General features: G+C 42.0%; 1 protein-coding gene across 1 annotated transcript; it reads left to right on the top strand.

Moving 5' to 3' along the window:
* Positions 1-94793: 94793 nt before the first annotated feature.
* On the top strand, positions 94794-258500 carry LOC124776953 (adenosine deaminase-like). The gene is made up of 9 exons (XM_047252185.1): positions 94794-94946; positions 187906-187967; positions 213741-213866; positions 227694-227830; positions 233598-233801; positions 234066-234178; positions 239611-239780; positions 252760-252886; positions 258206-258500. Exons 1-9 carry the CDS (start codon positions 94902-94904, stop codon positions 258296-258298), a joined length of 1077 nt encoding a protein of 358 aa, XP_047108141.1. The 5' UTR covers positions 94794-94901; the 3' UTR covers positions 258299-258500.
* The last annotated feature ends 29858 nt before the right edge of the window (positions 258501-288358 follow it).

Here is a 288358-nt window from a genome sequence, read left to right as displayed (position 1 = left end):
AATGTAGACTGGCAATGGGAAGGAAAGCGTTTCTGAAGAAGAGAAATTTGTTAACATCGAGTATTGATTTAAGTGTTAGGAAGTCGTTTCTGAAAGTATTTGTATGGAGTGTAGCCTTGTATGGAAGTGAAACATGGACGATAAACAGTTTTGACAAGAAGAGAATAGAAGCTTTCGAAATGTGGTGCTACAGAAGAATGCTGAAGATTAGATGGGTAGATCACATAACTAATGAGGAGGTGTTGAATAGGATTGGGGAGAAGAGAAGTTTGTGGCACAACTTGACTAGAAGAAGGGATCGGTTGGTAGGACATGTGTTGAGGCATCAAGGGATCACCAATTTAGTATTTGAGGGCAGCGTGGAGGGTAGAAATCATAGAGGGAGACCAAGAGATGAATACACCAAGCAGATTCAGAAGGATGTAGCTTGCAGTAGGTGCTGGGAGATGAAGAAGCTTGCACAGGATAGAGTAGCATGGAGAGCTGCATCAAACCAGTCTCAGGACTGAAGACCACAACAACAACATGGCTCTAAGCACTATGGGACTTAACATCTGAGGTCATCAGCCCCTAGACTTAGAACTACTTCAACCTAACTAACCTAAGGACAAGGATTCGAAACTGCGGACGTAGCAGCAGCGCGATTCCCAACTGAAGTGCCTAGAACCGCTCGGCCACAGCGGCCGGCTCCTTGTCCATTCCCTCCGGTGTTTTATGCGCCCAGAATTATTCCAGCCAGTTACATACATTAACAGAAGCTCCTTAACGATCTTTCAATTAGCTCACTGTCGAATAACTTTCGGGATTAAGACGAAGCGTTGCTGATTACCAGAGTTCACGGTTTGTAATATATTATGCGAAAGAGATGTTTATTTTTCTCACCATTGTAATTCAAAACCCAGTGTGTCATTAGTGAGAAAATTTTTTACTAGTTCCAAGGAGCGCCACTGTATTCAAGGTTGCAATGTATTGCAGAACTCTGCTGCATATGTTACAGCATAGCGGCAAATTATGTTGTCTCATACAAAAGTGTGAGCTGCGTGTTAAAAACTTCCGATAAGTGAGGCGTAAAGAAGGAGGTAATGCTGCGGTGTACTCGATGTAAAAGTTAACAACACTGGTTTTCTCTGTCGATCTACGCCGATTCCAAGCCAGATTTCTACTCTATCCGTGATTCGGTTCTTTTCGCATATCACCATTCCCTTACTCTAGATTTCTATATAACTGTTCGAACTAATAGCGCACAATTTAAAGTAATTTTAACTCCCCGTCGTCTATTACTTCAGTTAAGAGGACGAGTTTTTACTTTCCATCAGGCACATCACTCACATACATTGAAATCAACAGTTTTATTAATACGATTGTTTTTCTGTTTATTTATTTACTTGAATATTTATCTTTTAGTGGATTACTGTTACCGGTTATTGCAGACGGAACCTGCCACCCAGAAAGTGTATTTCACTTTAATTAAATCGTTGCGTTTCTCTGGTGAATGGGAATTCGTACTGTTCGTACTGTACAGAACCTATTGAGAAGACAAGTTCTGCGCCGGATGTTTTTTTCCACTGTTTGCCTTGATTTTATGGAAACACAGTCAGCAGGTTGGTAGAAGTGTAAAAACATCTGTTCCTAGAATTTACAATACAAAAGACCGGAAATAATTTAAGATTAATAGGCAGATATTTTCAATTCCGTTTCTGCAACGTATAGATCGAATCCACCCGCAAAAATTCCGCTCATCACGTCTCTCATGCGACGCCCAGTTGCATCGTAAGCCGTTGGTTTGTTTCCGTTACAACAAAAATGATTTTTAAAATGGAATTTTACGTGCTCATTCGATAGAGCGGCCGGCCGGAGTGACCGAGCGGTTCTAGGCGCTTCAGTCTGGAACCGCGCGACCGCAACGTTAGCAGGTTCGAATCCTGCTTCGGGCATGGACGTGTGTGATGTCCTTAGGTTAGTTAGGTTTAAGTAGTTCTAAGTTCTAGGGGACTGATGACCTCAGATGTTAAGTCCCATAGTGGTGGTGGTGGTGGTTAGTGTTTAACGTCCCGTCGACAACGAGGTCATTAGAGACGGAGCGCAAGCTCGGGTTAGGGAAGGATTGGGAAGGAAATCGGCCGTGCCCTTTCAAAGGAACCATCCCGGCATTTGCCTGAAACGATTTAGGGAAATCACGGAAAACCTAAATCAGTATGGCCGGAGACGGGATTGAACCGTCGTCCTCCCGAATGCGAGTCCAGTGTGCTAACCACTGCGCCACCTCGCTCGGTTAAGTCCCATAGTGCTCAGAGCCACTTTGGAGAGTAAAACGTGAAGAATAGGTAGCTGTATACTTTTTGTGTATCGAGCTTTAATTGAACGCTCATTTATTGTCGGTCTCATTCTTTTGTTTGTCTTTTATTGAACACTACCCCGGTAAAACATTTCAGCTACATGTAAACTTTACTTTCCACATTTGCTGATTTTTTTTTATTTGCTTCTCAACACAATAACAGATAAAGTTTTTCCTCAGGACGTTCTTTCTTGTGTCTTATGCATGCTGAAATGTTGGTTACTGCAACATCTTGCGTAGTGTCCAGTTTCGTTTATTATTTCGAAGGCTGTTTCCTCCCTATCAGAACAAATTTACGAGTGAGTCTCCAGTCCGCGAGAGTATACTTTACCTTCGCCAACATCTGTTTTTGTGTAAGTAATCAGACTGTCATCCATCTTTAGATGTGTTATTGCTCCCGTATATTGTCTCTATTTCATAATTAACATGCAAACCGGCCGGTGTGGCCGTGCGGTTCTAGGCGCTTCAGTCTGGAACCGCGTGACCGCTACGGTCGCAGGTTCGAATCCTGCCTCGGGCGTGGGTGTGTGTGATGTAGGTTAGTTAGGTTTAAGTAGATCTACGTTCTAGGGGACTGATGACCACAGATGTTAAGTCTCATAGTGCTCAGAGCTATTTGAACCAACATGCAAACGTGATGAGTGGTGGTGTTTTAATTTGTGTAAGGTATATCTGTTTAGCTCGGCCCCTCTGTAGGAAAGTGCCAGATTATCAATCCAAACGTCCCGATCACACTTAGGACTTTATATGTCACTTATCACGTCTTTCATCTCTGGAAATGTTTGTTGATACGAAAACTGGCGAGTTGCGCCGAGGTTCGGGGTCCATGTTATAATGTAGGTCTCTCTCTAACTTGCTTGGTGAATCAGTTCAACGGTCGGAGGAAGGCTGCAGCTTACCATGTGCAACAGCGCCACGCTAATAATGCACTGTGGTGTCGAAAGCATAGGTTTCAGAGCCCTATATTTATCGAAGTATTGCATGTGTAATTATGATTGGTGCATGACTAGAACCGTAAACTCAGAAAATAGTCAGCTTCGTTCCATACCTTATGCAGCAATAGCCTGTCAGTGGTCACCACAGCAGTATTGATGCGTTTTCTGAGCAGTGTTCTTGGCAGTGGCGGTACGTAAACACGGCTCTTTGATGTTCTTGCAAAGGAAAAAGTAGCGTTCGGTAACACGACCTGGGGGGGGGGGGGGGGGGGGCTAAGGGAATAGGGCCAAATCATCTTCACCACTACGTCCAGTCCATCAGCATGGAGTTTGTCGTTTTAATAACAACGAACATCGATGCTCCAATGAAGGCGTGCCCCGTCTATCTGGATCATGAACTTCCCGTAAGCGGCAATCAGTAATAGAAATCAAGATAAGAGGTATCCGTCACAATCTTCTCACAGGAGAAAAACAACCCATACAGCTTCGTCTGTGACACTGCAGATATAACATTAACGTTTGCGAATCTCGTTCTTGCACCACAATTTCATGAGGATTTTCAGTGACTCACACTCCCCCATTGTGGCGATTAACGTTTCTAGATAAATGGGAGGGTGCTTCGTCGCTGAACACAAAAACTCGTTGCTTGTTTTGCCACCATTTTGACAAGATACTGCACTCGTTACGCAAATTGGTGGGTACAATGCAAACTCGGTGAGTTTGTTTCTATTCATACATCAATCATATTTGTACATGTAACACTTCCGAAAATATAGAACGTAGAAAACGAATGAATCGACGACATTCCTCTTCAAGTCCAGAGGAAACTATTAGGTGATCAAACCTAGTAAATAAACTATGTCTATGTCCCAGCTACCAGAATATGTCAAGATATAACCTCAAGAGAAAATTATGCTTCCCTATTGGCCCTTGACAATTCCTTAACACCCTTTCTGCTGTTTTGAACATACATTAGGTATGATTTATGACTAAGAAAAATTATTTTTGGTTGGATGTCGATCACTAAACGAAATTGCTTTTACGTCCACCTAATATGTTCGGTATATTGACGTTACAAAATATGACACACAGTGTTGTTTATTGCTACCACCCAGAACTTTGTAACACATGGATAGCCTCTGCATATTGTTTATGTATCTCCTCGACATGTATATTATTTACGCCAGTTGAATTCTGCTTCATTAACAAGACAGAGCGAAACGTGTGTGGCGGAAAATAGGTCACATTTCAGGTGCGCGTTATACAAACTTCATAATTGAAAAAGTTCGTACTCTGTAGCAGCAGGGGAATAATGAAAAATGTGAGGTCATCCAAATGAGTGCTAAAAGGAATCCGCTAAACTTCGGTTGCACGATAAATCAATCAAATATAAAGGCCGTAAATTCAACTGAATACCTAGGAATCACGAACAACTTAAATTGAAAGAACACATAGAAAAATTTGTGGGGAAGGCGAGCTAAAGACTACGTTTTATGGGCAGAACACTTAGAAGATGCATCAGAGATGCAACAGAGACTGCCTACACAACGTTTGGCTGTCCTATTTTGGAGTACTGCAGCGCGGTCTTTTATCCTTGCCAGATAGGATTAACGGACAACATCGAGAATGTTCAAAGAAGAGCAACACGTTTTGTATTATCAAGAAATAGGGGAGAGAGTGTCACGGACATGGTAAAGGATTTGGGGTGTCCATCATAAAAACAAAACGGTTTCGCGTTGCGGCGGGAGTCTCTCACGAAATTTCAATCACCAACTTTCTCCGCCGAATGCGAAAATAATTTATTGACGCCGACCTAGACAGGAAGAAAGGATCATCATAATATGGTTCAAATGGCTCTGAGCACTATGGGACTTAGCATCTTAGGTCATCAGTCCCCTAGAACTTAGAACTAGTTAAACCTAACTAACCTAAGGACATCACACACATCCATCCCCGAGGCAGGATTTGAACCTGCGACCGTAGCGGCGGCGCGGTTCCAGACTGAAGCGCCTAGAACCGCTCGGCCACTTCGGCCGGCCGATCATCATAATAAATTAAGGAAAATCAGAGCTAGCAAGGAAAGGTATAGGTGTTCCTTTTTTCGGCGCGCTGTTCGACAGTGAAATAACAGAGAATTATTGTGAAGGTGGTTCGATGAATCCTCTCCCAGACACCTTAGTGTGATTTGCGGAGTAGTAATGTGGATATGGATGTAGAAGACGGACAAGCAAAATTTTGGTTGCCACTAGTTTCTGAACAGTATCGTTACATTAAATTATCTAGAAACGCCACCGCAACAGGAATTACCAGTTCAGAGGTAGGTATATTGAATGAGATCTCCGCCGGCCTACTGCTTGTGCCGCCTGAGCCCAGCCGACGTATGGGCTGAGAGCAGCGCAGCAAGGTGCTGGGACAGCCCGGGTGGCCCCCTGTGACGGCGGACGCCGCCGCTGCTCCAGGTCAGGGCGCGACCTGGCGGACAAAAGAAAGTGGACTCTCTCCGCGAGGGAAAAACTGATAACAAAGCTGCCGCGACCCATTTATCTGCCCTGCTCTGCCCCGGGAGAGCCTTTCTCCTGGCTGCACTGGCACGGGGAAAACACCACATCTGTAACACGGCCCCCCCTCCTTTTCAAACGTCCGGCGGATCTGTCAACCAGGAATGCCGAAATTTGGTGCTTCGCTGGGTCCCTGGTTTTTGCTGAGATTGCACTGCGTGGTTCAACCGTGTCTAGAAGAGCTTCTACCCTCTGCGCAAAATCGAAGTTCTCATATTCCAGAAACGTCGCTACAGAGTACTCAGCATCCAGTACAAGCTCGTACTATAGTCAGTCAGACTCTCACCTCGGAAGATGTGCTCCGTAGTTGAGAACGAAACGTCAGGGAGAAGAAGTTCTACAGATCGACCACGGCAACTTAGCCCGGAAGAGTTTACTGATAAAGACGCCGGCCGTGAAAGCCTACATGGAATGGCTCGTAGCTTTGTTTGATGCATGCTAGACTGTCAAGGAGTTCCTTGAAAACCTGAACTGCCAGACGCTTGAAGATAGAGGCCATATGTCCCACTGCATCCCATTTGCTAAGTTTCACTCTCCAGTATTAAGTAAAGAATGTAGCAATATACTTCTAACACCTACATATCGCTCTTGCATGGACCGCCAAGACAAGACTAGACTATTTACAGAGCATAGACAATCCTCGCTCCAAGCGCGAATGAATTGGAAGAAACATAATGTGTGATACAACAGGGGTGATTTGCATAATGTAGATGTTAGCGCAAAGAATCTAATACAGAGTCTTTTTTCTTTCTTTTGCTTGTGCCGGTTTTCCCGCGGATACGCAGGTTCGGCATGGTTAATCGGATGTGGCAATGGTAGTTGAAGGGGTGGCCGGATGCCCTTCCTGCCGCCAAAAGAATCTAACACACAGGCCAGTCACATTAATATGACCACCGTCTTTGTTCGGCGTTAGCGTGGAGTAACCACTCACAGAAGGCAGGTGGCAGCACTAGCAGTGGAGGGTATATAAGATGCGTCGGGGGACGCGGAAAACAGTGCAGTCGTTGTCGTAATGCGGAAAAGGACAAATTTGTCTGATGCCTAGAAGGGCTTGATCATCGGCTTATGTGCCGAGGGTGGAAGCTTTTCCGAAACGGCTAGGTCTGTAAATTGCTTGTATGCCTTAGTCGTTAAATCAAATGAAATGATCGTATGGCATTGTTGGCCGGGAGGCCCCTTGCGAGAGAGTTCGGCCGCCGTTTTGCAAGTCCTTTTTAGTGGACGCCACTTCAGCGACTTGCGGGTCAATGATGATGAAAATGATAATGAAGGACACACAAAACCCAGTCCGCTGCCGAGAATCGAACCCGGACCCCTCGCGTGGTAGGCGGAAACGCTACCGCTACGCTACGGAGGCGGAAAGTGGTTAAATTACACCACTCGTGGTAAAATGGCGCTTTCCAAAACCGGCACTGAGGCAACTGTGGGCGCTGATGCAACTGTGGTGCACCACGGCCCATAGATGAAAGGGGTGAACGACGGCTATGGAGATGAGTACGACCGAGTAAAGGTGCAGCTGTTGAGCAACTGACCACCCAGCTGAACCAAGAAACTGCCAACAGTGTTTCCTGAATGACCGCTCAGCGCATGTTGCTGCGTACGGGCATCCGCAGTAGGCGGCTGGTTCATGCACCCATGCTGACATCTTTTATCGGCGACGAAACCTCGGATTTGCACGCCAATACCTCAGCTTGTTCTCTGAGTGGCGACACGTGGCCTTTTCAGACGAATCAAGTTTTACGCTTCGTCTGACAGATAGCCGTTGGTGTGCACGGCGTGGAACATCCGGAGGAGGGAGTGTTGTGGTCTGGGAAATGTTTTCGTGGCATTCTCTGGGTGATGTCATCGTTCTGCAAGGCACAGTGGATCAAGACAAGTATAGGTCTTTCCTTGCGGACCATATTTATCCCTACATGCAGTTTGGTTTTTTCCTCGGCACTATAGCCTCTACCAGCAGGAAAATGCAGCATATCACACAGCCGGCCGCAGTGGCCATGGGGTTCTAGGCGCTTCAGTCTGGAAGCGCGCGACCGCTACGGTCGCAGGTTCCAGTATTGCCTCGGACATGGATGTGTGTGTTGTCCATAGGTTAGTTAGGTTTAATTAGTTCTAAGTTCTAGGGTACTGATAACCTCAAATGTTAAGTCCCATAGTGCTCAGAGACATTTGAACCATTTTTGAATCATGGCACACAGCTCGCTGTGTAGGTGCGTTGTTCGAAAAGCGCCAAGATGAGTTTGCCTTGGTCCTGTCGCCATCAGACTCGCCAGGGTTAAACCCACTCGAGAATCTATGGGACGACGTCTATTGGGCTGTTTGCGCCGTGGATGCTCAACCAACAAACCTAGTGCAGCTGGTCGCAGCACTGGAGTCGGCATGGTTCCACATCCCTATCGGTACCCTTCAGAACCGCACTGAGCCGGTCGCCGTGGCTGAGCGGTTGTAGGCACTTCAGACCGGAACCGCGCTGCTGCTACGGTCGCAGTTTCGAATCCTGCCTCGGGCATGGACGTGTGTGATGTCCTTAGGTTAGTTAGGTCTAAGTAGTTCTAAGTCTGGGGGAGTTATGACCTCAGATGTTAAGTCCCATAGTGCTTGGAGCCATTTGAACCATTTTTCTGAGCCTCACAGACTCTCTTCCTGCCAGTCCTCGCTGCAAAGGCTGGTTATTCAGTCGTTTGACAGTATGACTGGACCGTGTGGAGATATACTGTGCAAAAGCTTTATCCTACACGCCACCACCGAGCGAGGTGGCGCAGTGGTTAGACACTGGACTCGCATTCGGGAGGACGACGGTTCAATCCCGCGTCCGGCCATCCTGATTTAGGTTTTCCGTGATTTCCCTAAATCACTCCAGGCAAATGCCGGGATGGTTCCTCTGAAAGGGCACGGCCGACTTCTTTTCCTAATCCGATGAGACCGGTCTGGTCTCCTTCCCCAAACCAACCAACCAACCACACGCCACCATTTAACATCGTGAAGTTCACAGATTTATGACGTCACGTTTGCCTGACATGTTGTGAACTTAATGTTACACTGCTCGAATGAGTCGCGTGTCTTGCTACATCAGATCGATGGTCATGTCCGGATAACGCCATCATCCAAGCGAATGACTGCATGAAACACGCTCCGCGCCACGAATGCACGCTGGTGGCAGCAGTATTATTCCTCGTGGGACACTCATCTGAACTTCCATGAGACCTCTGGTAGTAATCGAGAGCACGATGATCACCTGTGTAGTACGTGAGCGTAATTGTAGGCTAACTATATTCCTTCACGAGTTATGCCTTTTCATAGGGTGATAACATCTTTCGGCAGGATGACTGTCTGTGGTGGAAGGCCAGAATGGTGCTTCAGTGGTTTGAGAAAAAAGGAGTGAACTCAGGTTGGTGCCTTGACCACCAAATGTGAACCCGATGGAATACATCTGGGACGATATCGGGCACCAGCTCCTCACTCGCATACCACCGGCCCGTAATAATTGATGGAAATCGCGTGACATGTGCGAATTTCGAATTCTACAAACGCAGAATCGCTGCTGTATTGCGTTCCAGTTGTAAACCAACACGCCATTAAGAACGTGGTCATCATTGTATTTCAAACCGCTGCAACGAGAGACAAATCTCCACTTGGATTTCTAGGTCTGTACAGCGCACGCCGTCGTTCGGTGTGTGGTAGAGGATACATAGTGCACCAGTGTCATTTTCTGCCACTGCTGTTCTACTGACTGATGGTGCATGGGATGGACTTTCAGCGGCTTTCTGCGGGTCCCCGAATTTCTCTAACTAGCCAAGGATCGGTTTTGAAATGTGCGCTCTCGGAATTTTGCGGATAAGGCGTTTCGCTAAGCATACCTTTGTCCACGTGACGTCTCGCAATGCAGTTCGATGATTAAACAATCCCATGACGAGTAGCGCAGCTCTACATCGAATCTGTTTCGAAGATACGACTCAGTAAGGATCCTTCGCCCACTAACAACAACCACAAATCGTCGAAGGGGGTTTAGTTAGCGGCCTCTTTCATGCATCGAGTACACCAGTAAATCTGAGTATTGCATCTGTTTTTCCTCACAGCAGGACGTATGTGATTGTTCCACACTTAATCTCTCCGAACTGGTAGTCCTATATGCTTGAAGTTTCTGACAGATTATAGCGTTCCCAACGCAGACAGCATAATTTAACGGTATCAGATCTCATCGTCTATTTATGTGCGTGACATCAAATTTGTTTGAGCTTAGAATTTACCTAGCACCATTTGCTGATCATCTGTTTGTCTCTTTGCGTTTCCTAATAAGTTCCTAACGATGTCAATTCCCTGTACACAACTTAGATCTCTACAAACAGCCTCGATGGCCTACAAAGGTTAGGAGACACGTCGTTGGGTGTTTCTAAAATATCATTAACACCGTTACAAACTTAGAGGACAGGTTCATTACACCAAAACAAAAAAAAGTTTAGGTAAACATAGGTTCTGAAATCGTTCGTCGTCGAGCTATTAAAGAAAATTTGCAATCTATGTGACTAGCGCTGATCAACACACAAATTCATAATAAATGCTCGAAATACCCTCATCTTGCTTCTAAACACTCATGCACTCGCTGAATCATGGACTGCTGCGCTATTTCAAATACTCCCTGACGGTTTCGAATGGTTTCGCAGGCTTCCACGATACGTTGACGAAGAGTTTCTGCATCTGGGAGGTGTGCTGCGTAGGCCAGTTGTTTAAGGAGCCCCCAGAAACAATAATCCGAAGACAAGAGTTCGATGAAACGTGCAGGCCATGGAACTGGTCCTCCTCTACCTATCCATCCGTCATAGTAAATGCTAGCCAGAGCATCGTGAACAGTGAGACTGAAATGTGCTGTAGCTCCATCTTGCATAAACCACATGTTTCTTCTTGTTTGCAGGGGATGTCTGCCTAAAAAATCTACGGATACCAGTCATTGAATCCTGACTCCTATTTTGACTGGACCAGAGGTAGGAATTGTCCTACACGGTGGTCAGGGGGCCTGAAGATGGCGCAATATATCGCCGAAACTGGTAGCCCAATAAAATAACAATTTGAAAATTTTGACGGATGAAAGGTGTTTGATTTGACATTCTGTACTAAACAGCCGAGGTCCCGAAATAATCTGTAGAAAGATGGACATACAGAGACTATTCTGAATAAAATCTGAATAACACACCTGTAGACTGCGTCTAGAAGACGTGCTGGGAGAACGTATGGCCTACCAGTCATCTACACATCCAGCTCACACGTTAATCTTAAAGTGCTGCTGATATCTAACCTATACTGTATATAGCATGAGAGTGCGATTGACCCATAGCTGTTGGCTGTAGAAATTTGATATTACATTTCCTCCGAACGTTGCCTCGTCTATAAACAAATTTTGAGGGACAAACAACAGATTGGGATTTTTTGCAACAAACTGTCGGCAAAAGTTCTCCATTGGTGGGTGATCAGCAGGCATACAGCCTTGCACACGTTGAAGACGAAACGGATATCTACATGACTTGCTCGTGAAGTATCCACTATGCTGAACTTGGAGATGCACCAAATGGCAATGCCACTTGTCTTGCACTGATACCGGGCTCTTCTACGACAGCCTGTCGAACGTGTTCTTCCTGTCAGTGTGCGGGTAACACATGGTCTTGCTCGATCCATAGACTGTGCTGCTGTGGGTCGTGTTTCGGCAGCCCGACGATACACAGGTCCAAGGATTGTATGACTCGGCTGTCTTCGGTCTTGAAACGCTGTCTGATCAGCTGTGCAGCCTCAGTTCTGTTACCTTGATCGGACGTCAATCTAACTTCATACACGCACACACCATCGGCAGGTGTGTACACTATTAGAGTTGCCATTCTCTGTGACAGGTAGAGCGGCGATCAGAATGTATTAATTTTGTTCGTATACAGTGCTGCTACCAGGTCTGGTACGGTATACAAAGGACGTGAACAGCGTCACATGTCAAGTGATCACCGTGGAGGACACGGAGGTGCTACACGTTTCAGACAAATTGGAAATAGGTGGTAAGTTCCTATGGGACCAAACTGCTGAGGTCATCGGTCCCTAGGCTTGCACACTACTTGGAATCTAACGTAAACTAACTTACGCTAAGGACAACACACACACCCATGCCCGAGGGATTTCTCGAACCTCCGACGGCGGGAGCCGCGCGAACTGTGGCAAGACGCCGTAGACCACGTGGCTACCTCGCGCGGCCTCGTTTGAGACAGCTTTGTCAGTGTCTGACAGAGTTTGAAAGGGCTGATCGAATCGTGCAATATCCAGATTTGTGGGGCATTCTGATGTAACAATGATCCGATGTTAGACTACACGGAAAAGTGAGGGCATGCATGCTTGTCAAGATTTGGATCGACCCTGTCTGACCACAACAAGCGAGGATCGTCGACTTGTGCACCAAGCACATAGCAACCCCTCCACATTTGCGCTTCCTCCCCGAGAACAAGGGTAATGGACTCCCTGCAACATTCTTCGGAGACAACCAGCAATCGGACTAAAGAATTTATGTTCCATGCATTGGCTGCCGTTAACACCACAACGCAAACGGTTTCATTTGGAGTGATGTTGTGCTCTATGCTCACTTCATCATTACCTACTGTCTCATGCGTAGGTGCTATCCGTCGCTGATAATTTGTCGCTGTTTGAGACGGATTTCTGTCGTTGAGGAAAATTTGCTCAATTCAACTTGCAGATGCCTGAGAAACAGTATCAGATTGTACTTTCCTGTGCCGAAACTTGGCAGTTTTTTCCACAGTGCTGTCGGATTTCACACACTTCACAAAATAGAGCGGGAATGCTTATTTTGGCGTTGCGCGCGTCTTGTTTCGATTTGTTTCGCAGCTTCTATCATGATTTTATACTCAGTCACGAGCGTCTAAGCCGTGTACTCGTGTCCTCGTATCTACAGCGCTTTTTTTTGTTTCTAAAACTTCTCAAATAACTTCTTTCCTTATGTTTGCGTAATCCGTTCTCTGAGAACAAATAATAGCACAGCTTCAATTATTCATAACTGAAGATTGTGATAAAAATAATTAACTGATTGTAATTATTTAGCTTGTCCTTCAGTCGATGCATTTCGACGTCTTTGTTGGCTCAACAACCAGAGATTCTTCTGTTTGCTCGAGGATGTTCAGATTTTTTGTTGAAAATATGTACGTTATGTAAGTTGGTGCGGGTGTACAGAGCTTTTAATTCTCGTTATTCGACGCAAATAGCCTTATGTCGAATCTTTGAAATCGATTTGGAAGTTTATAATTAACAATTTTAATCACAGTATCTTAAAACTGATTTAATATTAAATAAATTTCGAAATAAATACAGTATATAATAAGTGATTACGTTCTTCGAAAAATATCAAAATCATTATCATCTATGCTGGATTCATATTCGAACACACAGTTTGGATATAAATGTACAGAACAACCTCGTTAATATCGTTAAAAGTATACGAAATACAAGATTAGAGTTTTGACATGGTTCTATGGTGTGAATTTATCGCACTATCGAGTACTCCACTACCTGACAGAAGAAGGGCCATTGTCCAGTTCCGTTACAAGCAGAAGCAATCTTTACTTTGACAGGACGTTTAGGGTCATGTCTGTCATACACCGAACGTCTCCGACTTATTCCTCGAACCTTACCGTCTAATGTCAGCTCATTGCTTAAAATTATCCTGTGACGTAACCCCCGAACAGTCATTCTGTACGGCGTCATGGATATCTTGGTTTTCTAGGTTATTAAGTGAGATTTTGCTCTGATGACCTCTACTGAGTGGATTAAAAATATCAAATCATGTGCAGAAAATCCTCGACTAGAAATCTGACTGGTTCCAAATACTTTATCTGTCCTCTTCGTTGCAATTATGTATAATAAGGATGTGGTGTGCGATACGTTAGATCCAGAGGTAAAATACTGGTATCACTGGACTAGGAATAGTCTCCTTAAATTCTGTTCAGACGGAGATTTGAACTCCAGGCCTATATTTTTCTCTCCGTAACGATTACCTACTCGTACTGTAAAATTAACGAGGACAAGGCTGACTGGAAGGATGATAACGCACCCACTTGAGTGATTTATAGATTGCTCCATTCAAACGTTTCTGATTAGATACATTCATTTAGAGAAACAAGAATTCTGCTTCACTTTCGCCATTTGCATCGGATGTACTTAGTAGCTTCAGTTTCAGATCAGAACGATTTAGGTTTCCTACGTTTTTTCCTAAAAGACATTAAGGGGACGATGATCTGCTTGCATTACCTTTTACCATGTGGGCTGCGGAAGCTAATGACCTTGTCGGCGGCTAGATGACACATTAAACTTTTTGTAGTTCAAGCATCTGTACACATTTAAGTTTGACGAAAATCACAAATGTGTCTTATTGTGGGGAGGAAATGGCAGTTCCTCGTAAACAGATGAGTATTTTTAAGTGATGAAGTTTCCTCTTCGAGCATCTCAGTGTTCTGGACTAACAGTTTCTTGATGGGAAACTTGTACTGCATGCCTCCTGGAGCAGACACTTGTGCGATAACCTTTCGTGAAAGTGAACTTTATTTACCGCGAAAAACTTCGTTACGAGTTATAAAGTGTCAAAAACTGATAACGACGAACTTTCTTTACAAAAATATTACAAAAAATATTAATTAAATGTATCATGACCTATAAAGAACTGTTGTACGGGAAACTAATATCTGCGATCATTGTCATTCTTAGAACAAATCCTCTGATTATTTTTTTGTTCTCACTTCTTCTTCTTTGATTTCTGATGTTGTATCTTGAGCGTGCCGGAGGCCAGACGTGATTGCAGTAAGTGTAATCTGTTAATTTCAAGCAATAGACGAAATTTTACCTAATTTTATGCTCTCTTATTGTAGTATTTGCTAACCCCACCAGCTTACGCTTTAAGAAGTCTCTGCGAATATTTTAAATACCGCGCGAGGGGCGCAGATCCTATTCATATTGTTGTCGGCCATCTTAAGACCGATAACGTTATTTAACTATATTTCTGAACTGATTAATAATATTCAACTCGGACTTGTTTAAAAAAATAATACTAGTAATACTCCTTCAGAGTGGTTAGGCTTTTCCTTGATTTCAAGGAATTTTACGTAAAAACATCGTGCTTATGTCTGCTGATAGAATCTGTGGCAAAGACGATGTTTTATCAATACTTAAAGAAAGCTAATACACACCACAAACTTGACCGATCCTTTGCAAGAGGAGTAGTCGTGATAAGCTCTTCTTTGACATGAAGTACGGAATATTATTTACTCACTTCTATAGGGGACAATTCGTTTTACTGTAACTTGCTGTCATAAAAATGTAGACAATATACTAAAATTAAGGTGAAAGTTTAATTCGTACGTTAATTCTGTATATAAAAAAATCAGCAGCACTTAATGACTTGGTGGATGTCAGACTATAAATCAGAAGAATCGGGATTCCACAGGCAGTTTTGTTGGTCTCAGGATTTTTTTCTGCTACGTAATGTTACTTTCACATCTGGCACTGCTTTGTCTATGTGAAAAACACATGTTGCTCTTGGTTTGGATTCCATACTTGGTTAGGTGAGGTCAGAGGACACAAGACCATGTCGCCTACAATAATTCAATAATGATATTAAAAAGGAAACACTACTCTCATGTTGTGGTGATAAACATTGTTTATTTGACCACAGACTGGGTTTTGGCTTGTTAAGCCATCGTCAGGTGATGCCGAAAGTCGGTTCTTGATTAAATAAATAATATTGTTATAATGTTCTCTAAAAGTATTGACTGGAAGTTCAGTTAATCAAACTAGCATTGGTACTGATGATTTCTTTACTTACACACTAAACACTTAGTCATTCAGCTTGCTTTGCCGTTTCAAAGACGTATGAGGAAGCAATTTTAGCGTTGTACAATCTCCAGTAATTTAATAAAGATATTAAGAAGGGAACACTTTCCTGATGTTGTCAAAAATATTGTTTATTTGATCACAGGCCGATTTTTGGATTATTAAGCCGTCGTCAGGTGATGTCGAAAGTCAGTTCGCGATCAAGTAAATAATATTTTGCAGAATACCAGGAAAGTGTTTTATTTTAGTGTTGTTGTCACGTTCACTCAAGCACAACTGGAAGTTAAGTTAATTTAATAAACCCTTATCGATCAAACCAGCGTTGATATTGATGACTTCTTTACTTACATGCTAAACACTTTAGTCATTCATCTTACTTCACTGTTTCACAGACGTAATAAGAAGAGGCGGGGTAATTTTAGCATGGATAGCTCATATGCTTTTATACGAAATTGATGTATTATTTTTTTAAATTTTTTAAATGTTTTATTGTGTAAAGATTATGTTCGATCTCAGGAATTTACTACTCCTGTTACTGCTTGTAAAAAGTTCATTTCATATGGCATTAATTCTACCGCGAGGAAACTGAGTCTTCAAACTTCCTGGCAGATTAAAACTGTGTGCCGGACCGAGACTCGCACTCGGGACCTTTGCCTTTCGCGGGCAAGTGTTCTACCAACTAAGCTACCCAAGCACGACTCACGCCCCGTCTCCTACCTTCCAAACTTTACAGAAGCTCTCCTGCGAACCTTGCAGAACTAGCACTTCTGAAAGAAAGGATATTGCGGAGACATGACTTAGCCACAGCCTGGAGGATGTTTCCAGAATGAGATTTTCACTCTGCAGCGGAGTGTGCGCTGATATGAAACTTCCTGGCAGATTAAAACTGTGTGCCGGACCGAGACGCGAACTCGGGACCTTTGCCTTTCGCGGGCAAGTGCTCTCCGCAATATCCTTTCTTTAAGGAGTGATAGTTCTGCAAGGTTCGCAGGAGAGCTTCTGTTAAGTTTGGAAGGTAGGAGACGAGGTACTGGCAGAAGTAAGGCTGTGAGGACGGGGCGTGAGTCGTGCTTGGGTAGCTCAGTTGGTAGAGCATTTGCCCGCGAAAGGCAAAGGTCCCGAGTGCGAGTCTCGGTCCGGCACACATTTTTAATCTGCCAGGAAGTTTCATATCAGCGCACACTCCGCTGCAGAGTGAAAATCTCATTCTGGAAACTGAGTCTTATTTAAAATCGGTGGTACTGAATTTGACGTTCCTAAGAGAGTGACAACGTTGGTAAAGGTCAGGTATTTTATTCTAACATATCAGGAGATTTGCTTGTCCATATTTATATGGATAATCAAGGTACGCATGGTTCGGTTGTTGGAATAGTAAAGAGAAGTGCATTGGCATGTAGCAGTTTCACAGGCAGCTTAAATTAGGACTGTTTTTGCCGCTTCAGCGGACCATATCAGTCGTCGTATTGCCATGGTGGCATACATTGCTTTTAAGTATTAGCAGCTCAGTGATGCCGGCGTAACGAATCAGGGTCAGTGTCTTCCACGTGGTGGGCCGGAAGCTTTGTGTTGGACAAGGGCTGCCAGAGGGTGCTTTGGCAGTCGGAGCGACCGCTCTTGTTTCCGCAAGGCAAGGTCACGCAGGGGCGGGACAAAGACGCACAGTTCGCAAAACTCCTTTGGTAACATTCGGCAAAAGAGTTCGGCCGGCGGAGGCCATTGTGCGATCCCGCAAGGGCTATAAAACACCTCTTGACAGCTGTCCGGCGCGGCAAGAGTTGCACGCACAGCGGGTCGACCACGGCCCCGGGCGGCAAGGGCAGTAGTCCCCGGGGACTTAACCATTCTCCTGCGGGATTTGACGCGCAGCCGGCTCCAACGTCACGCCATTCAACAGACACAACTTGGTCGCGTCCCACGCTTGTCACGGACTGCCCAAAGTTCTGTTACTGCTGCGTGTTCCCGCTCTTCTATCGTTTTAGTCTCCAGTCCTGTGGATTATTTTGCGCTCTAATTTCTTTGACGAAGTTGGTTTGTCAAACATATTTGGCGTAGTACAATGAGGAACTTTTGTCAAATGTTGCCTTTCGTCAAATATATTTGATAAAATCTAGTGCCTCACCGCCCCTTTGATCAACGAAAGCGATCGTCTTCTGCTTACTGCAAGCAGAAAGCTAATTTCCTATGTTAACCAAATTCCAAGACAATGTCACGAAACCCCCACGTTCTTCTGCAACTTCGCTAAGCGGTTGGCATGTGTTAAATAAACACAGGGCAAAAGAACTGTGTTGAGTGTATGGGGCGGAAGAGCACATTTAAAATGCAAAGGAGGTCATATTACGTAGCTTATTGTGGCGCTCTAAATATGGAAAGACGTTTTTGTTAATGAGGAATTAAATAAAACGTTTTGCTTTTTAGGCGGGGAGATGGAAACCAACTTTAATTCTTCACAGAATTAGAACAATCTGCACTGAAAGGTTTATAAGCAGTCAAAATTAGGAATGATATTAGGCAAGTACATTGTCGCCATTGATGTTTATTCGTTCATTGAAGAGGGAATTAAAGAACTGTTGTTGTTTGTTAAGAACAGAAAATTAGCACAATACGATGATGCAGCAGTGGTAGCTCAAAGTGAATAGGATTTCTGCTAAACGCAGGTATGCAATAAAGAAGGAAGCGCCACAGGCGGATGGGTATGTTGGGATGGGTATGTTAGAGGACTAAACGTCGCAGCAGCGAAAGAGAAACCTGATAGTTACACGCAAGGTATAGACTCAAAATCGGGACTAAAAGGTCTTTAATGAGAAAAAAACAGTAGCTAATGCCCAAGAATAGCCCAGGAATGTAAAAATCGGTCTTACAAGTTAGTTCTGAGTGTGTTAAAATGTAATTTTAATAGAAGCAATTGCGGAGCATAGTAACAAGTCTTCGTCGACCATTCTGAAGGAACTATGAAAGTATAATACCCGCTGTTGCGCCACGTCAAAGATCTTTGTCAAAGAAATATCATGAATCATTGATCAAATTTCTTTGTCATAGAAATTTAATACTGTTATACCGGCTGAACCCAACTTCTTTTCACTGGACTCGCATTCGGGAGGACGACGGTTCAAACCCGCGTCCGGCCATCCTGATTTAGGTTTTCCGTGATTTCCCTAAATCGCTTCTGGCAAATGCCGGGATGGTTCCTTTGAAAGGGCACGGCCGACTTCCTTCGCCATCCTTCCCTAATCCGATGGGACCGATGACCTCGCTGTTTGACCCCTCCCAAAAATGAAACCACAACTAAGAACTTCCGTCATTTTTCCCCACTTCCCAGTGAGAGGTGTGCCGCACAGAGCAAACTGATTAACTACGTTATATATACAGATATCTTAACGAATCCTCGATGGTTTAACGTGTCACGCAGAGACAGTGAGAGATGCAAATTTTATAATTCCAATGACTGTACTGTTTTTCGAGGTTTTCATTTCATATAAATGTTTCGGAGCGAAAGATCCATCATTATGGTTTACAGCATTTGTTTCATACTTCCCGTCATGACTTAGTAATGCAGATGCACCTGAGCGTGGTCATATTATGTAAACGGCGAAACATATTAGCGCTGGTAAAAAGCAAACTATAGCGCTATAAAATACGAATTTTGGGAAGCCTGACGATAGAACTTTCGCTCCTGTGTACATATCGGAAGTGAAAACCTAGAACACCTAAATACAGACAGTCGACGGACTTTTATCATAAAACAAACCTACTTTACATATTCCAATCATTGTCATTTCTCCTACTTTCATACCAGTTGCCACCTTAACTTTGCTGGACGTTTTAACATATATTTCTGGTTGTCCTTTGCCCACCCACTCACGAAGGAGGTTCAGAAAGTTCTCAGCATGACAATGGAACACATCTAAGAATAGTGTTTTAATTTCTTATATTTTTCAACATAGGCACTTGTAAATTAATACTTGTTCAACAACTTTCAAAGTTGTTAATACCTTTCGTAAAATAAAATTTACCTATGTGTCCAAAGTCAGTATCTCAACCTCATCTTTTGATGTGAAACTTCGTCCAGCCAGTTGCATCAGCAAGTTCAAAAATGGTTCAAATGGCTCTGAGCACTATGGGACTTGACATCTGAGGTCATCAGTCCCCTAGAACTTAGAACTACTTAAACCTAACTAACCTAAGGACATCACACACATCCATGCCCGAGGCAGGATTCGAACCTGCGACCGTAGCGGTCGCGCGGTTCCAGACTGTAGCGCCTAGAACCACTCGGCCACTCCGGCCGGCCATCAGCAAGTTCTGAGACTCAAATGCAGCGGATACGATGAATATGGAAGCACTTCGAAACGAGTATAATTCAGTTTTACAGCAGCGATTCGGCATGTGTGTAAGAGGGCGTTACTGTTATGGAAGGGAACCTTCTTCTTTGCAAGATTTGGGTGTTTATTTCGAATGCAATCTGCAGTTTCTCGAACAATTGGCATGTTAATCAGCTCTGATGGTTCTGACCTTGTATGTAGAAGTAGCCAGTGTGCGTCACCCAATGAGAACCGCAGGAAACCGTACCCGTGACTTGTCCTGCTGATGGAAGTATCTTTATTTTCTGTGGCACACATTCGTCTGCAACTACATCTTCATCTACATACATACTCCGAAAGCCACGGCCTGGTGCGTGGTAGAGGGTACTCTGTACCAGTATTAGTTACTTGCTTTCCTGTTCCACCTGGAAATAGAGTGAGAGGAGAACGACTGTCCATATGCGTCCATACGAGCCCTAATTTTTCGCATGTTATTTTGGTAGTCTTTATGCGCAATGTATGGTGGCGGCAGTAGAGTCGTTCTTCAGTCAGCTTCAAATGCTGGTTCTGTAAATTTTCTACATCTACATCTATATTTATAATCCGTAAGCCACCCAACGGTGTGTGGCGGAGGGCACTTTTCGTGCCACTGTCATTACCTCCCTTTACTGTTCCAGTCGCGTATGGTTGGCGGGAAGAACGACTGCCGGAAAGCCTACGTGCGCGCTCGAATCTCTCTAATTTTACATTCGTGATCTCCTCGGGAGGTATAAGTAGGGGGAAGCAATATATTCGATACCTAATCCAGAAACGCACCCTCTCGAAATCTGGCGAGCAAGCTACACCGCGATGCAGAGCGCCTCTCTTGCAGAGTCTGCCACTTGAGTTTGCTAAACATCTCCGTAACGCTATCACGGTTACCAAATAACCCTGTGACGAAACGCGCCGCTCTTCTTTGGATCTTCTCTATCTCCTCTGTCAATCCGACCTGGTACGGATCCCACACTGATGAGCAATACTCAAGTATAGGTCGAACGAGTGTTTTGTAAGCCACCTCCTTTGTTGATGGACTACATTTTCTAAGCACTCTCCCAATGAATCTCAACCTGGTACCCGCCTTACCAACAATTAATTTTATATGATCATTCCACTTCAAATCGTTCCCGACGCATACCCCATATATTTTTCAGAAGTAACTGCTACCAGTGTTTGTTCCGCTATCATATAATCATACAATGAAGGATCCTTCTTTCGATGTATTCGCAATACATTACATTTGCCTATGTTAAGGGTCAGTTGCCACTCCCTGCAGCAAGTGCCTATCCGCTGCAGATCTTCCTGCATTTCGCTGCAATTTTCTAACACTGCAACTTCTCTGTATACTACAGCATCATCCGCGAAAAGCCGCATGGAACTGTGTTTCTTGAAAAGAACGTCGCCTTCCCTCCAGTGATTTCCATTTGAGTTCCCGTAGTGTCTCTCTACCCCTTGCGTGTTGTTCGAACCTACCGCTAACAAACCTAGCAGCCTGCCTTTGAATTGCTGCGACGCCTTCCTTTAATCCGACCTGGTACGGATCCCAAACACTCGATCAGTACTCAAGAACAGGTAGCTCTGGTGTCCTATCGCGGTCTGCTATAGAGATGAAACATACTTTCCCAAAATTTTCCCAATGAACCGAAGCCGACCATTCACATTCTCTACCGCAACCCCACATGCTCGTTCCATTCGATATCGCTTTGCAACATTACCCCCAGATATTTAAACGACGTGAAGGTGTCACGCAGGACACTACTAACGCTGTGTCCCAACATTATGGGTTTGTTTTTCCTACTCGTCCGCATTAACTTACATGTTTCTACATTTAGAGCTAGCTCCAAGTCATCACAACAGCTAGAAATTGTGTCCAAGTCATCTTGTATCCTCCTACCCTCACTCATCTTCGACGCCTTACCGTACTCCACAGCATAGTCAGCGAAAAAGCACAGATTGCTTCTCACCCTGTCTGTCAGATCATTTATGTACACAGAAAATAATAGCGACCCTGTCACACCTCCCTGGGGCGCTCCTGACGACGGCCTTGTCTCTGATGAACACTCGCCGTCAAGGACAACAAACTGGGTTCTATTACTTAAGCAGTCTTCGAGCCACTCACATACCTGAGAACCTATTCTATATGCTCGTACCTTCGTTAGAAGTCTGCAATGGGGCATCGTGTCAAATGCTTTCCGGAAATCTAGAAATATGGAATGTGTCTATTGCCCTTCATCCATAGTTCGCAGTATATCATGTGAGAAAAGGCCAACTACGTTTCCAACGAACGATGGCTTCTAAAACCCTGCTGATCTCTGGATATAAGCTTCTCAGTCACAAGAAAATTTGGTACATTCGAACTGAAAATATGTTCAAGGATTCTGCAGCAAACCGAAGTTGGGGATATTGGTCAAACGATGTTAAAGATACTGGTCTGTAGTTTTGCAGGGCCGTTTTCCAGCCCACTTTCCACTACTCCTTCAACTCTGGCGTTTATTGATGAATGTATGTTACATCTCATGATATGGCTTATCGGCTGTAATAGAGTTTTAACGAGTCTATAGCCTGCTCTTTGAGATTTTTGCAACGTCGTCGATCTCGCGTGCCGCCAGTCGCCTTCACTGAACACGGCATTGCGAATTTGCGCAAGTTTCGTCAGCACAGATTCTCGGGCGCCCTGAGCGTTCATCATCTTCCAAAGAAGCATCACTACGCTCAGATGCAGTAGCCCACTATTAATCGCCGAAAACGTAAAACAATCACGAATATAACTACACTCGTAACTCGTTGCCGTTAAAATATTTAAAATGAAGTATTTTGTCACAGTTTGGGATTCAACCTTATCCAGTTTTTAGGAAAATCTTAACATATCATTGTTTACAAAATGACGATAAAAAACCGATAAAAGTTCTTCTCTAAAACTAAATAGTGCGCAAGTTAAACAGTTATATTTTGCAAAGATTATTCAGACTATTTCTAAGTAGTATTTCTGTTGTAGCCTCCCTTGCAGTCCTATAGTTTCACAAACTTGTTTTGTGAGGCAGCATAAGAATTTAGCAGGGTTAGGAGGGAGGATTCACTATACATTTACGAACAGTGTGCTGCGACATTATCGTAATGAAGCACCAACTATCACTGCGTAAGGTGAAGAAAGCAAACAAGAACAGACGTACTGGTGTATCTCGAACGCAATGAATCAACATTAGTTATTCGAAACTCAACTTGATCCTAAAAGGCATGAATCAAGGAAATAATGAATACGCAGAATTTCTTGACTTTTGAAAAACATTTGACTCAATACGTCAACGCTTACTAACGAAAGTACGATCATGTGGGATATCAAACAAAATTTGTGACTGAGGAAGGATTTAGGGTTGGGAGGATGCAGCATTTGTTGTTCATGTTGTATATTAATTACTTTGTTGGCAATATTGACAGTCACCTCAAAGTTTTAGCAGATGATTCAGTGTGTGTAATAAAGTAACTTACTGTCTAAAAAGGCTGCACAGATATTGTCAGATGATGATAAGATTCAAAAGCGATACAAATACTGGAAACTTGCTTTTGATATAAATACTGGAAACTTGCTTTAAATGTTTAGAAATGTTTGTGCAATTCACTAATGGAAAAAAGTAGTAACGTACGCCTACAATATCAACGAGTCACAATTAGAATCATCCAACTCATAAAAATACTTACGTGTAATTTGCGTTGTATGAAATGGAATGGCTACACAGGCTTGCTCGTAGGTAAAGCAAGTGGCAGAACTCGTTTCTTGATGAGATATTGAGAAAACGCGATCAGTCAACAAAGAAGATAGTACACAAATTACTTATGCTACCAATGCTAGAAAAATGGGTCTAATAGGTGATATTGAACGTGTACAAAATTATTGATAAAGGAAACGAATTTCCCCTGTGAGTCCGCCATCATTGTGAATATTTTATTAATGAAACCGTTTAGATCGCCGTTAAAAATTTTCTTTATTTGTTACGTCGTTTCTCTGCTACTAGCATCATCACATATCTGCAGTTAAGATTTGAGTAACATAAAGAGCTACAACTTTTTTGTGTACAACAACAAGGTACAAACGGCAAAAAAATTGAAAAATTAAACTTTATTCTTAAGAATACTTCGAGAACAACGTGCAGTGTCAGTGTTAAAACGTACGCCTAATCGGGGCATCGGCTAACACGTGGTTCGAAAGTTCGCACTCATATGTAAGGTCCAGCAGCCAGGGCACTAGTGTATGGGGGGGGGGGAGGTGGAAGTCATCTTTAAATATTATTTCATTCTTTATTTTTCTCTCTCTTCATAGTTATAGTAAGACTGATTGTTTTTAAACTATAAACATTCTAAAATGAGTGTAGCTGCATACTAATCAGAGTAGCTATTCAGATAACGCCAATTAGCCCATGCAGAATTCGTTAAATTAACAAGTATTTCTTGAATCTGCTGCACAATAATATCTACATAACAGCTACGTGAACTTTGGTATTAAATGCATTTCGTTTTGACAAGGTGTTGCAATTATAAAAGCAGAAGTAACTATTATAATTACCAGTGCCCGATAAATAAAAGCCTTTGTCCTGCAGCCTAAAACATAGTCAAACAATACATTAAAATGTATATACATGCCAAACAGAGTGTAAAGAATGAAGCAATCAGATTATTAAATTTAAATTTCTAGGAAAGCAGCTTCATGAAGAGGGAGAATCTGGAACGTGCCCTACGAGAGCGATGTTAATTGGCAAGCACCAAATTTTTAATTTTTCATTCTTTGTATTTCGTTGTTGAGTAGCAAATGGCTGTCTTTCTTTACGTTCCTGTAACCTTAATTGCAGATACCTGTTGATCTGAAACGCTATAATAAACAAGGAAAAATTTTAATAGGTATTTAGACGGTTTTATTCAGAACGTATACAACGTTGGCTACTGGAATGGTCACATGTTTGCTTGACCCATAGAAGGATGTTGCAAAAATGCTGAGAGCTCTGAACCGGCAGACGCTAAAGCTACACGTGGAAGTTAACTTTCAAGAACCAGCATATATGAGGAATGTCTGAATGCACTACAGCCTGCTATATATTTGTTCTGACCAATATCCATACGTGAGTGGAATGGGAAAATACCCTCGCTCGTGGTAGTGTAGAATCAGCCGAAATGGACTATTATTAGGAAGGAAACTGGTCATAGCTATTATCAAAAATATGTCTGTTAATTGACTGAAATAACTGGAGGAGAACAGAAAGTGTAATGGGGACGCTTGGACGTGGATTTGAGCCCAGCTCCTCTCGAATGCTAGTTTAGTGCCTGAAGGTTCTTTTAGGCAGCTACCTGAGAGCTACTATCAGGCGCGAGAAAACAATCGTTACTGTGCATGTGCAACTACGATGACGTATGAACCCCTGGCTAGGTGTTTGGACTGCTCAAATGCTTCTTGTCCCACTTGTACCCGGAATTTCGTTGCTTGGTCTCCTATGGCTCTAGCTGTCAACACCTCCCACCCCCCTCCCCCAATCACGACCCCAGTTTATTTTTTTACGCTGCGCATGATTCAATCGCCCCAAAGCTAAAATGCTGTATTTGGAAGTTTTCGTATTATAATTCGCGTACTAAGAAAATGTCATGCTCAGATACACGGATGCTTCAAAGATATATCAAAAGGAAGTAGTTTTTGTATAGCTAGACGCAGTTAAAATCGGAAAATGCGACGTTGGCGTATAAAAGTGTTACCTTCAGTCTACCTTTATTTGTATTTAGGAATCAGACTACTTTTTAAATCTTGTACATCATGAATCCTACGCTTGCACTTGGAGCAAGCACACTACTCTTTCAGAGTGCAGAAGTGTTTCATGTATTGTATTTGTGGTAGTAAGTTTTGCAACTGAATATCTTGATGAAAAGGGCATTTTTATAAAGGCAAAGTTGTATGGACACTGAGATTCATTTTATGGCTTGTATGGGCATTTAATTTTTTGCTTTTGCTTCCAACAGACAGAGTTTATATAAAAATGCAGAACTGCTAAGGACTGAAATATGTGAATACTGGAAAAGCAGCTCTTCTACTTATATCTGCTGGCTTTCTGCTCTTCGTTGCGCTAGGTGGAGAGAGCAATCGCAATTTGTATTATGCTATTAAACCATGTTGTGTTGTTGTGTTTTCACTACATCGCTCTTAATTTCGGTTCTTAGATGTTAAAGTTCAAGAAAATGATTCTACGTTGTTCCAAGTTTAAATTAATTTCTACCTCACTAAATTTTCAGCATTTATGTGTAATACCAGTCAGTTATGCAGAGCAGCAACAGCACCGAAATAACTCTTAGAATATGTGGTCTAAAGTTTTTTCGTTCTTTTATGAATCTGCCTTAACGAAACCAAGATAAAAAATGAGGTGCACAACGTTCTGAAAAAACTGTTCACAAAATATGTCATATTTGTCAACCAGAACTTGTTGTACAACGGTAAAACGTCGTACGCTGCCGGTCTATAATTTACCAAAGAATGACGTTTTCCAAATTTAAGACGTAAACAACACAAATCAAGAAGTAACGTGAGTCGTACAGAAGGTACCAAACAGGTTTCAAGTCTTATGATAGGAAACCATTGTGTCTCGCGGAAGGCAGGTTAGTAAAAGAACAAAAGAACCCTTTTGTTCTGCTAAAGCTGTCAATATATTTGAAACAAAGTATTTTATTCCGTACTAACGATCAAATTCACCTACTTAGTCATCTTCAAGTGAACATTTACGTATATCGTACGTACAGTATTAATAGATCGTATATTATCTCGTAAAAGAAACAAGATATCAGTGCATCGGAATTTCGTAAACCTCACTAAAAATCATAATTCATCTTAAAGTTTACACTCGTTTGTCTACATTCACACTGAAGTAGTACTTGATATTAAGCTTGTATACGTGTGATTTTAGGAATGCCATTTTTTTTGAGAATACTATCATGTTCGGCTCTTTTTACTGCAGTATAATATGTGATCTGTTAACGCTATACGCTCGAGGAAATGAAAATGTGTCCTTCAAATTGAACGAACAGTTGAAATTAACCAATAATGGAATGAAATACTTCGTTCTAAATAAATTGACTTCCTCAGCGGAAAAGAACAGTGCATTCTAATTGATCAATAAAAGCCAAATTTCTTTAGCATACCGGTAAAATAACTTCAGTGTTGTATAAGACGACAAATACTGCTAACAACGTGGAAATAAAATAAAAAAGAAAATGGAACTAATACACATTATTTTAGTCTTCCGCGATTATGTGAATGTATTTTAATTCACTTAATAGCTCCCAGTCACGAAAATCCGTTTTGTTTTCATTTGACTTGAGATTTGTACACGAAGTAAAAACAGAGAATAACAAAATAGCGAAACGTAAACACTGGTCACTTGGAGACTCCCAGTCAGAGCCCTATTCGCATGCGTGAATAAATTTTTCTTGGTATATATTCCCTGCTTAAGGGAGGGAAGGAGCCGGGGAGGTTGGTAATCCCTATCTTAAATAGTGTCAAAGCTATTCATATGAAAGGTACCTTTTATCAGAAACTACCAAGAATATATTTTTTTAAATAAAGTTTGTAGGTTACACATTTCTAACCACTTTAACAGAAAAATTCCTAGAAGTATTGATTAGTTTTAGGATAATGTTTTTTTTGTATAAAGTGGACATCAAACTCTCATCCATTTCCATATTGCTTGGTTTCCATTACGGCGTGCTCATGTACGAATTGTTTAACACTGCAGTTAGGTTATAACCTAATTTCCTTCCACGCACTTCGAGTCTAATAATTGCAGTCTGTTTTCTGTATTTTCATCACTGTTACATCCATAGTTTCGAAAGTGAACTTTGTCACGTCCTTTCTCTAAATCGATAAATACGCTAAACATAGGTTGGCCTTTCTTCAGTCTGTCTTTTAAGATTAGTCGTGAGGCAAGTTTGCTTCACGTGTTCCTACGTCTCTACAGAACCATAACTGATCTTTCCCAAGGTCGGATTCCACCAAGTTTTCCATACCTCCGTAAATACTTCGTGTCAGCATTTTATATCCACGACTTATTATAATGACCGAGCGAGGTGACGCAGTGGTTAGACACTGGACTCGCATTCGGGAGGACGACGGTTCAATCCCGCGTCCGGCCATCCTGATTTAGGTTTTCCGTGATTTCCCTAAATCGCTCCAGGCAAATGCCGGGATGGTTCCTTTCAAAGGGCACGGCCGACTTCCTTCCCCGTCCTTCCCTAATCCGATGAGACCGATGACCTCGCCGTCTGGTCTCCTTCCCCGAAACAACCAACCAACCAACCAACTTATTATAATGTTCACATGTGTCAGCTCCGACCTTTTTCGAAACTGAAATCATTCCGTCTGTCTTGATTTATGGAGTATTTCGTCTGTCTTAATATGTCTCGCATCTAAGTTGGAGTAGTTGTGTCATGACGTGTTCTCTCAAAGTTTTCAATAATTCTCAGGTAATGTTGTTTACTCCAGGGGCCTTGTCGCGATTTAAGTCTCGCAGTGTTCTGTCAAGTTCCTCTCTCAGTCTCATCTCCCATTGTCATCAACTTCAGTTTTCGTAATATTCACCTTACACACACACACACACACACACACACACACACACACACACAAAACGTACGTCCGTCTGAAAAACAACATTTATTTTTATCTGGGTCAACAGGCAATTTTGTCCCAGAAATATACTAAAGCATTTGTAATCGACCAATCCGACCAATATTTTTGGGAGTTTTCCCTTGTTAATCAGGTAAATCCCGACCCTGGTAATGGCCTCGCATTTATTCCCAATTGGTAACGCCTCTGCTCAGTTAACAACTTCTCTGGCAAAAGGCTGTCGAGAGCCACGTTTTTATAATGAAGCGGATGTAAAACTGCCCGCTCTAGCTCTCGGAATGGAGTATGAAAAATGAAAAGAAATCCATAATACTGATTTCATGTGTTTCTTTGTATAGCACTTCTACATATTTCATCCGTCTTTCGACTTTCTCTTTTTTACTTTTGTACTGGCTTGCCAGCCGAAAACGTTTCGCTCGAGAGCTAGTCCTGACAAAACTCTGCCATCTGGTGAGCAAGATGTATGAGACAGGCGAAATATCCTGAGACTTCAAGAAGAATATAATAATTCCAATCCCAAAGAAAGCAGGTGTTGACAGATGTGAAAATTACCGAACTATCAGTTTAATGAGCCATGGCTGCAAAATACTAACACGAATTCTTTACAGACGAATGGAAAAACTGGTAGAAGCCGACCTCGGGGAAGATCAGTTTGGATTCCGCAAAATGTTGGAACACGTGAAGCAATACTGACCTCACGACTTATCTTGGAAGAAAGATTAAAGAAAGGCACACCTACGTTTCTAGCATTTGTAGACTTAGAGAAAGCTTTTGACAATGTTGACTGGAATACTCTCTTTCAAACTCTAAAGGTGGCGGGGTAAAATACAGGGAGCGAACGGCTATTTACAATTTGTACAGAAACCAGATGGCAGTTATAAGAGTCGAGGGGCACGAAAGGGAAGCAGTGGTTGGGAAGGGAGTCAGACAGGGTTGTAGCCTCTCCCCGATGTTATTCAATCTGTATATTGAGCAAGCAGTAAAGGAAACAAAAGAAAAATTCGGAGTAGGTATTAAAATCCATGGAGAACAAATAATAACTTTAAGGTTCGCCGATGACATTGTGATTCTGTCAGAGACAGCAAAGGACTTGGAAGAGTAGTTGAACGGACTGGACTGTGTCTTGAAAGGAGGATATAAGATGAACATCAACAAAAGCAAAACGAGGATAATAGAATGTAGTCGAATTAAATCAGGTGATGCTGCGGGAATTAGATTAGGAAATGAGACACTTAAAGTAGTAAGGGAGTTTTGCTATTTGGGGAGCAAAATAACTGATGATGGTCGAAGTAGAGAGGATATAAAATGTAGACTGGCAATAGCAGGGAAACCATTTCTGAAGAATAAAAATTTGTTAACATCGAGCATAAATTTAAGTGCCAAGAAGTCGTTTCTAAAAGTATTTGTGTGGAGTGTAACCATGTATGGAAGTGAAACATGGACGATAAATAGTTTGTACAAGAAGAGAATAGAAGCTTTCGAAATATGGTGCTACAGAAGAATGCTGAAGATTAGATGGGTAGATCACATAACTAATGAGGAGGTATTGAATAGAATTGGGGAGGAGTTTGTGGCACAACTTGACAAGAAGAAGGGACCTGTTTGTAGGACATGTTCTGAGGCATCAAGGGATCACAAATTTAGTACTGGAGAGCAGCGTCGAGGGTAAAAATCGTACAGGGAGACCAAGAGATGAATGCACTAAGCTGATTCAGAAGGATGTAGGTTGCAGTAAGTACTGGGAGATGAAGAAGCTTGCACAGGATAGAATAGCATGGAGAGCTGCATCAAACCAATCTCTGGACTGAAGACCACAACAACTGTTGATGACCCATTGCCTGCGTAGCGAGTTTCTGAGATATTTCATGGGCTTATTTATAATCCTGTATGACCACTTGTGTCAAATATAAACAAAATACTGAATTCGAGATCCTAAAAATAAGCTGTAAAATGGAAAAAGTGGTGGTCTGTGAGAGATCATGGCAGTCCCTGGTTGTCTTTATAAAGGTTCCGCAGTCAGGGGCTAACAAAGACGAGCTGCGGTCTACCTGTCCTCGCCTGCTGAAGTACTGCTAAGCCGGATGCACGGTGGAGCAAGTTGTAAAGCTATTCTGCTACAAATACCGCGTATCGCTCCCATCTCTGCCCGGGACGGTCATCCAGTTTGCCATGCTCAGTTCACTCACAGTGCCGGCCTTAATGACAAACTCCATACAGCCCTGAACCACGACGGTGTATCTGAATTATATTGAAACGGCTGCCTAACCGAAAAAGCGTCATCCTTTGTGGGGGCAACCTACGCCTCTATTCCGGCAATCTGTCTCAGCAGTCCCAAACCTCCGCAGAATGATTACGCATCTCAGTGCTTAGTTTAACTTAACGTTTCTTACAGGGGAATAACTTACCTGCCAAGTTTTCCGGGATTTCCGGGTATTGGTGTAATCTTCCGGTTTTCCGGATTTTCAAATCCCCGGATTTTTCCCACCCACTGCATTCATATCACATTTCAGTTTTGACTTTCGATAATAGCTACTATTCTGAGATGCGAGTGTTTGAAATTTTCGGAAAGTCCACTGATAATGTTATCGATAATCTCTTCTCCCAGAATATCGCTGCGCTTTTGTCATTTAATTTATGTGTTTGAAACACTGCCGGTGAAAGTGGATCGAACGTTCTATCGAGAATCACATCGCACAGTTTTTTGCTGCATTCTCTTTGTGCTTCGACTGCATGTTAGCGGGAAAGGTTTGTTTATGCTTGCTTTCGTGTGGTGTTTGCTGTATGTTCTGGTATTCGTGCAACTGTGTGACGAATTTTTGTGCGATTTAGTGTTTTCGTGACAAGTTCAACTAAGAAACGATAGCATCAGTCTTTCAGGGATGCATATTCTCCTGAATTTCCGTGTATTATGCGGTGATGGAAAGATGAAACATTCGCGTTCTGTTCCATGTGTTCGTGTGATATAAACATTGCTTACAGAGGAAGAACTGAATTAACAAATCATATTAAATCCGATACACACGTCTCCAATACGATTGTGAAGGATAGCCGTAGGAAAATTGTTTCATTTTGCAGGTCGATGACTCTGTTACTGTTGAGAGCGAGAACTTAACAGATGATACCAAATGGGCTCGCTTGACGAGCATTCGTGGAGCTGATGGTGTTCCTAAGTAGGATAGGTTATCCAGGCTAAGCTTTCTGTTTTGACTCTACCGCACACCAGTGCTGAGTGTGAGCATGTGTTCAGCTTGATGAAGAAGAATCGCAATCAGTTTAGGTCCTCCGTGTCGAATGAAACTCTAGCATCCATTTCTGTTTTGAAAATAAGAATCAGCCGTCCAGGTTACATTAATAGTTTTCCTTCAGAATTTCTGTAGAAAGCAAAAAAAGCTTCTCATCTTCATTTCTCCTTTGCAACCTGTGATGGAATAAAGCCAGTATTCTGTGAACTTGAGAAAATTTTGTAAATAAGTGTAAATAAATGTTCAGTTTAGTAATTTTGACGGTGTCGTTCATATTGTAGCTGGCAAGATCAAGAGTATAAAAGCTCGTTTCTGTGTAGTGTGTAAACTGTTCCCAATGTTAAGTGACAAAAAATTAACACTCATCAGCAAGTAACTTGTGTAAGTACCTAATTCAGAGTTCGAAAATAGTGATCTTAAAATGTAGCCTACATTATATGTGTTAACTTTAGTCTCTTTCTGTGTAGTCTTTTCTCGCTCTGTTTGAACACCTTGCGACGCATGCACGCGTTAAATTTTTGCGACTTGGGATCTTCTGGATTCCTGTTTTTGGAAGTTGGCATGTATGGACAGAACCGCAAGCTTCAGGATGAAGAGCAAAGTGGGCGTTACTACAGTTGTAGAGTGAATGGACAAAGCCTGTTTGTAACGAAGCACACAGCCTACACCGTCGAAATTTAAGCTGTTTTAAAGACATTTTCAGTGCAGTATAGATGCAAAGATGAAGGAACGAGAAAACAAACAAAATTCAGTTACTGTGTAATAAGACACCAAAATACTCAGAAAATATAGCCGAACAACCTACTACGAAATTATGTCAGTGCATTTCGGATTCACTCTCTATATTGTTTTCAATAACGTATTTCGGATTCACTCTCTATACTGTTTTCAAGAACGTATACCTAAATAATCACTGTAAAACAGTAATAATCGCCTTCGCAGCCAGAAGAATATGTCTGAAACGCTGGGCTACTTATAATTGAAACGGCGTTTATTGCTATTCACAGCACTCATTGCCACCAAATACGCGCAAACGCCGATGTTGAATGTAAATTTAGATGGTTCCTTATTAAAAGAAGGAAAAAAAAATTACTTACTTAGCAGTGATACGCTGTTGTAGCATGTTGAATAAAAAGATTAATTCGTTGCGGGTAGAGAGTTCAAAGACACGCAACTCAGATTTATACAGGTTTTATTATTATTATTATTATTATTAATGATCTCGAATACACAGTTTCATTGATGCAGTACAATGCCAGCATAGTCAATCTTTTTTCGATTTCAGGAAACCGCTTTCACTTATCTCAATAATGACGTCATAGCATTATGACCCCACAATTCACAGTTAGTTCCGCTGAAGCAATCGTTGTTTCTTAAGGATTTCTGTGTACCATTAAATCACCAAGATATAAAACAAAATGAAATTATTATTTTTTTCTTCTCTCTCTCTCTCTCTCTCTCTCTCTGTACAGGAGTAAAAAGAAAGGAACCTTAGAAAAATTTTATCTGACACATTTTCAGTTGTGATGGTTTTGACACAAGCAGTACGGTAGTATCGGTACCATATTGTTCAGTATTAGGTATTTTATTTCGTGATTTTTATTTATTTCACCTGGTTGCCATAGTTTATGTGGTTCAACAGCTTCTTAATACTAGTAATAACTTTAAATAAGCAGCTTGCCATTTAGCAGCGACAAGCATTAATTACGAGTAAATCAGTACCCCAAATAACAGCCACTTTAACAAAAGCGCAATTGAAAGGAGCAATTTTAGTAAAGGATGCAGTAACAGCTCTTCTTTTTGAAGTCAATAAAGAATTTATTATAATTTCGTGATGGAACAGTATACAAAATAAAACGTTTTGCAGAACATTTATTCTAATTGATGATGAATTCTCTACGCCATTGCCCCAAGGTCTAGCTGCATTGATGTTCCAAAGAAAAATATATGTCTCGAGTACTACTTTGCCACTGTATTCAGCCACATTTCAGGTTGGCTCTGGCTAACCTTCGCTTCCACTAATTACGCAAAAATCTATGCCACTTTTATGCTCAGCAATTATCAATCATTTTCTTGGCCCGTGAAAGGTGCTTTCAGGTCAGTTAGACAAGAATTAGAAAGAAAAAGGTGGAACTGATACACTTCTAGGAGCGTACACTCTTGGAACTGTAACAGTAGACCACTCCGCGATGCAGAACGCCTCTTTTGCAGCGTCTGCCACTGGAAACAATCCTGCTGCAGGAACATCTGCAACTGAGCTTTATACCAGAGATTGAAAATGCCGCTACAATTGTAACGTTCCTTTTATTTTTCAGTGCTTAAACCACGACCGGTTTCGGGCTCTTTCACACCCATCAACGCATGTGACAAATTTATGGTGTAACACCGAGCGCCACGATGGACGAGTACAGGACGCGGTGTGGGCATGTAAAAGTCCGAAGCTGGTTGTGGTTTAAGCATTGCAAAATAGAAAGAACGTCACAACTGAAGCGGTGTTTTAACCTCAGCTTGTCTGCCACTGGAGTTGGCTGAAGCGTCTCCGGGACAATTTCGCACTTACTGACCGAACTTGCAACGAACCTGAAGATCTTCTTTCGATCTTCTCTATTTTCTCTATCAGTCCTAGCTGGTACGAATCCAATGCTGACGAACAGTATTAAAGTAATGGTCGAATGAGTGTTTTGTAAGCTACTTCCTTTGTTGATGGACTACATTTCTTGGGGATTCTTGCAATGAATCTCAGTCTGGTATCTGCCTTACTCGCTATTTGGTCATTCCACTTCAAATTGCTCTGTACGCATACTACTGGATATTGTAAATTCTTCCGTTAATTATTCAGCAATTGGCTAATCGTACAGAAAATGGTCTTTCTGTCTGTATTCGCAATACGTTACATTTGTGTATGTTGAGGGTTAGTTGCTACTCCCCACACCAAGCGTCGATTCTCTGCAGGTCTTCCTGCATTTCCCTACGATTTTCTAGCGTCGTAACTCCTCTGTGTACAACACTATCGTTCGTGCAAAGACTCATGAAACTTCCGGCATTACTAGGGCGTTTATATTTACTGTGATAAGGTAATGGTTTTTAACACTCCCCTGGAGCAGGCCCGAAGTTACTTTTACGTCTGAAGACTTATCTCGGTTCAGAATGACATGCTGTTTTCTGTTCGCTAGAAATTCTTTAATCCAGTCACACACTTGGTCTGATATTCCGTACGCTCGTATTTTGTTCATTAGATAACAATGCGGGACAGTATTGAATGCCTCCCGGAAGGCAGGGCACACGGCATTTACCTGGACGTCTGTATCTGCTGATTTCTGGGTCTAGTGAGCGGACAGAGCGAGCTGGGTTTCACAAGATCTTTGTTTTTGGAAACCATGTCAGTTCCTACTGCGGATATTTTTCTGCCTCCAAAAATGCGGTAATACACCTGCATAAAACATGTCCCAAAATTCTACAACTGACCTGTTTTATAGATACAGCGCTGCATTTTTGTACGTCTGTTCGACGACCCTTGGTGAAAACGGGAATTACTTGTGCTTTTTCCCAATCATTAGGAACGCTTTGCTCATCTAGAAGCCAACGGTACACTGCTGCTGGAAGAGAGGCAGATTCTTTCGCATACTCCGTGTAGACTCAAAATGGTATCCCGTCAGGTCCAGTGGCCTTTGTTCTATTGAGCGATTTCAGTTGCTTTTCTATCCCTTGGTCACTTATTTCGGTATCTGTAATTTTGTCCTTCGTGTGGCGATTTAAAGGAGGGACTACAGTGCGATCTTCCTCTGTGTAAAAGCTTTGGCAAAAGACGTTTAATATTTCGACTCTTTCTATCGTTTGGTGTTTCGGTGCCATTATGGTCACACAGTGTCTGGACAGATGGTTTCGATCCGTTTACTAATTTAACGTAAGACCAGAACTTCTTAGGATTCACTGACAAGTTGGTAGATAGAGTACATGATGAGTATTTAATAAGGAACTTGTAAAAATGCAAAAATGGCTGGCCGGGGTGGCCGAGCGGTTCTGGGCGCTAGAGTCTGGAACAGCGCGACCGCTACGGTCGCAGGTTCGAATCCTGCCTCGGGCATGGATGTGTGTGATGTCCCGAGGTTAGTTAGGTTTAAGTAGTTCTAGGGGACTGATGACCTCAGCAGTTAAGCCCCATAGTGCTCAGAGCCATTTGAACAATTTTTTTGCAAAAATGGTTACCTGTTTCGAGCCGTTGGTGCTGAGAAATAAGTACTTCACATGTGCCGCTGTGCATGTCATGACTTACTCCAACTCGAACACTCTCTTGCAAAGAAAAAATTGCACTGTACCCTCACAAATTGAAAAGTTACATGGCACGAGTACGAACCATGAACGGCTCAGTCGTCATGGCATCTTCAGTATGATATTTGTATACAGTGCAATCTACATGAACAATTTTCTGTGACTGAATTCGTTTACTGCATTTAGTGACGTATTTATTTACGCCAGAGTAGGCTGTACCTTTATGAAATGCATGCCTTCCCTTGAGGTAGGCTTGAAGACCTTGCGGAACTTGAAATCTGAATGGAAATGTGATTAGCATTTATATGATGTTTCTGCAATGGACGTGGGGGAGAATGCTGGTCCGGCCGCGTGCCATATGGTGGCGAGGGCTGCGAAACTTCTCGTGCCTGGCAGCCGGCACGCCCGGATCGCTTCCGGCGCCTGACAAACCGACTGGTGACGGGGGTCGCGCGGGGCACCGCCACCAAAACACCGGCAAAAAACCAGCGCCCACCACGTGCTGCCACTCCACTCGCCTCAAGTGTTTTCACTACGTTGGGGCCAACATTCGTGTCGGTACAAACGATCTGCTTGTGACTCTTACCAAACTCAACGGGAGTAGTGAGGAGGCAACGCGTTTCACTTATTCTCGGGAAGGTCAGATTCAGTGATCTGATTTGTGTAACAGCACTGTTTCTGGTCGAACATGGCTTGTGAAGACCCGATGCGTTAAAATCTTCTCGGTTGACAAAGAACACGGCCTGTGGCCATATGGGAAATAATTATAGGAATACCTGTAAGAGGAGACTCTTATGTGACAAATTAGATAAAGGACTAAGGAAAAGGCTTGGCAAATGTTTTGTCTGGAGTGTGGCACTATATGGGGCAGAAACATGGACACTGAGACGAGAGGATGAAAAAAGGTTAGAAGCTTTTGAGATGTGGATGTGGAGGAGAATGGAGAGAATGAGCTGGATGGAAAGAGTGAGTAATGAAAGAGTATTGGAAAGGGTTGGTGAGAGAAGATGTCTGCTGAAGGTTGTAAGAGAAAGGAAAAAGAACTGGTTGGGACATTCATTGAGAAGGAAGTGATTGCTAGTAGATGCTTTGGAAGGATTGGTTTGTGGGAGAAGACTGAGAGGAAGAATGAGATACAAGGTGATAGACGACATAAAGGGAAGAGGAAATTATGCAGACCTGAAGAGAATGGCAGAAGACCGGACAGCCTGGAGAACTACCATGTGAAACTTTCCTTTAGGCAGAACACTGATGATGATGATGATGATGACGTGTTAAATGATTTGCAGTTGTAAAACACATTACATGTATCATTACTACCTTTTTCATAAACATAAAATAAGAAATCAATAATGACAGCGAATTGCCACTGTAAGTAATTTGGAGATCATAAACAAAATGATGTGTCAAGACGGACGGGCATGTCCCTTACTGTTTTTCTACAAACACCGATCAATCGTGATTGATCTCATTCACGAAGACACGAGTCTCTTATATGACGCCTGCTTGCAAATGTTGGAACTGGTAATTATTTTAGTCCAGGCAGGGCAGTGGAATCAAAATTTTTATGAGTAATTTTATTTAGAAATATAAGACATTAACTTTTATTTTATACTCTTGATGGTGTCTCCATTGGGTGCTGGGTTTTCAACAGGATGTCTTCTCTCAATCCATTTCTATAGCAGAGTTGTCTCGAGATACCGGAAGGTTCTTACATGGTGTGGGTAGATGGAAGAGCTGCAACTCTCTGGAAGTATGCCGGCCCGTGTGGCCGAGCAGTTCTAGGCGCTTTAGTCTGGAACCGCGCGACCGCTACGCTCGCAGGTTCGAATCCTGCCTCGGGCATGGATGTGTATGATGTCCTTAGGTTAGTTAGGTTTAAGTAGTTCTAAGTTCTAGGGGACTGATGATCTCAGATGTTAAGTCCCATAGTGCTCAGAGCCATTTGAACCTCTCTGGAAGTATAATTCGTAATTTCGTAACCAGACAGTTTCATGGAACACGTTAAGTCGAGTTGTAGCAACAACGTTATTAACAATTAGGAATGGTCCTTAGAGATACGTTGTTGTTCGATACCACATTGTAATCCATGCTAGGTCCACATGATGCTCCGCAGGAACACCAGTTATGAGGCTCAGAATAGTTGCAACTGTATAACACGTTTGGCAAAGGCCTCTTCACAGTGGCAATACTGTTTCCCGTCAGATCACAACGAGAAAGCGATGTTGGGCTTGGCTGTTGCTTGGATGGGTGACCGTATGGGTCTTCCGCGCGCTGTTGGCAAGCAGGTTGCACCCAGCTCTTGTGAGGCGAATTGAGGGGCCGATCACGAAAACTGACAACGGCCGAGAGCGCAGTGTCCTGGGCACACGCCCATCCATATCGGCGTCTGTCCCTCCATATCCGCATCCAGCGACGCCTATCGCCTGAGCGTGACACGGCGGTCGGTCAGTGCCGTTGGGCCTTCCAAGGCCTGTTCGCACAGTTTTAGATTTAGTATAACACGCTTGTTGGAGTTGTATCTGGTAATTATGACATTTGAAATTCTTTCTGAGCAACTTCACAGTTGTTTCCAGGGCTCTCGGGTGTCCAGCCGAATGCGATCGTTGAAGTCTTACGATATTTCGGCAAATAACCTTTCCGCCTTCATCAGGTAGTTCTGATGGGACTTCAACGATCGCATCCGGCTGACACCCGAGAGCCCTGGAAACAACACATACGCCGGGAAAGCCTCCGATCACATATCAGCTTAACAGTTGATTCTGAAGCGTACAATAGTTGCAGTTGTGTCTCCTAATTGTAGCATTTAATTCGAATCTGTTCTCATCGCTAATACGGATTTGTCTGGGATGCCGCTAACGGTCCAAGCCGTACCGACAAAATTTAGTTTTGTGATCACGATCACTTTCATCGGACGCCTGGAGTGATATTGGAATGCACCTTTTTTTCCAAATGCCTAACTTCAAAATCCGTTGGACACTTGACTTTGAAACTCTTGTCTCGTTAGCCGCTTTCCGCAAGGGGTTTCATGTGGACGGAAGAGAGATTTGCAGATATTGTTGTTTTGACATTAGTACAGTACTGATATCATCCACAATATTCGTTATACATATGTTTGAAAGCTTTCAGTTGTAATCTTACTGTGAGGTTGATGCATTGTGTTTGTTGGTTTCTACACTGTCTAGTCACATAAATGTGGCCACCTGTCAAAAGCATGAATAAAAAATTTTTGAGGGGGAAAAAGTTTAAATGTGTGTGAATTCCTAAGGGACTAAACTGTTGAGGTCATCAGTCCCTAGACTTACACACTACTTAAACTAACTTATACCAACTTATGCTAAGAGCAACACAAACACCCATACCCGAGGGAGGACTCGAGCCTCTGGCGGGAGGGGCCGCGCAATCCGTGACATGGCGCCTCTAACCGCGTGGCTACTCCGCGCGGCCACCTTTTGCAGCGCAGGCCACTGCGGACGTGTAGGAAGATAGTGGGGTTCTGGAAGATGCCGATAGTGATGTGGAGCCATGCCGATTTCAGTGCCGAGGCCAGCTGCCCTAGGATTCTAGGCTGAGGATCCATGAGGCAAACAGCGCGATTGTGGTCGTCCCATAAATTCTCGATTGAGTTTAAACCGGGGAAGTTTCGTGCCCAGGGCACTACAATGAACTCATCCTGCACTGCGAGCTGTGTAACACGTTGCATTGTTCTGCTGGTAGACGCCATTGTGCCGAGGAAAAACAAACTGCGTTTATGGGTGGACAAGGTCCCCAAGCATAGATGCATACGAGTGTTGATCCATCGTGCCTCCAGAGTTATGAGAGCATTCCTACCACTGTAACGTTCCCTCCTCTGGACTGGACTGGACCCTTACGCAGATTGTTGCAGGGTCATTCAGTACTAAGCTTGGTCCTATATGGAACTTGCCCGTCTGGCAGGGTAATGTGTACCCACTTGAAAGAACACTACAGAAGCTGGAAACTTAGGACAGGAGACTAGATTTGCAGTAAGCCTGCTTAATGAAGTCCGTGGTTACAAAGTGGAACCTGAAGTATTGTATCACATTATGAGGATGCAGCCTCCCCCAGACCTCATATGAAATGTCCGATACCACCTTTTTTTAAAATATGCATCCGGATAGTTATCGGACAATATTCAGTACTTCCTAAGGTCCTGTATGTGTGTCTTTATGTATATCATTCTGTCCTATTTGATAAAAAACTTGATATTCATTGCGAAAGCATATGGAAAGTTCTGGAAGGCGGTGCGTTATCATAATTATCGGTGGATTGTTGTCATTGACAAAATTGTGTACATATACTAAATTAAGTAACTATTCAAGAAATTGAAGTAATAAGTCCTTAGAAATAAAGAACTAGGGACTGCAGAGATGTTAGCATGAAAAATCAATGCTTCTAATTAACAAAATGGTAATCTAAAAATCCAGTAACAGGAGACCTCACTGTCTTGAGAAACAGCTTAAAAGTTATTACCCAGCGATGTATTTTCATTTGTTATTTATTTTTATGTCTTCCTCTGTAATTAATATTCATTGTAATTACATTTCTAATTAACTCTCCAATTGTTTACATCTCACAGTTTTCCAGTTTACAGAATTTGAGGACTTATTTGTGCATTTTGTGTACGTAATCGGATAAAGCACGATCTCTGTACTACCATTAAACATTAGTAACCAAATCCAAACTGTAATTAATTACGTAACTAAAATAATACGAGAGACATTATTGTAATTAAAGTTCAGAATTATTTTCTTATGGAAAACTAAAGATATTACTTTAAAAGATTGTCATTGAATATTGTATTTTATACCTTATTTGACTGTAACATCAATTTCTTTACGTTTTGTAAATTTTAATTTTAACATCAAAATTGTATAAAATTAATAATGCTTCATTTTGGAAGTTATTGTAAAAATTCTATATAAAGCGATGCTGCGAGGAGTCAGTTTTGAAGTTACTTTTGGAAGTCAAAGATATCAGTGAAGTCTCTCCAAGTTTTGTTTACATGACGAGTGCGCAGTTCGGGTGTCAATTAATGTCAATAAATTTTGTGAAGCATGAAAATTTCGCATTCATTTATCAATGGGCCAGGCAGAAGAAACTTAAATATTCAACATGAATCGTTACAACATCCATAAAAGACGAAACATGAACTATCTTGAAATAATATAAATTAATCAACACATGTCCACCGACCCAAGGTCAGTACTGAATGACCAGACACAGTTCCCTTATCGCCACTTCTAACTGCAGATGCTACTTATAATCTCATCCAGGCGACGTTGTACAGGGTGTTTCAAAAATGACCGGTATATTTGAAACGGCAATAAAAACTAAACGAGCAGCGATAGAAATACACCGTTTGTTGCAATATGCTTGGGACAACAGTACATTTTCAGGCAGACAAACTTTCGAAATTACAGTAGTTACAATTTTCAACAACAGATGGCGCTGCGGTCTGGTAAACTCTATAGTACGATATTTTCCACATATCCACCATGCGTAGCAATAATATGGCGTAGTCTCTGAATGAAATTACCCGAAACCTTTGACAACGTGTCTGGCGGAATGGCTTCACATGCAGATGAGATGTACTGCTTCAGCTGTTCAATTGTTTCTGGATTCTGGCGGCACACCTGGTCTTTCAAGTGTCCCCACAGAAAGAAGTCACAGGGGTTCGTGTCTGGCGAATAGGGAGGTCAATCCACGCCGCCTCCTGTATGTTTCGGATAGCACAAAGCAATCACACGATCATCGAAATATTCATTCAGGAAATTAAAGACGTCGGCCGTGCGATGTGGCCGGGCACCATCTTGCATAAACCACGAGGTGTTCGCAGTGTCGTCTAAGGCAGTTTGTACCGCCACAAATTCACGAAGAATATCCAGATAGCGTGATGCAGTAATCGTTTCGGATCTGAAAAATGGGCCAATGATTCCTTTGGAAGAAAAGGCGGCCCAGACCAGTACTTTTTGAGGATGCAGGGACGATGGGACTGCAACATGCGGCTTTTCGGTTCCCCATATGCGCCAGTTCTGTTTATTGACGAAGCCGTCCAGGTAAAAATAAGCTTCGTCAGTAAACCAAATGCTGCCCACATGCATATCGCCGTCATCAATCCTGTGCACTATATCGTTAGCGAATGTCTTTCGTGCAGCAATGGTAGCGGCGCTGAGGGGATGCCGCGCTTGAATTTTGTATGGATAGAGGTGTAAACTCTGGCGCATGAGACGATACGTGGACGTTGGCGTCATTTGGACCGCGGCTGCAACACGGCGAACGGAAACCCGAGGCCGCTGTTGGATCACCTGCTGCACTAGCTGCGCGTTGCCCTCTGTGGTTGCCGTACGCGGTCGCCCTACCTTTCCAGCACGTTCATCCGTCACGTTCCCAGTCCGTTGAAATTTTTCAAAGAGATCCTTTATTGTATCGCTTTTCGGTCCTTTGGTTACATTAAACCTCCGTTGAAAACTTCGTCTTGTTGCAACAACACTGTGTTCTAGGCGGTGGAATTCCAACACCAGAAAAATCCTCTGTTCTAAGGAATAAACCATGTTGTCTACAGCACACTTGCACGTTGTGAAAAGCACACCCTTACAGCAGAAAGACGACGTACGGAATGGCGCACCCACAGACTGCGTTGTCTTCTATATCTTTCACATCACTTGCAGCGCCATTTGTTGTTGAAAATTGTAACTACTGTAATTTCGAAAGTTTGTCTGCCTGAAAATGTACTGTTGTCCCAAGCATATTGCAACAAACGGTGTATTTCTATCGCTGCTCGTTTAGTTTTTATTGCCGTTTCAAATATACCGGTCATTTTTGAAACACCCTGTAAATTGTCCGTCTTACTCACATGCCCCATTTTCTTTACTTCAGTGACTATAATTTATCTCGTTGTGTTAAAAAATGTTCTTTGTATAATCACAGCTGCATCACTCACCTGCTTAAAATCACTATTATATCTTACCTGTTCGTAATTTAGGATGTATTAGAGACAAGATTATTTTGTTCAGGCACATCTTTGGAATATGTCACCAAAGTTTATGGTTCAATTATTTTCTTCCATGTATAACTCTTGTAATTTACGTATAGTTCGTTGGTTAGTGTTTCACATGTTTTATCTTAGTCAAATAATCTTACATCGCACTTGGACTGAAATAACCCCGCTTGTTTCATTCCTACTTCCAACATTAAATTTTTCATCACTACAAATTGAAATACTCTGTTGATGCACTAGTTCAAATTCTTTGATCCAAATTTATTTCACTGCACAACATACTTATCTTCGTAGGTGATGATGACGTAACAGCCGAAACCGGTTCGTGTAACAAATAATAAATATTGTAGAATATCCCTCCAGTGTTATATGAATTTAATTCATAATGTGTAAAATATTCTACTAAGAACCGACGAAACAGTCACTCAATGCAGGCCGTTGTTTTCAGACGTTTCACCCCGTTCCCGATGTAGCCTAAAAAACGTGATTCATCTGGAAAGCCCACCTATCGGCACTCTTGCGGTATTGTCGTGTAAACTGCAGTCTTCGTCGCCATCGTGGGTGCATGAACCAGGCGCCTGCTGCGGAGCCCCATACGCAGCAACGTTCGCTGAATGGGCTTTGAGGAGACTATGTTGGTAACCCCTTGGTTCATCTGGGCAGTCAGTTGCTCAACAGTTACACGTCTGTTCGACGGTTCACATCTCCGCAGCCATCGTTCAGCTCTGTTGTCTGTGCTGCGCGGGGTAGCCGCGTGATCTCAGGCGCCTTGCCACGGTTCGCGCACCTCACCCCGTCGGAGGCTCGAGTCCTCTCTCGGGCATGTGCGTGCATGTGTGTGTATATGTGTGTGTGTGTGTGTGTGTGTGTGTGTGTGTGTGTGTGTGTGTGTGTGTGTGTGTGCGTGTGTGTGTGTGTGAGAGAGAGAGAGAGAGAGAGAGAGAGAGAGAGAGAGAGAGAGAGAGAGAGTGTTGTCCTTAGCGTAAGTTAGTTTAAGTTAGATTAAGTACTGTATAAGCCTAGGGACCGATGACCCCAGCAGTTTAGTCCATAGTAACTTATCACAAATTTCCAAAATTTCCTGTCGTCTGTTGCCCGTGGTGTACCATAATTGGTCCGGTGCCGGTTTCTGGTAGCGTCATTTTGTCGTGCTCGGTATACTTTAATCAAGGCGGCATGCGCGAACCCTTCCACTCTTGAGTCAAAAGCCAGTGATGATGCCCCGATGGACGTCAGATGCATCACTCCGTTTCCGCATTACGACAAAGACTGCAGAGCCCCCCGCCCCCCTCCTCCCTCCCGACACACTTTATATACCGTCCGCTGTTCGTGCTGCCACCTGCCGTCTGTCAGAGGTTATAGCACGTTGGCACCGAAGATAGGCAGTGGTCATATTAATATGACTGGACCGTGTATTAAATTTTATTCTAAGCACTTCGTTGTTATTTTTGTGTTTACCGCTGATATTTTCGTATTTACACTCACATTACTGCAAACTTTTCAGTTCTTCTGAGCTTAGCCTCAGTGCTGGTGCAGTAAATGCTGTGGCGCTGTAGTTAAGAAGATGGATTTGCATTCGGACGGACACCGATTTAAATTGGCGTCCCTCTTGTAAGATTTAATTTTTCCGTGACTTCCCTAAATCGCTTACAGTAAATTGCGGTATGGTTCTTTCGAAAAGCACGCGAGTTACATCATTCTCAAATTGAAGCTCTTGCTCCGTGTCTGATATCCTCTTCGTCAAAAGGACGCTAAACCCAATTGCTGCCGGTCGGAGTGGCCGAGCGGTTAAAGGCGCTGCAGTCTGGAACCGCACGACCGCTACGTCGCAGGTTCGAATCCTGCCTCGGGCATGGATGTGTGTGATGTCCTTAGGTTAGTTAGGTTTAAGTAGTTCTAAGTTCTAGGGGACTTATGACCACAGCAGTTGAGTCCCATAGTGCTCAGAGCCATTTGAACCATTTTTGAACCCAATTGCTCGTACAGTGCAGCCCTTAATTCCGTCATGGCAGCAGAAGCACTACTCCAATTTTCTGCTGCAACAGCGAGCAAACGTGCCCTATAAGTTTAGTCGAATGATTAAGAGGCAGAACAGATATCGCAGCGGCCGCATGTTAGCCTGATTACACCTATTGTTGTGCTCTCCAGTTCGAAGACTTGTTTGCTGCAGCTCTGTACACTGGACTACCCTTTTGCAAGCTTCTTCGTTTCTACATTACCATTACACCTTACAGCCATCTGAAGCAGTTTCTGTAGTCCAGCTTTGATTACCTCTACAACTTTCTTCTCCCCCCCCCCTCCCCTTCTTTCACTTGTCTATGTACGTTCCTGACCACAATCAGACTGACTTCACTTCCAAGCTGCTATTCCAGGTGGATGTAAAAATAAAAGTTCGCAACGGAAAATAATAAACGCTAAAATGAAGATTTGGTCCTGTCTGACTACCCCCTGAAGCAGATCTTAGAATCTCTTAATGGACTTTAACATATAAATTACAACCTAAACATAAATGAATGATTAAGGCAACTAACACTACTAAATGATTAACGTTGTTCCGGCTTATATGTGTATTGTAGATTAAAAAAAAACTTTATACTACAAAGTTTACATTTCCTAAGTAAATTTAATAATCAATTGCTCAACTCTGCCCCTTATTATGACTGCACGATCTAATTTCAATAACGTGAAATGACTGACATAATCTACGTACAAAACACTAGAAGACACAACTTTCAAAGATGATCTACGGTGGTGTGGAACTTCAGTAGAAATAAACTAACGTGATCACAGCTGTTTAGCTTTTATAGCGCAAATAAGCTGAAGCAATTTGCGATATCCCGCATGTACTACGTCCGGTGTGTCGAAGTGATGGTTGTCGTACTCGCCTGCGACGATGGAAGAACTCCAGCCACAAATAAACTCTTTCAAACACTAGGACGGCAGAAGGCGGTCCTCTGACTAATATACTCTAATACGTTCTCCTCTCTGTGTTCTGCAGACACGAAACGCGAACTCCCAGCCACAAGGACGTATTTCAGATAACGTCTCAACGTAAGAATAGGCAGAGGAAGTGCTCTCAATTACTGAACGCTGCGTACTCAGCGACGACTTCCAACCCGGAGGCGAAGTCGAGAATCGTATAGGTTCGCAACAGTACAGTGCCTAACTGTTCTAACTATAGATTCTCCTGACAGCAAAGACAGCAAGTCCGTCTGTACCAAAAAAGCTGATATTGAGCGGCCGTCACACACGGGCGCTCACAACGGAAGACCTCGTCTCTCCACCGCTGGCCTCCCAGCAAGGCTCTGCTCCCCACCCTCGTAATTCCGAAAAACGAATCATATTCCCGAAACAACGGAATCTTCTCCCTCTCTACAGATTCTTCCGAACGCCGACAAACCATATTTTAGTCTTTTGTCATCCAGCGCGGAAAGTTTGCGAGGAAAAACCTATACTCGTACAGTGGTACGCTTCTGAGTAAAAATCCTTGGAAATAACCCAGCCTGTGTGGTTTCGGAGATGACTCTTCCTCGTTTCTCTCAGCTGCGTCCAAGATTTTCGTAGTTTCCGAAATATAATCCTTCCCGTCCAGCTACTAAACTGGCCGGTCGCGACTCTGTTGTGCCCCAGCGATCAGGTGTCCCAACGTCCGTCTTGCTACTTCCTGTGCTTAAGCAGGACCAACACACCTGTGTGGGCCTTCCACTCAGGGCTTGAGTCCCGCCTGCCGTTTCATTTCCACTGTCGCTCCAACCGCTGTTAGTGTGATAATAAAGACACTCTGTCACCTTTCATGCAATAAGCGTTAACAATTATTTACAAGGCGTACGTGACAATGTCAGTCTCCTTTACATACTCATATATATGATGTACAACCTATCACATGATACGTAATTGTGTTTGTAGATCACAGCAAAGTACGTGGATGGTTGCTTGTTACGTGCGAAATTATAGCCATCTTACACACTGATACCTCTGGATGTGAGCTGTCAAACAATCCCTTTTTTTAGCCACGTTGCACCATAAGGTTATTTCTTAACATTTCCATGCATGCAGAACTTTTTGATTATTTCGACGATATACCCATCTAATGTTTAGCATTCTCCTGGAGCACCATATTTGAACAGCTTCTTGACTATTATGCTCATCGTGCATGTTACGTATTGCGTTAGTGCATAAGCTCATAGCCGGCCGGAGTGGACGAGCGGTTCTAGGCGCTACAGTCTGGAACCGCGCGACCGCTACGATCGCAGGTTCGAATCCTGCCTCGGGCATGGATGTGTGTCATGTCCTTAGGTTAGTTAGATTTAAGTCGTCCTAAGTTCTAGGGGACTGATGACCTCAGCAGTTAAGTCCCATAGTGCTCAGAACCATTTGACTCATTTGAACCATAAGCTCATAGCGTTTTTCCATAAGTTTAATAAACACAACAGATACTTATAACAGAGACTTTAGTCATTAACAATATGTTCTCCTTCACTATTTAGAACAATCTACCAAAGCTGGGGTACGTTTTCGATTCTGCGACTGTAGAACTCACATGGTGGTTTGAAGCGAAGAACTCGCCGAGCCATGTTAGGAGCACATTTTCATCCGGAAAAGTAGTTCGTCGAAGATTGTTCGATAGAGAGCGGAAAAGATGAAAATCTGAGAGCGCAAGATCAAGTGCATAAGGTAGGTCCGGAATGACATCCCAACCCAATTCTTGTATAGTGTTTTAGTGCGGACTTCATCGTGGAGTACTATCACATCCAGCGGTCTTTCCGACCGTTGTTCTTGGACTGCGTCTGCAAGACGTCGCAGTTGTTGGCAAAAATGCCTCTGGGCAGCAAATCGTAGTACACAGCGTCGCTGTTCCACCAGATGCATAACGTTATGTTTTGCAGATGCGTGCGAGTTGTTGCTTTGTTTGTACTCAGTCATTCCTTTCTTTTCCTAAAGACACCATTTCTCGTCACCAGCGACGATACAGGATAGGAATGGTCGGTGTTGTTCGCGAGCCAATTGATGACGAGCAAGTAGAGATGCACATATGGCCACCCACCGATTTTTGTGACACCCGATTTTTGAACCTTCCTCATTGCATACAAATGTCGCACGATGGTAGAATGATTACAGTTTATTACATCTGCCAGGTCTCTAGTATACTGATGTGGATCATTTTGGATTAATGTGTTTAACGATCTTCATCAAACCGCGAAGGTCTTCATGAACGTGTAGAATCCCTAATGCCAAAACGATCCTCCTCAAAACGTGGAACCCATTTTCTTGTCGTACTCTGCCCAATGGCATACATGGCGCAAATGTTTCTGGTTGCCTCCGCTGCTGTCACCCCTCTATTGAACTCAACAGAAGAATATACCGGAAATGTTTCGATTTCTCCACGTAGCGTCCACAGCTCCAGTCATCATCTCCAAATGAATAACAACTCGAATGAAACGCGAATAACAACAGAGAACTACAAATAAAAAATGACAGCCGGTAAATAAATTCGTGGCAATCGGGATGCCAAGAAGCAAAAGAAAACCGCTGCGAACTTATGCACCAACCTAATCTTACTCTTTTTCAGAACAGCTTTTCTTGCTACGGACAATTTGAATTGTATATCCTCTTGTTTCAGCCATTGTCAGTTTATTAACAGAGATAAGTATTGGGGAAAGAGGGAGAACTATAGAGACACACCACTGCTTGACTACAGTAAGAAAGTAGCAGCTCCGCAGAAATGACCAGGCTTGTACAGGGTAGACTAGCTTGGAGGGCTTCATGAAACCAATCTTCCAGCCGACGACCATTGCGACAACAATGTATTATTGTAATGTGAGACGTAAAGCAATTACGAGGTATAGATGCATGTAATAGTTACTTGTCTTAAAACATTCAAATTACTAACCAACGTGTCGGAAAGAGATTCAGAACGTAATTGGAATCAATGAAGAGAGACTTTCAGCGTCAAAGTGCGATTAATTTAAAAAATTCTAGCTGTGTAACCTTGTCATTGCAGACGTAATAAAGGGTATCAGTTTCAAATTACAACAAGACGTCGACGTGCACCTAGCTTTTTTTTTCCCACATGATTACAATCAAGTAGCAGTTCCAGCTAGCAGCGATGCATGCACGATGATATGTATTAAAATCCACCAATTATCTTGTTTGATGCTGTAGTTTCGTCCAACACAAAAGAAACAAAAAATTTCGTCACATTCCTGAATGCTGCATAACATTGCATGTCACTACACTTACAAGGGCAGAAAAGGTCGGAAATTTATAGCATAACGGCACTGTATCCTTTAATTAACTTGCCACTAAAGTGAAATTATTGTTTCATTTGTTCGTTATTGTTCTCAGAGAATTTTGTATGATGAACGACACGATACTTATTACGTTTATCAAATCTTTTGCTATTTGTTACTTTAATGTAGCAGTTGAATAGTTGCAATTAATTCTTTTGGCGTAATGTAAGTGTTATTATGGCTACTTCGCCCCTTCACTTTACTTCTAAAAACCTTTTCTGGGACTAAGTTTTATTTATGTATTTATTGCCTTCATTCGCGATTTAAATACTTTTGCTCCATTTGTGGTGCTATGCTAAGGAGGATCGGGCTTCAGATTCCATTATGAATAACCTGGTTTACGTTTTCAGTGGTAGCTGTTAATCACTTTGGATAAATTTGGAAGTTATCCCAGTAACAATGTCAGTATCCCCAACAGTTGGCGAGTAGAAAACTTTTTGAAAGCTTGCTTCAAGGTTGATGACCCGAGAAGATTATATCAGAGAAATTAACTGAGAAAGAATGACTGTTGTAAGCATAAAACACGGGACGAGACTAGCGATGTATGAAGAAAGTGCTAATGCTTGTGTACAGTTTGATAATTCAGCGTACTAGTAGTAGTTTTCGGTGTACTGATGCGCCTGGAAGCTCCTTCTGTCTTCCATCTGCGGTTACGGAGCGACAAGCGAAAGAACAACAGAGGGACCAAAGGTGTGCGCCTGCGGGATACATCTCTGTTCTGTGAATAATAATAGACTGGCGTTTGTGGGAAGAAGCCCCCGCCGTCAGATCGGCGCTCTGGGACTCTTCTGGGGTTATTTCCACCGCCGCGCCGCTCTCTCTCGTCCCGTCCTGACATTCCCCGTGCCCACATATCTCGCTCAGCCCCGTAGCGCCACAACCGACACATCCTCCACCCCAGTACAAGTGCCACTCTTTCCATCCTGCCGTTGGAGGCCGTCAGCTGAACATTCTACGATATGAACATGTTACTGAGACATTCTCGAATATGTTATTTCCTTCAAGTATACATGCTCCTTGCAGTAGCTGGATATTGCCAAACTTATTTTGACCTTCAGACTGGGAGGAAAGGCGGTGTTGCGCGATTGTGCATTGCGATTAAGTCCACTTGCCGCAGTTACGGATATGTGACTTATAATTCAGAAGTCAGCGAACTTCAGGCATGCTGAAAATTCTTATGAGGTAGTTTTTCGACATGTACGGAGACAAGTCATAAAGTTTTAATTATCACCTCGAACGAATGAAGTTATATGATTAACATTTTCTTGGAAATTTACAGGCAGACTTTTGCCTCTAGCGGACAAGTGCTCTACCAACTCAACTACCCGAGCTCGTCTCACAACTGATTTTCACAGATGTTCTTTCCCCAGTGCCTCATCTTGTACCTTCTATACTTCAGAGAGCGTCTGCCAAACTTGCGAAAGGAGCACTCCTCGAAAAAGATGATATTATGGAGACATAGCTTAGCCACACCTTGGGAGACTGTTTCCAGAATAACTTTTCACTCTGTAGCGAGGTGTACACTGATATGAAACATACTGACAGATTAAAATTGTGTGCCGAACCGGGTGGAGCACTCGCTCGCGAAAGGCAAAGATCGCAGTTTCGAGTGTCGGTCTGGCAAACAGTTTTAATTTGCCAGGGAGTTTCAAATCAGCGCACACTCCGTTGAAGAATGAAAAAGATCATTCTGCAGTCTTGGTGCCCATTGAAATCCCAGTGCCGTAGACACCACTAGAGGGCCCAAGATAGAGTATCGCAGCCCAGCTACACATTATCGATAGACAGCAGCGTCCTACTGTACTGTGGCGAGTGGATTACCAGGGCTGCAGACATCTGCCTTCAAAAAAAGAAAAAAAAATATTGCTCGAACAGTCCACGGGTATACTGCCGGTTCATAGTGTCCAACGGGCACTATGACACTATGAACCGGCAGTATACCCGTGTCATAGTGCCCGTTGGACACTATGAACCGGCAGTATACCCGTGGACTGATCGAGCAACAAATTCGCCGGGAGAAACTGAAGAATCAAAAAGAAAATATTAATTACATAACTGTAATTTTTTCGATATGGTGACATTCACAGGTAACAAAATACACCCACACACATACAAAACAAAGGAACACACGATGAGTAGAAAGTTCATCAATATCTCCTAAATTAATAAATGCATATATACTGTATTAGTGTGCACTATTGATATTGATTAGAAAGTTCGTCAATATTTTCAAAAAAGAATAGTACTATTGATATTGTTAGGGGGTTTCTCAGTATCCTCTAAATTAATAAATGATTCGAAACTTTTAGTGTGTACTATTGATATTACTTCGCATTAACACAGCAGAAGCAAAAGACGAAAGATAAACGCACAGAGACAGTTGACATCACTACACCGCTAAACACACACACGTTCAACTTACAGCGAAAACTGGAGGTAAAGTGTTGTAATCAGTATGGGTGAAACGACGCCGAAAATCGGACGTCTGGAATATGGAGACCGAGTAAACATATCTCCAGGACTACACACATGGACTAGCATCACCGAAAATCGTAACACCAAACGATAATTTGATCACATGAAACATGTGCTGCAGAAGTTGCTTCTAACTTGAAAAACAAAGAATAACACAAGAAAACGTAACATAGCAAAAAATGGTTCAAATGGCTCTGAGCACTATGGGACTCAACATCTGTGGTCATAAGTCCCCTAGAACTTAGAACTACTTAAAACTAACTAACCTAAGGACATCACACACATCCATGCCCGAGGCAGGATTCGAACCTGCGACCGTAGCGGTCACGCGGTTCCAGACTGAAGCGTCTTTAACCGCACGGCCACACCGGCCGGCGTAACATAGCAACATACTTGTAACTACTGCATATTATATTATCATATATATAAAAACAAACAGGTCACTGAAGATGCTTCATAATTAAAAGTAGCGAAACGCGTATGGCAAATAACAGTCCTCCATTTAGATGCAAAGACGGAACATCCCTCCATGAAATTTGAAGCAACTTGTGGTAAGGTTTTGAATGTGGGCTGGAACCCGAGGATACGTTCGCTTCAGTTCATTCAAGGAAGAAATTTTTGCTCTCCCCTTGTCTGTTACGACGATAACCTATCTCAGATTTCTTAATCGTCGGAGACGAGGAAAAATAAATACAGTACGTCGCAAACAGCAGTGTAAGCAGTGTTTAAATCTTCTAGATAACGCCGTTATTTCTCTGTTTGTTTTCTTTATTTATTTACAATTCTACTACGGGAGTCATAAGTCCATGGTCCTAGAACGCACTGCAAGGAAATGGTTCGGCCACAACATCTTCGGACACCATCCAGAACGAGTACCGTCCGTTATATTGGGCTGAGATTTGCAAAACTGTTAGTATCCATCAACTAAAAACAGATACCAGGTGGAAGTGGTATAAAGTTGTTAGCAAAACCATTCCAATAAGCAGCCAGCTACATGCTATTCACCTAACCGGTTCACCCAACTGTGTAAAATATAAGAAGGAAGACACATTAACACACAGATTTATAGGGTGACAATTACTGAACTATATGAAATAAAATCGTCATAAATCTGAACGGTTTACGTTAGGACGTTCAAACTGCACGGTAGGCCGCGGGGCATGATGGGAATTAGTATGGTATATATGGTTTGGTTTAGCGACGAAACCCACTTTCATTTGGATGGGTTCGTAAATAAGGAAAATTCGCGCATTTGGGGTATTGTGAATCCGCATTTCGCGACCGAGAAGTCTCTTCACCCTCAACGGGTGATGCGTGGTGAACACATGCAGCACAGCCAAAGAAGTATGGCAGTGGCTTCGAGGAAGACTGCTATCATGCTAAGAACGGCTATACAACACATTCATATAGAACAGGTACTATGGGGAGTTGTAAAGTGATTTCCAATCCATAAACACAATATGACTATCGGGTGAATTTGTTCGTTGAGTAATGAGCGTGAACAACCCAGAACTCTTGAAATTCAAATATAGACTAGGAACAGTGTGTGATGTACTGTTAAAGAAACGAAAATATAAAGATATTTTTGTTAACTATACAGTGGCACGATATTCTCGTGCTTAGTACTGCAACCATTCATTTCTTTAATATTTCGATGTCTTTAAGAACTGTAATATTCAACTATAAAGCAACAGTCAGAATATATACATAACTTTATATAAAGGCTGTGATATAATGCAATCTAAAAGAAAGACTGGATTTTCAATGTTAAATAGTAGAAAATGAAATACTGCATATTTGGGAAAAATTTTGAAAATCAGAAATTGCATTTGTAAATTGAAGAGATTCAAGAATGAACGCTATAACAGCACCATGTGTAAATTAGGGCAAACGTTCATACAGCTCTGTTTTACGTACTGTATTTGCATTATTAACATTTTCTCGACTACGTAGAGTGCAATAGCAATTGAAGGTTAGCTTCTCAAACTACGTAACGTTACACATGCAGAACATTGTAATAAAATAAAAAAGCATTACTTGGAGCTAAGGCCATCTCATTAATAAAAACCAAAGAACGTCATATTCACCAAGATACGTGGCTGATTGGCCAAAAATAATAAAAATGTTTACTGCTTGTTTCGACCGCATATAGCAACAGATACAATAAAAATTCAAGTTAGTATATTTAACATACCGTAGATAATCTGAAATCGTCAGTAATAGTTAGATGGCATCGGTGACAAAATGTAAACAGTAGGGCTCTTTACAAATAATGGTCATTACTGTCATCAACGATCAAATTCCATATACAGGTATTTCACCAAAATATCTGTAAATATCAAATGTGCATTCTGCATTATGACAAGCTGATTACTGTTTTGCCGTCAATATAAAAATAATTAATTACACAGTATCTTTATTGACAATTAATCGACAGTGACTGTAAAAGATATGAAAAAGTTTTCCACAGGCCACTATCAGTCTCAAGATGTTGTTACCTAACATAAGTTATTTAATAAAGTAACGTGTTTCGTAGTACAAAACTGATCTTCAGCCTACAATGGCAATACAAAAATACTGCCTTTGTAACCTGAAGATATGTTTGTACCTCGAAACATGTTACTTCATTGTATAACTTACGTAATACAACAACAACATTGCCGGCCGTGGTGGCCACGCGGTTAAAGGCGCTACAGTCTGGAACCGCGCGACCGATATGGTCACATGTTCGAATCCTGCCTCGGGCATGGATGTGTGTGATGTCCTTAGGTTAGTTAGGTTTAAGTAGTTCTAAGTTCTAGGGGACTGATGACCTTAGAAGTTAAGTCCCATAGTGCTCAGAGCCATTTGAACCATTTGAACAACAACATTTTGTGAGTGGTAACGGTCTCACAAAAACTTTTGTCATACTTGTCATAATAAGAGAAGAGCCATGCATAATGTAGTGTACTCAACGCTAAAGAATAATAATTTGTTGCCAGGAAAGGAGATGCTCTGAATCTAATAGTGACGCCCCAGGCTTCGGATGCTAGGTAAGGGTTCACAGAGCAGGTCCCTTTCAGAAGTATTCACTGAAACTGCAAGCGTGCTACCAAAACACAACTGACACACAGGAGACTTGAAACTTCCTGGCAGATTAGAACTGTGTGCCGGACCGAGACTCGAACTCGGGACCTTTGCCTTTCTCGGGCAAGTGCTCTACCAACTGAGCTACCCAATCACGACTCACGCCTCGTCCTCACAGCTTTACTTCTGCCAGTACCTCGTCTTCTACCTTCCAAACTTAACAGAAGCTCTCCTGCTGACCTTGCAGAACTAGCACTCCTGAAAGAAAGGATGTTGCGGAGACATGGCTTAGCCACAGCCTGTGGGATGTTTCCAGAATGAGATTTTCACTCTGCAGTGGAGTGTGCGCTGATACGAAACTTCCTGTCAGATTAAAACTGTGTGCCGGACCGAGACTCGAACTCGGGACCTTTTCCCAGGCTGTGGCTAAGCCATCTCTCCGAAATATCCTTTCTTTCAGGAGTGCTAGTTCTGCAAGGCCTTCAGGAGAGCTTCTGTTAAGTTTGGAAGGTAGGAGACGAGGTACTGGCAGAAGTAAAGCTGTGAGGACGGGGCGTGAGTCGTGCTTGGGTAGCTCAGTTGGTAGAGCACTTGCCCGCGAAAGGCAAAGGTCCCGAGTTCGAGTCTCGGTCCGGCACACAGTTCTAATCTGCCAGGAAGTTTCATATCAGCGCACACTCCGCTGCAGAGTGAAAATCTCATTCTGGACACAGGATACTTGTCACGTAGGTTAATACTGCTGCAATTGCAGTGGCTGCGTTTTCCCATCGGCCCTCTTGTCGCCTGCAGAGGAGAGATGTACAGTTTTTGCAAAAGTGAAGTTGCGGCCGCGAGCAGCTGCCGCCCTGGGCAGGTGGAGGCGGTCGACTTCCGCCCACGTGTCTGCCGCGCACGCGCCGCCACGTCCCGATACTCGCACTGACAGGCGCCACGGCCGCGCCAGCTGGAGGGGCGCCGACCGCCAACACCGATTTCATCCCTGTGACGTCCGGCTGATACCCGCCACACCAGGCGACTCTTAACTTTTACACGGGGATTGTATTCGCCTCTTCACACAAGTTTTGAGATATATCGAGGCAAAGATTTTACTCGCACACACAGCTGCTAAGAGGCTAGACGTCCTCTCTGGAACTTTTGATAAACATAAAATCAAACTGATGAACTCAGCTTTATTCGAAATTTGTAATGCTGAAGCGAACTTGGTATTCTTACACTGAAGCGCCAAAGAAACTAGTGTAGCCGTACGTATTTCAAATACAGAGCTATGTAAACAAGAAAAATAAGGCGCTGTGGGCGGCAAGTGTCTGGCGCAGTTGTTAGATCAGTTACTGCTGCTACAATGGCAGGTTATCAGGATTTAAGTGAGTTTGAATGTGGTGTTATAGTCGGCGCACGAGCGATGGAACACAGCATCTCCCAGGTAGCGATGTAGTGGGGATTTTCCCGTACGACCATTTCACAAGTGTATCGTGAATATTGGAAATGCTGAGACCGTAAAAAGATTCTACGACGGAAGAGAATCGTTCAACGTGACAGAAGTGCAACCCTTCCGCAAATTGCTGCAGATTTCAATGCTGGACCATCAACAAGTGTCAGCGTGTGAAACATCACCTATAATGCCTTTCGGAGCCGAAGGCCAATTCGTGTACCGTTGATGACTGACGACACAAAGCTTTACGCTTCGCTTGGTCCCGTCAACACCGGCATATTGGGCTGTTCATGACTGGAAACACGTTGCCTGATCGGATGAGTCTCGTTTCAGATTGTATCGAGCGGGTATGGAGACAACCTCTTGAATCCATGGACCCTGCTTGTCAGCAGGGGACTGTTGAAGCTGGTGGATACTCTGTAATGGTGTGGGACGTGTGCAGTTGGAGTGATATGGTGCCCGTGATACGTTGGATACGACTCTGACATGTGACACGTACGTAAGCATCCTGTCTGATCACCTGCATCCATTCATATCTGTTGTACATTCCGACGCACTTGGGCAATTCCAGCAGGACGATACGACACCCCACAAGTCCAGAATTGCTACAGAGTAGCTCCAGGAACATTATTCTGAGTTTAAACACTTCCGCTGGCCACCAAACTCCCCAGACATGAACATTATTGAGCACATTTGGGATACCTTCCAAGGTGCTATTCAGAAGAGATCTCCATCTCCTCGTACTCTTACGGATTTATGGACAGTCCTGCAGGATTCATGGTGTCAGTTCCCTCCAGTTCCCTTCAGACATTAGTCAATGCCACGTCGTGTTGTGGCACTTCTGCGTGCTCGCGAGGGCCCTACAAGATATTAGGCAGGTGTACCGGTTTCTTTGGCTCTTCAGTGTGTATCTACGCAAGGGAACGATTACCCTTTGGAATTCGATGAGAAAAAAACCGTCACCGTTAAAACCGACATAAATACAATGCCTGACAAAAGAAGAGAAGCAGTCAGAAAGGGTGGAGGAAATTAAATGAAAACTCACTAGTTAGTGAGGATGTGTGATGATGTGATTTCAGTGATTACAAAATCGAGCTAAATTCTTCACTTGGCAGCATGAGTCCACACGCCAGTATTACATTGCATTCGCTGTGTCCCAGATGCATGCACTGATTCGATTGGGAAGGTTGTCATAAAGCCGTTGTATCCTTTCCTGAGCAAGATGGCCCACAACTGTTATAACTGGTACTTCCTATTCTGGATAGCTGCCCGTGGGAGTGCCTCAATATTGCATGGAAAGTTCACAGACGCACGTGCCATGTGTGGGCGACCACTGTCTTGATGAAGAACGGCACTACGATGCTGTTGCTTGAGAGGTAACATAAGGATGCAGGATGCCCATGACATATCGTTGTGCCTTCATAGTTCCCTCTGTCGCTGCCACTGTGATCTGAATTTATACCCGATGGCTAGCAACTTCGTGACTTCAGAAGTAATATCACTGTGCCTCTCCAAAACTTTCGGAGCGTGGGACTCCTCAGGTGGCCGCATACTCGCTGACGATGGTCACCCAGGGTAGTACAGTACCGCTATTCACCGCTGAACACAACACGACAACATTCATCAGCACTCCGTGCTTACCAGTCACTGAACTGTTCCAAATGTTGTACAGTTCACAGAACAAGTTCGAATATCGCACCATGAACGTCAATGCACTTTTGCGTTCTGATGGTAACATGTTGTGTTGCTTGTTCAATTACCTGTGGTTGGTTCCTAATCAACCCAGCAGCGTCCATGATGCGACGAAGCAGTCCATCTCGTGTATTTACCTTCACTTTGTGCACCTCTGATTTCATCCAACCCCATAAACAGAAATCTAAAGGTCTAAGGTCGGGTGATCTTGGAGGCCAGTAGTTAATAGCACCGCCACGGCCAATCTAGCGATTAGGGTAGATGCTGTTGAGATGGTCCCTCACACGTAAGGTAACATGTGCAGGGGCACCGTCATGTTGAAAATACATTCCAGTTCGCTTGGCTAAAGGAACCTCTTTCAATAGTTCCACAAATGAATTTTCCAAAAAATGCAGGTACCTCTCTTCCACCAATCGCTGGTTGATAATAAATGGACCTATCAAAAAGTTACCAAACATTTATGGCAAAACGAACTTGGAAATTGCTATCAACTGAAGCGTGTATATTTTCCCGTGACCATCGATGTTTATTGCGTGTGTTGTTTATTTCATGTCGTGAAAACTGGGCTTCGTCAGTGAATAGTATGTATGGAAGCAAATGACTAATCTCAATTACCCAGTGACAGAATTGAAGTCGTTGCGCACTGTCACCAACGTGGAGACCTTGGACACGCTGTATGTGAAATGGATACAAGTTTTCCGCATGTAATGTTTCTCATACACGTGTCTGTGGGACATTCATACGCAGGGACATTCTTCGTATGCTCGTACCGAGACTTTGCTCAACACTTGCGATAATTTCTTCCTGTTCTTGCAAAGTTTCATGACATGCACGATGGGATGAAAAATGTCTACATGGAAGAGAGCCTGTTGCCCGCAAAGTGATCTGGTAATCGTCGAGTCGGAAAGCGCCTGTGGTATTATTCTCTTGCAGCGATAGCACTACCGTCGCAGAAGCCATAAACATACATCATATCTGCGTATTCCTCATTACTGTAGATGTGTGGCATTGTTAGCAGCGCTTGTACGAACACAGTTAACACCTTGCACTACACAGCTAACCTGTCCGTAGCCGGTACACTACACAATGCGGCTCACACGGCCCAAGTGCGCAATCAACGGGCGATTGTACTACGTACGTCACATGAACATAATACGTGGTAGGTTGCAAGCGTAAACATGGCATATTACCCGTGCATTGTTTGCAAGAAAATCGCATTGCGGTTCAGATGTATCGCGTATATTTTCCCATTGTGCACATCAGTTTTGCAGAGTTAAAGTTCCTTTCAATACCCATACATACCTAACGAAGTATTTGCGGACCTACCTTCATATAACATTTTTTGTTCCTTTCCTACGCAACACCGTGTACATCGTGATCATTGTTCTAAATGGTTCAAATGGCTCTGAGCACCATGGGACTTAACATCTGAGGTCATCAGTCCCCTATAACTTAGAGCTACTTAAACCTAACTAACCTAAGGACATCACACACATCCATGCCCGAGGCAGGATTCGAACCTGCTACGTAGCAGTCGCGCGGTTCCGGACTGAAGCGCCTAGAACCGCTCGGCCACCGTGGCCGGTTGATCATTTTTCTCTCAACCAACACTGCAGGTGTGAGATCAGTGTAGATCGTGATTCGACACATCATGTTTCCGCACTTAGATGTTGTCTGATACTACTCCGCTCCTCTGCTGAACGGCGCTCTAGTAAACGGCCTTCAGTGGCGTCAAGACGTACTCTGCTCGGATCACTAAACACAAGCCCAACCATTCGCCACTCTAGCTGCGTCTGTCACTACAGTACTGGAGAACGAATTTGCGGCTGTGAGACGTGAGACGGAGTATGGCAAACGGTTCCTGCCGCTACTAGATGACGGAAGCGCAGCATACAGTGCAGTGTACATGGCAATTTTTTGTTTTTACTCCATCCTTGTAATGGATGGTTGCCAATACTTCAGCTGTTCAATATGAAATGAAAATTGAAACATCTGCAACCATCACTTTTACGTTTAACTTACTTATGCAACCAGTTTCGGTGTTCCGTTAATACTGTCTTCGGACTCCGTGTCCAAAGTAAATTGGGAGGAATTCAATCTCGTGTGCTGTCATAACAAGAGCCAATATTATGTAGAGGTCTACGGACATTAGTTATTTAAAATTGGCTGCTGTTATGTTTGCACGAAATAGGATTCCTCCCAATTTACGTTGGACAACGAGCTTTAAGATGGCGTAATGAAACACGGGAACTGATTGCATAAATAAATTAAATGCAAAAGTGGCGGCTGCAGGTCTTTCAGTTTTCATTTCATAGACATTATTGTCGCAATTCTGTGTGGTCTTCGCTTTGTTGAGTTTTGTTTCGTTCTTCGTTAACTCCACATGTCACGTCTGGTTTCATGTACAAAAACACACTGCATGGTAAAGTCAGTGCTGTCTGCCAACTAAGTCGGACGATATGAAGATGGTACATCGGTGACCATGCAGCTTTCTTAGAATGAAATGATAATTAACTCAAGACCTTAAGCTGTCGACAGGCGTTGATATACATCAACGGGGACAGTTGAAAATGTGTGCCCCGACCGGAACTCGAACCCGGGATCTCCTGCTTACATGGCAGACACTCTGCCCATCTGAGTCTTGATTTAATTATCATTTCATTCTAAGAGAGCTGCATGGTCACCGATGGTATGTGTTCTTTCGGACATGTCCGAAAGAACAGGTACCATTTTCATATAGTTAAGGCTAACCGGCCATTGACTTCCTCCTTCTGTACTGGATACACATGCATTGCCCAAACGGGACTCGGTAAGATTGTCTGCCGCGAGTAACGAGTGTAATGGGCAGGGGCACTACGAATGTAGTGTGTGGACATTAAGTGGGGAATGTGGGTCTCACGGGGAGCGTGCAAGGGATAAATCCCTGCAGTCACACTGTCCTCTGTGCCCTCGGTGGCTCAGATGGAGAGTGTCGTCTGCCATGTAAGCAGGAGATCCCAGGTTTGAGTTCCGGCCGGGGCACACATTTTCAACTGTCCCCGTTGATGTATATCAACGCCTGTCGACAGCTTAGGGTCTTGATTTAATTATCATTAAGTCAAACTAGGTTGACAGTGAGGGAAAGCTTTAACGGGTGTTCTTAGATTTCTGGTTTACACGACACTGTCCTTGCGTCCATCAATCGACAGTGATGAGCGAGTGGTGTTCAAATGTGTGTGAAATCTTATGGGACTTAACTGCTAAGGTCATCAGTCCCTAAGCTTACACACTACTTAACCTAAATTATCCTAAGGACAAACACACACACCCATGCCTGAGGGGCGCGTGACTGCTACGGTCGCAGGTTCGAATCCTGCCTCGGGCATGGATGTGTGTGATGTTCTTAGGTTAGTTAGGTTTAAGTAGTTCTAAGTTCTAGGGGACTGATGACCACAGATGTTAAGTCCCATAATGCTCAGAGCCATTTGAACCATTTTTTTGCCCGAGGGGGAAGTTCTAGGGGACTGATGACCACAGATGTTAAGTCCCATAATGCTCAGAGCCATTTGAACCATTTTTTTGCCCGAGGGGGGACTCGAACCTCCGCCGGGACCAGCCGCAGCGATGAGCGAGTGGACAGTGTCGTGTAAACCATAAATCTGGCTCATTTTATGACTGCACACGAGTCAAGATTCCTCCCAATTTACATTCTTCAATGTGCCTGAAGTTGGTGTGATGGAACACAGAAACTAGTTGCATAAATAAATTAAATGCGAAAGTATCGGTTGCGAATGTTTCAATATTAATTTCATAGGCATTGTTGTCGTAATTCTGTGTGGTCATCGCTGTTCTGAGTTTTGACCTGTGTGTCGTTAACATCTCACGTAACGTCTGTTTTAGTATACAGACATCGACCATACGCTGAACTCAGTGCTGTCTGCCAACTACGTAAGGCTAGGATGGCAGCGAGGTAAAGGTGTGAGCGACTGTGGAACACTTATTAGACGCTGTATCGAGTCAAAGAATTGCACGTGTACCTTCCTCGTACTGCCGACACCTACAGTGATACCCAACGGTCACCACGTCCAACGCATTTGGCATTTTTTAGGCTGGACCACCCAATCATAGCACATTAACTACAAGTCCTTGTTGATTCATTTAATTGCATGAACTGTGTTCGTCGATGTTGTCCTGGCACGCCTAAAATGCTTAACAATAAAAAATAGTAGACAGTTGTTTCATCAACTGAAGTACAGTTACTATGAGCTTAGCGTATTTATGTTTAGCTAGAATTTCCCACTGCCAGCAATTTGGCACTCTGAATCATCGCCCATACTGCACTGTGTCAGTGTTCCATGCAAATAATCTGATATTTCTGTGTCACATCTTTAGATACTGGTATGTTCATTATTCATTTTTCGCTGACTGTGAGTGTAGAGTATCGCAGCTACCGTTTCAATAGCTTGTATTCATATTTCTGCGCGTCTGGCGCGCTGCTGAACAATGGCTCGACGTATAATGATAATGTTCGTTTCTAAGAATGTTTCACAAGGATAATTGTGCTAATACGTGTGTGTAATTTGCTGTAAACTGTCACAGCGCTCGCTTCTGCTTATCATATGTTGTTCCGTAAATGTTTTGCGGCTTTCGTATTTCGAAAGTTATTGTTTCTACCTACAGCTTGAGAAAGGTATCCCGCGCTTCGGTAACTGTTAAAAATGTCTCATCATCATTAGCAAAAGTCACGTAAGCTTCCGGAATCCTGTAAGCAACTGCATCATCCCTGTGGTATTTAAACAAATCGAATAAAAAGTAATTCTTTATTAACAAAAGTACGCATCATATAAAATATGTGATTCGATGCATGATTTCTTGGTAGCGAGGACGCAGCAAGTTGCCTTGGATGTAGAATCATCAACAGAAGTAGAGGTAACTTCATGCATGCCCCGAGGTACTCTGTGGGGAGGCTGGCAGTTGATGTTATACTGAAGACTCTCAGTCAATATTAATACCAAAGTCAACTTTTGTAGACGATTTTGGTTTCTGTAGTGACGCTTTATCTGAGAAAAGACAGCACAAAGATCCAAGCAGATCTTCACAAGATTCCAAAGTGTTACAGTGATTGGGAAGTGATTTTATATATTCAGAAATGTAAAATTGTGAACGTTATAAAACGAAGTAATGTAGTTTCTTGAGACTACAATATCAGCTAATCTAAACTGGCATCAGTCAGCTCAAACAAATACGTGGGTATAAAAATATATATGAATTTGAAATGTGATGATTACATAGGCCCGTCGTAGGAACGGTCTTCTGTTCATTAGTAGAATTCTGAGAAAATGCAATCAATCTACAACTGAGACTGCTTACAAATCACTTGTGCTTCCCATCTTACAGTATTACTCAAGTGTGTGACATTCATATCACATAGGACGGGATAGAATGTGTACAAAGAAGGGCAGCATGAATGGTCACGAGACACTTCAGCTCCATACATATCGCTCTCATTGAGACCGCGGAAACCATATTAGACGCATTAGAGAGTGAGCACAGCCATTTAAGTAGTCGTTCTTCCCGTGCTCCATGCGTGATCGGAACGGGAAACAATACAAACATGTGGTGCCATACTAAGTACCCTCTGCCGTGCACTTCAAAGCGAGTTGCAGTGTGTATGACATCAGAAACCGTATGACATACTATCGTATGAGTTACACTGTTTCTCCAAATATTCACTATCATACTATCGTATGAGTTACACTGTTACACTGTTTCTCCAAATATTCACGCTGCATATTGTCGTTGCTTGTGCAGTTTGCAAACTGAAAGTCGGATTGTTCAGTTCTGTCGTCAAATATTCGCACAGAGAGATAACTTTAAGATAATAGCTGCCACTCTAATGCCGTTTTACTGAAAAGATAGCTGATACGGCTATCAGTACAGAGTAGCGGCGAAAGCATCAAAATTCATCGAGGCTCTACGGCCCGATGGACTCCGTGTCATAATTTGTACGGAATTTTTAACTGAATTGGGTCCTCTTTTAACCAACAAATTATCATAAATTCTTTTTCCAGAGAAGTATTCACAGCGATTCTACATCTACATGGATACTCTGCAAATAACATTTAAGTGTCTGGCAGAGGATTTATCGAACCACTTTCACAATTTTCTATTATTCCAATCTCGTATAGCGCGCGGAAAGAACGAACACCTGTTTGGTGATTGGAATTTCGTGAGAAGATTCCGTTGCAACGAAAAACTCCTTTCTTTTAATGATGTCCAGCCCAAATTCTGTATCATTTCTGTGACACTCTCTCCCATATTTCTCAATAATAGAAAACGTGCTGCTCTTTTTTGAACTTTTTCGATGTACTCCGTCAGTCCTATCCTGTAAGGATCCGAGGCCGCGCAGCAGTATTCTAAAAGAGGACGGACAAGCGTAGTGTAGGCAGTCTCCTTAGTAGATCTGATATGTTACATTATCCAAGTGTCTTGCCAATAAAACGCAGTCTTTGGTTAGCCTTCCACACAACATTTTCTGTGTGTTCTGTTCAATCTAAGTTGTTCGTTATTGTAATGCCTAGGTATTTAGTTGAATTCACGGCTTTTAGATTAGACTGATTTATCGTGTAACCGAAGTTTAACGAGTTCCTTTTACCACTCATATGGATGACCTCACACTTATCGTTATTTAGGGTCAACTGCCAATTTTCGCACCATTCAGATATCTTTCCTAAATCGTTTTGCAATTTGTTTTGATCTTCTGATGACTTTATTAGTCGGTAAACGACAGCGTCATCTGCAAACAACCTAAGACGGTTGCTTAGATCGTCTCCCAAATCGTTTATTTTAGATAAGGAACAGCAAAGGGCCTATAACACTACCTTGGGGAAAGCCAGAAATCACTTCTGTTCTCTCCTATGGTTTGTCAGATGCATTTTCTCTTGTGTCTCGACTGATATTTGCAGTTTCGTTTTTGCAACGTGTAGGTGGAGCCAGCGCAAACAAATCCTGCCCATTACGTCTTTCATTCGACGGCCAGCGTCCACAGAAAGCTTGGGTTTGTTCCCCGTTACAAACAGAAAGATTTTTAAATCGGAGTTTTACGTGTCCATTCAATAGAGCGGTCCCATATTAGCTTGGCGCGTTACTCGTTTAATCGACGAGAATTAACAGGAACAGTTAACGACGAATAACGGGTACTCCAGCTGCGACTGAGCAAGACTTCTGCATGGTGGCACCAGTCAGCGCGGGCCGTCGTTGCTGAAGTACTGTTATTCTTCGTGTTCTACTGTCCCTATTAATACATATCGGTAAAACAAATATCGCAATAGACTAATTTGGGACATCTCTACCGAACTGGAATATAACATTCCACTTTAAAAATCATTTTATTTTTAACGGGAAATAAACAGACGCTTTCCATCGCGCTGGGCGTAGTAGCATGGAAGACACGATGAGCGATATTACTTTGGGCTTACTCCAGTTACACATTGCAAAAACGTCAGTGAAAATGCGCCTGACGACTCTAAGGAGTGTGTGCACTGTTTAATAGCACAACGCACAACAAAAAAGGCATCAGAACTAATTCATAGAACTAGCATACGATGTCAGTCACCTCCTTATTTGTTGCAAAATTCTATATGAGAAAATGAAATCAAAAGATAGTGACCTGTGATTCGGGATGAGATGCTCCGACAGGACGAATTCTTTCTGTGAAGAGTGGCGCTCTGTCCGAAACAACTCCTCACATCACAGGCAGTTGCAAATTACTCGTCCAGAACACGCTATCAGATAGTCACCACGTTATATCAAAAGACCGTGGAGACCGCAGTGCATTGAAAAATTAAAATGCCTTACTTCGAAAACATGATATCTCCTAGCTATGACCACACAGATTTTTAGGTCTAAGCTGATTGCATCGTTCTGAATGAAAGAGTGGTCTAACATAATAGACTAGATATAATTGTTGTACACCAGAAACGAGACTAGGTATCATTATTGTACACCAGAAACGGAGAACTGTCCTCATTCACATTTCAGTTATCAGAAACTCGAAGATAACGTAATGTAAAAGATAGAAATACGAACAAGACATTGATCCGTATTATAAAAATGTATTTGTGTGTGTGTTTTTCACCCATCTCCTACTAAACCAGTGGCCCGGCTTCAACCAAACTCGGAATACATATCCCTTACTGTCAGACAACAATGACTGTGTGGGTACTTATTAAAATTCAAGAGATGTTTCGTCATAAACAGTGAGATGCGTGCAAAACTGCTGCATTTTGCGTGACGTTTAAATGTATTATTTCAGTGCTACTTACCGTATTCGCCATAAATTTCGCAAACATATGGCGCTAAATGTACCTTCAAAAGTACCGGGTGATCAAAAAGTCAGTATAAATTTGAAAACTTAATAAACCACGGAATAATGTACATAGAGAGGTAAAAATTGAAACACGTGGTTGGAATGACATGGGGTTTTATTAGCACAACAACAACAACAGCAAAACGAAGTTCACAAAATGTCCGGCAGATGGCGCTGGACAGCAAAACGTCAGTGACTGCGCGTGACAATCGTGTATAAAAGGAGCTGTAATGAGAGAGAGAATCAGATGCGCCAGCAGTCGCAGCATGTTGACGTTACCTGAAAAGGCGCTTTTAGTGAAGCTGTATTATCAGAATGGGGAATGTGCTGGTTCAGCGTTACGATCCTATCGCCATAGGAAGGGGATTCGAACGGGTAAAGGTCCGTTGACAAATGCAGCTGTGGCGAGAATGATTTCGAAGTTCGAAGCCACAGGTTGTTAGACGATAGACCCCGTAGTGGCCGACCGAGCACAAGGCGTAATGCTACTGAGACAGTTCAGGAAGAAATGGAGGCGTCTATGCACGGGGAAGTCAGCGCTCGTGCAGTCGCACGTCGCACCGGCATTCCATACACTTAGGCCTACCCTCCGATACTATCCGTACGAAATCCATCGGCATCATGAACTGTTACCTGGCGATTTAGTGAAGCGGAGGGCATTTGCGGTATGGGCGTTTCAAAAGATGGTGGAAGATGACGATTGGTTGAGTAACGTGTTGTGGACGACGAAGCTCATTCCACGCTCCGAGGGTCTGTCAACGCCCACAACGGCAGAATTTGGGTTACCGAAAATCGTAGAACTGTCGTGGAAACTCCATTGCATGACGAGAAAGTCACGGTATGGGTTGGATTTACCACATCTACCGTTATCGGGTCTTTTTTCTTCGAGGAAATGCGTGATTCTGGTTTTGTAACTGCTACCGTGACGAGTGAGGTGTACGCCGATATGTTACAGAATCCCATCATCCCCAGCCTGGCTGATAAACACCTGCTGGAACGTACGATGTTTATGCAGGACGGCGCTCCACCCCATATTGCTAGACGCGTGAAAGATCTCTTGCGCGCGTCGTTTGGTGATGATCGTGTGCTCAGCCGCCACTTTCGTCATGCCTGGCCTCCCAGGTCCCCAGACCTCAGTCCGTGCGATTATTGGCTTTGGGGTTACCTGAAGTCGCAATTGTATCGTGATCGACCGATATCTCTAGCGATGCTGAAAGACAAAATCCGACGCCAATGCCTCACCATAACTCCGGACATGCTTTACAGTGCTGTTCACAACATTATTCCTCGACTACAGCTGTTGTTGAGGAATGATGGTGGACATATTGAGCATTTCCTGCAAAGAACATCATCTTTGCTTTATCGTACTTTGTTATGCTAATTATTGGTATTCTGATCAGATGAAGCGCCATCTGTCGGACATTTCTGGAACTTTTGTATTTTTTTGGTTCTAATAAAATCCCATGTCATTCCAAGCATGTGTCAATTTGTACCTCTCTATCTACATTATTCCGTGATTTATTCAGTTTTCAAATTTATACTGTCTTTTTGATCACCCGGTATCTAATAGTACCACACATAGTTCAGGAGATATGACGTCATAAACATCAAGGTACGTGAAAAAATGTCGCATTGTGTATGACTTTTAAATTTATTACTTCTTTACTACTAAGACACTCCTACACTCAATTAAAGGAAAAGCCCGACGCATCGCAGCGCTTTTGACAGCTTTCAACTGTGAAGTTCAAACGATTGTAGGCGAAAACGATAGCCGTCTATAGAGTTATGAAGAGGCGTTGCTATTTAGACGTTTACAAAATCGCGTTCTAGACACGCGAGGCAGCTGCGCACAGCGTACAGAAACAATCCGGGATCAAATGTTCAAATGTGTGTGAATTCCTAAGGGACCAAACTGCTTAGGTCATCGGTCCCTAGACTTACACTCTACTTAAACTAACTTACGCTAAGAACAATACACACACCCATGCCCGAGGGAGGACTCGAACCTCTGGGATCATGTTTCTTAATTTTAATACTGTACTTATACATTTACACGACATGCATATTTCTTTGTATGGTTGGTTGGTTGGTTTGGAGAGAAAGGGACCAAACTACAAGGTCATCAGTCCCTTCCTTTGTATGACTGTTTCATAATTTCAAAGATGTTTTCACAAATACATGGAAATGGGTGTTTTTCTTACTTCACTTGTTTTCGTTTCTAATAGAAGATTGGCAAAGTGAATACGAGGGCAATGCCTGCTTTGTTAGCAGGGTTCAAATAATGGAAAAGTGAAAGTTTACTGATGTCGAAATCCTTCCAGTCATTGTATGAAATAGATGATACGTCGCTAAAGACTTCCAGAAAAATCCATCGAAAAGCCCGTGATGCTGATTGTGACTACGCATTGGATTGCCCGAAATTTGTAGCAGTGCAGTCCTTCAGCACCATACTAATCATATTTCCTGCATGTCTTGTTATTAGCAATGTTTTAGTTACCAGTTTTACTAATGCCCCAATGTTTTTCGTCAGTGACACACTTATATTTACCAGGCATAATGCTTTTCTGTTTCTTATCCGTAATTCTTTCCCCTATGCTCATTGTAAATTACGCAATCCTGTAAACATAATTTCTTAGAGGGATTGGTCCCGAAATGAAATTTATAACTACTGCAGTAGTAATAATAATAACGTTATAGTAGTAGTAACGGAAGCTGCATCTCACTACACTGTCGCTCACAGATCCATCCCCATGGTTTATGTTACAGGTCTGAATAGGGAGTACCAATGAAACATAAAAAAGTGAAAACTCGTAAAATCACCCTACTACTGACGAACACATGAAACAACTGGTAGTTATGTAGAGACACTGTTCCTGTGTGTTCAGCCCTCCTAGTTCCGTGCATCTGCTATGATCCAATGCACAGAGAATAATGTCCAGTATAGAGGCAACAAATGCAGGGCATGGCAGGGTTGTGGTATGGAATGGGTATGCTGTGAGTTGTGATGATACTGAACGGGGTATTGCTCAGAAAAGTGGCCCTCACATCGACGCTTTCGGGTGGCGCAGTGGGCTTCTTCTCCTAACTTCATACAGTTTTATGAAATACTGTTAATAGTGGTCGAAAAATATGGATGTACACTGGCAGTAGTTAATGAAATGTTATAATATTTCTTGAAAAGAAATTGTTCCATGTCCTTTATACTTACAGGAGGAGGCAATATAAAAATATAGCTCCATAGAACTCAAATGGTGTAATGATGAGGATGATAATAGTCGTCTCTTTTCATCCTCATGGTCATCACAGTTACCTTGCTAATTTTCAACAGTGGGAATTATCATCTTAGAACATCCAGCAACCTACTGGGATTAATTACTACCACAATGAACGATACCGTTAGGGTCTTCCGAGACCTATTCGGACGGAGTCACACTAAACGATAGTGGTCATATAAAATGGTTGCAGGGACCTAGCCAGATGCGTTTCCTTCGGTGAGATCGTAAGAGGGAAGGAAAACAATTACAGGGACTACACCGTGATTCACCTTTGGAAGGAGGAAATCTGGAAAGTACCCTTGGCCCATGTTTTCTCTAAACGTGTACATCTAATATGATGGGACAGAGAGTAAAAGTGAACCTCACGACTTCATCGATAACTGTAATTTATCTTCTGCTTTATATTTGGCAGCCGAAATTTTCTATAAAATCTCTGTACTGTGATGACACTATATAGCCCTTGTAGCTTCGTGAATGTTACAAAAAAATGTGTGCTCTGGCAATTTTCACGAATATGAAGTCTGCAATACCGCACGTGGTAATAGAATAACATAATAATAGGACGATCGCAGGGGTACTGACACTCTAAGATTTTTTTGGAGATATTATAGCAGAAGGAAAAGGAGGCAGCTACTATATTCTACAAATATATCAGAAAAAAAACTCTGGAAATGAGGTGTTTGTGTATTGGGTGCACATCTTTTTTGTCTAAGCTTTAATGTTGATCGTGTTATGCGATATTTAATGAGTAAAATAAGAATCATAAAATGAAGTACGATTCAGATGATTCCTATTGAAAGATATTTATTTTTTCCCTCTCCTCCTCACCTCAGTTAATATCGTATGAATTTTTTGTTCCTTTTTGTTTTATCAGTGTCTATTACGACTTCAGAAATAATTTTAGATGGATATATATTTTCCCGTTCTTGTTCATAAGGCAACTTTGGATGTTCGCAGTGATCACAGATTTACGGCCACGACGGCCGCTATTCGTTTGTGTTCGTTGTTGTGAACGTTTTTGGAGGTAATAAAATCTGTATTTCCAGCTAATGGGGTAGCTCTGATGACTAGACGAAACGAAAACTTTTTCTGTTGATTGTGCGCTCACTTAAAAACCTATTATGCATATAGTAAGCGTTATCTTTGACACTGGGTTGCGTCATTCACTGAAGCCTACTATGATTCTAGAACGTTGAGTGTAAAATGATAACCTTACCGTAATCAGAAGACGTACAGCTCAGTATAATGTATACTTACCTACGTCCACTGTATGTTTTCTGCAGTAAAACACACCGTAACACTTTAAAAACACGACCTTGGAGAACATTAAGCTTTCTACATTTATCGCGTCATTTATACTTCTTAACCCATCTAACTGTGTGTGGCGGTCGTGTACTTGGAGAAACAGAAAAAATTGCCCGTTTCCTTGTTCCATTTGCCAGTGGTGTGTGGGAAGACCAACCGACGGTGAACCTGCTGCGTATGATGTTAATTTTCGTGTTGTGCTCATTTTGTGACATGTAGGCCTATGTGGTAGGAAATAATGTAATGTTTAACTCTACTTGGAACGTGCTGTCTTGTAATTTTAACGGTATAGTTCTCCAGGATACTAAACAGCTGCTACCTGAGTTTGATTAGCATTTTCCTGACTCCTTTATGCATACTAGACGATCCTCTGACGAGACGTGCTGCTATTCTTCCAAATTTCTCTATATCCTCTGCTAATCTTTCTAGTTAATGATCACAGACTGAAGAAAAAAAAGTCTGAGCACTACGGGACTTAACTGCTGAGGTCATCAGTCCCCTAGAACTTAGAACTACTTAAACCTAACTAACCTAAGGACGTCACACACATCCATGCCCGAGGCAGGATTCGAACCTGCGACCGTAGCGGTCGCGCGGTTCCAGACTGTAGCGCCTAGAACCGCTCGGCCACTCCGGCCGGCTCACAGACTGAAGAGCAGTAAATAAAAAACTTAATAAAACTCTAACTGCTGTCTTTTATATTGATTTTACTGTGTGTATGTACGTTTGAAAGTCGCAGTTTCATAATCAGGGCTTTATCTTTTTATGTCAGGGCCTGAGATCTCAACGCGCCAGAAATGCATTGTGTGTGGAAGCTGTCGTGCGTATGGCTGCCATGTAGAGCATTATTCAAGAACTTGCCGACTGACTTATTTGAAGCTAACTCTTTCATAGATGAATGATATTGCCGCAGAATTCTTCTAAAGAATCTCTGTTTGCCATCTGATTTCCCTATAACTAGTTTTATTGGATTGTACCATTTAAAGCTGCTACCAACTCATATTGAAAGATATTTTGCGGTTGATACTGTTTCCATTATTTGATCGCAAATACTCTAATCAAACAAAAACGAGTTTTTTCCTCCTTTTGTGAGTGATACGTTACATTAGTTTATGTTGAATGTCGATTGTCAGACCTGGCACTGACGTCGATTTTTAAGCTGGTCGTAGGTTGTGTTCAAAAAATGAACAGCATAGAGACAGAAGTGATGACACTTTCTGCAGGACCTGACCATCATTTTGCAGGACAATCTTCAAGCATGTACAGTGCAAGCTGTTACTGATTTGTTTGACTGATGGGGCTGCTAAGTGCTATACCACCTACTGCACCCCCCTGACTTAAGCCCTCGTAAGTTCAACTCGATTTCTAAACTGAAGGAAACACTTCACGGCATTCGCTTCAGAACTGCTACAAATTCGTCGGGCAACAGACAGCGCCGCTCGAACTGTCAACACAAATGGCACTGCTAAGAGTATCCCACGGCTTCCACATCGCCGGCAACGGGTTAGACACAATGCTGGTGACTAATCTGAAGGTCAGTAAAATTTTGAAACAAGTATCTATTTTGTACGAGCTGTAAATAAATAGTTGCCACTATTAAAGTTCCAACCCTCGTAGATATCCTCGGAGTAGTGAAGCAACTTAAATCGTTTGATAAAAGCAAGTCTTCTGATCAAGACTGTATACCAGTTAATAGCAATAGCTCCATACTGAACAATCATATACAACCGCTCGCTCGCCGAAAGATCCATACCAAAAGGCTGAAAAGTTACACAGTTCACACCAATATCCAAGAAAGATGATAGGAGGCATCAACTAAATAACAGGCCCATATCATTAATGTCGATACGCAGCAGGATTTGGGAACATATATTATGTTCTAACATTATGAATTATCTCGTAGAGAACGGTCTATTGCCACACAGTCAACATGAATTTAGAAAACACCGTTTTTGTAAAACACAACTACGCAGCTCTTTACACACACGAAGTATTGAATGCCGTTGACAAGGGATATCAAACTGATTCCGTATTTCTAGATTTCCAAAAGGCTTTTGATGCTGTACCACACAAGCGGCTTGTGGAATATCGTCTCAGTTATGTGACCAGATTAGTGATTTCTTGTCAGAGTGGTCACAGTTCGTCAGAGTCAGGTCGACAGGTCAAAGCCATCGAGTAAAACAAAAGTGATTTCTGTCGTTCCCCAAGGTGGTGTTATAGGCCCTCTGTTGTTTCTTTTCTATATAAACGATTTAGGAAACAATCTGAACAGTCGTCTTAGGTTGTTTTGCAGATGAGGCTGTCGTTTATCGTCTAATAAACTCATCAGAAGATCAAAGGATATTGAAGAACGATTTAGAAAAGATATCTGAATGGTGCGGAAATTGGCAATTGACCCTAAATAATGAAAAGTGTGAAGTCATCCACATGAGTGCTAAGAGAAATCCGCTAAACTTCGGCTACACGATGTTGTTGTTGTTGTCGTCTTCATCCTGAGACTGGTTTGATGCAGCTCTCCATGCTACCCTATCCTGTGCAAGCTTCTTCATCTCCCTGTACTTACTGCAACCTACATCCTTCTGAATCTGCTTTGTGTATTCATCTCTTGGTCTCCCTCTACGATTTTTACCCTCCAAGCTGCCCTCCAATGCTAAATTTGTGATCCCTTGATGCCTCAGAACATGTCCTACTAACCGGCCTCTTCTTTTTGTCAAGTTGTGCCACAAACTCCTCTTCTCCCCAATTCTATTCATTACTTCATCATTAGTTATGTGATCTACCCATCTAATCTTCAGCATTCTTCTGTAGCACCACATTTCGAAAGCTTCTATTCTCTTCTTGTGCAAACTATTTATCGTCCATGTTTCACCTCCATACATGACTACACTCCATACAAATACTTTCAGAAACGACTTCTTGACACTTAAATTGCCATTGCGAGTCTACGTTTTATATCTTCTCTACTTCGGCTATCATCAGTTATTTTGCTTCCTAAATAGCAAAACTCCTTTACTACTTTAAGTGTCTCATTTCCTAATCTAATTCCCTCAGCATCACCCGACTTAACTCGACTACATTCCATTATCCTCATTTTGCTTTTGTTGATGTTCATCTTATATCCTCCTTTCAAGACACTGTCCATTCCGTACATTTCTTCCAGGTCCTTTGCTGTCTCTGCCAGAATTACAATGCCATCGGCGAACCTCAAAGTTTTTATTTATTCTCCATGGATTTTAATACCTACTCCGAATTTTTCTTTTGTTTCCTTTACTGCTTGCTCAGTATACAGATTGAATAACATCGGGCAGCCGGCCGGTGTGGCGGTGCGGTTAAAGGCGCTTCAGTCTGGAACCGCGTGACCGCTACGGTTGCAGGTTCGAATCCTGCCTCGGGCATGGATGTGTGTGATGTCCTTAGGTTAGTTAGGTTTAATTAGTTCTAAGTTCTAGGCGACTGGCTGGTGACCTCAGAAGTTAAGTCGCATAGTGCTCAGAGCCATTTGAACCATTTTGAACATCGGATAGAGCCTACAACCCTGTCTTACTCCCTTCCCAACCACTGCTTCCCTTTCATGCCCCTCGACTCTTATAACTGCCATCTGGTTTCTGTAAAAAAGGTAAATACCCTTTCGCTCCCTGTATTTTACCCCTGCCACCTTTAGAATTTGAAAGAGGGTATTCCAATCAACACTGTCAAAAGCTTTCTCTAAGTCTACAAATGCTAGAAATGTAGGTTTGCCTATCCTTAATCTTTCTTCTAAGATAAGTCGTAAGGTCAGTATTGCCTCACGTGTTCCAATATTTCTACGGAATCCAAACTGATCTTCCCCGAGGTCGGCTTCTACCAGTTTTTCCATTCGTCTGTAAAGAATTCGTGATAGTATTATGCAGCTTTTTCACATCTGTCAACACCCGCTTTCTTTGGGATTGGGATTATTATATTCTTCTTGAAGTCTGAGGGTATTTCGCCTGTCTCATACATCTTGCTCACCAGATGGTAGAGTTTTGTCAGGACTGTCTCTCCCAAGGCTGTTAGTAGTTCTAATGGAATGTTGTCTACTCGCGGGACCTTGTTTCGTCTCAGGTCTTTCAGTGCTCTGTCAAACTCTTCACGCAGTATCGTATCTCCCATTTCATCTTCATCTACATCCTCTTCCATTTCCGTAATATTGTTACACGATAAATCAGTCTAATCTAAAGGCCGTAGATTCATCTAAATACCTTGGAACTACAATTAGAAACAATTTAAATTGGAAAGAACACAGAAAATGTTGTTGGGAAGGCAAACCAAGGACTGCGTTTCATTGGCAGAACACTTAAAAAATATAACAGATCTACTAAACAGACTACCTGCACTACGCTTGTCCAACCTCTTTTGGAGTGTTGCTGCGCGGTCTGGGATGCTTACCAGATAGGAGTAACGGAGTACATCGAGAAAGTTCAAAGAAGAGCAGCATGTTTTGTATCGTCGCGAAATAGGGGAGTGTGTCACGGACATGATACAGGATTTGGGATGGGCGTCATTAAAACAAAGGCGTTTTTCGTTGCGGCGGAATCTTCTCACGAAATTTCAATAACCATCTTTCCCTTCCGAATGCGAAAATATTTTGTTGACGCTGGCACGGATATGGAGAAACGATCATCATAATAAAGTAAGGGAAATCAGAACTCGCACAGAAAGATACAGGCGTTCATTTTTTCTGCACTGTTCGATATTGGAAAAATAGAGAATTATTGTGAAGCTGGGGTCGATGAACCGTCTGCTTGGCACTTAACGTGTGATTTGCGGAGCACCCATGCAGATGTAGACACATAGAGAATATTTCATATTTGTTAAAACCTTACAAGATGAGAATTGCAGATTCTGAGATATTCCATGAAATGAACAATTGTCATAAAATGAAACTGTTCAGAAAGTTAGCAATATTTTACAATAGTTAAGAAAACGACCAGAAAAGGATGAATAAAGCAGTTGAAGGCGACTAAATGGCTGAGAGAATAGAACTCGAGACAACAATTTTGTACATGTAGTACTTTACAAATTTTACCGTATTTTTTTGTGTCTACTTTCTGGACTAATAACGCAAGAGGCAGCATTTTAATGGAACAGTAACGCGTAGCGCTGTTTTATGATTGTGATCCTTGGATGCCAGTATGGCTGCCGAAAGAGGTAGGAATTGCAACCGCGCTGTTTCCAGGTAGAGGTGAGTGGCCACTGTAGGGAGCGGAAGTGTGGTGGGAGGGTGGCCGCCTCGACGTGGGAACGACAACCCGACAACCCTCTGCCCCCGCTCTCCGCACTTCCAAAGGCTTTTCCCACGCAGAGCTCACTGCCGCCGGACCCACAGTCGCAAACAACCTCACAGAGCCGACTAAAAAAGGGATCTTGTCGGCGGCAACGTGAGAAAAAATTGTTTTCGACGAATTTCCTCTCTACCGCTTACCTGGAATTGTGTGGTCCATCATTCGTCCACAAGGCAGAAGTTTGTACACGTCTTCCATTTTTGTACGAGGTCTCCTACCTTGAATAAATTCTAGAGGGCACGTCGGACGAGACTCCTCATTTCTCGCCTTTTCCAAGCCAGCGACTGCTTATGGAAGCATTTCATTCTGTTCAGGAGCTTCCATGCGTCCTCGAATATATCTATACTCCACTAGCTACTCTACTAGGGTTACTTTAATACCCCTATTTTTTCCCACCTTTCCTAATGAATGTACGAACGGATGCGATCTAATTTCTCTGAGTTTAGCCTCGTGGTCATTTTATGAGACGTTGGTGGGAAGAGGTACTACCTTGCTACTCTTCCTGGAACGTTTACTCTTAGAATTTCAAAAGTAAAGCCCTTGGTGATCTACGACCCTTCTTTTGTATGCCAACGTTTTTTACTGAGCTTCTCCATAAGACTTCCGGGCCGACTAAATGATCCCATGGCTATCGTCCCGCTCGTAGGTGGATCCTCTCTATTTGTTGTATTAATTAGCCGGGGTAGGGACGAGCAGAACACAAGAATCGGTCAACAAGTGTTTTGTAAGCCACTTCTTTTGTGGATGAAATAGATTTCCTTAAATTTGCCCAGTAAGTCTCCTCCTGACATCTACTTTTCCTACAGTTTATTTTTGTGGTCACTCTGTAATGGGCGATCGAAAAGTTGCAGCGTATATATGGCGACGTTATTACCAAATGCGTCCAAACAGGGCCAATGTACTACTATTCTTTTCTTGGCTGTCGAAGGACAGATGCCGGTAGAAATCTAAAGGAGAATGAAGAATGTGTGTGGGGCAACATGCCTGACGAAAACCGCCGTTGTGGAATGGTGCGCCATGGGGTGCTGCTGCTTCATGATAGCACGTCCCCTTATCGCAAATATCGTTAACGCAGAAGTTACATCAGTTCGAGTGGGAGGCACTCAAACACACGCCCTATGCTCCTTATCTCTCCCTGTGCGATTATCACGCCATCGGTCCCTTAAAATATACGTTGAACAGTCGACGATTCCAGTCGGGACTAGGATGTGAGGCGGACAATTACGGACTTCTTCACGCAGCACACTGTGTTTCATCAAACGGAAATCTTCAACCTGGTGCGCCGGTGGGAAGATTTCCTCAGTGCTCACGGCGATTTTGCCTGATGGGCATACCGATTCTGGACTGTTCGGCTTTCGAACGGAAACTTTTTGATCACCCTTTGTGTTTAAGGTCACTCTGCGTGGTTATCCTACGTATTGTAATAACTGTTTATGGAACTGCGCTATTCATTATTCGAACTGTTCTTCGCCTTTCCCCCTCTTTCACCTTTCAATGTCATTTTCCAGTGCAATTTTTTTCATGTGAAACTTTCCCTGTTACGAGTATGAATAGTTGCTTTTTTATTATCTTTACACATTGACAGGACAAAAGTTGTAATGAATAAGAAGAGCTTTAGGTCGACAAACTTTAGTAAGTTGACAAACCTTGTGGGAATTGAATTCTAGAGTGCCATCACTCAAACAACCGTCCAGCTATCCAGATACAGGTTTCCCACGATTTCCGTAAGTGGTCCTAAGCAAACGCCGGAATGGCTCCTTAGAAAAGGACATGGCTAATTTCTTCCACTACTTCTCCTTGGTTTCGTCTCAGCTCACCTCGACGACAGTGTATTAAATCCTAGTGTTCTGTCCTTCAACAAGTCACAGTACTTGCCGAAGGAAACCTAAACATGGCCTTCATTCACTCCCCTCTTCTCCCTGTGTTTTTTAGTTGAAATTCTTTGACATCAACTAATCCATTAACTAATTTCGTTACTATTCTCGATATACTCGACTGGTTACTATAGAATTGATGTGGCTGCAACAATAGGATATAAACAAAATTGTATGTATAAAATTTTAGAGTGCTTAGTGACGATAAAAAGAAATACTTTTTTATGTGACAAAAATTTCAAAGGTGCACCGTTCCCCCACTACGTCTCCATGAAGATTTTGACACTAGTGAAGTCCTCGAACGGTGTTCGAACTGCCGTTGATGGATATGGTTCTAGAATTTTTGCTGACATGGATTTCTTTTTGTGACTGGAGATGAAACGTTTGGTGTACACACTCCAGACACACCGATAGACACTCCAGAAAATCTGGCTACCCGTTTGGTTGAAGCTGCAGCCATTATTCGTGAAACACTCCTAGAGGAGAAAAGCTGCACCTGAGACGTTTTTGTCACATAACAAAGCGTTTTTTTATCCCATCTAAACGTTAAAATTTTTATGCTTACCATTTTTGGGTAAGCCTTCAAATATATGTACGAAAAATTTATTTCTCAGTTCAGTTTGGTCATCGAGAAGGTCGTCGGATGCTGTGTGTGTGCTGAAGAAAATTTAAGTTTCTTCAACAAAGTTAAGTTTTATGCCTTTGTTAGCAACGTGAAGTACCTGAAGGTTCTGTCCCATGCTACTGGCAGCATGACTGTGTTGGGCAAGATTTTCAGCATACCTGGATTTGCTTAGGTTGTTTAGACTGAATATGAAGTACCTTATGGTTCTGTCATGTGCTATTTGCAGAATGTGTTGGGCAAGCTGTGTGGCAAAACAGGCTTCGTTTGGATTGTTCGGGCGGATTGAATCCATGTATTCTTCTGATCTTGTTGTGAAGTTGCTAGCAGTTTGTCCATTGTAGAACCTTGGACATGAGTTTAGTTTGCACACACCTGGCTTTTCATAATGTTGGATAGTAGTTCGAATATTGTGTTTTTTTTTTGTGAAGAAGCTCGTGTTAAGGGGGGTAAGACGTCAAACGGGCCGACTTGGAACGGGAGAGGCACCACAGGACATTTTAATTTCCACTGTCTATACTTTTACAAATAAATTCATAAAACTTTGTCAGCATGACCAGGAAGGATTCAGAATTCACACTCATAGCAGTGGAAGTTCGAAAACATAACGAAGTATTTTTTTTTTTACATGTGAAATTTCATCTTTTTTTTCACTTACTAATGGCAGCATTTGTTGCTTTAGGTACACTTTTCTTCATAAGTAAGAGAGATGATTCGATGAATTTTGCACAGCATACAAACCATACTTATAGGTGTATGAAACTCTAGAATTTTCCAAATCTATTAAAAACTATAGAAAAAATTGAGGTAATTAACTACAAAATTTGTGTTTTTTCTAAACATGAAGTTTAAAATACAACAGATCATTCGTTTTTTCATAAATTAAATAAATTCTAGAGTTTCATACATCTGTAAGTATGGTATGTATGCTATGCAAAATTCATCGAAGAATCTCTCTAACTTATGAAGAAAAGTGTACCTATAGCAACAAATGCAGCCATTAGTAAGTGAAAAAATGATGAACTTTCACACGTAAAAAATTATTTTGTTATGTTTTCGAACTTCCACTGCAATGAGTGTGAATCCTGAATCCTTCCTGGTGATGCTGACAAAGTTTTATGAATTTATTTGTAGAAGTGTAGACACTGGAAATTAAAATGTCCTGTGATGCCTCTCCTGCTCCAAGTCGGCCCGTTTGACGTCCTACCCCCCCTTAAAGAGGTTGGCAGTTTGGTAAGAGATCTTCACTAGGAAAGGTAAGCTTACAAATGTGGGTTTGTGGGTGGTTATTGAATAATTGGTTGGTTTAATGTTATTGTATAGATTAGTTTATGTATTAGTGCAGGATTGTATCCAATACTTCCGGGTTCACAGGCCGTGCTCGATGTGTAAAACTGTTTACAAATGTTTCATCGCCATGTGTGGGAGATTCCTTAGAGATAAAACTGGTAACTGCGTTGAAATCTCCAAGGGCCACGAATTGATAGGCGCATTATGAGCTATATGGAGACACCAACCCTTATCAAGCGATACCAAATGCATACGGTTGTCTCTGGCAGGGGACATCATTGCATCGCACCGGCGCATAAACATGTAGCTCACGCACCCACTACCCCTGGCGCCAGTTACTCGTTGCATCAGACAGTTTTGATATGTGTCACTGTGCACTGCACTAACCATTTGAACACCGCCATAAAACAAATGCTGGTCTTTTCAGTGCTGCCACGCGGAGGGACTTAACGCCCTACCGTCTGAAACCCTAGAAGCGATCAGGCAAAGGAATACAGTCAACAATGACTGTAGACTGGCTCGTGACCAAATCTCAGCATCACAGCTGAATGGTAAGTAGTTTGATATTTTAGGTTTATTAGTGATACATCATATTTAATGAAACTTGTGAGTAGCATTTAAAAATGCAATAATTCATTACATGTTTCGGCAGTTCGGCAACGTTTGCCAAGTGGTACAGGTCTTTTATTTCTTTTCAGCAGATGGCTGGGAAGAAAAGAAAGTATTGGGCAGAGGAAAATATGAGGAAGGCAATGGAAGCCATTAAAGGAAGAATCGTTTGAAGTACTCTCTTGGTGCAAAGTCTTCAACCTTATTTTATTTAACTCCATCTTTTGCCGCCTTAGAGATATTTGTATTCTTTTAGTCTACACGAATGTTAACTAGTGCTCATCAACTAATGACAACACGTTTTTGCAACATTATCGAACAGGCTATTCTTTGTGAAAGGAACAAGTGCTTCAGCACCAGTATAACAGATCTGTATCGAACTAGTTTAGAGATAACAAGTCTTGCTGGTTTGCCAAGAAATGACTCAGTAAAACTACGTACGGGAATTTTTGTGCAGTTGTTTTAACGGCGCACTCGATGGGGACAGGAGTGAAAACTTACGTGCAGCACGACATTCAAACAGTTGCAACACAAGCGCAAAAATCCCTATGTTCTGTGTATTTTCACACAGTAGTTTTCTTACCATACACCCAAAAGTTTACATCTCTGAATACGTCTCATACAGATCTGTTATATTGGCGCAAAAGAACTATAGTTCCATTAAAATAAATTTAGTGCTGTATTTTGATGATAAATGAAATTGTGGAAACGTTTTGGTCTGTGAGGCCTGAATTTCTCCCAGCGTATACTCGTACAATGTTCAGAAAACTCACGGGAATGTTGCCGGGTCAGTTCTTCGGTAACCGCCGGTATTTCGACAGCAACACTCCCTGCCATTTTTAAGCAAAACGAATAGCTGAGAGGACTGCTTTACGTTGACTTGTTAGAGCTGATCCGGATATTGTTATTTTACCTGCGGACACGGGCAATGCTACCATTGTTTTGGACAAGCAGGATTACTTTCTAAAGATGCAGTGTTTACTCTCTGATTGAGCGTATCGCAGGATCTGTGCTGACCGCCAAAAAGTGTTGAGAGAAAGAATAACAGCCTCCTGAGGAAAAGTTCCTGATAGCATGGGATTTCGGCAGCCTTGAAACCTGCGTATTTTTTCAGATATATGGACGATACTTTTGTTGTTTGGCTTCATGGCAGTGAGAATTTGAACGAGTTTTTAGGGTACCTGAATTCGAGCTACCCAAATGTTTGATTCACGACGGAAGTGGAAAAGGATGGCTGTCTTTCCTTCCTTGATGTGGTGGTCAGGAGGGAAGTGGATGGTACACTGGGGCAAGGGACGCTACTTCCACTGAAATCTGCAGGCTTACAGTTGTCACCATCCGGCTCAACGGGAAGGGGTACTTCGTAACTTGGTTCACAGGACCCATGTCATCACGGATCCTGAGAGTTTGTCAGCTGAGTTATTCCAATCTCGAAGTTACCTTTTTGTTAGAATGGTTATAGTGAAAGACAGATCAGATGTGCGTTGCGCCATCGGCTAACTGTGCACCGGTAAGCGAAGATAATACCGAGGTGACACCTAAGTCTACGGCCTTATTGCCTTGCGCAAGGAGCAATTCGAACATGATTGGTCGCATTTTGTGGAAATATGATGTGAAGTGTGTTTTTCGACCACCATCTATGATAAGGGTCCTTTTAGGTCCCTTAAAGAATGATCTTGGTTTGCGTAAGGCGGGTGTCTACCGTATTCCTTGCAGCTACTGCTTGTCATATAGTGGTCAGACTATCAGGACTGTGGAGGATCCGATGTACTGACAATAAGTGGCTGACACGTTTACAACAGCCGAGCATATCCGCCATTGCAGAACATTGTCTTGGCACCGGTCATCCTATGGAATATAACAACACGGAGTTTCTGGCATGCACTTCCAGCTATTGGGATAGTGTTGTTAAGGAAGCTATTGAAATTAAATTAGCAAGTAACCCTATGAAAAGAGATGGTAATTTTGTTTAAATTTTGCATCGTATCCTGATCTCTCCCTTGTATAAAAAAAAACAGAGGACAAAGTTTATGTTACCTCATCCATTATTATTAATTTCACTATTTCTTTGGTGTGTATGTATGTATGTATGTGTGTGTGTGTGTGTGTGTGTGTGTGTGTGTGTGCATTGTCTTTCCGGTGTTTCTCTGAAAACCGAGGTTTTAAGTTCCCTTGCACAACGATTACTTACTGCAGTTTTGCATTGAAAATGGCAGGGAGTGGTCCTAGCCGGCCGCTGTGGCCGAGCGGTTCTAGGCGCTTCAGTCCGGAACCGCGCTGCTGCTACGGTCGCAGGTTTGAATCCTGCCTCGGGCATGGATGTGTGTGATGTCGTTAGGTTTAAGTAGTTCTAAATCTAAGGGACTGATGACCTCAGATGTTAAGTACCTTAGTGTTTAGTGCCATTTGTACCATTTTTGAGTGGTCTTATCGAAATATCGACGGTTGTCGACGTCACCCGGCTGCGTTCCAGAAAGTCATTTGGTTTGATCTGTGTTTCACCGTCTCGTGATCTACTCGTCTAGGTGGAAAAAGAATACAGATATCTTTAACTAGTCGAAAATTATTTGAGTTGACAACGTAAAGCGCATCGCGCTAAGTGAATACCAACATGAATTACTTTTGGTTGGCCCACAGAACATACAGAAACAATGAAAAGGGGTAACAGCACCACAGAAAATTCAAAAGGCATCTTTGCAGAGGCGAAATGAACAATCAGCAGTGACCGCACATGCACTAAAACGGGCAGAACCGTGATTTTCTGCGGACTATATTTACAGTTACCGTAAGCAACTACGATCATCACTTATCAAGGCAACCATTGCAGAATCAGAACCATCACAAGAGTGTACACACAAAAAGAGAAACAATAAGCAAAGTATGGACACCATTCTAACAACTGCGGACATTAAGAAACAATGCCGAGCTCGTCCGACAACGGACTGACGTAGTTGTATCTCGGATAACGGTCGCAGTTTCTTGAGTGCATACCAAGCAAACAGTTCGGGTGATGCTGATGTTTCAGGTTTAACACCGCATTTGCGAACGCGATGTTGAGAAACTGGAGGAAGAAGTGTTCTCCGAAAGAATGAACTTTTCTGGTAATTTAGACCTATATTCAGTTATTAGGTCATGTTTACAGTAAAACATGCACTTCAGCTTGGGTTAGCTTAGAACTCGTGCGCAATGTAGGTCATACTTTCCGCTGAGTATCTTGTTGTTCTCTGTCTTAAGTGGGTTCAGCAAAGATCTATAATCATAGTAAGTAGAACGGATCAAATCTCACAGACATACTTAATAGAAAAATAAATAATTAACTCACGAAATTGAGCGAAAACGTTTCTGTCCCCGCCAGGAGCAGTGAAATACTACATACATGTCGATGCTTGTGTACGAGGACCTACAGGCAGACAAAATTTTAAGTTTTTGGAGAAGTCTTAGATTTATTATATTACTTCTTCATGTGTTAAGCATTCCGATAACTTGTCTATAAATATGTCCAGCATTAAAAAGATCTCAAAGGACAATTTCCGTAGAAACCCGGAGTTATTTAAAATGACACCACTCATTAATGGGTAGCCCTCTTTGAAAGCTTGAAAAATGGGTGATTTGAGATGTTTCTCAGGTAAAATAAAAAGTAATGCTTAATCGGATGATACAGTTTTATTTCTAAACACTTTTGTATTTAAGAAATCTTTTTATACCCAAGTCTGGCACTCTCCCTAACCACTGCACCAGGTAGATGGACCACTTGCAGCCGGAACGTTGGTCATAGACGGAAATTCACAAAGCTCTCCTAATGGATACCTAACAAACTAATTTTGTGTAATTCATTTTCAATATATTTTCTATCAGCATATATAGTATAATTGAAAAATATAAAATTCTAACAAAATGTTTTTCGTCCAAAACGAAATCATGCACCGACATCGAAAAACGGCTACGTACGCTGACAGAGAATTCAATTTATAATGCTGGCGCCAAATTCAGATCAAAGTCGTGTGAAACATTCTCATGTTATGTTTCTCGTCAATTTAACAAAATACCGTTTCGAGAAAAACGCGTTTAAAGTTCGGGTTACATTTTTTTATTAAGTTAAACACTCTATTCAGCGATCCTTGGATTATAAAGCGAGCATTCCATATCCAAAAGAAGGTCCTCCTTCGTCTTCTTCGTGGACATGATGGACCTGAAGACCTTTTTGGCAGCTTCTGTCATCCGCTGCTCTGCTCGTTCAATGCGCTTTTCGTCCGCTCTTGTGCAGAAGCTGTAACGTGATGGTCGAATCTCGAGTTAGAGAACGTTCATAATTTCCATAACGCCTGCTACGTCGTCTTTGACATTATATGCTTCCACATTGGTCGCGATGTCGATATTTGAATAGTTTCAGGAGACACTTTTTCGCAAATCGTCTTGTTACTCTACAACGAAGTTTATGGCGAACTTGGGATGAACACTACAATAATGTAGGCATCCCAGAAAACATTTCAATCCCCCCAAAAATAGATTTTTTTTAAATTTTCAGAAAGTACTACCCTTTTAAGTGAACTTCAGTTTTAAGGGCTTACATTGTATTACATCCGGACAGCTGTCTCGGACAACTAGTCATTGTCCTCTGAGAGTTTAAGAATAATGGTGTCAAGAGTCGAATGCGGATTTTGCAGTCTGTCCGCGGAAACCACTGTAAAATTGTCAGGGCGCTCCGCTAAGCTATCGCCTGGCTACAGAGGAGGGCGGTCGTAATTCAAACCTCGAGACCCAAAATGGTATAGTTCTGGGAGGATTTGAGAGTGAAAAACAGACCAAAATCGTTTTCTCCTTGAACAATAACCGCTTGGCAGCTCTTGTAAATATTTTATTTAACGACTAATTTCGTAAAATGGAAGTCACCTGGTTAATCATGACATTATAGTTGCATAGCTGCAACATGGATGGGATGGAACATTCCTATATATGAATAAGTGATATAACTGGCGGATCTTCGGGTTCCTCAAGCGTACTACGAACGTTACTTGCGTTATTTATTCATAGACAAGAAACGTTCCGTCCTGCCCTTGCTGCAACTATAATGTCATGATTCACCATATTTAACCTAATGATTAGCTTCTAGGCTACAAAACCGGTCTTTAATAAATTATTTACAAGAGCAGCCAAGAGATTATTGCTCAAGATGTCTACTTATGACTGCTGCTGTCCCTCATACAAGATAGTGCGTAACAAATGCGTTTTGTTCCACTGATATTTGTTTCTTACTAACCTGTTTCCTGCTCATTAGGCCATTATCAAGAAGTGTCTAGAATACAGAACTGGACGTGTATGGTTTTGTTGTGTCGTGGACCACTCTGAAACTCCGTTCGAAACGTTAATGGTCTGTACACCAAGGTTACGATCAAGGTCAGCCTCTGTGCATCTTTAACTCTGTTGCATACAGTTCTAAAGGGCGATGGTTTTTACTGTACATACATTAAGCCAGCCCAACTTGATTTTATGAGTACACTAATACAATGCTTCGTGAGTGGAGAACCATACATCTAAAATAAAGGCAGGTGGATAGACAGAAATTTAAAATGAAGTCATATGACATAGAAGTGGAGGAAAACCTGGTGGCCATTTTGGAAACTCCCGTCTTCGATGCAGCTTGTGATTGTCAAATGGAATCAGAGTTATGGACAACGTTTGGGTAGAGCTTTATTCATTTTCGAGTTATGTCGCATTTGGCACAGAGCTAGGCAGATGCTACATGGTGGCCTCGTCGCGTTGTCTAGCTCATTGTAAGGTTATTGTTATCCGCTTCACCCATTCCTCATCGACATCGACCATCACATGTACCTGAATCTGAACAAAAGCATAAAAAAGCAACCTTGTTCGACTGACCCCAGTTTCTGCGAGATGCGGCGAATATTGCTCCGAACCGTTACAGAACGATGCCAGAATAGAGGTTGATGTTATTTCATTCGTAACCATTTTCGATCGTCTAGCAGCCCGTTTGTCTGCAAAGGAGCCAGTTTCACGTAATTTTGCGATTAGTGTCACCAGCGCGCTTTGGGTAATGAGTGTTCAGTGTGGATGGCGTTAGCTGAAATCGTCTGCGATAACATGGTTGCCCCTCTCTCTTGATATCAGGACGATCTCAATGCTTTTGGCTTGTGTTGACGCCATCAGCTCTCGCACCAGCCGTAAGGAAGAAACATCTGTAGTAACTCGAGAATGTGTACTCAAATGAAAGGCACCAGTGTAATCCTCGTGTAACTCTCTATCTGTTTGATATGTCACACGAAGCCCCTTACGTTTAAAAATTGCTAGTTGAGTCAAAGATGGCAGCCTCCAAAATGGTCGCTATGTTGGTTTTCCCCCTCTCCCATCTCATATTAATTGACTTTAAATTTCTGTTTATCTCACCTGTTATTGTTTTAGAGGCGTGGTTCCCCACCTATGGATCATCCTGTACATCAGCACTCAGCCACACACGTCATTATCATAATCGTCATCCATGTTGGAAAGTCTTTCAACGACTTCTCCATCCACTACTATAGACAACCAAGCTGCTATTGCATATTTTCCAGTGCCATCTATCTACCTCGCATTAAATTGTTGTCTCTTACCTTTTTCTTGCCTTTCGGAATCTACCAGAAACATCCGTGGCGCTACGACCATCCACTCACCTGCATAGGCCTACACGTTCCAACCTCTACATTTCATATTCACTGAAGTTATGTCTTCCAGTCCAGTCTGTTCCATAACAAGTATGTTTATTTTATGAGCATACATTCGTTGTTCGTCCACTGAGCAGCCGCCAGTTTTTGATGGTATTCCCATTAAATGTGTTATAAGTAAAAACTGACAACACACCGTTAATAAGTATACTATACAGACACAACGGAAAGTATGTTTGTACTGCAATTTCACGGGACAAGAAGAACCAAATTGTTTCCTACGTATAAGTACACACAGAAGAGCCAAGGAAATTGGTACACCTGCTGAACAGCAGAACACGCAGAAGTACCGCAACACGACGTGGCGTGGACTCGACTAATGTCTGAAGTAGTGCTGGAGGGAACTGGCACCATGAATCCTGCAGGGCTGTCCATAAATCCCTAAGAGTGCACGTTGCAAGGCATCCCAGATATACTCAATAATGTTCATGTCTGGGGAGTTTGGTGTCCAGCGGAAGTGTTTAAACTCAGAAGAGTGTTCCTGGAGTCACTCTGTAGCAGTTCTGGACGTGTGGGGTGTTGTATTGTCCTGCTGGAATGGGCCAAGTCCGTCGGAATGCACAATGGACATGAATGGATGCAGGTGATTAGACAGGATGCTTACGTACGTGTCACCTGTCAGAGTCGCATTTAGACGTATCAGGAGTCCCCTATCAGTCCAACTGCACACACCTCACACCTTTACAGACCTTTCACCAGGTTGAACAGTCCCCTGCTGACATGCAGGGTCCGTGGATTCATGAGGTTGCCTCCATACCCATACACGTTCATCCACTCGATACATTTGAAACAAGAGTTGCCCGACCAGGCAACATGTTTCCAGTCATCAACAGTCCAATGTCGGTGTTGACGGGCCCGAGCGAGACGTGAAGCTATAACTGGATGTGTTAGTCAGTTTACAGCTCGAAGGAAGGGTAAGTCCAACAAATAATGCTGCGCAGAACCGAAATAAAAAGGAATTAATTGAGTTCGTCCTAATACTGTTTCACTATTAGAAATAATAGTGCTAGAAGAATTGGTTAAAATGCTGTATCTGATTAGAAGTTTCCGGACTGTCATATGTAATTCGAAATTGTCCACTAGATGGCGAGAGAGGCGGACTCGCTGGTGTAAAAGGAGGCAGGGAGTATTGTGTTGGCGGTAGAGAAGCAGTAACAGCAGAGCGGCTATCAGGAGAGCTCAGTGACTTCAGACGTGAAGGCCTACTAGTCATTCGATTCCACATGAGTGACAAATGCTTTGGGGACGTTCCAACCATTCTACAGCTGACCAGTCGACTGTTGGTGATGTGATCAGTGGCTTCGCGAAGGTATAACCACAGATAAACCGAGAACAGGCATACCTCATGTGCCGACGGGCAGGGACTATCGAGCTTTGCGGAGGGTTTAATAATTTTTTCATAATGCGGGGCCACAGTCATAATATATTTCTTTATACTATGACTGTGACCCCGCATTATGAAAAAAATATTAAATGTCTGCCTAGCCAAGCATTTGGGAATGTAATTCGCTTCCAACGGCTGAAGATAAAATTATTGAAAGATATTGAGTGTATTAGATTTAACAAAAAATGCACAACTGAAAAAGTGATACCAAATTACATTAACATTAAGACTAAAGCTACTTCAAGACCAGCTAAACGTGCACTGGAGGAAACACTTGATAATGGCACTTTGAAATATAATACTTGATAATGGCACTTTGAAATATAATGATCGTGTAAATGTAACACTGCAAATAAACAACAGTCTAATTGCGGAGGGTGGTTGTAAAAATCGCATAGAAACAGCGGAAGGAATTACCCATAGGTTCCAAAGTGCTACCAACAGTCCAGCTAGCACAGTGACTGCGCGTAGAGAGTTTAAAGGATGGAGCACAATGATCGAGCAGCTCCTTATAAGCCACGCATGTAGTCTAAGCCACGCTTGGATAGTGTAAAGAGCGATGACACTGGGCAGTGAATGTCTGGAAACAATTTACACTACTGGCCATTAAAATTGCTACACCACGAAGATGAAGCGCTACAGACGCGAAATTTAACCGACAGGAAGAAGATGCTGTGATATGCAAATGATTAGCTTTTCATAGCATTCACACAAGGTTGGCGCCGGTGGCGACACCTACAACGTGCTGACATGAGGGAAGTTTCGAACAGATTTCTCATACACAAACGGCAGCTGACCGGCGTTGCCTGGTGAAACGTTGTTGTGATGCCTCGTGTAAGGAGGAGAAATGCGTACTACCACGTCTCCGACTTTGATAAAGGTCGGATAGCAGTCTATCGCGATTGCGGTGTATCGTATCGCGACATTGCTGCTCGCGTGGGTAGAGATCCATTGACTGTTAGCAGAATATGGGATCGGTGGGCTCAGGACGGTAAATACGGAACGCCGTGCTGGATCCCAACGGCCTCGTATCACTAGCAGTCGAGATGACAGGCATCTTATCCGCATGGCTGTAACGGATCCTGCAGCCACGTCTCGATCGCTGAGTCAACAGATGGGGACGTTTGCAAGACAACTACCATCTACACGAACAGTTCGACGACGTTTGCAGCAGCATGGACTATCACCTCGGAGACCATGGCTGCGGTTACCCTTGATGCTGCATCACAGACAGGAGCGCCTGCGATGGTGTACTCAACGACGAACCTGGGTGCACGAATGGCAAAACGTCATTTTTTCGGATGAATCTAGCTTCTGTTTACAGCATCAGGATGGTCGCATCCGTGTTTGGCGACATCGGGGTACACACATTGGAAGCGTGTATTCGTCATCGCCATACTGGTGTATCACCCGGCGTCATGGTATTGGGTGCCATTGGTTACACGTCTCGGTCACCTCTTGCTAGCATTGACGGCCCTTTGAACAGTGGACGTTACATTTCAGATGTGTTACGACCCGTGGCTCTACCCTTTATTCGATCCCTGCGAAACCCTACATTTCAGCAGGATAATGCACGACCGCATGTTGCAGGTCCTGTACGGGCCTTTCCGGATGCAGAAAATGTTTGACTGCTGCCCTGGCCAGCACATTCTCCAGGTCTCTCACCAATTGAAAACGTCTGGTCGGTGGTGTCCGAGCAACTGGCCCGTCACTGTACGCCAGACACTACTCTTGATGAACTGTGGTATCGTGTTGAAGCTGCAGCTGTACCTGTACACGCCATCCAAGCTCTGTTTGACTCAATGCCCAGGCGTATCAAGGCTTTTATTACTGCCAGAAGTAGTTGATCTGAGTAGTGATTTCTCAGGATCTATGCAACCAAATTTCGTGAAAATATAATCACATGTCAGTTCTAGTATAATATATTTGTCCAATGAGTACCCGTTTATCATCTTCATTTCTTCTTGGTGTAGCAATTTTAATGGGCAGTAGTGTAGTTGGGGTGATGACTCACACTATACCCAGTGGCAATCCGATGAAAGGCTTAGGGTTTGGCGAATGCCTGGACATCGTTACCTGCCATCGTGTGTAGTGCTAACTGTACATTTCTTGGGAGGAGATGTTAAGGTATTGGGGTGTTTCTCGTCGTTGTGGCATGGTCCCTTTATTACCTTAAGAAAAACTTTTCTGCGGGAGAATATGATAACGTTTGACAATATTGTGTGCTACGTTCAGTAGAGGAATGTTCGGATACTGTGACTGTATCAGCGTGTTAATGCACCCTGTCTTGAAGCAGCATCTCTGAGACAGTGGTTTGTGGACAATAACATTCCTGAAAAGTACTGGCCTACCCTTAGTCCCCACTTGCACTCAATGGAACACCTTTGGGATGAGGTGGAACATCGTCTTCGTTCCAGACGTCAGCGTCTAACATCACTACCTTTTTCTGGTTTTAGCTCTTGAGGAAGAATGGGCTGCCGTTCCTCCACAGACATTCGAACACTTTATTGAAAGTGTCCCCAGCACCAGAAAGGTGGAGAAGGGTGGACGCATCCCATATTAATGTTAGCTAAAAGTTGTCTCCATACTTTTGATCTGATAGTGTACCTTGGTTCTCAAATGGTTCTCTCTAGTTCACGAAAAAATTCGAAGATCTGTAATAGGATTTTCCCTAGAATTAAGGTACTGGTGGAAAACTACTGAAGAGGAACGAAACTGACAGTAACAAACTGCTGGGCAGGCGAGAAGACATACTAAGAGGAACTTGGGAAAAAATCTGGAAAACAAGCTCTGTTTGTTGATTGTATTCAGAGGTAAGAAGCAAAAATAATGTGGTAATGATGTAAGTAGTAAAAGAGGAGAAATGTTAGAATATGTTGTTCAAATTGCCGAGGACTTTGAGTGTATCAGATATAAGCAGATAACGTCATTGACGTGTAGAGCGCTGGAACAAGTTCATGAGGCAATAAAATAGTCAAATGAATGATCACAAATGTTTCAGTTAGTGAGAAACATTATTTTTCTCCTAACCCTCTTCTTTCTTTTGATTTCATTTGATCTAGCCAGGGAGACAAAAGGACAATGGTCTTCAGACCCCTGTTGTTCACACTGAAATTAAGTTTATTTTTCGGTATCTCTCCCTGACATTCCAGAAAAAATAACCAGTAATCGTCACTTTACTAGATCTCCATTAGTCACAGTTTCTTCTGCAATTAATGACTGAAGTATTTTGTTCTTTTGGCCTCCAGTGCTTCGCATCGGAAGATTAAATATGGTGCTGATTCATCCACCGCACCACATAGTCTGCACTTAGAGCCTCTTTCTATGTTCCCACCATGTGCAGTTGTTTTTTGAAGTGCCCTTGGCCAGACATTAGATGTATTTTGAATCTTCTTCCTTTACTTTTTGAGTCTTATTTATAAATTAGAGGAACTTGCTCTAAGAGAATGCGTAGCAGTACCTTTAGGTATTTGTCTTCCACATATTGCTGGCATGATATTTCCACGCCTCCTCAATCCGTTTATTTTTTTCGTACAGGGAACATCAGAGGCGAATTACAATAAGAACGTGCAATATTCTTTCCTCTTCGTGGTGCTGGTTTTGGGCTGCCTGCCATGTCCCACGTGCTTGTAGCTTCCGCCCCAGAGTCGCTCTAATGCGTGGACGGGATGCCAGTGTCGGGAAGCTCAGATGTACACACTAACCTTCACACATACCGCTTTCATCTCCCACTAACAACGAACCATTATGCATTTGCTGCAACCATATAAACAATGTAGGTGAAGGATCAGTTTTCTTCGGAAACCTCTTCTGGAGGTTTAAGGTTATTTACTAATTTTATCTCAACAGTCGCTTTCAATCAGCAATTTGACAAGTAGAGTAGATTTGTGATTCTAAGGATGACGTAATAGGCCTCTTACATCCTTATCTCCAGCTACAATAAGAGATGTAATTTTTCCGTGTCACGGTACTTACCACCGAAAATCGACTTCTAACATTAGACTGCACCACTATAATATCACCACATCCTCTCCGAACAGTCTTTCAAGTTTGAACCGTTACTTAACAGCATCAGTCAGACAGACCTTCGGGACAGTTACTTACATCGATATTACACAAAATACTCACGAACAATCCACCTACTGCTGACCATTCTAATAATTCAGACGTATTTTTACAGGTAATGAGAAGTTGACCAGCCAATTTCTTTGTTCAAGAAATCTGCCAACTTCTTTAGAAGTGTGAAGGCACCAACTACAAGGATCTATCTGAAAATATTCTGCGCTGATATGGGAATCTAAGGTGAAACTCGTCATGAAAGCTACCCTGCTTGCGTTGTGACTAGGACGTCTACCTCGAAAACTGCAGGCGACGAAAATGAAGAACATTTCCTCCACGAAAATTCTGAGATGCAAGAAATGTACAAAGGTAAAGTAGAATATACCAGTGCTGACTGATTACTGCTGTACACCAATACTGGCTGATTACTGCTGTTCAGTCTTAAGAGAATCTCCAATAACTTTATAAAAACTATAGGAGAATCGATTTTACGTTCAGCGACATTATAACGTTCTCTAAATACGGATGTTTTAAGGGTAATTCGGCAAAAGTGGACTAGCTAAAAAACTAGAGCATAGCTTGCATCTCAACGACCATTTTCATGCTCAGCACTTACGGAAGTATAAAAATTAAAGACACAGAAAAAAGTGAAATTTTGTTGGTTACTGTTGTATATTAATTGCAGGTCGTACATTTACGTAGGATGCTGGGGGTGTAGGTAGTGATTAATATATACCCACTTCAGTGACGTACTGTAGTTTTAAGAGTCTTCCCATAAACACATCAAATAATTTACTATCTGAAGGTTTCTGCACGGATGTAACAGTGTCGCGAAGTGGACTACGCCTTCAGTATAGACTGTCGGTTTTGCGGCCATGCGTCCACACTTCAATACCTGACCTGCTACCTAGGGGAAATGATCATTGATTGCTTACTTGTGCCACGCTGCTTGGAGGTACCAACCAATCTAAAAACATATTACTCGTAATAGCTACAATTATTAATCCGCAAATGAAATAAATACTGATGTAATGGTGTTCAGTACATCGATTCCTTGTCTGGGACATACTCTTAATCCTTCAGGAAATTTCAGTAGTACCTTGGCGGAATGGAACATTCATTGATCAACCATCAGTAACTATGTGCTGTATGTAGTACTCGTTCCTCAAAACCTAGTATTAAGGCGGTTGTGCTGATTCTATTGGAAGTTGAACATTCTGTACTCAAGAAACTTCATGGAGGGTTCGTTGACGACCGCTTCGTTAGAAAATCTTCACCTCATCAGAAAATGGCCGGAAACTTAAAAAAAAAGAAAAGAAAAAAAGAAAAAAATAGCGAAATTTGACTGGTGACGGCTCCTGCAAACATGAAGCACTTGTCGGCTTGCGCTCCGGTGTGCGGTGAAATACAGACACTATGTAAACGGTAAAAACTGTATTATTTTATGATTTTCTGTCTGCAAGTGTGCATTCTTTCTGAGCATTTACTGAACAAAAACAGAATAATTAATCATTGCAGCAGGAGGTTACCAATGTCTGTCTAAGGAAGTACATGTTCAACAGAGATATCGTTCCTTCTAAAGTTAACATGAAGTGTTGAAACGACAAAATGCAAACTTCCGTTTTGAATAGTTTTTTTACTGTAGTAGAGTAAATTCTGTAAAGCTCAGTAAAAAGAAGTGCGACTTGAAGTAACTGCGCGAGTTGCAGGTACAGTCGCAGTCGCCATCTGCCGGCAGGATGGCTGTACTAGCTGCCCGCAGCACAGTGTCACCACCTGTCAGAGACGGAGTAAACTATTGGCGCCAGGATTAAAAAGATCGCAACCAGAGGCCCAACGGGAACGAGGTGACGTTAAAAACCACGCTGCCAGAAGCACTGATCGCGCTATAATCTATGCTCACAGTCTTCGTTTGCCACTCGGCGCGTTCGCAAGTACTGGATCGCACATACTCTGCTTCACACCTGCGCTTGCCAATATGAATCCATCCCAAAACGCTCTCAAAAATCTGCCCAAATCTAGGGTAAGTGCTTTCTGAAATTTAGTTATGGAGTCTCCCACTTTAATTTCTGTGTATTCACCGCAATTTCGAAATATTCCAGTTATAAACTGACTGTCAGTGTTGGCATCGCGACGCTGTTTAGGCCCTCAGTGAGAAGTGATGGACTTTCAGCTGCACCGTAGATGTCAAAATAGAGTTGTATTCATCTTGTGGTTGATGCTGACTTCTGCTCCAAGTTTGCTTTCTAATATGTGATAACTAAAATACGGTTCTTCCTTGAGCGAACACAAATTCTTCTTGTTTAAAACCCAAACATGTTTCTGTGAACTTTCATCATCGTCAGTGGGTTCATTTAATTTCTAAGTATCACATTCTGATATTTATGTGACTGAATGACATTTGCTGTGCGGCTGATATTTTGATCCAGTTTATCATCTTTTGTTAACTCCGCTTTCTCATGCCTCCACAGGGTGTGTAAGCTGGGCCTTGTACCTCGCACTCGTTACATACCCTGTAGAGGCATGAAAAAGCGGAATCAACAAAAAACGACAAACTCGAACAAAACATTAAATTTACCATCAAACTGGCCTGCGGCGTAGAAGATATCTCTTACAGACATTATGTAATACAATTTACGTAACTGCTATTGTAGTTTAATGATGTATTTATTGTGATGGATACATTTCGGCTATAATGCCATCTTCAGACCATCTATGAAAGTGAGATGTCATTTTTTGTTTTATTATTATGTTTGTTAACCATATTTTCTGACATAAAAATTAGGTGCTTACGTCCATATATCATCAGCGATTCTGTGGTTTGCTCCCGTTGTTAATGGTCCTTTACTGTAATTTGTAAAATATGAAGTTTTATCGTCGGATTTGACAGATTGATAGTTGGACCCTCTGTCATATATGATAAAGCGTCAAATTATAAAAAATTACAAGAGAAGATCAAACAATAGGGGCAAACCGCAAAACAGCTCATAGCATAGGAGTCGTAAATCTACACCATGTTGTAATATGATACAGAATAACAGTGATTACTGGTGATGTATTGAAATAACTACCAAATTTGCACAGTTTATCAGAAAATATGGTTAACTAACATTACAGTAAAATTTAAAATATTATGTCACTTTCGCAGATAGTCTTAGCGTCGCTGCCTCTGGATCACGGGGTCCCGGGTTCGAATCCCGGTCGGGTTGGGGATTTTCTCTGCCCAGGGTCTGGGTGTTTGTGTTGTCCTCATCATTTCATCATCATCATCATTTGTGAGAGTGACTAGATTGGATTGTGAAAAGAAAATGGACTGTGTAAAAATTGGAACTTTGTGCAGGCGCTGATGACCGCGCAGTTGAGCGCCCCACAAACCAAACATTATCATCATTTTCGCAGATAGTCTGAAGATGGCATTCTAGCCGAAATGGACACATCATAATAAATACATCATTTAACTACCATGGCAGCAATCTGGATTTTATTATATAATGTACTGCAAATCTCAGACAGCCACATAAACAACAGTACGTGACAATAAGATAATAAACGAACCCACTGACGATGGTAAAATTCTGCCGTGTTCAGGTGTTACACAAAGAGGACTTTTGTTTGTTCAAGGCAGAATCTTATATCCAGAATCCTGCTTCTGATGGTGTATTTCAATTATCTGTAATAATCTCAAGATACAAAACAAAATATTATGGGCAAGAAACAATTTTAATACTGTTGCTCATAAGTTTTCTATTTAGCTGAGTAAATATCTTGAAGTCAACTTACGAATAGTTTCTTATATATGAATAGTCATACATTTGGATATATTGTCTCCCGTGGCAAGGTCGTTGCGTGAAATCAAAGAATTTTTTTTTCTCTAGCGATGAAATGAAACATATTTACGGTCATTGTGTGCAGTTTCTTCAATATGTGTACAATTATTTTCTAACCAGTGGCGTTTCTCGCGCTCTTAAGGTACTTTCGAAAGATATCGTCAAATATAAATAACAGTCCTCTACAGATAACAGTAATTTCCACTTAACTGGCGGACATTACATCCTACAACAGTAATTTCCACATACATAGAGTGAAGTCGAACATCGCCAACACAATTTCTGATGTTGCTTCGGGATATTTCTCGAGCATTTTGGTGTAAGGACCTCCCTTCATATCACTCCTATAAGGATCGTGAGGAGAAGGTTAGATTAATTACAGAACGCACCGAGGCATTTAAAAACGGTCATTCTTCCCGCGCTCCATACGTTCACGGAACGGGAAAAAGCCTTAATTGCCGGTACTATGGGACATACCATTTCCCATGCACTGTAGATGTAGATGTACTTTCCTGTGGCTCGTCACAGAAAACACGGTGTCCCAAACCTTTTGGGTCAAATTGAATCAGGTGATAGTGGGTCCAAAGCCGATTATATTGAGATAGGGAACCAAGGGTCGGAAATGCATATTTGTTATGTTATGAGATACACAGCGTACGCTGGATAACAACAACGCAGCTCATAGTAATTGTTCAAATGGTTAAAATGGCTCTGAGCACTATGGGACTTAACATCTGAGGTCATCAGTCCCCTAGAACTTAGAACTACTTAAACCTAACTAACCTAAGGACATCACACACATCCATGCCCGAGGCAGGATTCGAACCTGCGACCGTAGTGGTCACGCGGTTCAAGACTGTAGCGCCTAGAACCGCTCGGCCACTCCGGCCGGCAGTAATTGTTCAAAGCGACAACCGCGCCTCAGAGCATGTATTGCAATGGGGCAAGCAGTTCTGCCGCATTCTTGTAGAGATCCCGGTTGTCTGTTGTGCACCGGAACAGGCAGCTGGTGATAAACAGCGTACGCCACTGACCACCAAACAGACATACTGACACAACTTAGCTCAGAGCACGCGTGTCATGTGACGAGCGCCATCCTCGGAGACAGTACTCCTTGTTGTCCGTGAAAGGGTGTGGTTTCAACTGGGCGGTGCACCAGCCCAGTCCGAAATTAATGTCCTGAATGACACGTAGCCTCATCGTTGGCCTGGAAGGGGAGGTCCTCTCGCATGGTCAGCACGATCGCAGGATCTCACACCTGTGGACTTTTTCCTCTGGGATTACCTGAAGCTGTTGGTGTATGAAACCCCTTAGAAACGGATGAAGACCTGCTTGCTAGCGTCCAAGCTGCCTGTCTCCTGGTACAAAAGACACCGGGGATCTTTGAGAGAATGAGCCGTTGCGAACAGTTAGTATGAGCTATGTTGCGGTGTGCGCTTCGTATGCCCATAACACAATAAATATGCATTTTAGACCATTAATTCCCTATCTCAACATAATAGGTTGAAGATCCACTATCATGTGTTTCAATTTGACCCAAAAGGTTTGAGACACCCTGTAGTTGAAATTCCTTTGATTCATTACACCCATTTATCTTTGCATCTGTATTCCAATAGAACAAATGTGCATTGTGTGTCTTGTTGGGAAACAAATTTACTCCATTCTGTTGACTACAGTACTGCCCACTATACTGTTCCGCCTAAAATTTGCATTCAGTGTTGCTCGTTTCTGTGTCCGTCCCCTCCCGCCGTAGGTTCGAGTCCTCCCTCGGGCATGGGTGTGTGAGTTGTTCTTACCATAGGTTAGTTTAAGTTAGTTTAAGTAGTGGGTAAGTCTAGGGACCGATGACCTCTGCAGTTTGGTCCCTTAAGAACTCACACACATTTGGACATTTTTTGTTTTTGTTCTCCGTCATCGTTACTTGTACGTTAACAGTGATACACCGCAGAGCAGATTGGTTTATTAGTGAAGAGTTTGCCGACATGCATCTCGTGGATAAGTTCAATGAATGTGGTTGAAGAGCGGCACAACGCCGCTACGCTGAGTTGCTACCGCAGCGATAATACCGTAAATATAATTTTGCATCTGCGGTTTGTTGCTTCACTATGTGTTTTGTGTTGTGCGGTTTGATGATCGTATATTAAAGGCTTTCTTACAGTTGTAAAATCACGGAAACTAAGCTAATTGCGGTAACAAACCAAATACAAGGGGCACCAACTGAAAACGAGGCAGATGGAAATAAGAAAGTAAACTGTTTATTATTTCAAAATCAATCATCATAACTGTTAATACATTTATCCCGCTGTGAGACAAGGCGGCCCATGCCAACATGGAAAAATGTTTGCGGTTGCCTGAGGAACCATGATTGTGGCCAGACGTGGATCTCTTGGTCCAAAGCAAACCTATGGCCACGAATGTCTTTCTTCAGAGCTCCAGAAATATGGAAAACGCATAGGGAGAGATCGGAACTATATAGAGGCGGGTCCATATGTTACCAAGGTTGTTTCGATTGCGCTGCAGAAGTTTCGCTGGGAACCCCTTTCACATCTTCCACACAGTTCCCAAGCGATTTTTATAGTTTTGGCGTCTTGGAGAGAGACATTCGTGGCCATCGACTTCCTTCGGACGAAAAGGTGCAAACCTGCGTACAATCATGTTTCCATAGGCAACCGCAAACATTTTTCAATGAAGGCTCTGTCTTCTTTCACAGCCGACCGAAGTGGCCGTGCGGTTAAAGGCGCTGCAGTCTGGAACCGCAAGACCGCTACGGTCGCAGGTTCGAATCCTGCCTCAGGCATGGATGTTTGTGATGTCCTTAGGTTAGTTAGGTTTAACTAGTTCTAAGTTCTAGGGGACTAATGACCTCAGCAGTTGAGTCCCATAGTGCTCAGAGCCATTTGAACCATTTTTTTCTTCTTTCACAGTGGTTCAAAATGGTTCAAATGGCTCTGAGCACTATGGGACTGAGGTCATCAGTCCCCTAGAACTTAGAACTACTTAAACTTAACTAACCTAAGGACATTACACATATCCATGCCCGAGGCAGGATTCGAACCTGCGACCGTAGCAGTCGCGCGGTTCCGGACTGAAGCGCCTAGAACCGCTCGGCCACCGCGACCGGCGTTTCACAGTGGGATAAATGTATTAACAGTTATGGGATTACTTCTGAAACAATAAACAGTTTACATTTTTCCACCTGCCTCGTTTTCATTTAAATGCTCCTTATAACTCAAATTGCAATTATAGTAACGACTCTATAACGAGTTACTAGAGACCCTTATACCAAAATACTCATAAAACATCCGTGAACGGTCTCAGAAAACTTGTCGGTGAAATTCGGTTCAGCCCGTATATTTTCCCGTTAGTGATGTAAATAAAAATCATCCGAAAACATGTTCTTACTTATTTGCAATAACTCATATAACTACGGATACGCCAATCATCTGCCTTCTTCAATAACTGATCCCAACTATGAAAACATGCTTCTGTCGCATGACGTTGGCCTTTTACCGAAGCGGTCGTCACAGAATGCGGAAAAACGGAGCTAGGTGAACCGGCGTTCGTAAGCTTCAGTTTCGTGTCAGAAGCGACAGGGAAATGAGAAATTAAATACAGGATAAGACTTGCAATGAGGAAAAACGATTCGCCTGACTGACTTGAAAGACAGAAAGCCTAGCAAAGCGTTGCGCCGTAAATGTTCCGTCAGCTGGCCGTGCGATTAGTCGGTGATAACCAGTGGCAGATATGCCCACAGCACGCGCTGCAGAAACTCGGTCAGTACACGCAGTAGCGGTGCGGTCAGCAGGGTCGCCAGCTGAGCCAACGGCTACACGAGGCGTGCCGGGCGGCCTCTGCCGCGAGACATCCGCACAAAACCTTTGTACTGCGGGACAGAAATTGTTGTAAGCTAAATACTCTGATACTCATTCCACTCAAGAATGGACCAGGTGAAAAATTTCTGAGCGGGCAAGCTCAGAATATTCCTGTATTTCCTTTTGAAAATTAATATTTCCTATTTAGGTTTCTAAGAATTAATTCTATTTAAGATTTTTAAATGTCTCTGCTATTGAAAACATGAAAGGATTGGACAAAAATATGAAAACACACGAGAAATGTATGCTTGAACATACATGCAAATACTAGCCAAGCCTGCAAGTTGGTATTCAGCATTTGACAACGAACGTCACCTATGCGTCCTCAGTACATTGAAAATGTCAGTCGTCGTCAGAACCGTTTTCTGTGTAGGCGTGAAAGCATTATGTTGGAGCTAAGCGAATTGTTGGAGCTCGTATGGTGAGAGCTTTTCTTAACCGAGGTAGTCGAAGTGTTTGCGGGCAAGAGGCAACGTATCAGAGACTTATACCACATTCAGGGGAAGCAGAAAAACATCAACCGCTAAGTCATAACGCGGACGAAAGTGTGTGTTGAGTGATCGTGACACACGATCATTGATGAGGATTGTGACGCAAAGTAAGAGGAAGACAGCCCCGAAAGGCACCGCAGAACTGAATTTAGCACTGGTGAACTCTTTTCAGCATCCAAACAATACAAAGCAAGGTACTGCAGGACGAGCTGCCCGTAACAGGTAAACGTGGTGCCGAAGCCCTAAAACCTAGGCTATAGAGCAATGGGAGAAGGTCGTTTGGACGCATGATTCTCGGTCCACACTGTTTCCAACTTCTAGCCGAATTTTCGTGGTGGCGGTTTGCTGATGGTTTGGGCAACTATACTGAAGAGCCGAAGAAACTGGTACACTTGCCTAATATCATGTAAGACCCCCGCGAGATCGCAGAAGTGCCGCAAAACGACGTGGAGTGGCCTCGACTAATGTCTGAAGTGGTGCTGGAGGGAATTGACACCATTAATCCTGGAGGGCTGTTCATAAATCCGTAAGAGTACGAGGGAGTGGAGATCTCTTCTGAATAGCACGATGCAAGGCATCCCAGATATGCTCAATAATGTTCACGTCTGGGGAGTTTGGTGGCCAGCGAAAGTGTTAAAACTCAGAAGAGTGTTCCTGGAACCACTCTGTATCAATTCTGGACGTCCGGGGTATCGCATTGTCCTGCTGGAATTGCCAGAGTCCGTCGGAATGCACAATGGAAATGAATGGACGCAGGTGATCAGACAGGATGCTTACGCACGTGCACCTGTCAGAGTCGTATTAGATGTGTCAGGGGTCCCATATCACTCGAACTTCCCACGTCCCACACCATTACAGAGCCTCCACAAGCTTGAACATTTCCCTGCTGACATGCAGGGTCCATGTATTCATGATTCCATTCGCTCGACACAATTTGAAACGAGACTCGTTCGTCCAGGCAACATGCTTCCAGTCCTCAACAGTCCAATGTCGGCGTGGACGGGTCCAGGCAAGGCGTAAAGCTTTGTGTCGTGCAGTCATCGAGGGTACACGAGTGGGAGCTCGGCTCCGAAAGCCCATATCGATGATGTTTCATTGAATGATTCGCACACTGACACTTGTTGATGGCGCAGCATTGAAATCTGCAGCAATTTGCGAAAGGGTTGCACTTCTGTCACGTTGAACGATTCTCATAAGTCGTCGTCGGTCCCGTTCTTGCAGGATCTTTTTCCGGCCGCAGTGATGTCGGAGATTTGATGTTTTACCGGATTCCTGATATTCACGGTACTCTCGGAAATGGTCGTACGGGAAAATCCCCACTTCATTGCTACCTCGGATACGCTGTGTTCCATCGCCCGTGCACCGACTATTTAACACCATGTTCAAACTCACTTATCTTGACAACCCGCCATTGTAGCAGCAGTAACCGATCTAAGAACTGCGGCCAGACACTTGTTGCCTTATACAGGGTGGTCCATTGATAAGTGACCGGGCCAAATATCTCATGAAATAAGCATCAAACGAAAAAACTACAAAGAACGAAACTCGTTTAGCTTGAAGGGAGCAACCAGATGGCGCTATGGCTGGCCCGCCAGATGGCGCTGCCATAGGTCAAACGGATATCAACTGCATATTTTTTAAAAATATGAACCCTCATTTTTTAACATATTCGTGTAGTACGTAAAGAAATATGAATGTTTTAGTTGGACCACATCTTTCACTTTGTGATAGATGGCCCTGTAATAGTCACAAACGTATAAGTACGTGGTATCACGTAACATTCCGCCAGTGCGGACGGTATTTGCTCGTGATACATTGCTCGTGTTAAAATGGACCGTTTACCAATTGCGGAAAAGGTCGATATCGTGTTGATGTATGGCTATTGTGATCAAAATGCCCAACGGACATGTGCTATGCATGATGCTCGGTATCCTGGACGACATCATCCAAGTGTCCGGAGCGTTCGCCGGATAGTTACGTTATTTAAGGAAACAGGAAGTGTTCAGCCACATGTGAAACATCAGCAACGACCTGCAGTAAATGATGATTCACAAGTAGGTGTTTTAGCTGCTGTCGCGGGTAATCCGCACATCAGTAGCAGACAAATTGCGCGAGAATCGGTAATCTCAAAAACGTCGGTGTTGAGAATGCTACATCAACATCGATTGCACCCGTACCATATTTCTATGCACCAGGAATCGCATGGCGACGACTTTGAACGTCGTGTACAGTTCTGCCACTGGACACAAGAGAAATTACGGGACGATGACAGATTTTTTGCACGCGTTCTATTTAGCGACGAAGCGTCATTCACCAACAGCGGTAACGTAAACCGGCATAATATGCACTATTGGGCAACGGAAAATCCACGATGGCTGCGACAAGTGGAACATTAGCGGCCTTGGAACATTAGCGGGGTTATGGGGCGAAGGACAATTGGCCCCCATTTTATCGATGGCAATCTAAATGGTGCAATGTATGCTGATTTCCTACGTAATGTTCTACCGCTGTTACTACAAGATGTTTCACTACATGACAGAATGGCGATGTACTTCCAACATGATGGATGTCCGGGACATAGCTCGCGTGCGGTTGAAGCGGTATTGAATAGCATATTTCGTGACAGATGGATTGGTCGTCGAAGCACCACACCATGGCCCTCACGTTCACCGGATCTGACGTCCCCGGATTTCTTTCTGTGGGGAAAGTTGAAGGATATTTGCTATCGTGATCCACCGACAACGCCTTACAACATGCGTCAGCGAATTGTCATGCATGTGCGAACATTACGGAAGGCGAACTACTCGCTGTTGAGAGGAATGCCGTTACACGTATTGCCAAATGCATTGAGGTTGACGGACATTATTTCGAGCATTTATTGCATTAATGTGGTATTTACAGGTAATCACGCTGTAACAACATGCGTTCTCAGAAATGATAAGTTCCCAAAGGTACATGTATCACATTGCAATAACCGAAATAAAATGTTCAAACCTACCTACGTTCTGCATTTTAATTTACAAAACCTACCTGTTACCAACCGTTCGTCTAAAATTGTTGTGTGACTATTACAGCGCCATCTATCACAAAGCGAAAAAAGTGGTCCAACTAAAACATTCATATTTCTTTGTGTACTAACACAAATATGTAATAAAAAATGGGGGTTCCTATTTTTTAAAAAACGCAGTTGATATCCGTTTTACCTATGGCAGTGCCATCTAGCGGGCCAACCACAGCGCCATCTGGTTTCCCCCTTCAATCTAGACAAGTTTCGTTCTTTGTAGTTTTTTCGTTTGACGCTTATTTCGTGAGATATTTGGCCCGGTCACGATCATTGGACCACCTTGTATAGGCGTTGCCGACAGCAGCGCCGTATTCTGCCTGCTTACATATTTCTGTGTCTGGATACGCATGCCTGTACCAGCTTCTTTGGCGTTTCAGAGTATATCGTGATATTCATTGTGTCTCATGATTACTCTGCAAGGTCACATTACTCCCAAGGTTTATGAGACCATTTTGGCTGGTTATGTCCATCCCATTGTACCAAATTTGTTCCCCAATGGTGATGCTGCATTCCAGGATGACAGGACCCCTGTTCACACGGCTCGCGTTATCCGGGACTGATCTCGTGAGCACGAGGATGCAGCGTTGCATCTCCCTAGCCACAAGTCACCAGATCTCAATGTTATTTAGCCTTTGTGATCTCATCTGTAGAGAAGGGTGTGTGGTCGCCTTCCGCTTCCATCTTCGGCATCTGAACCTGTCAATATTTTGCTGGAAGACTGGTACAAGATTCCCTTGAAAAAGACACAGGACCTGTCTTTATCCATTTCGACACGCCTGGAAGCTGTTTTAAATGCCTGTGGGTATCCTACTCCGTGTCAGACATGGCAATGTGTTGTGTTTTTGATGTTTCCATATGTTTATACCGTTCCATACTGTATACCTGTACACAAATCATTTGTCAAACACCAAAGTAATAGTACGAAAAATGTTGGCCTCTGCCATCCCATACTTACGTAACTTTTAGTGCACCGGGCTTCCTTGACCTTGGCATCTACATACACGTTCCTCGCGAACAAACTAGTTTGCTTCGCATACTAGACGCAGCGCCAAGTAGGTGAACACGCAGTAGGCAGCAATGCAAGTCCCCTCGCGCTGCGGTAGTCACCTCCGTTGGTTTTCTTCAGTTTTTTGGAATCCTTGAAGCCTGCGCCACACACACCACTGCCAAGTAATAGGAACTCACGGTAAATGAGACTGTGGCTTGAGCGAATCCTCCGGTAAGTGGCATCATGGACCAATGGCTTAGGTTGGGCCGGGAACCTTATGAGTCCACATCCCGGCAATTCTGCATAGAGTGTAAGATATTTTCTTTGTTTGCTTCTGAATCGTATTGTAATCAGGGTAGTACAGTGACGGATGACTGCTGCAACTGGACAAGGCCTGAACAAAAATTGGTTTCGTCTTTGCGGAGAGAGCATTACGACGTACGCCCAAAGAGAACTGAGGAAATAAAAACTTATAAAATCAGTTTTGCTTAACTGCAATACGAACAGGCTGCTCACGAAAGCCGGACCATAATATTTGCCTAGTGCTCTTTTCGGAAGCTTTCCAAGTCCAGTTCTGAGGTACTGTGATTTTGATATGGTTTTTATATGAAGAGGCTAAAGTCGTGTGGCAAAAGTACCTTCCCGGGTTTCCCCCTCCCACCTCCCGCCCCTCCCCCCGCTCTCTCTCTCAATAGTTGTTCCTCTTAATGTAGGATCTGCGAAAGATCGACAACTGAAAACTTATTTTCATTGTTGAGGTTTTCGAGGCCGCTTGTTGGCATATAGTCGTAAATAGTTTCGTCTCGGGATCTGCGGCTGACCTATGTTTAATGATTTTACTGGCCTTTCGCAAGCACAAGGGGCTGTCCTTGTCAAAGGTTCACTCTCGACTGCTGGTGGTAATGGAGGACGAATCTTGACAGTGCCAACCACTCGCTCATCCGAAGATCCAGAGATGAAAGTCAGCAAGCATTACGCAAGTTAGTTTTATTTCGATGCTCTTGTCGTATGCCCTTCCCATACCCAAAAATTTCAATTACCTTTTGGGACGAAATTCGTGTGCGATATCTGTTTAAGTTTTTGTTATAGTGGTCATCGGTCCAAAGGCTGGTTTGGTGCAGCTGTCCAAGGTAACCTATCCTATGCATGTCCCGTCGCCTCTACGTAACTACAGCAAACTACACATATTTGTACCTGCGTAGTTCAATCAAACCTTGCTCTCCCTCTACAATTGTTAACCCTCACAGTGCCCACTATTACCAGACTGATGATCCCATGATGCCTCAGGAACTGTGCTGCAAAATGAACCTTTGTTTTAGTCAAGTTCAAGTTGTGCGAGATATTTCTTCTCTCCCCGATTCGATTTAGTCCTCCTCATTTACAGAAGAATGGTAGAAACCCACACTGCAGAAGATTATTTTGCGTTCCGGAGAAATCTAAGGACACATGAGGCAATATTGACGCTAAGACTTATCCTATAAGATAGACTGAAGAAAGGAACAGCCACGTTTACAACATTCATAGATTTAGAGAAAGCTTTTGACACTGTTGACTAGTTTGCGTTCTTTGAAATTTTGAAGGTAGCGGGAATCAAATAACAAGAAGCAAAAAGCTATATGTAAAAGTAAAAGAGCAGTAAAGGAAGACAGTAGTTGAGATGAGAGGAGGCGGGATTGTAGGTTCTCCCAGATGTTACTCAATCTATATATATACCAAGCTGCGAACATAGGAGAAATTTGGAAAGGAAATTAAAGTTCACGGAGGAGAAAAATTTTTTTGAGGTTTTGCCGACGGCATGTAATTCTGTCAGAGACGAAAAATGACTTGGAATGTTAGTTCAACGGGATGTTTAGTGTCTTAAAATGGCGTTGTAAGCAAATATCAACAAAATTAGAACAAGGATAATGGAATGTTGTAAAATGGCTCTGAGCACTATGCGACTTAATTTCTGAGGTCATCAGTCGCCTAGAACTTAGAACTACTTAAACCTAACTAACCTAAGGACATCACACACATCCATGCCCGAGACAGGGGAATGTTGTAGAGTTAAATAAAGTGGCGCTGAGGGAATTAGGTTAGGAAATTAGACACAAAGTAGTAGATGTCTTTTGTACGCAGAGTAGCAGTACAAATCAAGAACAGGGAAACATTACTTCCGCTTGTGGCAGTGCGGGAACACCTGAACAAACAGTAGCGGAAATCGCTCTATGCCAAGATATTCCGAGATAGCAAGGAGAACTTACGAACTACTCCTCACCGATATGATTCATAATGACATGGTATACAGGGTGCTACAAAGAGGTACGGCCAAACTTTCTGGAAACATTCCTTACACACAAATAAAGAAAATATGTTATGTGGACATGTGTCCGGAAACGCTTAATTTCCATGTTAGAGCTCATTTTAGTTTCGTCCACCTACGCTCAATGGAGCACGTTATCATGATTTCATACAGGATACTCTACCTGTGCTGCTAGAACATGTGCCTTTACAAGTACGACACAACATGTGGTTCATGCGCTATGGAGCTCCTGCACATTTCAGTCGAAGTGTTCGTACGCTTCTCAACAACAGATTCGGTGACCGATGGATTGGTAGAAGCGGACCAATTCCATGGCCTCCACGCTCTCCTGACCTCAACCCTCTTGACTTTCATTTATGGGGACATTTGAAAGCTCTTGTGTACGCACCCCGGTACCAAATGTAGAGACTCTTCGTGCTCGTATTGTGGACGGCTGTGATAAAATACGCCATTCTCCAGGGCTGCATCAGCGCATCAGGGATTCCATGCGACGGAGGGTGGATGCATGTATCCTCGCTAACGGAGGACATTTTGAACATTTCCTGTAACAAAGTGAAGTCACGCTGGTACGTTCTGTTGCTGTGTGTTTCCATTCCATGATTAATGTGATTTGAAGAGAAGTAATAAAATGAGCTCTAACATGGAAAGTAAGCGTTTCCGGACACATGTCCACATAACATATTTTCTTTCTTTGTGTGTGAGGAATGTTTCCTGAAAGTTTGGCCGTACCTTTTTGTAACACCCTGTATAGGGCACGACTAGGACTTAAACATTTGTAAATAGGAGGATGCAACTCCCAACCGTTTTCGAGAAAATCGAACTTTAATTTTAGACCTCTCGATATACTTAGTATGGTCGCTAGACCGCAGCGGAGTGACTAAGCGGTACCTGGATAGAATCTGGCAACAGATAGATAGATACATTTTCATCCATTCCCACATTATTTTGCCAAAGTGCAGTGCTAAATTAATCCCTCCCAAATGTACTACGCTGGTGTAGCCTTGCGACGTTTATTTTTACATGCAGCCGAAGAACTTTTAAAACGACTATATATTGCTCGCACTTCATCGAAAAGAACAGAGGGATAGTTTCTAGAGAAGAATGCATAAAAATTCAGTCAGTCGTACGCCATCAGTCGTCTGTATTAATATTCGGTGAAATGCTTCGATATGAGTGGTAAGCCGCTAAATTGTGTGAAGATCTAGGACCGTTTACGAACGTTACCCAAGTTTGGTTTTCAGTAGAGACACTGAAAGATTATGCATACATACATTAACGTAATGATGTGGGACGTGTCGCTTTAACAAAAATTGTCTAATAATAACACTTATTATTTTTTTACAGTTACTACTTCATACCTAAAAATTCATCTTTTGAGTAGAAGGAGTTGTAATTCAGAAAATCTTTTAATTTGTTTTTAAATGTTGGTTGGCTGTCTGTCAAACTTTTAATGCTATTTGGCAAACGTTAAAACATTTTGTCAAAGTCAGATTTAACCCAGAATAGCGTAGATCATTCTTTCTTCTATTGTTGTAGCTATGCACTTCGCTGTTATTTTTGAATTAGGATGTGTAGCCTACGTGCAAAAATTCGGCGTACATCACACATGCTGTATGTCGCAATAATTATTGGTTTCCATATTTCTACGATGAGTATCATCCTGATTCGTGGACTGCTCCAAAGGCTACAAATTATACTTGTCACAAATGTAGATACAATAATATAAATGAAATGACTATACTGATCTAACTGAAAGTTCTCGTACCGGTACGCCCCTTTTTTATTTCCAACCTCTTTACGAAAAAAATTTTTCCTCCTTTTTTTCAAGATAAGTGTTATGTAAAGAACAAATTAATCATGAAGTACTGATAATTTTCACAGTCGTGGTAATTTGTTGTTAGAACCATCCAAAGAACTCGCGCGTATGCAACTACGGTGCGGGCGGCTTCAATACACAGGCTGTTTCAAAAAGAATATACGTATGACAAAGTGTTATTTTGTCCAAACTATCGATCGCTGCCCCTCGGTTCGGTTATTGGAGAAACGAATACATAGTCTAGTTTATATTAATAGCCGCTAGGTGCCAGTTGTCTTCTGTTTTGGTTGGTAACCGTCATATGTTTAAAATGGCTACTCCGACGCATAAATCATTTTTTGTCCTCGAGTTTGAGATGTGCAGTTCCGTGATTACAGTGCAAAGACGTTTCAGGTTGAGGTACCAAATTGGTTCTCCGAATGGGTGGAACATTCGCAGATGGCATCGACAGTTTCTAGACGCAGATGTTTATGTAAAGGAAAGAGTCCTGGCCGCTCTCGTGTTCCTGAAGAAAATGTTGCACGAATGCAGACTGCTTTCCAACGTAGTCCTTCAAAATCAACTCGTCTTGCCAGTCGGGAGCTACAAATGCCTACAACAACAATTTGGCGTGTTTTGAGACGTCGGTTACAGCTGTTAAAAGCTCTGCGTCCTGATGACAAACGCAAACGTGTGGTATTTTGTAATGAGATTCTTATTGCTATTCACAGTGATAATACTTTCGCACAGTGTTCAGTGATGAAGCGACTTTCCGGTCTCCTTTTAAGGTCGGCAGCAAATGAGGAACAGTCGCACTGTGGAGTGGGATATGGTGTCCGTATGATTTGTTTTGGACGATTCTGCAGCTGCAGTATCCAGAAATGGAAGGAAGCAGTACGCTGGAGATGGTACTATACGCTTGCCCTTCATCTTTACCAGTTGGGCAATATATCTGACAGTTAAAGGAACAGCCAAAGTGCATAACTATTGATGAAGCTGACGTTACAGGAAGGCCGAGCGCATAAGATGCAACCGATGCATAAGTCTAAATTGGGACATTGATAACATTAATAGCTATGAAATTGGATATCGATAATTTTAAAATCCATGAAACTAATCAGAATTTGACAGGAGGCCTATTGTGTCCATTTAATCCTAAAGGCAGTGAAAACTATTGTCTGGGATTATGCAGATCAGGCCCAATAGCCTGGATAAAACTGATTATGATTTTTTAGTTCTCATACCGTAGAAAATAATGATGACCATTAACAAAGATGCAGGCTAACGTACATAATAGGGGTAGTAACGCAATACCACTAGTAAGTTTACTGTGATATTTTTAGCCCAGCAAAGCGAAATCTGTTCTGGGAACGACTACGATAAATTTGAAAATATTTTAGCCATATTATGCATAGGTTTTCTTCTTCTTGTTGTTCCTTCTTATGAATCTCTTCTTCTCAGAGATGAGTAGATTCCTCTATAAAAAGATAACTTAGTGTTTCCATATGTATGACTATAGACTTTTCCGTTGTATACTGGCAATGAATAAGGCATGATAGTCGTAGAAACGACGAGGAACTTAAGCGCTGTCACCCGACTGGAAACCTTAGCTTTTCCTCGCTAGTACCCATATTTAATTTTCTTCGCCAGGCACAAGGTTTATTCTTACTATTGATGGTAGTGGGCTATACCTTTGTCAAAGATTACAAGTGAGTCAGCATTATTCATTAATACTTTCGTTCATGCCAGAACTGACATTATTTCATGCCTACCCATTTTAATTCAATACAAATTTAAAAGCCCTCTACTTTAGCTTTTGTTACTGATTAACAGAAAACATTCGAACTTGTTGTGACCAAGGTATAGAACGTTTGCTGGGGCACACAACTGTTAGATATTTATCAGTCATGTTTTACCATATGATGTATTTATTACAGATTTTATTCGTTTTAGTACAGATTCATTTAAATCATGAACAATAATCTAGAGTGAAATATAGTACTATTTTCGCGAAATACTGTGTATCATTTATTTGTCGCAGAGTAGAGGGGCGAAAAGAAACGGTTTTTAACTTAATTCCTAATACGAGTAACAGAAACCCAACAGTACCTCGCTCAGGCTAACGCACTGTTTTAGGGAAGATGCTCAAGTTCCTTTTCATCAATCGTGCGTTGGTAATTGTCAGCGTGAAAAACTATACCATTGTAAGACTGCAAAATCTATATCGAAGTACTGGCCTGATCACTGGCAGCAATTTGCCTTTTAAGAGTAATAATGATGATCATAAGTGCTGCTCAAAAGAGCATGGATCCACGTCCTTTACAGTAGGACAAAAATGCTCTTTAGGCTAAGTTTCTAAAGTTTTCCATATATGTCAAAGCCGTGCCAAAGGTAATTCAACAGTTTGTCTTCAAAGGTCACCGCTCCATGCCTTATATTTGACGCGCCATAACTTTCTGTTCCGAACTGTTATCTTTTGTAAAAACGGATTCGGGAACGGCATTGCAGCTCCACCGCAATCGTTGATTTTTAGAATTTCTTGAAGAAATTATTATTTTTTATTGTATCTGCTCTGAAGTGGTTCAGCGATTCATTTCTACAGTCGACTTGGGTATTTGGCAGTCCTCATTTTGGTGTAATAATCGAGGCTGCCTATATCTCCTCTCATGAAGGCCGCACCTCCTATTAGTTCAGGTAACACCGTAACAGACCATTATGTCTCATGAAATCGTATCTTAATATTCTGTTTCTCTGCTTTTGGAGTGATTAACAGCAGAAATTCAGAATTGCATAGATTCATCGAGTCTAGACAGACTATTCTCAATGCAAATACGCTAGAACATCAGTTCCTCCTATGGTTTCAAAACGTTTCGTGGACTGCTATGTTTCTGCGAAACTTGTTCGAGATAATCCCGTTCATTCGCTCTAAAACTCAAGTCAGGGGCTATATCCTACGGCTGGATCTGTGAGAAGGTCCACGTACACTCCTCTAGATCTACATCTATGCCCTGCAACCCAGGTTATGGTGTTTGATGGAGAATGCTTTATGTATCACCATCGCTTCCCCTCTTTTTGTTCCTGTCGTCAGAGGTGCACAGGAAGAACGATTCTTAGTAAAAAACCCCCTGTGAGGTCGAATTTCTCTAATTTTATCTTCATGGTTTTCGCGAGATATACGTAGGAGGAAACAATATATTGGTTGCCTCTTCTTGGAAAGTATGTTCACGTAATTTTAACGGTAAACTACGCCATGATACATAATACCTCTCTAATGGCGCCTGCCACTGGAGTTCGTTGCTCATCTCTTGACGCTTTCACGCATAGTGAACGATTTGTAACGAAACGTGCCGCTCTTCTTTGGATATTCTCCATTTCCTTTATCCGCCCTATCCGTCACGGATGACGTAATGACGATGAACAGCGAAGTATCGGTCGATCGAGGGTTTTTAAGGCTATCTCTTTCGTAAGTAGACTACATTTCCTGACGATTCTTGCAGTGAATTTCGATCTCGAACCCATTGCTGCCGGCCGGCCAGAGTGGCCGTGCGGTTCTAGGCGCTACAGTCTGGAACCGCGCGGCCGCTACGATCGCAGGTTCGAATCCTGCCTCGGGCATGGACGTGTGTGATGTCCTTAGGTTAGTTAGGTTTAAGTAGTTCCAAGTTCTAGGGGACTTATGACCTCAGAAGTTAAGTCCCATAGTGCTCAGAGCCATTTTAGCCCATTGCTGCCACGTCCTGGCTCAGTGGACTTAACAGCTTTCGTCCTGGAACAGAAGTGCCTTTGTATAGAGTTTCTTTCGGATTCTGGACAGAAGTCAAGGCCAAGTGACGAACGATATGAATTTAGTAGCGATACGTCCCCCCACTGAACCATGGACCTTGCCGTTGGTGGGGAGGCTTGCGTGCCTCAACGATACAGATAGCCGTACCGTAGGTGCAACCACAACGGAGGGGTATCTGTTGAGAGGCCAGACAAACGTGTGGCTCCTGAAGAGGGGCAGCAGCCTTTCCAGTAGTTGCAGGGGCAACAGTCTGGATGATTGACTGATCTGGCCTTGTAACACAAACCAAAATGGCCTTGCTGTTCTGGTACTGCGAACGGCTGAAAGCAAGGGGAAACTACAGCCGTAATTTTTCCCGAGGGCATGCAGCTTTACTGTATGATTAAATGATGATGGCGTCCTCTTGGGTAAAATATTCCGGAGGTAAAATAGTCCCCCATTCGGATCTCCGGGCGGGGACTACCCAAGAGGACGTCGTTATCAGGAGAAAGAAAACTGGCGTTCTACGGATCGGAGCGTGGAATGTCAGATCCCTTAATCGGGCAGGTAGGTTAGAAAGTTTAAAAAGGGAAATGGGTAGGTTGAAGTTAGATATAGTGGGAATTAGTGAAGTTCGGTGGCAGGAGGAACAAGACTTTTGGTCAGGTGAATACAGGGTTATAAATACAAAATCAAATAGGGGTAACGCAGGAGTAGGTTTAATAATGAATAAAAAATAGGAGTACGGGTAAGCTACTACAAACAGCATAGTGAACGCATTGTTGTGGCCAAGATAGACACGAAGCCCACACCTACTACAGTAGTACAAGTTTATATGCCAACTAGCTCTGCAGATGACGAAGAAATTGATGAAATGTATGATGAGGTAAAAGAAATTATTCAGGTAGTGAAGGGAGACGAAAATTTAATAGTCATGGGTGACTGGAATTCGAGAGTAGGAAAAGGGAGAGAAGGAAACATAGTAGGTGAATATGGATTGGGGCTAAGAAATGAAAGAGAATTTTGCGCAGAGCATAACTTAATCATAGCTAATACTTGTATACATGGAAGAACCCTGGAGATACTAAAAGGTATCAGATAGATTATATAATGGTAAGACAGAGATTTAGGAACCAGGTTTTAAATTGTAAGACATTTCCAGGCGCAGATGTGGACTCTGACCGCAATCTATTGGTTATGAACTGTAAATTAAAACTGAAGAAACTGCAAAAGGGTGGGAATTTAAGGAGATGTGACCTGGATAAACTGAAAGAACCAGAGGTTGTACAGTGTTTCAGGGAGAGCATAAGGGAAGAATTGACAGAAATGAAGGAAAGAAATACGGTAGAAGAAGTTTGGGTAGCTTTGAGGGATGAAATAGTGAAGGCAGCAGAGGATCTAATAGGTAAAAAGACGAGGGCTAGTAGAAACCCTTGGGTAACAGAAGAAATATTGAATTTAATTGATGAAAGGAGAAAATATAAAAATGCAGTAAATGAAGCAGGAAAAAAGGAATACAAACGTCTCAAAAATGAGATCGACAGGAAGTGCAAAATGGCTAAGCAGGGATGGCTAGAGGACAAATGTAAGGATGTAGAGGCTTATCTCACTAGGGGTAAGATAGATACCGCCTACAGGAAAATTAAAGAGACCTTTGGAGAAAAGAGAACCACTTGCATGAATATCAAGAGCTCAGATGGAAAACCAGTTCTAAGCAAAGAATGGAAAGCAGAAAGGTGGAGGGAGTATATAGAGGGTCTATATAAGGGCGATGTACTTGAGGACAGTATTATGGAAATGGAAGAGGATGTAGATGAAGATGAAATGGGAGATATGATACTGCGTGAAGAGTTTGACAGAGCACTGAAAGACCTAAGTCGGAGCAAGGCCCTCGGAGCAGACAACATTCCATTAGAACTACTGACGGCCTTGGGAGAGCCAGTCCTGACAAAACTCTACCATCTGGTGAGCAAGATGTATGAGACAGGCGAAATATCCTCAGACTTCAAGAAGAATGTAATAATTCCAATCCCAAAGAAAGCAGGTGTAGACAGATGTGAAAATTGCCGAACCATCAGTTTAATAAGTCACAGCTGCAAAATACTATCACGAATTCTTTACAGACGAATGGAAAAACTAGTAGAAGCCGACCTCGGGGAAGATCAGTTTGGATTCCGTAGAAATGTTGGAACACGTTAGGCAATACTGTCTCTACGACTTATCTTAGAAGAAAGATTAAGGAAAGGCAAACCTACATTTCTAGCATTTGTAGACTCAGAAAAAGCTTTTGACAGTGTTGATTGGAATACTCTCTTTCAAATTCTAAAGGTGGCAGGGGTAAAATACAGGGAGCGAAAGGGCATTTACAATTTGTACAGAAACCAGATGGCAGTTATAAGAGTCGAGGGGTATGAAAGGGAAGCAGTGGTTGGGAAGGGAGTGAGACAGGGTTGTAGCCTATCCCAGATGTTATTCAATCTGTATATTTAGCAAGCAATAAAGGAAACAAAAGAAAAGTTCGGAATAGGTATTAAAATCCATGGAGAAGAAATAAAAACTTTAAGATTCGCCGATGACATTGTTATTCTGTCAGAGACAGCAAAGGACGTGGAAGAGCAGTTGAATGGAATGGATAGAAGGAGGGTATAAGATGAACATCAACAAAAGCAAAACGAGGATAATGGAATGTAGTCGAATTAAGTCGGGTGATGCTGAGGGAATTAGATTAGGAAATGAGAGAATTAAAGTAGTAAAGGAATTTTGCTGTTTGGGGAGCAAAATAACTGATGATGGTCGAAGTAGAGAGGATGTAAAATGTAGACTGGCAATGGCAAGGAAAGCGTTTCTGAAGAAGAGAAATTTGTTAACATCGAGTATTGATTTAAGTGCCAGGAAGTCATTTCTGAAAGTATTTGTTTGGAGTGTAGCCATGTATGGAAGTGAAACATGGACGATAAATAGTTTGGACAAGAAGAGAATAGAAGCTTTTGAAATGTGGTGCTACAGAAGAATGCTGAAGATTAGATGGGTAGATCACATAACAAATGAGGAAGTATTGAATAGGATTGGGGAGAAGAGAAGTTTGTGGCACAACTTGACTAGAAGAAGGGATCGGTTTGTAGGACATGTTCTGAGGCATCAAGGGATCACCAGTTTAGTAATGGAGGGCAGTGTGGAGGGTAAAAATCGTAGAGGGAGACCAAGAGATGAATACACTAAGCAAATTCAGAAGGATGTAGGTTGCAGTAGGTACTGGGAGATGAAGAAGCTTGCACAGGATAGAGTAGCATGTAGAACTGCATCAAACCAGTCTCAGGACTGAAGACCACAACAACAACAACATTGCACAAGAACTAAACATTGTACAGTTGTCATACATATTGATCTTTTGAAGAGAAACTCTGAAAGTTTTTTTTTACAAACATTCAATATGCGAACCGTGAGTGACCCGGCAGATGTCACTATGGCAATCGAATTCTTGCCATACCCATCCCAGCAAGGCATCGTTGACTGGCAGTCGCTTCCCGTTTTCTCTCCCGGAGCTCTGCTACATCACGTGGTAGAGGCGGTACATACACCAGATCTTTAATGTGTCCCCACAGGAAAAATTCACACGGAGTGAGATCTGGTGATCGGGGAGGACATTTCTTAAAACAGCTGTCCCCTTCTGCAGCACGGCCGATCCATCGATGCTCCAGCTCCATATTCAGGTACACACGAACTTCGCTATGAAAATGGGGTGGAGCCCCATACTGCTGAAAGATGAACGGAGAGTCCGATTGCATTTGAAGCATCAGCCATTGCTGCAACATGTCCAAGTAAGAATATCAAGTGACAGTGGTCGTGGCGAAGAATAATGGCTCGTACAGTTTTCGACGTGACAAGCCACAAAAAACATTTACCTTTGGGGAATCACGCACAAATTCAGTGCATTAGTGTGGATGCTTTGCACCTCAGATTCGACAATTATGCCTTGTCACTTTCCCATTAGTGTGAAAAGTGGTTTCGTCGCTAAAAATTAATCGATCAACAATGCCATCCCCATCCTCATTCATTTGTTGCAACTGCGAACAAACCTCAAAACACTTGTCTTTGTGTCATCGAGCTTCTGCACTAGCTCCAGTTTGATTGGTTTCATAGACAGCTTCTGTCGCAAGACTTTCCACACTGTTATTTGAGCTATTTCGAGTTCACGGGATGCACGACGCACCGATTTCTTTGGACCCCTTATGAATGTCTCTCGTACGCGCTTCACATTCGCTTCACTCACACTGGGACGTCCGCTTCTCTTTGCCGGGCACAAGTAACCCGTCGTAACGAATTTGTTTTGCTAGTGGTAAATGGCCTTCCTTGTTGGTGGCTTCTTACCGTACTTGGTTCTAAACATCCGTTGAGCAGCTGTAACACACCGTCCGGTGTGACCGACCGGTTCTAGGCGCTTCAGTCTGGAACCGCGCGACCGCTATGGTCGCAGGTTCGAATCCTGCCTCGGGCATGGATGTGTGTGACGTCCTTAGGTTAGTTAGGTTTAAGTAGTTCTAAGTCAAGGGGATTGATTACCTCAGATGTTAAGTCCCATAGTGCTTGGAGCCATTTGAACCATTTATTTGAGCTGTAGCACACTTGTTTTTGTCTAACTCCAACAGACAGGAAGCTCGCTCCGCGCCTGAACTCGCCATGTTTGCGACTAGCGCTATCGGCAAATTACCAAACTACGCTGTGGCGGTATACATGAAAAAAAAAACTTTCAGAGTTTCTCTTCAAAATGACATATGTGTGATATCTGTAGAATGTTTAGTTCTTGTCCAATAAATAATTGAAAGTGTTCCCAGACTTAATGTACATCCTGTATAGAGGACACACAAAGGAGGTAGCTTACAAAACCCTCCTTCGACCAATAGATGAATATCGTTTGTCAGTCCTGGATCTGTACCAGATAGGCTGATAGAGGGAATAGAGGAGGTCAGAAGCAGCGCAGCACTTATCGTTACTCGTTCATTTAGTAAGTGCGAAAGAGTCACGAAGATGCTCAGCCAAATCCAGGGACAGACGCTACAAGATGGTTCAAATGGCTCTGAGCACTATGGGACTTGACATGTGTGGTCATCAGTCCCCTAGAACTTAGAACTACTTAAACCTAACTAACCTAAGGACATCACACACATCCATGCCGGAGGCAAGATTTGAACCTGCGACCGTAGCGGTCGCGCGGTTCAAGACTGTAGCGCCTAGAACCGCTTGGCCACCGCGGCCGGCAGACGCTACAAGAGAAGCGTTCTGCGCCGCACTGTGGTTTACTGTTAAAGTTAAGAGCGCGTACGTTCCTGGAAGAGTCAACCAATATACTGCTTCCTCCTACGTATACCTCAAGAAAAGACCATGAAGATAAAATTGGAGTGGCTTGCAGGACATGTAAACAAGAACTAGAAACACAGTAAGTAATGAGCTGTGCGCTGTCGCTTCGCGGGAAGAGTAGTGCCTCCCTGGTTATCGATGGTCGTCCAAGGTTTAGTCTTCCCATCAATCACACTGGTCTGAGAATCTTTGGCTGGAAGACTACTTAAGGGAATACGGAATCACCTATCCCCGCAATGTTAATATATGCCTACTATAGGGAACATTTTCTCACAAACTACTGGAGACAGAGAGGTAAAAATTTTACTGTATGTGCATTCATATGTTACAACAATACTGAAACAACAGTTTATTGTCAAAGTATTTTCTTACAGAGATATTGTACATTTATTTTTAAGTAAATTTTTTCCATCGCTTTTTACTAGACTATCACCCCTAAGTCTTTTGTAAATCAAGTAATTAAAAAATCGTTGTTTCAGTATGTAATAGGGACCTATGTCACTACGTCATAAAAATTTCAGACTTCTAGGTTGACCAGTACCTGAGATAATGTTCCTAGATGAAGTAAAAAGTAAACTTACGGGAAACGGAGAAAGAAGATTAAAACATTCCTGATCCGTAGCTAATACCCCCTTCACAGTCTTCATAATCATCTTCAAGTCTTCTTTTGGCACCCCTCTGCACCTGTCTTGCTTTTTTCACTAATGTCTTGATTATATTATCAGCATGCCTTAGTCTGTGCTGATCTAAAAAGAACATAGCACGTACCGTACGGGAACCAACACACATACCCAACTTTTGAAGGACCTGGCATTTAGTTATATTTCCAAGATTGAAGGTTGCCACAGCATCATACACACCAAAATGTAGTGTATTAATTCCGACAAACACTGTTTTTGGGAGACGATGCCATATCACACTATTCAAGCACTCGTTGGGGTTCTGCGTTTTTCCGTGAAGACATTTCATCAGAAGACTTCTGTCAGCCAGATCTCTGAAAATGGGCTTTATTTCTGCCATGATGGCTGATGGTAGACTGTGGTGGTGAATGTATTTCTCTCCTGTTGTTAGTCCCCTATTGTATTTACACCAGCTGTTTTCACCTTTGGGGCACAAACCATGTTGTGGATGCTCATCCGTGGATGCGGTGTGGAAATATAAAGCCCATATAGCTCTCCTCATTTCTTCAAGATTGCCTGTATTTTGCCTGATTGCAAGGCCATAGCAGTTCTGAATGTGGTCTATTATGGAATCAGTCAATCTTCCTCTACCATCCAAGGTTTTCCCATCATCTAGTTTTTTCCCTTTCATAACTGATTTTAACCTTCTCAGCCTGGCACTCATTCTCTTCTGCACATGTCCTATACATTCAAGTTTGCTTATATTTACACTGTTCCCATATGGTTTGCTTTCCAAAACTTCTTTGAATGCATTAGAGTCACCATCTCCCAGATATTTGACATAGCGAACATTATACCACTGTGAAGAGCGATGAAAAATTTTCTTCACCCCCAGCAACCTCCATGCCACCACTACTACCATAATAATTAGCAATACAGTCATCACTGTGTTCATTTTTCAGCCTGCCTGTGCACCTACAGTATTTAGACATTATTGCAACATCAATAACCTTGCCAGTATCAACACTAGTTGCTGTTACAACACCATTGTTGGAGGTGTGGCCCCTTTTCTGCCACGTGCCATCAAACGCCACTGTGAGGTCACGACTGCCGTCATTTTCTTCCACTGCTTCTTCCACAGCAACCTGCATTGACTTCTGTGCTACATCTTCAACTGCAGATCCTAGTACATAATTGTAAGCTTCAAACTTTGAAGGTGCACTTGGAAGATTTAGAACACCACATAGCATATCACCAGCTGCTTTGCCCTTACCAATTGCTCGCAATCCATAAACTAACCTAATATTTACACTATAAAGTTCAGTTTTCTTGTATCCATTATTTACAGTTACTGAAACCGAACTTGGAAACTTACAGCTGTATTTACAAACACTGCATATTAAATTAAACTGGGCAGCCAGGCCAACATGGGATTCTACTTTCAGAGAAACGTTTCCATGACATTTTTTGCAGCACAAACTGTTTTCAAGAGCTTCACACAATATATTCGTATCAATGAGTTCAAAAACTTCATTCCCTCTATCAAGTAAATTATATTTCTCTTCCAAATCTCTTAGTTTTTTATGAGAAGCACTGTTTTCATTTGGTGTAAGTTCGTTCGGCAAATCAGTAATAAGTGGATTCACATTTTCCAACAGTGATGATGATGAACTGCTTTGCTTTGCTAATGAATCATTTCTTTTCTTTTGCCAGTTCACACGCTTTTTAAATACTTTTGCTTTAGCTCTAGGCATTTTCACTGCGAAAAATGAAGCACTAAATACGAAATAACTCAACAACAACTACTTTCTTATATCACACTGTTTACAAAACAGTCCCGCCACAAAGTCAAAGAGTAACTTGAGGAAACCAGAGAGAAACATTTTCGGGCAACTAGTGTATAAATAGTCGCTGGAAACCGGGATATTTGAATTCATGTCACTTTAAAGGTACTGCCAAAAAGTTCATGGTCAGCCACGAGAGACGTGTATAACTAAAGCGCAATACCCGATCTCACAAATATATAAAAATAAAATAGTTATAATTGTAGTAGAGCTATGTATGATACGTCATTTTAAAGAGGAAACATGGCAGAATATAATACGCCAATAAAAAAAAAATCGATTTTTTAACCCAAAATCCGATTCCGTATCCCCTTAAGGGCAGACGTAAGGCAAAATGCATTCTTGTACGTAAACATACAGAGGGGTCCAAAAAAATGTATCCACTGTTTAAAAGTTCATAACCGGCAAACTAATTGACGGAGTTGTCTCATCTTTGGTAGTGTGATAGTCTGTAGTTCCGGCAATCGCCACACAAGCGTTGTATTGCGTTGTTCTGTTTTGTCAGATGACAGTCGTCAGATAGTCAAGTGTTTTATTCTTAGTTGCACCTAGTTACTCGAGAAACATGGCTGGCGCAAGGCTGACATTCGATGAAAGGAAGTCAGTTTTGAAGTGGTATTTTAAGTACGAAAACATTAATGAGGTTCAACGGCAATGGCGAAATGAGTATCAAACAGAGCCACCGACACGTTTAACGATTCGTCGCATTCGAGACAAATTTGAAGCCGAAGGCTGTGTGAAAGATGTACACAAACAACTATCTGGATGACCTATAACAAGTCCAGCTAACAACCGTCGTGTATTACAACAATTCATTCGCTCACCACAGAAGTCTGTGAGACAATGTGGCCGTAAAACTGGAGTGAGTCGCTCAAGTGTTGGGCGAATTTTGAAGACAGCAAACTGGAAGTGCTACATCCCACGATTGCTACACGTAATGAACGAGGACGACCCAGATCGTAGAATGGAGTACTACGAGTGGCTTACTAACATGGTGCGCAACGATGAAGAGTTTGCAGAGATGATTGTGTGGTCTGATGAGGCACAGTTCAAACTCAATGGTACAGTAAATCGCCGCAATTGCATCTACTGGACCGCCGAAAATCCGGACGTCCATGTAGACAAAGCCGTGAATTTGCCAGGAGTAAATGTGTGGTGTGGGTTATCTTACCGTGGCTTGATTGGGCCATTCTTCTTCGACGGCACTGTTACTGGTGAGGTGTACCTTCAGAAGCTTCGGACATCCATTTTACCTGCCATCCGAGACTTGTATGGAGACGGAAGAGTTTACTTTCAACTATGTGGTGCCCCAGCCCACTACCAAAATCTCGACGAAAATCTACCAGGAAGATGGATAGGCCGTTGAGGTGCTGTGGAGTATCCATCAAGTTCCCCAGACCTAACTCCTCTGGACTTTTACCTGTGCGGAACACTAAAGGACGTCGTTTATCGACAAAAGCCACGCACATTGGATGAACTTCGAGAATCCATCGTACATTCATGTGCAAATATCCAATTGAACACGTTGCAGTCAGTATTTCGTGCTGCAGTTCGGCGGCATCGTTTGTGTTTGGATGTTAATGGTGACCACTTCGAACACCTACAGTGATATCTTTAAGTTGGACTTTAAGCTACACTTTCACCAAAAATGAGACAACTCCGTCAATTAGTTTGCAAGTTATGGACTTTTAAACAGTGGATACATTTTTTGGACTCCTCTGTATATATCTCCAAAACTATTACAGTAAAAACAGTAAAACTTGAGACTTAACGTACAGAATAATGCTTGATATTCTGCGCAATTTTTGTTTGAAAATGCTCGTCGACGTACACTTTAAAGGGTTTGAATATTTAACTACCATTGTTTCTATAACGTACCTTTTTTCGTAAACTAATCAAGCAACAAATTTTTTTGTCCAGTGTGGTACCTTTTTTCGTAAACTAATCAAGCAACAAATTTTTTGTCCAGTGTGCTAAGTTTTCACCTGGTGCTGCGGATTCTTAGGGTGTGGGTCATCTCCGGACACGTGAGAAAGATATATTGTTGATTTTATTGTTAATCGCAGCTTACAGTTTGTTTAATATGAACATCGGAGTTCTCGAGGAGATGCTGTAAAGTGCCAGATTTGTACCTGGTGGCCAAAATCGGTACCAAATTTTTTCAGCATAAATCGGTTCCGCATTAACACATTAGCATATCTACTAGGTTTCGGTGCGTATTATAATTACAGTCCACAATGGACCTTCGTGAGTGGCTGCACTCTAATTATAACCACTCGGTATAACGTCCCTATACTTTCACTGTTTTTAAGTCAAGTCTTTTCAGTAAGTCTACGGGAACGGCGCTGCTCTTCGTTACCAGACGAAAACTCCCGAGCAGGATGACGGTGTGGGCTGAGAGGTGGCTTCACATGTCTGATAATGAGTTCATTAACACCGCCGCAGAACCGCAGCGGGCCGCTCGCTCTAATCAGGAAAAGGCGACTCGACGGCACACCTCATGTACGACCACATTCACACCTCTCTCTCTCTCTCTCTCTCTCTCTCTCTCTCTCTCTCTTCAGAAAATACCGGAACAGTCGTAATTTCGCGCCACTGATGTGTTGGAGCGAAATCCAGTTGACATCCCTGCACACGCCTGTGTTTAATGTGTAACTGCTAGAAGTTTCATTGTTGTATGTCTGTTAGTTATTGTTCAGTGCTGTACTGCTTAAGAAAACCTTTACAAAGACACACCAAATGATGTAGGAACCACGGTGTTACGAATGGTTCACACGGTTTAAAAATGACGGGACGGAAGTTGAAGATGACCATTGCCCGTCGACGTCTACCATAGACGCTCATGTCAGGATCGTCAACGAAATTGTGCGTGCCAATCGAAGGCCTGACTGTCCGAAAGATTGCAGAGGAATGCAAAATTCCAGTTGGATCATGCCATGATATCCTGACACAGCATTTTGGAATGCATCGTGTTGTCGCCAAAGTTCGCCCCACGGCTTATGAGTCAAGAACAGAAAGACCTTCGCCTCGCAATCTGTGAAGAGCTTTTGGATGGCGCAAATGAGAACGAGATGTTCCTTAAGGAAATCATAACTGGTGATGATCGTGGGTCTACGGTTATGATGTTGAGACCAATGTTCAATCTTCACAATGGGTCGGGAAAGGTTTCTAAGACCAAAAAAAGCTCGTCAGGTCAGGTCAAATGTCGAGGCCATACTGGTAGTTTTGTCTGACTTTGAAGGATTAGTTCATCATGAATTCATGCCACAGGGACAAACTGTTAATCGATGGTACTATCGGGACGTGTTGCGACGCCTGCAAGAAAATGTGAGAAGGAAACGGCCAGACAATTCATGGCTCTTGCATTTACGATAACGCACCCGCACATTCATCCCTGTTGGTACGTGACTAGTGCACAAAAATGAAATCACTGTGCTGCCTCACCCTCCTTACTCTCCAGACCTGCCCCCTGCGGACTTTTATTGATTTACAAAGTTGGAGACCCCATTGAAAGGACGAAGATTTGCAACGACAGACGAAATAAAAGAAAACTCACAGACGGCGCTCATTTTGTATTTCTTTTTGCCTGCTTCATTTACTGCATTTTTATATTTTCTCCTTTCAGCAATTAAATTCAGTATTTCTTCTGTCACCCAAGGATTTCTACTAGCCCTCATCTTTTTACCTATTAGATCCTCTGCTGCCTTCACTACTTCATCCCTCAAAGCTACCCATTCTTCTTCTACTGTATTTCTTTCCCCCATTCCTGTCAGTTGCCCGCAGTAGAGCTTCTGTAAAGTTTGGAAGGTAGGAGACGAGATACTGGCAGGAGTAAAGCTGTGAGTACCGGGCGTGAGTCGTGCTTCGGTAGCTCAGATGGTAGAGCACTTGCCCGCGAAAGGCAAAGGTCCCGACTTCGAGTCTCGGTCGGGCACACAGTTTTAATTTGCCAGGAAGTTTCATATCAGCGCACACTCCGCTGCAGAGTGAAAATCTCATTCTGGGATCGTATATATATCTGTTTGCGTATTTAAGACGTTACACGCAAAAACACTATTACGTCATGGTTCGAAGGATCTTCTCCCCCGAATGTGGAACTTAACAAAACAAGTGATGCGCGGACTCCCGCTGTTTACATGTTTCACATTTCACAGGTATGCCGTTGTGGGCAACTTATGAATGCCTTGTTTCAAGATTTACAGATGAATCATTCCACAAGTGAACCGATTTAGAAATTATCCCCACCTGACCATCTCCAATTTGAATAAAGTTTTGCACCGATGTTGAAGGTTTTACAAGGATTTCAGTAAGGGGCTGCAAAATGTAGTGTGAGATCTGCGAACATTGTGGTCAGTGCCAGTACGACTTAAAATTGAAACTAGATGTAATCCAAACGAGATAGCCGAATCAGTTACACAATTCTTCATGCTAAACTACCTGTTAAAATTTCAAGGTTCTCCCATTAAGTATTTGTATGCTAATTAAGGTCAAAGCTGGGGGCAATTCAGTCGCGACAATATTTCAACTGTCCGCAGCTCGTGGCCGTGCGGTAGCGTTCTCGCTTCCCGCGCACAAAAAATTCTTTTCTTGGACAAAACACTTGAACTGTCGCTTCAAACAAAAATAAAAAAATAGGAAGTGATATTATTTTGCATATGACATATGCATAAAACTGATAAACAGAGTCGTTGGCATGATTACATATTTATGACTTGTGACAACTGCTGCACTTCAGTAGAATAGATAAGAAACAACTTCTCTGTGGAACTATTAAAGAGTACTCAATATCCCTTTGTTGTCCAAAAATTAATTGCGGTCACAAAATTGTAGAAAAACGAATGCAGTTGATTTTTCCCAAACTTGACCTCATATAGCACAACGTTAGTGAATGACATTACCTTGAAATTTTAACAGCGTACTTAGCACAGAACATTGAACATTGTGAATCTAATACGAATAAATCCTTGGTAGTTCCAGTTTTAATTTCACAACATTTTACAGCGTTACTATTGAAAACTTCGTTAAACTATGACTTCTTTATATCGAGCTCAAATTGTACACAGCTCTTTTTTATTCCGTAGAGAACATTTGTGCAAATATCATTCAAATTGGAGACGGTCGGATGAGGACTACTGGTGGTCCATTGTGTGTAATGACGTCGGTGACTGCGAAACGCCGCCCTTGGTTCCTAGCCCGTTCATACCATAAAGTTTCGTAATGATTTTCATCAGGAGGTCCGCAAACTAGTCGCGTCAGTGGAATTCCATTGTGAGTTAAGCACAATGGTCTTTGCGCGCTTGTGCGACTGTGTTAGTGATGCTCCCGCCGCAGCATCCTTCCGCTCCTGTGTGCGCTGACGGGACGCTTGCTCAGTTCCGCCGCCTCGCCTTATCTGGTTTCGCTAACCACTCACTCCGTAGGCGTTGTTCCTGCGCCGCTCGCTACTTCAGCCTCGTTGTTGTACCGGTTGACTACCACCCAGCTCCAGTACTATTTACCTCTTAGCGTCTGGTTCAAGCCAGACTCCCTGTAAAGCATCGTGTACAATTGATCGAACTCGACCTTGCCGTGCGAGTAATTTTCTCGTGACGATCAGTGCTTTACAGCAAATGGGGCAAATAAACTCCTGCAGTTCCTGGATGGGATCAGCCCTTCTAGATTAGTTCCATTAGAGGGCGCAGGAGAGAGAATGTCCACTTGCACTCTAAAACCAGAAGAAGGAGGCGTTGGCCCAACTGAACTCATTTAGAGGTTCACTTCTCTTTTTAACGACAGGATATTAAGAATTATAAAAATCAACTCGGCCAGCCCGACAGCGGTCTTAATCGATGAATATTGGCCAGGGTCCAAAACAGCGCCATTGGACCTCAAAAAGATTCTTTTTACACTCGGCTACATGCGATAATACTACACGCATCAGAGCTACATAATAGGAAGCGCCCTCAGTCCCTGAGAGAAGACTGCAAGGAAGATATATGACGCAGTTGGAGGCAGTCCACTCAAGAATGCCATTGCGCCAATCTTCTGCTATAGCGGTGGAACATACACTGAAGAGCCAGAGAAATGGTACACCTGCCTAATGTCGTGTAGAACCCCCACGAGCTCGCAGAAGTGCTGCACCACAACGTGGCATGGACTCGACTAATGTCTGAAGTAGTGCTGGAGGGAATTGACACCAAGAATTCTGCAGGACTGCCCATAAATCCGTAAAAGTACGAGGGGATGGAGACCTCTTCTGAACAGTACGTTACAAGGCATCCCAGATATTATCAATAATCTTCATGTGTGGGGAGTTTGTTGTCCAGTGGAAGTGTTTAAACTCAGGGTGTTGCTGGAGCAATTTTGGGCGTGTGGGGTATCGCATTGTCCTGCTGGAATTGCTCAAGTCTGTCGGAATTCACAATGGACGTGAATGGATGCAGGTGATCAGACAGGATGCTTAAGTATGTGTCACTTATCAGAGTCGTATCTAGACGTATCAGGGGTCCCACATCACTCCAACTGCACACGTTCCACACCATTATAGAGTCTCCACTAGCTTGAACAGTCCCCTGCTGACATGCAGGTTCCATGGATTCATGAGGGTGTCTCCATACCCGTACACGGCCATCCGCTCGATACAATTTGAAACGAGACTCGTCCGACAAGGCAACATGTTTCCAGCCCTCAACAGTCCAATGTCGGTGTCGACGGGCCCAGGCGAGGCGTAAAGCTTAGTGATGTACAGTCATCAAGTAGGCCTTGGGCTCTGGAAGCCCGTATCTATGATGTGCCGTTGAGTGGTTCACATGCTGACATTTGTTGATGGTCCAGCATTGAAATCCGTAGCATTATGCAGAAGGATTGCACTTTAGTCACGTTGAACGATTTTCTTCAGTCTTCGATGGTCCCGTCCTTGCAGGATCTTTTTGCGGTCGCAGCGATGTCGGGGATTTGATGTTTTACCGGATTCCCGATATTTACGGTACACTAGTGAACTGGTCGAACGGGAAAATCCCCACTTCATCGCTACCTCGGAGATGCTGTGTCCCATCGTTTGTGCACTGACTATGATACCACGTCAAACTCACTTAAATCTTGGTAACCTGCCATTGTAGCAGCAATAACCGACTAACAACTGCGCCAGACACTTGTCTTATATAGGCGATACCGACAGCAGCACCGTATTCTGCCTGTTGACATATCTTTGTATCTGAATACTAATATCTTTGGCGCTTCAGTGTAGTACGGCAAAATGTCTGTGTCCGATTTTTGTCTCCAGAAGTCCGCAACACGTAGTGCAAAGATCTTAACAGAACGATATGTACCAGTGTAAAACTACCAAGCATACACTTGATCAGGGCAGACGTGTGCGACGTGTGCAACAAACCAGTCACTCTGAGGCATAGGATTTTGTGTTGAACGGTCGCAGACGTTCGTGCCAAGTCATCTTGCCCCAACAACAGTCATGGCACCAGAATTTAAGCCATTCCCTGCCTGCAAGAGATCTGTCACCAAGTAGACGTTCGCTCACACAGCGCGTCCCATCTGTCACCTGCGACACAATGATAAATTACAGTGTTTGGTGGCAACATGAGAAAACAAGTAATATACCAAAATAAGAATAAATTTTTGTTTTTTTAAATTTTTTTTTTAAATCATGGCATTAGACACAACCTTCAAAAAAATTGTAGTGAACGTCGGCTACGAAGCAGGTAAGAAACTGTTTACCAACAAGAAACAGGCAGGCTCTTATCAACATCAAGACGCAGTGGCACACGGATGAACGACACAACCCCCTACACAGAGCCGGCTTGCTAGTAGCACCCAGTCACAATGGAATGTATTAAGCTTCGAATCATTTCCCATTTACATTGTCGAATTAACTATGTTAAGTTCGTAAGATGATAGTAAAATTTTCTTTAATACATGTGGAACGTGTGGCATGACAGTCACATATCGCTGTGCGATATTTGATTATTTTTCAGATTATTTGCTGACTATTTTTTAGAAGAGTACGTGGCTTGCTAACTCAGGAAGAAGGCTTCACATTTTCTTGCTAGAAACGAATGGGTCCAGGTTTTCGTACTGCGGTCTGGCTTGACCACAGGAGATCAGTCACAGAGGTTCTAGAGAAAGAACGCGGGTTCCCAGGGCACTGTAGTTTGCAGGAGTCGGTTGCTGTGAAGCCCCTGCCCCGCACTTTGTCGGCAAATGCGGTTTTCTCCTTTGAAAGCAGTCCGCCGCTAAACCACTGCATGTCCGTAGTGTATCATTGGCGTTACGAATTCACCTCTCTACACACAGAGTTAACAACGGGCTGGTGGGGGTCTGCTTGACCACCATGAGAAAATTCGTAGCCTTACACTCCAGATTTTGTCATCCAAACAAATGCATATTGTCCCCTTAGTGCGATGTGATCGATCAATGAGTGGAACTTAGCTAGCAGTCGATAGATACCAACCTCTTGCAACAAGATGCATTCTGTAAGCCGAGAATGGGAAATTTCTGCGCCGTTCCCCTGTATTCACGATAAAAAGAAATATTTCGATAGGCACATTGGCAGTGGCCAACGGCCGTGCCACAGTGGTAGCACCAGTTCTAGCCAGATCACCGAAGTTAAGCTCTGTCGGGCTCGGCTAGCACCTGGATGGGTGACCGTCCGGGTCTGCAGAGCGCTTTTCGCAGGCGGGTTGCACTCAGCCCTCGTGAGGCCAGTTGAGCTGCGTGATTGAGGAGTAGCAACTCTGGTCACGTAAACAGACAACGGGTGGTAGAGCGGTATGCCGACCACATACCCTTCATATACGCATTCAGTGATACTAGCAGCTGAGGGTGACACGCAGGTCGGAAGGTATCTTTGGGTTGGTTGGTTGATTTGGGGGAGGGGACCAAACAGCGAGGTCATCGGTCCCATCGGATTAGAGAAGGATGCGGAAGGAAGTCGGCCGTGCCCTTTCAAAGGAACAACCCCAGCATTCGCCTGAAGCGACTTAGGAAAATAACGGGAAAACTAAATCACGATGGCCGGACGCGGGGCATTCCGAGTTGCGTTGGTAATAGCACTGAATTATCCCTTTTGCGAGAAGTTTTCTAAAAAGTGAGTTGCTGGTATCAGAGCAGGACTTCTGGTCCTGGCGCGAGTGGGCATGGATGTGTGTGATGTCCTTAGGTTAGTTAGGTTTAAGTAGTTCTAAGTTCTAAGGGACTGATGACCTCAGATGTTAAGTCCCATAGTGCTCAGAGCCATTTGTTTTTTTTCTTTTCAGTAGACGAGCAAGGGCACGGCAGGTAGAGGCGTCTTTAGTCCGTGTGTGGAGTCATTGGATATATGGGGGCAGTATTCAATGAAAGAAGCGAACTTGGCGAGGTTTAATCGAACCAAATAAATTCCTTTTGTTTCCGTGAAAATCTGAGTCCCTTTTGGCGTGCTTGTTTTGAACTGTATTCCTGTTTTGTTGCTACGGAGATCATGGCGGAAGCAGCTTACAGCCAACTGGAAGCGGTGTGTGAACTGTTGCCGTTATATACAGTATATTCCAGTCTTTTTTATCAAGTTACGTAAGTACAAGACTTTATTCGCTGAACTTTGAATGGTGAGAAGTTTAACCCTTTTGCGCGCAAAATTGTTAAACTTCTCACCATTCAAAGTTCAGCGAATAAAGTCTTGTGACCCTTATTAGACTGAGTTTGTAAGTGTTTGTAGAGGATTGAACTGTGTTCTGTGTTGTCATATTTCATCCGCTTTCGTATCTTATTTTTTGGGGCCACCCCAACATTTGCACAAATGAGTGTACAAAACTGCAACACACTTACGCTGACAGGCGTAGGAGCGTTGTGTTCAAAGCAATGTTCATTTTGAGATGAAGAACAACTCGTAGGAATTGAATATTCCAGGCGTGCTACCCACTTTGATTCTATGCTTGTTGTTGATAATACAGAGGGGACGCCCCGAATATTTATTTACTAAATTAACTACCTAAATCTTGAGCTGGACAACTAAGCATAACTATTAATGCAGTGGGAGGGAGCAAGCAACCAAAAGAGGCAGGTAAACGAAGGTATTTACACCTCTGTCTGGCACGATCAATAACCACATCGGTTTATCATTTAAAGAATGACTGATTCAACATTATCTATTCAGGTTTGAATTATTAGATGGGTTCAGAAGACTGAAATTATTACCGTGAACAGTAACGTTGATTCTCATTAAAGACACAATTTATTTTATCACTTGGCCCCAGTGTCAGTAGAGATCAAAGAATATACACGCATAAAAAAAAAAAATTTGCACCATCTCGATTCCGGAACCTGTACAGAAAATTGGAATAGAGATCAACATAAACATCATTTCCTCCCTTTTTGTTGCTTATGAAAACCGCACATTGCATGTTGTACCACCGTACAGCGAGACATTCAGAGGTGGTGGTCCAGATTGCTGTGCACATCGGTACCTCTAATACCCAGTAGCACGTCCTCTTGTATTGATGCATGCCCGTGTTCGTCGTGGCATACTATCCACAAGTTCATCAAGGCACTGTTGGTCCAGATTGTCCCACTCCTCAGCGGCGATTCGGCGTAGATCCCTCAGAGTGGTTGGTGAGTCACGTCGTCCAGAAACAGCCCTTTTCGATCTGTCCCAGGCATGTTCGATAGGGTTCATGTCTGGAAAACATACTGGCCACTCTAAAACGAGCGATGTCGTTATCCTGAAGGAAGTCATTCACAAGATGTGCACGATGGAGGCGCCAATTGTCGTCCATGAAGACGAATGCCTCGCCAGTACGCTGCCGATATGGTTGCACTATCGGTCGGAGGATGGCATTCACGTATCGTACAGCCGTTACGGCGCCTTCCATGACCACCAGCGGCGTACGTCGTCCCCACATAATGCCACCCCAAAACAGCAAGGAACCTCCACCTTGCTGCACTCGCTGGACAGTGTGTGTAAGGCGTTCAGCCTGGCCGTGTTGCCTCCAAACATGCCTCCGACGATTGTCTGGTTGTAGGCATTTGTGAAACACATCGGTGAAGAGAACGTGATGCCAATCCTGAGTGGTCATTCGGCATGTTGTTGGGCCCATCTGTACCGCGCTGCATGGCGTCGTGGTTGCGAAGATGGAGTGAAGTGGCACATCATGCAGCCTATTGCGCACTGCACGAAAAGCATTATTCAACATGGTGACGTTGCTGTCAGGGTTCCTCCGAGCCATAATCCGTAGGTAGCGGTCATCCCCTGCAGTAGTAGTAGCCCTTGGGCGGCTTGAGCGAGGCATGTCATCGACAGTTCCTGTCTCTCTGTATCTCCTCGTTGTCCGAACAACATCGCTTTGGTTCACTCCGAGATGCCTGGACACTTCCGTTGTTGAGAGCCCTTCCTGTTACAAAGTAACAATGCGGACGCGATAGAACCGCGGTATTGACCGTCTAGGTATGGTTGAATTACACACAACACGAGCCGTGTACCTCTTCCTGGTGGAATGACTGGAACTGTCGGACCCCCTCCGTCTAATAGGCGCTGCTCCTGCATAGTTGTTTACATCTTTGGGCGGGTTTAGTGATATCTCTGAACAGTCAAAGGGACTGGGTCTGTGATACAATATCTGTCTTCAGGACTTCTGGGAACTGGGGTGATGCAAATTTTTTTTAGATATGTGTATAATATATAAACCTAAGCGGTCTTGAATGTTATTATGCATGGGACTGGCAGGAAAATTATGTTGCTTATTAAGGTGGTTCTGACACGTAATTTCCATACTCATGCCATGCATGTACTGTCCAGTAGCTGCTGTTTCTAATGATGATCGACACAACATGGCTGTTGAGGGGGAGGGGGTGAATAGTTTTGGCTGTAATAATCAATGCATAACTCCAAGATATTATAAAATTGGGCAGATGGAGATTAAGCAGGCAAAAACACACGTGATAAAATACATATAAATCATCAGTATATGCTAGTAATTTCTACACAAGATCACATGTGTATCCTACTTGAAATTCTACAGGGTCAATCAATCTGCATTTGCAGTGACCGTGTATTTAACACTATGCGAGCGATTGGAAGAAGACAATGGCAGCAACACGTACTCGGCATGTGGGATCGATTTTGGATTAATAGTAACACTTCACAAGCAAAAACCTGTTTGTGAATTACACAGGAACGTCCTCTGCTCATTTAGTGTGCAGCCATCACCCTGTTGAATTGTTCTTGGCTTAATAAGCATCACACGCCACTCCTCTCCCTAACTAACTAGGGAAGCAGATGGCCCTTTTTCTCCGTACAGTTACACTCGCTTGAGAGCTTGGAGTCAGTGACCATAAGAGAAAAACAAATAAAATCATGGTCGTGTAATGGTTTCATTGTATGTGCGGCACGTGTTTAAAAACTGCAGATGTTTCGTAACAATCACCTACCTGGCCAAATCAGCTTTAGTAGCACACCTGAAAAACAATATGCGCCGGCCGGAGTGGCCGAGCGGTTCTAGGCGCTTCAGCCTGGAATCGTGCGACCTCTACGGTCGCAGGTTCGAATCCTGCCTCGGGCATGGATGTGTGCGATGTCCTTAGGTTAGTTAGGTTTAAGTAGTTCTAAGTTCTAGGGGACTGATGACCTCAGATGTTAAGTCGCATAGTGCTCAGAGCCATTTGAACCACTTGAAAAAACAATATGCACTAGCTCGTGAGGTGTCTGTGATTTTATCCCTGTTTACAGAACGTGACTGGTTGCCGAAGACAGAGCATTACTCGTTGCGAGAACTTTTTCAGACATGCATTTAATGTATAGCGCGGAGGATGCTGTGACCGTATAGCCGAATGACAGTATACAGGAATGTTACCGCAACACGTGTCACCGTAATTGGAAATTGGAAATCTGTGGTAGGTTCTATGGGACCTAACTGCTGGTGTCATCGGTCCCTAGGCTTAAACACTACTTAATCTAAGTTAAACTAACATACGCTAAGGACAACACACATCCATGCCCAAGGGAGGAGTCAAACCTCCGACGGGGGAGCCGCGCGAACCGTGGCAAGGCGTCTTAAACCGCACGGCTACCCCGCGCGGCCACCTTATTGAAAGAACTTTACAGCTGCGAACAGAATGTAAGTCATTCGAACCAAAGAGAGCTGGTCAGAGTTTCTCGTGAAACGTTTACTCTTACAGTATAACTTGAGGAGAAGGCGTTGAACTGAGTGAAAAAAGATTCATCGATAAGAAAACGTCAAACCATCCATGAAATTTACACTTTGAGTAATACAGGGTGGAGAACACTGGTGGAGCAGCATTCGGAAACAGAGTGCAAATATTCGGCCAAATAATTTTGAACTCAGAGGTAACTTCTGTGAGTGGATCTTGTGGTAATAAATGCACTGAGAATCGCGCTCGTCACTTCAAACAGTTGCTTTGGCGCTAAGTTGTCGCTGTAACGACTAGTAGTTCAAACATCAGTAGAAAACTAAATATTCATTTCCGACCATTACTTCCTTATCTCAGTGCACTAAGCTTAGGCCTTCTACCGGGTCTATAACTTTGATACTAAAGTTTTGGGGCGCCTTCTGTATCAGACGCTGTATTTTCTGCCGTTCAAAGTTCACTGTTCCATTGTTCATTGTTTCGACAAGTGCTGTGAATTATGCACTAGCGGGTGCTCGCTGCCTGAACTTGCCATGCTCCTATTAACATGACGTTTCTTTTAATGCTTCCATCAACGTTTCGTTTCGTAACATGTACCCAGTACATTATTACTCAAATGGTACATATAATGATTAACTGTGTGTAAGGACAACCATAGCATTTAGTAGCTAGGTCCTATCAGAGCACTTGTAGCTGATAACACAGCATGATAGCTAGGAACAAGTGCTCTTCTTTTAGATTTTTGAGGAATAAAACTATTTTTTCTGAAGTGACATTGAGACATGATGTTATAACCCATTAACTGTATTAAATGGACAAACGTAAGCTGTAGTATGGAATGATGAAATGAAAATTGGGTCCGGCCTGGGACTCGAAGTCGGGTTTCCCGCTTTTCTCGAGCTGATGGTTGTCCATATTCGCAGTTGCATCGTATTCGGAATAACACAGGTACTGTAATATCGTATTTTTCCGCCGACACCAGACAAGTGACTTTCAAGTAAAATGTCTCGCCTGTATGGGCATATACATAATGGATGTACGAGTACAGGTCGTCGACACCTGGTTAACGACATATGAAAGTTTGGATGTAACCATGAGTCGTGCGCGGATGGCTAAATAGTAAGGCGACCGTATAAGCTGGAAATCCGGGCTCGAGTCCCGTTCTAGCTCAAATTTTCACTGTCGTCATTCCATTCTACAGCTGACGATTGCCCGTATTCGCTGATGATTGCCCATATTCGCAATTGCGAATACATTTAATGTATTTCATAACGGCTGTAGTCGTCGCAGTGCATCGTATTCGAAATGACACATGCTCTGGAATATCGTAATATTATAACCGTCCATGTTTTCCATAGAGTAAACGCGAAGCGACTTCGAGACGTGTGTTAAGCATTACAGTGATGAGCAAAAACATTATGAGCACCTGCTTAATAGCTTGTTTGTTTGTCTTTGGAATGAAAACAACGCGGATTCTGCGTATCAGGAATCCGATAGTTTGTTGTTGGTTTTGTGGAGGTGTGTGGCGTTAGATGTCTACGCACAGGTCATGTAATTCGCGTAAATAACGGGCCGCAGATTTGCGTACCGGGTGATGGCGCCCGATAGTGACCCAGATGGGTTCCATAGGATGTACGTCAGGCGAATTTGGTTGCCAAGACATCAACTGAGTTCACTAGAATGCTCTTCAAACCACTGTAGCGCTGTTCTGGCTCCGAGGAACGGACAATTATTCTGCTGAAAGATGACATCGCCGTTGGGGAAGACATCAGTCATGGAGGGGGATTCAGATGGTTCGATTACTGCGACAGGTCCCGAGCAAGCGCAGGAGAACATCTCCTATTGCACGACACTGCTTCCACCATCCTGTGTCCATGGCGCGCTACACGTTTCGAGCCGCCGTTCACCTCGATAACGGCGTTGGTGGAGTTCGTGGAGACCTAGCGTAGCGAAAATGTGATTCACCCGAGGAGCCGACATGTTCCCATTGATCGACGGTCGTATCCCGATAGTCCCGTGCCCACTGCAATCGTAGTTGACGATGTCATTGTACCAAAATGTGAACACGTAGTGGTGGTCTGCTGCGGAGCTCTATGTTCAACAATGTGCTCCGAAACACTTGCGCGTGCACCAACATTGTGCTCTTTCGGCAGAGATGTCACAGACCACCATCTATACTACTTTACAGGGCAGACAAGCCTCCGAACTCCACGTTTTGTGGCGAGTCGTGGACGTCCAACCGTTTAGCGCCTAGTGTTAGTTTCACTGTCCTTCTACCTCTTCCCGTAGATGCTCACGACAATATCACTTGAACATTCGACCAGCTTCGCCGTTTTCGAGATACTCGTACACAGGCTCTGCGTAATAATAACCCGCCCTTTGTCAAAGTCGCTTTTCTCAATGGATTTTCCCACTTGCAGCCCATATTTTCGCTAGTGTGACCCCCCATCCGTGTCTGCTCCGCTTGCATATTTTTGTTACCGCGTCACATGGCCGCAACGCCACCCGGCAGCATTCAAAGTCGCGGTTGGCAGTGGTTCTAAGGTTTTGGCTTACCAGTGTACTATTGCAAAGTAACTTTTTGAATGTTGCACTACACTTCAAAGTCACACAGATAGATGACACTGTTTTTCAACCTAGTCACCAAGTCGCTGTAAACAACTATAGGAACGTTCTAACCTATTATTAAATTCCTAGGTAATAGAAATCCTGTCCTTTGTCACGGAGACATTTGAGAAACGCTGTGCGGACGTCCTCATCGCTGAAAATCTCTTTCTCCTCAGACGTTCTTTCAGCTTGCCGAAAAAAAAAAAATGGAAATCGCGTGGTGAAAAATCTGTACTTCCAGATCAGCGTGATCCAATGTATGCTACATTTCACCTCAGTTGGACCTGTCATTGTATTTGGTCCATACACCACCAGAATTTCACGATGAATCTTTGTGCAATTTAGACGTTCCGCTCACAAGAATTCTACTGTACCGCGTTCATTAGCTTTGGTGTGTACAGGATGATAATTATTGAACTATATGAAAAAAACGAAAGTAATCCCACAAAAAGGAGTCGAATGTGTTTAGATTCGGAGAATACGACGGCCAGTCGAGGCCCATATCAGTGGCCCCTGGGTACCCCAGAGCCAAAATGCGGCGCCCAAAGTGCTCCTTCAGGACATCAAACACTCTCCTCCCTCGATTGGGTCGAGCTCCGTCTTGCCTGAATCACATCTTGTCGAAATCAGCATCACTTTGGATGATGGGGATGAAATCATCTTCCAAAACCTTCACTTACCGTTCGGTACGCACCGTGCCATCAAGGAATATCGCACTGATCACTCCGTGTCTGGACATCGCACACCACACAGTCGCCCATTGAGAGTGAACAGACTTCTCGATCGCGAAATGCTGATTCTCTGTTCCCCAAATGCGCTAATTTTGCTTATTGACGATCCCATCCAAATGAAAGTGGGCTCCGTCGCCAATCTAAACCAAGCATGCGCATACTAATTCCCATCATGCCCCGCGGTCAACCGTGCAGTTTGAACGTCCTGACGCAACCGTTCAGGAGCTATGACGATTTTATTTCATATAGTTCAGTAATTGTCAACCTATATTTTCAGTTGCCACGCCATTTAAATACTACATGTTTTCTCTTGTGACAATGTGACACATTTGTTACGAAAAGGTCTTAGTGTGGAACGACACGTGTAACCTGATTTCTGAAGTTCCTACGTACCAAACAATACGAAGATATAGTTGCACTATCAGCTGATCTTCCGTAGGATATTTGCTGACACTTCACGGGGTGGTACAGAAACTCTTCTTGGAGCTACACTTCAGTTGTGAAGATAATGGTGTTTCTTCTGGGAAATTGTTGTTTCAGCTTTCTTAGTCTCTCGCGCAAAGTGACTTACTGATCGCCACATTACTCACACGAAAAGAATAACTGATTTACAACACCTTCTGATATTCAGGCACAAGAACAAATTGGATAGTTTTTGCAACCTACTTTACAGAGGTGACAGAGGAAGTATCCGTGACGGAAGCTCATTCTTATAATGAAGTAGGGGCACTGTCTACAGAAAATACAATCGGTAAACCACGATCTTCAGGAATGGAGCAAGTTGCTAACTATACATGGCTCAGTCACATTAATGTGACCACCTGTCAGAATCCTGAATAACCACCTTTTGCAGCGCGGGCCGCTGCTAGATGTGCAGGAAGAGATTCATTGAGGTTCGGGAAGGTACCCAAAGGGATGTGGAGCCATGCCAACTCCATTGCCGTGGCCAGCCGTACTAGGTTTCTCGGCCGAATCCATGCCGCGAACAGCCCGATCGAGGTGATCCCGCAGATTCTCAATTGGGTTTAAATTTGGGGAGTTTTGTGGCCAGAGGAGCCCGGTAAGCTTATAAAAATGTTCAAATGTGTGTGAAATCTAATGGGACTTAACTGCTAACACACTTCTTAACCTAAATTATCCTAAGGACAAACACACACACCCATGCCCGAGGGAGGACTCGAACCTCCGCCGGGACCAGCCGCACAGTCCATGATGGCAGCGCCTGAGACCGCTCGGCTAATCCCGCGCGGCGGTAAGCTCATACTTGTGCTCTTCGAACCACGCACGTACTCCACGAGCTGTGTGACGAGTTGCATTGTCCTGCCGGTAGATGCCATTGCACCGAGGAAAAACAAATGGCACCGAGGAAAAACAAACTGAATACAGGGGTGAACATGGTCCCAAAAGATATATGCACGCGTGTATTGATCCACTGTGTCTTCCATAATGACAATATCGCTAAGGGAATGCCACGAACATATTCCTCAGATCATAATGCTCCCTCCTCCGGCCTGGACCCTTCCGATGATTGTAGGGCTGTACACGGTAACGGTCATCTGCTCGATGGTGCATAAAACGTGATTAATTTGAAAAAGCCACCTGTCGCCACTCAGTGGACGTCCAGCTGCGGTATTGGCGTAGGCATGGGTGCATCAGCTACGCGCCTGCTGTGGAGACTCTTACTCAGTAACATTCGCTGAAAGGTCGTTGAGGAGACTTTTTATACCCTTGGTTCATCTGGGCGGTCAGTTGCTCAACAGTTGCACGTTTATTCGCCCGCACACCTCTTCTCAACTGTCATGTACCGATTTTAGCTACTGTCTGTCGTGTGTACCACAGTTGCCACGGCACAGGTTTTGGATAGCGCCATTTTGCCATACACTGTACTTTACCCACAGCAACACGCGAACGGTTTACAAACTTAATCGTTTCGGAAATGATTGTACCCGTGGCTCGAAAGCCAATGATTATGTCGTTACTGAGGTCTAATAAATCGCTCCGTTTTGTGACGTCCCTTGCCCCCTTCTTCACTCGCCGGGAAGAGACACGACTCGTAGCGATGTTCGTCACCTTTGGTGTGACGTGGAACAGCACCTGTAACTTTCGTAAGAACAGAACTCCTCGCGTGGTTTAGAAATATTCTGTTATCTGTTCGCATCAGTCTTCTCAGCTTGTGCGAACTGATAAACTGCAATCGTTTATTTTTATTTTTATGCCCAGTTATTTCCGTGATGAAATAAAATCTTGATTCTTGATTTTATCAGTACGGTCATTTTTCACATCATACATAGGGAGAATGGAATTTTCTGTCTACTATTCCGTTGCTATGCCGTTGCTACGTCCAGTTATTAACAACAGTCCGACGTAACTCCAGAGATAACTTATATTGACGTAACTCCAGAGATAACTTATGTTGGAGTAAATGTTTGTTTTCTTTTTTTAATACGCCGTAATACTGGTTTAAACTAATCACTCTTCACTGTCCATTATTCATGTACTCACTTAGTCACTTAAAATGTTTAAAGAGTTAGGCGACACGTAAGGTTTCTCTTTTGACTCCGATTTTATTGTTCTTTCGGTAATTAATTGTTTCTCCCTACAACACACACACACCGATATGTCATTCAAGATTAACTTCTGTTCAGTTCAGTAATTCACATTAGGACAACGGCTGCACTGTTTTCCGCGTCCACTGAATGCTTTATATACCCTCCACTGCTAGTGCTGCCACTTGCTGTCGGTGAGTGGTTATTGAACGTAGTTGTCGAATATAGGCGGTGGTCACATTAATGTGTCTGAGCCGTGATCTACTGCCTACCAGCGATCTCTGTGCCATTCTGTTTCTTCCCACGCTATCCGCACGCATTATATACCGTCGATGTATATTCAAGGATGTGGCCGAATGCATCGAAACAGGGAACAAGCAAAAGTGTGCGGTGCTGTGTGTCCTTTATGAGGAGCTTCGCATACTCATTTTGTTGGATGCATCGCTGCGCCGGTGTCCACAGAAAATTTCATACCGCCGCAGCTCAACCATCTGTTTCTGTACACTCGTAAGAGAATGTTTCTGTCTCTCTGTATTTCTGATATGTTTAGAACTGAAAGTACACAGCTATGAGCAGGACCAAGTTCAGTTTAGCAGTCCGATGCACTGGAGAATTTTCCGCTGTAAATACGCCGTGTTCCTGTAGAAGGAAGAGTGACAGCTCTGCTTGGAATTCAGGAAAAAAGAAAGCGCTGCTCATATATGGTTGTTAGACATTTTCGACCCGGCGGTGAACATTAATCGTATCTACCTACTGTATCTGCACGACTGTCGTGAACATTTTGTCGGCGTTAGAAGTTTCACGTGTGAGAAGCAGACGGAGTCAACAGCTGAGAGAAAGGAATTTTTGATGTACTGGTTTGTCTGGAGAAACTGAGTAGTATGGAACCGTTCATGTTAAACAGCGAATACTATTTTTTGTTTCAATAGAGATGAAAGCTAGACTGTATGAGCATAGGTATGTCGGCCAAATTATTAAAATCGTGGTGTCTCCAGAGAATGGATTCCCCACAGAAACCGGCACCGGTTGTGGAGTGTCATTTCCTCTTCTTTGAGAAGCAGAGCATTGGTTGATGTTGAAGGCATCGCAGCGGTAATATATTTTGTTTAATTTGACGAGTGCTAACTTGACGCTACTGTGATGACAGATCGCACCAGGGACTACACCAGCAGTCGATACAGGTTGAGCACTGTGGTGGGATGTGTGCCCCACCAAGTATGCGTTAACGCTCGGGGAACGTTTATTGCTTGTTCAAGCCTCGGAAGACCCGACCGAATAGTAGCGGCTCCGGTCAAAGAAAACCATCGTAACGACCGGGAGAGCGGTGTGCTGACCACACGCCCCTCCTATCCGCATCCTCCACTGAGGATGACACGGCGGTTGGATGGTTCCGATGGGCCACTTGTGGCCTGAAGACGGAGTGCTAGCCTCGGAAGAAGACGTCTGACGTAAATCTACCACGTCATCTATGAGCTATAAATTAGTCCCAGGAATGGTTCAGTCGATGTTATCAATATCTAATTAATGGTTTCTCAAACCCATCTGCCTAGAAATATATGCTGTACACTTCAGCAAGTAAATACCACGACTTGTCGTTTGCCTAGTGATATTGCTAACTTATTTTTTATCAGCCAGTTGTCAAGTACTATGACAGAACGATCTATTCTGTAGCAGATATGATGGAGAGACGCTACCGTTTGAATAGAGACATATATCGTCGGCATATGTGAATAGTATAACAGCTGGAGATAATAGTATATTTCAGTATCAATAGTATTTATGGTGTACATTATCGGACTGTTGGACGCCTGTTGAGGAAAAAAATTAGAATGTCCTGCGTAAGCCTGCCGTATTACACTCCTGGAAATGGAAAAAAGAACACATTGACACCGGTGTGTCAGACCCACCATACTTGCTCCGGACACTGCGAGAGGGCTGTACAAACAATGATCACATGCACGGCACAGCGGACACACCAGGAACCGCGGTGTTGGCCGTCGAATGGCGCTAGCTGCGCAGCATTTGTGCACCGCCGCCGTCAGTGTCAGCCAGTTTGCCGTGACATACGGAGCTCCATCGCAGTCTTTAACACTGGTAGCATGCCGCGACAGCGTGGACGTGAACCGTATGTGCAGTTGACGGACTTTGAGCGAGGGCGTATAGTGGGCATGCGGGAGGCCGGGTGGACGTACCGCCGAATTGCTCAACACGTGGGGCGTGAGGTCTCCACAGTACATCGATGTTGTCGCCAGTGGTCGGCGGAAGGTGCACGTGCCCGTCGACCTGGGACCGGACCGCAGCGACGCACGGATGCACGCCAAGACCGTAGGATCCTACGCAGTGCCGTAGGGGCCGCACCGCCACTTCCCAGCAAATTAGGGACACTGTTGCTCCTGGGGTATCGGCGAGGACCATTCGCAACCGTCTCCATGAAGCTGGGCTACGGTCCCGCACACCGTTAGGCCGTCTTCCGCTCACGCCCCAACATCGTGCAGCCCGCCTCCAGTGGTGTCGCGACAGGCGTGAATGGAGGGACGAATGGAGACGTGTCGTCTTCAGCGATGAGAGTCGCCTCTGCCTTGGTGCCAATGATGGTCGTATGCGTGTTTGGCGCCGTGCAGGTGAGCGCCACAATCAGGACTGCATACGACCGAGGCACGCAGGGCCAACACCCGGCATCATGGTGTGGGGAGCGATCTCCTACACTGGCCGTACGCCACTGGTGATCGTCGAGGGGACACTGAATAGTGCACGGTACATCCAAACCGTCATCGAACCCATCATTCTACCATTCCTAGACCGGCAAGGGAACTTGCTGTTCCAACAGGACAATGCACGTCCGCATGTATCCCGTGCCACCCAACGTGCTCTAGAAGGTGTAAGTCAACTACCCTGGCCAGCAAGATCTCCGGATCTGTCCCCCATTGAGCATGTTTGGGACTGGATGAAGCGTCGCCTCACGCGGTCTGCACGTCCAGCACGAACGCTGGTCCAACTGAGGCGCCAGGTGGAAATGGCATGGCAAGCCGTTCCACAGGACTACATCCAGCATCTCTACGATCGTCTGCATGGGAGAATAGCAGCCTGAATTGCTGCGAAAGGTGGATATACACTGTACTAGTGCCGACATTGTGCATGCTCTGTTGCCTGTGTCTATGTGCCTGTGGTTCTGTCAGTGTGATCATGTGATGTATCTGACCCCAGGAATGTGTCAATAAAGTTTCCCCTTAGTGGGACAATGAATTCACGGTGTTCTTATTTCAATTTCCAGGAGTGTATTTCTCACCTGAATGTACGACCGCCGATTGTGAAGAGGGCCGTCTATACCTGTGATGAATGTATATGCAATTCTTAGAACGCAAAGCTCCGTTAATCTGCATGGTCACCAACCTTTCTTTATAAAAGTACTGTTGTGTGGTGTAGCAAACAAAACATATGAGTGGATTGAGTATTTCTTGTTAGGAAGGCCACAGTATTTTATCCTGGATGGAGAGTCATCAACAACAGCAGAAACAGCTTCATGCGTGCGCCAGAGAAGTGTGTCGGAAATCTTCTTAAATGTAGCACGCGGCATGACCAAAAAACACGATAAATAATTTTTCTAGAAACAAAATAATAAGTTTACATGGAATTTCATTTTAATCTCTTTCAAAGTACTGTCCTTGGCTAGAAATGCACTTCAATGCAGTTATCCCAACGTTCAATCCATGAGTGGAAACATTTCTGGAAGGGCGTTCAGCTGCTCTGTCGTGGCCCTCTCTGTGTCAGAATGGTGTCAAAACATTTCCTTCGAGCACGGTTTTAATTTCTGGGAATGGCCAGAATTTGCATGGTGCTAAATCTGGCGAGTAAATCAGATACGATCAGACAGGAACACTTTTTACTAGCGAATCAAAATCAAGGTCTGGCATGGCTTGTTGTTGTGAGGAAAAAAGTAGCCGTTCCCTCATTTTCCCGGTCTCTTTTTTCGTACATCGTTTCGCAAAAGTTGTAGTACGCCCTTGTAAAATGCAGAGTTGATAGTTATCCTTCTTGGAAGGAACTCTTATCGCACTATGCCCTCTGTCGGAAAAAAAGTCAGCATGACTTTGATATTTGATTTTGACTGTTGTGCTTTTTTAGGGCGAGGATATTTATGGATTTTCCATTGGCAACTCTGAATTTTCCTCCCCGTATCATATCCATAGACCCAAATTTCATCCCAACTTACAGTTTTGGACATCATGTCCGGGTTTGAGTAAAGACTATCCTTCAACTTTGTTTAAACTGACACACGATTTTTCTTCCATCACTCAATAGTCTGCAAACAAATTTTGAACTCACTTGTCTCATTTGCAAATTATCAGTTAAAATGTTTTTCACTGACACATACGAGATGCTAAGTTATTCGATAAGCTCCCGAATCGTTATTTGACAGTTTGAACGAACAATTTTTCTGCTTTTTGCACGTTTTCTGCTTTTGAGGTTAATGAACGTCCGAAACGTTGCTCGTCTTCTACCGACTTATTTCGGTTTTTAAACCATGTCTTGTCAACAGTCTTTAGAGTCACAGCAATATCGACATAAACCTGTTTCAACATGTTATGAGTTTCTTGGCATCTTTTTGCTACTTCAAACAATACTTAATGCTCACGCGTTAAGCCATGATGCGAGTGCCAAGTCAGAACTTGTTCCAACTTGACGCTGCCTGTCTCAACGGAACAAGATATCGGACGGATTACATCAAATGGTTGTAGCGTCAGCAGGTGCTGCTAAAACCGTATTTTTTTTATTACATCTCGTATATTAATGGCCTGGAGGGCAATATTAATTGTAACCTCAAACTTTTTGCAGATATTGCAATTATCTATGATGAAGTACTATCTGAAAGAAAAGCAAACATCCAGTCAGCTGTTGATCAGACTTCAAAGTGATGCGAAGTTGGCAACTTGTTTTTAATGTTCAGTAATGTAAAACTGTGCAGTGTACAAAACGCAGAAAATTAGTATCCTATAGTTGCAAGAAGGATATATATAAATAATAGTGGAAGGTACGTAAATGATAAATTAGCTATTGAAAGAGTAGGATTTGTACATAGGTAATAGAATACGATAAAATTACGAAAAGGAATAAGTTACCGAATATAATAAGCGTTACAAAGATAATGAAGTTACAGTAGAGTAGTTTTTTGGTGTATGTCCATACATTATGTGATCAAAAGTATCCGGATACCTGGCTGAAATTGACTTACAAGTTCGTGGCGCCCTCCATCGGTAATGCTGGAATTCAGTATGGTGTCGTTCCACCCTTACTTAGCCTTGATGACAGCTATCACTCTCGCAGGCATTCGTTCGATCAGGTGCTGGAAGGTTTCTTGGGGAATGGCAGCCCATTCTTCACGGAGTGCTGCACTGAGGAGAGGTATCAATGTCGGTCGGTGCGGCCTGACACGAAGTCGGCGTTCCAAAACATCCCAAATTTGTTCTATAGGATTCAGGTCAGGACTCTGTGCAGGCCAGTCCATTACAGGGATGTTATTGTCGTGTAACCACTCTGCCGCAGGCCGTGAATTATGAGCAGCTGCTCGGTCGTATTGAAAGATGCAATCGCCATATCTGAATTGCTGTTCAACAGTGGGAAACAAGAAGGTGCTTAAAACATCATCAGTGTAGGCCTGTGCTGTGATAGCGCCACCCAAAACAGCAAGGGGTGCAAGCCCCCTCCATGGAAAACATGAGCACACCATAACACCACCGCCTCCGAATTTTACTGTTGGCACTGCACACGCTGGCAGATGACGTTCACCGGGCATTCTCCATATCCACACCCTGCCATCCGATCGCCACATCGTGTACTGCGATTCGTCACTCCACACAACTTTTTCCACTGTTCAATCGACCAATGTTTACGCTCCTTACACCAAGCGAGGCGCCGTTTGCCATTTACCGGCGTGATGTGTGGATTATGAGCAGCCACTCGACCATGAAATCCGAGTTTTCTCACCTCCCGCCTAACTGTCATAGTACTTGCAGTGGATCCTGATGCAGTTTAGAATTCCTGTGTGATGGTCTGGATAGATGTCTGCCTATTACACATTACGACCCTCTTCAACTGTCGGCGGTCTCTGGCAGTCAACGGACGAGGTCGTCCTGTACGCTTTTGTGCTGTACGTGTCCCTTCACATTTTAACTTCACTATCACATCGGAAGCAGTGGACCTAGGGATGTTATGAGTGTGGAAATGTCGCGTACGGACGTATGACCTAAGTGACACCCAATCACCTGATCACATTCGAAGTCCGTGAGTTCCGCGAAGCGCCCCATTCTGCTTTCTCACGTCTAATGACTACTGAGATCGCTGATATGGAGTACCTGGCAGTAGATGGCAGCACAATGCACCTAATATGAAAAACGTATGTTGTTGGGGGGTCTACGGATACTTTTGATCACATAGTGTATCTTGTGACTATCTAATACAATATGGCAAACGTGAACATAGTAAACATTGTAGTATGTTTTAATACAATAGTATTGGTTTCGTTGATGGTGTTGCGCCTCTTTCCTTGCCATTTTTAGTTGACCCTTGAGAGGGGTACGTTCAGAGTTGTCGAGAGGTCGTGTTGTTGCGATCTGTTGGTTTCTTGTGCTAATGCGTGGTGTCGTGTTTGTTTGTGTGCTTGCTCGTGCATGTGAGGTTAATCTATTATCCTTTCTTTGTGGTGTTGTGGTGTGGGTGTTGTGTTTTCAGTTGGGGGCAGTAGGCTCGGGGCAAGGTCAGGGAGTGATTTGGATGTGTTATGGGCTGTTGTGCGTGAGGGTGGTATGTATTTGTATATCGGTTTTCTGTTTCCTCTGTGGTTAATCGTGAGTATATTCCCCATACTGGGCCTTGTGTGGAATATGTGACTGATATATCTCGCTCTTCGCTTGTTTGCAGTGGTTCGATCCCAATGCTTTCAAGACTTCATTGCTGGAAATTGTGGGTGGTAGTTTGGTGATGCTACTGAGCAGTCTTCTTCCTGTTCTGTAGAGTGTTTCAGCAATGTGGGCCTGTATTCCTCCGAGTGGGGCAACCGCATACTCTAGCCAGGTCTTACAGGTATGTGTAGTGCTGTTTCGTCGCTACAGCCGTGGAAGCGTCCTTGTACTCGTCTTACCAGGTTTCGTATGAGTCGTGTTTTGTTTCGTAGGTAGTTCATGTGTGTTTTCCAATTGAGGTGGCGGTCGAGGTGTGCTCGTAGGTATTTAGCTGTGTTGTTGAGTATGAGGGGGGAGTCCCATAGTGATAGTTGAATGTCGTTATTGTCTTGCTGTCGGTTTTAGGTCAGTGTCTGTGTTAGAAGAGAACTGTTTACGTCTTGGCACGCGGCCGACTAATATCTCCTGCCCCCGCGAGCCTCTCCACAACCTATAGAGAGGGTAGACGTCACGGAGAAAGAGGCAGCTGCCATTATAAAGTAGACTGGCGCACTATCGGGAAAAATCGGATGCATATTGAAGAAACATCGAGCAAAAACTGTCTTTTGCCCGCCCAGTAAAGCACGAACATTACTGGGAAGCGTCAAAGACGATCTCGGTTCGCGGAAGGCCGGCATATACCATATTCCATGTCATTGTGGGAAGACATATATTAGACAGACAGTGTGCACCGTCGATGATCGTTGCCGAGAACACCAGAGGCAAACTCGGCTGATGTATCCCAACAAGTCAACGGTCGCAGAGCACTGTTTGAACGACAATCACGCGATGGAGTATGAACGTACCAGGATCTTGGCACAGACTTCCAAACACTGGGACAGCGTCGTTAGAGAGGCAACAGAAATTCGCAGCAGGGGCGATCTCATCAATCGACATTGCGGCTATAATATTAGCAAGGCTTGGAACCAGCACTGAGCTTAATTAGGTAGACTCTCAGTAAACAAAACGATCTGATGACCAGGGCGAACAGATAACATCACCACTGTCACACGCTAGCGTCTTCGCGACAGCCGACGCGTGGGCGCGGGCGCGGGGACAGGGGATATTAGACAGAGCAGCTCGCGGAAGCAGGGGATATTAGTCGGCCGCTCGTCCGAATTTCAGAAACTTGAGACTGCGAATGTTTCCACGCGGAAATACTAGAGTCTCTCGAAGACGCAGTTGACGCCGAAGTACTCGGGGCCGACGCAGTCCTAGCGTTCCTCAACCGAGGAATACTACGAGCAGCAAATGCAGCCATCCCGAGACGAACGCAGCGACCACGAGACTTCCCGCGTCACTTACCGCCACACATCCTGGCGGCTATCACTGAGAGAAACCGACTCTTCTGTGAATGGCAGTTCACTCCTCAACCCAGACGACGGCAGCGCCTGGAAAATCGCGAAGAACCTCTTACGGCGCCGACAGCGGTACCAACGCTACCAGTCGGCGACGAATACTTCAGCGAGCCAAATGCAAAAGGCAGCGTGCTGGCCGGCGCATTCGCGCCAGTGGCCGACGTCGTGAACGAGGCACACAGCCGTGGGATCGACCAGAAACTCCCAATCTCCCTAGCGGTTAGAAATGAAGAAGACATAATCAAGCTGATTACAGAGGAACAAGTCGTGGTGCAACTTCGTTCCCTGAACACCAGGAAGGCAGGAGGGAGCGACGGAATAAACAACCAACTGCTGAAGAACCTCCGACCCCACCAGCATTTACCTGACGTGTTCAACGGGTTACTCCGCACAGGCAGCTAGCAACGTGGAAACACGCTGAAGTTGTAGCCATCCTGAAGACCGTCAAAGATCCACTAGCTACCGACGCATCAACCTGCTCCCGTCGCTCTCGAAAGTTTTCTAGGTGCTTTACGCGAAAAGGCTGATGAACAAGTCACCCGGGAGGGTGTTATTCCAGACGAGCAGTTTAGTTTCCGTAGCGGCCTTTCGACATCTCTGCAGTTTCTGAGGCTGGTAGAGACGGCGATGAGAGCACTGGCAATAATAGCTTGGAGCAGTGTTCCTCGATATCTCCAGAGCCTTCGATTGCGTCTGGCACAACGGTCTCATATACAGACACTTTGTACTCGGGACACCTCCTAAGATCCTACCGAGTGGAGCGAACCTTCCAAGTCAGGACAGACAGACAGATACGTGCTGGGATGCCACAGGGGTCGGTGTTCGGCCCCTTGCTGTACTCACTGCACACTTCCAACAAACCGCGAGTGGCGCGCGTCGAATTGGCACTCTACGCCGCTTACGCAGCGGTGTGTGCCCGCAGCATGAACGGGCAGACGATACAACGCCGCCTCCAACTCGGGTGCGACACTCTTGGTTCGTGGTCAACGATATGGCTGCTGAAATTCAACGCTGTGAAGAGCCACGCAGTGATCTTTATTCGAAGAATGCTGCAGCCAGATCTCTCGCCCGTCGAAATCTTGGGAGCATCTACAGGGTGGTCCATTGATAGTGACTGGGCCAAATATCTCACGAAATTAGCATCAAACGAAAAAAACTGCAAAGAACGAAACTCGTCTAGCTTGAAGGGGGAAACCAGATGGCGCTATGGTTGGCCCGCTAGATGGCGCTGCCATAGGTCAAACGGATATCAACTGCGTTTTTTAAAATAAGAACCCCCACTTTTATTACATGTTCGTGTAGTACGTAAAGAAATATGAATGTTTTAGTTGGACCACTTTTTTCGCTTTGTGATAGATGGCGCTGTAATAGTCACAAACGTATAAGTACATGGTATCACGTAACATTCCGCCAGTGCGGACAGTATTTGCTTCGTGATACATTACCCGTGTTAAAATGGACCGTTTACCAATTGCGGAAAAGGTCGATATCGTGTTGCTGCATGGCTATTGTGCTCAAAATGCCCAACGGGCGTGTGCTATGTATGCTGCTCGGTATCCTGGACGACATCATCCAAATGTCCGGACCGTTCGCCGGATGGTTACGTTATTTAAGGAAACAGGAAATGTTCAACCACATGTGAAACGTCAACCACGACCTGCAACAAATGATGATGCCCAAGTAGGTGTTTTAGCTGCTGTCACGGCTAACCCGCACATCAGTAGCAGACAAATTGCGCGAGAATCGGGAATCTGAAAAACGTCGGTGTTGAGAATGCTACATCAACATCGATTGCACCCGTACCATATTTCTATGCACCAGGAATTGCATGCCGACGACTTTGAACGTCGTGTACAGTTCTGCCACAGGTCACAAGAGAAATTATGGGACGATGACAGATTTTTTGCACGCGTTCTATTTAGCGACGAAGCGTCATTCACTAACAGCGGTAACGTAAACCGGCATAATATGCACTATTGGGCAACGGAAAATCCACGATGGCTGCGACAAGTGGAACATCAGCGACCTTGGCGGGTTAATGTATGGCGCGGCATTATGGGAAGAAGGATAATTGGCCCCCATTTTATCGATGGCAATCTAAATGGTGCAATGTATGCTGATTTCCTACTTAATGTTCTACCGATGTTACTACAAGATGTTTCACTACATGACAGAATGGCGATGTACTTCCAACACGATGGATGTCCGGCACATATCTCGCGTGCGGTTGAAGCGGTATTAAATAGCATATTTCATGACAGGTGGATTGGTTGTCGAAGCACCATACCATGGCCCGCACGTTCATCGGATCTGACGTCCCCGGATTTCTTTCGGTGGGGAAAGTTGAAGGATATTTGCTATCGTGATCCACCGACAACGCCTGACAACATGCGTCAGCGCATTGTCAATGCATGTGCGAACATTACGGAAGGCGAGCTACTCGCTATTGAGAGGAATGTCGTTACACGTATTGCCAAATACATTGAGGTTGACGGACACCGTTTTTAGCATTTATTGCATTAATGTGGTATTTACAGGAAATCACACTGCAACAGCATGCGTTCTCAGAAATGATAAGTTCACAAAGGTATATGTATCACATTGGAACAACCGAAATAAAATGTTGAAACGTACCTACGTTCTGTATTTTAGTTTAAGAAACCTACCTGTTATCAATTGTTCGTCTAAAATTGTGAGCCATATGTTTGTGACTATTACAGCGCCATCTATCACAACGAGAAAAAAGTGGTCCAACTAAAACATGCATATTTCTTTATGTACTACACGAATATGTAATAAAAAATGGGGGTTCGTATTTAAAGAAACGCAGTTGATATCCGTTTGACCTATGGCAGCGCCATCTAGCGGGCCAACCATAGCGCCATCTGGTTTCCCCCTTCAAGCTAGACAAGTTTCGTTCTATGTAGTTTTTTCGTTTGATGCTTATTTCGCGAGATATTTGACCCGGTCACGATCAATTGACGTGACCACTCTGTATACCACGCAGCAAGACGGCGAAGTACCTAGGTATCATCCTCAACTAAAGACTCTCCTGGGCGCCTCATACCCGCTGCTGAACCCGCAGTCGACACTCTGCCGCAACACGGCATCACGCTGTACCTAACACTGTCCCGACCAGTGTTGGAATACGCAGCTGTGGTGTGGGGAAAGGGCGCAGATTCGCTCATCGCAACGCAACACTGCAAAGGATCCAGAACCGATCTCTGAAGACCGCTGTACATCTTCCGAGTGGATACTCCACTCTTGTGCTGTACGGGGCACAGGCTTCCCGCTCCTGAAGAACAGGTTTAGGATCACTTCCAGGTCCTTCTACGAGAAGGCGGGAAAATCCCGCAACCGACTCGTCCGTGACCTGGGCCACCAACCCTATCACAGACCAACAAGTTGGCCTGACCTGTTGCGAGAATAATTTTCTCGCAGAAGACACAGGATATAATCACTACCTCACTCAAGGACAATTCGTATAGGGGTAAGATTCTTCTTTTCTTCCCCACAGGAACACTATTTTCATGCTTTGCATTGCTCGACATGCGGAGCAAGGAAAGCCCGCCAATGAAGCCAAGGAAAGCTCGCCAATGGAGCGTCGGCGTCAGCTCAGGAACCGCACTCAACAGAACACATCATCCACCCTCGGAGAATGGATGGAACATAGTGGAGCGGAACGGGAAAATCTACTGTGAACCTTCGCGACCGACTACGCCCGACGGTCGGAACCTACCACCGCGCCACGAGACACCAGAACCGGACGATAGAGCGGAATCACTCCAGACACCAACAGCATCAGCAGGCAGCTGAAGACGAGCCAACGACACTCGGAGCCCACTACCGGACACGAAGAGTTAAGTCACCACCACATGTGTCACTTCATATGTGTTACAACTTCTGGAAGACCTCACGCAACACAAACTACCGACATCAGATACGCCACCAAATCAATCAGAACGACGAGATACGGTGAAACATTCATCAGGACAGTAATGTGGAGAATCGCAAGCCGAATTCAATCAGAAACGCCGAAGGTTCGTGAATACCAGAACAATAGTTAAGGAATTGCCCCCGAGATAGAACACAAGGGACTGGCCCCAACAATGCCAACAGCCAGCATTTAGCGTAGTAATAAACAGAATACCACTTGACGTGGAATACGAGGAGACTCACAAATAACTCAAGACTTAAAAGTAGATAAAGTGTGGCGAATGCGTTGTAACAAAAGAAACGGAGCATTCACCGCAACAAAGACATAATAGACGCCATCCTGAGCAATGGAGTAATAATAGATTACGCGCACAAAGAAGGCGAACCCGAGGCAGGATTCGAACCTGTGACCGTAGCGGTCGCGCGGTTCCAGACTGAAGCGCCTAGAACCGCTCGACCACAGCCGCCGGCTCCTAGACATCGAGCGTGCTTTTGATAAGCTGTGGCACCGCTGTTCAAACTGTCGCAATTAGGAATACCAACCAGAATGATAAGGATAATAAACGCTTACGTAATTAACAGAACCTGCAGAAAACACATAGGAGACTAACCCCACAAGCAAGGAGTCCCCCAAGGAGGAATACTATCATCATTATTGTACACTCTGTACACTACAGACATACCAAATGCCACGACACCAGACGAGACGGTTGCAATGCGTGTGGACGACACCGCACACTGGTGCACCGGACTACAAACAGCAGCAATACATCGGACGGCAAGGGCATACCTCCGAAAATTAGAAACAAGGATGGCAAAATGGAGAATAAAAACAAATCCTACTAAACACAAACAATCCTTTTCAGACATAGAAATGCGAAAAGAAAACGAACACATCCAAACGAAGACATACGACCAATCCTATCGGTCGCAACACTAAGACTAAGCAGGACAGCAAAGTGTCTGGGGGTGCACCTGGACAAATACATGAACTGGAGCGCTCATTTGGCTCACCTAGTAGATAAAATAAGAAACAGACTAAACCTAATAAGACTAATCCAAGGACACCTCTACGAATGCGAAAACAAAACGGCAATACATAGTATAAAACATTCATTAGAGCATTAATAGAGTACGCCACAGGACCCCTAGGAGGCATCTCAAGACCAGTTGCAAGCCGACTCTACAGCACTGACTACCCCCGCTAACCCCTTTCAGTGATAAATACCGCACCACAAAAATAGTCTCTACAAATAAGACTTACCCGACTAAGAGCAAATTATGGCAGAGACATCCTACAAAGACGCCCTGACGTGGAAGATCTAATTACAACTAGACCTCCGCCAAAAAGAATACCCCGACATAAATACACAGTGCCAGCTTGTACAGTGGCACATAGCATATTGAAAATACACTCCTGGAAATGGAAAAAAGAACACATTGACACCGGTGTGTCAGACCCACCATACTTGCTCCGGACACTGCGAGAGGGCTGTACAAGCAATGATCACACGCACGGCACAGCGGAACACCAGGAACCGCGGTGTTGGCCGTCTAATGGCGCTAGCTGCGCAGCATTTGTGCACCGCCGCCGTCAGTGTCAGCCAGTTTGCCGTGGCATACGGAGCTCCATCGCAGTCTTTAACACTGGTAGCATGCCGCGACAGCGTGGACGTGAACCGTATGTGCAGTTGACGGACTTTGAGCGAGGGCGTATAGTGGGCATGCGGGAGGCCGGGTGGACGTACCGCCGAATTGCTCAACACGTGGGGCGTGAGGTCTCCACAGTACATCGATGTTGTCGCCAGTGGTCGGCGGAAGGTGCACGTGCCCGTTGACCTGGGACCGGACCGCAGCGACGCACGGATGCACGCCAAGACCGTAGGATCCTACGCAGTGCCGTAGGGGACCGCACCGCCACTTCCCAGCAAATTAGGGACACTGTTGCTCCTGGGGTATCGGCGAGGACCATTCGCAACCGTCTCCATGAAGCTGGGCTACAGTCCCGCACACCGTTAGGCCGTCTTCCGCTCACGCCCCAACATCGTGCAGCCCGCCTCCAGTGGTGTCGCGACAGGCGTGAATGGAGGGACGAATGGAGACGTGTCGTCTTCAGCGATGAGAGTCGCTTCTGCCTTGGTGCCAATGATGGTCGTATGCGTGTTTGGCGCCGTGCAGGTGAGCGCCACAATCAGGACTGCATACGACCGAGGCACACAGGGCCAACACCCGGCATCATGGTGTGGGGAGCGATCTCCTACACTGGCCGTACACCACTGGTGATCGTCGAGGGGACACTGAATAGTGCACGGTACATCCAAACCGTCATCGAACCCATCGTTCTACCATTCCTAGACCGGCAAGGGAACTTGCTGTTCCAACAGGACAATGCACGTCCGCATGTATCCCGTGCCACCCAACGTGCTCTAGAAGGTGTAAGTCAACTACCCTGGCCAGCAAGATCTCCGGATCTGTCCCCCATTGAGCATGTTTGGGACTGGATGAAGCGTCGTCTCACGCGGTCTGCACGTCCAGCACGAACGCTGGTCCAACTGAGGCGCCAGGTGGAAATGGCATGGCAAGCCGTTCCACAGGACTACATCCAGCATCTCTACGATCGTCTCCATGGGAGAATAGCAGCCTGCATTGCTGCGAAAGGTGGATATACACTGTACTACTGCCGACATTGTGCATGCTCTGTTGCCTGTGTCTATGTGCCTGTGGTTCTGTCAGTGTGATCATGTGATGTATCTGACCCCAGGAATGTGTCAATAAAGTTTCCCCTTCCTGGGACAATGAATTCACGGTGTTCTTATTTCAATTTCCAGGAGTGTATTTCCAGAAACCGCCCGCACCATGGAACACATTATACAAAACTTAGCACAACATTCACATTTTGACGAACGACCAGAGCCATGAAACAACACACATAGGCGCGCGCGCACACACACACACACACACACACACATCACACACACACACACGCACACACAAAACTAAGTCAACTGCCTGCACCTCCAAATACACCAATGTGTAAAATGTAATTTACGTATAATGACAATACACTTTTCTAACGAACTGCATACATGTAAAACCTCGTATAGCTGAAAAGGGCATATCCAAGCCTTCGAACAGCCCGCTCTCCCGCATCAGGGGGGGACTCAGGAGTTCGTCAGGGTGATGTCTGATCGCAAAATTTTGTGCCCGTTAGAACCGGCAGTACACCGGTGGATCGTTCAATCAATTCGTCAGCGTTCTCTTACCGTGATTTTGTGCTGCATTGTTCGGCGATATCCACGTTTGTCTTGGGCTCAGTCGGCCTTCGCGATGTTCGTCGTTATGAGATGGTGAGACTTTCGGTTGTTCGATGCACTTCATTTGATTGAGAACTTTGTGGATTTAGTCAAACTCTTCAGCTAGTGAGTTTCGAAGAGTTGCATCTGATGACAGTTGCGGCGCTGTAGGAGGATTCGCAGAAACCTAGAACCATGGTACAATGTTTCCATCAAACATGACAGTTTATCGATAGGGCGGGAACACTAAATGACGTAGTATCGATAAAACGTGAGCACTAACGGCTGCCGCTTCTTGAGGCAGGTCCACACACTTCTGCGACTCGAAGCGAATTGTTTAGCTGACCCTGTTCTCGAACGCAGCAGCCAACTTAAGAGCGCCCCTATAGTACGGCCGTTGCTATGCAACAGTACACCATAGTTCAATTCCAGGCGGCTGCTACGCGCATTTGTTTTCCGGCGTCAGGCCATTGTTGCTAGAAAGTTCATCTCTTCGGTGACTTCGATTGTGGTGAATGAGGGACCTGCGAATGCTGGAGCTCAAACATTGCCGAAACGGTAAGTTTCCTTACTGTTCATTACGTTTCCAATAATGTTATTATTTACGTAGTCCTAGAACTCTACTACGATCCTGGTCTTGTCTATATCAGCTCCAGGTAGTGCCCTGCGACATGAGATTTGTTTGGCTCCTGCATAGTGCACGATGCAGATGTGTCATGTTAACTGATCTGCCCCTCATATTACATCTACATATTCACAGAACGTGGTATACATCCAGTTTTAGGAGTCCTATACTATCCTTAATTGGCATAAGTGAAACGTAATCACGTGAGGTATGTTACCGCATTATGATGTAAACTACGGAAAATGCTGAACTAACCAGAGCTTCCACCGTGTTGCACCAGTCTTCCTCAGGGCCTAGATTGTTCTAGCTGCACGTGAGCACTTTTGTGTACTGCGCCTGTTCTGGTATAGAGAATACCGACGTATAGAGAATACCGACGTTACTGCTCTAATCTAACTAGGTGGCGAAGTGTCTAAGACCCTAGAGTCACCTTCGGAGGACAGCGATTCAAAACCCCCTACGTCCATCATGGTTTAGGATTTTTGTGAGCCGGCAGCAGTAGCCGAGCGGTTCTAGGCGCTTCAGTCTGGAACCGCGCGACCGCTACGGTCGCAGGTTCGAATCCCTCCTCGGGCATGTATGTGTGCGATGTCCTTAGGTTAGTTAGGTTTAAGTAGTTCCGAGTTCCAGGGGACTGATGACCTCAGATGTTAAATCACATAGTGCTCAGTGCCATTTGAACCATTTGATTTGATTTTTGTGATTCCTTAAATCGATTATGGCTATCGCCGAGATGGTTCCTCTGAAGTGTAGGTCCTATGCCTCCAGTTTCCCTCCCTATACTCCACCGATCCGAAATTCGGTGTACTATCCTCCTGGATGGTGTCACCTCGCCTTTGAGGTATAAAGTCCTGTGTCGATGGGAAGATGAGTGGCTAGAAGTGATTGACAACAATCTCCGTGTCGTCAAGCCCACAACTTGGCCGTGGCGTACTTCCTCCCAGCCACGTCGACGGGACGAGGTCCTTCTTACTCGTCTTCGCATCGGCCACGGCCCTATGACGCATGGATTTTGTACTCCGGCGAGAGGACCCTCCGATGTGTGATGCTAATGGAATGCAGATCACGGTGCGCCACATTTTATTGGTCTGCATTTTATTTGCCGACCAGCGGACTGCAGCGGATTTGCCGGCGGATCTGCAGTCTATTTTATGTAACGATCAAACGAATGTGGTTCGTGTTTTAAAGTTTTGTGAATTGTCCCACGTTTTTAACAAGAGTTTGGGGAGATGTTTTTAATGTGTCAACAGGGTGGCTGGCTCACCCAGGTTTTTTGTAAGTGGTCAGCCGGTCATATTTCCGTATGTTATTCTTTTAGCTCTTCCGTGTTTTGTTTCCCCTCTGTTTTACTTTCCTGATTAGCTATCTTCCCCCCTCATTGGTTTTAGTGCATGTGAGAGTGCCTGTGCGATAGAGTGATAGGTCATTTCGAGTGCACGCGTATATGACAATTTTAGTTCTTATCCACATTCGTTTGTTATAATAAATGTCAGGGCGCTGATAACTCGCCTTTGGGTGCTCATAAGATCCCAAAACACACACACGTACTTCTTCTCTAGCGATACCGTTGCCCAAGGGCCGCTAAACCTTAAACTTCCTCTATACTTTCAATTTCCTACCTTTTATTGGCCCTAAAATATCAATGATCGGGTAGAGAACAGGGGGAAGGGTATGTTTGAGCCTGTTCGTGCATTTCAAATCTCATTGATGATTATAGCACAGTATCAACCAGCGACAAGTCTCTGCGCAGCTTTGTTCTGTTGCTGCTACTTGCGGAAATATGGTATCAGTTATGCCCGTGCAGTTAGTTTCGACAGTCCGCAAATTTAGAAACAGTGACGTATTTTTAATTTGAATGAGAGTTGATGTACAAAGAACAGATACTTTGAAGGGAGGAAGGCTATATGTATACAGCAGTTTAAATAGGCCTCACCGTCAAGGCTTGCCATTTTGCTTAGCGATGAAACTGTGAAACTCCTGCGAAATATCTAAATACGTAGAATTCTTGCCTTTCTTTACTTTTACACAGAGAAAATAATTTTAGTGCAACTATGTCCTTTTGCAGCATTTCCCCGCAGAATGTAACTTTCTGGGGTGCATTACGGCGTTTTTGGACTGTGTTTTGACGTCTTCTCTGTGTGGAATAACGATCAGCACATCCCTTTTGATGACACCATCCGAGTCGCTACTACGCTGGGTGAGATGACGTACAATAATTCAGATTGTTTCATTGTGATTTGTTGGATGTAGAAACAATCTAGAACTCAGTGCCCATGTCTACGCGTCCTAAAGAATTAAAGTTGTTCCAAAGTTGGTCAAAGTTCAAAATAGGTTTCTGGCATAGTAATTATTAATTTAGAGAAACGATAATGGACAGAGGTTAATCAGCGTTGAAACTAGAACTGAATAGCGGTCTTAGTATTTCAATTGGCAAAATTTGATTTTCCATCAAAAAAGTGGTTATCCCTTACGCGTCCTGTAGTAGTACTACCGTACGCGCTTGCTGCTAGTACTACTACAGCATGCGTACGGGATAACCACTTTTTTGATGGAAAATCAAATTTTGCCAATTGAAATACTAAGACCGCTAATTAAAGAAGAATAGACTTGCTGCAAACAGTGAAATTAAATGAGACGCGAGTGCAAATTTGCAAAGTTCTATGACACTCCGCCAGATTGCGTATTGCGGTGTGAGGCGATGACGTATGTTATAACACAACGTAGTGTGACTCAATAATTGTAGACCAAAATACAATATTTGACATTGGGAGGCTTGTGGTTATATGGTAGAGTAAGACAGTTCAAAGGTTATGCCCTAAATACCTTTTTCTAAAAAATTTTTTTACGAAAATACTTTAAAAAGTAAATTACACTTTGTTATGATAGGCCAAGTAAGTTTCGTTGAATGTTGCATTGCATTTAAAGAGACATAGAACCATGACACGGTTTTTCAGCAGAGTCACCAAGACAACGGTCACAGCGTTCTACCACTCGCTATGGTTCTACCAAACGTTCAGTTTCTCGACAATATAAATCCCCTCCTTGGTTGCGGAGCCATCCCAGAACCGCTTTGTGGACCCCCTCATCGTTGAGAGTTGGAAAAAATCTCCCCTCCTCCCAGATGTTCTTTTCAGCTCGTTGGAAATCTGGAAATCGGATGGTCAAACTATTGGAACCATTTCGCTACCGCTGGACGCAATACTGCATTTGGTCCATACACCGCCGAAATTTCACGGTGAATCTGTGTGCAGTTTAGAAGTTTTTTCCACATAAATCATACTGTCCCGCGTACTTCAACTTTGGAGTACGTTTCCGGTTGCTGTGCCATTTCAGTCGCACACTGTAATGCATCTGTTATTCGTACTCCAACGACAGTACGCCACACTTGTTGCCCACTGATTTTAGTGTGGGACGACATGTGCAACTTACTTTCTGGAGTCCCTACGTTCTTGTTTTATGTCTTTTGTCTCTGACAAATCTTTATATGCCTGAATAAATGTCAAGTTACACCACGGCTCCGATCCAATTAAACTCTAGGTCTACTTATAATGGCTCGAATGAGCTGATCATAGTAATAAATTAGTATCGTAATAAATTAGTATCGTAATAAATTAGATGATGCTATATTACCTGCAATGCGACCGTAGTTAGTAAGTACCAATCAAGCCCTAATTCATTAAAGAATCAAACTCAAATTTGTAAAACAGCTTCGAAGGTCTCATTACTTTACATATGAGTTAATGTGTTAAACATTTGGCGTTAAGCATGTAAACGAGAAAAAGTTTCTAAGTCGTCACGCCGATGTTGAAGTTTCACTGTGCGCCGTTTTAAGCAGAAGCTAGTTTTTCACGCATCTACAGTGAAGAGCCAAAGAAACTGGTACACCTGCCTAATATCGTATAGGGCCCCCGCGAGCACTCAGAAGTACCGGAGCAGGACGTGGCATGGACTCGACTTGTGTCTGGACTAATGCTAGAGGCAATTGACACCATGAATCCTGCAGGGCTGTCCATAAATCCGTAAGAGTACGAGGAGGTGAAGATATCTTCTGAATAGCACGTTGCAAGGCATCCCAGATATGCTCAATAATGTTCATGTCTGGGGAATTTGGCGGCCAGCGGAAGTGTTTAAACTCAGAAGAGTGTTCCTGGAGCCACTTTGTAGCAATTATGGACTTGTGGGGTGTTGCATTGTCCTGCTGGGATTGCCAAGTCCGTCGGAATGCACAGTGGATACGAATGGGTGCAGGTGATCAGACAGGATGCTTACGTACGTGTTACCTATCAAAGTCGTAGCTAGACGTGTCAGGGGTCCATTATCACTCCAAATGCACACGCCCCATACCATTACACAGCATCCACCAGCTTGAACAGTCCCCTGCTGACATGACGGGTCCATGGATTCATGAGATTGTATCCGTACCCGTACACGTTCGTCCGCTCGATACAATTTGAAACGAAACTCGTCCGACCGCGCGACATGTTTCCAGTCATCAACAGTCCAGTGTTGGTGCTGACGGGCCCAGGCAAGGCGTAAAGCTTTGTGTCGTGCAGTCTTCAAGCGTACACGAGTTGGCCTTCGGCTCCGAAAGCTCATATCGATGATATTTCGTTGAATGTTCGCACACTGATACTTGTTGATGACCCAGCATTGAAATCTGCAGTAATATGCGGAAGGACTGCGGTTGTGTAACATTGAACGATTATCTTCAGTCGCCATTGGTCCCTTTCTTGCAGGATCTTTCTCCGGCCGCAGCAATGTCGGAAATTTGATGTTTTACCGGATTCCTGATATTCACGGTACACTTGCGAAAGGGTCGTACGGGAAAATCCGTACTTCATCTCATCTCGGAGATGCTGTGTTCCATCGCTCGTGCGCCGACTACCACACCACGTTTAAACTCACTTAAATCTTGATAAACCGCCATTGCAGCAGCAGTAACCGAACTAAAACTGCGCCAGACACTTGTTGTCTTAACGTAGGCGTTGCCGACCTCAGCGCCGTATTCTGCATGTTTACATATCTCTGTATTTGAATACGCATGCTTACACCAATTCATCTGGCGCTTCAGTGTAAATGTCTGTGATGACATATCTCCTGAACTATGTGTCGTACAATGATATGATTTGGCACATACATTAAATGCTATATGTTGATACTATTTGAAAACAGTGTTGCAAATAAAGTCGCCAGAAAAGAAGTAATAAATTAAAACGTCATGCTGAAGTTTTACTGCATGAACAGCGAAAATGTAGTAAGCGATAAAGTATTTTTCCCTTTTATGATTTAGTTTTTCTCCTTTTATCATTTTGTGGGAGATGTTAACGAGAAAACGTTTCATAAAGGTTTTAAATAATGTGTGCTTGGAAGTCACTGAGTGCGCGCCTTCTCAAATACTAGACGAATGCAGTCCGAGTATTTGCATGCCGTCAGTTGTACTGCCTCAAGACAAGCACATTGTTTTAACTACAATACTTTTTTTATTGTTTTAAACTTTTAACGTTTATAGTCCGATCCACGAACGATGGCGGTACGCGCACACAGGTGCTTTGAGCTTCATGAAAGAGAGTATCCTGCAAATTATTTCTCTCACTTGCTTTTCTAGACTTCGTCGCTTACCACCACAATCAGCCATGACAACTAGCAAGAAATGGAATAACAAGTTACGTAATAATTCGCTACGACCACGTTTAGTGCTCGCATTGGCTACCACATTCACAGCAGGGAGCTCAGAACGCTAAATGAATTTTATCCATAGTGGATACTGTTAAACTCCGTGACTGTTCCTTTATAGGGTGTAGAAAAATTTCCGTTACCAGTCAGTTTGTAGATAAACACAGCGTATTTCACGAGTGCACGTTGTAATAGTGAAATATACAGCTAAACTTTATATAACTGAAATATGGACGTGAAAATGATAACTAGTGTGCAACTAAGTGGAAAAACTGTCACCACATCGTAACTATAATAATGATGTTTCATCTTTCTTGATCTCCAGCAATATAAACATGTACACGAATGTATAAACACCTGAGGATGGGCACAAGCCCGAAACTGGTCGTGTGACGAATAAATAACCATTTATTGTGACTGGTAGCGGAATTTTTTCTGCTCAGAACACTACTGAACGCTTATTGGCTGTCGGAGAATGCTTGACGTAGGTGTGCAGAACAATTCTAAATTCGACCGCCATCGTCCTCGACTCCAACTATAGCATTCTAGTGTTGGAGAACCGCGACCTTTTTTCCTTCAAGCTCGTTAGTATGGAACCAACTTTAGGGGGATGATTACTTTCATTTTATTGGGCACCTGAAGACGCAATAGGAGCAGCTGTGAGTGGTGGGCGGAGTGTCTGGAAGCCGTCGCCTTACCACAGTGAACTCTAGCGAAGTCGAAGATTTCTCGGTAGCGGTGCGGCGGTATGCGGCAGCGGGCTACTTTCGCCAACCGGTCACCATTCAAGGCCGCGGAGCCGCGAGGCGTGGACCGGCGACAGCCGCTGCTGGCCAGCTGGAACGCGGCCACGCCGCCTCTACTGCGCTGGCACCAGCCGCGGCGTCGCTACAACCTGCCGTTTCCAGGACTCGTGAAACACGAGAGCACAACGGGAGGCATTTGGAAAGCAAATTAAACTTCTGAGAGAAGAAATAAAGACTTTGAGGTCTGCCAATGACACGGTAATTCTGTCAGAGACCGCAAAGAACTTGGAAGACAGTTGCCTAGAATAGACAGTGTCTTTAAGGCAAGTTACAAGAAGAACATAAAAAATAAAACGAGAATAATGGATAATAAATCAACCGATGCTGAGGGAATTACACTACTGGCCATTAAAATTGCTACACCAAGAAGAAATGCAGATGATAAACGCGTATTCATTCGACAAATATATTATACTAGAACTGACATGTGATTACATTTTCACGCAATTTGGGTGCATAGAACCTGACAAATTAGTACCCAGAACAACCACCTCTGGCCGTAATAACGGCCTTGACACTCCTGCACATTGAGTCAAACAGAGCTTGGATGGCGTGTACAAGTACAGTTACCCATGCTGCTTCAACACGATACCACAGTTAATCAAGAGTAGTGACTGGCTTATTGTGACGAGCCAGTTGCTCGGCCACCATTGACTAAACGTTTTCAATTGGTGAGATATCTGGAGAATGTGCTGGCCAGGACAGCAGTCGAACATTTTCTGTATCCAGAAAGGCCCGTACAGGACCTGCAACATGCGGTCGTGCATTATCCTGCTGAAATGTAGGGTTTCGCAGGGATCGAATGAAGGGTAGAGCCCCGGGTCGTAACACATCTGAAATGTATCGTCCACTGTTCAAAGTGCCGTCAATGCGAACAAGAGGTGACCGAGACGTGTAACCAATAGCACCCCATACCATCACGCCGGATGATACGCCAGTATGGCGATGACTAATACACGCTTCCAATGTATGTACCGCGATGTCGCCAAACACGGATGCGACCATCATGATGCTGTAAACAGAACCTGGATTCATCCGAAAAAATGACGTTTTTCCATTCGTGCACCCAGGTTCGTCGTTGAGTACACCATCGCAGGCGCTTCTGTATGTGATACAGCGTCAAGGGTAACCGCAGCCATGGTCTCCGCGCTGGTAGTCCGTACTGCTGCAAACGTCGTCGAACTGTTCGTGCAGATGGTTGTTGTCTTGCAAACGTCCCCATCTGTTGATTCAGGGATCGAGACGTGGCTGCACGATCCGTTACAGCCATGCGGATAAGATGCCTGTCATCTCGACTGCTAGTGATACGAGGCCGTTGGGATCCAGCACGGCGTTCCGTAACACCCTCCTGAGCCCACCAATTCCATATTCTGCTGACAGTCATTGGATCTCGACCAACGCGAGCAGCAATGTCGCGATACGATAAACCGCAATCGCGGTAAGCTACAATCCGACCTTTATCAAAGTCGGAAACGTGATGGTACGCGTTTCTCCTCCTTACACGAGGCATCACAACACCGTTTCACCAGGCAACGCCGGTCAACTGCTGTTTGTGTATGAGAAATCGGTTGGAAACTTTCCTCATGTCAGCACTTTGTAGGTGTCACCACCGGCGCCAACCTTGTGTGAATGCTCTGAAAAGCTAATCATTTGCGTATCACGGCATCTTCTTCCTGTCGGTTAAATTTCGCGTCTGTAACACGTCATCTTCGTGGTGTAGCAATTTTTAATGACCAGTAGTGTAGATTAGAATATGAGAAACTAGAAGTAGATGAGTTTTGCTATTTTCAGTGGCAGAAAATTGACAATGGCAGAAGTAAGCTGAACAATGCGGACTGGCAATACCAAGAACATCGTTTTTTACCAAAGAAAAATTTGTGAAGCTTCAGTGTAAATTCAAATGCAGTCTAGTACGGAAGAGAAATACGTAAAATAAACAGTTGAGATAAGAAGAGATTAGAAGTTCTTGAAACTTGATGCTATAGGAGAATGCTGATGTTTAGACTGACACATTCTGTAACTAATGAAGAGATTCTGGATGGACTAAGGAACAAAACAAATTTATGGCGCAGCTTGACCAGAAGAATGGTTCTTTTATACGACACATCACGAGGCACCAAGAAATTTTCAATTTGGTAACGGAGTGTAGGAAGTAAAAGTCGCAGAGAGAGACCAAGATTTGTCTAGATAAAGCAGATCCCAGTGGATGTATATTGCACTAGTTAATCAGAGATGAAGAATCTTGCATAGGATAGGCTTGAGCGAAGAGCTGCATCAAACAATCACTATTGCAGCAAACTGCCCCTTTCAGAGTGACGAGAGAAGAAGGTTATACTTGGAAAAGACCAGGAGACAACCGACTGCAAAGCATACCCAGTACAGACCACATTCAGACCTGGTATTCAGCCCATAACCGCGCACAGATGAACAGCAGGCTGAAATTGAAGGAGATAAGGAAAAAGCAGTTAATGAAAAAATGGAATATTGAAAATTTATGATACAGTGAGACGAAATGGGAATTTTAGGAGACAGTGACCAATGGCGTATGCAAAAGCGTCCAGAGAAGTTCAGCTGATGAAGAGTTGAATACTGTATAATAAAGAAGGAAATAATTAAGGCAGGACAGCATACCGTCGGTATAGCGAAATTAAATTATAAGAAGCATAGAATGACGTGAGAAAATCTCGAGCGAATCTTACGTGTGAGGTAGGAATGCAGTTGTGTAGCTTGCTTAGGAATTAGACTAACCGAAAAAGCAAACAGACTAATTCAGAATGAGTAAGTCGAATATGCAAAGCTACTGAAAAGCACTGGTTTCCATGAATCAAGAGAGGATGAAAAACGCCATTGACCCAAAACGCTGTGGTGCACAACACGCGATGCATCTTTAATAAAACAGTAAAATACCATTTCATACTTGGAATACGTTTCAAACGTACGAAATGAATGTCAGCCTGGCGCAGTATTAATTAACGCCAATATAGAGTTTAATTACCCCAAGCGACAGTGTAGCACATAGTAGTATAGTGATGTCATCGTGTTAATGCTAAAATCTATGACAAGGTGAAGGCCATTCTTGTTGTAAACCTGTGCTTAGTGCACTAACGGTCAGACGATTGCGAGCAGCCACAAGCCTACAGAGAGCATTCCAAGCCTGCTCTTGTTATTCAGATTGGAAGATCGAGCTGACCGTTTCACGGACTAGATTGTTTGTTTTTGAAGGTATTCCTCCTCAAAACAAGCCTTGTGCGGTCGAAAATTGTTTTCTCTTTCAAAATCGTGTCCTATTGCTCCAACACAAGGACGTAGACACTCAAAGAATATTGTCTCTCTAAATCTGCACAATCATTAAACCCCGCACAATTCCCGAAGACATCCAGTGTTTGATGGATGGTAACGGGTTCCGAATTTTCAATAAATCAAGGAATATCAGCCTGAAAAGTTAAGAGACGTATCCATGAAGACAGCAGTGCTCTACTGATGAGTGCAGCGCACATGTTGGCTTGTTGTCTACAAATTTTTCTCCTGCCTCGAACGTGGAACATGTTGCCTCGGATACAAGCCACTCTCGAGAAGGTTTCTGCTCGCAGAACTCGGGGTTTACTTCACACATTTGACTGATGCATGGTAAAAGATTTTACCAGCGTTGCAAATTCTCTGAGTGTTTTGGGCTGAAGGTCGTTATGTAAAACAAAACAGTCGCCAACTGCAAATAAATATCAGTTTAGACGTTTTTAGTTTCAGTTCATGACAAATTGGTCACTCCTTCTCCTTACATCCTATGTCTAAAATTCTTTTGTAGATACACCGCCCTGTCGGTGGTACTTTGATCAAACCAAATGCGTCCCCGGGATCGTTCTAAATGGCGAGCACATCAGGGAGCTAGGCCAGTCGTGGGTGGGTACTGCTTTGACGCACGCAGAGCTGACGACCTCGGATTTGGTGATTGCCACTGCCAAGGTTACTATACAAACAGTTGGATTAAAGTATTCAGCAGTGATAGGGCGTTTCCGCGTGACGCCACTGTCTGGTAGCTGTACCAGAGCGAGACGTATTGTCGCATTCGGGTATGACACTATTTCTCTTACACTAACATTAATTTATGAGAATTGAGGGACCTTACACTTGTGTACACAAAGGCAAATAAAAAAATGAGAGGAATAACGTAATGAATTATGCGTACGATAGAAACATACATACATGGGGACTGAATGCTACTAGGGTCATGAAACCCCTATGGTTCAAAAATGGTTCAAATGACTGGGTACTATGGGACTTAACTTCTGAGGTCATCAGTCCCCTAGAACTTAGAACTACTTAAACGTAACTAACCTAAGGTCATCACACACATCCATGCCCGAGGCAGGATTCGAACCTGCGACCGCAGCGGTCGCGCGGTTCCCGACTGTAGCGCCTAGAACCGCTCGGCCACTCCGGCCGGCAAACCCCTATGGTGTCTCACTAGTAATGACAAGAGTGAAACTATACATTACGACTCCTCTTGACATATGTGTTCTGTTGCTGAATAATAACTTCTAAACTGGCGTCGTTCAGTCCGTTTTTATTACACAGTTTTTAATAATGAAAGTTTTCAGTTCAGTAAACACATTATGTGAATCACAATTTGCAATAGGCGTTTCTTGTGCTTTCCTCGTAATATATTTCTTAAATTTCGTTCGTGTTTTTCTGTTTAAGAAGTGTAAGTTCGCATTTTGTAAGTGTAAACTGATTTAGTCTGGAGCACAGTTTTCATTTCTCGTAATAGCCGGCTACATAGCTCATTGAGGAATCAGCGGCCATTGGTGACACGTCAGGAGGGTAGCAAGTTGCATATCTAGGATTCTGTCTGCCTTTATAATCTACTTCTTCTGGTGATCTTGGTGAGATGGGTAGGTTCATGAACAGCAGAATGTGATTTTGGTTACGGGCAGTCATCTTTAGGCTGTTATCTCGGGGTGTAGCGGTGGCAGAGAATCTGGTGCATCGCATGGGACACCTCAGGTGTCGCTTGTTTCAACCAAGGGCTCTGCTGCGGAGGCACCTCCTAGTGTGTCCGACGCGATGAATCTGCAGAGTGAGTGGCGGGTGATAATGCGTTGGCGCCGCTCGAGGCGGAGGGCCAGTGTGGAGACCGGCTGTCTGGCTTCGCTCATTCACCCGGTGAGTGGACAGGTGGCCGCTCCTTCAGCAAAGTCCGTGCAGGCACACGGGGGGAAGGGCTCAGTAGTTGTTGAGAATTCCAACGCTAGTCGCGTTATGGAGCCCTTTAGGCAGACAGCGTCCAGGGCCCGAAAGAAAGCCAACGTGTACTCAGCATGTCTGCCAGAGGGCGTCATCCGAGATGTGGGGGCGGATTTGCCTGTGGCTATCAAGCGTGCAAAGTACAGTCGTCTGCAAGTCGTGGCTCACGTAGGCACAAAGGACACCTGTCGCATGGGTTCTGAGTCCATCCTCAGTTCATGCAAGTGGCTGGCGGAGCCGAGTTGACGGTCTCAGATTTCTAGACCTGCATTGTCAGTTGAGGTTTTGTAGGACTCCCCTCGACAGATCAGGGACACACTACACGGAGGAAGCAGCTACTCGGGTAGCAGAGCACTTGTGGAGTGCACATGATCCTTTTTTAGGCTAGGCTGTTATTTGAGGTACTCCGTTGAACACTCGTCAGTCGATAGGCAGCAAGGGAAGTCAGACTGCGTTCAGAGTAAAGATACTTCGACTGTCAAAATTGCATAAGTAAATTGTCGAAGTATTCGTAACAAGGTTCCAGAATTTACTGCCGTCCAGGAACGTTCTCGCGCTCAGATTAAACTCGGGACCGAGAAGTGGCTGACAGCCGAAATGGAAAGTTCTGAGTTATTTAGCGAGTCACGGAACGTATATCGGAAAGACACATTAGAGGCCATAGGGGGGGGGGGGGGGGGGGGCTGTTCGTTGTAGTTGAAAAAAGTATTGTCTCTATTGAGGTCGAAGTTGAGTATGACAATGAAGTTATCTGGTCTCGTATGACAGGTGTAGGGGAAACCATGTTAATTGTTGGATGCTTTTACCGGCCACTCGATTCTGCTGTGACAGTCTTAGAGTCATCCAAAGAAAGTCTACGGTCAGTAGCGCGTAAAATACCCAGATTATGCAATACTAGTTGGAGGCGACTTTAACCTACCGAGTATCGACTGGTAGGTCAGTGGATTCTTTGCAGGGCCACAGACAGTCTTGCGAATGACTTTTGAACATGTTTTTTGAAAACTGTATTGAGCAGCTAGATTGGCAGCCCACACGCAATGGAAATATCGTAGATCTTGTAGTAAGGTGGACATAGAAGAATTACGGGCAAAGTTTAAGCAGCTTTAAAATCGTGGTCTGGAGAATGATGTGCCTAGTAAGTGGGTTAAGGACGGAAAGGACTCATCATGATTTAATAACAAGATTCGTAAAATGCTGAGGAAGCAGAGGCTCAAAGGAGAACGCGCAACTGACGACAAGCAATGGCTAGTAGAGGTTCGTGCGCCTGTGAAAAGATCTACATCTACATCTACATCTATACTCCGCGAGCCACCTTACGGTGTGTGGCGGAGGGTACTTATTGTACCACTATCTGATCCCCCCTTCCTTGTTCCATTCACGAATTGTGCGTGGGAAGAACGACTGCTTGTAAGTCTCCGTATTTGCTCTAATTTCTCGGATCTTTTCGTTGTGATCATTACGCGAGATATATGTGGGCGGTAGTAATATGTTGCCCATCTCTTCCCGGAATGTGCTCCCTCGTAATTTCGATAATAAACCTCTCCGTATTGCGTAACGCCTTTCTTGAAGTGTCCGCCACTGGAGCTTGTTCAGCATCTCCGTAACGCTCTCGCGCTGACTAAATGTCCCCATGACGAATCGCGCTGCTTTTCGCTGGATCATGTCTATCTCTTCTATTAATCCAACCTGGTAAGGGTCCCATACTGATGAGCAATACTCAAGAATAGGACGAACAAGCGTTTTGTAAGCTACTTCTTTCGTCGATGAGTCACATTTTCTTAAAATTCTTCCTATGAATCTCAACCTGGCGCCTGCTTTTCCCACTATTTGTTTTATGTGATCATTCCACTTCAGATCGCTCCGGATAGTAACTCCTAAGTATTTTACGGTCGTTACCGCTTCCAATGATTTACCACCTATGGCATAATCGTACTGGAATGGATTTCTGCCCCTATGTATGCGCATTATATTACATTTATCTACGTTTAGGGAAAGCTGCCAGCTGTCGCACCATGCATTAATCCTCTGCAGGTCCTCCTGGAGTACGTACGAGTCTTCTGATGTTGCTACTTTCTTGTAGACAACCGTGTCATCTGCAAATAGCCTCACGGAGCTACCGATGTTGTCAACTAAGTCATTTATGTATATTGTAAACAATAAAGGTCCTATCACGCTTCCCTGCGGTACTCCCGAAATTACCTCTACATCTGCAGATTTTGAACCGTTAAGAATGACATGTTGTGTTCTTTCTTCTAGGAAATCCTGAATCCAATCACAAACCTGGTCCGATATTCCGTAAGCTCGTATTTTTTTCACTAAACGTAAGTGCGGAACCGTATCAAATGCCTTCCTGAAGTCCAGGAATACGGCATCAATCTGCTCGCCAGTGTCTACGGCACTGTGAATTTCTTGGGCAAATAGGGCGAGCTGAGTTTCACATGATCTCTGTTTGCGGAATCCATGTTGGTTATGATGAAGGAGATTTGTATTATCTAAGAACGTCATAATACGAGAACACAAAACATGTTCCATTATTCTACAACAGATTGACGTAAGCGAAATAGGCCTATAATTATTCGCATCTGATTTATGACCCTTCTTGAAAATGGGAACGACCTGCGCTTTCTTCCAGTCGCTAGGTACTTTACGTTCTTCCAGCGATCTACGATAAATTGCTGATAGAAAGGGGGCAAGTTCTTTAGCATTATCACTGTAGAATCTTAAAGGTATCTCGTCTGGTCCGGATGCTTTTCCGCTACTAAGTGATAGCAGTTGTTTTTCAATTCCGATATCGTTTATTTCAATATTTTCCATTTTGGCGTCCGTGCGACGGCTGAAGTCAGGGACCGTGTTACGATTTTCCGCAGTGAAACAGTTTCGGAACACTGAATTCAGTATTTCTGCCTTTCTTCGGTCGTCCTCTGTTTCGGTGCCACCGTGGTCAACGAGTGACTGAATAGGGGATTTAGATCCGCTTACCGATTTTACATATGACCAAAACTTTTTAGGGTTCTTGTTTAGATTGTTTGCCAAAGTTTTATGTTCGAATTCGTTGAATGCTTCTCTCATTGCTCTCTTTACGCTCTTTTTCGCTTCGTTCAGCTTTTCCTTATCAGCTATGATTCGACTACTCTTAAACCTATGATGAAGCTTTCTTTGTTTCCGTAGTACCTTTCGTACATGATTGTTATACCACGGTGGATCTTTCCCCTCGCTTTGGACCTTAGTCGGTACGAACTTATCTAAGGCGTACTGGACGATGTTCCTGAATTTTTTCCATTTTTGTTCCACATCCTCTTCCTCAGAAATGAACGTTTGATGGTGGTCACTCAGATATTCTGCGATTTGTGCCCTATCACTCTTGTTAAGCAAATATATTTTCCTTCCTTTCTTGGCATTTCTTATTACACTTGTAGTCATTGATGCAACCACTGACTTATGATCACTGATACCCTCTTCTACATTCACGGAGTCGAAAAGTTCCGGTCTATTTGTTGCTATGAGGTCTAAAACGTTAGCTTCACGAGTTGGTTCTCTAACTATCTGCTCGAAGTAATTCTCGGACAAGGCAGTCAGGATAATGTCACAAGAGTCTCTGTCCCTGGCTCCAGTTCTGATTGTGTGACTAACCCATTCTATACCTGGTAGATTGAAGTCTCCCCCTATTACAATAGTATGATCACGAAACTTCTTCACGACGTTCTGCAGGTTCTCTCTGAGGCGCTCAACTACTACGGTTGCTGATGCAGGTGGTCTATAGAAGCATCCGACTATCATATCTGACCCACCTTTGATACTTAACTTAACCCAGATTATTTCACATTCGCATTCGCTAATAACTTCACTGGATATTATTGAATTCTTTACTGCTATAAATACTCCTCCACCATTGGCGTTTATCCTATCCTTGCGGTATATATTCCATTCTGTATCTAGGATTTCGTTACTGTTCACTTCCGGTTTTAACCAACTTTCCGTTCCTAATACTATATGCGCACTATTTCCTTCAATAAGAGATACTAATTCAGGAACCTTGCCCTGGATACTTCTGCAGTTTACCAATATTAAGTTAACTTTTCCTGTTTTTGGTCTCTGAGGACGGACGTTCTTTATCAACGATGTTAATGTCCTCTCTGGTAAGCCGTCAGGTATTTTATCGTTTCGCCCAAGGGGGGGTCCCTCTAACCTAAAAAAACCCCGTGTGCACGCCACACGTACTCTGCTACCCTAGTAGCTGCTTCCGGTGTGTAGTGCACGCCTGACCTGTCTAGGGGGGCCCTACAGTTCTCCACCCAATAACGGAGGTCGATGAATTTGCAAACATTATAGTCGCAGAGTCGTCTGAGCCTCTGGTTTAGACCCTCCACACGGCTCCAAACCAGAGGACCGCGATCGACTCTGGGCACTATGCTGCAGATATTAAGCTCAGCACGAAGCATACAACTACCACCGTCACATTTCATCAAAAGTCTGGCAGAGAACCCGAGGACATCCTGGTCCTGTGTAAAATCGCTGAGTGGTTGTAAGGCTTCCATCCAGTCACTTGTTGACCAGTCTGTGTGGCAGTTGAAAATAGCGAAAAGAAAGCCGATGTCGTAAATTTCGCGTTTAAGAAATCGTTCTCGCAGAAGAATTGCACAAACATACCGTCGTTTGATCATGGAATGGACTTCCATATGGACGATAAGACGCTATGGACAACAAGGTGCACCTTCATTTTTAACAGTTTTTTTAAAAAATAACAATTTTTACTATTTTTATTATTAGGTTGCAGAGCCAGACTAAAAAAAATTCTTAATTTATAAAATCGAACTGACGTTTAAAATCCTTGAAAATCATCATCTGAACCCTTTGTTATTCTTCTTCTTTGTCATCGTTGTCCTCTCCATATGTAAGGTGGTCTTCACTGTCATCAAGAGCGTTACTTATGCCATACTTCTTCAAACATTGAACAACAATATCTTCTCTCACTCAAGACCACGACTGTTTCATCCACTGACACACTTGTTTCGTTGTAAGTCTTTTTAAAGCTCCCTTCGGCATGAATTCATGTTGGGTTTCATCCATCATCCATTTGCTACATTCTTTTCTCATATACAATTTAAATGGTTTATTTATCGAGACATCAAGAGGTTGCAATTGTGAAGTAAGTCGTCCCGGAATAACAGCAATCTCTGTATTTCCCTGTCTCATTTTCTCTTTCACAGAATTTTTCAGATGACTACTAAACTGATCTAACACAAGGAGGGAACTCTTCTTCAGTAAAGCACCTTTCCTTCTCTTCCACACTCTGTTAATCCATAACTTACTACCAGCCTCGTCCGACCAGCCATTGTTATGTACGTGAGCAACAACATCTGGTGGTATTTCAGAAGCTTTTGGCACTGTTTTTCGCTCGGAAATGATCATAGGATTGTTTAGTAATGTCAGCACAACATGAAAGCTCAACAGTGTAGTGCATTTTTGCACGTTTCCTTGTTTCTGTAGTTACAGTTTCTGCACCTTTCATGGAAACAGTTTTGTTACTCGACACATCAAATGTCTGAGGAGTTGGTCCACATTCGCTATCTGGCTTAGCTCCATACAGATTTTCTTTCAATGTTGAATGATAAAGTGATGGAAAGATTTTCTCTTCATACTCTTGTGGCATTTTCTGAGATAGTTTGGTCTTGGTTCTCATGCAGAGTCCCTGATGCTTCTTAAACCTGTACCACCAACCAACTACTCTGTTAAGTTTCACTTAACGCTAGTTTACGAGCGTGTATTTGAATCATTTTTGTATTAATTCAGATGGCCATCTTGATTTGCACATTTAGTCTTCCTCGTATTTTTTACTTCTGCTTTACTAGCCCGCCAATCGCGAATGATTTTTTTTCTAGTGTTAGAGGACCGAAATGCCGCTCAGCTGCTCTGTTTCCATGTTGTTCTGCATCTACATTTACATCTACGTTTATACTCGGCAAGCCACCCAACGGTGAGTGGCGGAGGGCACTTTACGTGCCACTGTCATTACCTCCCTTTTCTGTTCCAGTCGCGTATGGTTCGCGGGAAGAACGACTGTCTGAAAGACTCCGTGCGCGCTCGAATCTCTCTAATTTTACACTCGTGATCTCCTCGGGAGGTATAAGTAGGGGGAAGCAATATATTCGATACCTCATCCAGAAACGCACCCTCTCGAAACCTGGACAGCAAGCTACACCGCGATGCAGAGCGCCTCTCTTGCAGAGTCTGCCACTTGAGTTTGCTAAACATCTCCGTAACGCCATCACGCTTACCAAATTGCCGTGTGACGAAACGCGCCGCTCTTCTTTGGATCTTCTCTATCTCCTCTGTCAACCCGACCTGGTACGGATCCCACATTGATGAGCAATACTCAAGTGTAGGTCGAACGAGTGTTTTGTAAACCACCTCCTTTGTTGATGGGCTACATTTTCTAAGGACTCTCCCAATGAATCTCAACCTGGCACCCGACTTACCAACAATTAATTTTATATGATCATTCCACTTCAAATCGTTCCGCAGCGCATACTCCCAGATATTTTACAGAAGTAACTGCTACCAGTGTTTGTTCCGCTATCATATAATCATGCAATAAAGGATCCTTCTTTCTATGTACTCGCAATACATTACATTTGTCTATGTTAAGGGTCAGTTGCCACTCCCTGCACCGAGTGCCTATCCGCTGCAGATCTTCCTGCATTTCGCTACAATTTTCTAATGCTGCAACTTCTCTGTGTACTACAGCATCGCCGGCCGGGGTGGCCGAGCAGTTCTAGGCGCTACAGTCAGGAACCGCGCGACCGCTACGGTCGCAGGTTCGAATCCTGCCTCGGGCATGGATGTGTGTGCTGTCCTTAGGTTAGTTAGGTTTAAGTAGTTCTAAGCTCTAGGAGACTGATGACCTTAGAAGTTAAGTCCCATAGTGCTCAGAGCCATTTGAACCATTTGAACTACAGCATCATCCGCGAAAAGCCGCATGGAACTCCCGACACTATCTACTAGGTCATTTATATATATTGTGAAAAGCAATGGTGCCATAACACTCCCCTGTGGCACGCCAGAGGTTACTTTAACGTCTGTAGACGTCTCTCCATTGATAACAACATGCTGTGTTCTGTTTGCTAAAATCTCTTCAATCCAGCAACAGAGCTGGTCTGATATTCCGTTGGCTCTTACTTTGTTTATCATATGCTATTACTTTCAATTTATAGCCCGAATCATATGAATACCTCTTATTCTTTCCATTGCGAAACTAGCTACTAACAAAAATATTGTACTGTTACTGATAACACAAATCACTTTCAATTCAAGTTCACTGGCACCGTAGATTGCAGTGACGCCTGACGCATCATAAGTTACATGGTGTTCCGGGCGTGTGATGGGAGGGCAGGAGGGAGACATTATTAGTAAGCTTGTGAATCCCCGCAACTCATGTTCGTCGCATCGGTGCACTGCTGCTGCCAGTCGAATCTAATGTTGCCAGATAGACAGGTCTCGCGGCATGGCCATTTTTAAGACTGTCGGAAATTTTAAATCAGACACAGGACATTTTTATATTAATTTCTAGTATAAGACGCACCTGAATTTTGCAGGCAAATTTTCTAAGAAAAAAGTGCGTCTTATAGTCCGTAAAGTACGGTAGTAATAAGCGTCCCTGGCGGGGAGAAGCAACCGAGGGAGATGAAAATAATAAATCACCAAGTTCGATGGATGGAATCGCCATTCGGTTTTTCAAAAAGTGCCCTACAGCATTGGCTCCTTGCCTAGCTTGTATTTATCGCGATTCTGTCGCCTGGCGCAAAGTCCCAAGCGACTGGAAAAAAGAGCCCAGGTGACTCCTGCATGTATGAAGGTCAGAAGAACGCACCTGCAAAATCCCTAACATCGGTTTGCTGCAGAATCCTTGAACACATTCTCAGTTCGAATATAATAATGCTATTGAAAAAATTGAAAGAAATGGCATTTTAAGTTGACTGCAGAACAATTCCGTTGCTTCCAACATACATTGTGTATAAGGACCACAGATATAAGATATGAAAAATTATGGCTCATAGGAGACTTATACACAGTTGTTTTTCTTTCGCTCTATTTGCGAGTGGAACAGGAAGGAAAATGACTAGTAGTGGTATGGGCTACCCTTTGCCTCGCGTAGTATGGTGGATTGCAAGGTATCTGGATAGATGTAGATGTAATATCTACTTCATGCAAATATAAGGGGTGGCCAAAAAGTTTCTGTTGGAGGGCGTTGCTGCAGCATATATGCAACACAGCATGATGCCAATGTGTGTGTATAAGCACTGGTGTGTGGATGAGGAGTTAGTGTGGCATTTGTGTCTTTCTGACGTGTGTGTGGTGAATGTGGAAAGATGAACTATGGTGTCATTATTACCAAATATGTTCAAACAAGACAAACATGCTGTTATTCTTTTCTTGTCTTCCCAATGACAAGGATGGTAGAGATCCCGGAGGATCAATGATTCCTGTCGGATGAGGATGTGCAGCACATAGTTACGGAGTTCTTCATGCAGCAGGATGTGGTGTTTTACCAAATAGGTAACTTCAACCTTGTGCACCAGTGGGATGATTGCCTGAGTGCTCACAGCAGTTTTGACTAATTGGTGTACTGATTCTGGACTGTACGGCCTTTAACAGAAACTTTTTATCACCCCTTATATTAAGTGATAAGAAAACACCATAATTCCAGTTACCTTACACATTACTATGCCTAGGTATACAGATGCTGGAAGTTATCGCCTTACTTTTGACACTTTCAACAAAATATTGAATGCCTTATATACAATCTGGAATGAACTGCAGAAGCTCTTCACTTGCACGCTATTTTCTTCTGCTGCTGTCTAGCCCTGTGTGCATTTGATGATGTGTTGAGGTGGCTTATTCTGATGAAGGTTTTGGTCCAGGCATACATTGTGATGGCCTTTTGAGAAGTACTTAGTTGCTTGCCAGTTAAAAGTTTGGTCAGGTATTTTATTACTATGGGGTTTTTACAGAGACTGCTACCATGGCATTTTGAGGGTGAATACCAATATGCATCTGAAACCATCAGCTATGAACTGCTTCAGCAACCACCAAAGAGTCTAATGGTAGAATTTTGTACAGAACATTATCCATTACTGTAAGTATGCGTGAATTGGTCTTACAGTCAGTGAGCTTGGAGAATGGAGTGCAAAGTGTTAATGGAGGAAAGAAAAACACAAGAAACTGGAGGATGTACACAAATTTTCTATGCAGAAAGGTCAGGTAGACACTTAAAGACCCCCCAGTTTATCGTATTTTATGTATCTTTTACTTCAACCTTTAATATGTCAGTTTCTAAAGTAAGCACTTCAATACTGCAGGGTGCAATCATGTCAAACTTTACCACACTGTAAGTGAAAGTGCAGTTGTATGAGTGATGTTGATAATGTGCCAACTGATGTCTCCAAATCAACTGCAGTAATAAATGAGATTCACTTGCATATTGTTACCAAGTCAACAGCAATACTGACGAGTATCTGTCTAACTACTCACATGCTCCCAACCACCACCACTCCACCTACAACAACAAAAAAAGTGTTAACTGATTCTTCCATTGCTCCTTGGTAGAGCAACATAATAAAAAATCAAATTGCAATATTGTGTATGGCCTACAAGATTAATTTGTTTAGTTAATAGGGTTTTGGATTACAAGGCCATCATGAGACTTTAACTGACTATCATCGTCAAAGAAGTTTCAATGTTTGTAAATAACACTGGTAAAGAGTTCCTCGCCTAGATGTTAACAGTGAATTATACATTTGATAAACTAACTATATGAATAATTTTGAACAATTTGCAGTATGTGACGACTGCTTGTAACATGACTTCAGTTTATTTCCAATGAATGGTGAAATGCTGCACATAATTATGGCAGGAAGTTGTAACTTACTAAGGATACCAAAAGTATGACAGGCAATGTTGTTTTAAAATCTGGTCTTTATCAGCCTCTGTGTTCTTAATCAATGGGATGTAAATTACAAGGTCTGCCTTCAGCTGATGAAAATTCAAGCCAGGGGCAATCATATGCAGATGAAGATCTCATTTCTCTTCTCTTTGCTGATCTCTAAATACAAACTGTTCAACATGTGTAGCCAGGAGAAGAAACCAGTCCAGGGCACAATTTTTCCTACAACACGTAGGGAAGCACATGATATAATGCTAGTTACAAAGGCTGGAGGAATTAGTAGATATGGAGGAATTAGCAGATACAGGAGCCAAAGAGCAATGCACAGCATTTATGATAACATAGTATACCATCACCCTGTGAACAGAGTTGACAGGCCACAGATTCATGTAACAGGGGAAGGAAAATAGTTGGAAGTGAAAGATAAGAAGCTGCCGTCTGCTGAACCTGGTGCCCAGCTGTGGCATGGCTCTTTCCATTCTGTCCCAATATGCCACAGAAAGCAAGCACAAGGCATTTCACAAAGTTATACTAACCCTTCAGAAGCTCACCTTTTGAATCACTTATGATGCAGTGCGCAGACATAGCTGAGGATATTTATTCTCCACAAAGCATATTAACACCTCATGGAATAATGATATGAAATACCAATAACACCAACGCAAGAAATGCATGTTTACAGAATCTGTATAAATCTCTGAACACTGTTCTACATTGCTAGAGGGGCAACTTCCCCCACCACAAGTGCTGTTTGCTTTTCAGTTAACAGACATGATACCTTCCCATCATTAGAGGTCCAGTTCTGTCATTTGAGAAGACAACATAACTTTACTGAGCTTGTGTTTATACAGTGGAGTCATTTTTTAGTTTATTCTCTGACTATTTAATAGTAGCTGTTAAATGAGCTACTGTGTAAAAAAGCTCAACATCTGGTGCTGTCAACTGTCTACCACACTGAAGAGCCTGTCCCAAACATGATATAATGTCGATATGCATTCGACAATGTCTCCACTAACAATGGCTGGAATACATCTCACAACATGAAGGTATCAAATGCATCACCCCAGCCTCAGTGCTCCAGACAACTGAAGAGTCTCTGAGCTTAAATTGACTCCCTCTGTAATAGAAGTAGATCACTTAGATGTTATGCAACTTCAGACATTTCAATGTATCTAAGGAAATGCATTACAGCAGATTGCTGTTCTAGACTTGAACGTGATCACTCTCATTCCATCAAATACACGCACACCCACCATGCAAGACGTACTCTGGATGTGCGGTAAGTGGCTCCACTCAATGTGGTCCATTCCACAGGTGCCAGCAATTCCTGAATGGATTTATGTGGTCAACAAGTAAGACAGTTAATGGCGAGAGAATTACAGTAAATTTCTGATCATCTATTATTTTACCAGAAAATAACTGCAACATGGTTAATCAGTTTTACAACCCGCTGTCATCAAAACTATAGACAGCAGCTTGGTGCCATATTTACAAATTCAGTATCTTTTCCACCAACACTGCATAGTCAGTGACAATATCATTGTCAGTGACTGTGACTGACTTTTCGAGAAGTGTAGTTCATATCTAAAAAGAGACAACATGTAGGACACTAGTGTTAACCCATTCTTGAATACGGTACTGCCCAAGGGTTTGGGATCTGCACCAAGTCAGATTAACATGCTCAATGCTATATGCCCACCGGTGGCACTTTGAAATATCTCTGTTATCCCGTGTGCTCACTCTTGGTCATTCGGAGTGACATACTTCAAGCCTGTGTGTTCACCTGTGGGCATGTTTTATATGTTACAAGCATACACCAGAGGATTTTGTGGTCCTAGTTAACAACAAAATCATATGCAGTCTGGCAGAATGTATGTACTGATACTGAGTTTTAAGGATCAAGAGCATGTTCTGACATAAATGTATTATTATAATTTTTTATTTTATTTTCATGAATGCTTCAGAGAAGATTACAAAAATGCTCATAAAATGAAAATATAATTTGTGAACTACACCTTAAACTAATAACATATTATTTATTCTAATATATAAGAGAAAATGAGTGACATTTCCTTTGTTATTGCAAAAGCACACAAGTACATAAATGAAATGTAAGGAAAATGTGAAACATAAATCAAACTAATGCTGCTTCTTAGCAATGTCCTTGATGAAAACAAAAGTCATTGGAAATGTGAAACAAACTTCTGTTACACATACATTTGGAGATGTTTTTGGAAACATTCAAGACATGTTGGCAAGTTGAATGTTTTACAGATGTTAATTTTTTTCTCATTTTTCAAGTATAAGCAGCATTCTGCCACTGTGTTATGCTTTTGCACCTTTTTCTGGTAACCCTTTTCTGCCCCTCATATTCTTTCAGCAAGCAGCTGAAAGGTCTTAGCAAGTTTGGATCCAACATAGGATACATGAGTGGTTTGACAAGAGTTTCTTTGAAATCTTTGATTCCGATTTTCTTATTTTTTACCTTATTGTACAAAGACAGAGCAGTTACAATAGAAGTAGAACTCATGAAATGGAAGACAAGTCTCTTGTACCATTTGTTAGTTCTCATATATGAGACATATGAGGCCATCTGGTTGGAGAGGTCAATAAGGCCTTTCCTTTGTTATAATAGTAGTAGTAGTTTATTCATCCAGAGACAATTTACATTGCATGGATTTCGTCAAAAAATACATAGTATATATATACACACATATAGGGTGAACAATACTATACAAAATACAGATGTGCATAGTAGACTACATAACATCAGACCACATTGAAATAGCATGCACAACTTTGATTATTTACATTGATGTATGAGAAAGACTTTTTACATGGAATACACAGTTGATATTTAGATATAACACATACAATTCTAGCACTTTTGTACATATTATTTATTTAGATCAAAGCAACAGTCAGATACAAATTACTATTGGCACAGAGTACATAAATATAACTGTTTAGTATGAAGCTATTCCAGGTATTCTTTTACACTATAATAGCAGTTGGTCATTAAAAATTTGAATACTGCTTCTTTAAATGAATACAATTTTTTTATTTCTTTTATCTTTACCGGTAGTTTGTTATACAATCTGCTTCCTTGTATGTTTGTTTGTTTCTGCGCCAAAGCCTTGTTAACTCTTTTTATATGAATGTCATTGCACTTTCTTGTGTTGTAAGTATGTATATCCAAGTTGGATTGGAAATTGTTAATATTTCGTTTTACATTAATTACGCTTTTCTGTATATAGAGGCACGGTAGGGGTAGAATATTCAGCTGTTTAAATAATTGCTTTGAAGGAGTTAGCCTTGAACTGTTGGTAATTATTCTAACAGCTCGTTTTTGTAGAGTGAAGATGGTTTTGAGATTTTTTTTTACTATGACCCCAGAATATGAGGCCATAGGTAACAGCAGAATGTATATAAGCAAAGTAAACAGCTCTGCTACATTCCCTACTACATACAAAGCTAATAACGCGTAAAGCAAAGCAAGCAGAGCTTAACTTATGCGAGAGATACATGATATGGGATTTCCAGTCTAAATTTTCATCTATATGTACACCTAAGAATTTTGTGGTAGCAACTCTCACAAATTTCTTTATTTTGTATTCTGAGATCTAGATCAGAGTGTGACTTTGCTTTCCTGTAATGGATATAATTAGTTTTAGAGATATTTATGGTTAATTTGTTCACTTCAAACCAATTTTGCAAATATTCTATAACTCTGGTTGCAGATGTTGGCAATACCCGGTTTATGTCAGTTACTACAATGTTTGTGTCATCCGCAAACAGGGTTATATGAGTACCATTTACTGGAATCTTGATATCATTTATGTAAAGAAGAAATAGGAGAGGTCCTAGAACACTCCCCTGCGGCACCCCTATTGGCACAGTCTGAATGTCCGATCTGTAAACAATGCTTTGGTTTTTACTGTTTGTTGTTGCAATTTCTACTACCTGTTTCCTATTATGGAGATATGACTGAAACCACTTTTTAGCTACTCCTCGTATACCGACATATTCTAATTTGTCTAGCAGGATATCATGTTGGACAGTATTGAATGCCTTTGAGAGGTCCAAATTTATTCCTATTGTACTGTTGTTCTTATCTAGCCCCGTTACAATATTTTCAATGAATTGGGTGATGACTGACTCTGTACTCATTCCTTTGCGAAAGCCGTGTTGGTTTACAGACAATAGATTGAATTTCTCGAGGTAATTTGTAATTCTGTTTTTCATGATTGTCTCTATTACTTTTGAAAATACCGATAATAAAACTATTGGTCTATAGTTTCCCACTTCATGTATATTGCCCTTTTTATACAATGGTTTTACTTTTGCAATTTTTAATTGTTGTGGAAAGACACCTTCTGAAAATGATATGTTTATGATGTGTGAGAGTGGGTCTGATATGACACTAGCACATCTCATCATGACTGAGCAAGGTATCTCGTCAATCCCTGAGGACATTTTATTCTTCACTGTTTTTATTATTCGATTAACTTCCAATTTGTTTGTGTGAGGTAGCAATAATGAATTAATACTTTGTTCTTCTGGGATTGATGTTCTACTAATCTTAGAACAATTTTTATGCAGATTGATTGGACTATTTATGAAGTAGTCATTAATGTAATTAGCTAAAGCACGATTTCTGACTAGCACACCTTGATCATCTTTTAAAATAAAGTCATTTGGATTAGTTGATGACCATAGCAGGTTTACTTGTTTCTTTTTCATTTTTGGGTAACTTGAACCATTGTGTCATCATGTTTTGTATTAAGAATTAGTGCATCTCATTTATCCTTCCACTTCAAAACTACAGTTTTGCCTTCATTCTATTGGGCTATAACATCCCTTTTTTCCAATTTTGTCTTGACCACATCTGAGGGATTATTCTTTCAGTTCGCATGTAACATGGCTTCCAAGTGATTCCCTCGCTGGATTAGCATTTTAGATAGTGAAACATTAGTATACCAGTTATTGGTGTACAATGTCCTACCACTACACAAGAGTTCATCAATTCATTGTGTTACCACTCTCTCAGTAACAGATATATTGTCTGCTCTTTCTTTGCCAGTTTAGGCTTTGAGCAAGTATAATGTCCACTAATAAAAAGCTTGAAAACCTTAACCCATATTTATATCTTTTATTAGTGATGTGTCAAAAGTAAATACATTCACGAAATGCTACTTTGGTTTTGTCTATGCAGATAACTTCTTCTGGAGTGTGGGATTCCTTGGAATTCTTCCCCAGAATATTAAAAAATTCTGAGAATTTGATGAGCCTGTCTCTGGATCTCTTTCTTGCTCATTATTTGATAAATGCTACAGTGAAAGTAACAACTCAGAACTGTTATGGCTCATTTTTGTCAGTATTGTTGCCAAACCATTTTGATAGCCTTTGATTTGGAATACCAGTTGCAGCAATGTTTTGCACAGCAAACCTATTAGTCTCTTAAACTAATAGAAATATAATATTATCTTCTATGAAGTATTCAAAATTATCCACTGCTACTGGTTCCCATTTATTCCAGTTTACAAGATTCACAACAGGAATGTCATCTGCCTCAGATTCAGTTGATCCTGCATTATGTTCATCATCATCATCATCATGCTCAGAACTCAAACTGCGAAATACCTGCTAGCCATTTTAGTTCAAAGTTGGAATTGAAATAGACGTGTCAAAGTAAAAAACAAAATACCCATATGTGGTCATTTGGTTCCTTGATGCAAAATTACTTGCGTGGACCATGTGATCACAGGTGGACTTCTAAAAAAATACATAAAAATATTAATTAACAAGGTCAGAATAACAAAGGTTCCTATTTTATGACTTTCCACTCTGCTTTGATTTTATTTGCTGCATTAAATATGGTTTCTTACAATTGCACAGTATCTTTATGTGACAGTGATAAAAGTTAATGAATTCTGGCACATTGTTAACTTTCTTATGGAACTGAAATGTTTAATGGTGTAGGAATACTTTTTAATACCTCTTTTTGTTGTTGTGGTCTTCATTCTGGTGGTTTGATGTAGCTCTCCACACTAGTCTATCCTGTGTAGGCCTCTTCATCCTAGTACTGCTGCAGCCTACATCCATTTGAGTGTGCCTAGTGCATTTAAACTTTGGTCTCCCTCTACATTTTTATCTTCCACACTTCCCTCCATTACAGACTGATTATTCCTTGATGTCTCCGGTCATGTCTTATCAACTGATTTCTCATTTTAGTTAAGGTATGCTATAAATTTCTTTTTTCTCCAGTGCATTTCAGTACCTCCACATTAGTTATTAAATCTACCCATCTAATCTGCAGAATCTTTTTGTAGCACACATGTCAAAAGCTTCTATTCTATTCTTGACTAAAATTATTGTCACCCATGTTTCACTTGCATACAATGCTGCTCTCCAGACAAACACCTTCAGCAAAGACTTCCTAACATTTAAATTTATGTTTGATGTTAACAAAGTTCTCTTTTCCAGAAACAAAGTTTTTGCTATTACCAGTCTGCATTTTATATCCTCTCCATTTTGGCCATCATCAGTTATTTTTCTTCCCAAATAATGAAACAATTCAACTACCTTTTGTAACTGATTTTCTAATCTAATTTCCTTGGCATCATGTGATTTACATTCCATTACCTCTGTTTTACTTTCATTGATGTTCATTTTACAATCTTCTTTCATTACACTAATTTTTCCTTGGTTTCCTTTATTGCTTGCTCAGTGTATAGCCCTGTATCACTCCCTTTATAACTGCTGTTCCCCTTTCATGTCCTTTGACTTTAATAACTACAGTCTAGTTTCTGTGTGAGTCATAAGCAACCTTTTTCTCCCTGTATTCTATTCTTCCAACCTTTAGAATTTCAAAGAATGTAGTCCAGTTAGCAACGTCAAAAGCTTTCTATGAATCTACAAATGCTGTAAATGGTTTGTCTTTCTTCAATCTATCTTCTAAGATGAGTTATAAGTCGAGTATTGCCTCACATATTCCTACATTTCTCCAGAACACAAACTGTTCTTCACCAGAGCTAGCCTCTACCATCATTCCATTCTTCTGTAAATAATTCTTGTCAGTATTTTGCAACCATGGGTTATTAAATTGATATTTTGGTAAAATTCACATCTGTCAGTTAATGCTGCAGACCTGCTGTTATACTCTCCTGTTTTTATTGGATGTGTGTTTCCTGCAAATCTTGATGTCTGTAAGAGACTAGGGAGAGGAAGTTTGTATTCAAAATATGGTTTTAATAGTGTAAAGATGTTAGAAAACTTTGTATCCATACACTAGTAACTTCATTTTGTATACCAATACTAGTAAGTTCATTTTTTCTGTAAGTTACATAAACAATAAACCATGTAGGACACATAAGTACATGAATTAAAATTTCTCCTTGTTTCTTCATCTGGCTTGCAACTTTGACATATTTGTGTATCCAACTAAAAGCCAAGTTTTTATTATAATGTCTCAACACTGAATGCATGACTGTGTGTTACAGCTGAGTTTTAATGTCAAGCCACCATCTGACTTTATGCTCTGGCCCCTCTAGAAGTTAATGTGACTATGTGTACTGTCAAGAGAGCACTTGTCAGGCATGGAATAGACAGGAACTGCATAAGTTTCATCTGGCATTCAAACACATGCCAGATGAATAAAGTAAAGTCGCCAAGTCACCTTCCCCCTTGGCAATTTTGCTCTGTCAAACCAGCAATTCAGGCATATTGATATAGACATAGTAGTTTAACAGGGAAGAAGAAAGGAAGACTGGGTTTAATGTCCCATCTCCATCAAGATCATTAGAGACAGGCACAAGCTTGGATTGTGTCAAGGATAATGAAGGAAATCGGCCACACCTTTTCAAAGGAACCATCCTGGCATTTGCCAGGAGTGATTTAAGGAAATAATGTAAGACCTAAATGTGAATGGCCAGATGGGGGTTTGAATCATCATCCTCTCGAATTTGAGTCCAGTGTGCTAAACACTGTGACACCTGGTTCAGTTCAGTTTAACTATTGGCAGCTGAGCTGACTGTTTTTCACATTGGGCAGAAGCCCTTATGTTGGCAAATGCTACGGCTCAGATCACATCCAAAACACTCTTCCATGGATGGATTTTGCAACTTGGCATACCTCAGTGTGTAGCTACAGATAACAGCTGACAATTTGAGTCTAACTTATTTAAGGACCTAGAAAAATTCCTAACAATGCACAGAATTTGGACAGTAACTTACTATCCTTCATCAAATGGACAATTAGAGCACTTATATCTTTGGCTAAAGGCTTCTCTCAGGTACCACACTTCTGAATGCTGGATGGAGGCTTTACTGATTGTCTGACTCGTCATCTGAACCTCCTTCAAAAAGAACCTGAATGCAACAACCATAGAGGTGGTCATGGACAAATGTTACATTTACTAGGAGAATGTTTTGATGCCATTCTCAATAATGTTTATCAGGTATGCACACAAACAAAACTGTTTCATCCTGCAGTACCCAGACGGTGCCAAATGTCCACTCAGTTTTCAAGATTAGTGAGCAATTGAGTGCGTATGTATGCATTTAATGTGATTAGTAATTCACTCAGCCGCCATATGATGGCCTCTTTAAAGTTGTCATGCATCAGGGAAAGACATTTTATAATGACATGCACAATTTGCCTACCACAATCTTGATCAATAGGTAAGAACCAGCTTTTACTGCAAAAGTACAAAATATTCACAAGACCAGGAAGGGCATACAAGACTACATGCACCTGACTATATAAATATGCAGCTAGCACATACCTTTTGACCAGCAACACCAGAGTGATCTGACTGTGCTCTCATGATATTAAATGCATTTTAACCCTAAATACCAATTACCTTTGTCACTTTCAGAGGAAGGAGTAGTGTCACTAGGCTGACACTGATGTATTGAGAATGTATGACTATAAAATTTGATAATTTTCTTTCTTTGTTTATCAATGTTAATTGTAATTCCTGTGATAAAGTAAAGTTGAAAGCTCAACAGCTCCAATTATACATATAGAAAGGAATGGTTTTAACACAATATTATCAATCCAGCAATGTGCTGCTTCCCCAACTGGAAGAACCAAGCACTGTGATGTGCATGTGGCATATCAGTTTCAGTGCAGCTGAAAACTACCTCTTGTTTTCTTATAAGGAGATGATAATTTGACTTGATGATGACCTGTTCTCTACTTTATTTAGCAATGAGATGAATGGAGATGATGTTAGATTTTTTTGAGTTGTCCACATTCCTGCCCAAATTTTTAAGCAGGATATTTTAATGGATGTTAGAGTGGCTGGTTACTCAGTGATCAACAGTCCATTGGAACTATGAATTTATAATTTTAGCTGTTTTACACTGTTCTTTTAATTTCAATTCTTATCAGAGCCTCAGGCTTCGAATGTTTTTGTATCTTTACAAACTTTTATTTCTTTAACCAAAATGCTTCACATTGATTGAAAATACAGGATCCATGATTACTCACTAGGTATTGAGGATACTGAGGGATGGACAGGCCTTAAAAATAAATATGAAAAATTGCTTAGCTTTCAGAGAGTCTGTTTAAGAGCTATCCAACGAACATAAATTCACATACACAGACCTTATTGTGTCAAGTATTGTGTCTTGTGCCAAATGACAACAGCAACTGAACAGTGCTGCTGCATGGTGTTAGCTGTCAGTGCAGACCTGAGAGGTGCTGTTGCTGCTGGAGTACTGGTTATTGTTCATGTTTTACTGCCCCTCTTAATACATATTGATAAAACTAATATTGCACTTGACTAACTTGGGGCAGCTATGTCAAATGGACATGTAAAATTCTGCTTCACTTGTCTGGTTCTCAGCACCTCCTCTTACGTGGTGATTATGATTTATTCTTATTTACATTGCATAAATATTTTATTTATTTCAACAACAGTCATCTCATACTATAAACAGTGCAGGCAATTATAACCCAGCTGCTATATATCATAAACATGAAATCATAATTATTAGAAATAGAAATGAGGTTAAAAGGAAAGTAATTTTTTCTCAGCCTCATAAATTTACACAGTGACAGCTGATAAATTTACATGGTGATGTTGATTAAATGAACAGTACTTTGGGATCTTGAAAATCAGTTTGTTTTATTTTCTACACAATTCACTATTAATAATTAAGTTTTATATATTTAATTTAGAGGTATAGATTTCAAAAGCATTATCATTATAAATTTCAATTTGTCAGTAACGTACTGTCACTCTTTCCACAGGTCGAGCTTCATGTGCACTTGGATGGATGTGTGAGACATGAAACATTATGGGAACTTGCAAAGTAAGTTTATTATCAGTGTATTTAGTTTCTGTTGTTTTGCTAGATATATTAAATGTAATGATTGTATTAGATCCCATTCTATTAATCAATATTTCTCTCAAAATGTATTCTGTGGTAATGAGGAAGACAAGAGTCTTGAGAAGATTTATTGCACAGCAGGAATGTAATGCTCAGACCTATCTACATGTAACTTCTTTCCATGTGGTTTCTCTGGTAGGAAATATATGTAGCATGACTTAAAACCATACCTTAAGCAGCAGCAGAGACATAAGAACAGTTTATTTCAAGTGAAAACCATAATTACATCTATAATATACTTTTATGTGTTGGTGGGTAACAAACTGACTTCATAATCTGACAATACACTCTCATTTGTCGTTCTTGCCTTCAGAAGAGTGGTTTTTTTGTGCTATTGACTTGCAGAAAGAAACACTAGTATATTTTGCATACTGTAAATGTACAATTTTATGTGAAACATTTCTGTAAAACACAACATAAGTCAATTAATTACTTGCATTGTGGGGGATTGTTTCCCTACTTAATTTACTAAAACTGAATACAATGTAGCAGAATGCGGCATGCTAGGTGCTGTATAAAGAACAGTTCTACATGTGGTTCGAAAATGACACTTTCATATAAAATCAAATTGTTACACCAAAGGAACATGATTTACTCTCATAGATTAACTGTCCTTGGAGGAGGTTACTGGGTAATTTCTACAAAGCTAAGTAAAGCAGCACATGGTAATTGTCTCACATGGAAAATATTGACGATGAGATAAAGAACAAAGTTTGCATAGTTATTACATGCGTGTTAACAGTGGAGATGGGCAAACACATGCTGGTCAGAATGTTTGTGGCATTAACTTTCAGTGACTCACTGGCATTTGTAGTGGGTATGTAGGCAGCGCAGCATGGGAGAACTTTCAAACTCAGTGGCAAGTGTCACAATTTAGTGTGTGTGTCATGACAGGAGCATCAGATGGAACTTATGCTGAAACCATGAGAGCCAGGCTGAGCAAAGCTAGGCTGGCAGAAGCCTTCTTTGAATCGGTAGCCAGTGGCTACAGTGCCCAGGTATCTGGTCGTATGGTAAAATTGATAGCTTGTGATGGAAGTCAGCACACGAAGAAACACTCTAAATGGCTCTGAGCACTATGCGATTTAACTTCTGAGGTCATCAGTCGCCTAGAACTTAGAACTAATTAAACCTAACTAACCTAAGGACATCACACACATCCATGCCCAAGGCAGGATTCGAACTTGCGACGGGAGCGGTCGCTCGGCTCCAGACTGTAGCGCCTAGAACCGCACGGCCACTCTGGCCGGCCAACATCTCTGCATTACCAGACAGCCGTAGTGATGTAGTAACCTGTGGGAATGCTAGGGTTGATGTGTGGCTAAGGGCCACCACAGCATGATATTCTTAAATTTCAGTTTTACAGAATAATTCAAGTGACTGAGTATGGTGAAGAAATTAGTTTGAAACTTTGTTGTTCTTATCCTTTTGTTCAAATATTGCTGGCTAGGAATATGGGAGGGAGGGGTGGCAGGAGTATGGGCTGGACATGATGAAGTCACATGGAGACATGAATTGGGAGGGCGGATAGGACAGATCTGTTGGATGGAGGGTGTAGGGAAAGTGGGGGGTTTTGGAGTGAAGAATGTGTTTTTCCAGAGTTAGCTGCCACCTACATGGTTCAGAAAACTTGATAGTGGAGGGAAGGATACAGTTGACCCTGCTTGTGAAGCAGCCGTTGAAATAGAGCATTTAGTGCCCAGCTGCATTTTGTACCACTGGTTCATCAACTTTGCTCATGGCAACTGTTTGGTGGTGGCCATATATTCTGGTGGGCAGCCGATTAGTTGTCATACTGACATAAAAAGCTGTGCAGTGATTGCAGCAAAGTTGGTATATGACATGGTTGCTTTCACAGGTAGCCCTGCACCTATCCTATCATCCCCTCCAAATTCTTTTGACATGGCTGCTTTCTTAGGTGGCTCTGCACCTGTCGTATTACCCCCTCCCAATCCACATTTCTATGTCACTTTCTTTGTGCATCCCTCCCTGTCAGCTCTGGCATTTGTGCATCACATGTCCTATCCCTTACAAAATATGTCTTTAAGTTTTTTCCAAGTTTGAAGTTTGTTAGAAAGTTTAACACTCATGGGGAGAGCACTGATCTGGCATAGAGGTGCATTGATTTAAGTGATATGACAGTTTTTGTTTTGCCTGTAAAGTGATCATCAATATCACAGTCATTTTGCAATCTAATATTTTCCATAATGTAGATAAATGATAAAAAGAGGATTACTAGAGATTTTCAACAGAGCTTTACATGAATATCTAGTTTTGCATCCAAGCATAATTATAATAGCTCTTTTTTGCAGTTTGAATGTGCTGATAACTGCTTTACAGTTTTTCCTCAAAATGTGACCCTTTATTTCAGATGAGAATGAAAGTAGGCACGGCTCTTCACTGTTTTCTCACAGCAACAGGATCTTAGTGAGCAAAGAAAGTAGCAAGGCTTGCTCAGTTTTGCATTAGGATATTAAGTAAGCTTATTCCATTTTGTATCCCTTTGCACCCTTTATCCTAAGCATTTGCTTCTGTACTTTTATCAACTGGTTCATCATTATTAGAGAGAAATAAGATGTACATGTCCTTTTTCAGGGCATTGTGAAATTTTAGTGCGATATTTTTTTACAATTTATTAAAAGCTGATTATTCTGTGCCCAGCTGCTAAGTCGTATTATGAGGGTGTTTACTGATATCTGTAATACTTCCTAACTTTCCCTTTTAATAGAATATCCTTATTCAGAACATTATGAAATTATACTGCAGTAATTTTTTTACTGTTTATTAAAATTTTTTTATTCTGTGCTTAGCTGCTAGTTGTTTTGTGACACTGTTTACTAATTGCTGTAATGCTTCTTACTTTCACCTTAGATCATTAATTTACAAAAGGAACAGAAATGGTCCCATTTCTGATCCTTGTGGTGCACTGTATTTAGTTAGATGATACTCTTGTTACATTGTGGCTCACAATACAAATGAACAGTGTACAGTTAACTCGTTTATTGAACCAAATACAACATGGTACAAAGTGTAACAACAGGGAAGCTACAGCAGAAGCGATACCAAATCTGTAGCAAAGTTTAGTCCAGCATAGCATTGCAGATCCGTAGAGTAACCAAGAGTTAAGTCCAAAAAGCAAGGCGTTTCCAAATCTCAGATGTGGCATGGTATGATGACAGTGAACAGTACGATGAAGACATCTTGGGAGCTGGCATCCACAGAGATATAGGCCAGCATAATGGTCACCAGCGGTGTTCGTGCTAGTGTTGAGTTGGCACATGTATCCAGTGTTATAGACTCACACTGGGGGCAAAGGTAGAGCCTCTGGTGTTGACCCCAAATCCTTGGCTAGTGAGCCTTAGATCAGCGTGAGGAGCCATGACAGTGGTGTGCCAACATGCTGTGTTGCTCATGTGGCCATTGCAGAGTACTGTGCTGGAAACACAGTAATGGGGATTTACCACACTCTTCCCCTACTGGAAAGGAGGTGGGGAGGTGCAACAACACTAAACATTGGCCCAGCCCCTTGCTGGGCATAGAACAAGGTGTGCAACCTCCATCTCATCTGCTCTCCCCCCTCCCCTCTCCCCTCCCTGAGGCCTCAGGCAGCAGAAGCCCCTGGTCTGCAGACACTTGAGGGTAGGGCCAAAAGTGGCCATGACAGCGATAGCTGCACAGGGTGGGGACATAGGTGTGGTGGCTGAAGCCAGAGGTGACGCCATGATGACATTTGGGCTATTGAGTTGTGGCCATCTCTGTGGTGCACCATCTGTTGAGGTCCCCAACTAAGGTATCTGGACCCAAATTGTCAGTCTGCCTCATGGTGGAGAAGCAGGAGGTGAGGCTGGGTTCTGCCTTCCCGTTGCTGTGGTGACCCAGAACAGTTCACATTGGGGTGAGAAGGGGATGGGTGGAGGAGGAATGGGGGGGTGAGGGGGGGAGAATGGACTCGAGGTTGAGCTCGTCTTCCACCGAAGGACAGGAAACTTCGGGAGCATGGGAAGAATTAGTGAGAAGAGAAATGTGGACTGAAATTGCATAACTGTAGCTGTTTATGGTGAAAGGAAGGTGAATAGACGTGCTTTGCTCGATTCTTAGTGGAAAGTTCTCAAAGACCTATGCCCAAAATTGCAGACCATTGTCAGTGACTATCACCTGCCTGCAGTAGGCCCTCATTGGTGAAAATCCTGGACAGCACCATTATTGTATATTCTGCCATGATAGTACGGCAGTTGACAATGTATATTGGAGAAACTATCTATTATGATGAGGCATGTTGTACTTAGGAAGGGTCCGGAAAAATCAAGATGCAACTGATTCTGAAGTTTGTTGGTTGTTGGCATTGGCAAAAAAACCTGATGCTGGGCTGCTTACTGTTCTGAATGTGTGTTGCATTGACAGATTAGGCACTTTGTTTTCCATTTGATGACAGGCCAATAAGTGAACCACCGGGTGAGCAGCTTGGTTCTGAATATACCCCAATGTCCTTGATGAAGAAACTGAATGATTTGTCTTCATCGTGATGTTGGAATTACCACTCGTGATGACTTGTGGTCAATTGTTAAAAGGACCACACTATCTACCCGGCTCAAACTGTGTCCCAGCACATAGTAATGGTGAAGGGGATTAGATTATTGATAGGCCAGTTATTCTTGCCACTCCCCTCAAAATGAAAGTGTGAACTTGTTGGAGAATGTGTCCATTCCCACGGCATTGGCAATTGAGATTCCTGTAACTGGAAAACTGTTCGTGGCTTGTTGAGCCTTGTTGTCCAGGAAGAAGCAAAGGATTTCCTCCTGATTGAACTCGTTGCTCAGCAAAAAGTGTCCAGTTTGATGTGCTGTACTGTGTTTCTGAAATGATTCTCTTACTTACATCTAGAGAGGAACAGTGCACAGCGGTGGAGCTGATAACCATATGATCTGGTAAATAAGCTGCTGGGTTGAGCAATGAGGTCAATGGCTTCTGGTCTGTCACCAGCTGGAACCTGCTACCATAGAGAAATAAATAATTTTTTTAAAGCAAAGATAATCATTGTGCCCATTTCTCATTTTCAGAGTTTTTTTACCACTGAGATGAGGGTTTCTGAAGTCTGATCTATCATCATCATCTCTGTGAGCAAGGACAGCCCCCAACCCATATTCTGATGCATCTGTTGCCACCACTAGCTGCTTTCTGGATTGGAACATCTCTAAACAAGGTGCTGAGAGGAGGTGCCATTTGAGCTTAAGGAATGCCTTTTCCCATGCTGTGGATCAAGTTAATGCCACTCCTTTATTACACGAGTTTTGTAATGGATGAGCTGTCTGGGATGCAGCAGGAATTAATTTTATGTAGTATGTAATTTTCAATAGAAAAGCCTGGAGCTGCTTTAGCATTGCTGGCTGAGGCATTGATGCAATTGCTTCAGCATGATTCTTTTTTGGTAAAATACCTTGTTGAGAAAAGACTTGGCCTAAGTACTCCATTAAAGGTTGGAAAAATTCACATTTGCTGAGACTGCATTTTAATCCTGCTGCCTGCAAAATAAAATGAGGGTCTTCAGGTTTACTAAATGCTGCTTGGTAGAACTTCCATGATGAACTGTGTGTTGTGCAGATTCCTAAAATCTTCTGAGCACTTTTACCTAACTGTAATTACATGTCAGTGAGGTCAACTTAAGGTAAGAAGTAGCCACCTTTCAGCTTTGTGTATAGTTCATCAGGCTTCAGAATCAGGTACATGTCCACTTTAGCTTGAGCATTCACTCTGACTTCAGAATCCCTACAAAGCATGAGCCTGCCACGTGGCTTCTTGATGATAACCAGGAGAGTTGCCCACTGGCTTGATGAGATAATGTTCGATCACATCCAGTTCCTGCAGCCTGCCTAATTTATTTGTGACCTGTTCATGGAGTGCCTAAGGAATCGACTTGGGGTGGAAAAATCAAGGTTGTGCCAAAGGTTTTAGTGAAATGTGAGCTTCGATATTCTTTCTTTCCCAGATCAGAAGAAAACATCCTGGGGGTTTCTGTACAGAGCTCCTCCAGTTGTTTGTAAGTACATTCTCGAATACTAGATTGCTTGAGTCATTGATGGGCAATCCAAAGATGTAAATACCTTCAGGCCAAAAAGTTTCACCATATAATCACTGTTTAAAATTTAGAAAGTCATTTCTCTTCTCATTTTTTGTGAGTGGCTCCTGTGGTAAACTGATCTTTCAACAAAATTTGTTGCTTGCTAGAATTTACCAGTCATTGAGCAGATAGAGTTAGTGCAGTTGCCCCTAATTGTAAATATGTTTTATAGTTGATGAAACTTGTGGTGGCACCTGTATTAACCTCATAGTTTACTGATTTCCCAGCTACTTGCAGGGAAATGTGTATTTTATTGGAGGATTTTCTGTGATTTGAAGGGTTATCATTGATAACATTTATGTCCATTTGATCTCACGATCGTGAAGATGGAATGGCTGCCCTGCAGGTAATAGGAAGCTGACAATGTCTTGCACATCTAGTGCACTGCCGATCTGCTTGGACTGTTGTCTCTAGCTTACTTCTGCCAACAGTCTAGGCAGGAAGGATGTGCCTGTCTAAACCTGGGGCATCTTGAAAACCACTGTTTACATGCGGGGAGATAGGCCTGCTGCTGTTTGTGGACTGCCACACTTCCCCTTTGGCCACCAAATTGTAAAGTTTGCTGGGCTATCTGTTTACTGCAGCAATTTCTGTCCAGGAGTCTTAAGTGTTGGCCTGCCACTTGTGTGACTTAGTATGACTGTGTTAGAGGCAACACATCATCTAAAGACGGGTCTCCAAATTGTGAAGACTATAAGTGAAATTCTATCAGATGTTGCATCAATAAGTGCATCTCTAATCAAGACCTCTGCAGACAATTATTTGCTTTTGGCATTAAAAAAACCTGGCTCTGTGACTTAGTTCTGCTGCCTGAGGTCGATAGGATTGACCTGGTTGCTTGCAGCGTTGGTAAAACCCAGGACAAGCAGAAATCACATGACAATTTATTTGGTAGTGAGCACTAACTGAGGAACACATTTCCTCAAATGTCAGTTTATCAGGTTCTGTCAGAGAGGCTAGCTTGCTCAACAATTGATAAGTCTGTGGTTGGATCCAATATATGAAAAAAGATTTAGCTGTATCATTGTCCTTTACCATAAATATCATAAAGTGCTGCTGTAGCCATTTTTCGTATGAGTCCAAGTCTTCTGAATTCTCCTTGTGTTGTGGAAATGGCAAAGGATTAGCCATCTGTTGCTATACCCTGGCCAGAAGCTCCTAAATAAATTTTTGACTTTCCACCTGTTGAGCCATTAGCTGCTGAAGTGTAGCTGCCATAGACGGTTTGTCTATGGTGTCTGGAAAGAAGGAGAAACACACACGGTTCACAGTTCAAAGCACAGAGACTCAAGGTCCACAATTCACAGAATAATTCACAGTCCAGGTGTCACTGCATGAAAGAATGCACAGTCCTAGTGCACAAGCAAAGTTCACAGTTCGAAAAACTGCATGAAAAATTGTCACAGTCTGAGTGATAGAGCCCACACAAAGTTCAAATTTCTGTGAGTGGTGGACCTATAAGCTCAGTCCACAGTCACAAGTTTTCACGAAAAGTCTGAAAAGTAATGCCTCTGAATTTTTTATGTGGAAGCTCTTAAAGCTGTTTAAATGAAATAGACTTTATTCTGCATGTCTACATATTTGTTTCTCAGCATAGTCACCCAGGCAACAAACATATTTTACCCAACAACAGAATAGTATTTTGTTGGTACAATCATTGTAGAATATTTGACTTTGTTGATGGAGGCACTACCTCATCTCTGCATGGACTACTTCATCACTGTCAAAGTGAAGTCCTCAAAGAAGTTCTTTAAGTCTTGGAAACAGATGAAAATTAGATTGGGGCAAGTCTAGACTGTATGTAGGATGATCGATGACAGTGAACCCAAGACATCATATTGTTGCAAATGTTGCAGCCCTCATGTTTGGTCTGGCATTGTCATTCAGAAGGAGAGGGTGCTGCATGTGTGGGTGAACTCTTTGAATTTGTAATTTCAATTTTCTGAGGTTCTCTAACACTCACATAGTTTGTTACACACCACCATGTTACATGCTACAATTCAGAGCTCTGTATTGGCAGAGGGTTGCAACTTCCATCAACAAAGTGGGAAAGTTGACTGAGTAATATGCATGACATGTAATATCTCAACCAATGTTGAGAAGAGAATAAAAAATTTGAAAGCATTACTTCTCAGTACACCCTTGTATACGTCAGTATATCATTGCATATTCCATCAGCAGCTCTGCTAATGTCCTTAATATTCAGAATGGAGAATCTTGTGAAAGTGTTTGTATGATAATTATTTGTGATACTCTGTTATCTGCATTAGAATAATCACTGTTATCATGCCAGACCATAACGTAAGAGGCCAAGGTACTAATTTGGTCATCTGTGTACTGTGGCACTCTAATAATTCAGCCTCAATCTCTATAAAGAAATTATTCTCCACAAATTATTGTCCTCATGGTTTATTTTTTACATATACAAATTAATTCAGTAAATACAGTATGTTACCACCTTTCCTGTCGTATGCGCATCTCTCAAACTATTTTGTTTTTAGCTCTTTCTTCAAGTTATTATTTTTGTTGAATACTTTTGTATTCTGTTAACAACATTATTTTTGTCTATAATTATCTATTATTTTATTTGAAAATGGTGATGAGGTTGAAACTGTTCCTAGTCTTGTGTGTGTGTGTGTGTGTGTGTGTGTGTGTGTGTGTGTGTGTGTGGTGGTAGTGGGGGGGGGGGGGGGGGAGCTTCCTTTGTAGGTGCATTAACGTGGTTGTTTTGCATACATGCTACCTGCACTAGAAGAGAGAAGTGGGGACTTATTTGCTTTGCTCCAGCCTTCTTTCTGTTGTAGTCTAAAACTGATTAAAATTAAACTAACTATATGTTTTCAATATAATGGAAGGAAACATTCCACGTGGGAAAAATTATATATAAAAACAAAGATGAGGTGACTTACCGAATAAAAGCGCTGGCAGGTCGATAGACACACAAACAAACACAAACATACACACAAAATTCAAGCTTTCGCAACAAACTGTTGCCTCATCAGGAAAGAGGGAAGGAGAGGGGAAGACGAAAGGAAGTGGGTTTTAAGGGAGAGGGTAAGGAGTCATTCCAATCCCGGGAGCGGAAAGACTTACCTTAGGGGGAAAAAAGGACAGGTATACACTCGCACACACGCACATATCCATCCACACATACAGACACAAGCAGACATATTTAAAGACAGAGAGTTTGGGCAGAGATGTCAGTCGAGGCAGAAGTGTAGAGGCAAAGAAGTTGTTGAAAGACAGGTGAGGTATGAGTGGCGGCAACTTGAAATTAGCGGAGATTGAGGCCTGGCGGATGACGAGAAGAGAGGATATACTGAAGGGCAAGTTCCCATCTCCGGAGTTCGGATAGGTTGGTGTTGGTGGGAAGTATCCAGATAACCCGGACGGTGTAACACTGAGCCAAGATGTGCTGGCTGTGCACCAAGGCATGTTTAGCCACAGGGTGATCCTCATTACCAACAAACACTGTCTGCCTGTGTCCATTCATGCGAATGGACAGTTTGTTGCTGGTCATTCCCACATAGAATGCATCACAGTGTAGGCAGGTCAGTTGGTAAATCACGTGGGTGCTTTCACACGTGGCTCTGCCTCTGATCGTGTACACCTTCCGGGTTACAGGACTGGAGTAGGTGGTGGTGGGAGGGTGCATGGGACAGGTTTTGCATCAGGGGTGGTTACAAGGATAGGAGCCAGAGGGTAGGGAAGGTGGTTTGGGGATTTCATAGGGATGAACTAACAGGTTACGAAGGTTAGGTGGACGGCGGAAAGACACTCTTGGCGGAGTGGGGAGGATTTCATGAAGGATGGATCTCATTTCAGGGCAGGATTTGAGGAAATCGTATCCCTGCTGGAGAGCCACATTCAGAGTCTGGTCCAGTCCCGGAAAGTATCCTGTCACAAGTGGGGCACTTTTGTGGTTCTTCTGTGGGGGATTCTGGGTTTGAGGGGACGAGGAAGTGGCTCTGGTTATTTGCTTCTGTACCAGGTCGGGAGGGTAGTTGCGGGATGCGAAAGCTGTTTTCAGGTTGTTGGTGTAATGATTCAGGGATTCCGGACTGGAGCAGATTCGTTTGCCACGAAGACCTAGGCTGTAGGGAAGGGACCGTTTGATGTGGAATGGGTGGCAGCTGTCATAATGGAGGTACTGTTGCTTGTTGGTGGGTTTGATGTGGACGGACGTGTGAAGTTGGCCATTGGACAGGTGGAGGTCAACGTCAAGGAAAGTGGCATGGGATTTGGAGTAGGACCAGGTGAAACTGATGGAACCAAAGGAGTTGAGGTTGGAGAGGAAATTCTGGAGTTCTTCTTCACTGTGAGTCCAGATCATGAAGATGTCATCAATAAATCTGTACCAAACTTTGGGTTGGCAGACTTGGGTAACCAAGAAGGCTTCCTCTAAGCGACCCATGAATAGGTTGGCGTACGAGGGGGCCATCCTGGTGCCCATGGCTGTTCCCTTTAATTGTTGGTATGTCTGGCCCTCAAAAGTGAAGAAGTTGTGGGTCAGGATGAAGCTGGCTAAGGTGATGAGGAAAGAGGTTTTAGGTAGGGTGGCAGGTGATCGGCGTGAAAGGAAATGCTCCATCGCAGCGAGGCCCTGGACGTGCGGAATATTTGTGTATAAGGACGTGGCATCAATGGTTACAAGGATGGTTTCCGGGGGTAACAGATTGGGTAAGGATTCCAGGCGTTCAAGGAAGTGGTTGGTGTCCTTGATGAAGGATGGGAGACTGCATGTAATGGGTTGAAGGTGTTGATCTACGTAGGCAGAGATACGTTCAGTGGGGGCTTGGTAACCAGCCTCACACTCAAAGTTCCCATCTCTGGCTGCAACCCTTCCTTCCATCAGTCCCTATACCAGTTCCAAACTGAACAATCCATTGCCCTCACCCACCTAATCCTTCACCTGCACATCAACTCAGCCAATGAACACACCCGTCAACTCCTATCCTTAATAAAAGTCCTTAATCTTTCCTCTCCCACATCCACACCGGCTGTTCAGAGCATCCTCCTACAGGCCAACCGTAAATTAGAACAGCATGCCACCCTTCACCTCAAAAAACTATCCAATCTCCTGGTTTCCCACCTCCGGAAAGGCAACTCACTCACCCTTCACAACCTTTCCAGCAAACCTCAACCTCCTCTCATTGCACACAAACCCAGTCTCTCCCATCTACTCAATCTCCCACTTCCAGCTCCACTCCCTCCAAAACCTCAAAATTCCGATCAACACAATCTGGAACCACAACACCCTAATTCAGTAGTTAACCTTTCCTCCAAACCTCTCTCCCAATCCGAAACCTCTGTCCTATCCAAAGGCCTCACCTTCAGCCCCACTCCCAGATTCAACCAAACAGCCCTCGTCAAAGATTTACTGTCCTACACTCGTACTCTCTGCTGGAAGTATCACTTTGCCACGAAGAAAAATGATCCTAATCCTACTCCTAATGATCCGACTCCTCAAGACACCATCCAAATTGAACCCTGCCTGGAACAGTTCCGTCCTCCGTCACAGCGGGACCCACCTCCTCTTCCTCAAATTCACCCTCTCCAAACCTTCCAGGAATTTCTGACTTCCAGCCTTGCATCTCAATCCTTCTTAAAAAACCTTAATCCTACACCCAACATCACCACTGCTGAAGCCCAGGCTATCCGTGATCTGAAGGCTGACCGATCCATCGTCATTCTTCCGGCGGACAAGGGTTCCACGACCGTGGTACTTGATCGTCGAGAGTATGTGGCTGAGGGACTGCGTCAGCTTTCAGACAACACCACATACAAAGTTTGCCAAGGTAACCCCATTCCCGATGTCCAGGCGGAGCTTCAAGGAATCCTCAGAACCTTAGGCCCCCTGCAAAACCTTTCACCTGACTCCATCAACCTCCTGACCCCACCGACACCCCGCACCCCTACCTTCTACCTTCTTCCTAAAATCCACAAACCCAATCATCCCGGCCGCCCCATTGTAGCTGGTTACCAAGCCCCCACTGAACGTATCTCTGCCTACGTAGATCAACACCTTCAACCCATTACATGCAGTCTCCCATCCTTCATCAAGGACACCAACCACTTCCTTGAACGCCTGGAATCCTTACCCAATCTGTTACCCCCGGAAACCATCCTTGTAACCATTGATGCCACGTCCTTATACACAAATATTCCGCACGTCCAGGGCCTCGCTGCGATGGAGCATTTCCTTTCACGCCGATCACCTGCCACCCTACCTAAAACCTCTTTCCTCATCACCTTAGCCAGCTTCATCCTGACCCACAACTTCTTCACTTTTGAGGGCCAGACATACCAACAATTAAAGGGAACAGCCATGGGCACCAGGATGGCCCCCTCGTACGCCAACCTATTCATGGGTCGCTTAGAGGAAGCCTTCTTGGTTACCCAAGTCTGCCAACCCAAAGTTTGGTACAGATTTATTGATGACATCTTCATGATCTGGACTCACAGTGAAGAAGAACTCCAGAATTTCCTCTCCAACCTCAACTCCTTTGGTTCCATCAGTTTCACCTGGTCCTACTCCAAATCCCATGCCACTTTCCTTGACGTTGACCTCCACCTGTCCAATGGCCAACTTCACACGTCCGTCCACATCAAACCCACCAACAAGCAACAGTACCTCCATTATGACAGCTGCCACCCATTCCACATCAAACGGTCCCTTCCCTACAGCCTAGGTCTTCGTGGCAAACGAATCTGCTCCAGTCCGGAATCCCTGAATCATTACACCAACAACCTGAAAACAGCTTTCGCATCCCGCAACTACCCTCCCGACCTGGTACAGAAGCAAATAACCAGAGCCACTTCCTCGTCCCCTCAAACCCAGAATCCCCCACAGAAGAACCACAAAAGTGCCCCACTTGTGACAGGATACTTTCCGGGACTGGACCAGACTCTGAATGTGGCTCTCCAGCAGGGATACGATTTCCTCAAATCCTGCCCTGAAATGAGATCCATCCTTCATGAAATCCTCCCCACTCCGCCAAGAGTGTCTTTCCGCCGTCCACCTAACCTTCGTAACCTGTTAGTTCATCCCTATGAAATCCCCAAACCACCTTCCCTACCCTCTGGCTCCTATCCTTGTAACCACCCCTGATGCAAAACCTGTCCCATGCACCCTCCCACCACCACCTACTCCAGTCCTGTAACCCGGAAGGTGTACACGATCAGAGGCAGAGCCACGTGTGAAAGCACCCACGTGATTTACCAACTGACCTGCCTACACTGTGATGCATTCTATGTGGGAATGACCAGCAACAAACTGTCCATTCGCATGAATGGACACAGGCAGACAGTGTTTGTTGGTAATGAGGATCACCCTGTGGCTAAACATGCCTTGGTGCACAGCCAGCACATCTTGGCTCAGTGTTACACCGTCCGGGTTATCTGGATACTTCCCACCAACACCAACCTATCCGGACTCCGGAGATGGGAACTTGCCCTTCAGTATATCCTCTCTTCTCGTCATCCGCCAGGCCTCAATCTCCGCTAATTTCAAGTTGCCGCCACTCATACCTCACCTGTCTTTCAACAACTTCTTTGCCTCTACACTTCTGCCTCGACTGACATCTCTGCCCAAACTCTCTGTCTTTAAATATGTCTGCTTGTGTCTGTATGTGTGGATGGATATGTGCGTGTGTGCGAGTGTATACCTGTCCTTTTTTCCCCCTAAGGTAAGTCTTTCCGCTCCCGGGATTGGAATAACTATATGTTTTGCTTCATTGTGTCTAACTCTACTCCCATTCTTCTGCCTCTCTATTTATCTACCTTTCTTGTCAAGTGGGGCGGGGGAAGAAGATTGCTTTAACATTGACAATGTAGAGTGAGAAAGCTGGGTTAATTTTAATGTTTAAGAAGTCTGGGAGGATAACTGAATGTGACCTTGTTGTTGAAAGGGTCATCCCAGTGTTTGTCAGGTGAGGTTTGAGGAAGTAATAGGGAATGTGAGGCAGTACAACTTCACCAAAGCTTGAATATAATTTCTCTTACACAGAAATAGTGTGCTTTGCCATAAAACTGCTTTAACCAACCCTCCTTATGTTTTATATTTGGCTGACACTTGCTACTATTTGTCATCTACTTTTACACTTATTACATCAATTCTATTCTCAGTTTTATTCAGCTTTTAACAAACTTTGAACAGTCAGTAATCAGAGCCCAGGCAAATTGCCTGACGATGTGTTGCATACAGGACTATTACAGTTTTTGTCCAGAATCATTTAGTTTGGTTGAGATTCCAGTAAAATCTATAATTTTAGCAATGTTCCTTTATTGAGAATGTGTCTCATTCTTTTCTTATTAGCTTACTGTTAAAGCTAGACCATTCCTATAATTTATCAATACTTGGAGAGAAACCTATTATCTTTTAATGAGGCTTTTTGGAAGTATCTATACCTGCTTTTACACTGATTAACATGTTTGTTTACCACTGTGTTAATTATTTGTGGCTGCTATTGCTCTTTTCTGATTTCATATACATGATGGCCTTTATGTGGCATTATATTCTTCCATTCATTCATCATGTTCTGTAGATTCCATTAGGAGGAGAACCCATAGGGATGTGCAACAAGTTCTAACATTACCTTTTCAAATTCAAGAAATATTACTGTTTTTTTACTGTTCATAAATAAAGTGCTTAAAAAAAGTTAAACACCAGGAATTTCTTATTTCATTCTAAGTTGCTGCTTGCATCTCTTTTCATTTATCTTTTTAAAACAAGGAAATGGTAGAATACTTCATTTGTCTTGTGGAGACTCTCCCACTCTCTTACATCTTTATGTTGGATGGAAGCACAGTGTAAGTTCTGCAATGTAAATGGTTTACTGAATAATTTCTGACTCAAATTATGTAACACTTTTTTATTTGGTAGAAACATTTGAAATATCCACTTTCCATGTCTTTCCAGAACTGTAAACTCATATTTTCACAGGAGGCCAACTTCAGTAGGATTGCAACCACATTGTTCAATGACAAAACGATCTGAGATTCATGTTGACTCTTTTGTTAATCATCCTCTCATTAGAGAAATAGCCTATCTTCATAAGAGACAATGTCTGAGCTTATTAATTTTTTAAACTTTTGTGGTGCAAGAATCTTACAGTTAGTCAATGAACAGTGACAGGAGCCATCCACAATGCATTGACCTGAACATCCATTGATTAGAGAAGAGTAATGTTTTTTTTTTTTTTTTTTACATTGGAATAATTAAATTTTCTTACTGAAGCTACTCAGAGAAACTATAAGAATGAAAAATAATCCCATCACTGTTGGAATGTGCATTCTTGACATGACAAAATATGTGTACACAAACCTTTTGACTTATTCACATCTTATTATGTCACTTAACAGGAGGATTTTTTTTTTTCCTTTGTGCAATTTTCTCAAAGAAGTAGGCACATTTCAGGGTCATAGTATACATTAATACAAATCAAGGTCATCATAGAAACTTAATCTCCATACTGTATTAACAATAAATTATCAGTATTTGGCTTTTTTTAAAAAAAAAAAAAAAACCTACTGCCTCCTCAGTTTTATTGTGTAGTTGCTGTTTATCTGCTGTCTGTAGCTTAATATTCACTTACTTGATAAGGAAATATTTCTATATTTAGAGATACTAAATCTTGTTTATAGTACATTACTACTTGCCATGTAGGTAACAAAACTCTTCAGTCCCTGAATCTAGACATTCAGATAATTTGTAGGAAGAGTGGTTGATGAGGTAGGTTTTTAATTTTATTTTGAATTGATGTGGATTTCCAATTTCTTCCATTACATTAGATGAGAATTATCGTACCAACAGAGTACGTAACTGCATTCTGAATCCTGGATAAGGAGGCAGTCTACACGAAAATTATTTTTGTCTCTTCTACTGCAACTGTAAATCACTGTTCACTTGATACTGACTTTTACTATTGGGAACAAAATCCATTAAGAAATGAATATGTTGGGAAGGAAGTGTAAGAATTCCTAGATACTTAAACAGTTGTAGATTATTTCCTCTGTGTAGTAGGATAGAACGTACCAAAAATACACGAACACAAATTTAACTGGCTACAAGTGTTATTTGTGACTGCGCACTACAGAATCACCTCTGTCTTGCATTGCTCAGTACAAACTGCCTGTCTGAAGCACAGACACTTCACACCTCTGCTCAGCTGTGTAAGTCAGTGATATTCTTTGCCTCAATGTTACCACAGAGCAGGCTGTTCAGAATGGTAACCGGTAGAGTGATCTTGAGTTCACCTGCTGAGGAGGTTCATGAAGAAACTGCCATGACATCCACTGTTTCTGGGAGGCAGAGATACTTACAGAACTAGTAGTGATTGCCTTGGTTGTTGCATCAAAGGCTGCATGCATTGCTTCACCCAGAAGTCAGTGTTGATCAGTTTGACCACAACTTCTTCAAGTTGAAAGTCATGGATGTTGGCTGTGACCATTTCTGATTAGTGGGTCGAGATCCGGTTGAATGTGAGACATCTGGATTGTTGTCGTCTTGCGATTGTTTGTATCCACCATGGTGATGAGGTTCCATGCTGGTTTTACTCTGTTAATGAAGACTGTCATATGGTTGCCACTGACATCAATATCGAATGTGTGGCTGCCACTTTTTAACACTTGGAATGGCCCATTGTAGGGAGGCTATAAGGCCGGATTGTAACATAGCAATTACGTTATGTAGTACTTTATAAACATACCCATCCTATTTTGCAATTTTATTTAAAGGCTTCAATAGCCATTTTAGTAATAATACAGAATAATAAAATAGAAGTAATATCTGGCATTCCTCATTAAGTGTTATAGGCCCTCTATTGTTTCTGATCTGTATTAACGACATAGGAGACAGTCTGAGTAGCCGTCTTAGATTGTCTGCAGATGATGCTGTCATTTACCTTCTTGTAAAGTCATCAGATGATCAAAACGACTTGCAAAATGATTTAGATAAGATATATGTATGACGGGAAAAGTATCAATTGACCCTGAATAAAGAAAAGTGTGAAGTTATTCACATGAGTACTAAAAGAAGTCAGCTAAATTTCGATTTTGCAGGAAGTCACACAAATCTGAAGGCTGTAAATTCAGATAAATACTTACGGATTACAATTATAAATAACCTAAATTGGAATGATCACATAGATAATATTGTGGGTAGAGCAAACCAAAGACTGTGATTCATTGGCAGAACACTTAGAAGGTAGAACAGGTCTACTAAAGAGACTGCTTACACCATGCTTGTCCGCCCTATTCTGGAGTATTGCTGTGCGGTGTGGCATCCATATCAGGTGGGACTGACGGATGACATCGAAAAAGTACAAAGAAGGGCAGCTCGTTTTGTATTATCGTGAAATAGGGGAGATAGTGGCACAGACATGATAGTGAATTGGAGTGGCAATCATTAAAACAAAGGCATTTTTCGTTGCGATGGGATCTTCTCATGAAATTTCAATCACCAGTTTTCTCTTCTGATTGCAAAAACATTCTGTTGCCACCCACCTACATAGGGAGAAATGATCATCACAATAAAATAAGAGAAATCAGGGCTTGCACGTAAAAATTTAAGAGCTCGTTTTTCCCGTGTGCCGTTCGAGAGTGGAACGGTAGAGAGACAGCTTGAAGGTGTTTCATTGAACCCTCTGTCAGGCACTTTATTGTGAATAACAGAGTAATCACATAGATGTAGATGTAGATGAATAATAGTAATAATAATAATAATAACATAGGGGCTTTACCCAAATTTAAACCAAAATAATTCACATCACTCATAAGGCTACATGAATTAATAAATTTTTGTTATTAACCAAAGTAAATGTAAATGAGATTATGGAGAAGGCAGTGGGCATGCATACTCAAGCTATCAGTATAGAAGGCTCTGAGTCATCTCGAGAGGGAAGGCACACTGGCACACTCAATTATGTGCTTTACAGTACATTTGAAAGATATTTTTCTTAACCTGAAGGGTTGCCATCAAAGTTGTGGAGGGGAGGGCTCCCCCCCCCCCCCCCCTCCCCTCCCCAGCATTCCACCATTCACAATCCCTCATGCTTTCTGATACCAGAACAGTATTACAATGCTGAAATTGTTCTAGAAGGTACTAGAAACCAATAATTTTCCCATGCAACTGGCACCCCCATCTACACCCAGAATTTCTTTGGGTTTTGTGAAAGACAATTTGACAACAATCTGCTGCAGTAATCATTGAAGGCTTCGTGCATTACTCTCTTGATGGATGAACACATTTCATTCAGCATCTCTCTCTCTCTACAGCCCTATGCTTAGTTTTATATCTATCATCCAGTAATTTCTTTTCCTTTCGAAGTTTCTTTACAGTGACTGTATACCCAGAGGTCCCTCCCGTTGTGAATTGTGCCACTTCTTACATACCTCTCCAGTGCATAGTCAACTATTCTCTTAAAGTTGAGCCAGAGTTTCTCTACATGCTCCTGATGTGTGCGGAAAGTTTCAAGTTCCTCATTGAGATGTGACATTTCTGACCTTTTTTATCTAGTTTACTGAACATATATATCTTTCTGCTTTTTTTAGTTGTCCTTTGTACTTTGGTAATCATTATTGCTGCAACTGCTTCACATTCACTGATATAAGTTTTGATCTGGGCATCCTCAAAGTGGTCAGGTCTATTTGTTGCCATTAGATCCAATACATTTCCATCATGAGTGGGGTTTTGAACAATCTCTTCTAGGTGGTTTTCAGAAAAGGCATTTAATAATGTTTCACAGTATGTCTTATCACATGCAGCACTAACAAAACTGTAATTTTCCCAGTTGATTGTTGAATGATTAAAGTCATCACTGATGATTACAATATGATTGGGAAACTTAAGTACAAGGGAACTGAGGTTTTCTCTATAGTTTTCGGTTACATCAGGAGATGAGTCTTGTGGGTTATAGAAGGATCCATTTATGTTGAGTGATTCCAGTTGCTTTTCTATTCCTTGGACACTTATTTCGATGTCAGCCATTTTTTCGTTTGTGCGAGGATTCAGAGAAGGAACTGCAGTGCGGTCTTCCTCTGTGAAACAGCTTTGGAAAAAGGTGTTTAGTATTTCAGCTTTACGCATGTCATCCTCTGTTTCAATGCCATCATCATCCCGGAGTGTCTGGATATGCTGTTTCGAGCCACTTACTGATTTAACGTAAGACCAGAACTTCCTAGGATTTTCTGTCAAGTCGGTACATAGAATTTTACTTTCGAATTCACTGAATGCTTCACGCAAAGCCCTCCTTATGCTAACTTTGAGATCATTTAGCTTCTGTTTGTCTGAGAGGTTTTGTCTGCATTTACACTTGGAGTGAAGCTGTCTTTGCTTTCACAGTAGTTTCCTAACTTTGTTGTTGAACCACAGTGGGTTTTTCCCATCCCTCACAGTTTTACTCAGCACGTACCTGTCTAAAACGCATTTTACGATTGCCTTGAACTTTTTCCATAAACACTCAACATTGTTAGTGTCGGAACAGAAATTTTCGTTTTGATCTGTTAGGTAGTCTGAAATCTGCCGTCTATTACTCTTGCTAAACAGATAAACCTTCCTCCCTTTTTTATATTCCTATTAACTTCCATATTCAGGGATGCTGCAACAGCCTTGTGATCACTGATTCCCTGTTCTGCACTTACAGAGTCGAAAAGTTCAGGTCTGTTTGTTATTAGTAGGTCCAAGATGTTATCTCCACGAGTCGGTTCTCTGTTTAATTGCTCGAGGTAATTTTCGGATAGTGCACTCAGTATAATGTCACTCGATGCTCTGTCCCTACCACCCGTCCTAAACATTTGAGTGTCCCAGTCTATATCTGGTAAATTGAAATCTCAACCTAAGACTATAACATGCTGAGAAAATTTATGTGAAATGTATTCCAAATTTTCTCTCAGTTGTTCTGCCACTAATGCTGCTGAGTCGGGAGGTCGGTAAAAGGAGCCAACTATTAACCTAGCTCGGTTGTTGAGTGTAACCTCCACCCATAATAATTCACAGGAACTATCCACTTCTACTTCACTACAGGATAAACTACTACTAACAGCGACAAACACGCCACCACCAGTTGCGTGCAATCTATCCTTTCTAAACACCGTCTGTGCCTTTGTAAAAATTTCGGCAGAATTTATCTGTGGCTTCAGCCATCTTTCTGTACCGATAACGATTTCAGCTTCGGTGCTTTCTATCAGTGCTTGAAGTTCTGGTACTTTACCAATGCAGCTTCGACAGTTAACAATTACAATACCGATTGCTGCTTGGCCCCCACATGTCCTGACTTGGCCCCGCACCCTTTGAGGCTGCTGCCCTTTCTGTACTTGCCCGAGGCCATCTAACCTAAAAAACCGCCCAGTCCACGCCACACAACCCCTGCTACCCATGTAGCCACTTGCTGCGTGTAGTGGACTCCTGACCTATTCAGCGGAACCCGAAGCCCCACCACCCTATGGCGCAAGTCGAGGAATCTGCAGCCCACGCGGTCGCAGAACCATCTCAGCCTCTGATTCAGACCCTCCATTTGACTCTGTAGCAAAGGTCCGCAGTCAGTCCTGTCGACGATGCTGCAGATGGTGAGCTCTGCTTTCATCCTGCTAGCGAGACTGGCAGTATTCACCAAATCAGATAGCCGCCAGAAGCCAGAGAGGATTTCCTCCGATCCATAGCGACACACATCACTGGTGCCGACATGAGTGACCACCTGCAGATGGGTGCACCCTGTACCCTTCATGGCATCCGGAAGGACCCTTTCCACATCTGGAATGACTCCCCCCTGTATGCACATGGAGTGCAAATTGGTTTTCTTCCCCTCTCTTGCTGCCATATCCCTAAGGGGCCCCATTACGTGCCTGACGTTGGAGCTCCCAACTACCAGGAAGCCCACCCTCTGCGACCGCCCGGATCTTGCAGACTAAGGGGCAACCTCTGGAACAGCACAAGCAGCCGTGTCCAACCGAAGATCAGTATCAGCCTGAGATAGAACCTGAAACCGGTTCGTCAGACAAACTGGAGAGGCCTTCCATTCAGCCCTCCGGAATGTCTTTCGCCCCCTGCCACACATCAAAATTAGTGTCCAAGGAATAGAAAAGCAACTGGAATCACTCAACAGAGGAAAGTCCACTGGACCTGACGGAATACCAATTCAATTCTACATAGAGTACGCGAAAGAACTTGCCCCCCTTCTAACAGCCATGTACCGCAAGTCTCTAGAGTAATGGAAGGTTCCAAATGATTGGAAAAGACCACAGGTAGTCCCAGTCTTCAAGAAGGGTCGTCGAGCTGATGCGCAAAATTATAGACCTATATCTCTGACGTCGATCTGTTGTAGAATTTTAGAACATGTTTTTTGCTCGCGTATCATGTCATTTTTGGAAAACCAGAATCTACTCTGTAGGAATCAGCATGGATTCCGGAAACAGCGATCGTGTGAGAACCAACTCGCTTTATTTGTTCATGAGACCCAGAAAATATTAGATACAGGCTCCCAGGTAGATGCTATTTTCCTTGACTTCCGGAAGGCGTTCGATACAGTTCCACACTGTTGCCTGATAAACAAAGTAAGAGCCTACGGAATATCAGACCAGCTGTGTGGCTGGGTTGAAGAGTTTTTAGCAAACAGAACACAGCATGTTGTTATCAATGGAGAGACGTCTACAGACGTTAAAGTAACCTCTGGCGTGCCACAGGGGAGTGTTATGGGACAATTGCTTTTCACAATATATATGAATGATCTAGTAGATAGTGTCAGAAGTTCCATGCGGCTTTTCGCGGATGATGCTGTAGTATACAGAGAAGTTGCAGCATTAGAAAATTGTAGCGAAATGCAGGAAGATCTGCAGTGGATAGGCACTTGGTGCAGGGAGTGGCAACTGACCCTTAACATAGACAAATGTAATCTATTGCGAATACATAGAAAGAAGGATCCTTTATTGTATGATTATATGATAGCGGAACAAACACTGGTAGCAGTTACTTCTGTAAAATATCTGGGAGTATGCGTGCGGAACGATTTGAAGTGGAATGATCATATAAAATTAATTGTTGGTAAGGCGGGTACCAGGTTGAGATTCATTGGGAGAGTCCTTAGAAAATGTAGTCCATCAACAAAGGAGGTGGCTTACAAAACACTCGTTCAACCTATACTTGAGTATTGCTCATCAGTGTGGGATCCGTACCAGATCGGGTTGACAGAGGAGATAGAGAAGATCCAAAGAAGAGCGGCGCGTTTCGTCACAGGGTTATTTGGTAACCGTTACGGAGATGTTTAGCAAACTCAAGTGGCAGACTCTGCAAGAGAGGCACTCTGCATTGGGGTGTAGCTTGCTGTCCAGGTTTCGAGAGGGTGCGTTTCTGGATGAGGTATCGAATATATTGCTTCCCCCTACTTATACCTCCTGAGGAGATCATGAATGTAAAATTAGAGAGATTCGAGCGCGTATGGAGGCTTTCAGACAATCATTCTTCCCGCGAACCATATGCGACTGGAACAGAACGTAACGTGCCCTCCGCCACACATCATTGAGTGGCTTGCGAAGTATAAATGTAGATGTAGATGTAAATTTCATGCCCTTCCTTCATACTGAGTCTTGCCCAAACAATCTCACATGGAGCTTCAGTATCTATCATGGCAGATTTGAGTTTTTTGTCTACTGTAACAAATATGACACCTACATTTCCCATTTGCCAATCCTTTCAAGATACACTCAGATATTCTCCAAAAACCTCACTGCTACCAGTTTCAGGTTTAGCCAGATTTCTGTAACTGGTATTATGTGAGCTTCACTGCTTTTCAGAAGTGCTTAAGAATTGGAAATTTGTGAATAATTGCCCCGGCAGTTAATCATTAGGAATACTCTAACCTGTGGGAGGCGTTTCTTTCAATCTTACACTGATACTTCTGGGTTTCCTACAGCTACCGTTATGTGGATTGGATCTAAAAAACCCTTGTGTGCACTCCGCACACAGTCAGCTACCTGAGAAGCAGCCTTTGATGTGTAGTGCACACCTGACCCATTTAGGGGCACCCTACAGTTCTGAACCTCTATGACACAAGTCCATGAAATTGCAGCGTAGTTTGTTACATAATCTTAAAAGTCTCTTGTTGAGGCCTTCCACTCGACTCAGGACCAAGGGGCGACGATCAGTTCTGGGGACAATGCTGCAAGTTGTGAACTTCATTGAAACTCCATGCGAAGTCTGTTCTTCCCAACATTCTCCTCCAGTCACTGGAATGATCCAAGTATGACCTTGGAGACCAGACAACATGCTTTGTTTGCTGCAGCATGCACCACAAGCTGCAGTTTGTTATATTAGATTGAAATTCAGCTTCTTGAGTTTCCTGTTTATGTTCTTGCATAACATTCTGCATAATTTTGTACACCATAAAATCAAAGATTCAGTTTTAAAGTGGTTTTCTGAAACAATTGTCCTTCATGTGAGATAATGTTTTGATAGCTTCATAACAGCTTAACTTCTTATCATAGCCTAACATAACGTCTGAATGCATTGTAAACACAAGAACAACTGAGGTGAAATTGGTGAGCTGTATATACAAACTATACATTCATGCCAGAACTTTCTAGGATGACTATTATGACTATTACCATGTGTTATATTGCATGCTATGTCATAATCTGCATTTCTTAATGTGCCTATGAAGCTACTGAGTGAGAAACTGAATCAAAGTCACCACATTTATTAAAAATACAGTAAACACAGTTCTGTTATGAAGGGTATTAACGTAAAACACACAAGTCCACCAATGACACTTAGACAAAAAGTCCTAAACAGAGTAGTTCCTTCATCCCAGAATATAAGCCAATTCAGAGGGCACTGGCTTCCAGTGCATCATCCAGGGAGTAGACACTCATAGACAATTGTAGAGCTCTTGATGACACTTGTGTACAACTTTGCTGATAACTTGAAGATTCACTGGCATTGGTCTGTGAAGCTCCCTGATGAGTGGAAGAATATTTTACACTCTAGTTCATTGTATGTGACTGGCATTGTAAAGTAGTGCAACCACTTTGTCACACTATGGCAGAGTTGGTGCCATCCGTGAGCCTGACTGGAACTATGTTGTTCTTATGTTTTTTATGTCTGTCAAGTGGGCAACCTTGTAAACATGACTGTATCACAGATGGTCATACTACTCCTTGTACACAGCAAAACCATTTTTTTTTTACTACAACAACTTTTTAAATAAGGCTTCTATTATGACAAAATAATACACTTTTGTTAATGACTATTTTGATGCTACAAAATAAAGGTTGTTATTCCTTAAATGATTTTAAATTTATGGTCAAAAAGAGCAGAGTATATGAATTTGTTTGCTTTATAACTTTAATGAATTTTCTTGTAACAAGAATTTTTTCACAGAAACCAATTACCATATTTTGATCAGGTAACCACACTTTACTTCTTGAATGATAAATTTCCATTGGCAGTGTTTTAATTAAATGCTTATAACTATAAAATTTGCATAATGCACATTTATCAGATAGTATAAAACAAAATTTAGAGTGAAAAGCATTTAAATAATGCTTTGTTTTTGTTTCTGAGAACCATTTCTGTTTTAAATAAATGATCAGATGATAAAACCTTTTGAGAAAACATTATTATTGTGTACTGTGCAAATCACTAACTAAATGAAATGTGAATGTTAATCTCTGCTAATTATAAATGAAATATTTACTTTGTGGCCAAATGTATTGCGTAATACAAAGACAATTATGTATCAGATGGTGATATAATGTGTGGTATCAAATACTTTATAGTTGGGAATTTGCCTACAACCTTACACCTTACAATCTACAATCTTTATTATTTATAAGGCTGATGTCTTTATAGAAGATGCTATATGCATTTTCTTTAACATCCTTGAATTTGTCCAAGTTGTAATATTTCGTTGTACTAGTAGCTGTTTTGAACTGAACTGTAATTGTATTTATTCTGCAATTCTGTCTTTCAAATGAATTTAGTCTAAAATGGAAAGAAAGCAGTTTCCCCGCTGTGACAATTTCTATTCCTAAACATAGTATATGTAAAACCTCTTTGGAATTTAAAATCCAGACTGGTAAGTTACTACTATATAGATCTGTTCCATGTAGACTCAGAAAGAAATGTAATGCAAAGTGGCCCCCAAATTTTTAATAAAAGTGAGATGCTTTGACTATCAGACTGCTCAACATTTATAATAGTTCTGCACAAAACATGTATTTGTTTGTAAACTTTTATTTATAGATATTTTGACCATTTGATGGAACAAAGTCCACAATTTAATAAGACAATTTCATGCTTGCATTTGGGCTATAGGTAGTCATTTAGATTGTTCCTGCGACTGCAGAAAAAAAGGCAAAATGGGACAAATATTCAAATACATATTTTAATTTTTTTGTATCTACTTATTACTGATGATGTAAGTCCCACAGATAAAACTCATGCCCTCAGCTGGAGGGGGGCAGAGGGGGAGGGGTGTTTCACTGAATACATTTAACACCTCAAATCATATATTTCTGTCAATTACTCATTTTTGTATGTTATTTTGTATAATGTTTTGGTCTCAGCTTTTTATAATTTGTCATTACAGGAAAAAAGGCCTCCAATTACCAGGCAAAGGGACCTTTCAAGAGTTACGTGATGCACTAGTGATAAAAGATCCAGTTGATCTGAAATATTTCTTACATCCCTTCCTCATATTTACTCCATATGTTGCGTAAGTATTTGCAAAGAAATATTTTGTATGTATGTACAGAAATTCTTGTTTGCTTTACTTTTGTGTACTCCATGGTTCAAAAAATTATTGAAAATTTTAAATGCTATCTGACTAACAGACCATTACTTACAGTAACAAAGAAATGATAACTCTGGCTGAACATTATTTCATCCAACATTTTGTACATATATGAAACAACAAATTGTGGATTCTGTGGAATTTGGCAAGAACTAACACAATGATCCATGGTAATAGTACATCAATCCCTACAAAGTTACAATCTTGTTCTGAATTGTCACATACTTCCTACACAGACCGTAGTGTCACAATGCTGCATTCTGTCTTCTTTACTCTTTTACAAATAATAGGTAGCTTTCTTCTACTTAGAGTTCACTATCATTGACAGTTTTGTTGATCTTGGAGATCAACATCAAAATTTTGAGAGCAGCATCTCTTGTGTTGAGAATCAGGAAAAGGATTTGGAGAAGTAAACTGTTAAAAAAAACCTCAAGCTTTAAAAATGTTTGAAAATGAAATGACTGTATGACATTGTTGGCTGAAAGACCCCATTTGGGTTTGTCTGGCATCCTGGTGAAAGTCTTTTTATTTTTTCTGCTTTGGCGACTTGCACATCTTTATAATGAAGATGAGTTGAAATGAGTAGGATAACACAAACACTCATTTCCCGAGTGAAGACATGGGAAGAAAATCTCCAACCCAGACAGGTTTCAAACCTGGGATCCCACCATCTAGAGGCACTAATGATAAGAGGACAGTAAATGTGTAATCAGCATGCTTCTACAAGCAGCAAAGTTGGTCAATTTTGTGAGGTAAGAGCACAGGTGGATGAAATTTCTAATTTGCTGCCTTGTGGAGGTACAAATTCCCAAACAGTTGGCTGACTCTATTCATTATTTGTATGTTTTGTTTGTTACACATATTTTTCAATTTGTTTTGCTTCTTGTTTGTTTCTGTACTAGTATTTTGTATTCATGTTTCAGGTATATGATATCATCCACTGACACTGTGATGGTTTCATCAAACCAGTCTTTCTTCATTAGATTCTGGCCTAAATGAGCCACACTCAATATATATTCATATTTTATGCTTAAAATGATCTTCAGTCAGGCAGCTAAAATGATACAGTACCAGGAATTAAAGCATACAATTCTCTTCTTTGCAAGGTTTTCATCAGGTCAAAAATTTTCTTTTAAATTTAATGGGTAGTTGTAGAAAACACGATTTCTTGAACACAAAGTTACTGATTTGTTTGGTCACTTTTGATATAATACTTCATACACCATGACTAAAAGAAGGGGGTCAGTTGATAAGACTTCCTTTTTCTAAACTTGAGGACAATAAAAAATTAAATTATGAATCCCTATACAAGTAACATTAATAATTCAACTTTTGTATTACATCAATAACATGATGTTTTAAACTTCCAGCAGTCCATTATAGGAGATTGGTCCCAGAGTTCACTAACACTAAGTGAATATTATTAAGTCAGAGCTGTGTATTCACACAATGATGTTTATTATGTGAACATAGTTCACAGTCAAAGTTCTCTATAACCACAGCCTTTGCCCATGTTTCTTCATTGTTGCCAATTTACTTTTGGAACACATTAAAAAAAAATACGAAAGTTGTTGGTCTCATCGGCCTACCTCAGCACCAACTCTCACTGAACTGGTCCTCTGTCACCTCTCAAAAATCAGTATACAAGGTGATCTGACAAATTGCAGGGACAGATCCCTGACTGGAAAAGAAGGAAAAAAGGTCCTATGGATGCATCATTGTCATGGTAGACGGCACTGATAAATGACAGTTCCTCTGACCACATACCATGTGTTCCTTGTCTCTCACAGACTGTGTAATTGATGCCGCATACTGTAAGCAGTCAAAGAGTCCAATATTCATTTTGGAAGAAAGCCGAGAGGATGTTTGTGTGTGTGTCCAAGGAGAAGGAAATGGTCAAGAGGCATAATGGCTGTATGAAAACAAGTACTCTCACAGACCTCAACCACATCACACAATATTTCAAGCCCTTTCTGGGTGTTTGTGTGATCATATATCCTTTCAGACAAATATGCAGGGAAGTGGCAGACTGTGCATACTCCAGATTTGAAGGACCAGGCTCTACTGCATACTGAGACGAAGCCTGGTACAAGCTCCAGCCAAGTGGCCCACCAGTATGGTGTGAGCCAAAGTATGATTATGTGTATTCTGCATGACAACTGCTACTATCCCTATCACCTGCAATGAGTGCAAGGATTATCAGCAGTGAATTTCCCTCTATGGGAAGGATTTTGTTGCTGGTTTTTGCACCTGAACATAACAATTATGGGATTTCTGTCATGAGTCCTCATTATTGACAAAGCAACTGTCACCAGAACTGGTATCATCAGTTTGCATAATCATCATCTGTGGGCCACAGACAATCCTTGGGGAATTGTTCAGGTGTCTCATCAGCATCAGTTCAGCATCAATGTGTGGGCAGGGATACTTGGTGACCACATACTTGGACCAGTTATTATTCCACAATGCCTCAACAGAGGAACATTCCTCGACTTCCTGTGGAATACTCTGCCTGGGCTGCTTGAGGGTGTGCCTTTGATAATATGATAGGTTATGTGTTTTCTGCATGAGGGAGCACTACCCCACTTGTGCATCACAGATCATCGGCACCTCAACATTTTCCCTGGATGTTGGATAGGATGTGAAGGCCATGTAGCATGGCCTGCTAGATCACCAGACTTAAGCCCCTGTATATTTACCTTTGCCCTCTAGTATGGCCTGCCAGATCACCAGACTTGAACCCCCTGTATTTTTACCTGTGGGGACCTGTGAAAAGTATTGTGCATGCTGAACCAGTTCCTGATGTGCAGACCCTACAGCAGCCTGTTCATGATGCCTGTGACGCTATTTGGAGAGAGGCCAGAATGTGCGAAAGAATGGGGCAATCAATTATACAGTGTGTGAACGCATGCATTGCTTTCCATGGAGGCCACTTTGAACGTCTGTTGTGACGTGGATATGATGCAGCTCTATGCTGTGTTGCAGGATGATACGTCGTCATTGCACGCACAACGTCCATTTCTGGACACATGGTCATGGGACCTTTTTTCCTTCATTTCCAGTCAGGAATCTGTCCCTGCAGTTTGTCAGTTTTATTAATGTTCACCCAGCATAAACATGCCTCTTCACACCACTTCAAGGATGTGAGGTCATTAAGGGATGTGAGACCACAAAAACAAAGCATAAATATGTACAAGGTTATTACAAATGATTGAAGCGATTGCACAGCTCTACAATACCTTTATTATTTGAGATATTTTCACAATGCTTTGCACACACATACAAAAACTCAAAAAGTTTTTTCAGGCATTCACAAATGTTCAATATGTGCCCCTTTAGTGATTCGGCAGTCATCAAGCCGATAATCAAGTTCCTCCCACACTCGGCGCAGCATGTCCCCATCAATGAGTTCGAAAGCATCGTTGACGCGAGCTCGCAGTTCTGGCACGTTTCTTGGTAGAGGACGTTTAAACACTGAATCTTTCACATAACCCCTCAGAAAGAAATCGCATGGGGTTAAGTTGGGAGAGCGTGGAGGCCATGACATGAATTGCTGATCATGATCTCCACCACGACCGATCCATCGGTTTTCCAATCTCCTGTTTAAGAAATGCCGAACATCATCATGATGGAAGTGCGGTGGAGCACCATCCTGTTGAAAGATGAAGTCAACGCTGTCGGTCTCCAGTTGTGGCATGAGCCAATTTTCCAGCATGTCCAGATACATGTGTCCTGTAACATTTTTTTCGCAGAAGAAAAAGGGGCCGTAAACTTTAAACCGTGAGACTGGTGTATTGCGAATTTGCTGCACGAATGCGTGAGGATTCTCTACCGCCCAGATTCGCACATTGTGTCTGTTCACTTCACCATTAAGAAAAAATGTTGCTTCATCACTGAAAACAAGTTTTGCACTGAACGCATCCTCTTCCATGAGCTGTTGCAACCGCGCCGAAAATTCAAAGCGTTTGACTTTGTCTTCGGGTGTCAGGGCTTGTAGCAATTGTAAACGGTAAGGCTTCTGCTTTAGCCTTTTCCGTAAGATTTTCCAAACCGTCGGCTGTGGTACATTTAGCTCCCTGCTTGTTTTATTCATCGACTTCCGTGGGCTACGCGTGAAACTTGCCCGCACGCATTCAACTGTTTCTTCACTCACTGCAGGCCGACCCGTTGATTTCCCCTTACGGAGGCGTCCAGAAGCTTTAAACTGTGCATACCATCGCCGAATGGAGTTGGCAGTTGGTGGATCTTTGTTGCACTTCGTCCTGAAGTGTCGTTGCACTGTTATGACTGACTGATGTGAGTGCATTTCAAGCACGACATACGCTTTCTCGGCTCCTGTCGCCATTTTGTCTCACTGCGCTCTTGAGCGCTCTGGCGGCAGAAACCTGAAGTGCGGCTTCAGCCAAACAAAACTTTATGAGTTTTTCTACATATTTGTAGTGTGTCGTGACCATATGTCAATGAATGGAGCTACAGTGAATTTATGAAATCGCTTCAATCATTTGTAATAGCCCTGTACTTCATAGTAGAAGTAAGCTTCCAGATGGCTAGTATAAATTTAGTTTTAAGATAAAATTTTTTATCATTTTTATATTAATCGTAATATCTATTACTATGGTAGCAACCATATTTGAGTCAACTGTTCCTTCCACAACTTGTTCTGTCATCTTAGCAAAATAAAATAAATTTAATTTTTATTAAATGTAAGGTGACCACAAAATTACTTGTAAAATGTCTCATCTTAAAGGAATTTTTGTGCTTCTTTCCAAAACTGGTCTTAGATTTTGTTAGTCTGTAATATTACCAAAGTGATGGAGAAATTCATATTATGATTAGTTTTTTATTAATATTAATTCACCTGATGCATTTGGATTACAATTGTATGTGTGAAATGCAATCTTTTGTCCTCTAGTATTGGTTTAATGAAATTTACTTATGAAAAAAGTCATTTAATGTAATTTCAGTATTGCATCACAACTTCTTCTGTTAATACATGACAAATTTTGGAATTAGCCAAAGGAGTGGGTCCCTCATGGGGGGGGGGGGGGGGAAATATATATATATATATATATATATATAAAAACAAAGATGAGGTGACTTACCGAACAAAAGCGCTGGCAGGTCGATAGACACACAAACAAACACAAACATACACACAAAATTCAAGCTTTCGCAACAAACTGTTGCCTCATCAGGAAAGAGGGAAGGAGAGGGGAAGACGAAAGGAAGTGGGTTTTAAGGGAGAGGGTAAGGAGTCATTCCAATCCCGGGAGCGGAAAGACTTACCTTAGGGGGAAAAAAGGACAGGTATACACTCGCACACACGCACATATCCATCCACACATACAGACACAAGCAGATATATATATATATATATATATATATATATATATATATTTTCAGATGTGTGTGAAATCTTATGGGACTTAACTGCTAAGGTCATCAGTCCCTAAGCTTACACACTACTTAACCTAAATTATCCTAAGGACAAACGCACACACCCATGCCCGAGGGAGGGCTCGAACCTCCGCCGGGACCAGCCGCACAGTCCATGACTGCAGCACCTTAGACCACTCAGCTAATCTCATGTGGCCCTCACGAAACCTATTATTCTATTATGTTCTGTAGATGTTATATGTCCTCCATTCAAGGTAGCAAAATATGAGGTGGTGGGTTTAACTGGTTTCCACATTCAAAATGTGGATTTCTTACATGTATCCTAAAATACAGTTTCATATGGATAAGAGCTCTGCCTGCTGGGCTCCTTCTTTAATGCTCTTTTGTAAGTATTGGAGATAAGCATATTACACTGTTCTATGGCACATATTCAGGGTGATTATAATTAAAGTTAACATTTCAAACCACTGTAAAAATAACACCACTGGCCAGATTGATGTCAAATTGCAACAGAACATTATCGGAGAAGGGGGAAAATGTGTGGCAGAAGAAAAAAATAATGTGAAAATTGATCAATAGAGGACACTGTATGTGTCAGAACACGTAAATGAAAACATATGTCATGTGGATGACCCATTGAAATTGGCATAAACACGCCGGGTACACAGCTTTTCCTCCTTTCGTGTCTGAGACGTTCGCCATGACTGTCTCAATGCAGGATCATGCTCTTCTTTGGAAAGCTGTATTACAAGAATGACGATTGTGCACACATTGCTCTGCAGAAGTTCCGGACACTGAAGGGTTTGGAAAAAGATGTTGGTCTGATGACTGCCATGGGTCTAGAGAAAATGATTCGGAAATTAGAAAAGACGTGTTCTTTTGGTGTGCAACCTGGTAGAGGGAAAAATGAATTGATTTGACATCAGTGGAAGCAGTGGCCATTGTAATGCAGAAGGAGACAAGTAGTGGTGTGCAAACATAAAGAGCATGGAGTATTGCCCGAACATTGGACATACCTGTCAGCATGGTGCGTAAAAACCTACGAAACATCCTTCTTTGCTATCCATTCAAAATTACCTATGTGCACAAGTTTCTTCCTGTAGACCTGCCAGCAAGAGAGACCTTTGCTTTAGAATCTCTTGCTCACATGGAAGTGGACAATGATCGGGCATGGAAGATTTTGTGGACAGATGAAGCCTACTTCCATCTGACAGGATACATCAATGCACAGAATTGTCAAATATGGGCAACAGAAAATCAACACACAAATCAACCAGTACCACTTCATACTGAAAAGGTCACTGTGTGGTGCTGGTTTACAGCACCATTTATCACAGGTGCTTTCGGTCCTGTTACCTGTACCATCACTGGTAAGTGCTATGGGTATCTTTTGCACAACCACATCATTGCAGCTCTCCAACAGCATAGATGTGTGGATGGGATCATTTTTATGCAAGGTGGCGCACCTCCACACATTGCATATCCAGTTAACAGCTATTGAAACTCAATTTTGGAAATGCTAGAATTATAAGCCGCCATTTCCCTACAGCCTGGGCATCCCAATCACCTGATCTTAACCCGTGTGACTTCTAGCTGTGGAGCTATCTGAAAGATGTTGTGTTCATTGTTCTGATTGAAAACTTAGCTGCACTGAAAGCACGCATTTCGCAACACATTCTAAACATGACCCTGGATACACTTTGATCAGTTGTGGTACATGCTGTTTCTTGATTTCAACTTGTTGCAGAAAATGGTAGACAGCATATTGAACATGTTTTGCGCCAGTCACACAGAAATTAATAATCCAATTTGATTTTGATTGCTGCTTTTTATGCAGTTTTTGGCACATCAGAACAATTAAAAACTGATGTGAGTGATGCTTTTTATGCTGTTTTTGGCCTCAGTACAATTAAAAACTGATTTTTCCCATCGGATGTGATATGACCCTTCTGTGGTGGATGGGCTTATGTAACTAACAGTCTCACACCTGTACACCCATGTTTAATGTCAAACGCACACCTTGTTGTATGATTCATTTATCATTTGTAGTTGACCACTATTAAATTATGGTACTTACAGTGCCATCTATTGCTACATTTTATAACTATTTATTTTTCTTCTGCCATATGTTTTCCCCCATCTCCGAGAATATTCCGTTACATTTTGACATAATCCTGACCAGTGGTGTTATTTCTATAGTGGTTTGAAAGTTTAACTTTAATTATAATCACCCTGTATATCAAAATATGTCGCAGCAGCAAGACTCACACAGATGCCCAGAGGTGCCTCACATAGAGAGCATCCCAGGGTGCCCCTGAGAGCTACAACACCAAGAAGAATCACTTCTCGGCATTTGGCAAGATCAATGTGTAGACTGTTTTGTTTTTAAAAGAAAAAGGATCTACGGGAATAAGGAAAGGGTAGCTAGTTTATTTCAGTTTCTATAATAATATGTCACAGCACCAATAACTTTAATCTTGCTACAATTAAGAGCTCCTGTAAGCCATATGGACACAGAGTCTGACTCATTTATTTTATGACGATTCCTCATCCTGAGAACCAATGGCATTGTATGCATATAACAAGATGTATCTCTAACTCTGTCATGGACTTCATATATCTAAAATGTCCATAAGCAATAATTTCTCATCAGATAAGTCTCCAGCCCTGCTACAGTGTCTTCTTGAGGACCATGTACTACAGCCACAGTAACCCAACCATTACCATGTCCATTAGTGTCTGCGTTCATAAGTGTGATAAAATTCAATAAGTATCCGCAAAAGACTGAAGGGCCATGCAAAATCACTTGCGCACCTACTACATCTTTGCACTAATTGCAATATTATCAATAGCTGTATATACTGTAAGGTGGGAATGCCTTCTCCTCCTATAATTACACAACATCACTAGTCTGTGTCAATGCTGCTGCAAGTGCGACTGCTCGACGGCTGACGCCGTCTTAAGAAAACTGCTGCATTATTATAGGAGGAGAATACTTCACGCCTTACAGTATATATAGCTACTGATAATGTTGCTATTAGTATGAAGAATGGAGTAGGTGCCCAAGTGATTTTGCATGGCCCTAGGCAGTGTTGTGCCATTATTTCAAATATGTCTCATGAATAAAAAATAGAATTTATACAGTATCAATTTAAGTTAAGGTCAAAGGATGTGTTGCTAGTTCTCACAATTATCTCTGCTTCACTAAGCTGCAACTGATCACAAAATTATGTCACAAGCCACATCCTGAACCACCAACAAAAACATGAATCTGATAACGAAGGGAAGAATGGGAGATAAAAATTGTAGAAGGATACTGATACAGCAAGCAGCTCCACGTGGATGTAGGTTGCAGTAGTTATTCAGAAAGTAAGAGACTTACTTCACTATAAAAAAAGCTGCTCCCTCCTTAGTTAAGCACGTTACTACAGCATGTAATGCAGCTTTACAATGGGCAATACAATTTCCCATGTAGCTCAGAGAACTTTACAATTTCTGAATCTAGATATTCAGAGAAACTGAAGAAGAAGGAGTGGCTAATGAGACGTGTCTCTCTTCCTTTTTATCTTTTAAATTGGTAGGATATCCCAATATCTTGCTTTATGTTAGATAAGAGCTTGTTGAATATTTTACAATCCAAGCATGAATACCATCCTGAACTCTAGACAATGGTGCAAAGTCTACATGAAAATTATTTTTGTGTCTTGATTGTTGGCTGTGTGGATCAAAATTTAGCTGAAACTGATCTTTCTCATCAGCTGTGAAAATTATTAAGGGGTAAATGTATTGGGAAGTGAGTGTAAGAATTCCAAGATACTTAAAAAGGCAAAATGGTGGTTATCTTACAGCTCACTTCTGCTGAATAACCACTTTATTGTGAATTGTGTTTTATTCATCTCATGACATATATTTGCAATCCATTTAGTTTGCTTACAGGAGTCATGTCAAAAATTTATAATACAGTTACAATGATCTGCACATTAATAAATAATAGCACTACAGTAAATGATAACACTATAAGGAAATGTCTTGAAATATGTAACACATTGCATCCAGCTCAAATTTCCAGTTTGTCCTGCATGAATTCATCCACTGAATAATAACACTTAAGTGTCAGTGCCTCATATAGCTTTTTTTTAAGTGAACCTAAACTCATCCGCGTCAACTTTTTCCCTTTTAATTTATCACAAATTTTCACTCCCATGTATTGAGGTCCCTGGGCATACAATCTGAGGTGGTGGGTGGGAAGCATAAAATTTTCTCTGTTTCTAGTATTGCGTGAATGGACAAAATGGTTTCACTCAAATAATTCATGTCTGGTGTACAAAAATATAATAATCTCATATACGTATAAGAATGCAGAGTTAATATTTTAAGTTTTCTGAATAATGGTCAACATGGTTCTTTGTGATTGGCACTGCACATATTTCGAATGATTTTTTGGTGTATTTTTGATATGTAGAGTAGCAGATAGGCACAACAAAAAGAGTGTCATGCAAGTTAGCTCTTGGCTAAAAAGGCCCTTTCTGACTTAGACAAAACACACACACACACACACACACACACACACACACACACACACATACAGGCAAACACAACTCTCATGCAAATGACCACTGTTTCCAGATGTCAAGGCCAGACCAGGTCTTGCAAAAGTGTGTGTGTGTGTGTGTGTGTGTGTGTGTGTGTGTGTGTGTGTGTGTGTGTGCATGCTTTCTCTAATTCAGAAGAAGGCCTTTTCGGCTGAAAGCTGGCTCGTTTGACAACCTTCTTGTTGTGCCTATCTTTAGATGTGTTGCCCAAGAATGGAATTCCACAGGACAATAGGGACTGAAAATATGAAAAATAAGGCAGTTCTGTTGTCTTTGGTCCAATACAATGATAGATATCTCTCTCTCAATAGAACATCCACATTTGTTATGAACATTATTCATGACTGATAACATCTGCTACAGTTGTAAAGACAATTATTTTCCAAAAAAGGTGCTTTCCTTTTATTGGAAAATAATTTCTTTTACAACTCTAGCAAATGTTATCGATCATGAAGAGTGAGATGTACGTCTAAGGGGATAATATGCTGAACAGAGCTTCTGATTAGCTCATTTAAGTGTTGACTCCAGACTCCATTTTGGCTTGGAGTTCCTCTGTGTGTGTGTGTGTGTGTGTGTGTGTGTGTGTGTGTGTGTGTGTATCTGAGAGAGAGGATATTGCAGTCTGTAGCTGTGTCAAACTAGTTTTGTATGTATGTGAGCCACATATGTAATTACTGTAACAAATTTACTGTGCGTACTTACGTAAACTGTGTTATCTTTGCAATTTGCAAGTTTTCATTACATAGCATCATGACATCAAATACAGAGTGTTTCAAAACGAATATACAGGGTTTTAAGGCTTTGTAGCACATATCACATTCTCCTTGCAATTATAAATACTACACCAAATGAAAGAGAAACAAGCAGTTTTTCTTACACTTATTCAGTGTGAACACTGATCACACATCGAGTTGATCAGCGTGTCAGGAGTAACTGTTGCAATAACACTGTTTCTAAGGCCAGATAGATCAGCTGGTATCAGAAGCACATACACATGATCACGTCAGATCATGTGTGAACATGGAGATCATGCATAAATTGCTGTGTCAACCAGCCCCTTGTGCCCAATCCACCGGTCGGATACAATGCTGTTTAACCAGTCGCGTGCTAAGTTACGACAGTGAGACAGTGCACCATCTTGCTCCCAAATAAAGATGTGTTGTTCACCTTCTTCCCATTGAGGAATGGGCCATAGCTGTCGCACATCAAGGTAAGAAACATCATTTACAGTTGATTCACCATATAAGAAAGTTCAATAAACTTTCCACGGGGATATTTCTTGGGGCTAAACGTGAAAGACCCGCACTCGTTCAGCACATTTTTCAGTCACTCTTTGTCATTCCATGCTCTTCCCATTGTGCACAGCTATACAAACAAAACTGTTTGAGTTGTTCTTTTATTTGGTGTATTATTTATAATTGTAAGGTGAATGTAATATGTGCTACAAAGCCTTAAAAACTGTATATTCATTTTGAAACACTCTGTATTTGATGACATGGTGCTATGTAATGAACGTAATAAATTCTACAATGCCTTAAAACCTGTGTGTTCATTTTGAAACACCCTGTATAACATCATACTTGTTCAATATAATAGAGGGAAACATTCCACGTGGGAAAAATATATCTAAAAACAAGGATGATGTGACTTACCAAACGAAAGTGCTGGCAAGTCGATAGACACACAAACAAACACAAACACACACACAAAATTCAAGCTTTCACAACCAACGGTTGCTCCGTCAGGAAAGAGGGAAGGAGGGGGGAAAGACGAAAGGATGCGGGTTTTAAGGGAGAGGGTAAGGAGTCATTCCAATTCCGGGAGTGGAAAGACTTACCTTAGGGGGAAAAAAGGACGGGTATACACTCGCACACACACACATATCCATCTGTGTCTGTGTCTGTATATGTGTGGATGGATATGTGTGTGTGTGTGCGAGTGTATACCCGTCCTTTCTTCCCCCCTAAGGTAAGTCTTTCCACTCCCGGAATTGGAATGACTCCTTACCCTCTCCCTTAAAACCCACATCCTTTCGTCTTTCCCTCTCCTTCCCTCTTTCCTGACGAAGCAACCGTTGGTTGCGAAAGCTTGAATTTTGTGTGTGTGTTTGTGTTTGTTTGCGTGTCCATCATACTTGTTCAGTATCATAAAGCATTTTTGTACATCACCATGTGCACACCTTGCGCAAAAAATTATTCAGAGGACCAGTAAATAGATGAAAGAAAGCTATAATTTTGCCAAGCACATAATGGAACATAGGTTGCAGCAGAAAGTATGCAGGGTGTCCCAGGAGGAGTGGTCAATATTCAGGGATACAACAGGAATGATCATTCGAAGCAAAGAAGTCCAGTAAACATGTGCTCTTAAATGCATACCTTTAGAACACTTCTTCATCTTTGGTACTGTGAAACATGTCTCTTCTACTAAATTGGTGCTCATAACTTTTAAGGTATACATTTCAGAGCTCATGTTTATTATAGTTTTTTGCTTTGAATGATTGTTTCGTCATATCTGTGAATATTGACTATTCCTCCCGGGACACTCTGTGTTATGAAAATATGAACAGTAAGGAAAGTTCTGGCAAAATCCTGGTCCATTATTATGCCACTCCCTCCGCAAACACATTGTCCCATGGATCAGATCACTATGGAAGAATCAGGTGCAAGACATTCATCTACCCAGCACATCCTGCTATTGTCTTTGTCACAGACTTATGCTATCCGATCAGAGCAGGGCCACCTGTGAAAGCTGCCATGTCATATTCCAGCTCTGCTGCAATTTCTGCACAGCATGTTATGTAAGTTTGATCACCAACAAGCTGCCCACCACAATCAGTGGCAAACATCAATGTGTGATCAAGAACAGTATTGACCATCCAGTGGCACACTACTGAGAAAAAGCTCAATTTCTGTGGCTGCTTTACAACTTGTACCATCTGGATCCTTCTTTCCAGCACCAGCTTTTCTGAACCACACACATAATCTTCCTGCCCTCAATCTCTGCTAGCCCACTGCCTCCACACTCTTTACCCAACAGTTTCCCTTCCTTTGTTTTGTCATCCCCTTCCAGTCCACAACTCCATGTCATCTTAATCATGCGTCATATGAAATTACAGGTTCCAGTGCCCACATTTTGCACACCTAAACTATGCTCCTGCTTCGTCTTACTCTTCATTCCTATCCTGATTACCTCTGCCTTCCTCTGAGCTGCTAGCCAACAGGCCCCTCTTCCTGCTACCTGCCTTTTACTCCCTCTATTCACCCTATCTGACACAACCCCAACCTAGTCCACCTGTCAGTTTGAAATCTCAACGTTGTGTATATCCATTCATTGCACTGTAGAGCGTGTGTGTGTGTGTGTGTGTGTGTGTGTGTGTGTGTGTGTGTGTGTGTGTGTGTGTGTGTGTGATCAATAACCGAATGCTTCTGCTATTTGGTGAGTGGTCTCCATTACTCAAAATTATTCACAAAATGTGAGCAATGAAACAAATGCATCACAGCAGAAACACTTCAATGCTTATGTTATAGTTCCAGAAGAATTTAATTTGAGGAGGCCTATATTAACTAATGTAATCTGAAATTACTGAAGCTGTGGGAAGTGATCAGAAATATGAGACTCTGCTTATATTTGGCATTATGTAGTTTGTGTTTGACAGACATAGAAAATACATTTATCACAAAACAGGAAAATTCTAAGACATACTTGTTAAAATATGTTTGTTACTTTATGTAGCTCCTTAGGCAAACAATAATGTTCACAGTGGTGACCTTGATGCCATGGAGAGAATTGCATATGAATTCTGTGAAGATGAAGCCAAAAATGGAGTAACTTATGTTGAAGCACGATACTGTCCACACTTTTGGTTGGGCACAGAGGACTACCATGGGAAACTGAAAGGTAATTGTTGGAACTATTGACAAAGAAATCTGTGTTAATATTTAGATACAAAATTATCTTAATAGGTATATGCTTTATTACCAGTGTTTTGATACAGGCTACTAGAAGATAGTTTTAGAACCATGGCGAAGATTTCTTTCTTAGTATTTCCTTTTTCTTATAGCATTTTGTCAGATAGCTCATTTCTTAATTGTTCAAAAGTATTCACAGATATAACTTCATCTGGGAGTGTAGTATGTCTTTACTTTTGAAAATGTAACATCTCTAGGAAAATTACTTTTGTGCTATTGGTTTAACTCCTTGGTGAACTTTTCCAGGTGCATAGATTTAAATAGGTTTACTTCTTATATTTAGTATTTTCTTACATGATACTTATCATTAATTTCCAATACAGGACAAGTCCCACTTGTGTGTATGTAGTTGAAAGAGATAGACATCAGCAGTGAGTATAAAGATGAGTTTCAAATGGTGAGAGGAAGTTTCTGAACTGAATAAAACACTATCCAGGTTCTGAACTAACTAATTCACTTCTAAAAGGAACAAAATTATCTTATGAAAATTGTGCAACAAAACAAGCATGCTAAATCTAAAAATGTATGCAGAACCCCCAAGATCAGCAAAGTTTTACAGAAGCTCAAAATTTAACAGGACCTTCAATGTGAGATGCTTTTAATAGTTTCTATGATGAAAACTTGCCTCGAAATCTGGGGGAAAAAAATAAATAAATAAAATAAATAAATCAATCAATCAAGTACACTAGCAGCAAGAGGCAATCATTACCTTTATTGCGTGATAACAATGTTGATGTTACTGATGACAATGCCACTAGACTAGAGTTACTAAATACAACCTTCCAAAATTTCTTCACCATAGGAGGTGAAGTAAATATTCCAAAATTCAAATGAAGAACAACTCTCAACATGAGTAACTTAAGAGTAGATATCCTCAGCATAGTGAAGCAGCTTAAATCATTTAATAAAGGCAAGGCCTCCATTCAAGATATCCACTCACTCACCATAAGATCTGTACCTAAAGACTGGAAAGTTGCACAAGTCTCACCAGTACCCAAGAAAGGAAATAGGAGAACTTTCTTTGATTTACAGACCCATATCACTAACACTGATTTACAGTAGGATTTTGGTACATGTACTGTGCTTCAGCATTATGAATACATTGAAGTAAATGATTTATTGCCAACAACCAATGCGATTTCAAAAAATATCATTCCTGTGAAACACAGCTAGCTCTTTAGTCATTACAAACTTCTGAGTGCTATCAACAGGAGATGCCAAATTGATTCTATATTTTTAGATTTCCGGAAGTCTTTTGACACCATTGCTCACAAGTGACTTCTAATCAAATTATGTGCATGTGAAGTATCATTTCAGATGTGCAACTGGATTCATGACTATCTGTCAGCAAGTCATTGAGTAAAACAGAAGTAATATCTGGCATTCCCCAAGGAAGTGTTATAGGACCTCTGCTCTTCCTGATCTATGTAAATGATTTTGGGACAATCTGAGCAGTCCTCTTAGATTGTTTGCAGATGATGCTGTCATTTACCATCTTGTAAAATTATCAGGTGGTCAAAACGAATTGCAAAATGATTTAGACATGATATCTGTGTGATGTGAAAAGTGGCAATTGATTCTCATTAATGAAAAATGTGAAATCATTCACATGAGTACTAAAAGGAATCCACTAAATTTTGATAACATGATAAATCACACAAACCTAAAGGCTGTTAATCCAAGTGAATACTGAGGGTTTACAATCACAAATAACTTAAACTGGAACAATCGCTTATATAAAGTTGTGGGGAAAGCAAACCAAAGACTGCAGTTTATTAACGGAGCACTTAGAAAATGCAACAGGTCTACTAAGAAGACTGCTTACACTATGCTTGTGCACCCTTTTCCGGAGCACTGCTGTGAGGTGTGTAATCCACATCAGATAGGATTGACAAGAGGACACCAAAATAGTTCAAAGAAGGGCAACTCATTTTGTATTGTCATGAAATGGGGGGGAGAGTGCCATATATATGATAGACGAATTGGGGTAACAGTCATTAAAACAAGGACTTTTGTTGCAGTAGATTCTCATGAAATTTCAATCACTAACTTTCTCCTCAAGAGTGTGAAAATATGATAAAATAAGAGAAACAACTTAATAAAATAAGAGAAATCAGAGCTTGCATAGAAAGATTGAAGTGTTCATTTTTCCCATGTGCTCTTCATGAGTGGGATGGTAGAGAAATAGCTTGAAGGTGGTTTGATGAACCCTCTGCCAGGCACTGAATTGTGAATGCAGAGTGATAATGCAGATGTAATTTGTTCACATATTCTCCTGCACATTATTAGTGAGAAAGAAGAAACTAACGTGGATGATATAATTTAGATCTGCCCAATCTGTTCGTGCATATAATGTTGTAAGTTGCATTCTGCATTTTCCAGTTTGATAGTTCACATTTAATTTTGCACGTTGCTTCAGGTCTAACTCTAATTATTGCTTTCTGTTGGCCTTTTCCTTATCTATTGCCTATGAAAATTCCCATTCAGTTTCTTTTTTTATTACATAGGGACAGATTGCTACTCACCATACAGAGGAGATATTGAATCGCATATGCTTTCTGCCAAAAGTCCTTCTTGTTTTTCTCATCATCTTTGTATTTACCTATATTTTGTTTCCCTTTACAGTTTTGATGGCACTTTTTTACAAGTTCAAATCTCATTTCAGACTTAATATCCACAGGCAGCTCATTTTTCACAGTATTCTGGAAATTGCACCTTGGCTGTTAGTCTTAATTTTCTTCCCACTCATTTTTCTGTGCCCTTTATTCAGATTTCTTTTTTAACTGTTTGTTACCAATCAATAGTCAGAGGGAAGAACTTTAGGAGTTTGTAAAAACGAGATATTCAACTGTATGCTAGTTGGATACTTCTCTTTTACTGTCAATTCTCTGTGTATTTTTAATCTCTGTTCTAAAATTTTCTGTTGTGAATTTGCAGAGTGAAATTATGTAGAAACTATATTTTGAGGTATGCACCAAATTAACTTTCTGCTCATTTTTGTTAATCTGTTTGCGGTTTTTTTATGCCTATGTTAAGTTTTCCTCAAAATTTATTCATTAAAATGTAATTATTAATAAAATAGTTCACAGTATAACACAATTTAGACAGATATTTACATGTACAACTGATAAAGCAGATAGCAATCTAAATCAAGTGATGTAACAGTTACCCAGTGCATTTGATTTACCAATAGGGCCAATGTAAGTCAGTGAAAGACAATCCGATTTATCCAGAGTTGCTTGCGTAACAACTTTTTCTCTTTCTTACTATCACACATAACTGTATGAGTTCACCAAACAGTGGAAAATCCAGGATGGACTAATGACAGTATTATGAAAAGAAGAGATTTTTACTCATAATATAGCAGAGATGTACAGTAGAGATGTTGAGTTGCAGACAGGCACAACAAAAAGAGTACTAGATGCGTAATATTTCAGCCAGGAGGCCTTCTCCCAAAACAGACAACGTACACACACACACACACACACACACACACACACACACACACACACACACGCCGACACACATTCGCGTAAATTCAGCTCATACACACACGACCACTGTCTCTGGCTGCTGGGCCAGACTGTAAACAACTGTGCATGGTGCGAGAAGTAGTCTGGGTGGTGGGTTAGCTGAGGGGGAAGGAGGACAGGGTACGGTTGGGGGACAGTAAAATGTTATTTTTGGGAGCATACAGGGATGAGGTGGAGAAAGGGTAGGGCATGAAGGTGCAGCTGGGAGGTTGGGTGATGGGAGTGGAAAAGTTACAGAATGTGGATGCACTTGTGGATTAGGAGGCAATGGGGTGGGACAATGGAAAGGAATAGGTGAGTGAAGGACAATACTTTCTTTTGCACGGAAACAAATCTGTGCCTTATCTCTCCAATCACCCATCACCTTCCAAAGTTCCACCATCTGACCACATAGGAGCATTCCCCTCGTGATTCAGTACCACCCAGGACTGCAGCAACTGAATTACATTCTCCACCAGGGTTTCGACTACTTCTCATTGTGGCCTGAAATGAGGAATATCCTACCCACTATCCTTCCCCGCCCCTTCCACTGTCCACCAAACTTACAAAATATCCTTGTCCATCCCTACACAGCCCCTGCTCCCAACCCCTTGCCTCATGGCTCATATCTCTGTAATAGACCTAGATTCAAGACCTGTTCCATATATCCTCCCACCACCACCTACTCCAGTCTGGTCACAAGCATTAAAGGCAGTGCTACCTTTGAAAGCAGCCATATGATTTACAAGCTAAGCTGCAACCACAATGCTTCATTGTATGTGAGCATGGCAAACAACAAGCTGTCTGTTCACATGAATTGTCACCAAAAAGCTGTGGCCAAGAAACAGCTGGACCACCCATTTACTGAGAACACTGCCCAACACAACTTCCTTCATTTTAATGATTACTTCGCAGCATGTGCTATTTGGATCCTTCCTACCAATATGTGGGAACTCCCCATGCAATATACCCTACTTTCCCACAACATTCTTGGCCTCAAACTCTGTTAGTCATTGTCCTTCATCCATCTATTCCCTTTCCTTTTCCCATTCCACAACCTTCTATTCCACAAGCACACCCACAGTCTTTTTAGTTCCCTCCTTTCCCAAACCCTGCCATCTAACCTCCCAACTGCACCTAAGTGCCCTACCGTCTCTCCATCTCATTCCCGTATGCTCCTACTTTACTGTCCCTCACCTGTACCCTGCTCTCCCCTCCCCCTCCCCTCCCAATCCTAGCTACCCCTACCACTCAAATTGCTTCTTGCATCATGCACAGTTGCTCACAATCTGGCTGCTGCTACCAGAGACAGTGGTCATATATGTATGAGGTGCATATGGGTAATATGTGTGTGTTTGTTGGTTATTGTGAAAGGTGGCCTTCTGGCTGAAAGGTTACACTTTTTGTTGTGCATGTCTGTGATTTGGTATCTCCACTATATGGTGAGGAGCAGTCTACCCTTTTCATAATATTATATGAGTTCACCAGTATTCATAAATCTTTTGCGAAATAATAATATGAATAAAAAACAGTGGTATCTCAATAATCATTTAATTGTAACTTTTTTGGAGTGGCATTGCTTCAGTAACCATACATGTCACTGTAACACACAGAAGTGAATGATTGACAGTAGTGGTGGACAACAAAATCCAGACATGCTATGTTACATTACCTTTTTTCTTCCCTGTTCTTTATTTGTCTTGTTCTGTCTCTCTTTTTACATCAATTACTGATTACATTCTGTTTCTTTTCTTTTTGTTGCTGTTAATCTCATATTTCACTGTCATTGAAGCTATTTTTAAACTCTTCACTGATATTTTAGTGATAGCAGCTGTAAATATGTTATAAATAAGTTCATTTCCAACTCCTCCTCTTCATCTTACATAAAATAGTGTCTGCTTATTTCCTGTGATCTTCATTTTCCTCAGTACATCCTTGACACTTCTGCTTTGGCCATTGCTTCATCTGCCATACTGTGTTTCTTCCCATTTGTGAACATAGTTCAGAAGTTCCTGTATCTGATACTCAAAACTAAGTTACATGTGTCTGAATAATGGAAATTTAAAATTTTTTCATATTAGGGTGTGCTTATGCTTCACCCACAACATATATGCAGGCGAGTGAATGTCTGTCCTCACTTTATGTCAAAGTAAAGTCAAATAATAATCATTTATTCCATTTCAGAATTAGGGGAGATTGTGAATGCTGTAAATCGTGGCTTTGAACGTGGAGAAACTGACTTTGGTGTCAAAGCAAAGACTATACTCTGTGCACTCAATGGTACAGGCATGATAAAGGATGTTTTGGAACTATGTAAAAAGTTTAAAGGTGAAGGTGTTGTTGGAATGGACATAGCAATGAATGCGTATGATAAATCAGAAACCTATGGTAAGTTATTTGCTTTCATTAGAGAAAATTAAAGGAGAAAAAGATTGCTTTGAAACATAATGCTTCTTCTCTTATTTGACATTGAAATTAGTGGAATCTCTGGTTTAAAAAGTAAATAATAGAATCTGACTATAGAGCCAATTTCACAATTTCAAAATCAAAGTACAGTGCCTGAGAAGAGTAAGACATTGTTCAGTTGTGATTACATCAGATAGGTAATTCATGTCAGCATGAGATAACTGTTACAAGTAATGTTTCAATCAGTTGAAGTGCCGCTTAACCCAGAAGAGATTGCTGCATATGAAGAAGCTAGAAAATGTGGTATTCACCGAACACTGCATGCTGGTGAAGCTGGGGGAGCTGATATGGTACAAAGAGTAAGTAACAGAGGTTTTCCTTTCTCTTATCATTTCTGAAGAATGCACTTACATGAAATCTGTACACAGTTCCCAAGAATGTCAACCATATCTCTATAACCTATATGTGATATCATTGTACTTTGATAAAGTTTGCTACTTAAATCTGCTGGTGTAAGAAAAAGTAGAGAGCTATTACACCTGAAACCCATAGCATGTTCCCCTTAAAGGAATTCTCTGAATGATGTGGCAGATAGATACATAATAATGACTCAGATATCAGATACACGAATCCTCTGTGCAGAATTTTTGTACTGCTGATACAAAAAGAGGAATTAGTCAAGTAGAGTTTACATTTAATGACATGCAGTTAACATGATTAAACCATGAAATTTTTAGCATAATGGCTAATGATAATGCTTAACATAAATGGGCAAATACAGAATGAGTTTTCAAAATTTAAGGGATCTGATTATAGAGTTACTGTGGTTTGCAGATCAGCAATGTAATCATAGGATTCCAATATAAAATAAAACATTAAAAATACCAGTCAGTGGAGGAAGCAGTATTAAGATAATTCCTCTCCAGCAAACTTGGATGAATTTGCTTTAAAGCTTAATTATGCAGTTATGTTTTGTACAGCACTAAGACATAAAATAACTGAAGATAAGAAATCTTGAACTTTCAGAACCTGAGATCTTGAACATTCAGAACTGATGTCTAATTGCTGGGAGTTGAGAGCAAAGTCAGTAAAAACAGGAAATGAATCAGAAGAAGATAGAATTTCTAAAAGATGCACATTGCAGAGACCCATGGTGTAGTGACTCTTGAGGGCGATGGTCGAGGAACTGTTCTTTGAGGTCAGGATGGCATTTGGCTCTTCCACCTGGACATTATGGGCTTATGGGTTGGCAGGGGCTACAGGAACTTGATGGAGGTGACAGAGGCTACAGCAAGGGAAACAGAATTCAGGAGAACTCTTTATTGTTCCTACAAGCTGGATTAGATGCAAGTGTATGCCCTCATCCAGTGGCACAGCTTGGCCCTGACCCATGGTGTCTTTGTTTGGTGCAGTGGGGGTCAACGTGCCTGAAGGCCACACACACCACTGGGGAGCAACATGATTACTGAGACAGCAGCTGGTGGTCAAGGAGTCCTTTGCTCAGTTGGCACTTGCTGGGCTGCTGTGTGGCACACTGAACTCTGGACCTCGGCATACCAGTGGTGAGCTGATGATGATGACAATGTCCAGTGTATTCTGGAGGGTCAAGCAGCACAGCAGCAACGTGGTTATGGCTGTCGCCTTGAACCTGCCTGATGACTAGCTCACCGCTTATAAATAACACCACAGTGACTGTTTGTTTGACTGTATGGCAATGAAGGCATGCACTGCCAGTTGGTACAATGCTGTGTCAGTGAATCATTGTTAGTGTCTTTCCACATGTTGAGATAACTTGTGGGACATTTTGCAAGTCAGCTGCATTGTCAGTTGCATGTCTTTGGGGTGCTAATTGGAACTCTATGCCTCAAATTTTCTTGGTTTTGTTATACTCCATCCATACCACAAGTTAACTCCCCTTTTTGTAGAAACTAAATTCTTGAATTTAGCATGGTGCTGCACCAGTGACAGTTAGATAGAGCAGACATTCAGACAGAATTAAAAATGACAAAGCCCTCTATTGTTCATATAGTAATAGTTAGTGGCTGTTTCAGAAAAGTGTGCGAAAGTCCTGTGAACACACACTACGAAAGCTGATCTAAGTTACTACACTTTGACTCCAATGGTTGCTTTTGTTCACCCCATTCACACTTGAGTCCACTGTTATGCAATCCACTCACTGCTTCATGATTACTCTGTAGGCTGTCTCACTCAGTCTCTAGGCAAAGTTTGGCCATTAAACACTTATAGTTTATGACATTCAATTGTCAGTTTGGCAGTAGTGTTGACAATCTCATCAGGACAGGATTTTGGAATTCCAAGAGATTTCCTACAATTATGCGAATCATAATACTTCAGCTTGACCTAACTAAAATTACAAATTTACAATACTCACTTATATCTGTGAATTAACCCCTTAAATCTATACAAAACTTCATCAACATATCATTCATCCTTACCAACACATTCATTCTGTTCCCCACATTAAATATCACCACATTAACCAATTATATTTTATCACTATGTCATGAAATTTGCTGCTTAAAGTACAAGCACAAGAATTTGGCAAGAAGAGATTAAACTGTTTACAAAAGGAATCTGTGATAACATCACTAAAGTTGCATTTCTCATCATAATGTCTGCAGAACTATCACTCAAATCTTCACTTCTCATCTGAGAGAGACCTGTTCAGTGTACTGAACTCCACAAACTCTGCAATAACACTGATTTATTTGTCCAATCACAGATGTTTCACAGTCTTAACCTTCGCAACCTTATTTCAGCTCCTACTACTTAAATAACAATTTATTCTCAACATACATCCTTGAAACTTGATGCATTCTCCCATTATTTTTTGCATTGATTCTCCACTGTCGTGCTGACTGAATGTCGAGGATCAGGAGCTGCATAATGATGACATCAGGGTCATTGATTCACCCCAGATCCTTGAGGTATCTCAGTACCCTACTGTGCTTCTTTGAGTCAGCATTCCATGATGAAAAGGCAAAATAATGTAAACCACAGGACACTGTTATGGTACAGAATTTTTTCCCCATCAGTGCTGTATCACAGCTTTCAGATGCCTCAGTAGAAAATAGAATCACCAATAATGCAGAAAGAGCACAGCACAGGAATGGAAAGAAAGAAAAAAGCTCTGCCCAAGACTCAGATTCTCTCTGAATGTCAAAAAACATATGTACTAGTATAGATCCCTTGAGGACTTTTAAATTGATAACTTATATGACAACTCTAAATTACGTCTACACTTGTCTGTTTGCTCATCTCTAACACACACTTATCTTCTTCCCTAACAATTTCCACACAGAATTGGAAAATGAGGATGGAAACAAATTCAGAAACAATAGATGCAAGGAACCCATGAGTGGTTATAAAGCACATGTGCTGCTACTCACTTTCGGAGCTGTTGATAAGGATAGTAACACCTTTGCCAGTATCTCTTCCAACACAACTTGTAGAGGCCCAGGGTATGGTGACCACAACAGTGGGTGGTGGAGGAACCATTCTCAGGTTGACTGGGATGGTGTTCGGCTCTTCCGCCTGAGCATTCTGTGTTCAATTAGTTAGCAGGGAGGCAGGAATCCATTGGAGGTGAAGGAAAACTCTCTATTGCTCCAATATGTTAGAGAAGATGTAGGTGCTCCTCATTGCTGGTGCTGAGATTGGGGCTAATAGTCAAGGCACCTGAGGCTCAGGTGGTGCTGGCAGGTGTCATTCACAGCACTGGACAGCAGTGTAGAAGCAGGGCAACACAGCACACTGAACTCAGGACCTAATTGTATGACTAGTTGGCTGGAGATGATGATGGCTGTCCTATGAATGCTGGAAGTCCAACAGCATAGTAGCCTTCTGGTTGTGGTTGCCTCTACATGCCTCATGCCTTGCTCAGCATGTATAAATAATACCCCAGTGACTGTTCTGTTGTTTGGCAGCATAAGACATGCACTGCCAGTTGTTGCAATCCTATGTCAACAAGTCATCAAGATCATCTTGCCACATGTTGACGAACCAAGTGGGACATTTTACAGATTAGCTGTGTCATCAGCTACATGTCTTTGGGATGATAATTGGAACACCATGTCCCAAATTTCCTTGGTGTCATGGTAGTCAGTCCATACCATAACAATATCAGAAGTGACTCATAAAACATAGCTGAGGAGTTAGCTTTAAGGTTTGCATGATGAGACTTAAATTATGAAATTCTTAACAGTAATAGAAGATGATAATCAGGCCACATCTGGTATTAATGAGTAAATTCAGCTGGCATAAGAGTAACAATGAGATCTTTTTGTTAGAATGAGGCATTCTGAATTCAATTTTTAAAAATCCGTTGTGTTACCTTCAGCCAAGTGTTGTAACTTCACCCCCAAGGGGAAGACCTCAGACATGGCCAACAGATTCATCTCATATTTGGCAGGTCACTTGTGTAAAACCTAAAATGAAACATTCTAAGACAGTCTGTCTCAACATCACCTTGTTTTTGAAAAAGTTACCCCTAAAGTTCATGATGTGCAGTCATCTCAAAATTGACAGGATTGATGGGTTATTGAAAATTTAGCATTTTTCATCATATATGGGTACCACAAACACATAGTTTCCTAGAAATTGAAGAAATGAACTATGGAAATTGTTGCGTATGTACCCAAGAGATAAAAGAGCTATTAAATGAAAGTGCCACAGGTGTAGCGACCAAAGGATCTGGTTAGAGAGCAGATAACCTGTGTTTGATTCCCAAATGCATTCTGCAGCTTTTTTCATTTGTATACAGATTGTATGAGAAATTTATTTGCTTACCATCTTGTTATTCCTTATCAATTTACTTACCTTATTAACACCCCTATTCCTAAAATTTTGATGTGGAAAAAAATACAAACGACAAAACTGCAGTATGCATTTGAGAATCAAGCAGAGGTTCTTCGCTCCACAGCCAGATTCCTTGGTCGCTATGCCAGCAGCACTCTTGTTGAACAGCATTTACTGTATTTATAGATAAGCTGCAGTTATGGATAGATAAGCTGCAGTTGTAACAGAATCTTTCCTTGATTTATGGGAAAATATGACCTTGTGTACCCCATATATGATGATGAAAAATCATCAATTTTCTACTATCTAGCAATCCCATCGATTTTTAATCCATTGCTCACCATGAACTTTGTAGGAGTGTTTTTCTCAGAAATGATGTAGTTTTGAGCCAGACTTTCTTAGAGTCTGTCATTTTAGCTTGTCCACAAGTGACCTCCCATGTATAAGCCAAGTTGATTGCCCATGTATGAGACCTTCCCCTTGTTAGTGAGAAATATGTGGTTATTAGCTGTTTTTCCATTGTTTGCTGTTTGATTTTCTGTCTATGTGTTTACGGTGTGTAAATCTGTTGCATTCATCATGTGAAATCTTTCATTAAGGGGGCCATATGTTCATTTATTCATTTTCTATAAATCCTTTGATGAAACAGAAATTTCTGGAATGTGTAATGAATCAAGCTATACACTTTGAAACAATATTTGCTGTTAGAAACTGCATTATTACACAGTTCATTAATTTGCTGTAAATGTAAAATTTTTGGTTAAGACACTTATTTGTGGTTGGTTATTGTCCATTTTTTTCTATAAATGTATACACATATAACATAACTATTTTATCTTCATGACAAGATTCATAGTCATTAAGGGAGAGAGTTAAAAGTATTTTGAAAATACGTAAAATGAAAAGTCCCAATTTATTTGTTTCATGAATAATTAATTCCTGGTTGTTTCATGTGGACTTACTTATGTTTTAGGCAGTGGAAGTATATCACACAGAGCGTGTAGGACATGGTTATCGGGTGGTTGAAAGTGAAGCAATTTACAGCAGCTGTAAAGAGAAAAAAATACATTTTGAAACTTGCCCTTGGTCAAGTTATCTAACTGGAGCTGTCCCATTAGGTACAAGGAAGCATCCAATTGTCAGGTAACACTGATTTAATAAGTTCATTACTTCTCTTTTCTCTCTACACTTACTTATTTGGGGTGAACTTAAGCTTGAATTATATTATAAAGCTCTTTATGTGTTCTGTTGTTGCAAATTTGTTTTCACGGTTACTGCAGACTCTTCATTATATGATGCTTATTAGTTGTGCTAACGCGTGCTTTATGAAATGAAGAAAAGTTAGAGTATCGTATCTTGTCAGTGACAAGATCATAAGACATGGAGCACAGTTTTGAATTGGGACTGCAGTTGGCCCTATCATATTCAAAGGAACTGTCCGGACATTCATCCTTATGATTTAAGAAGACCATGGAAAATGCAAAGCTGAATGGTTGGAGAGGGGTATAAGCACCTCTGCTATATACCATATGAGCCCTAGTTATTTAAATGTTTCAATAGTATTTGACTAATGTCTTTCAATGCAATCTATTGTGTCACTTATTTTTACATTGATCACAATTTTCATTCTAAACTGAACATCTTCAAATATGTAAAAATAAATAAAGGACATGGTAAATTTGATCTCATATAACTGATCTGCAGCACACATATATTTAAGTTCTGTGTGTGTTTGGAGCTTATGGGTACTCAACTCTAAGGTTATCATCACCCTTATGCATATTAAAAGAAACAAATGTGGAGAAAATGACTAAAATTGTTGTTATACAGTAAAGAGAAAGCATACAAAATAACAAGGATTCTCTCACTCCCACATCAATTGCATTCATTCACACTATCAATCATGTCACACACCATAAGACAATGGACAAAGTGTAAAAGGTGCTTTGCAGACATAAAACCACGGAAGAGCTAAAAGAAAGGCACAGGGAAATGTGACTGGCTGACCACTTACAAAACAATTGGGTGAGTCAGGCTCCCTGTTAACACATTAAGAACATTGGCCTAAAATTTTAGGAAACAAGTTTGACAAATCATAGAACCTTAAAACTCTCACCACATTCATTTAAATGTTACTTAAAATGAGGGAAGATTTATAGGCAAACCTACTGCTGCCTTCTGTTCAGAAAATCAAATGCAGTCTAATAAAATATGGTGTACAGTAATCTGCATGTTACAAACACCACACATGATTTGTCTTCTCGCCAAAGCAAGAAGTTATGTGTCATAGGCCTGTGGCCTATACAAAGGCGTTGTCTGATCAACATGGCTGGGAGGAGGTATGCCACGGCCACATAGATGGCTTTACTAGATGGAGCTTGCTGTCTGTCACTTCCAGGCACTCATCCTCCCATTGACACAAGACTCCATACCTCAACAGCAAGGAAATAACTGAGGATCATGACACACCTCATTGGCTGCCAGATGCGCACTTTTGTTCCCCCTGCAATACCCATGTGTCCTGGTACTCGGCAGAAAGCTACCATCTTCCCCAGTTGTTGTAGTCAGAGGAAGGCATCCTAGATATTCTGGACTACCTTATCTGCTGGGTGCAAGCATTGTGGAGAGCGTAGGGCACTCAGAGAATTGGAACAGACAAGGAAATTAGCAATTGAAGAATGTTTCATATGCTCCAGTGCCTGCAAGATCACATTTAAGGCTGCATCAAAGACTACGGTAAAGTCTTGAGGTAGTCGGACCTGGAGGACAAGATCTGGGAAAACAACAGAGAAACCAACAGAGGGCCTCTGTTAGACCCATCCATAAAGACTGCTACATAGTCATGGTGCTCATTTAAAATGTCACAAAACATCATATTGAAGACAGAAGCAGGAGTCTCCTGTACTACACTATATCTAAGGTTACCGTGGGCCTCTGCAGTAACAAGGGCAGCAGATCGATAAAATTTGGGGTTGTACTTACTCCACACCAAGTCACTCCAGCACATGCCGCACGCAGATCCCAAATGGCCCTGTTTCTCTTGGACAACTGGAGAAAAGGCATCCCAGAGGTGAATGAATAACATTATCGTATGCTGGTGACTTTGGAGCTGCAAGAAACTTACATTCCTGACACTCCATGAGGAGTTGCCATCAGATTGTAAATGGCAGTTCACCAATCTCAGCACAGAGATGGGTATGTGGCTGGTCCTGTGAGCACCCATGGCCAGCCTAATCCCCTCATGGTGAACAGCATCAATGATTTTCAGATAAGAAGGCCTTGCTGATCCTTAAGCTGGGCATCCATAGTCTAGTCGCGAATGCACAAGAGCCCTATAAAACTGGAGCAGATGAGCCCTGCCTGCTCCCCACGACATGTAGCTAAGGCACTTAAAGATATTCAGTACCTTCTGGGTTCTGGCTTTCAGATCTCACAGGTGTGGTAACTATGACAGTTTGGAGTAAAAAATGAGGCCCAGAAACTTCACCGAGTCTTTAAAATGTAGAATACTATCCCTCATATGCAGCTCAGACGAATTAAAAATATGATGAAACACACACTTTTCTGCAGAAAACTGAAAACCCATCCTTGCAGCGCACAACCTGTCTTCACAGCACATTCCTCTAACCTCTGCACTGTAAGGTGGAAAGACCTCATAAGATGTGGAGGTGGTCACAATAGCTCCATACATGTAGTTGCACGAGAATAATGTGCTTCCAAGTAACATCGTATGCCTTACTGATATTGAAGAATATACTTAGACAGTGATGTTTATGTAGGAAAGCTTGCTGAATAGCTACCTCTAGTAGGGTCAGGTCATTGAAAGTGGAGCAAAATCTCCAAATCTATTCAGAGAGCAACTGAGAAGCTGCCTGATCTCTAACAGCCAGACCAAATGACAGTTAACCTTTCGCTCCAGGGTCTTTTCTACATAGCTCATTAAGGTGACGCTCTAGTAACTACTGGGACATGTATGGTCCTTTTCTGATTTGAGAAGAGGTATCAGAATTGCCTCTCTCCATTAGTTGGAAAAGGTGCCTTTCTGCCATATAAGATTAAAACATTTTTGGAGGATTTCCATTGACATTGCTGGCAAATGTCAAAGCATGCAGTTCTGGATTTGGTAGTGACTAGGTGAAGTGTTATGAATCTCAGACATTGCCGATTCCAGCTCCCATATGGAGAAGGGCAGTTGTAACACTCAAAATTGTGCTATTTGAAGTCTAACTTGCCCCCCTCTGCACTCTCACAGTAGTGGCGAAATGCCAGATCGTGCTGGCTTTGGCAGAAGTAGCTGCAAAATACTCTGCAATTGTCTGCATGATGTCTTGGAGCATTTTTTTTGGAGACACCCCTGTTTCAGCACTGCTGCTATTGGTAAACAGTTGTGGGTACTGGAAGTCTTCATGGTGGCTTCCCATACTTTTGTGGAACAAGGGAAATGGTCGATGGAGTCCAGGAGCACTTGCCATGATCTTTTCTTACTCTCCTTAATTACATGTCAAGCCTTGGCTCTCATGACCTGAAAGGCAATGAGGTTGTCTGCTGTTGGGTGGTTCTTAAACTGTTGAAGAGCCACCTTCCTGTTCCAGGTAACTGAGCAGCACTCACTGGTCCACCAAGGAACAGGTTGCCTCCTAAGATGACTTGAGGACATAGGTCAGCAGCATGGTGGATCACTCGTATGATGTTGTCGACACATTCATGGATGCTATCACTGTGTTCAAATGCAGTGAGCTAGCTGAACAGTGTCCAGTTAGACCTTCTGACCATCCATTCGAGCGACTTCTGTATAGGCAATGTTCCATCCAGGAGATGAATGTGGAGTTGGAAGTGATCACTAGAATGAATAATTTCTGACTGAACATAGTCTGTGAGGGCTGGAGAGAAGAAAGGGTGATGGCTGAGAATAACTCTGTAGCAGCACAGAAATTAGGGGGAGTGCCTATGGTGAAAACGCACAGCTCATGAGACGTCATGAGGTTCTCCAAACCCTGGCAAGTAGAGATAAAACCCACAATATATGGTAAGCACCAAAGTCTCCCAGTAGGAGAAATAGTCAGGGGAGTTGTTCTTTAAGACCTCAGAGTGAATCACATCACATGGAGGTAAATATAGCGAATAAACTGTGATCCTCTGACAGACATGAACTGCAGCTGTAGCCACTTGCAGGTCAATAGCTAGGGGAGAACAGAGGTCTGGTGTGCATTATTGACAAACAAAGTGACCCCTCCATTGGCCCTTTCCCCAGTTAGGTCATCCTTACAATAGGGTGTGTAGTCCCATAGGACAGGAGCATCGGATGCTTCAAAATGCATTTCCTGTGAGGACAAGGACGGGGGGTATTCCTGTACTAGTAATTTCAGTTCCTCCACATATGTCCTGAATTCATTTTTAATGTTCGACTGTAGGATGGGAGCCATCTATCATGGGGGGTAGCGCTTTCATCCTGACTTTCTGCTGTGCAAGGGAACACACAGTGGGTGGCTTGGCCTTTTGGATGAGATGATTGCCCCAGGCCAACATCAGAGTCCATCGCCTCAAAAAAAGTCTTAAGAGAGATGTCAGAAACGAAGACGTTGACATCTTCTGACTGTTCATTTCCTGATTCCAGCAGTGATGAAGTTTTGCCCTATGTAGGCTTCATAGCCACAACCACAGCTGCACTGGACTGTGTCCCAGACTGAATCTTTGGAGGGGCAGGGAGGTCCACAGTGTCAGCAACCACAGCTTTTTCTGAAGTTCTTGGAGGGAGGGACAGGCTTTGAAATGATTGCAGCAACAAAAATACAGGGACAAATGCAAATACTAGTGCTGACACTAGCAACTTCCATTTGTGTTGCAGCATCGGCTTTCCGCACTGGCTTTTCAAGAACTGAAGCAAAGGAGATGGGGAACACTGGGGCAGCATGGCTTTATACATCTTTTTGGCCTCATTATATGGGATGTGCTTCATAGTCTTAATGTCTTCTTCAAGATGCTGGAATCCACACTCCAGATGGTGTGAGCTTGCAGTTCCCACACTGGTGAGATATACAAGTGACTGCTTCATAGATGGTGTTACAACATTTGCCACAAGTGACTTCACCATGACACCCAAGAACAGTATACCCAAAGTGATGGCCTTTGGAACAGCATATGGGGATAGACACATCAGACCATATGCTTAGACAAAGAAAATCTGTCTTAACATGCTCAGGAAGTTTTATTCTATTAAATGCCAGGATAAAGGAGTCAGACTTTATAAAAACCCCATCCATCCTCTTTGTGATATTTTGCATGTCGACTATACCTTTTGGGAGCCCAATTACCTTTTAGTTTCTCCTTGGAGATGTCCACCAGATTCCTGCACACCACAACACCTTTGCTGTAATTCAAGGTTGTGTGCAGCTCAGTTTTGATGGCATATTCTGTGAGACATTGAGCTTTGTGTAGGTCCTTAACTTGTTGGCAACTAGATGTTCCACCAACAGCACCCCATTACACAATCGTTTAACTGGTTTTAGAACTGCCAGCAACCCATTTTGAATACAGAAAGGCAGAACTTTCACAAAGTTGCCCTCTTTCCTTTTTATTATTAAAAACTCATTCTGACTGCTAGAATGTGTTGTTTTACTAGCCCCAAAACATTCAGAATTTACTCTTGATTCAGGACGACTGGCCACATGAGCCTTCTTATTTGGTTGGGTGTTAGTACTATCCAGCGATGCACCCTTTCCACTGGAAGGAGAAGGAGATAATTTCGAGGGTTGCACCTCAGTTCCACAAGCAGCTAAGGAAATAAAAGTTCACCTAGACAGAGCTCCGTGTGGCTAAGTAAGCCTTATACAACTGAGGTGCGGCAGGTTCACTAGAGATTGCCTGCTAAGGCTGTTCCAACTCAGCAGCCATGCATCTCACCAGTGTGCAGCAAACCTTGAGACAAAGGTTTTTTTTATAGAGGTTTTTACGATGATTGCTGAAGCATGCCCAGAGCTTATTGTGTCAGGGGACTGGTGGTGCTTATATACTGTATATAATACTTATATATAATATATACTTGAATATAATATTTATATATTGTGTATAATACTCATCATAGTCACAGAGTAACCATTGGTTTTATATGCTGCTGAAATTCAGAAAATTATACACTTTCTCCAAAAATAAATCAGTAAATAAATAGCGTGGTTCTGATGGTGTTTCCAATAGAGTGTTCAAGTTTTGTTTCCCATATAACAAGCCCAGTCTTATCCAAAATATGTAATGGTTCGGTAACTCAAGGCAATTTTCCACAGAGACTGAAATACATCACTCTTAAACACCTCTTTAAGAAAGGTGATACGAGAGAGAGAGATGTCATTAACTATTTACGTGTTTCACTGCTGACATAATTTTCCAAAATTTTTGACAAGGTGATGTATTTTATACCAGTATCTCACCTGAGCAACAACAGTACCCTCAGCAAATTACAGTTTGGATTGAGAAGTGCTACTCAGCTGAGAATGCCATTTACAAGTTCACTCACCAGATTTTACAAGCATTAAATAATAAAATAGCACTGGTTAGTATTTTCTGCAATCTATCTAAGGCATTTGACTCTGTTCTCACAGTATTCTCCCACATAAATTGACTTTTGATGGGATTAATGGTATAGTCAACCAGTGGATAATGTCATATCTAACCAAAAGACTGCAGAAAGTTGTATTTAGTAATTCAACCAATATAGTATGGGGACATAATTCTGAGTGGCGATAATTCACACATGGGGTTCCCCAAGGCTCAATTTTAGGTACACAATTGTCCCTCATATTTGTAAACGATCTTCCAACTACTATACAACAAGCAGAATTAGTTCTTTTTGCAGATGACACTAGCATTTTAATAAGCCCAAGCATGTGTACAGAGACAGAAGAAATGGTAAACAAAGTTCTTTAAAGTATCACTGACTGGTTTTCTATGAATGGTCTCATCCTCAATTTTAAAAAGACATGACATATTCAGTTCTGCACATCTAGGGGCACTACACCAATGGTATGTTTAAAACATGGTGAATAATAACACGACTGGAAACTTCAAAGTTCTTACGTGCCCAGACTGATGTGAATTTAAATTGGAAAATACACATTTTGAAACTCCTAAAACAACTTAGTTCAGCCACATTTTCATGTAGAATCGTGCAAATTGCATGTGGAACTATGAGAGGTGGTGGGAGTTACACCCTCCGGCCACAGAGGAGCATTCCCCTTGTAACTCAGTACCACCCAGGACTAAATTACATTCTCCACCAGGTTTTCGACTACCTCTCCTCGTACTCTGACATGAGAAATGTTCTGCCCACTATCCTCCCCACCCCTCCTGCAGTGGTATTCCCCATCCATCGAACATACACAATATACTTCTCCATCCCTACACAACCCGTGCTCCGAGCCCCTCATCTCATGGCTCATACTCCTTTAATAGATCCAGATGGAAGACCTGTCCCATACATCCTCCCACCACCATCTACTCCAGTCCGGACACAAACATCACCTATCCCATCAAAGGCAGGGATACCTATGAAACCAGTCATGTGATCTACAAGCTAAGCTGCAACCACTCTGCTGCATTCTATGTGGGCATGACAACCAACAAGCTGTCTGTCCACATGAATGGCCACCAGCCAACTGTGGCCAAGAAACAAGTGGACCACCCCGCTGCTGAGCTCACAGCCAAACATGACATCCTTCATCTGAGTGACTGCTTCATAGCCTGTGCCATATGGATCATTCCCATCAACACCAGATTTTATGAACTTCACAGGTGGGAACTTTCCCTGCTATGTATCCTATGTTCCCATAACATTCCTGGTCTCAACCTTCATTAGTCATTGCCCTCACCCATCCAGCCTCCCTGTTCCCATTCCAGCACTATACAACCCTCATTCCACCATTGCACCCAGTCTTTTTACTTCTATCATTTTCCACTATCCTAACCCCTTCCCCACCTCTCCCCTGCCCACCGTCTAACCTCCCATTTGTGTGTGTGTGTGTGTGTGTGTGTGTGTGTGTGTGTGTTTGTGTGTGTGTCTGTCGTTGATTTTTGATGAAGGCCTTATAGGCCAAAAGGCTTATTTGTGACAATCTTTTTGTTGTGCCTATCTGTGACTCAGCATCTCTGCTATATGGTGAGTGGCAACTTCCCTTTTCATAATATAGCATACATAACACACTGATTTAGATAGAATATAATGGAAGAATATGCAAATGGGTGGGGGGTTCCCCATTATGAGTGTCACCCTCTACTGCGTTAAAGTCATGCACTGCAGACTTTTATTCAAGGGAAGCACCAAGTGTGGTGATTTGGAATGTTATTCAGCACAAAATTCCATCCCAGCTCTTATTAAATATTGAGGAAATTTGAATGGCAGCTGTTACACTTGGGAAATTTTTGAACCTAAGGTACTTCCCATTCTTGTTCCTCAGTTTGTTAATTACAGTTCCCTAGCAACAAAAATTGATGGTTTGGAGACTTGTATTGAGGATAAAGTTTGTTTAAGTTACTCATATCTTTCTCAGTGTTGCTATTTATCAAACATTAGTGTATATCAAGAGAAGAAGTGAAGTAAGGCATTTTTGTCTCTGTTCGTCTGTATGGTTTGATGTGGCCTACCATGGCTCTTGTGCCAACATCTTCATCTCTGAGTAGCACTTGCACCCAAGGTCCTCAGTTATTTGTTGTATATTATCCAATTCATGCATTACCATACAGTTTTTTCTTCTAAAGCTGCCACTAGCACCATGGAAGCCATTACTGATGTCTTAATATACATCCTATCATCCTGTCCCTTCTTGTAGTTATTGGTTCCCACAAATTCTCCTCTTCATTTCTTATCAGTCCACCTAATTTTCAACATCCATATGTAATACCACAATCCAACTGCTTTGGTTTTCCTCATTTCCATTTTTCCTGCAATCCATGGTTCACTCCCATACAATGTTGTTCTCCAGATGTACATTATCACAAATTTCTTTCTCAAATTGAAGCCTATGTTTGACATCAGTAGACTTCTTTTAGTGAGGAACACTCTCCTTTCCTTTGCTTGACTACTTCAATTATTCTTCTTTCTTTGCCTGTTGCATTACTTTGCTCCCATGACAGTAGATTTCCTTTACTTTTTCTACTAAATGGTTCCCAATTAACCCTACTTTACCCCCATTTCTAGTCTGAGCTCTTCTCTCATCATTCTCCATTCTTATTGTTTCCTACTGGATCTCATACATATTGCTTATTATACACCTTTCCCTATAGCTTATACCTTTTTTTTTTTAGAACACCGAACATTTTGCCTGATGTTATTTGTTGGGTGTTTTTTATAGCTTGTTCCTGTAATTCTTCATCATTTTCAATGAGGGTAGCAATGTTATCAGTGCATCTTAATCCCATTCCTGAACCTTCCTTTTATTTCAGTCATTGCTTGTTCAGCCTATAGGTTGAACAGTAGGGGAGAAAAAACTGCCTGACAAAGTCAGTTTAGAGAACGCTGTGATCATTATAGTCAAATAAGTCCTAGATTGGTTCCCTTCAAATAGTCTGTCCCTCAATATTACAAAACTCATTTCACTCATTTTAACACAGCAAACATAAAACCAGAAAACATTGAAATAAAAGGTGGTGATAAAGAAATATCGGGAGTTGAGTCTTCCAAACTCTTGGTATTACATATTAATAACAACCTAAACTGTTCAATTCAAATCATCGACCTGTGTAAAATATTCAGTTTTGCATAATTTGCCATTTGCTCTGTTGCATCTGTTTGTTACTTGGATCAATCAAAGCTGTTTACCTACGATATTTCCATTCACTTACAACATATGGTGTGATATTCTGGAGAAACCAGCCACAAGCGAATAAAGTCTTTATTGCACAGAAGAGGGTCATAATTGCACAGAAGAGGGTCATCAGAATTATGAGTAAATTGTGCCCTAGATGCTCTCATAGAAATTTATTTAAACAACTGGGGATCATCACTCTGCCACGCCAATACATTTTTTCTCTAATTTGCTTTGTGAACAAGAATCATACAATTGAAAAAAATAAATACTGCATATAATGTTCATGATACAAGAAGATAACATGATTTTCACAAACATAAAAAAATCTCAACATGGTACAGAAAGGAATGCATCATTCAAGCGTAAAAGTTTATAATAAACTTCCAGTTCATGTCAAATCAGTCATTGCGAATGTGACTAAATTCAAAAGACAGCTAAAACTTTACCTTTTAGACACCTTTTTCTATTCTTTGCAAAAATGTTTTGACAATGTGTAGTACTTCATGTGTTTAGTTTTAAGCATTACTATGTAAACTTACTATGTATCACTGATGTATCACTTGTTGACAGAATAATTTTCATATGAATTTGAATGTAAGCCTTACAATTTGTTCATGTGAACATTATTACTACTATTATCTGTGCTATTATTGGAGCACATGAACCTCAATTTTCATGTATCTGTTTGCATATGACATAGATTGCAAGGCTTGTTAACCATTTACATATGGTTATTACTGTAATAATCTGACATGTTCTACATACTATCAAAACAGTTGCACGAAGGATCAACTAAAAACTAAATAAATAAAATGAATAAAAATAAACAACTCTGTTCTTGATTTCCTCTCCTACTGTGGTGTTCTAATCCCCGGTGATCAGTATATTTTTGTCTTCCTTTACATACTTAGTTACCCATTTAGTGCCGAAATATACTCTCTCCACCTTTTCATCTACAGCTTCAGTTTTTGATGTCAAGTCTATATCTGAACTATTATTGTTGGTGTTGGTCTGCAGTTGATTCTGACGAGAATAGTCTTATCACTAAACTGTTCACAATACCTCAGCCTTTGCTTTACCTTTCTATTCATAGTGGATCCTACACCTAGTATAATTTTTTCTGATTCTTTGATAATACCCAATATTTGCCTGATTAGGAACTTCATTTTCTTTTCATTTCATGTCACTGACACCTACTATATCTAAAATGAACCTTCATGTTTCTGTTTTCAGATTTTCTGGCTTTAAAACATTCAGACATCTAATATCACATACTTCAGGCAGTTGAAAAGCCAAATAAATGCTTAGATACTATCATTTTCTTGTGGTCACCTCCCCTTTGGTAATCACCTTCCAGAGATACGAATGGAAGAATAAACTAGAATTTTTTGGTGGCAGAATTACATACTGCAGTTACTAAGGATACATATTTTGTGTTCTCAATGGCAAGAGAGTTCCTTGAACTTCTGTCCACTCCTCCACTCTTTCTGATAAGGTTGTTGGCAGAATGAGGGTGACTTTATACCAGAAGTATTTAACCCAAAATCTAAGCAGTAGCTGGAATCAAACCAGGGACCTTTTGATCAGTGTTTAGAAATGCTAGCATTAGAAGATTGGCAGAGTAAAATGGAAAACCATCTGCAAGAAAAATACCAAGGAGACAATCAATCAATCAATCAAATTTTATTGTTGTTCAGCTCATAAAGCAATAGACAAGTCAAGATAAGAAACTTCCTGGCAGATTAAAACTGTGTGCCCGACCGAGACTCGAACTCAGGACTTTGCCTTTCACGGGCAAGTGCTCTACCATCTGAGCTACTGAAGCACAACTCACGCCCGGTACTCACAGCTTTACTTCTGCCAGTATCTCGTCTCCTACCTTCCAAACTTTACAGAAGCAAGTTCGCAGGAGAGCTTCTGTAAAGTTTGGAAGGTAGGAGACGAGATACTGGCAGAAGTAAAGCTGTGAGTACCGGGCGTGAGTCGTGCTTCGGTAGCTCAGTTGGTAGAGCACTTGCCGGAGAAAGGCAAATTCCCGAGTTCGAGTCTCGGTCGGGCACACAGTTTTAATCTGCCAGTAAGTTTCATATCAGCGCACACTCCGCTGCAGAGTGAAAATCTCATTCTGGAAGTCAAGATAACGTACATTTTTACATTAATTACTAAATACAATTTAGTTTGGATTACATAACGTCATCTGCTAGATACAGTGTTGAAAGACAGTATTTTCAGTTTCAAAAAATTCGTCTACTGTGTAGAAAGGATTATTTACTAGTATTCTGTACAACTTGGCTTTGAAGATATTGACAGGCAACCCTTTTAAATCTATACTGAACTTATTGTACAACTTAAGTCCAAGAACTAAATATGAATTCTGTGACTTGGATAGTCTTTGGTATGGTACATCTAAACATGATTTGTTCCTTCTTGTCCCTTCTTAATGATATATTTATCACCATCAGGCATTGCAATTTAACAAACAAGGGTTTACAGTGTTCTAACTTATCTGAGTCGGTTATTATTCTTACTAATTTTTTTGTGAAAGTAGAATGCCCTTTACGTGACTGCTATTGCCCCACAATAAGATTCCATATGATATAATACTTTGAAAGAAAGCAAAATATGCTGATCTTATATAACTATTAGAGACCTGTCTGTTTAAGTTTCTAATTAAATGATAACTCTTGAGAGTCTGGCAGATAAATGTTTGACGTGTGGTTCCCATGTCAACTTGTTGTCTACTATAAAACTTAAAAATTTTATACTTTCTAAGTCATGATTCTCTCTTAAGCTAAAGGAAAGTGCCTGGGTCTTACTTTCATTTAGTAGAAAACTGTTCGCTCTAAACCATAATGAACTGTGAGCAAGGGTATCTTTAACTATATTTTTTAGTGTGTTTAAAAGAAATGGAGACACACGGTCATAGACAAATTCTTGAAAACAACACATACAATTTGTGATGAGTGTATGGTGAATTGATCGTATGCAAAATGTTAAATGTATGTGCTTGATTAGGACTCATACTCAGATCTCTGCTTTTTGTGAACAGTATGCTACCAGCTGTGCCATACGAGTACACCTCATGAAACAGCTCAGAGCTTCAACTTGTCATAAAATCTTCCTCTTTTCTTCAAAATCTGTAAATACTATTCAATGTAACAGTGAAATTAATATCTCCAAGGAAATGGATGTGTTAGGGAGTTTGCCAAACACCCTACTATGCCCTTGCTTAGAGCTTGTCAGCAAGAATGAATTCAGGTTACAAATTAGAAAAGAATCTTGGTCCTGGTGATAAAAGAATTTAATAGTTTTTTCTACATTGCTTTCAGATTTGCTGAAGAAGGTGTAAATTTCTCTCTAAATTCTGATGACACTACACTGACTGGAAGAACGCTAAGAGATGATTATGCACTCGCCGCAAGTTGGGGCCTCACTGAAGCCCATGCAATTCGTGCAGTAAGTTAATCTACTGATATTAATGCTATTGTTATTGCATTCATTTTCTTACTTACAAAAATGATCAGGAATAGACGTTCATTATAACCCTTATTCCCTTGCTGACATTTAATACTTGTGCAAAGATAACATAGACTAAAGAAAGAGACTTGCCAAGAGTAGCTGTACCAGAAAATATGTAATGAATGTACAGAATGAATTTTCACTCTGTGGCAGATTGTACTCTGATTGAAAATTCCTGGCAGATTAAAGCTGTGTCCTGGACTGGGACACGAATGTGAGGCCGTTGCATTGTGTGGGCAAGTGTTCTACTTACTGACCTATCCAAGCATGACTCAAACATCCAAGCATGCCTCATGGTCCCCCTCACAGCTTTACATCCACCAGTACCTCACCTTCTACCTTCCAAATTTTATAAAAGGTCTCCTGCATACCTTGCAAAACTAGCACCACAGGAAGAAAGGATACTGTGGAGACATGGCTTAGCTACAGCCTGGGGATTGTTTCCAGAATGAATTTTTACTTTGCAATGTAGTGTGGACTGATATGAAACTTCCTGGCTGATTAAAACTGTGTCTCAGATTGGTATTCAAACCTGGGACCTTTGCCTTTCATGATCAGGTGTTCTACCAAATGAACTATCCAAGCATGATTGATGACCTGCTTTACTTCCACTATTACCTCATGTCCTAGCTTTCAACCTTCACAGGCTGTAGCTTAGCCCTGCAACATCCTCTCTTCCATGAGTGCTAGTCTCACAGGGTATGCAGGAGTAATCTGGAACGTAGGAGATAAGGGACTGGTGCAAATAAAGCTGTGAGGATAGGTTGTGTGTTATGCTTGAATATCACCGTCGGTAAAGTGCTTGACTGTGACAGACATAGGACCCAGGTTGACTTCTGGTCTGGTACACAGTTTTAATCTGCCAGGAAGTTACAATATAGTTTGTCTACAATATTATGAAAAGGATAGGTTGCTACTCAGTGTAAAGATGACACATTGAGCTGCAGACAGGTACAACACAAAGACTTGGCACAATGATCTTTTGACCAAAGCCTTCTTCAGAAAGGAAATACACACACACAGTCTCACAAGCAAGCACACCTCACGTACACATGACCAATATCTCTGGACCAGAATCTCTGGCCAGTGCAAATGTAGATAGCAGTCATGTCTGCATCATAGCAGTCGTGTGTGCTTGCTTGTGTGAGTGTGTGTGTGTGTGTGTGTGTGTGTGTGTGTGTGTGTGTGTGTGTGTGTGTCCTTTCTGAAGAAGGCACTGGCCAAAAGCTCAGTGTGTAAGTCTTTTTGTTGTGCCTGTCTATTGCTCACTGTGCTGTGTTATCTCTGTGGTGAGTAGCAGTCTATCCTTTCCATAATATTGTTGATATTCTAACCTGTACTTTTCATTGTTCAGTATAGTTTGTCTTTAAAAATAAAGAACACTGCCTTTGCGGATAATAAAGGGATGAAAGGATAGACACCCTGAAGATGAAGTTGTGAGTATTGGGTAATAACAAAAACTAGAAGGGATTGTTTATTTACTATAGTGATATCTTATTCGCATTCAGGACAAAAAATTAATGGCATGCACTTCTGATGCCATTGAAGGGCTATTTTGGCTAGTCTGAGGAGTCTAAGAAGGCAGGATAAGTTGGAGGAAAATGGAAGCTTTAGTTTACATAGCTCAAAAAAAGAGAATAAATACAGAGCAGAGGGAATACAGGGACAGCTCCCAAAGACAGCTGCTGTCAGGGAGAGGATGGGAACACATGAAAGATTAATCAAAAAGGTAGTAGAATCCTAAAGACAAAAGAAACTGGAATAAGAAAGATGTGAAGTCAAATAATAACAATAAAAATCAATGATTAGAAATATTAAAACTGTATGGTGAAAGAGTAATGCAGTGAGGGGGTCAGGTGAGTGCATACAATGGTAATCCTTATTGTTGCTTTAGTAGATATGTCATTAACTGTCTTCTGAAGTTGGAGATGTTATTCAGTTCTCTAATATAATGTGTGAGGTTATTCTAGAGCCAGGTTCCTGCAACTGAGAAGGAATTCAACAAAGTGGCTGAATGATGGAGTGAGTGAGAAAGGATTTTGCTCTGATAAGAACAGATGTTTCTTTTATGTTGTTCAGATAAGAGCATTAAGGTTGAGGAGTGATGTGAGGGACAGCATTCGTTGATGAGACAATAGAGGAGACAGACGGTATGGAAATATCTGCACTTCTATGCATGCATCCAGGATAGCTAAGCATATTACAGTGAAATATTGCCGAAGAGTCAAACATCATAGATATAATGAACAACCAGGAAAGGCCTAGCGCAATAACATCACTGTAATAAGTAATTTGAAGTATAAGTGTTTGAACAATTTTCTTTTACAAGTCAAGAGAGAATAGTTTTTTATATTTTTGTAGGGCGTCAGGAGATGCTGATCTCTTCTTGCACATTACAGTTATGTGCTCAGTCCAATTTACATTTTCATCTGGACTTTGTTCTGAGGAAGAAAAGTTATATTTGTCCCAATTAGGGTTAAAGATTGCTAGGATTCCTGATATTTTGGGCTAATGAACATAGAATGACCAATTTGTACTGCTTGGGTTTTGGATGGGTTGAGCTTAAACCCTATAGCCTACATCCATTATGATAATGCGCATAGGTCAGTATTGAAATTCTCGATAGTTGTTTTCAGGTTTTATTGTTTTTGCACTTAGCTACAACTGGAGGGCATCAGCATTAATGTGGTATTTGCAGTAGGACAACACTGATGACACATCATGTATATACAAAGAAAAGAGTATAGGAGCTAATACTATGCCCTGGAGGATATCTGATACTACCTGCCTCCATTGTGACTTTAGGGTCCTGAACGTAACACATTGTTGGTGAGATTTAAGGTATGATTGAAACCACTGCACTCCACTTGGCAAGAAATTTAGGCTGCTAAGTTTGGCAAGTAAAATGTCAAAATCTGTTGTGTAAAAGGCTTTGCTGAAGTCTAAGAAGCACATGATATTTACCTTACCTTTAGTTGTCTCTTAACTTTAGTTGCCTGGTGCCTTCAGTAAGGCAGATGTTGTGCAGTGGTGTTTATGGAAACCTAGTTGGTATTCATGTAGTACATTGTTTGTAAAGAGGTAGTTTGTTAGATGGTCATGAACTATACATTCTAAGGGCTTGGACTGTGCAGGAAGAATGCAACTACAACAGCAATCAGAGGGTGCTGTGGCATACTTTTCCTATACCAAGATTGTGCAGTTTTTTCACAGGCAGCTGGTCTATCTCTGTAATCAGTTAATGTATGGGAATGTTTGAGTTTGGTATTTATCATAGTGTGACTGACTCTGTTCTGTTTCTGCTTGTGAGCAACGTTATTTTCGGGTATAGCACATAGTTTGTAAGCTGAATATGCAGCATCTCTGAGATTCATGAGGTGCTTAAGTTCTTCAGTTAGCTGAGGTGCAGGTTTCATTTGTACTTTTCCAGTATGTTGGGGAATATAGTCGGGTACGTTTATTAATAAATGCTTGAAGTTTTTCGTTTATGTCCAAGAAGGGAATAGATGATGTCCCCCAGACTATTTCTTGTGCCTCAGTTGCAAATTCAGATAAATTAATGTGTTTGAAGCCATGGATGTAGGCTACCAATCATTAAACGATGCAATCAGTATTGTTCCATGTGGTATTAGATCAGATTAGATTAGATTAGTACTTGTTCCATAGATCATGAATACGACACTTTGTAATGATGTGGAACATGTCAGGTTAATAAAAGATGTCTATACAAGATATTACATTAGACAAAATATTACATGACACTCAGTTTCCTTTTTTTTGGGGTGGGGGAATTACCCACTTACTATATCCAAAAAGTCATCTAATGAGTAGGAGTTGCCATTAAGAAATTCTTTTAATTTCCTTTTAAATGCTATATGGCTATCTGTCAGACTTTTGATGCTATTAGGTAATGACCGAAGGCTTTTGTGGCAGCATAATTTACCCCCTTCTGTGCCAAAGTATGATTTAACTTTGAGTAGTGAAGATCATCCTTTCTGCTAGTGTTGTAGCCATGTACACTGCTATTACTTTTGAATTCGTTCGGATTGTTAATAACAAATTTCATAAGTGAATATATATATTGTGAGGCTACAGTGAAGATTTCTAGCTCTTTAAATAAGTGTCTGCAGGATGATCTTGGATGAGCTCCAGCAATTATTCTGATTACACGCTTTTGTGCAATGAACACTCTTTTACTCAATGATGAGTTACCCCAGAATATGATGCCACATGAAAGCAGAGAACGAAAATAGGCGTGGTAAGCTAATTTACTCAGATTTATATCGCCAAAATTTGCAATGACCCTAATAGCATAAGTAGCTGAACTCAAACGTTTCAGCAGATCCTCAGTGTGTTTTTTCCAGTTCAACCCCTAATCAATGCATACACCTAGAAATTTTCTAAATTCTACCTTAGCTACCGATTTGTGATCGAAGTCTATATTTATTAATGGGGTCATTCCATTTACTGAATGGAACTGTATATACTGTGTTTTGTCAAAGTTTAGTGAGAGCCCATTTACAGAGAACCACTTAATGATTTTCCGAAAAACATCGTTTACAATTTCACCAGTCAATTCTTGTCTGTCGGGTATGATAGCTATACTTGTATCATCGGCAAAAAGTACCAGCTTTGCATCTTCGTGAATATAGAATGGCAAGTCATTAATATATATCAAGAACAGCAGAGGATCCAAGACCAAACCTTGCAACACGCCATTCTTGATTGTTCCCCAGTTTGAGAAGTCACCAGTTTTTTGCACATTATGTGAACTGTTTATTTCAATTTTCTGCACTTTTCCAGTTAGGTATGATTTAAACCATTTGAGCACTGTCCCATTCATACCACAGTACTTGAGCTATATGGTAAAAAACTGACTGACTAGGATTTTTGGGACACAGCTTCTATTAAATTGTTTGCAGTGCTTGCTCACTATGTCTTATAAGGAGTAAACCAAGTCATTTTCATTGGTTGTGTGCTAGTAGCTACTCGCTAATTGTTTCTTATACTTTGCGCCACTTGTGTTTGAACTGTTTCTTCAGTTCCATTATATTTTTAAATTACTTTGTTTGTCAGTTTGTCTCCAGTTCCCCCAAGTTAATTAGTTAGTAAGTAACAGTACCTCTTCTGTGGAAGATAGAGTAATAATCATTCTGAAGTAACCAAGTAAATTTTTATGTGCATAGACTCTTCCAAAATGTTTGTTACTCTCTAAATATCTGCTTGTGTAATAATGTAATGTCTTTGTTTTTTCAGAATTTCAATGCAGCCCACTCATGTTTCTTGCCTGATAAGGAGAAAGACCATTTGATCCAGAAGCTGTACAAAGAAATAAACATAACTGTCTAAACCATATTTAAAATTTTGTTACATGTTATAACAAAGAATGTGTACTGAAAGATAAGTTAATTTTATGTTTTTTATGTGCTGGTTGACAATTTTTTATTTTATTTTTGTCAGTACTGGTTATTAAATAAAACAGTCTTCCTTGCCTCAAGTATGCAAATTGAATGGTGTGCAATTATCATCAGTTTCATCTCACTCATTGATCTGCTTCATCATATATCAGGCAAATGCTTTTTATTTATTTAAACACCATTAGACCGTTTACCTATTAAAATGCAAAATTCATTCTTTAAAATAAAACAGCAGACTTTTTAAATTTGGAAATATGTATTTTGGCATAAATAATGAAATGCATTACATTTTTTTATAAAATAAACAAAAATAAGATAAGACAGCCACTCACCTGTAGCTGATTGATGTTGCATCTAGGCACATGTAATAGCAGAGAGATATTACTAGCTTTAGAGCTACCTTTCTCCTTCTAGTCTCTCTAGTTTAAGCATTACTGCTGTCAAAGAGATACCATCAAACTATTGACCAATTTCACTTTTGCTGGCTTTCTCAAAAATATCTGAAAAGGGTGTGTTCAAGCATCTTCTAAGCATCTGACTAAAAATAATATATTGTCCAAGTCACAGTTTGGATTTATTAAGGGTTCTGGAATAGAGAAAGTTATTTACAGTGAAAATGTACTTAATTCATTAGATAATAAATTAGAGGCTAGTGGCATTTTCTGTGACCTGTTAAAAGCCTTTGACTGTGAGAAACACAGCATTAGAATATTATGGTGGCACCGACAATGCTGCAAAATGGCTTCAGTCTTATCTATCTACCAGGAAACAAAGGGTGTCATTGCAAAATACGTGTACAGTAAGCAGTTAGTCTTCATCTGATTGGGAATTAATTACATGTTGTGTACCTCAAGGTTCTGTCTTGGGTCCATTGCTTTTTCTTGTGTATATTAATGACCTCTTGTCTGTTACATTGCCAGATTATAAGTTGCTTTCAGACGATACAAACATTGCAATAAGTAGCAAGTCAAGTACAGATTTAGAAATAGCTGCTAATCAAATTTTCAGTGACAATAATAATTGGTTTAAAGCTAATTCACGGTCATTAAAGCCACCGGAGTGGCCGAGCGGTTCTAGGTGCTACAGTCTGGAACCGCGCGACCGCTGCAGTCACAAGTTCAAATCTTGCCTCAGGCATGGATGTGTGTGATTCCCTTAGGTTAGTTAGGTTTAAGTAGTTCTAGGGGACCGATGACCTCAGCAGTTAAGTCCTGTAGTGCTCAGTGCCATTTGAACCATTTGAACTGTCATTAAAATTTGAGAAGACCCACTATATGCAGTCCAGAGCCTGTAAGAGATTTCCTTCCAGCATGTGTATAACATATGAAGACATGCAGATCGAAGAGGATGACAGTGTTAAATTTCTGGGATTGCAACTCGATAATAAATTCATTTGGGAAGGGCATACCACACAATTGCTTAAGTGCCTAAACAAGTCTCTATTTGCAGTGAGAATGATGTCAGATGTAGGCGATATAAATATAAAAAACTTGCATACTTTGCTTAGTTTCATTCTATTATGTCATATGGGGTTCTATTCTGGGGTAACTCATCAAACTCAGGAAAACTTTTTAGCGTAAAAAAACGGGTAATAAGAATCATTTGTGGTGTAAATTCATGAACATTATGTAGAAACCTGTTCAAGGAACTTGGTATTCTAACCACTGCTTCTCAGTATATTTATTCCTTAATGAAATTTGTTGTAAGTAATATATCTTTATTTCCAGCCAATAGCTCAATACATAGTATCAATACTAGGAATAAGAAACAATCTGCATAAAGACCTAAAATCATGTACCTTTGTCCAAAAAGGGGTCCAATATTCAGGAACACACATTTTCAATAAATTGCCAGCAACCATTAAAAACTTCGTTTCAGTTAAAGCACAGTTTAAACAGAGTTTGGAAGACTTTTTGATAGGCAACTCCTTCTACTCTATAGATGAATATCTTAACAGAGACTGTTAAGCCAGCTTACATAAAAATGTCTTTTAGATTTCAGTTTTGACAGCACTTGGTCACAACACTCAAGATTAGGTATTTTTTTTGTATGATAAATGTATTAATAGTGCATAGCAATGTTTCATTGTGGCAGCATGTTAATTCTGTAAATATTAGCTGTTCAAGATTACCGCATTGTACTCACCTATTTCGACAATCTCCTGACAAATGATCAGGGTAGTAAGTATTATATTCAAATGTTTTATGTTTTTTTGTTATACTCGTACTTTCTGACATGTTCCACACCTGTTAGAATCATTTCATCTTTTGGGTCTATGGAACAAAAACACACACACACACACACACACACACACACACACACACACACACACACAATCACAGTCGCTGTTAGCTGATGCCAGACTACCTGGTCATCTGGCTTCAGCTGCCAGGGACTGTGGTCATGTGTGCGTCATGAATTGTATTTGTGTGTGTGTGTGTGTGTGTGTGTGTGTGTGTGTGTGTGTGTGTGTGTGTGTGTGTGTGTTTTGACAAAGGTCTTGCTCCTTTTCATAATATTATTAAACTGAAATTAGCACATTTAGCATGTAAAGGAATTGTCGTAACATATTGTAAAATGAATCAAATGATTATAAGCTCTAAACTGAGCACATCTGCCTAAAAATCTCCTCACAAAGTGTAAAAGCACTGAAACTGAACAGTGAACTACTAAGAAATTAAGTGCATCTTTAAGACAGACCCAAACTAAATTACTACTAACGTGGGTCAGGTGAAATCGTTTCGTCATACGAAGTAAGTAACTACAAAGCATACGGATGTAACATTAGAATACATAATTATAAAATGATTATGTCTTTAAATATGTCTGCTTGTGTCTGTATATGTGTGGATGGATATGTGTGTGTGTGCGAGTGTATAACCGTCCTTTTTTCCCCCTAAGGTAAGTCTTTCCACTCCCAGGATTGGAATGACTCCTTACCCTCTCCCTTAAAACCCACATCCTTTCGTCTTTCCCTCTCCTTCCTTCTTTCCTGATGAGGCAACAGTTTGTTGCGAAAGCTTGAATTTTGTGTGTATGTTTGTGTTTGTTTGTGTGTCTGTCGACCTGCCAGCACTTTCATTTGGTAAGTCACATCATCTTTGTTTTTAGATATAATTATAAAATGAAATCAATGTAATAGAGGGAAACATTCCACGTGGGAAATATATATTTAAAAACAAAGATGATGTGACTTACCATACGAAAGCACTGGCAGGTCGATAGAAACACAAACAGACGCATACATACACACAAAATTCAAGCTTTCGCAACAAACTGTTGCCTCATCAGGAAAGAGGGAAGGAGAGGGAAAGACGAAAGGAAGTGGGTTTTAAGGGAGAGGGTAAGAAGTCATTCCAATCCCGGGAGCGGAAAGACTTACCTTAGGTAAGTCCCCCTAAGGTAAGTCTTTCCGCTCCCGGGATTGGAATGACTCCTTACCCTCTCCCTTAAAACCCACTTCCTTTCGTCTTTCCCTCTCCTTCCCTCTTTCCTGATGAGGCAACAGTTTGTTGCGAAAGCTTGAATTTTGTGTGTATGTATGTGTCTGTTTGTGTTTCTATCGACCTGCCAGCGCTTTCGTATGGTAAGTCACATCATCTTTGTTTTTAAAAATAATACAGGAATATTCCCAGCTGAACAGAAAAAAGAAGAAAAATATTGATGTCATTATCATGCGATATAGTCAGCCAGTAATCAATTAGCAAGAAATAATGTCAATGAAGCTTTTTTTTTCTCTCTATGTCTCAGTTTATTGGTATTTGGTTCATGTCCATTCAGTCATCTCAGTAATGGAAATAAGATACGATAGTGTATTGGATACGAGTTTCTTATCAGTTACGATGATAAAAACATAAGGACAACATAACACCCAGCCCCTGACCCAGTGGGGAAGCAATGAAGTTTCATAACATATATCATCGTTAAAAGTAGTTGTCAATTTGCCACAGGATAACTTTAAGCAATTAAGCAAGAATTGTTTCTTGACAAAATAAATGTCAATGGTGTGCCATAATTAGTGGTGACATTAACACTGATTCCCTCAGTGATAGTACTTAGTGACACCTGAACTTACTACTTGTAAATTATGTCAAGATAATTAAGGTCGTGATATGGGGAAGCATATAAATTGCAAAAGCTAGATTTTACAAGAGAAGCAAAAAATACTCGTGTGTTACAAATGATTTTTTGTTGTATGAAATGGTTGCAAAACGTACAAAGCTCATGTGAAATGGACTCATGTGCCACAAACATACGAAACTTTGCTCAGTATCATGAACTATCAACATGCTGACACAGATTATAGTTGGACAACTCGCTGCTATAAAATATATTAGAATAGATCAACATATGTGTAAATATCAGTTGCAGCTTGTCCACAATGACATGTCTATGTTAAAGTTTTCCTTTCAGTCTGTTCAGTTAGTCCCTTGACCCATCACCACTTTCCTTTTTTTCTGCCAGGAGAAGGTGACTTTGGATTCAAAAGCTAGCAGTTGTAACCCAAAATCATTTTGCAGGTGGCATGTCTTTCTCTTTCCTCTGACCTGGAAAATGTTTCACCCAACCAATTGTAAGGTAACCTACACTGTGACAAAGAATCAGCATCATGGAACAATTTGAAATTTTTCATATGCACAGAGCATTGCCAGTCATGATAGTCAAGCTAATAAATAAAATAAAAAATCCTTGAATCAGTCAGAAATGGAACCTTGAATCATTAATTTTGTAGTAACTTATGTACCATACTGTCTTACTTGCACATTACAATTTATTAAAAACTTATTTGAGATGAAAAGCATCCATTACCAAGTTTCAAATAGTTATTGCCTTGCAAAACTGGTCATTAATATATGATAAAGTGAAAATGTGACTTACTCCACGCCACTGCGGCATATATTGGCATTATAGTTTTGGTCTGAAGTGTATGTAGTCACTGCTTAGCCACATATAGACTGATAGAATTCTTTAAGAAAAATTTCACAGTGGAGAAGATATTCACTTGAACAAATTATGTAAAAGCTTTATGGAGACTTCCAGGAAAGCAGATGACACGAATAGAAACTTATATTGAAGTATTACATTAAAGTCAACATAATCAGTGACAGTTACTGGCACTGTAAATGTAATAAGGTGAATTTTAATATAAACATAAATAAAATCATAATATGAAAGACAGAAAAAGCATAGAATATAGATCTGCATTAGGTAAATATGCTATTTTGAATAACAGTTGGCTTGTAGTGACACATTATCATCATTTGTTATGCACACTCAAGTGAAATTACATGCATAACCATAGACTATGTCATGGTGACAGTGTTTTATTCTTTGCCCTTCTTCATTCTTTGTGTAATCGTACATAGTTACAACTTTAGCTCTACTATGTATTCTCCATCAGCCATCCCAATGTGTTAAGGATGATATTATGCTCATGTAAGGCGTCTTCTTACTAATGTAAAGTCTGCCGTGTGAGATCAGCCAAATTCTCTAACTCATTGCATGGAATGCACAACTTGGTTTCTTTGGCATCAAGTGTGTAGACATGGGACACCACCCTTTGAAGTGTATCATGATGTAGCCAGCTGTTCACATGTGATGCTACATCTTGCAGATGGTTTAGAGCCTTCTCTGCAAGCTCAGCCTCACACTGGGTGGTACAAAGAGATGCATGAACAGTAGACATTCCTATTGACAGCAGGACCATGGCTGTATCCACTGACTGTGTCAAGGTGGCATACAACTTCAAGACATATCACCAGCAGATGCTTTGAGAAGATAACTTCCTCCCTCCATGCCAGCACCACAACTACAACCATGACCTCAGACTCAAGCACAACTACAAACTCAGCAACTGTCCAACTTAGTTCCACAGCCAGTATCCATGACCCACTCTGCATGGCATGTGCATTTCTCTGCACGTTTCAGAGGTGATGCTCCACTTCCACCACTGGGGCAACATGTCATTATTATCCAGCACAATATGCTGTGGGCGGTCATCACACAGTCAAGTGAAATTGCACGCACTGCCTCAGATGGAGCTACAGTGATAGTGCTTTTATTCTTTGCTTTTCTTCCACTCTGTGTAATCATACATAGTGACAACTTAAGCCGTACTGTCTATTTGCCATAAGTCTTTCCAGTGTTTTAAGGATGATATTACACTAATTTAAGATGCCCTTTCACTAATAAAACAGATTTCATAGGATTATTTTACCTCTTAATAAATAAAATTATTGTTCTGAGTTAATTGAGGTGGATTATTTTTATATGGCCTGATGGCTTGAAGAAGCACACTTAACAAAGTCGAGCAGCCTTAATCTCAGCTGTGCCGACAGGCTGAATGTCATTAAGTTGCTACAAACAATGATTCTATTTTGTGGGATAGAAGTATGAGCATGCACTTGCATTTGTGCAGCCTGATGAGATTTTTCTAGTAAATCAAACATTAGAACATTTTATAAACAGACAATTTTGAGTAAAGATAACTTTCGAAGTACACGCCTTTAGAAATATGGGACTGATGGCTTTAAAATGATGTATCCAAAACCTAAAACCAGCAAATATTAGAACAAATGAGTTTTAGCAGTGCACCTTGTTTTCACGAATTGCAAATGAATATTTTACTAAGTACAATGTTTCTATGGGAATTATCTACGCTATTGTAATCAGTCAACTGTAAATTATATACTGAATAATAAAGCTTTGAAAAATACAGTTCAGGTAAGAGGTTGGAAATTACATATATTTACAGTGCATGTATTATGTATAGAATAGAGAAATTGAAGCCACAAAAGACACCAAAGATATGCAGCCAAAAGATTATTAGACCATTAACATACACTTTTGTCTTTTCCCTGACATGTCAAACATTCCACAGGGGCTGGACAAGAATTGGAAACACTGAAAGAAATGCATGCTTGAACATAAATGCTGATGCTAGCCAAGCCTGCAGGTTGCACTGTTGTATTTGACCATGTATGGCACCTGTGCAATGTTCTCAGTATGTTACAAGTGTCAGTCATTGTCAAAATCATGGTTACTGAACCTTTGTGGTCCATTTTGGAGAGAAGGGTGTGTGACTGCTATCCACCTACATCATTGTTAACTGAACTTGCCTCTATTTTGGGAAGAATGGTATAGCTCCTTGAAAGCTATATAGGACCTGTATGTACCCATTATGAGATGACTGGAAGATGTTTTGAATGGCGGCAGGTTCCTATACCATTTTAGGCATGGGAATGTGTTATGTTTTTGGTGTTTCTATTTTTCTGATCAACTCTTGATTTAGAGTTTATAAAAATTAGGCATCTGCAATTTACGGGAAGATTGTCATCTCTGTTAATTGTATTGGATTTGACAATATACATTGTACCCTAAACAAATACAATAATATTTAACACCTGAGATTAAAATACTGTGCTATGCTACTGGTGTGGTGTTACATGGAAGAGTGATATGTAATCTGATGTTTCTGATGAATACTTGAATGATACTTGAAAACAATACAACAGTTTAATAAATTATTAAATAGGATAGCACAACTACTGTGTGAAATTATTATTTATTTTCATGTGCCGTGTCATGTCGAAGGATGATGCATTTCTTCAAAACAGGGTGGTGATTGCAGCAACTTAACAAGAGGAAGTAGTTCAGACATTTGTGCATGCTCCTTGTATTGCCAGCCCAGTTTGGAGTAATGCATCAGTCCAGGAATAGGAACTAAAGTCAAACAATGTTCGGACTGACTTTGGTAATAGTATTTCGTGCCGTCAGTCAGTACTATTGAGTTGAGATTCACATTCAAATATTGTGTTATAATCTTATTGGTAATACTCCCATACAGTCAACGTTTGTCACGAGAAGACTTGAAGAATACGTGGAACATATCTTTATGAGAAGAGTCATCATATTTTTTGGAAAAAGAAAATTGATATTATTGTCTTCCAGCATAGGCTGCATAATTCAGTAAAGAAGTTTGCAATAGAAGCCTCCATGGTTGATTAAAGGTTAGCAGAATAATATGCTCAAGATATACCAAAACTTCGAGAATAATATACTTTGAGAACAACCAATGAGAACTTTACACAGTGGGATTTGAAATGAGAAAATTTTGTAAGTCAAATGTCACTTTTTGTATTCATTATCAAAACTTAAGCTGAATACTTCTAACAGACTGATACCACACCCATTTGATTTGAAAATTATAATTCTATCACACAAATTAGTCCATTACTAAAACTGTGAATTTGGGTAACAATCTGGATTGACTGATATAAACTTTAATCCCCTTAATAGTCTGCTCGTGGTTGCAAAACAGACTATGTTCAACAATCAAGTTTATTACTTTTGCATGCATATGGCTCAGCAAAACCTCAAGTGATTCCAGTAAATGTGTATCTCCACAGTACTTCTGTCCTCATCTAAATGCAAACTACTATACAATAACCAGCACTATCATTAAATAAGTTTCATGTGTTAACTCTGCAGTATGATCGGTAGCTGCTGAGTATTTCTTCCAGCATGACCACATACATAACTCAAAATCTGCATTGGCATTCCACAAAACAATGCCCTAGACTCCTATCAACAATGTAGTACCCAAAGAAAGTGCTTGAAAGAAAAGGAAGGGTATACTGTCCTTTCTAAAGTGCATATGTGATATGCTTCCAGTCAGATTAGGGAATGCTAAGCTATTGAAGGTTTTAATTCATACTATAGTAATTTCAAAATATCTACTTCTGAGAAATAATAAAACAGGAAATGTAACATTATTGCTATTAGAATTAAGGTGTTAGTTATCATTATCAGTATTTAATTCAAATGTAAATATAAGCTACTAAATATTGAAAAAAAAATTTCGTTTTGCACAGTGACGTTGGGTTGGTGAGTGGTGACATGATTGGGGCTGAAACTTCCTGGCAGATTAAAACTGTGTGCTGTACTGAGACTCAAACTCGGGACTTTTGCCTTCACGGGCAAGTGCTCTACCAACTGAGCTACCAAGGCATGACTCAAGACCCGTCCCCACAGCTTCAGTTCCACCAGTACCTCATCTCTTACTTTCCAAACTTCACAGCAGCTCTCCTGCAAATCTTGTATAACTTTCACTCCTGAAAGAAAGGATATGGTAGCCACAGCCTGGGGGATGTTTCCAGAATGAAATTTTCAGATTGAAACTGCATGCTGGATCGAGACTTGAACTCAGGACTTTTGCCTTTCGCGGGCAAGTGCTATACCATCTGAGCTACCCAAGCTCAACTCACAACCCATCTCCGCAGCTTCAATTCTGCCAGTACCTCGTCTACTACCTTCCAAACTTCACAGAAGCTCTCCTGTGAATCTTGCAGAGGTAGCACTCCTGGAAGAAAGGACATTGCGGAGACATGGCTTAGCCACAGCCTGGGGGATGTTTCCAGAAAGAAATTTTCACTCCGCAGCAGAGTGTGTGCTGATGGGGCTGTTTGAAATTCAATTCTCCGAACCTTCTGAGTGTACTCAATCTGTTGCCCCATCACTGAACAATTTTACATTTAAAATAAAAAGGAGCAAAGATAAGTTGCAAGCAGTAGAGGATGAATGTTAGTGTGAATAATTTCATTTATTCTAACCATGACTAGAGGATTGCTGAAAGAAAGTAGAAATTCACAAGATACAAATTATGTAGATAACTGATGATCAATCTGAAACATTGTAGACATGACAAAATTTTAAAAGGAATCCAACCAGATATTGTATGTTCATCTCCCATGAAAAAATGTGAGAACACTAATCAATCAGATGGTAAAATATGAGAGGGAGATACTTGCTGGGTTGTCAAGTTAGGTACAAGTTCACACTTCCAGTAAACAGATGTATATGTGTCCACCTTCTGCATTACAAAAGCATGATTGTTGCTCAGTCAGTTTCTTGAGAAGCAAAAGAGTGTGACTGCTTGACTGATTGGTTGATTTACATAAGAAGGCAAAACAACAATGGTCTTAGCACGCTGTTGTTCCCACCAAAATTGAGTTTATTCTGCAGTTTCTCTCCCTAGTAAAGTCAGCCAGTACCTTCAAAGAGTAGTAGTAAGAGGAGTTTTAGTTGTTCTTTAATAAGCACAGTTTCTTCAGCAATTAAGGTTTCCAATTATTCTGTGGCTTTTGGCCTCCAACACTGCATTGTAAGATTAAATGTGGTGCGATTTTGTCCCCCTTACCACACAGTCTGCATTTAGGGATTTCCTTCTTAATACTCATTGTGTGTAGGTGTTTTTTAAAGTTCCGATGGCAAGTCATCAGTCCTACCATAAGTTTAATCTGCCTCCTGTTGAATCCCAGGATTGCAGAACTTCTCTTGAAACATGGCTTTGGCATCATTAGCTGCCAATGTTTCTCTTTTTAGATCTTAGTGCAATATTCTGCATGTTGTCTCCTAATCCAACTATGAGGTTTCTGGTACCATTGTCTTTGTCATGGTTAGGATAGGTTCTAGCCCAACAAATGGAGTTGTCACACCTGTCCTGGCCAGCCTATCAGCTTGTTCATTGCCACTGATTCCTGGGTGACCAGGGTCCCACAGAAGGTTTACTCTGCTGCTTTCCCCTAGCCCTCAAAGGGCTTTGTAGTATTCTACAATCAACTTTGACATCATTAAGTAGCAGACAGAGATTCTAGAGCTATTGAGATTCCAGACCTATTGTGGTATTCTACAATCAACTTTGACATCATTACGGTAGCAGACAGATTCCAGAGCTAGTAAGCTGTCTGAATAAATGTAAATACCATGGTCTTTGTAGCAAGCAGATTGTGAGATCTTGATACAGTATGTGAGTGCCAGCCATTATGCATCAGGAGGTAATACGTGGACACTAAAAGGACTGTTGCATGAAGACCACAAATACGGTTATGTTAACTGTCAAACAGCATAAATAATTGATACCAATCATGGGGTTTGTTACTGTTGTGTTCAAGGAAATAATGAATGTAAAATGAACATAATTGTTAAAAGATGGACAAATAATTAACAGTTGCCATCAATGCATATTTCTGTGACTGTCATATTAATCGACTGGACTCTGTGACTATATGTATCAGGGATCATAATTGGGATTACAGATATGCTACATTAAAGTAGCCCCGGTGAAAGCTACTATGTGATTTGAGCATCATACAAAATGTAGACTGGATTTCTCTGGTACCAATAACTTCATTATCTAGAGGCATTAAATCTATTATGCAACAGTATTTCTCTCCAGGGAAGAGAAGCTGCATTTGTCTGTAAAACTGTATGTACAACACTTAACCAGAAGCCAATTTGAAGGTTGTTTCTGCACTTCACCACAAGTGATGCCTGACAGCAAAATAGTTCTTGTGAGATATTTGACACTTATATGTTCTTTGAAGGTATGTAACTTAGTTTAAATAATACCAGGCACTTGAGAGAATCGACAACTAATATTTGCAACCACAACAATGGCCCTTATTAATGCTCACAGAGGTGCAGGTGAACACTGTTCCTCCATTGTCAGCCAAATTGACTGCGAGTCTTTTAGTTTTTATCAGACCAGAAGCTTAATAATGCATAGGAATAGGGGAGAATGTTCTAACAGCAGAACAAGATTATAAAGCTTTTGTACTAAGTGTGTAGTTGTGAATTATACTTGCTAATTAGATGATATGTCTTGTCATTAAATATAAGTATTTGTTACTATAATTTTTGACTTCATTATTTGCAAAAACTGCCATGGATCTTTCCCAGAATTCTAGTAGAATAGGTCCCTACCTCAGATTTGCTAATTTTGTCACCCTATATCGTTCAGGAGGGAAGTTACAACTTATGTGCATTTTGTTATTTGTTTGTTGTTGTTTGGCTAAAGAGGAGGCATCTGGGTCACAAGTGCTCTTAATTCATTAATATAACATACACTTCTATTTAATAAGCAGGTGAATAATTGACTGAAGTCAATGCACCATTACATCTACTCAGTATGGAATTTATGGTAGGCAACATAAACTTGTTTAAAATCTGCATGGCTGTATTTATTATTAGAATCACATAAGAGAGAAACCTGCTGCAATATATTGTAAATGACATTGGAGTGCTGACATACTTAATAAGAGACCAAAAGTTTCCCTCTTCAAAATTTTTATTTACCTTTCACAATTATTTAACATACCTCCACTGGATATACAATATGATGAATGTCTATATGATGATCAGACTCGTCCCATGCTTTTGCAAGCATGTCTGGAGAGACTGCAATCACTGGTTGCTGTGCAGTGTCACAGTTCACATAAAATTAATGGAAGGTGAGGCATATAGACAGAGTCTTTCACAAATTCCACAAACAAATATCCTCACACTGTGAGATCAGGCGACAATGGAGGCCCAGAGTGCAGCGCAAGATCCAAGTGCACATTATGCTCGATATGTTCTTGAGGCAGATCATCATTAAGAAATGCTCTTACATACAGTCAACAGTGTGGTAGTGCTCCATGCTGTTCATAAATGAAATGTTCAGCATGTTCTTGCAATTGAGGAAATGACTTCACTAACATACCCAGTTACGTGACTCCTGTAACCATCTTTACCACAAAAAACAACAGGGCATTAATCATTTCTCAGTAAATGACACAGAATACATGAACTTTGGGAGAGTATCTCTCATGCTTGCTTGAGGTATGTGTGTGCTTTCTTCATATTCTCATGTTGTGGTGATTCACTGAAAGAAACTAGTGGAAGGTGCACAAGATACATTGTGTTATTCTCCAGAAAATGAGCTGAAATACATCACATCAATATGAAAGAATGGTAGACAAATGTCAACAACATACACAATGAGGGGGGGCTAAAGGGCAAACCAGAAAGCAAATAGACAATGCTGCAAATAACTGTGGAATGGGGCCCATTGACCATACAAGGGGTCAAATATTAAGGGCCAGATTGAGAATTTTTCCACACAATCAGCTCATCAGCTGACACACCTGCCTCTTTCTCTTCCCATCCCCAGAGCCCTCCTTTTCCCTCATTTAATTTCACCACTGGCAGTTTTCACTACTGATCATGATATCCCCTGTATAAAATTCTTGCACTTAGGCGTTCTGGCATCACTCACAACTTGGCTCCCGAAGCTGCTAATTTTGATATTTTCTGTATAGAAATCTTACAATTTTAATGCTTCTGGCATACCTTTCAGCTTGGTGCCCCAAACAGTGGCTTGTGTCACTTGGGCCTTCAATTGGCCCTGCAAATACATCATTAGCGGCACCAAGAACAAAACAGTGTTAGGCCCTCACAGACTGTATAGTTAATACATAAGACACAACCCAAGTACTAATATGAGAGTGGACAAAACTTTACAGTAAGTGAATAGAAACTGCCACTGTTCCAGAACAGTGACAACAACCAATAATAAAAGTGCTGTATAAAGGAAAACGAGATCTCCAAGGACATCCCGCCAAATACAGAGGCATAGCATTAACAAACATACCTTTCAAAATATGCACAATAATAATAATAATAAAAGGAAAGAGTAAAGAAACAACTGACTAACACCTCTCTGAAAACCAAATTGCATTTGGAGAAGGAAGATAAACTCTAATTGAAAAAGAACTCCTGCTAAAGAGCATATGGGAAACCATTGAACAGTGAGAAAAATTTTATGCAGTGATTATAGACTTCATTAAGGCATTCGACTTTATAAAAAGAAAGCTAGCAGGAAAAAAAACCTACAGAAAATCCCAAACATGAACAACATATGGACACAAATCATCAGTGCAAAACTGCAGTGGAGCAAAATAAGAATTTCAGACATCCTCTCTATCAGTGCTGATACTCCAATCAAACAGAATACTTCAGCTAGACCCATTAAGTTCATTATCATTTATCCTTGTTATGGAAGAAAGTGGAAGAACACCTCAAAGGTAGGGTGTAATCTCATATGCATATGCTATTCGTACAGGGTGTACATAAAGTCCAGGAACACTTTCAATTATTAATTGCACAAGAACTAAACATTGTACAGATGTCATACATATTGCATTTTGAAGAGAAACTCTGAAAGTTTTTTTCACAAACATTTGATATGCGGGATGCATGATGCACCAATTTCTTTGGATTCCTTATGAATATCTCTCATATGCACTCCACATTCACGTCACTCACACTGGGATGTCTGCTTCTCTTTGATGGGCACAAGCAACCCGTTGTAACAAATTTGTTGTGGCAGTTGTAAATGGCCTTCCTTGGTGGCTTCTTATCATCCTTGGTTCTAAACATCCATTGAAAAGCTGCAGCACACTTGTTTTTGTTGAACTCCAACACACAGAAAGCTCACTCCACACCTGAACTCGCCATGCTTGTGACTAGAGCTGACTATCGGCAAATTACCAAACTACGCTGCTGGCAGTACACATGAAAAAAAACTTTCATGGTTTCTCTTCAAAATGATATATGTATGATATCTGTATAATGTTTAGTTCTTGTGCAATAAATAATTGAAAGTGTTCACAGACTTTACGTACACCCTGTATTGTAATAGACTCAAAAGACACTACAGAGTTGCAAGAAACAATAAACGAAGTGAAAAATTTTTGTGTCAAACATGATAGTGTTCAGAAATGGAGGAAACGCATCTGGCTCAGCAGAGGTCTTCATACTGTAGAAAAAAAGATGAAAATCATGCTGGACATTAAATACATTGGCATCATGATGCAAACAAGTGCAAAATGTTTCACTAAACATGTAACAGAGATAGCAATAATGGCTATTCACAAAGTAGAACACATCAGATTCATCACCATAGAGACAGTAATGGCACTATTCACAGCCAAAATTTCGCCACTACTAATGTACATCATACAGGGTGTTACAAAAAGGTATGGCCAAACTTTCAGGAAACATTCCTCACACACAAATAAAGAAAAGATGTTATGTGGACATGTGTCTGGAAACGCTTAATTTCCATGTTAGAGCTCATTTTAGTTTCGTCCACCTACGCTCAATGGAGCATGTTATCATGATTTCATACGGGATACTCTACCTGTGCTGCTAGAATATGTGCCTTTACAAATACGACACAACATGTGGTTCATGCATGATGCAGCTCCTGACATTTCAGTCGAAGTGTTCGTACGCTTCTCAACAACAGATTCGGTGACCGATGGATTGGTAGAGGTGGACCAATTCCATGGCCTCCACGCTCTCCTGACCTCAACCCTCTTGACTTTCATTTATGGGGGCATTTGAAAGCTCTTGTCTACGCAACCCCGGTACCAAATGTAGAGACTCTTCGTGCTCATATTGTGGACGGCTGTGATACAATACGCCATTCTCCAGGGCTGCATCAGCGCATCAGGGATTCCATGCGATGGAGGCTGGATGCATGTATCCTCACTAACGGAGGACATTTTGAACATTTCCTGTAACAAAGTGTTTGAAGTCACGCTGGTACGTTCTGTTGCTGTGTGTTCCCATCCCATGTTTAATGTGATTTGAAGAGAAGTAATAAAATGAGCTCTAACATGGAAAGTAAGCGTTTCTGGACACATGTCCACATAACATATTTTCTTTCTTTGTGTGTGAGGAATATTTCCTGAAAGTTTGGCCGTACCCTTTGTAACACCCTGTATAAATCATTGGACCGCATCTCAAAGTGCAAATCCTGACATGACTAGAAAGAGCAAAGGCAACCTTTATAAAAACTATGTAATCCAGACTGATATACCCACTGGTGAGGGAATCCTTATTCAAAACCTGATGCTACCCAACAACAACATTTCAGAAAACTACTGAAGATACTGAAGGAAAAAAGGGAATATATACCTATAGAATTTTACAGCACAGGCAACTTGATTGACCAAACATAGGCAATGGAAAACTTGTATGTCTACCTCCACATGAGACATGTGATTACCATAATGGCAGCCCATGGGTTCATCCATCTTATCTGCAACAACACACATATCATGAACCAAACACAATGTGTGAGTGTAAACTGTGTAATTGAATATGGAAACATTGCCATACAAAAATGTGCAATAAAAGGACCCAGTAAATAAGTGATGCAGACCACAGTATGTAAAATTTCTACTTTATTGTATAAGTCTAATTGAATTTTGAATTTGAGTGGCTATTTGGCTCTAATTAATGAGTTATTAACTTATTTCTTAGTCAACACAAAATGCATGAAGTTTTGGAGAGCGTCTCTTGTGCTTCACTAAGGTGCATGGCTGCTGAGTTCCACATGTTCTTGTGTTTTGGAATGCAGCCTCATCACTGAACACTGAACATTAAAGGAATTTGTTATCTTCCAACTCCAAGACCAGAAAGAATTCACAAAACTGTACACATTGTTTTTATCTGTATCATTAAGGGCTCACAGCAATTGAATCCTGTAAATTTTGAAACACAAATGTAGTGGAAAAACATACTAGACAGACACATAAGGAATAGTTATCTCTCGACTGGTATGATCAGTATACCTCTGTGGACTATATGAAAAACTTTGTCAAGTGTACTCTACATCTTGAATGAGTACTCGAGGACACCTGTGAATTTTCCCTTACATGAACAACTAGTGTCTTTAAATTGCTGTGGCCTTTATTGCATGCTTTGAGCTGTAGAAGGTGAAGTACAGTTGCAACTGAATTGCACCTCTTGAGACGGAGAATGCAAAACACCATGTGTAACCATTTTGACTCAACAACCAGCTCACATTGTGTGATAAACAAGTGTGCTAGGGGGCCAGCTGCACCAGCTACTGGCAACTACATGAACCAGTTACTTACACCTGGAACTTATGTAAACTTTTAGTTTCACTGTGTAAGTAAAAAATCACCTCAAATTTCTACCTTCATTCATGTAGAAGACATAATGCTGCAAAATCAAATTAATCTTTTAGAACCATCCTGCACTTCTTAGTGTCTGTAAAACATATGGAACTCCAGTGTTGGCATACATGGCCACGTATCCCTTCAATGTCTTGCAGCCTGGCAGTATGTCTGTTTGCTAGCATTTCTGACACTAGTGTCACATCTCCAAAGCATTCCACCTATCAGTCGATATATGCAACACATGCTTGCAATCTCTTTGATTCACACCAACAATGAACTTTGTGCAATCCGTGGAACAATCAAGCTTACCAGGCATGAAGGTGAAACAAAAATGTTCCATTCATTCATGGAAATTTACCAGACTTATCAAACCACTCTTGTACATGCCATTTTGCAGGAGACTCCACAACAAGTGTTGCTAAGCAAAGGTAACAGATTTACACCAGTCGTAATTGTGGATGAACTAATAGTTCTACAAGTGGCTTCAAAATATTCAGCACCATATCACTCTGATTTGCAACATGTTTACTTGTATAACATCTGTGACTGACGTCTTACATGTTTCTAGTGTATATTTCCTAATGTACACACTCGGACAACTCTGTAATCATTCATTACAGAATCACTTTAGTCATAACATTTCTTTCTGTTCTTTAGACTTGAGGAGACGAAGGTTTGACTTTTGTTCTGGTAATCACTTCTTTGTCATAGAGAAAATTCTTCCAAATTCATGCTGACCTAATGATATGAACAAATATTAGTGAGCACTACAATACAACAAAACTATAGATAGATTCTCCTCTGCCTGTGATTCATTGCCTCATAGATTATACATGAACATTGCCCAATTTTTTGCTTTCCCTTGTACTGTCCCCTCAGCACTGCCCTGTCGACAAAGGAGTCGAGTGACATTTTGTAATGTTTGGGTTTTCCTGAGGTTTTCACTGCCGCTCTCTTTCCTCCTCTCTATAATATCTGTTTTATTTTATTTTTTTTTTTTCAGTGTTTCTTTCCTTCACAATACTCTTCAACTGAAACAGTTTTAATACTCTAAAATTTCTTAGAATGTTGAATTATTATCCTAGCACATTTGTGCTTGACATTTTTTCTTGACAGAGTTTGCAGGGAATCTCTGCATCTAGAAAATAATACTTTAGCACTTTTCATCTTCTTGCCCATAGACAACTGCGATTTTTATGTCCATCAGACTCAAGATTAAAATGATTATATTGTTATTTTTCCTAAATTGTTAATACAAGGTCTCTGTTGTCAGGAAACTACAGGTGTTTTCTTTGAAAAATACCAATGCAATCAAGAAAAAGCACTTGTGGCCAATACAGTTAGAACACTGTGAAGATGATGTGCAGCAAATGGCAAATTGGCATGAAGTGTAGTAACACATGGTTGGATATGCTAATGATCAGCATTTCAGTGCAGTCTCTCATGGTAGGTAGGAGTAACACCGTCTACTTTCTGCATATAAGGAAAGATTACATAATAGGTTTCTCAGTCTGAGTTCACATTTGAAAGATGATTGTTTGTGAGAAGATCATGTTATGCCTTGTGTAAGCAGAAGAAATGTCTACAGCCATGTGTTGGAATTCGGAAACAGCAGGAGTGTGGGCTGCTGAGACTGCAATTTATTGTTCCACTATATTGTAGCCCACATTGGTCAGGTTCCCACAAGTTTCCTGTGACGTGGAATCAGTTTATTCAGGAGGACCATATTCAACGCCATGCAGAATTTCAACTGCACCATGCAGTTAGCATTCGAGAGGACAGACACATTGATCCCTTGGCTGTGTAGGCTCGCACAGCTATATCAAGCATCTTGAAGCAGGAAATGAGCTTCTTTTCAGCAAGGTAACTATCAGCACACATACATCTCTGGCACTAAATATTGTCAGTATGGTGACCACTGTCGCTGTTCTCTTTAATGAGACAGCAGCGACAGATGCACTGATGTAATGCACCCAAGTACAACATTGGTTACAGGAGTGGCATGACCTCATCTTTTAAGATGAGTCCCAGTCCTGCACACAGCATCACTATACATGCATCTGTGAGAGGTGAATGAACATTGCTGGACTGAAGATGTCATTGTCTACAGTCCCAGCACCTGGCATGATGGTATGGTCTGCATTTGGGTACACAACACAATAACATGTGGTTCATGTAACTGGTAATGTGGACAGTAGCTGTTACATTTCTGATGTGTTGTGCCTAACTTCGACATCTTCATGATGTTATTTTTCAACAACATAACATAGACTACTTGTTGCCAATACTTTCTTGACCTATGTTGATCTAGAGGGTGTTCTGCATATCTCTCAAAACATCTGGTCATGAATTGTCACAAAACTGCCAAACAACACTTACCAGCTACTATGATTGATATACTGTGATATAGAGTTGAAACAGCGTGTTATAGGAGCGAGCTCAGTTTGATTTGATGACCAGGTGGGTAACAGCCATTGTTGTTGCCACGTGAGGCAGATATGTGGAGTAAATTTTGTATCCTGTATACCCCATATCACCTGCAAATGTAATCATGAATTCTTACAATTATATGGTATATGCCCCTCGTGTTATAGTGAGGTGATGAAGTTATTAACACAATGGAGTTTATTCAGGAGGATAACGATTCAGATCCCTGTCTGAAGATACAGATTCAAGTTTTCCCTGATTTCTCTAAATCATTCCAGGTAAATGGCCGAATGGTTTCCTTTAAAAAGGGCATGGCCAATTTCTTTCCCCCTAGCTTTCAAGGAAAAGAAAAAAATGTGCTGTACCTAGGTTTTCTTCTTTCAGGAAAGTGATTTAAATGTCAGTATTACACGGGTCAAGAACAGGAACTTTTTTGTGGATGCTTATAAGTTGCCATTTGTCTTCCTAAACATTAAAAATACTTAATACCCTGACCCAGTTTGCCATCCCCCTTCCCCCTATAAACTATTATATGGGGGTGCTCTTGCAAGCTTATACTCCAGTGCTCTGCTTTTAATGATCTCGCTGCAGTCACGATGTTGAACTCAAATATTGCTCCCTTCCTTCCTCGTGCTGAAGATAAATAGCAGCTATTTAATACCACTGAAAAATCATTAGCTCTTTTGAAAGTTTGAAAGTAGGTGTTTTCTCTCTAAGTAGAGCACTTCTGTTTAGGTGAGATAACAATTTCGCTAAGGATTTATTTATCGTTTGGCACCCATCTCTGAACATCTAACAGAAAGTTGGAGACCTGGGACAGTAGGAAGTATGACTTCTTGGTAAGGGTTTGGTATATCATTGGAACTTCCATCTAGATTCATACTTCACAAGTGACTGTGTAGTGTTTTGTGGTAGGCACATCTTATCATTAATACTATAAGACAATGGATACTTCCTATGGTATTAGTTATCTCTCTTTATCTTCTGTTCATGTTTGGTGTCCCAAAGAATAGCCTCCCTATACATCTCTATGCTTGCTCAAATCTCTCTACTTTTACCATCACAGTCTCCATGTGAAACGAGTGCAGAGGTAATGTATAAGTAGAATGTACTGCCAAGAGATATGTTTGAAATTTTAACAGCAAGCCTCCAAAATTATGCTGTATGATGTCTTTCTTGTAAGTATTCATTTGGCTTTTATAGTATATCTTTGTAATGCAGACCACCAACAAAATGAATGCATCTTAAAGGGCATAGCTCTTGCTCCAAGTTTGGCAATGTTTCTACTCTACCTGCTCTGGTCTGGATCTCATAAATACAAGAACAAAAAAATTTGCTTTATTGCTGTCCATTATCAAGATAATGTAGCTTAGCTTCCTTCATACTTGTCACATTTATCATAGATCAGTAGAGATAATAACTATGTGACGGACATCTGGATAATTTCTATATTTTCCTAGATAATTCTGTTTAGTCTCGTGTTTTGTTTTATGGTACAGGTGCCAAGGATCCTCTGTTGCCAGATGTTTAAAACACAACATGCTTAGGGTGATTGTTATAATAACAACACACACAGTGTTTCATGAAAATAATGTTCTCTTCCCTTGAGGGACTCCCATGTCAAATCATGGAGCATTCCTGTAAAACTGTCATGTTGATCCACCCAACTGGTAACAAATCTAGGGGCTCACCTCTGATCTCAAACACTCAGGTGGTAATCAAGAATGCATCGCAAAAGTGTTCTATATGTGGTCTCCTTTATAGACGAGCTACTCTTTCCTTAGCCCCAATAAACCAAAGTTGACCCTCATCTTGCCTACAACTGGCCTTATGTGCTCATTCCATTTTATATCATTTTGCAGCATTTCACCTACATATTTAATCACATCATACCACTGATACTGTGTTTGAAAATTACAGGGTTATTTTTCCTGCTTATATTCACTAGCTTAGATTATCCTACTTTAAAACAAGCTGCCATTCATCATACCAAATTGAACTTCTGTTTAAGTCCTACATTTCCTATAATCACTGAATAATGACACTTTTCTGTACACTGATGCCTCATCAGCAAACAGTTGTAGATTACTGCTCACCCTATCCATCAGATCGTTTATGTATATGGAGAACAAGAGCAATCCTATCATATTTTCCTTGGTCACTTCCTAATTATAGACCCTATTTCGTACACTTGGACCTTCATTTACAGTTTGCAGTGGGGCACCATGCCAAACGCTTTCTGGAAATCTAGGAACATGAAATCTGCCTGTTGCTTTTCATTCATGGTTTGCAAGATATTGTGACAGCAAGGTAGTTCCACATGAAATATGCTTTTTTACATCTGTGTTGGTTTATTGACTGAACCTTTTCTGTCATGAAGAAATTTTTGTATTTGAACTTAGAATGTGCTCAAGAATTCTGCAGCAATCTGACATTAAGGATATTAGTCTCTAATTGTGCAGGTCCTTCTTTCCTCTTCTTATATATGGGAATCTCCTGCGCTTTTTTCCAGTAGCTTGGGAGTTTATGCAGGGCAAGAGATTCACTGTAAATGCTAGTTAATTAATGATGAGGAAAACACTCTGCAAAATCAAATTGGGATTTCATCTGAAGCTGGCGATTAATTTATCTTCAACTCCTTCAGCTGCTTGTCAACGCCAGAGAAACCTTTTTCCATGTCCTCCATATGAGTGTCTGAGCCACGGGAAACCGATGGTATATTTGTACAATTCTCATGAGTGAATGATTTATTGAAAGCGATATTTAAAACTTCAGCTTTCTTCTAGCTTTGTTCTATTGCCACACCAGACTGGCTGACTACTGACTGATTAGAAGTCTTCAATCTGCTTAGCGAGTTAACATAGGACCAGCATTTTTAGGGGTTCTCGGTAAGATCTGTCGCTCAGCTATTGCAGTGGATGCTGCTGTTGCTTTGCGCATCAATCTTTTTATTGACGCACAGACTTTTGACTTCTACAAACATATTCCTGTTGACATTTCTGCATTTCTTTTTCGAACCAAATGTGCTGCAGCAACCGTTTTCTGAAGTCAGACGGGCACAGCCCAGTAGTACTTCATACGCAACCAAAACAACCATAGCCTCAGCATTTTCCAAATTTTGGTATAAATCACAATGGGTCTTTTCCATTCTTAATCCACTTACTTGGCACTTCTTTCTCCAGAGTGTGATTTGCAGTCATTTCAAATGTTGCCCATAATTCCTCTACGTCCATCACATTGGAACTAAATGATGTCTATTCACTTTCTAAGCAGGATGTTAACAACTGCTTATCTGCCCTCTCCAGCATAAAAACTCTCCCAGCCTTTTTGATGGATTTCTTAACTTCAGCAACCATCTTTGCTGTGTTGACATGGTCACTAATCCTTATCTATATACTGGCACCATATTCAATAAGGTCATGCCTGTTTGTAGCTACAAGGTCTAAAACATTTCCATTGTGAGTGGGTTATCAAATTAGCTGCTCAAGACGGTTTTCGAGGAATACGTTCAGTACTACTTCACAAGACTGTCTGTCTGTGCCATCTGCAATTAATCCATAGACATCTCAGTCTATACTCGTTAGGTTAAAGTTGCCTTCGTCTAATGTTGCATGATTGGGGTATACACTCCCTACTGAGCGTAGAATTTCTTTGTATGATTCAACAACTGTTGCATTGGTATCAAGCGGTCAGTACAAGCATCCGATGATAAACTGTAGGTCACATAGGCCGATTATCACATCCACATAACTTCGCAGGCAGACTAAATTTCGACCTCGATAAACATAACATTTTTGTCGACTGCAGTGAACACTTGCCCTTCTATGGCGCCTAACCCGTCTTTTTGATATACATTCCACATCAAAAATTTCGGAGCTTTCTACTTCGGGTTTCATCCAGCTATTGATTCAGGGTATAATTTGAGCGCCACAGTTTTTCAGAAGGCTGGTAAATCCAGGGACTCTGTCACGAATACTTTGGCAATTTACAGTTAACATTTCGACACTTGATGTCTCTTTACTTTCTACGCAGTCTGATTTCGCTCGCTGTGTATCAAGTGGTTGCTGTTCATCAGAGGATTGCGGACTGTAGTCCTGCCTAAAGAAAAACACCATACGTATTCCACAAGCACTCTGCTACCCAAGTAGTTGCTTTCTTTGTATAACGTACCCCTGACCTATCAAGGAGAATTCTACAACTCTCCATTCACATAACACAGGTTCAGATATCAGCAACAAAATCCATGACAGAATCGATGGAGCCTCTGCTTGAGACACTTCACTCTGCTCCAAACCAAAGGACACCATATAGTTCTGAGTATGACACTGCAAACTGTGAGCTCTGCTTGCACCCTGTGAGAGATGCCTCCAGTATTCACACCTTCCGCCAGTCGCTTGTACAAACTGAGAATAACCTCAGGACCCAAGTGACAGACGTCATTGGTGCCGACGTGAGCCACAACTTACGGACAACTGCACCCTCCACCCTCGAATATGTGAGGCCAGACAGCCAGTTTCCTCAGTTCACTCTCCATCTCGAGCGACACAAACGTCTTACAACCTGCCACTCTTCCTGCGGTGGGCTTGGTTTTCCTGTGTCAGGTACACCTTTGCAGCAGAGTCCATGGGCGAAACAAGCAACACTAGAGGTTGCTAAACAGCTGCCGCTACATTCTGAGGCAGCAGCCTGCAGCGGCTGACTGTAGCCAACAGCATCATCAGCTGTTCGCCAAGTGTGGCTAGCTCCTCCCGCGTCCGCATATAGCAAGCACACTCCCTGTGCATCCTAAAACAGAAGTAAGATTCGAAAGGAAACAAAAACGAGCCCTTTGTCTTTTATAAGCTGATTAGCACTACCAGACATCTTAAGATCAAATACGCAAGCTACTAGAAAATATTGAGCCTGTCACTGACAGTACTTCGCTGCGCATGGAATGGCTCTGACAAGGGAACCTCCCCATCGCACCCCCCTCAGATTTAGTTATAAGTTGGCGCAGTGGATAGGCCTTGAAAAACTGAACACAGATCTATCGAGAAAACAGGAAGAAGTTTTGTGGAACTATGAAAAAAAAATAAGCAAAATATACAAACTGAGTAGACCATGCGCAAGATAGGCAACGTCAAGGATAGGGTGAGCTTAGGAGTGCCGTGGTCCCGTGGTTAGCGTGAGCAGCTGCGGAACGCGAGGTCCTTGGCTCAACCCTTCCCTCGAGTGAAATGTTTACTTTCTTTATTTTCGCAAAGTTATGATCTGTCCGCTCGTTCATTGACGTCTCTGTTCACTGTAATAAGTTTAGCGTCTGTGTTTTGCGACCGCACTGCAAAACCGTGCAATTAGTAGACAAAAGGACGCGCCTCGCCAAAGGAAAAAGAAAACATTTGACCGCAAGGTCATAGGTCAACCGATTCCTCCACAGGAAAACACGTCTGATATATTCTATACGGCACTGGTGACGGCATGTGCGTCACATGACAGGAATATGTTGTCCACCCACCTAACTTGTACACTTGGCGAATAGGTAAAAAGATTCTTCTACCTTGCCCGATTTAGGTTTACTTGTGGATGTAATAATCACTCCCAAAAAAGTGGTGAAAACATAAGAGTTTGTCACATAAACTGAAAATAAAAAATTAAATTTTTCACTCGAGGGAAGACTTGAACGAAGGACCTCTCATTCCGCAGCTGCTCACGCTAACCAAGGGACCACGGCACTACTGAACTCCCAGTATCCCTGATGTTGCTTGTCTTTCGAATGGATTACTCAGTTTGAATATTTTGCTTATTTTTTCATAGTTCCACACAACTTCTTCCTGTTTTCTAGATTGATCTGTGTTCAGTTTTTCAGGGCCTATCCATTATGCCAACTTATAACTAAATCTGAGGGGGGTTGCGATGGGGAGGTTCCCTTGTGAGCACTATGGGACTTAACATCAATGGCCATCAGTCCCCTAGAACTTCGAACTACTTAAACCAAACTAACCCAAGGACCTCACACAACACCTAGTCATCACGAGGCAGAGAAAATCCCTGACCCCGCCGGGAATCGAACCCGGGAACCCAGGCCCGGGAAGCGAGAACGCTACCGCACGACCACGAGCTGCCTAAGCTGCGCATGGAAGACGAGGACTGCAAGTATGGGTGTTAACATTACTGTATTCAAAACTACGCGCCCGTGGCGCTGCATGCGCCGCTAAGCTACACTGCAAGCTATGGAAATGAAAAAATAATAAAAAAAATGGCCAAGTGCAAGTAGGACTAGCGCTCCGATGGTTCAGTGCAAACTTAAATTATGTGTACAGACAGTCCATCCATCTCGAGAATCTCGACAATTTTACCTATTATCGACATATACACTCCTGGAAATGGAAAAAAGAACACATTGACACCGGTGTGTCAGACCCACCATACTTGCTCCGGACACTGCGAGAAGGCTGTACAAGCAATGATCACACGCACGGCACAGCGGACACACCAGGAACCGCGGTGTTGGCCGTCGAATGGCGCTAGCTGCGCAGCATTTGTGCACCGCCGCCGTCAGTGTCAGCCAGTTGCCGTGGCATACGGAGCTCCATCGCAGTCTTTAACACTGGTAGCATGCCGCGACAGCGTGGATGTGAACCGTATGTGCAGTTGACGGACTTTGAGCGAGGGCGTATAGTGGGCATGCGGGAGGCCGGGTGGACGTACCGCCGAATTGCTCAACACGTGGGGCGTGAGGTCTCCACAGTATATCGATATTGTCGCCAGTGGTCGGCGGAAGGTGCACGTGCCCGTCGACCTGGGACCGGACCGCAGCGACGCACGGATGCACGCCAAGACCGTAGGATCTTACGCAGTGCCGTAGGGGACCGCACCGCCACTTCCCAGCAAATTAGGGACACTGTTGCTCCTGGGGTATCGGCGAGGACCATTCGCAACCGTCTCCATGAAGCTGGGCTACGGTCCCGCACACCGTTAGGCCGTCTTCCGCTCACGCCCCAACATCGTGCAGCCCGCCTCCAGTGGTGTCGCGACAGGCGTGAATGGAGGGACGAATGGAGACGTGTCGTCTTCAGCGATGAGAGTCGCTTCTGCCTTGGTGCCAATGATGATCGTATGCGTGTTTGGCGCCGTGCAGGTGAGCGCCACAATCAGGACTGCATACGACCGAGGCACACAGGGCCAACACCCGGCATCATGGTGTGGGGAGCGATCTCCTACACTGGCCGTACACCACTGGTGATCGTCGAGGGGACACTGAATAGTGCACGGTACATCCAAACCGTCATCGAACCCATCGTTCTACCATTCCTAGACCGGCAAGGGAACTTGCTGTTCCAACAGGACAATGCACGTCCGCATGTATCCCGTGCCACCCTACGTGCTCTAGAAGGTGTAAGTCAACTACCCTGGCCAGCAAGATCTCCGGATCTGTCCCCGATTGAGCATGTTTGGGACTGGATGAAGCGTCGTCTCACGCGGTCTGCACGTCCAGCACGAACGCTGGTCCAACTGAGGCGCCAGGTGGAAATGGCATGGCAAGCCGTTCCACAGGACTACATCCAGCATCTCTACGATCGTCTCCATGGGAGAATAGCAGCCTGCATTGCTGCGAAAGGTGGATATACACTGTACTAGTGCCGACATTGTGCATGCTCTGTTGCCTGTGTCTATGTGCCTGTGGTTCTGTCAGTGTGATCATGTGATGTATCTGACTCGAGGAATGTGTCAATAAAGTTTCCCCTTCCTGGGACAATGAATTCACGGTGTTCTTATTTCAATTTCCAGGAGTGTATATTAGCAAGACATCAGTCCCGGGAATTCCAAAACATTCGAGAACTTTGTAAGTTTGAATTCGAATAACAAATTACAAAATTTTTGTGTGATACAATTACAAATTGGCAGTTTTACGATTTTTTCCCTCCACTTGTACTCCGAAATCTCGCTTCTTGCCAAATTTTATTATACTAGGTCAACGGGAAGTAGCCTACCCTAAACGTTTTGATGAGTGAGTTTGCAAGTATCAAAATATGTGACATAAATGGCCATTGCATTTCATTGACTTGGACGCTTTAGTGTTTTTTTACAGCGCCAAGGGACCGTAGACCTTAGAATGTGGCATAAATTTCAAACTGAAATGCCTGTGTGTTCCATAGAAAAGGGTTTTTTAACAGTCGGACAAGCAGACGAACAACAAACTGATCCTTTAAGTATTCCGTTTCTACCGTTGTACGTAACGCTAAAAAGGAGCCGTGTTCTCCTTTAGACAAGAATCTGCACTACCAAGCTTGTTAAGAACACAAACGCACGCTAATAGACGTCATTAAGCCTGACACTACCTCAGTGCACACCACACCGGCAGAAAAAGAAATTCCTTTCGCGTTTGGTGTGCGGGAAAGCATCCTGGCCATGTTCTTCGGTACATGTCCTGATATCTCTTCTTTTACAGTTAAGTCTCTAGTGAAACGTCTATAGAGGGACACATTTTCTTCGAAGAGAAGGACAGAATAAATTCGTCCTGTTGCTTTAGATTGCTTTCAGTGGTCACAATGCGTTCCATTACTTATCTACGACTGGTTTTCTTGATTTTGAATGTAGCTTTACACTGCTAAACCTGTACTTCACGCAAGTTTCTGCACTGTAGTCTCGTTGCTGGAAATGACAAAAGTTGGCAGTAGTGGAGTTTCGATAGCCTCGGGTGGAAAACGACATTGTGAAGGCAGTATGCTACCCAAGCACTCGTTCACTTCAGCGCAGGGAGAAAGAAAGTTTTGTCTTCGCCGCTGTCATTTACTAAGATAACGTATCTCAGATCTCTAATCACTGTCGTGTTTACCGCAGTGTATCGAAAAAAAAGACCACGTGCTGCATCTGTCTGGACAGATTTTAGAGGTGATCTAGATAACGATGTTTTTCCTCGGGTTTTGATTTCGAGTGCAAGTGCAAACGTTTCAAGGTCATCAGGCAGTTGCTACCCGATACCCTTCGCTCTGTTAAAAGATAAACGTTAAAGGTACGGCAGCATGGCTCATGTCCTAGAGCTCACACAAATGCGATTATTCTTAGTTTATCATTGAATTATAGAGTGAATTTAAATTAAATCTTACGCCTCTTTACGTTGTAGGAAAATCAGATGCCAGGCTGAGATTCACTGGAAGAATCCTGAGGAAATGTGGTTCATCCATGAAAGAAGTGACTTACAAAATACTCGCTCGATCAATACTTGATTGAGTATTTCTCATCAGTATGAGATTCTTACCAGCTAGAATTAGTAGCAAAGCCAGATAAAGATCCAACAAAGAGATGCACACTCCACTGGCAGACGCTACAAGAGAGGCTCTTGAGGAGAACTATAATCTTGAAATTTGTAGCGCGTATGTTATATGAAGAGTAATGCAACATATTATTTCCTCTGACATATTTTTCGTGAAATGATTACGAAGAGAACTTTAGATAAGTTAGAATACATACAAAGGCCTACTGGTACTCATTCCTCACGCGCAACTGTAGTGAGTGGTGTTTAAGATGCAGACAATTACAGTGTTACGAGAAGGACTCGCCGGCACACACCATAAGGTGGTTTGCAGAGTATAGATTTAGATGCTAACGAATTTTTAGTGGACATCTGGTAAGGTGATTCCTAGGTTACTTTGTGGTCAGAGGTTATCCGCAAGTATGAATGACGGTAAAAGATTTTAAACAGTAAAATTTCGCCACAATTAAGTGAATGAGTCATTTGTGGTTTGATGGAAGCCAATGACACAGGTAGGTGGACTGCGATATGTTAGTTGCACACCTCACGAGACAAAAGAAGTTATAGTTCCAGGACAGGACGGATCCTTGGGGGCACAAATGTGTGCACTAAAATATATTTAGAGTAATTTTTGTTATCTTGATATTTGTTTATTTTTCTTTTGGAGACTTCTAGGTGCTGAACCAAGACACATGACCTTGGCCCGGCGCCAGCCATACCATCAGAAGCTGTCAGACCAGAGGGCTGGTCGCTGAATAGCAGTGTCCGTAAGGTGTGCTGACAACTGCCCAAGAAAGAAGAGCATTAAGAAATACCGTAGTGATTATGTTTTATTATAATTTTCATGTCATTCAACACATGTATTGAACACATCTCCTCCCCCTCTCTGTGTCCATTTCTTCCTCCTTCTGTCTATCCACCTCATCCTCCCACCTCTACCTGTCTATCTTTTCCTCCCCACTATCTCTGTCTCTTCATCTCCTCCTACCCTCTCTTTGATCATTTCTTCCAGCCCCTCTCTCTGACCATATCCCTCTCTCTGACCATATCTTCCTCGCTCTCCCTCTGACCAGACGCACCTCCACGTCTCTCTTTCCATCTCTGTCTCCCCTCTTCCTTTTCCACCTGCCCAGCACCTCTCTCCACCTCCACCTGTCTCATACATCTCTCCATCCTCCCCTCTTCCATTCATTTCCTCCTCTGCCTTGCTCTGTCAAACCCACCCTCTATCCATCTCAACCTGTCGCCAACTGTGCTCATCAGCACATGTAGCGCCTGCAATATAGTTAATTAAAGCAGGCGAATATTATTTCCACAGCACACCTGTCATGCAGGGCAGGCTAGACATCAGGGGCTTCAAAATCATTTATTTGGCACTGACAATACAGGCCACCATGCAAAGCAGGTTTGATAAAGCAGGCCGATACTGCTTCAACGCAATACGCCTGTCAGCATGGCAGCCTACATGTTGGGGCCTGAAAAACTGTTTCTTGCCCCTGACGTGTAGGTTGGCCAGCAA

The sequence above is a fragment of the Schistocerca piceifrons genome, chromosome 2 (assembly GCF_021461385.2).
Source record: "Schistocerca piceifrons isolate TAMUIC-IGC-003096 chromosome 2, iqSchPice1.1, whole genome shotgun sequence".
In the NCBI taxonomy this organism is placed as follows: domain Eukaryota; kingdom Metazoa; phylum Arthropoda; class Insecta; order Orthoptera; family Acrididae; genus Schistocerca; species Schistocerca piceifrons.
The sequence above is the reverse complement of the archived record's forward strand: the minus strand, read 5'-3'. Positions and strand labels throughout refer to the sequence as shown.

Bases quoted from the DNA above. Each gene is read 5' to 3' on its own strand.
- LOC124776953 (XM_047252185.1), top strand. From the start codon at position 94,902: ATGAATCCATCCCAAAACGCTCTCAAAAATCTGCCCAAATCTAGG. The intron at 94,947-187,905 runs GTAAGTGCTTTC...CTCTTTCCACAG, and splicing joins AAAATCTGCCCAAATCTAGG to GTCGAGCTTCATGTGCACTT. The intron at 239,781-252,759 runs GTAACACTGATT...CATTGCTTTCAG, and splicing joins AGGAAGCATCCAATTGTCAG to ATTTGCTGAAGAAGGTGTAA.